Source organism: Zootoca vivipara, chromosome Z1, assembly GCF_965207765.1.
Source record: "Zootoca vivipara chromosome Z1, rZooViv2.hap1.1, whole genome shotgun sequence".
NCBI classification, from domain to species: domain Eukaryota; kingdom Metazoa; phylum Chordata; class Lepidosauria; order Squamata; family Lacertidae; genus Zootoca; species Zootoca vivipara.
Window position 1 is genome coordinate 52,775,087 of NC_142583.1, and position 235,304 is coordinate 53,010,390.

At 43.0% G+C, this 235,304-nt stretch overlaps 4 protein-coding genes across 13 annotated transcripts; 1 reads left to right on the top strand and 3 right to left on the bottom strand.

Moving 5' to 3' along the window:
• Positions 1-28,378: 28,378 nt before the first annotated feature.
• On the bottom strand, positions 28,379-96,955 carry NPNT (nephronectin). Of its 6 annotated transcripts, XM_088660483.1 has the most exons (15): positions 96,399-96,620; positions 90,592-90,692; positions 67,946-67,996; positions 63,873-63,965; positions 59,498-59,590; positions 53,691-53,810; positions 51,749-51,868; positions 48,809-48,943; positions 45,280-45,402; positions 43,837-43,953; positions 41,152-41,616; positions 35,135-35,230; positions 34,191-34,289; positions 31,696-31,952; positions 28,379-29,603 (listed from the first exon to the last, which is right to left on the bottom strand). In XM_088660483.1, the coding sequence occupies exons 1-15, from the start codon at positions 96,467-96,469 to the stop codon at positions 29,508-29,510; spliced, it is 2,037 nt and encodes a 678-aa protein (XP_088516609.1). In that variant the 5' UTR covers positions 96,470-96,620; the 3' UTR covers positions 28,379-29,507. The 6 variants fall into 6 exon arrangements, with proteins under 6 accessions (XP_088516609.1, XP_088516610.1, XP_034967710.3 ...); XM_088660484.1 differs by lacking the exon at positions 59,498-59,590; XM_035111819.3 differs by lacking the exon at positions 43,837-43,953.
• A 7,828-nt stretch (positions 96,956-104,783) lies between these two features.
• On the bottom strand, positions 104,784-159,956 carry GSTCD (glutathione S-transferase C-terminal domain containing). 3 transcript variants are annotated; one of them, XM_088660485.1, is made up of 14 exons: positions 159,819-159,951; positions 158,239-158,387; positions 153,328-153,474; positions 150,304-150,719; positions 149,572-150,024; positions 148,795-149,049; positions 148,008-148,101; positions 121,987-122,102; positions 121,730-121,774; positions 118,497-118,625; positions 115,659-115,792; positions 114,141-114,171; positions 109,484-109,553; positions 104,784-106,388 (listed from the first exon to the last, which is right to left on the bottom strand). In XM_088660485.1, exons 4-14 carry the CDS (start codon positions 150,712-150,714, stop codon positions 106,252-106,254), a joined length of 1,875 nt encoding a protein of 624 aa, XP_088516611.1. In that variant the 5' UTR covers positions 150,715-150,719; positions 153,328-153,474; positions 158,239-158,387; positions 159,819-159,951; the 3' UTR covers positions 104,784-106,251. The 3 variants fall into 3 exon arrangements, with proteins under 3 accessions (XP_088516611.1, XP_034967755.1, XP_034967757.2); XM_035111864.3 differs by lacking the exon at positions 158,239-158,387 and having other exon boundaries at positions 159,819-159,956; XM_035111866.3 differs by lacking the exons at positions 153,328-153,474; positions 158,239-158,387 and having other exon boundaries at positions 159,819-159,907.
• Positions 159,928-173,953, top strand: INTS12 (integrator complex subunit 12). 2 transcript variants are annotated; one of them, XM_035111859.3, is made up of 7 exons: positions 159,928-160,147; positions 162,530-162,693; positions 163,769-163,921; positions 165,068-165,258; positions 169,622-169,781; positions 171,240-171,392; positions 173,141-173,953. In XM_035111859.3, exons 2-7 carry the CDS (start codon positions 162,538-162,540, stop codon positions 173,717-173,719), a joined length of 1,392 nt encoding a protein of 463 aa, XP_034967750.2. In that variant the 5' UTR covers positions 159,928-160,147; positions 162,530-162,537; the 3' UTR covers positions 173,720-173,953. The 2 variants fall into 2 exon arrangements, with proteins under 2 accessions (XP_034967750.2, XP_034967751.2); XM_035111860.3 differs by having other exon boundaries at positions 165,071-165,258.
• Positions 173,954-174,768: 815 nt separating this feature from the next.
• Positions 174,769-228,308, bottom strand: ARHGEF38 (Rho guanine nucleotide exchange factor 38). Of its 2 annotated transcripts, none has more exons than XM_035112853.3 (14): positions 227,924-228,308; positions 218,351-218,541; positions 211,730-211,853; positions 205,093-205,240; positions 203,496-203,513; positions 196,059-196,258; positions 194,751-194,884; positions 190,607-190,711; positions 189,591-189,713; positions 188,234-188,554; positions 185,618-185,758; positions 182,745-182,943; positions 181,368-181,642; positions 174,769-179,929 (listed from the first exon to the last, which is right to left on the bottom strand). In XM_035112853.3, the coding sequence occupies exons 1-14, from the start codon at positions 228,123-228,125 to the stop codon at positions 179,744-179,746; spliced, it is 2,367 nt and encodes a 788-aa protein (XP_034968744.1). In that variant the 5' UTR covers positions 228,126-228,308; the 3' UTR covers positions 174,769-179,743. The 2 variants fall into 2 exon arrangements, with proteins under 2 accessions (XP_034968744.1, XP_034968745.1); XM_035112854.3 differs by having other exon boundaries at positions 181,377-181,642; positions 227,924-228,307.
• Between the last annotated feature and the right edge of the window lie 6,996 nt (positions 228,309-235,304).

Genomic DNA, 235,304 nt, shown 5'->3' on the forward strand with positions numbered 1-235,304 from the left:
CTATCCTGCCTTGGTCAGACCACACCTGGACTGCTGTGTCCAGTTCTGGGCACCACAGTTTAAGAAAGATATTGAAAATCTGGAACATGTGCAAAGGAGGGCAGCCAAGATGATCAAGGGTCTGGAAACCAAGCCTTATGAGGAACAGTTGAGGGAGTTGGATTTGTTTAGCCTGGAGAAGAGAATATCGAGTGGTGATACGGTAGCCATCTTCAAATATCTGAAGGACTTGGAAGATGGAACAGTGCCCTATCTTGTTGGCAAGCAGCACTGGGAGCCTTCTTTGGCTGAAGAGCAAGATAAAAAATAGCTGGCAAGGTAAGCAAGGCTTTCCAGCCTGGAATTTGCATTGCAGGAGTACTTGACATGTTGTCCTCCAAGTGTTGTGGGCTACCACTTCCATCATCCTTGGCCCATTGGCCATGCTGGATTGGTCTGGTGAGAGTTATAGTATGAAACATCCGAAGAGCACAGCATTGGCTCGCCCTGCTGCAGTGCATCTGGCCTGGGGCCATTGCAATACACCTGCAATGCTTGTGGATATTGCCAGCATCTTTACAACTTTTTTAGTTCCCGAGTACAAGAAGTGTGCAGATGAACAAGCATTTTGGAGTGGGGGGGGGGAGGTGAGAGTCGTTTCTGCCTCCAGGTATTCCAAAGCGTGTTTCATCAACTGTCAAAGGACAGGTTTTTTTCTACCGAATATGTATTTACCTGGCATTATCACGGTAAGCTGATTCCAGTGTGAGTCACGGCTCCACCTTTTCTCAGGCACCTCTGGAGGGAGAAATTTTATCTTGTTTCTTGGTTTAGGACATAACTCTGGCGCCACAGAGCACAAAAGTAGCACAATAAATCTTTCTTCCGCAGGATAATTGTTAATATTAGCTACAATAACAAGCCTGTCAGTATGCAGGGATTCAGGGGCACTGGGTATGATAGACCCCAAGGAATTAGGGGAGGTTTAGCTTTCTCTCCTCCAGAGTACTAGACTCGATTTGCCTGGTTCCCACCCTTCCAAATGCCTTCAGTTAATCCTTTGGAGTCCTTAATTAGCCTTCTCGTTTTCTGGCACATTTGTAACGTCTGCAGTTTCTCTCAAATCTGGCTGCTGAATCTGCGATTAGGCTTGAGGTTCCGCAAGGACTGTGTGATTTCAAGGTATGGCAGAATCATCAAGACCCTGTTTAGAATGGACATCAGTTACTGTATGTTTGATTTCTCTTAAGGATTCCGTTCCCATCCTGTTGAAGTCAGTGGAAGTTTTCATGTTAATTGTTATTTATGGCATTTATAGCCCACCTTTCCTCCAAGGAGCTCAAGGTAACCACCTCCTCCCCAGCGTTATCCTCAGAACAACCCTGTGAAGTAGGTTAGGCTGAGACACTGTGACTGGCCCAAGGTCACCTACTGAGTGACCTTGGGATTTGAACTGCGGTCTCTTAGTTCCTAGTGCAGCACTCTAACCACAGCACCACACGGGCTATCGATGTGCTTGTCAGTGCTTGTGGTGTTACATGGAGTTACATGGAGTTACATGGAGGTGTGAAAGCCGGTGGGCACTGGCGGAGGAAGGGGCGTGCGGGGGTGTGGTCCGCCCTGGGTGTCATCCCTGAGGGCGGTGACATCACTGCCCCGCCCCCCTGAGACGCTCATCGCAGGCAGCAGCACCCCCGTGCACGTCATGCCACCCCCATGGGATGCTCGCCGTCCCGCCCCCGCGGCTCTCCCCGGCTAGCTCCGCCTCTGCCAATGGTGATGGCTGAAAAACAATGGAGTGTTCCTCCGAGTGTGAAGTCAAACCGCTGGGGAATCACAGCGCCCACTGTGGCTGCAGACACTGATAACTCATGATTGCCACCTCCTGCATTGTTTTTGCTGCATTGGCAACACCAAAGTGACCCCGACCCACCCTGGGGTGCAAGCCTGGGCAGTGTGTATGGAGGCCCTGGGCTGCCCAGGTGACATGACCCACCCCCACCCCACGCTGGTCTCAATGGTGTGGTTCAAAGGAAAGCAGAGCAATACATTCGGCACCAGCTTGGCTGGAGGAATTGCTGGAAGGAGGCATACAAGGTGCCATTCAACCATCTCAGGAACTGCATTCCGGATTTGTGTAAGGTTTTGCTCCTTAGCCCTTTCTCTCCCAAATATGTCCCTCAAGGCAGCAGCTATGGGTTTTCCCTTGGGGTTTACTCCCAAACAAAGCCTTTCTTATAGCCGATGGTACAGTTAGATAATTCTGTTGACTTACAAAGGACCCCCCTACAGCGGTATATAAAATGGTAAAGGTAAAGGGGCCCCTCACCATCAGGTCCAGTCGTGTCCGACTCCGGGGTTGCGGCGCTCATCTCACTCTATAGGCCGAGGGAGCCGGTGTTTGTCCGCAGACAGCTTCTGGGTCATGTGGCCAGCATGACAAAGCTGCTTCTGGCGAACCAGAGCAGCACATGGAAACGCCGTTTACCTTCCCGCTGTAGCGGTCCCTATTTATCTACTTGCACTTCAACGTGCTTTCGAACTGCTAGGTGGGCAGGAGCTGGGACCAAGCAACGGGAGCTCACCCCGTCGCGGGGATTCGAACCGCCGACCTTCTGATCAGCAAACCCTAGACTCTGGTTTAACCCACAACGCCACCTGGGTCCCTTATATAATTCAATAAATAAATATTATTTCACTAACCTCAAAATACAGTGAACCAGCCACAATCCATGCGGAGGCCCTCTTCTTTTTTCTGCTGAGTGGAGCCCTGGATGTGTTTTTCCAAACTCCGGCCCTCTAATGGCACCACATGAGGGCATCTCTCCCACTGGGGCAGGACGCAGGGCAAGCTTGTTCATTTCCTCGGAGGAAAAGGAAGCCATTTACAGCAGCATATCAGGACTTCCAGTGGCCAGGCCTGGGACTGGGGGAGTCGGAACTCTTGGACAAAGTGGTGCTTTGCCATTCATTTCATTCAATTTATTTATTTTAAGCATTTGTATTGAGACGAGCCCCTCACATTTATATTTTGTCACCGTGCCATATTCTCCTTGAGGGTTTTTGCTTGGCTAGGCTTTGTATTTGACAAATTCATGGCTGAGAGGGCTATCGGTGGCTTCTAGTCACGATGGCTATGCTCTGCCTCCACGATCAGAGGCAGCAATGCTTCTGGATATCATCTGCTGGAAACCACAGAAGGGGAGAGGGCTCTTGTGCTTGAATCCTGCTTTCCCATAGGCCTCTGTTCAGCCACTGTAAGGAGAACAGGATGCTGGGATTGGACTAGATCATGCATAGACAAACTAAGACCTGGGGGCCGAATCTCGCCCAATCGCCTTCTAAATCCGGCCCATGGACGATCCAGGAATCAGCGTGTTTTTACATGAGAATAATTTGTGCTTTTATTTAAAATGCATCTTTGGGTTATTTGTGGGGCATAGAAATTCGTTCACCCCCCCCCAATATATATATATATATATATATATATATATATATATATATATATATATATATATATATATAGTCTGCCCCCCCACAAGGTCTGAGGGACCCTGATGAAAAAGTTTGCTGATCCTTGGACTAGATGATCTTATGCCCGGGGGGGGGGGCGATCACTTGGTTGTTGTTTTTATTTTAATTATATATTTTGCAATTTTGTGTTCTGGTTTTGTTCTGTGAGCCGCCCTGATATCTCTGGGTATAGTGTGGTATGTAAATTCAATAAATAAAATAAATAATAAATAATGACCCCCGGAAACCCATTCCAACTCTACAATTCTATGATTCCAGACGGGACATTGGCCTGATCCAGCAGGTTCATCTTATGTTCTTGAACTGGGATCAATGCCGGATTTACGTATAAGTTAAACAAGCTATAGCTTACGGCCCCACTCTCTTGGGGGGGGGGGCAAAAAAATTAAAGGGAAAAAATGGATGTACATTTCCAAAATATAAGATTAAAAAACCAAATAAAATAAAACCTACATGCAGCAACAGTGTTTTGTGTTGTGTAGGCTCCTATGATGTAAGTAATGGGCCCTGCCTGCTAGCCTGCTCCCTAAAATATCACTGGTTTGCTCATTTCTGTATATAGGGTGCCTACATTCTGCATGTGCAAATGGCTTTAGATACCTGTTAGGTCCGTAACTAACTATATAGCATATATTCAACACAAAAAACAGCGACAATTTGTTGTTGACAAAGGACAACTGGACATATAAAGGGCCCCATTACCTTCAGTAGCTTGGGGCCTCGTCAAACCTATATACAGCCCTGACTGGGATAATGCCTCTTGATTACCTAGAAGCGGGTGGAAAGATGTTATATGCCAGGCATGTCAAACCTGCGGCCCTCCAGATGTTTTGGCCTACAACTCCCATGATCCCTAGCTAGCAGGACCACTGGTTGGGGAAGATGGGAATTGTAGTCCAAAACATCTGGAGGGCCGCAGGTTTGACATGCCTGTTATATGCCTAGAAACTCCTGAATTTTTGCGTAGCTTCATGGAGACTGACAGCTAGCTCCCCCAAAGTCCCAGAGCACAACTGTCCAGAGCCTGACCTTTGTCCCAAACCTGACAAAAACCTGGCTGACCCTCGGCCTCAACAAAATGGACTATCCAGAGAGGCTAATGACTGTCATCCTCCCTCTGGAGAACAAGAATGTATGGCGAGGAAATTCCCTTTCATTTTTGTTTACACAGCAGTAATCCGATGAATTATTACGGGCTGATGTGTGTTGGCTGCCGCATTGCTGGCATAAGACAAAATCATAAACCTTCCCTTGGTGTCCTTTCGTTCAAAAATTTTTTCCACGACATGGTGAGGCACGATCGTTAATGCGTGCCTAAAACGTTCGCAAGTCCTGTCAACACGGTAGCATTCCTCTCCCACAGTGTTAGATGGTGTAGAGGCGGACTGAAATGCAGTTAGTCTGGCGTATGCTTTGCACGAATCATGGAATTGAAGAGAGTTGGAAGGGATCCCAAAGATCATCCATTCCAACCCCCTGCAATGCAAGAATCTCAACTAGATCATACATGACAGGTGGCCATCCAACCTCTGGGAGAGCCCACAACCTCCCGAGGGAGACCGGTTCCACTGTCGAACAGCTCTTACCATCAGAAAGTTCTTCCTGATGTATATATAGTCAGACTTCAAGCTATGTCTTCTTAGTTTACCTGAGCATAACCATGTTTTGCATGTCCTGTGCATTTAGAAATAGTGTTCTTTCAGAGAGTTTTAATTGCGTCCTTTTTGTGGGTCATTTTTGGAACCAGGGACCTCAGACTTTTTAGCTTCGCAAAGAAAAAAACCTGGCTTCTTGAAAACTAAAAGAGACGGTAGAGGAACAGGGAGGTGGAACATGAAAGAAATTCTCTCACTTCCTCCCCTGTGAAGGAGTGACTGTTATAATGAATCCATGAAAGGAGTCTCCTAACAATGAGAGGGGGAGCTGAGACTGTGGTGAGCAAAGCCATCCTGGAATTAGTTGCTAATTACAAGTTCCTGCAGTGGCTGATTAATTGGCACTTGTGTCTTCAGCTCAGTACATCAACACTTCGGCCCTTAAACCAAATTTAGCCATTCAAGTTCTTCTCCAAAGAAAACTATTCCTGTGTGGAGCGCTAAGGATATCATAGAACATTCTTAATGCCCTCACCAGATGGCAGCTCCCAGAATTCTTTGGGGAAAGCCCAAGACTAACTAAGCCCAATATAAAATGGTATATAACTGATAAAAAAAATATAATGTCTCTATGCCCCCTATGGGTTTGGGTGATATAAAGCTAATTGCCAAGTCTTTAGAATCCTCACTTCCCATCAAACTTGAAGATTGTAGGATTTTTAAAAACTTTCTGTCCTTTCTCAAAGGAGTACAAAGATCCCATTTTATTCATGCACTAGCCCAGAGAAGTAGTTTTTTAAAAAAAATAAATAAAATCCCTGTATTTTTTAAAAAATTATTTATAAACATTAAACTTTTTATAGCCTTGTCCCTCCTCTCATTCAAGGCAGATTTGGGGTTATGTGAAGACGGAGAACCCATTTCCTTCCAGATGTTGTTGGACTACAGTTCCCATCATCCCTGATCATTGGCCATGCTGATGGAGGCTGATGGGACTTGAAGTCTTGCAAAATGTAGCAAAATCTGGAGGGCTACAGCTTCCCTAGCTGAGTGAATAGGCAATGACGTGCCCAATTAATTTCATGCCTCAGTGGGGACTTGAGCCCTGAACTCATCCAGTCTTCTTCCCCCTATACTACAGCAGCTTATCTGGCCACCCAAACTGTCCAGTTATCTGAACAATATAAAAATATGTAAGCTAAGAGTTTGTTGTTTTCTCATGCAGCTTCTTCTGTGATTCCCTGTATACATTCTGAAGCAAGAGAAATGGGTGAAACAGTTGCACCTGAGATCTACAAGCTGCTGGCTTGCAGCACAATCCTATGTGCGTTGACTCAGAAATAGGTCTCATTGGTTTACTTCAGAAGAGGCTCCTCAGGTGCCTTCAATACATATCTTTAGGCACCAGGCAAGAACATCCCTCTTCTCCCAGGCCTTTGGCTAAGGAAACAATCTATAGTGAGGTGGAGGTCCTTGTTTTTGTTCGTATGCATTTTTGTGTTTTTCTATTGTAAAGCATTCTGCAATCTTTGAATGAAGGGCAGTATAGAAATATATTTAATAATAACAAAGCAGGGCTTTTTTTCAGCCGGAACTCACTGAAACTGAGTTTGACACCTCTCCTGTGTGGTGTAGTGGTTAAGAGCGGTAGACTCGTAATCTGGGGAACCGGGTTCGCGTCTCCGCTCCTCCACATGCAGCTGCTGGGTGACCTTGGGCTAATCACACTTCTCTGAAGTCTCTCAGCCCCACTCACCTCACAGAGTGAGAGTGTTTGTTGTGGGGGAGGAAGGGAAAGGAGAATGTTAGCCGCTTTGAGACTCCTTCGGGTAGTGATAAAGCGGGGTATCAAGTCCAAACTCTTCTTCTCTCAGGAGGGCGACATTGCCATTATAAGAGAACAAGGAAAGCGTTCAGGCTGAGTTCCAACAATTATGTGAGGAGGCGATGTTGCTCTTCGTTGAAGGTGTGTCTGTTTTCAGATCAAACCCCAATGGGGGAAAAGGTAAAACTCATTAGTGTTTGGCAGAAGAACAAGCGCCTAGCCAAAGCCTCCCTTGTACGCTCTTCACGGCATGACAAAACTTGAAGTTGTTTGTTGTTGCGCAGCCCGCTCAGGAGTCCCATGTCCCTTGCCAGTCCCTCTTAGGAAATCTTGAACAATAAACAATAACCTTTTTATTCAGTTGCAATCAGTTGAAGAGCTGATAAATCTGCTAGAACTGTCATGAACAAAGGGATGGTCATGGGGCTTGGCTCTTGCCGAACTTTACTGCTAGAAGCACACCTTGCATGTCTAGTTTAATGTTGCCTCCCACCCTGCCCACAAAGGCTCACTTTTTATCAGGTAGAGCGTCTGCAGGGGGCTTTGGGTTGAGTAGGAAAAGTCTCTTGGGATGAGACAGGCAGGGACTGCAAAACTCTTTCCTTCCTGGCAATTTCCCTGTTCAAAATTGGCATCACAAGCCCAGAGAGCTGTATCTTTTGTCTCTCAAGGAGAAAAGCCAAGTTGGAGACGGCAAAGGGAAGAATTATATAGGGTCCCTTTTTTCCTACTCTTATCCTCTGCTCGGCCTGAAAGCCTGATGTACCTGATAAACGGATAAAAGGCTCTTGGCAGAGGCTGGGAGACTGGAATCATAGGCTTAAACTCTGAGATCTGCTTCTAAGAGGAGTGTAGAAGGAAAGAGCCATGACTGTGCTCACTTTGTTGAGAACTTTGTCCTGCCAGTCCTAAATTATTGTTGTTTTATGGCAATCCAAGCTATGTTCAAATTTCAGTTAACCTCCAGAGCATTGATTATTGATTGATTATTTAATTAATTTCTATACCGCTTAATATATTACCAATACCTCTAAGCAGTGTGCAGGAAACTGAAGCAAAAACAGGCAACTTAGACAAAATATTACAAAAATACAGAGTTACATATAAAAATGTGCACTGGCCTAGGGGGAAGTTTCTCAGGAGTTGCACCCCAAAGAAATTTCTGGGAAATTCCATTTCATGAATGCAGATCCACTCTCACTATCCTGGAAGCAACCCTATTCTTTTTTTTTTTGAATAGATATTTATTGATTTTCACAATAGAAAAGGGATTTACAAAGGTTTAGAAAGGATGGGGGAGATACAAAAAAGCAAAAATACAAAAGTCAGGAAAAACAGAAAAAACCAGAAAATAAAAAAGAAAAAATAGAAAACTATATAACTTATCTTTATCACAGTGCAACCCTATTCTTTTCATGCATCTGCCACACCAACTATCTTATCAAATAACTAGATTATCTTGTTATGGAAGAAAATAGCAATTTGTAGCCAACCTCATGTACCGGTAGTTCCTTCCCTCTCCTTTCCCCCCCCATCTTTAAAAAATTTCCCCACACACAATCTGGTGCCTAGATTGCGGCTAGTTTGAGGTTGGCGAGTTCTGAGAGAAAATGGAGATGTGTAATTATTACCTTTATGCTGTCAATATACATACTCGTTATATCATGTCATTTATTTGCCGGAGACATAGAAGATTGGTTCTTTTTGTGGTGGCGGCGATGTTTGTCAAGTGTACAGAGCAGAACAATGTAGCCCTGTGTTCCATCTTGAACACTTGCAATTATCTTTATTAAACTGAGGAGGAAGTGGTTGTTGTTGTTGTTTTAAAAAAGAGCTGTTTTCTTAGTATCATTTTCCCATGAAACACTGAGGATAAAAGAACGTCAGTTCCTTGGTTACTTTTTCAAAGTTTAAGTGCTCCTGGAACTTCTTGAAAAAGTGTCAGCAAAAACCCACCTGGTTCACCTCATGATGAGCTCAGTGTTCCTCAGCTCCCTCAGAGGGCCGGAGTCACCAATATGGTGCCCTCAGGGTGTTGCTGGACTTCATCTCCCATAATCCCTAATCATTGGCCATACTTTCTGGGGCTGATGGGAGCTGGAATCCAACCGTACCTGAAAAACACAATAGTACATTGGTTGCCCCTTCTGCTCCCCTATTGCCCAAATTTACTATTAGGGCGTTGGCATCAGGGAGAGCTGGTACAGAGCACATCAACACAGAGGAGTTTGGTTCATTAGGAAACTAAACCACCAACCTCAGTCAGCCAACCCCCACCTGCCCGTCTTCTTATTTGTACCCAATTGGGAGATGGGAGTCTGCCTGTCATAGGCTCTGATTACACTTACGGTTGATCTCCTGGCCTACCAGTCCGAATGGACAGCTGGGCCTATACAAGTCCACCTTAGTTGGGTTTCCCCTCTACTTTAATATCACTACTATTTGTGCCTGAGTCCAGCTTATAGACGAGATCTCCTTATCTAGGCAGTCATTAAACAATTCTGCAACTGTAAGAGCCAGTTCGTTTTTAAAGGACTGATAAAATTCTTCTCCTAGCTGGACCTAGGGCTTTGTTTTCCTTTGCTTTTTGTAAATATTCAATAACTATGTCTATGGATACTGGTTTACTTAAGGCCTGGTTATCATCAAAAGGAAAGCTAGATAAACGAAGGTCACTGGAAAACCTTTAAGATAGCACCAGCAACCGCTGCTTCAGCAGCAACAGACTTCTCTTCCATAAGAACTGAATGCCTGAGCAGAGCATCTGTTGCCACTGAGGAGCATGGGAAATGAAGTTCCAGGTGGCTCCTGACTCTATCTACTTGAGTGTTACTAGGTCGCAGGTGGACCATATCGTGCTAAAGTTGGAAACCAGAGACTCAAACTAAACCCATTGAAATTAATAGACACGACTAACTTACAACAATTAATTCTAGTGAGTCTGCTCTCATTAGAACCTGGTTGGATGCAACCCAGAATTTCCTGCAGAGTGGATGAATGAAGTTAGGTTATTTGACTATATAAGCTCTGTGTGAGCCCAGATAAGTGTCTCACAGAGAAACACGCAATTGGGTGGTAATTTGAATCCAACCAGTGCAGATTGATTAGGATCCAAGAACTGCAGATTACCCCCTCCCATAGTTCAGTCCAAACTAGCAGGTCCTGAACGGAGATTAGAACAGGGGTAACTTAATGCTTGGTTAAGTTAAATGAATGTAAATTCTGAAAGCTTCCTAACTTAGTTTCTTCTTGCAGCAGAAGCATAGTTGCCCTTTTCTCCTTAACAAATAGAGCCATTTATAACCAGACAGGCTTAGTTCTTGTTTTTTCTCAGTGAACCAGTGGTGTTAGGTGCTGGCATGACAGCAGCTGTAGTGGGCATCACTGTTTAAATACAACAGAATGAAATCATGTAAAAAAAAAAGGGGGGGTCATGATTTTTTATCCAGGTCTGTGCTTAATTCTTACTTACACTCAGTGGTCTACTTACAATAAGGTATAGAATTTGCTGTAAGTAACTAAATCTAATGTGCGCACTTCTGAACTTCTTCAAAAACCTCCATGCAGTTGTGGGCAATATCTTACGCTGGAGATCTTTTGAGAGAGAAGAAATCAAAACCGTTGTCTTATTGTTTCAAAGAACGCTGGCCAATTGTCAAGTCCTATTTGAAGACTGTGCACCAGCCAGATAATCATCTCCAGGTTTCAGCTTGTGTCCCAGGAGCTAAGAGCTTACAATTTGAACTCATTAAGGAGATGCGATAACCGGATTCATTTTCCAAACTCTTCCCTCCGTTCGTCTGGAATAGGCAATTAGCAGCCGCACGGTTTTTGTTTTGCTCTACATGACAGGGGTGTAGATAGTCAGGACTTGACTGGGCTGCTGCTGCTGTTGACTCTGCTGTTGTTTCCTTTTTGTGTCTGTGTTGTTTGTGAGACTGTTTGTGTCTCTCCTGTCTCTTCACTGACACATTGTGAAGTTTAGGGCGGAGGGGGATGCACTGCAGACACACAATGGGGACAAAACGGAGGGGGAGATTTTTTTAACATTTGAGATAATGTGCTTTTAGAGGGATGGTGTTTGTCATGAATGCAGACTTGTTTTAGGCTGAGTGGGAAACTGAGATACACAAGAAGTTCATTTCCTTACAGCTCATGTGTTTAAACTGTTTATTATTCCATTACATTTGTACCTTGGTTGCCAAATGCCTTGGTACTCGGAAGTTTTCGCTCCCGAATGCTGTAAACCCAGAAGTGAGTGTTCTGGTTTGCCATCGCTTTTTAGAAGCCGAACGTCCAATGTGGCTTCCACAGCTTCCAACTGAGTGCAGAAAGCTCCTGCAACCAATTGGAAGCCGCGCCTTGGTTTTCGAACGTTTTCGAAAGTCAGACAGACTTTTGGAACGGATTCCATTCGAGAACCAAGGTACAGCTGCACTGTGAATAACGACAAATAATATAATAATATATTATCATACTAATATAGTTTAACTATATTAAAATATAAAACACTAAAATATAACTATTTAAATATAAACCGAATGAGGGGAGGGAGGGAAGTCAAAGCTTGGCAGAGCACAGGGAATTTGAGATAGTTGAATAGATGTTAAAAGGAGAGAATTTTGTGTTTATTGTGTGTTGTTGTGTTTGTTGTTGAATGTTTTGTTATTGTTTAATGTGTTTATTTGAAAATTATATATATATATATATATATATATATATATATATATATATATATATAATGATGTAGCCAGTATGTACAGTAAATGCATAGAACTATAGAATTGTATCTAGTCTAACCCAGCTCTAATCCAATACTGTTAACCGGTACACCATGCTGGTTCTTCTGATGATAAGATCCAAACAGCTAATTTTCTCTTAGAATCAAAAGAAAAGTGATGTTCAGACTGGCTGCCACCCCACATCCTCTTTTACATAAGATGAGCCTGCTGGATCAGGCCAATGGCCCATCTAGTCCAGCATCCTGTTCTCAGAGTGGCCAAACAGATACCTGTGGGAGATCTTCAAGCAGGACCTGAGCATAAGAGCCCCCTCTCCCCCCCCCCGGTGGTTTCCAGCAACTGGTGCTCAGAAGCACCACTTGGAGCATTGCTCCTTCTCAGTTTGTTCATTAGATTACGGGTGACCAAAAGAGAAGCTTGAATAGAGATCACTTGTGCACGGACTAGCCAGGAACAATGCCTCCTTTCTTTTTGCCGGAGGAAATATGGAAAGAAGAGCTCTTTTATGAATGGGCGGTCAAAATTGATAGCCAGCGGAGGAAATCTGAAAAGCTCTTTGGGTTGATGAAAATTGCCCTTGCTCGTCGGGTTTCCAAATTCTGGAGGTCGTATGGGAGATTCGTTAGGGAGGGAACGTGCCAGAAGCAGGTTTACCACTGCATCTCATTCCAGACTCCTTGCAGGGGAAACTCACCTCCCTTGGAGTGAATGAGAAGCCATAGAAGCCACATGATTGCAAAGGCATACTACAAAAACAAACGTATAAATGAAGGTAAATGGACCCCTGACCATTAGGTCCAGTCGTGGACGACTCTGGGGTTGCGGCGCTCATCTCGCATGATTGGCCGAAGGAGCCGGCGTACAGCTTCCAGGTCATGTGGCCAGCATGACAAAGCCGCTTCTGGCAAACCAGAGCAGCACACGGAAACGCCATTTACCTTCCCGCTGTATTTACCTGCACTTTGACGTGCTTTCGAACTGCTAGGTTGGCAGGAGCAGGGACCGAGCAACGGGAGCTCACCCCATTGCGGGGATTCGAACCGCCGACCTTCCGATCGGCAAGCCCTAGGCTCTGTAGTTTAACCCAACGTATAAATAGTTACATCTAATTAGGGTTGAGCTTCCTTTTTGTGAGGGTTTTTCCCCAGGCATGCATGTTCAGCATGCAGGACCTTCCTATCGTGACTCTGCCTTCCCTTCTTCAGGGCATGAGGAGTCGCCCTCTGGGTCAGCCCCAGGAGCACCTAACCACTTGGAAACACTTCTGCAAAAAGAACCCATGGTGCCAGTAGCCCTCTGTCCAGGGGATGCCACATTGCCCTCTTCTGACTCAGAGGAGTACAGGTGTCGTGGACTGGCTGGATGCAGAAGAGTTGTGGGAGGCACCAGCTGGGGAAACCCCAAGGGAAGAAGGCTCAGAGCCAGCGAATTGGTGGTGGGACAAAGATGTGCAGCCAGAGGGGCAAGAGGGAGAAAAGTGGGAGGAGGAGGAGGAGGTGTTGGAAGCTGAAGAGGCAACAGAACAGGAAGAGACTGGCAGAGAGCAGTTCAGAAGCAGAGGGGCGCCAGGAGACAGAGGTGAGGCAGGCTGCTGAAGAAGCCAGGAAGTCTCCCCCTCCCGCTGCAACCAGCTCCGCTGCCCTTTGGTCTCACAAAACATGCAGAGAAATGAAGAGGGCAAAGCGACGAGAGGCAAAATGACAGAGCCTTAGGCTGCTGGGGTAGGAAGCGGCAGAGGTATGCTGTATTTTATATTATTTTATTTATGATTTTCAGTTTTATACATTTTACAATCATTTTAACATTTCAAAACTTGACTTCCTTCCCCCTCTTTCTGCGGTTCCTTAAATTTATTTTTAATATTTTCTTCATATTCAAATTAACTTAATTTGCTCCTCTACTTTAAATATATACTCTTATAAAACTGCAGGTTATTACAATAATCCGGCCAATGTTCTTATCTGTTTACAGTTTGCTTGTAAATATTCAGTAAACCCATTTCCATTCTTTTATAAAATGTTTGTTATATTGTTTGGTTTTTCCCAGTAAGTTTCACCGTTTCTGCATATTCCATTTTTGTATCCATTCTTCTTTTGCTGGGACGACTTCTTTCCATTTTTGGGCAAGTAACATTCTTGCCACTGTAGTCGCATACACGAATAAATTTCTATACAGTTTGGGTAGTTCTGTCCCTATAATTCCCAAAAGGAAAGTTTCTGGGGTTTTTTTTACAAATGTTATTTTAAACAACTTTTTCAATTCATTATATATCATTTCCATACAGCGGAGTTATGCTGTATGGGCACATCAGCAGAGCCAGGCCGGTTCTAGGGGTAGTCTGGGTGGTGTGGGGTGCCGGCCCGGTAGGGGGGGGCGCCGCGTGGAAACCATGCTGCACGCTGCGCCCGCCCACCAGCTGCAGCAAGAAACGGAGCAGAGCGGGGGCGCCGGAGCGATCTCCGCACCACGGTGCCAGGGCGCCCGACGTGCTTGAGACGGCCCTGAACAGAGCCAACCAAGTGCTCAGCCAATCGCTGATGCGATCTCTCTGTCACTTGGGCCCAACTGCTGCTCACTCATTTGTCTCCACCCCCTTCCTGTCTGCCAACCAGCTAGGGCCTTACTCTGTACACTTTGTTTGGTCTTCCATGCAGAGTACCTCTAGGAGCATCTCCACCCCGTCACTTACCCCAGACACTGAGATCCAGCTCCGAGGGCCTTCCGGCAGTTCCCTCACTGCGAGAAGTGAAACTACAGGGAACTAAGCAGAGGGCCTTCTCCGTAATGGCGCCCACCCTGTGAAACGCCATCACACCAGATGTCAAGGAAATAAACAACTATCTGACTTTTAGAAGGCATCTGAAGGCAGTCCTGTTTAGGGAAGTTTTAAATGTTTGATGTTTTATTGTATTTTTAATCTTTTGTTGGAAGCTGCCCAGAGTGCCTTGGGAAACCCAGACAGATGGGCAGGGTTTAAATAAATTACTACTAAAAAGGGACCCCTGACCATTAGGTCCAGTCGTGACCGACTCTGGGGTTGCGCGCTCATCTCGCTTTATTGGCCGAGGGAGCCGGCGTATAGCTTCCAGGTCATGTGGCCAGCATGACAAAGCCGCTTCTGGCAAACCAGAGCAGCACATGGAAACACCGTTTACCTTCCCGCTGTAGCAGTTCCTATTTATCTACTTGCATTTTGACGTGCTTTCGAACTGCTAGGTTGGCAGGAGCTGGGACCAAGCAACGGGAGCTCACCCCGTCACAGGGATTCAAACCGCAGACCTTCTGATCAGCAAGCCCTAGGCTCAGTGGTTTAACCACAGCGCCACCTGGGTCCCTACTAATAATAATAATAATAACAACGTTGCTTAAACTCTCATGCTGGGCAGCAAAACCACCATTTCAATTGCCAAGCACACTGAGTTTCCTCCCTCTTGTTTCTCAGTCGGCCTGTTTTGGTTCCATTGGCATCATAACTCGGCAGCTGCCTGATCTTCTTCTTGTAGGTGGCTGGTGAAGTGAGGGCACGAAAGCCTCCAAAACGTGCTGGTTTGAGCGAAAGAACAAGAGGGATGGCCTTGAGCCAGTTCCAGCTCCTACATGCTTTCACAAGCCAAGCCTCAGCCTTGCGAGACTTCTATAAAAGATGCTGAAAGACCTTTTTTGACAGCTGACTAATCTCCTTGGAGTGGAAGGCAAGTATTGAGGTGAGATAAATGCAGCCATAATACATTGACAGAGAGAGACCAGCTACTTTACTTGTACTCTTTATTTTTTTTATTTTTTTAAAAAAAACACCTTAGGAATCACGTTTTTCTTTTTTAAAGGTAACTTGGCATTCCACGAGAGTTGTCAAAGGGAGAAGAAAAGACTATCTCTGCATCAAATGACTCCTGTTTGCATAGCAGCTCTTGTCAAAAAAGAAAAGGCAGGGGGGAGGGGGAGGAATAATTTGGTCATTTGTGCCAGGAATAACATCCAGGGAGTTCTCCATCTCCTGAGGGCAGAGAAGTTAGGTTATTGTTCAGAGGTGGATCAAGCAAAATCTGCCAGGTGTCATGCATAGAAATATAATGAGCTTGCTACTTACCTGTACAAGGCCTGTGAAGAGGAACACTTAATTTTCAAATACACACCCTTGGAAATAAAAGCATTTAATTAATCTTTTTACGACCTTTCGAAACAACCTTCTCTTTATCACCTCCATATATTATACCCCCCCCAAAAGCGTAACAAATGCAAGAGCTCAAACACTTGCCACAGTTTATAGGGCGTGCCTTCACAACCTTTTGATACGAAGAGCAAAAGCTTAACTGCTTCTAAAATAACTGTTTAAGGATTTGCCGTCTGTTCTTCCAATCACACTTCTGAAGGGCAACAGGGCTCCATGCTACTAGTGATAGACACCATATTGACTTCAAAAGAGGATTAGACAAATTCATGGAGGGTGAGGCCACCAGAGGCCACTATGCATCTGAAATGCCAGTTAAGAACATAAGTTCATTCCCAGGGGGAAGAAATAAATAACTGCACTTGGCACTGTTGCAGCATGGGAAAATGGGGCAGGTGTCTCTGGACAAACACACAAAACCCCCAGCAGTCCTCACCATGCACAAACCCAGGCATCCCCAAACTTCGGCCCCCAGATGTTTTGGACTACAATTCCCATCATCCCTGACCACTGGTCCTGTTAGCTAGGGATCATGGGAGTTGTAGGCCAAAACGTCTGGAGGGCCGCAGTTTGGGGATGCCTGCACAAACCTCTCCCTTTGTGTACCACCAACCTTCTTCATAACAGACAGCATTTGTCTCTCAGCAAATAATGACCGCTTGAAATGCTGTAGTTACAACAGCTCACAGATCACACCCATGTTTGTCACAATGAAGATGAAATTATCTCGCGCATCCTTTTCCCCAGCTCTGTGGAAATTGAGGAGAAACTGCAAATAAGGCTGGGGACTAGCTGCCAGGACACACACCCTCTTGTGACTTAGCGCTTAATAATAGAACTTGGAGACAGCAGAGGCATCCCCTGTCAGGTCATCCATCAGGGACCGTCTCTGTCAAGTTTCTAATTGCTTCAGCATTCCAAGGATTGTTGGACAGTCCAAGTAGGGATGAAGGTTGGCCTGTTCGTGGTGGTGGTTCTGAATCCACTGCCAGTGGGGCCACGTTACCAGGAGAATGATGATTAATTGGGTGTTTTGTTTGTCATGGATTGCAAAGAAAGGCTTAGTTTAATTATGTAATCAAATCCACTCCAGCCATACAAAGTGCAAATGTCTTTTATGAAACCAGTGGGAGGCAAGAGTTTATCTCTCTTTCTTTTGGCGGGGAAGAAAAAGCAAATACAGTGGTTTAAGTACACATTTGGTTCCGGAACTCTGTACTTAAACTGAAGCGTACTTAACCTGAAGTGAACTTTCCCATTAAAAGTAATGGAAAGTGGATTAATCCGTTCCAGACAGGTCCGCAGAGTACTCAACCTGAAGCGTACTTAACCCAAAGTATGAGTGTAATTGGTTCTGGAAATCTGTACTTAACCTGAAACATACTTAAGGTAAAGGGTAAAGGGGCCCCTGACCATCAGGTCCAGTTGTGTCCGACTCGGGTTGCGGCGCTCATCTCGCTCTATAGGCCGAGGGAGCCGGCGTTTGTCCGGAGACAGCTTCCGGGTCATGTGGCCAGCATGACAAAGCTGCTTCTGGCGAACCAGAGCAGCACACGGAAACGGCGTTTGCCTTCCCGCCAGAGCGGTCCCTATTTATCTACTTGCACTTTGATGTGCTTTCGAACTGCTAGGTGGGCAGGAGCTGGGACTGAGCAACGGGAGCTCACCCCGTTGCGGGGATTCGAACCGCCAACCTTCTGATCAGCAAGCCCTAGACTCTGTGGTTTAACCCGCAGTGCCACCTGGGTCCCTCTAAACATACTTAACCTGAAGCAAACTTCCCCATTGAAAGTAATGGAAAGTGGATTAATCCGTTCCAGAAAGGTCAGTGGAGTACTTAAACTGAAAGTACTCAAACCGAAGCGTACTTAAACCGAGGTATGACTGTACTGAGGAGAAGTTGTGCCTGCCTGTGATCTGGTGGCCACTAGAGCCTCCAGTGCCAGCAACATCCTCAGCAGGGCATTGAAGGAGCCTCTCGTATATAACAAAGACTCTTGCGGTACCTTGCAGATGGGTGAGATTGTTGTAGCATAAGTGTTTGTGGACTTCAGCTCAATGGAGGAGATTCTGCTCTGCATCTGGTTCAATCCCCAGCATCTCCAGGTAGGGTTGATGATATTCCCTGTCTGAAATCCTGGAGAACCACTGCCAGTTAGTAGATACAATACAGGGATGCAGGTGGCACTGTGGTCTAAACCACTGAGCCTCTTGGGCTTGCCGATCAGAAGGTCAGCGGTTTGAATCTGCTCGATGGTGGGGAGCTCCCGTTGCTCTGTCCCAGCTCCTGCCAACCGAGCAGTTTGAAAGCACGCCAGTGCAAGTAGATAAATAGGTACCGCTGTGGCGGGAAGGTAAACGGTGTTTCCATGTCCTCTGGCACTCATCACTGTCCTCCGTGTGCCAGTAGTGGTTTAGTCATGCTGGCCACATGACCTGGAAAGCTGTCTGTTGACAAAGGGCGGCACTCTCAGCCTGAAAGCGAGATGAGCGCCGCAACCCCATAGTTGCCTTTGACTGGGCTTAACCACCCAGGGGTCCTTTACCTTTTTTTACCTTTACAACACAGAACAAGCTAGGTAAAAAGGTTTGACTTGGTATAAGGCAGCATTCTGTGTCCCCATGTCCATCTGATGCCGACACAGCCCCCTTTTTGGAAATTATATCCATGTGACTTTCTTAATACAGTTTATTTTTCCTGTTATAAAAACACAACACAAGGTCATTGCATACTTGTTTATCCTCACAACATCAGTTGGCCTAACTGCTCATGACTGAAGTCTTACCTGACTTGAGATTTAGCTCCTTCCGTCAGAAAAGAAGTTGCTCTCTCTGATCAATTGCCTTTCAGCTCACATTTAATTTCACCTATTGACTCTAATCTGTGGCCAAAACAAACAAGCCCGCCGATGCTGCAGGGAAGCCGGCACCTTCCAAACAAAAAAAGAGTGGTGCATAATGTTTTAATATGCAATTAATTTAACAGCTTCCCCTGAAGAAATTAGCAATCAACGCCGGTGTTTGCAGCAGTCAAAAAATCTAATTATGAAGAACCCTTAGAAAGTTATATGGAGGCGGCTGGCTCATTCATTCCCTGCTTAATGGTGCCCATAACCGCTAAATAGTCCAATGTGTCTGGCTTTTATGTAAATCACTGACCAATTCAACGCAGGGCTAGGAAGCTATTTTCCTGCCTTCAGCTTGAGTTTCATAATACGTTGCGCAAGGCATGCTATATTTTACCTAAGGGCACCCACAAAATATAATATGGCTAATATTCCCCATGTCCTCAGTTAAAAATTAAGGGCAAATCTATTAAGAATCCCATCTGCCCGAGGAAATCTCCTGCAGAGATTTGCAGTGCATTTCTTCTTTCGCACCTGCATGGCACTTGGTCCAAGGAAAGAGCAGGGAGGAAAGTGTGAAGGTTTCAGCCTCCAGTCATGCGTTTAAGGATATAGGCAAAAACCAGAGGCGTAGCAAGGGGGGTGATGGGGGCGGTGCGCCCCAGGTTCCACTCCGGGGGGGTGCCACTCGGTGCCCCCCCCGCGACTCCCAAGCCGAGCCTCCAGCCTCCCGGTAAAAAGCCCACTCGGCGCAGTGCACCGCATGACTAAACTGTTTCTGGTGCAACGGGACACAATGATGGGAAGCCAGAGCTCACGGAAACACCATTTCCCTTCCTGCCGCAGCAGTACCTATTTATCTACTTGCACTGGTGTGCTTTCGAACTGCTAGGAGCTGGGACAGAGCAACAGGAGCTCTCTCTGTTGTGGGGATTCAAACCGCCGATCCACAAGCTCAAGAGGCTCAGTGGTTTAGACCACAGTGCCACCTGCGTCCTATTGTTAACAGAGGAACACTTAAGTGATTTAAGTGTTATGTAAGTTGCAATGCAATAGAGTTAAACATAAATAAGCCCAGTCACATCAAGAATCTTAAATGTGCTTAACTCTGCAATAGATTGTGCCTAGTATTAAATATTGGGGAACGTGTGTATTATTTAGGTTTTTTAAAAGAGTGATCACAGCCAGTGTGTTTATGTAGCAACATGTTGATGATAGTAATACTAATGATGTTATTCTTTTTAAAAGGCCCATATTGGTGGCGGCTGTTTACCAGCAGCTAATTTGAGGAATATTCATAGGTCTGTGGTACAGTAACTGCATTGCATGCAGAAGTTCTCAATTTCAATCCCGGCATCTCCAGGTAGGGTCTCCAGTCTGAAACCCTGGAGAGCTGCTGCCAGCCAGTGTAGACATTACTGAGCTAGATGGATCAGTGATGCTGACTCAGTGTGAGGCAGCTTCCTATGCTACTGATAGCTCCCAAACGAATCATGATCTATTACAATAAGTAATATATAAATAAGTGACGACATTGTTTCACGATCATGTTATTATACGCAAATCCTTGCATTAAAATATCCAGCTGATCCGACATACTACGCATGGTTTGGGCTCAGAAAGCCGGGAGTGCTTCCCTTTGTGGCAGAGCTGGGTGCCACATGCCTTTGTGTACTCGATCACAGCTGATGACACGAGCCATCCGAAAGAGCAATTTGTACAGAGAGGAGCAAAGGATGACAGCTTTCACTGATTACTTGCCAAGGCCAAAGAAACAGATGGAAACACTGGCCTCAAAAGGTCTACAATCACAGGAAAAACAATGAAATGACTGGGTCAAAAGTGTAATTTCTTTTTTTAATATTTTTTTTCAAAAGGTTGTACTTTTGGCACATACACTCGTCCTTTATTGTCAGGCATTGCCCTGTCATTAGGCAGAGTGAGGCGTCTGCCTTAGGCGTCTGAAGCAGGGAGGCAGAGGGAAATGGCAGGCTTTTGGAGTGGGAAAGGATATATGCCACACAGTCGGCTGTCACCTCCGAAGACATCCTGCTCTCCTCTGATGTGGTAGAGAATGGTGTACCACGGCTGGTGTTGAAGTAATATTCAACGGCCAACCGTATCAGTTTCTCTGAGTCAGGTGTGAGGAACCTTTGGTCCTCCAGAAGTTGCTCAACTACTACCGACATCTTTCCTGGCCATTGGCCACGCTTGCTAGGGATTATGAGAGTTGTAGTTCAGAAACATCCCAAGGGGCAAAGCTTCCCTATACTTGCTCTAAGTGGAATAGGAGAAAGGCCCACCATATTGTCCCTCACCTCAGGCAGCAAAATAACTTGGGCCAGCTCTGTTACTCTATGTTGTCTTCAGGGTGCATATCTTATTGTGTTTTCTTTATTTCTGATAGGATTGACTTCATTGGCCTTGTGGGACATCGGGCACTGCAGCATCTAGAGATGGGGGCTCCAACTCAGTGGCAGGGAATTCTCCTCCTCCTACACCAATGTCAAGCTCATATTCACAAGAATCCACGTTCCTGTAAGACCAATTGCAGTTGTTAACAGTCGTCAGCAGGTTTACCACACCTATCACCCAATCACCCATTCCCACCACCGGGGACCGGGACATTCGCAGGGAAACTAAAGTGCTTGTTTACAAAGCTATTGTACTACCAACCTTACTATATGGTTGTGAAACATGGACCACTTATAAACACCATCTCCAACTCCTCAAAAGATTCCATCAACGGTGTCTCCAGATTTTTTTACACATCACTTGGGAAGACAGGCAAACGAATATCAGTGTACTGGAAGAAGCAAAGATCACCAGTGTTGAAGCAATGATTCTTCAACATCAACTTTGTTGGACTGGTCATGTTGTGCGGATGCCTGATTATCGTCTTCCAAAGCAACTACTCTATTCCAAACTTTAAAATGGAAAGCGTAATGCTGGTGGCCAACAAAAGAGGTTTAAAGACTGTCTCAAGGCAAATCTTTAAAAATGTTGTATAAACACTGACAACTGGGAAACACTGGCCTGCGAGCGCTCCAGTTGAAGAACAGCCTTTACCAATGGGCTTTGAAGAAACTCGATCTCAGGACGCAAGGGAGAAACGTGCTAAGAGGAAGGCACGCTTGGCAAATCCACACCATGATCAACTCCTGCCCAGAAACCAATGTCCCCACTGTGGAAGGACGCGTGGATCCAGAATTGCCTCCATAGTCACTTACGGACCCATTGTTAAAATCGTGTTTATGGAAGACAATTTTACTCGGCTATGAGTGATCGCCAAAGAAGAAAGGAAGACGACTTTTTGAAATAAGGCAACCCTACAAGAATACAATGTTAATATAAATTCAGAGTGGATCAAGAGGTATGCTTAATTTTTTTTAAAAAAAGATAGTACCACAGTGTAAGCATCGACCTCTCCGCCCCCACCACTGTAAGAAAGAAGAAATGATCTCCCATACAAAGATGTAAACCTGAAACCCAGTAAATTGTGACGCTTAGGCTGTAACAAGCCAGTGGAACAATTAAAAAGACATGGCATTTCTTCAAGGCAAGGGGGTGTAACTCTAAGAAGCGGGGGACATGATTGAATGAGCACAGGCAATTTTCACAGTAACTTGCTGTTGGGTTTTTCCGCCAGAGGAATAATAAATTGGATTTAGTGGGTCACATACAGAGTTATGGTGAGAACCAGATGTGTGATACTTCCTCTATCTTTCGGGAAACAAGGAACATAATAACGAAAACATTTGCTATAGTTCAGTCTGCTTCTAAATGGAAAAGCCTGTTAGGAGGGTATCTGACCAATTCTGAGTGGAGATGAGCAGCCTGTTGTGCATGAGGATTCCATCCCCCCGCTGAAACAAGAATGCATAATGGTGGCGGCCAAAAATTCGGCACTTTCATTACACATTCAGGTGGTGCTGGTGACCAAGATTGGTGTTTTGTTTGTTTTCCAGAGCATTTTCAAATGATTTGCCATCTGTGACTGAAGAAAGGGACTGAACTTTAGTTACGTATATATTGTTATAACCAGAGTTGCCATGTGTCCTCTTTTTCCAGGACACATCCTCTTTATCAGGGATAAAATTTGGGACAAAATTGCATTTATTTGCTTTCGATGGCCATCATAGTGTCCTCTCTCTTCTTTGCTCTTCAAAATGTGGCAGCCCTAAAGTATTGCAATGCTTTCTGTGTGGAACTAGCCTTAAAGATATATGGAAGCTTCAGCTGGTGTTCCAATGCACATATAAAACATTACCCATGTGCTTCAGTGAAAGGATAATCTTCTACATATGCCTCCCTTTGCTCAAAATGATTGCTGTGTTGCTGGAACTCTAGCTGGTATTCTGTAGTCTGACTAGCCTTCATTGGGCTGAGGAAATCCAAGTCAGTTGTATATCGTGTTGGCTTGCATCTTATCCAATGCATCTTGGACACAATAAATGCTTGCATTTCCTTTCCTACTTATTATATCTTGATTAGTGTAGCATACGCATCCCCTTCAAGCTTTCCACACACATCTTTGCTCCCCTAACCTAACTGTCCTCTAAATGGACACATTTATGTCAAACAGTGTCCTTAACCTGCAGCAAGCTTCTTAAATTATAAAAAATAAAATTGTATTGGTGGTGCAATATTTGTGGCGTTCCGTTCGCATGTGCTGTTCAACACATGGTGTGGCTGTGATCATGTGGAACTGGGATGTGCAAACCAGCCCTGCATTCCAGTTATAGTTTTTCCCTTTAAGGATGTGTAAGATGACAAGGATTCTTTCTCTCTAGAGCTGTTGAGTGCAGTCTTAAAATGAGTCAGATGTCAGCAGTGTGATCCGCTTTGTTTCTACATTTGCTTTGTAGAATTTGTAGATGTTGTCTAGAAGATGCAGTGTGCATGGCCTTTTGGCCTCTCTGTTTAGTTTTAGTTTCTAAAGGAATTTGGCCATGGAGTTAATGAGACACATCAAAGAAAATGAAGGGGAGGGGAAGGTTGGGAATAATGTACAATGGTCGCTCCATTTCCTTGCCACTCCTGCTTGGCTCTTGTCAATGATCAGAACAAAATCATACCGAGATTAGGACTTTACAGAAATTATGCTTGTTTATTTCACCAAATGGACATAGCCTTACATGGATGACAAAATCAGATATTGTATTGTACCCATGTTTATTTGCATTCAGTTTGCTTTTAGAAATAACAAGAATGACAAATGCATGTGAATTTACAAAGATGTCTTTATTTTGAGTCTGTTTTGGAAAATTATCCATTTCTTTAAAACCATATTAAATTATTAAGATGTCCTACAGTACAGTTGATAAAAGTGTTCCACTTGAACTTTGTGCAATACAGGTTTGTTGGCACCAAAAATATTTTTTTAAAAAATAAAATAAAATAACTGTTGTCAGAGAGGGAAGAAGTCACTGAATGGAAGAAAGTTATATATATGAATGATATTGGACTTTAGGTATATTTTAATGCCCAAGTTGAGCAAGAGAGATCTGTGTGTACAGAAAGCTTGCTACATAGGCATATCAAATGCAGATGTCTTGATCCAGATCAACATCTTTGGGTACATTTTATTGTTTGGACACACATTGACATCGTTACTGTATTGCAATGATAATTCACCCCTTATCTGCTCTTGTGCAAACCTTCTTTCCCCATATATACAGCTGGACCCAAATCATTGTGTGTAAAATACTGTGTGTATTGCTTGTCACGATAGTGAGATCTGTAGTATAGATTTTTTTGTGCTTGTTTATAAGAACCATATCTCCATAAAACGCCCTGTGGAACGTAACTAGAGCTGTTCTATATAGCATGAAAACAGGAAGATCAGCCAAAAAGAAAGAAGGGAATAGCACACACACAAAAATCAGCATTTATGTTTGTTAGATCAGACTACGCTGAATAGTTGGGGAAAGGTAAGATCAATAAAGCTGCCATTGAAAATTACAGAAAAAAATGTATTTTGAGATAGAAGAACTTTCGACAAGTTAACAGAGGCTTTCTTGAGATGCTGCACTGCAGAGCGGCTGTGGCTCAGTGGTAGCCCCAATGCTCTGCATGCAGAAGTCACCAGGTTCAATCCCCGGCATCTCCAGATAGGGATAGAAAAAACATGTATTCAAAACCCTGGAGAACCACTGTCAGTGAATGCAGACTACATGAACCAATGGTGTGCCTCAGTATTAGACAGCTTCCTATATTCCACTGAAGATGTGCATGCAACTTGGCTTTAACAGTGTAAGCGGAAGTCACTCACTCATCCAGCCAAGAGTACATGAGCTTTCATTACATCTGGTGCCCATGCATGTCACCACAAAAAGAGATATAAGACTTCCCCCTGTAGTTATTACCCCAGCAACACGGTAAGCAGATGCGAAAGCAATTCATGCATCTACTTTCCCGATTGGCGATTTGAAAAACCACCCTTATTGAAAGCCGGATAAAGTAATGCCAATTTGTAGCTATTGGAAGCAGCAAGCCTTGTCTTTGTCAGAGACTTTTCTCTTTACGGGAGACACTCAGCAGCTTTTGCCCATTGCAAAAAGCAAAGCACAATATGTTGGGTGAGCTGTATCAAGGTTAAAATACCAAGTCGTCAATGTTGAATATCCTGCCTACTCTGACACGCAGAAAGTCTCCTATGTGAGCAGGCATCCCATTCACTTCAATGGATAGGGCGTCTCTGTAAGTGCAGAGTTCCTCCATTAAACTGAATTGGGATGCGCTTTTTGGTGGTTGCATTGGAGCTCCAGGCCCTGTAAGGTACTATCATGAAAAACTGTACACACACACAAATACACAAATCTAATTTGAACCAAGTAAAGTTGTTAAGATAATACACTTGCTCTCCTATCATACAACATGATTCAGGCCCATGATAAATACACACTTTAATACTGCCAGTATATCACGAAAATCCATGAATAATATGGAAACGTTTGGCCACAGTCTAGAAAAAACACTTGATAAGCTTTTGGATTTCATCCTCTCTTCCTGCTCCTGTGGGGGGGGGGGGAGCCTCTTGGATACAGAAGCTAACCAAATCGGCAACTGAATTTTGCTCCAACACTGATGGTTGGGATAGTGTATTTCTAGCAGTGGTCTAGTTTAGGAGTGCAGGGCAGGCCATGTGGTCACCATAGAATTATAGAGTAGGAAGGGACCCCAAGGGTCTTCTAGCCCAACAGCCTGCAGTGAAGGAATCTAAGCTAAAGCATCCATGACAGACAGCCATCCAACCTCTGCTTAAAAACCTCCGAAGGCGCCGAGTCCACCAGTTCCTGAGGGAGACTGTTCAACTTTCGAACAGCTTCCACTGTCATAAAGATCTTCCTGCCCCCCCCCCCCGCATCTGCTGCCTAAGGCAACTGCCTTGCTCTATCTACTGGTTGAGCAGCCCCCCCCCCCCCCCGGCTCTGTCAAACCAAACATTTTTGGGAACTTGGGATAGCTTCAAAATCCGCTTGCAGTGCAGTGTGAGAGGATGCTGTACAATGGGAGAAAAGTCAAAAGTCTCAGGGTTCTAGATTGTGGCAGATGCAGAGGGAGGGGTGGGTGGTGGGTGTGGGCCACCCCAGGTGTCACCACTGAGGGGGGGGGTGACAAAATGCTGGGCGGCACTCACTGCAGGGTCTGCAGCGCGCCCGAGCCACGCGTCTCTCCTGCCCCGCCCCTGGGTGCGCCACCCCAGGCATCCAAGTGGCTTCCTCCGCCGCTGGGCCGATGGCAAGCTATGTGCCACTAAAAGGCTGTACAGTGGAACCTCGGTTTATGAACACCTCGGTTTATGAATTTTCGGTTTATGAACACCGCGGACCCATCTGGAACGGATTAATTCACTTTCCATTACTTTTAATGGGAAAGTTTGCTTCAGTTTATGAACGCTTCAGTTTATGAACAGACTTCCGGAACCAATTACACCCATGCTTCGGGTTAAGTACGCTTCAGGTTGAGTACTCTGCGGACCCGTCTGGAACAGATTAATCCACTTTCCATTACTTTCAATGGAAAAGTTCGCTTCAGTTTATGAACGCTTCAGTTTATGAACAGACTTCCGGAACCAATTACACCCATGCTTCGGGTTAAGTACGCTTCAGGTTGAGTACTCTGCGGACCCGTCTGGAACAGATTAATCCACTTTCCATTACTTTCAATGGAAAAGTTCACTTCAGTTTATGAACGGTTACTCCGCGGACCGTCTGGAATGGATTAATCCACTTTCCATTACTTTCAATGGGAAAGTTCGCTTCAGTTTATGAACGCTTCAGTTTATGAACAGACTTCCGGAACCAATTGTGTTCATAAACTGAGGTACCACTGTACTGGAATATACTCTGTCTTTCAGCAAAAGAGACACTTAGTATCACCTTGCATGTTACTGGCTTAAATAGAAACAAAAAGCAGTTGGGTCTAATCTGGGCTAAATTCAGCAAACATTAATCATGACCAAGTAAATCCCACTGAAACCAATGGAGCTTAAATAGATTGCATTAATGCACCAATAAAACAGTCACATTCCATGCCTTTTCTCTGATATTTGACATGATGAATTTGCAAGATTCTGCCCATTACCCTTCATCTGCATTTTACATTTCAAGATAGTTTCTCTATAATAGTACAAGATTCAAACACAGCTGTTCCTTCTTCTTTTTTTTAAAAAAAATATAAAACAAAAGGATGGCATTTGGTCTGAGGAAAGAAAACTCTGAAAATATTGGTTGTTTAAACCCCATTTGACACACCAATCCAACCAGAGAAAACCGAACAGTGTGCATTCAATGATTCCAAAACTTACTTAGACGGAAACCTTACCAAGTTATGTGTGCAGGTGAGGGACAGGGGTGTTGCTCACAGCAGGAATGCTGCAACAGGTTGTCTGGCTGAACAATCAAGCTGCATTCAAAACTTTAAAAACAGCTTGCCTGTTTAAACAGCAGCAGTTTAAAACTCCCTTGTGCACACCTTTAAAATTGCAACTTTAACTGATTTTTTAAAAAATCAACTGCCTATTCTGGCCCAAATCTAATGACATTATTACTTCTATAAATGGCTCATGTCCAAAAAGCTGCATGGTGACTCCAGGGGGCTGGGATTAACCTTGGAGTAAATTGAAAAGATCCTGGTATCTGTGTATACTGCTGATGGCAGTACAGTATGCTTCTTTCATGTCAGTGGCATTGTTCGCTGCCAGGATGGTACTTAGCTGTACCAATGACTGAGCTACCTAAGCATTCTTTAAATGCACAAATCCTTGCATACTAAGGGCATACAGGCCCTTAAGAGTAAAGACTTTAAAGGCAGGGACATCAAACTTGTTCTCTGCATCTTGCACCTGTTGGACTGTCTGCACCCGTAATCCATCTGCCCATACACCGAGACTTAGATCTGCAGCTCTTCTCCAAGTGCCCCTGTGATCTGGAGTGAAGTGAGTGGCAGGCAGGGAGGGAGGGAGACTTTTTGGTGGTGGTGACCTGCCTGTGGAATGGCCTCTGGGGGAAATCTCGCTTGCTCATGCTGCTATCGTTATTGTGATGCCATATGAAAAACCCCTCCCCAGGTTTCTTCATCTTTGCAATCTTTAACTCTCTTAAGCCACTTGAATCTCTCTTTGATTGGAGGTTTGTTTTATTATCATTCTGTTGTGTTTACTATTGTATTTTTATTTTCCTTTTAAGCTGCCCTGGGCAACGTATGGTAGACCAGTCAATAGCTGGAAACCAGTCTGCCTGCTGCTATAGTCTTTTCCTCAAGATGGCCAATTCCTGACCCAAAGAGAGCTCTTTTGGCTTTTAATAGCTGCTGAGAAATGACATTAGCACCTGACCAAATATCCCCTGGCCACGTGACTATTAAATTCACAAGAGCACCTTTCGACGCTGTTGCTACCAGTTATGAGTGTCTTTCCTTCCAACATGAGACAATTGATTTGAGTAACTCAATACTGTTGCAATGAGTCTAGCACCCAACTCATCATTACATTTACTTATAAGTGAAGTTCATTGCGACCCTATAAAATTGTCTGCAATTTTGCTAGGCGAAAGGACAGCGTGGAGCTATCCGCACGTGGCAAACTGTGTCGTAAATACTTACTGCATGACTATCATTGTGGGTTTCTGTGTTCTAATCTAACTTGAATGTGCACAGCTGCCACTTAATCTTACAAACAGATCCCGCAAATACACAACACATATAAATACATTAATATCCATACACATTTATACATAACACAGCACTACGAATATTAAGGGATGCAGTGCCTACTCTATAATAACTGTCTCTTGTTATTAAGATACAACTAAAGAATAAATGCTATTTCATATATAAATATATACACATACACACACTCTCTCTCTCCTTTAAAAGTTGATGGCAGTAGAACAGCAGCTCAGGTCTATCCTGAGTTATTTTCGATTTATGAAGCTGAACCAGTCCCACAGCAAAATGGAGAAACACCCACAAGTCTATTAATGCAATTGCTGTGTGTACTGAAGTCTCCTTTTGATGAATCCTAGCAACAGTTGGTTCTTCTTCATGGAGGATATTCATAGCCTTAATTCAGAATTTAGGAGGCCTTTATCACATATGCAAACGTGAGCTGGATAACTGTTAATGAAAATCCCCACATTGGCTTGAGCTTACTTTGTCCTTTATGGAAAGTTCTTTTTTTCTTCTTTTTTTTAGATGTAGGTTCACTGGGATTTCATAAAGGCAAGGGAGAACCAATTGTCAGTCCGCCACCTCTCTTGGCTGAAAGCCATGGGCAATGGAAGTATGTTCTCTTTACAAGTTTGTCTATTGCCACTAATGGTCTTGAGAACACAGGCCTTTCCTCAAGCTCACATCATCCAATCCAATTTCCCCAGTTCTTCCTTTTCCTTTCTCGCCTTTGAAAATAACCTGGGGGAGAAAAATATTTATTTATTTATTAAATTTATATACCGCCCTATACCCGGGAGTCTCACAGAATAAAATCAAGATACAAAATCACAAAATGCATAATGAAAAAATAAAAACAACAACCCAATAGCCCCCACTATTGTGAACTGTAACATAGAAAGTTTATTGTATGAACCAAACTGTAGCACAGCTATCATCCCAGTGTAGGAAAATGTGTGTATCGGTGAAAGACAAGAGGTTGTTTTACCATGAACACATAGGTTAGATTGCATCACCTGTATTTTCACAGCAAAATGAACTCAAGTCATACCTTATATGTGATATTGATGAGCCTAAGAAAAAATATGCAAAGAGAAATATGATTTATATAGCATATTCTTAGAAGCTGCCTCCGGTAGAGATAGGTCAGCACCACTTTGATAATCAGAAAAGGCCCCCCCGATCATGCCACATCCTGCAGAAATACATCACATGATCACATGGAGAAGGGCCTTCTTGGTGGTGTCATACATTTTTAGAGTGGGCTTTCCTCAAATGTCAAAGCCAGTATGCCTATGAATACCAGCTGCTCAGAATCCTAAGTGCAGAAAATGTTGTTGTACTTGTAGCAGGGCTGCCATATGTCTGGGACATATATGGGTATCGCATGTTGGAAATAGCATCCGGGCAGAATTCCCCAAAATTGGTTAAAAACCCATGGAAAATCCAGTCATGTTGGAAGTGTTGGGTTATTTGGCAAAATTCCATAAAAATAGCTCCAAAACTTATTTTTATTTTTTGGGAGATTTTGCATAGAAAGCTCAACAAAAAAGTCAACAATTTTGCCTCCCCTCAGAAGAAGAAGAAGAAGAAGAAGCTCAACAACCAGCTTGTATGCCAACCCTGGGCATCAGGTTAGCTACTCAAAGAAGAAAATGTTGGATTAGATTACCTATGGCCTGATCAACAGTGTCAACAGTGTTTGCATTTCACCAATTCACCAAGGATTATTTTAAGGCCAGTTTTGCTGCTTTGTGGATGTTGCAGTTTGTGTGTGCATGCATCTATACCAGGCGCCCCCAAACTGCGGCCCTCCAGATGTTTTAGCCTACAACTCCCATGATCCCTAGCTAAGAGGACCAGTGGTCAGGGATGATGGGAATTGTAGTCCAAAACATTGGAGGGTCGAAGTTTGGGGATGCTTGATCTATACACACACAAACTTGATTTGTTTTATCATGTCACGAACCACCCTGCTGGTGTAACTGAAGGTGGTATATAAATCAATCAAAAAAATAATAAGGGTAAAATCTAACCATGACTTCTGATCATCTGTCTTCTCAATGCATCTGGCTTAAACACTCTAAAGACACTGATACAATCCCTGCTCTTACAGAAACCATGAGAACTGCCACCATCTTCATAGCTCATGCAACCTGAGTTTGATCTTAAATATGACAATGCCTCTTGTTTAATGGCAACAGCGAAGGGAGACATTCTATTTCAGGGAGATCTCTACTTCCTGCCAACATGGATTTCTCCCAACTGCAAGGAAGCTGATGACTGCTTTTGAAGTACAACAGGAATGCTGTCATCTATGGTAATTAGGAGAGACTGGAGAACACATGGGCCACAGGCAGCCATGTGCTGTTGTTATAATCTAATATTATTTTAGCTCGGCATGATCACAAGGATGAAAGTAACGAAAGGATCTGAAACACCCCAAAACTAAAAGAGAACCCCAAATTATTTATAAGCACAGGCACACCAACAAACCACTTTTTATTGCAGCATGAATGTGTGATATGGTTGAGTTCTCCGTCCTCTGCCTTTCTTCCCCTCTTGCATTCCTGGCTATGGAGGAGACATTGTGGTTTGTTAAGCCACAGTTTCCTGTGACCAAACTGGGAATGCCAATTATTCTATGTCTATGAAGGAAAGCTTAATTTTTAACTTTTTATATTATTATTATTAACCATACCCAGGAATCTCAGGGATTCAAACCCAGTAGCCACATTTTACAGCATAATAGTTTAACCCACGTGGAGTTTAGTAAAGAAGAATGTCACCCCCCAGGAACTCCCTTTGTCGTGCACCTGAGAAGGATACTCACACTCTTGATGCCAGATCCTTGCAGACTTATTTGTGTTTGCCTCCAGCCATGACCGCCATTCCTTCCCCAAACCGCTGGTCCGTGAGCCCCTGCCTTTCTCACAAAGACTTGAAGTAAACCAGAATGGATCCCAGACACTTTATGCCTGAAGGACAGACACAGATCCCCAAAGTGACCTAAATGGCCAAGAGGAAGGACCAAGCGTGCAACTAGCCCCGATTTTCCTTTGGGTTCAGAGACAGATAAATACTGTCGTCCTATAATAAGAGAGAGAGAAAGAAAGAAAGAAAATGTTTGACTCAAAATGCTCATAGTCATCAAGCTTAAACTAAAGGACAAGTTGGACACCTCAGGCTTTGGGGCCAAATGTGGACACCTAGGCATCTCTAGCTGGTGCTCTGAAAAGGTCACAACCCCTCGCTGGAAATGCTTTGCACTCTGAGTGTTTTAGCCTGGCAGGAAGGTTGTACTCTGATAATGCCAGCATAATGTAACCAGCAAAAAAGGTAGTGTAAGTCCAATTCCTTCTGAATGGAGTTTGGAATTGGAGTAACTTACCCTAGTGTGAGGGACGCAGGTGGCGCTGTGGGTTAAACCACAGAGCCTAGGGCTTGCCAATCAGAAGGTTGGCGGTTCGAATCCCCGCGACGGGGTGAGCTCCCGTTGCTAGGTCCCTGCTCCTGCCAACCTAGCAGTTCGAAAGCACATCAAAGTGCAAGTAGATAAATAGGAAGTGGGAAGGTAAATGGCGTTTCCGTGCACTGCTCTGGTTCACCAGAAGTGGCTTAGTCATGCTGGCCACATGACCTGGAAGCTGTACGCCGGCTCCCTAGGCCAGTAAAGCGAGATGAGCGCCGCAACCCCAGAGTCGTCTGAAACTGGACCTAATGGTCAGGGGTCCCTTTACCTTTACCCTAGTGTGACACATGTCAACAGAACTTATGCCGGCTTTCTAGAAGTCTTTTGTTCTCTTGCGGTGCAAATAAAGAGCAGCAGCAACAGAACAGTGTTAATAACCTAAGACTTTGTTCATACATCAGTTGCTTGGATGTATGGCCTGAACTTACTGTCTGAAACTCATCCTGGGAGATTCACTTAGTAAATGTGCATATGATTACAGCCTTAGAGTCCCATCCATTATTATTATTATTTTTTTAAAAAACATGTCCATATTTGTAAAAATTGCCACAAACCCAGTAAACATGGAATAAGACTCCAGTACTCCCTAGTGTCCATCCCCTTGCTGCCAAGCATGTGGGATTCATTTGAAGTCATTCATGCACCTCTTCCTCTCTGGGATATTATCTGTTCAAAAGTCATCAGCTGCTAAATGAAAACCAGAAGACTGGCACCATTCAGAAGAGCCAAAATATAAAAGCATGTAGTATCAATCATTTATTTCAGGGGCCTTTCATGTAAGAAGTCAAAACTCTGCTGAATGAGTCTTCGTGCCACATAAACATTAACGTGGATTTCTTTATTTTGATCTCATTTTATTAAGTGTTTCAAAAGTTGGGGGGGTGGAGTTCATAACAGGATACGAAGTGTTTATATGAAAGTGGTAATAGAAAAAACAATCAAACCTACAAAACAATTGCCCTGATCCAGCAAGATAGATTCATGCATGTAAGCAAGTCTCATACATACACATGCAGAGTTTCGGTTCAGATGCATATCTCAAAGAACACCCTATTTTGAAACATGATACTCTTTTAAGCATTATTGAACTGGCTAGAGACACCAGTTATTGTGAATGTCTAGCTGCTTGTAGCAACAAATAGATAAGAGACCCACATTTCTGGGCTTAAATATCCTGAGTATCTTAGGAGAAATGCACACTAAAATTGTGGTGAATTGTCATAAGGAAATTCCATGAAATGTGGTAAAGTAAACTTGGGTAAACCACTGAGCCTAGAGCTTGCTGATCAGAAGGTTGGCGGTTCGAATCCCTGTGACGGGGTGAGCTCCCGTTGCTTGGTCCCAGCTCCTGCCAACCTAGCAGTTTGAAAGCACATCAAAATGCAAGTAGATAAATAGGAACCGCTACAGCGGGAAGGTAAACGGCGTTTCCGTGTGCTGCTCTGGTTTGCCAGAAGCGGCTTTGTCATGCTGGCCACATGACCTGGAAGCTATACGCCGGCTCCCTCGGCCAATAATGCGAGATGAGCGCGCAACCCCAGAGTCGGTCACGACTGGACCTAATGGTCTGGGGTCCCTTTACCTTTAGCTTTAAACTTAAGACTAGGAAAAAATGAGAAACTGAGAGAAAAAGAAATTGACACCTGTCAATTCCTACTAAAGAATCCACACACACACACCCCAAAAAACCCTGGAATCAGCCCTACACATTACCTCCCCTCCACAAAATCTTTAAGTCTGGAATAGAGAATTACCTAACGACACAACTGGGTGACTGTTCAGATCGCTTGTTTCTTGCCCCTCAACCTTTGGTGATACAATTGGCTTGAAATAAATCCAAGGAAATCAAGCAATACCTGAGGCATCTTTCACAGGCTCCCAGTGCAAATCATCGTCTTTCTCCTTCATCCACCCACACAGACCACCATCAAAGTTACAGCTGTGAACCAGAACACCTGCAGATCAAAGGTCAAAGGTCAAAAAAAGAGCACAAGGTCTTGATTGTTGGAGCTGGTGACGTTTTTAGCCTAAAGCCGGTTGGTTAGAATTTATAGCCAATGTTCATGGGGGGAAAGTGATCAAATCAGATCTGCAAAGAGAAAGTTGGGCCTGTGGATTTTATTAAGGCTGCACTGTGTGTGTGGTTTTTGTTTTTTGTAAAAAAAAAAACCTGTTCCTAGTGCACCTTTAATGCTAGTAAATGTGACCCATATTTTTATGGCAAGCACAAATACTAACTATGTGTTTCCCAACAGTTGTGTTTGCTGCGGGGAAAATACAGCACACACTTAGTAGCATCAACTGCAGCCAACTACAGTAGATTCATTCTATACTACAAGCAGTTGGAGAATGCTGGTAAAATCTTTTATCTATTTTATTTCATCCCCCCCCCCTCCATGGAATCCAAGGTGATATGCACATGGTTCCCAGGTGGCCCAGGCACCGACCAGCCCTGCTTAGATTCAGCAAAGAGGTATCTTCAAACCCTTAGACCTTAAGGGGCTCCTTAGTCCATTTTCATAGGTGGCACCCCAAAAGTGTCATGATGACCCCTGTATCTGGCAGTGATCTGGACGCAAGAGCTGGGGACTGCAGGGGCACCAGATGAGGAGGCAGGTCACGATCAGGGCTCAGAGCTTCAAGTCAACGGATCTGTAGGGTGATGTGTCTCAGCGCAAGATTGTAGGCCAGTTGACTCAAGGATCACATTGCAAATGAAAGGAGTAAAAATGTTGCACGCCCACACCATAAGCCAACAAGAAACACAATTAAAAGAAGATGTGAGAATTGTGGTGGCCACCTGGATCATCGTTGGCTTCTTCGTCATCGGCACTAATCCCTCTTTCAATTTCAAATGTTTCAAAGAGATTATTGCTCACTCCAGGCTGGCGTGGAACTGGGGGAAGGGGGAAAAAAGGAAGCTATTTAGAAGGAATGAATGCAGTAGATAAGGAAGTAGGCCACTGAGTAATTCCAACTTTAACATTAAATAAATAAGGAGGGAATGCTTTGTCCTCCCGGAAAATTCAATCTATTTAATCGCGTTTCATACGTGGATTTATAGCCCCCACTCAACAACTTATACAGTAACATTTATCTGGTTTCTGTCAAAGGTAAGTTGAAAAAGCTCAACAATGTTTTGAACTTAGCAGACTGTGCCCCATAGAAAACTTTTACTGTCTCCTTCTCCTCCTCTCCTATCCCTGACATAGCAATTGTTATTATGGCGCCATTTCGAAACACAGAGATGCTGCCACTGCAATGCAAACTTTTTAGAGCAGTAGGATCTTAGAAAAAGTAATCAATTTTGTCATGAGCCTTTTGCAGACAAGACCCACTTTCAAATCCAGTAGGTACACATGATTACCAGGTGTGCAGAAATCATTTGAAATGCCTGCATTCTGCTGGCTTGTGTCCAACTGGTTGTGTGCAGGATCTAATCGCAAGGATCATAGGAAGCTGCCCTGTACCGAGTCACACCACTTGACAGATCAGTATTGTCTCAATCAGAGCAAACATAATGTGCTTTAAAATATCCATCATTTCAAAGTAGAATCTCACGAGTTGTAGATTTTGAAGGGATCCCAAGGATCATCTAGTCCAACCCCCTGCAATGCAGGAATCTCAACATGCGGTCCCTCAGCCACTTTGAAACCATCCCAGACCTTGCTTATCTTTGCAAATGTGCTAGCAGTTTTATTGCCCCACTGGATGCAACCTTAACTGGTTAAAACCTTTTACTATGGAGAAGAAATGCGGTCAAATGCCTTTTTGTGTACAGTATGTGAATTCTAACTGAAGGAATGTTGCAAAGGATACTACTTGAGATATGGCTTTCATACAATATACTCCGCACATGAGCCTTGTTGTCCTGTATCTTGAGTGGATATAACAGGGGAAAGAACCAATAAAGTTATTTCTTGCACATCTTCAAAGAAATGAGTTATGTACCAGAAGATTTACTGTGACCGCTGTACAGTGGTATCTCGGGTTACAAATACCTCAGGTTACAAACACTTCAGGTTACAGACTCCGCTAATCCAGAAGTAGTACCTCAGGTTAAGAACTTTACCTCAGGATGAGAATGGAAATTGTGTGGTGGCAGCGGCATGGCAGCTGCGGGAGGCCCCATTAGCTAAAGTGGTACCTCAGGTTAAGAACAGTTTCAAGTTAAGAACAGACCCCCGGAACGAATTAAGTTCATAACCAGAGATACCACTGTATAATCATAGATATCTAGCCATATTGTTTTAATTTTTTTAAACTATTCTATATGACATCTGAATGCCTAGTGGCCATTTTATCCCCTTATTATCTCTGCACAGCATGTTTGGCTTTCAAAATACGGTTGACAAATAAACAATACAACCATTGTATTTATACAAGTTAGCCTTCATTTAATAAAAGCTTTCATTGCTCTTCATTTTTTTTTAGCTCTTTCCCCCCTTAAACACATTTTTGTTAAAACTGAAGGCAGAACTAATTTGTTTGAACACACAACTCTAACTTTGCAACAAATAAGGATGGATGGGGAATCCTGTGACAGATCTCCCAATATATGCACAATTCATATAAATTAAAAGTAGATGACAAAAATCCTAATCAGAAACTGTTTAAATTTCCCATTTATTTCAACGTATTATGTTCATTAAATGTAATTTTGATGTTTTCTGCATTCTTTGGCAGAAGGGTGGAGTTGTGGTGGAAATGCTTGGCTTGCTAGGGCAGCATATTAATTCCAAAAAAATTAACAAAAAGTAAATAAAGATCTCTAGAAAACAGGAGTGCCAAGGGGAGGGAGTGGGAACAGAATATTTTAAATGGCTAATTAAAACCAATTTTTCACTCTGCCTTTTAATCTTGAACGCTTTTATCTATTTGCCAGTGGCTGAATTTGGTTGGGAAAGAGTTGTATTGTGGTAAGCCATGATGAAGGGTCTTGGTTTCAAGTTGATTCAACGGGGCAAAAAGAAGCTTACTCAATGCTGTGAGAAAACCTGAGCACTAAATATCAGCCATGGTATTAAAGATATTGTTAAATTAGTACTTTCTTGAGAGAGAGGATGCAGAAAAGGAAACACAACCACCCTATGGGCTAATAGAAAACTCATTCTCGACTGCTGATCCTTGTGTACTCAAAACTGCCATCTGCACACAAGGAGGAGATATCAGCAGGCCTCGGGAGAATGGCAATACTGAAAATCTTTAAGACAACACAAGAGCTTAGTGAGTGGGCTTACTGGGCATGGAATGCTCATTGAATTTAGCATTCAAAGTGCTGATTTTGACCCCTAAAGCCTTAAATGGCTCGGGACCGCAGTACCTCAAGGACTGCCTCTCCCCATACGAATTGATCTGGTTCCTGAAATCATCATCTGAGGCCCTTCTTCATGTGCCCCCTCCACAAGAGGTCCAATGAGAACAGGCCTTTTCTGCAGTGGCTCCCTGTCTGTGGAATGCTCTCCCCAGGGAGGCTTGCCTGCCACCTTCACTACATATCTTTAGGCACCAGGCAAAAACATTCCTCTGTAGCCAGGCATTTGGCTGATTAAACAAACCATAGCCTTTTAAATGTGTTTGTGGGAGGTGGGTGTTATTGGTTGCTGTTGTTGTTAAGATATTATTTTGTATTTTCATTTTGTATTTTTATACTGTAAACCACCCTGGGATCTTCAGAAATAATAATAATAATAATATATTTATTTATTATTATTATTATTATTATTATTATTATTATTATTATTATACAGGTAGGTAGCCGTGTTGGTCTGACGCAGTCAAAACAAAATAAAAAAATCCTTCCACTAGCGCCTTAGAGACCAACTAAGTTTGTCATAGGTATGAGCTTTCGTGTGCATGCACACTTCTTCAGATACACCAGACCCTTATGTATAGTCAGAGGGTGGGGAGGGGTACTTCTCAGAAGGGTGGTGGGAAAGGGTGATTGGCTGACAGGAGTGGTAAACCTGTTGACGACTGTGACTATACATAAGGGTCTGGTGACTTCTGTTTCAGTGTATCTGAAGAAGTGTGCATGCACACGAAAGCTCATACCAATGACAAACTTAGTTGGTCTCTAAAGTGCTACTGGAAGGATTTTTTAAATAATAATCATAATAATAGTTGGCCAAGGACACATCTCAAATAAAACTCCCCAAACTGGTCCAGACTGAAGGTATGAAACTGAAGATGTAAAGAGGACAGAATCTAAAATCCTTCTTACAGAGATTATCACCAAAGGAGCTATTTTAACTAACACAGAGTATTGAGTAACAAATTGTCTAGGCAAATGGGTTTTGAATACAGAAGGAAAGATTCCCATAACATACCCTGCACAAATTTTCTTTCTAAACTGAGAGGGCAGCTGTTTATTGTAGCTTTGGATAAAGTTAATTATGGTGCTAGTTTTGAGCGTATGTTGCATCTTCCTATTATTTAACGGTTATGATTTTCTTTAAAAAGATTTTTGCGCTGCTAACAGGGTCCTCAAGGCAGTTCGTAGCAAAACACAATTATAGTATGAACATTAAACAAAAAAGAAAATCATAAAACCCGCCGTTAGTCATCACCAATTAAAATAGCAAAAAAGACAAAAACTTTTTTAAAATAAAAATAAAAAGAGTTGCCCAATTAAGCAGCTCAAAAATACCTGCAGAAAAAAGTAGATGCCTTTCATTGCCCTTCTGCTCAGGACAGTTTCTGTGGGTTGGCTTTTTTGCTATTAGCCAACATGCTTTTATCCTGGACTGTCATCGACAGTCAGGGACAGGAAGATCCTTGGCAATTGATGCGTCTTTATACAGTGTGTCTTTTAATTTCAAGCCACTTTGGGTGATAACCTTGTCAGAAAAGAAATCAGGGAGTGAGCTGAATAAAAAATATTTGCTAGGGGGGAAATCACTGCTCTGAAATATTTTGGACCAAATTACACAAAGAGTTAGCAGTTTTATTTAAGTAGTTTGTTCAGGATCTGGGCGCAATCCTTCTTGAACAAAAAGTAGCTGGAGGGGGGCAACGGTTCTGGAAAGTTTAACTTTCTCCTTTAATGCTACTTGGAAGTCGGTTGGCTCAGTTGGTTAGAGCGTGGGGAGAGAGAGAGAAAGAGTGAGCCTTGCCAGGCAATATTCACCTAATACTTAAATTTAAAGCTTTATTTCATTGTTCACGCTATTTTTCAAAAACTGCCCTTGAGTTAAGTTAATAAAAGGCAACATAAACTGGCCCTGGGCTCTCTGGAAAGAATAAGGCCTTCTTCTTCTTCCTTAGGGCAACCACCATAGGAATGCTTAACCAATTGTTAGCATCCAGAGCATGAAAGGAATCTCGTGTGTAGAACACACAGCTGTGCCTTTGCTTCCATGTATATCAACTAAAGGATAGCATTTGGTTAATGTTGCCTTGACATGCGTATATCTGTAACTCAGAATGTCAAAACAAAATTTAAAAAAATTCCTTCCAGTAGCACCTAAGAGACCAACTAAGTTTGTCATTGGTATGAGCTTTCGTGTGCATGCACACTTCTTCAGATACACTGAAACAGAAGTCACCAAACCCTTATATATAGTGAGAGGGTGGGGAGGGGTAGTGGGAATGGGTGATTGCCTGATAGCTATGGCAAACCTGTCGACGACTGCAATTGGTCTTACAGGAAAAAGCAAGTGGTGGAATGGTTAAATATAGCTTTATCACATATAATGAGATAAGAATCCAATGTCTCTATCCAGATCAGGTCTCTCCATGGTTTTAAGTTTGGGAATCGCAGTATGGTTCCTTTTTATTTCAACAAGAATTGTACGTTCCCAGATTGTGACTTCATTTCCCTTAAACCTTTTGTTGTGTTTTCTTTCTTCTGTCCTAATTTATCAAGCCCTCGTATCTGCAACATGTATTTAAAAGGAATAGATATCAAACCAGATAGTCGTTTCCACAAGGGGAAGAGCTTAACATGCCTCAAACTGTGCTGCTGGGAGTTGCTGAAACCAAGCCAAAATCACTCCCAAAGCCATTAAGGAATGCACTTGCCCATCTGCCGTGAGATAACAAAACTCACATACTATTTTGCTCAGCGATGCTCCTGTTTATGAGGCTGAAGAGCAAGACTTGTCCAAATACCAACCCCAAGCTCTATAATTAACCTCAGTCCTGGTGCTAAAGATGAAACAGAGTGCTGGGTATTTCTTGGCAGGCATGCTGAAATGAGCGAGCCAGCAAGTGTCATCTGCGGCATGAAGTCAACTTGGCATAAAAGTAATGCAATATCAATACAGCTCTCCGAAAGATACTTCCTCAAACGAGGAGCATCCTTACAGCACCACGAGCTTTAAATGTGTCTCGTTTTTGGTGGGCACATTCCATAAAGCAGGAATCAAAAGTTATTTTTAATTTGATTTTTGCAGTTGCTTAGCAATAAATACCTAGGGGATGACTCTGTGGATTCATGGATAAGAGCATTGTGCCACTTAAAAGCTTGCACTCAAAAATAGAAATGGGGCCAGTAAAGTCACCGCTTTATCTCCTTCGTATCCCTCATTTCATTCAGTCGTAAAGTGGAAGAAACTTTCCATAACAGAGCAACCTGCTTGATTCGTTGCCTTCCAGATTTTTGGTTGAATGCTTTCATTTTTTTTAAAAAAAAGCATTTAACCAAAGTCACAGTGGATTTACCAGTTTTAGCTATGGCACGAGACCCCCAGGCCTTGAGTGACCAAAACTACAGTTAAAGCTATTTACTGTTTTACGTGTTGCATGAGACTTCTAATGTTTTTCATGTACAGAATGGCAAGGTTCGTTGATAGAAAAAGATTCGGTGATACTTACTAAAGACATCTCCTCGTGGTTTCTGAGGATCGATTGGTATCCTGTTGTCAACGGTGAATCCCTGCGGAGCTGTAGTTTCACTAGGAAAGTGCAACGGCTCTTTAGTTGTAAGTCGTGGTGTTTTTGTCGTTACAGGCTTGGGCGGAGTTGGGGGCGGTGTTGGGGGCCTTGTGACTGGTGGGAGTCTTGTCACTGGCTTCAGAGCTGGCCTTGTGGTTGCAGGCTTGGGTACAAACCTGGTAATTGGTTTGTGTGTCGGCCGCGTGGTTGGCTTTGGGCTGGGTCTCATTGTTGTCCTAAAAGGAGGCCTTGCTGTAGCTGGTGCATTAGGTGGTTTGATGGGATGCCTCTCACCACCAGTTTCAGGTATCCTATTTGTCATGCCACCGCTGCCTTTAGGAAAGGTTGTATTTCCCTTAAATACGGTATGTGGGCCAGATGGATCAATCATAACTTTTGGAATAGCTAGAGGGGGGGAAACATGGATGATGTTATCTCTCGATGCAAAGCATACCAAGGACACAATTGAAATATTCAGAACTTATGTTTGCTTCATGATTATATGCATAGCTGCCAAGTCTCCAATTTTTCGTGGGAAACCCCCATATTTTAAACCATTTCCCGCTGGCAGCCCAGATTGGGAAAAATCCCATAAATCCTCCGGATTTCTTACCTGCCAAGGAGGTTCCATTTTGGGTCCTGCCGCTGCCCGGTTTCCGGTGCCCAGACATGGGTAGCGCGGCACCGGAAGTCGCTTCTGTGCATATCCAGACATGCGTAGAAGCGACTTCCGGTGCCACTCTGCCCATGCCTGGCCACCGAAAATCGGGTAGAGCAGCACCGGAAGTTGCTTCTACGCATGTCTGGACATGCATAGAAGCTACATCCGGCATCGCCGGCGCCCGATTTCCGGTGCCCAGACATGGGTAGTGCGGCACCGAAAGTCGCTTCCACGCATGTACGGACATGCATGGAAGCGACATCCGGTGCCGCGCCTCTGCTGATCCCGCATTTTTCAGCGGGAGACTTGGCAGCTATGATTATATGAAAAGCATCACATTACTCACAGCTTTTGTTAATACCAGTTCCTCTCCTCCTCTCTTTTGCTTTTGAAATGTGATTGATAATATTGCTCATACACACCCTTTCATAATAATGAGAATGGTGTGCAAGGTTCAAGCTGATCAATGGTCCCTAGACTTTATTCCCACGGACCACTTGAAAATTGCTGAGGATCTTGGTGGATCCTGTTGCAGCAATTGTAACGTGCTGTGCTAGATGCTGTTTTTTCATGGTATTACCTGAATGAAGTTTGTGGACCGCTAGTCATCCACAGACCACAGTATGGGACCTGGCCTTTTCAGGGATGTGCTTGAAAACACCGAATCAAGTCTGACAGAACCATCACACCCAAGAACCCACAAACTGAGCACATGAAAAGCATATATGAATACCTCTGAAGTGAAGGAAAACTGTAAGTTTTGAAGAAGAACTATAAGTACAAGCCTATCTGGCTTAAATGTTAAGGTATTTATTCGGGGTGGGGTTAATTCTACATATATGAATTGGCTTAAGCTGCAGTGCCATAAGGCGTGAATTGAGTCCCTGATGCTGAAATGTGATTCTATACTTTGAAAGAGTTCCCCAGGGGAAGAGACTGGCACCTCTGCGGTTTCTGTAGGCCTAAATTACCCATGTTGTGATATAGCCCCATCCCACCAGGATAGTCCTGCATTGACAGAGCTAGGCTGCATGGTGGTGCTTGCTAAGCAACATCAGTAGGCTGTAGCAGCATTGGTGCAAGGACTCAAGCTGTCTCTGACCCTACTCTTAGGATGTACGCCAAAACATAGTGGAACACTTCTATTACCGTACTGGCCTGAATATAAGCCTCACTTTCCCCCCCAAATTCACGACCTTACTACTGTAAGCCAGGAGTGTAGGGCAAACAGCGGCAGGAGCACAGCAAAGCAGCACCCACCCTGCGCATAGTCCCCCGTCCTCTCCCCCAAGGCCAGGAAGGGAGAGAGCGAGGAAGGGGAAAGGCCGCTGACAATGCAGCCTATATTTGGAGTTTGGTTTTTTTCCCTTTCCCACCCTCCTATTGTAAAGTGCAACTTATATTCGGGCCATCACGGTACAACCTGTGTCTCCTGCGTCCTTGGCATTAGCCACTAGAAATGTGAAGCAAGGCTCTGGAGATTCACAATGCAATGTGAGAATTTACACAGCAGGTAAGTCCAGACTTTGTGTTATGTCAAACAAAGTTCCACTCAGAGTCAACCCATGTTCATTAATTTCAAAGGGTCATCTCTGGGTGATGTAATCGGGGTTGAAGGGAGGACATTTTTAGCAGCTTCTTCCTAGCAAGTATAACGTGCGCTTTTGTTGTCGTTTACAGGCTTCATCTATAAGGTAAATACAAATAGGCATCTAGCCTTGACATAGAATAAATAACAAATAACAATCTTTTCAGATGACTGAAAACACTTGGTGTTTTAAGAGCTATAACCACATCCTTACTTCCCCACAAAACTGAATAAACCAGCAAAGGAATTATTGTTAAGGAAGAGGATTTATCATTTGCTGCAACCGTTACATTGGTTATCTGTCATCCAAACGTCTAAGCGTTGAAGCCTCACTGCATTAGGAACGGTACAAAGACAGACAGAGACCATCCCTTACCCCACATTTCCCTCTGATATGCCATCTCAGAGAGAAGCACATTAAAAGGATCCTGTTCACCTCTGCCACGCGCCTCAGCTGAGCCAAAACCCGTCTCATTTTCAATAATATTGAAAGCTGGTGAAAGATTTAGCACTATCAGCAAGGCTATCAGTCGTGTTCTCGAAAGAAAAGACATCTTTGAAAATCACCTATTTGGATCCATCAAAGTCTTTCATGCAGGTTGCCCGACCAAATCAGGTTTCTGTGCAGTCCAACAATAACCACACTACCAATCTTGTTTCTTCACAATGACAAGCAAGCACATTTCTCATTCGCATGCGGGAAATCCATCCCAACAAGCAAAGCAAAAGAAGCCAGAAGCAGCTTCTCTTGCACAGATTCTCAGATCTCTCTTAAAAGCTAGTCACATGCTGTCAAAAGCAGGCAGGAAACACTATTGCTTCTATAACTTTATAAACTCTCTAACTTGACAAACTCAGAGGTGACTGTACCATGCAAAGTCCCTACAAGATTTCAACATGCTTAAGACAACAGGAAGGAGTCATTTGGGAACAGAATGTACAAATGCAGGGGTCTATAAAGTCATCTTTAAAGGTTTTCTTCCTTTCTCCTGTGTTTCTTGACATGTAACTATTTCCAGTGAAAACAGTGAACATACTATGCTTCCTTATATTGAATCAAACCATTGGTTCACCTAGCCAAACTTCTTTTCAGGTGGCTTTACCTCTCCAAGGTTTCAGAGGGCTACCTGAAATCCTAAGTACAAAGCATTGAATTTGGAGCTTCCTGCACTCTCTGCCACTTTAACTTGCCACATTGGCCAGGTTAAGCCAACGATTTCCAAATGTTCATTTAAAATCAAGCTATAATTAGAGGAGATGCTTCAAGGGAGGCTTCCTGAGATGGGCACTGAGGCCCTGAGCTGCTAAAAGCAACAGATAGTGCAAAGTAAGAAAATAGCTTTCAGCTGAAAGAGGGACTAGTGTGTACATGGCTGGGGAGACTTCTTAAGGAAGACCACATTGCTCAATACTTGAACTCTATAATGAAATCATAGAGACCCATGTGATCTGCTAAAGTTAACTACTGAGAATTACATATATATATATTTGCAATGCACACCATGACAGGAAAAGCATTAATAACAGTCAACAGGAAAAGGCTTAGGGAAGCAGACCATATTCCTAAGAAAAACTGCAGACTGCAAAACATTAAAACAATTAGAGCAATGTACAGAGATGTAACTACAAACTAGGACCACTGGCTTTTCATTCTAAAAACGAAAAGTGCGAGGAAATTTATTTTTACACTGGCATATCAAGGCTCATAAAACTTTAAATACACTATCCATTCCTTCAGAATTAGATGAGTGTGATGGCACGAGGATGCCTGGCGACGTTTCGGGATTTGGAATTCAAGAAGAAAATGATCATTACGTACTTATGCAGTTCATTCCGTCACCTCTGTATCCTTCTTTGCATTTGCATTTGTAAGATCCCTGTGTATTGTAACACTGTGAAAAACTCCCGCACTGATATTGGCCAAGTGTGCATTCATCTATGTCTGAAACGAAAAGCATTGCATGAAAACTCGTGTGATAGCAATCATAAGGCACATTTTAAAACTGAACATGGAGTCATCAATTATCATTCCCTTGCTTGCTGAAATAGTGAAGCAAATCAGGAATAGGTAATCTGTGGCCCTCCAGTTATTGATGATCTTCTATTATCCCTGACCATTGGGCGTGCTGACTGGGACAGATGTGAGTTGAAGTCTACCAACATCAGGAGGGCCACAGCCAGGATTTAGGTTTGATGAGGCCCTAAGCTACTGGAGGTAATGGGGCCCTTTATATCCAGCTGTCCTTTGTCAACAGCAAATTGTCGCTGTTTCCCCCCCTGCTGAATATATGCTATATGGTGATTTGTGGGCACCCTTTATATAGAAATGAGAAAACCAGTGATATTTTAGGGAGCAGGCTAGCAGGCAGGGCCTATTACTTACATCATAGGAGCCTACACGACACAAAACACTGTTGCTGTATTTAGTTTTTATTTTATTTGTTTTTTTATCTTATATTTTGAAAATGTACATCCAGTTTTATTTCTTTAAATTTTGGGGGGCCCCCAAGAGAGTGGGGCCCTAAGCTATAGTTTGTTTAGCTTATCCGTAAAACTGGCATTGGCCACACATTTCCCATCCCTGAAAGAATTGTATTTATATTTTAACATACTGAAACACCAATCGTGAAAATAAAAAGCACAAGTTGACAAGCGATTGACTTTATCGGTATTCTGAGGCCCAGCCCCAACACTTGATGTTGAAAATAGTCTTTGGAAGTAACCCTTCTGGCCACAGCAAATGCTTGCATATTTTTAGTAAATGGTTTTTAAAGAGGCATTGGAAATTCTGTAGGCAGGCAACTGAGAAGAAATGGCTGAGACATTTTAGGCCATTCTAATTATAACTTACAAGCGGGAAAGAAAATAAATATATGGTTTTTTTTATTTAAAAAAAACCTTACGTCTAGTAATTCGCTTCATGAAAACATCAACACACTTCCAAATGCATATTAGGATGGGCAAAGTCCACTCTATTCAAATTGTATTTGGTTGACTACGTGGTTCCTCCATAAACAGCTGGAAAAAATATTGGTTATTTACAGGAGTTTGGCCAATGTTTTGAGGATTCCAATCTTTGGGGTGAAAGTTTTAGGAAAGTTTTATGTCTTCCACTGAGTCTGAGCATTGATCCATCTAGCTCATTACTTTCATCATCATTATATTTAATTTATCTACCGCCCTTCATCCGAAGTTCTCAGGACAGGACACATTAACTGGCAGCAGCTCTCTAGGCTTTCAGGAAAGGGTATCTTCCAGCCTCATCTAGAGATGCTAGGAATTGAATCTGGGACTCTTCACATGCAAAGCAGATGCTCTAACCCTGAGATACAGCACTTTTGCTTTAAGCACGTTCTCACAGTTCCCCTCAGGAACTGTGGTGTGGGGTAGCTGAAGAAGCTGTTCAACACTCCTGTTTGTTGTCTAGTCCATGGGTAGGCAAACTAAGGCCGGGTGTGTGTGCGAATTTGGCCCAATCGCCTTCTAAATCCGACCCACGGACGGTCCAGGAATCAGTGTTTTTTTACGAGTAGAATGTGCCCTTTTATTTAAAATGCATCTCTAGGTTATTTGTGGGGCAAAGGAACTCGTTCATTTCCCCCCAAAAAATATAGTCTTCAGGTATACTGGACGGCCTCGGTGCAGTATACCTGAAGGAGCGTCTCCACCTCCATCATTCTGCCCGGACACTGAGGTCCAGTGCTGAGGGCCTTCTGGCGCTTCTCTCGCTGCGAGAAGCCAAGTTACAGGGAACCAGGCAGAGGGCCTTCTCGGTATTGGCACCTGCCCTGTGGAATGCCCTCCCACCAGATGTCAAAGAAAAAACAACTACCAGGCTTTTAGAGGACATCTGAAGGCAGCCCTGTTTAGGGAAGCTTTTAATGTTTAATAAATTATTGTATTTTAATATTTCTGCTGGAAGCCGCCCAGAGTGGCTGGGGAAACCCAGCCAGATGGGCGGGGTATAAATAAAAATTATTATTATTATTATTATCCGCCCCCCCAAGGTCTGAGGGACAGTGGACCAGCCCCCTGCTGAAGAAGTTTGCTGACCCCTGGTCTAGTCCAAGTTATGAAGCACTGGGCCCCTGTTTGGGTGCTGAAGCATGGAGGAGTGGGAGCTATCAGCAATTTCAACACCAGAAGCAGTGACGCCAGCTAGATGACTAACAACTGCTACCATAGGGCCGATGTTTGCTCAATGGCACATATCGTCTTCTCTCCTCAGGTGGGAGTGGAGCCTAATGCATTTCAAAAACCTCAGTAACAGATTGTTCAGTAGTGATCAGCAATAGCAATGTTCAGGATTTCTGTCGCCAAAGAGTTCTCTGCGCCTGAGCCTGCAATAAATCCGAATGTGGACCTTTATTTGCACAGGAATTGTTGGGGAGCTCACTGTGTTACCAAAAAGTTTGTTATATGCACGGGCCTTCGCAAGAACGAAATCCTGCTGACAGGTCATAGATTATTTTAATGGATAAGGCCTACGTTAGCTATTTCAGGACTTTGCAAATTAGTTCACTGTGAAGAGCTTGTGCAGCAGCTATAAAAAATCTTTCCCTTCCACAGCCTCTTATCCCCTAAATCTCAGTAAATCTTAAATTAGTATTCTACCACACGCAAATCACATTGGAATCTGTCTCCGTTTTAAGCAGGCTGATTGGGAACGAGAAAAACTCATGACCATCGAGATGAGGTATCGGCTGTAATGCCAGTTACAGTGGGATCACAATGCTTTTAAAAAATTTAGCACTGAAGTAACTCTTAAGGAACTGAAGACAACTTCTGTGCAATTACAGAAAAACAGGGACTATGCCAGGCATCCCCAAACTTCGGCCCTCCAGATGTTTTGGACTGCAATTCCCATCTTCCCCGACCACTGGTCCTGTTAGCTAGGGATCATGGGAGTTGTAGGGCAAAACATCTGGAGGGCCGCAGTTTGGGGATGCCTGGACTATGCAGATTTGTCGATGTGCTGTCTGAACCGCTTTAGCCACCTCAGAGGAGTTTGTGGGCTTTGTAGTATTATCCCCAACCTCAAAAATGGGGCAAGTAATGGAGGCAACAATCCCAGCCCAATGTGAGGCAAAGTTTCTGTATTCTAAGGATGGAACTACACATTATGGGAGATATAGACCTGCATAGCTGCAACCAATTAAGTGGAGCTGTGCTGAAGATGCAGGGCTACTGTGTTTTAGGGTGATGGGTCTCATGATGGGCTGTTGTGCACATCACAGAAGGGAAGACTGCCATTGCCTCCTGTAATAAGTAGGCAGATTTGGAGTAACGTTATATTTTGCACACAGTTTTCTTCTAGGAATGCTTTTGTGATAAGCTCATTTCATTACCGTAGCACTGGTATTTGCCTCCAATGTACATCAAATCAAATCCTTTATGGCACTTGCAAATGTAGCTTCCAAAAGTATTGACGCACTTCCTGAATCGAGGACAGGTAACTCTCCCAGTGGCACATTCATCCACATCTACAAGTAGAAATCCATTAATTTCACCAAAAGGTTTAATCATAGTACACCCACAAGTATGTTCATGCGAGAAAACCAGAAGGTCAAAAATACTTTTTGGAAACCTCAGAGCCTAAGGCAGGCATCCCCAAACTGCGGCCCTCCAGATGTTTTGGCCTACAACTCCCCTGATCCCTAGCTAACAGGACCAGTGGTCAGAGATGATGGGAATTGTAGTCCAAAACATCTGGAGGGCCGAAGTTTGGGGATGCCTGGCCTAGGGCTTGCCGATCAGAAGGTCGGTGGTTCGAATCCCCCGACAGGGTGAGCTCCTGTTGCTCGGTCCCAGCTCCTGCTAACCTTAGCAGTTCGAAAGCATGTCAAAGTGCAAGTAGATAAATAGGTACCGCTACAGTGGGGTCCATGGTGCATGGGGTCACGAAGAGTCGGACACAACTAAACGACTAAACACCAACAACAGTGGGGTGGTAAACGGCATTTCCATGTGCTGCTCTGGTTCGCCAGAAGCAGCTTTGTCATGCTGGCCACATGACCTGGAAGCTGTACGCCGGCTCCCTCGGCCTATAATGCGAGATGAGCGCCGCAACCCCAGAGTCGGTCACGACTGGACCTAATAGTCAGGGGTCCCTTTACCTTTACCTTTTTATGCTCAACTTCTCTGTCTCTTCCCACCCATTTCTCCAAGGCTCCCCCCTCCCAAACTAAGGTCACATGCAAGACTTCCTTTTGTGCCACATTTCTAGGCACAGGACTGGACTTTAAAGCTCTGTGTCTGAGAGTTTTATTGTCCCAGAGTTTTCCCTGGGGAAATCCATGTTATACTGCTGAATCAGAGCAAAAGAAAACCAGATTTTTTGCAGATTGTTGTTTGCTCTGATTCAGCAGTAAGACGCAGGTCTGCACAGGAAAATGCCAGAACCATAAAACAAACAAACCCACAAAGCTTAGACATAGAGCTTTAAAGCATCTGTAAAACTGGATATAGGAGTAACACAGTTCAGTTTTGTTTCCCAAACCTGAATAAATTTTAGCATAGTATACAGTTACCCATGTGATTTTTGGGGAAGTACTGATTGTAGGAGAAACTTGAGGTGCGTTAACAACAGTTTTTGTTGGGGGGGCAGTAAGGGGAAGATGCAAAGCCTCAAACCCATGCTTAAAATAGGTGGTTTGTTATAGTCTGAAAGTTGTCCGACACATTTCAAGAACGATCAATCCTGGGGCAAAAGGTCTTCATATATATTACTCTGCTGAACCAGTTGAATAAACTCACTTGGGGAACATTCCTTCAGTCATTAAAATGTTCTTTCACAAAAATATTTCCTGAATGAATTGTTTCTGCCGAAGTACCAGGGTAAGAGATACAGTGACCCTTTGCTCCTGAGAAGATCATTCTCAAAATGTGTCAGGCAGTATTTTCAAAACTCCACTCTGAGACTTTGACCTTCCCCTCCCCACCCCCCCAGTGCTGATGTGCATCAGTTCATGCACTATTAGATATTGCCTTTAATTTTAGTTAAAAGTCACTGGGTGAGCTCACACAAAACACCCATGTATCGTTTGGTGCCGGGACATGGCCCTCCAGATGTTGCTGTACTCCAACTTCCATCAGCCCCAGAGCCAGCATGGCCAAGATTGAGGGTTTATAGGATCTGTAATCCAGCAACATCTAGAGCAGGCATAGGCAACCTTGGCTCTCTAGATGTTTTGGAACTACAACTCCCATGATCCCTGACCACTGGCCCTGTTAGCTAGGGATCATGGGAGTTGTAGTTCCAAAACATCTGGAGAGCCAAGGTTGTCTATGCCTGATCTAGAGAGACACATGGCACCCACCCTTAGTTTCGCTGTATCCAGGCTGATCAAAGTGTCAGCTCATGTGCTTCTCCCCTGCAACATATAACCTAAGTTGCCTTTGCAGATTACAAAGTGGCAGCAGGATTGCCAACTTTTTAATTAGCTATGCTCTTGTTAGTTTATGAGGAAAAAAATAAGTTGGTGAAGGCTGCACTTGGGAGTAAGCTTCCTTGATCACAGTGCAAGTTACTTTCAAGTACACACACAGAAAGGATAGGCAACAAAATACAGAGACTGTCTCAGGTAAAAATGGGCAGTTTTAAGCACGTGCTATTAGGGTGTGTACACCTTCGGGGTGAAGTCAAACCATTGGAGAGTTCCAGTGCCTGCTGTCGCTGTAGAGACCAATACAGGAGAGACATGTTTTGTTGCAGCTGGGGCAGATGACAGCATGTAGCATGGCGTTTTTTTCTCTGCACTCCTCCCAGTGATCACTCCTTCTCTGGTGACTGCTGTGGATACATGATCTGACTGACTGTCTCCAGGCACTGTGGTCATTTGCAAGGGTGTCAGCTCTGCACGTGTTGTCAGCTATCATGTCGCATTTGCGGACATCTTTGTAATGCAGGGTTGGTCTGCCAAGGGACCTGGTGCCTGAAGCCAGCTCCACATGGAGCACGTCCTTGGGGATCTGTTCTGTGGACATGACCAAGCCAGTGTAGATGTCACTGAGTCAGGAGTGTGAAGATGCTGGGAATGTGAGCTTGGGAGAGCACATTTTTGTTTGAGGCTCTGTCCTGCTATGGTATCCCCCAAATCATCACGATGCAGCACATGTGGAAGGCATCAAGGCGTCGCTCCTGGTGAGTGTAAGCTGCTTACGACTCACTTCCATAGATGTCTTGCCTCCCACCCACCAGTGCCAATGGGCAACAACAACCACTCCTGCCCAGAATTTCCCAGTGCGCATGAAAGGGAGAAATAACACGCTTACAACTTTTGACTTACCTACGCAAGTTCTACCATCAGGAGCTAGTTGCAAGCCTGGGGAAGGACAACGGCACCGAACCTCCCCTTTCACGACATCACAGCCGTACTGACAGTTTGCCATTGAACACGAGAGAGCGTCTGTGGGAACATCATACAAATGAAATTATTTCTTATCAACAACAACATTTCAGAGGCTTTGTGAGATTGGGCAAGGGAGGTACAGCTCAGTGGTAGAGCATTTGTCTTGCCTGCAGAAGGTCTCAAGTTTAATCCCTGGCATCTCCAGGTAAGGCGGCGAGAGATCCCCTGCCTGAAACCCTGGAGAGCTTCTGCCAGTCAGTGTAGGCAATATGGAGTTAGGTAGACCAATGGTCTGACATACAGCTTCCTATATTCCATTTTATCAAGGTGATCCAATATAAAATTGCACAGCAGAGGTAACAGGAAAGGTTTTGTTTGATCTTGCCTACTTTGTGCAGGAACCATCCTCAATCTGGTGAACCTCCAGGTGTTGCTGGACTAAGACTGCCATCATTCTTGACTTCTGGCCAAGCTGGAAGGCGCTGATGGGAGTTGTAGTCTAAAACAACTGCAGGGCACCCAGTTGGAGAAGGTTGTTGTACAGCAAAGCTCCAGTATAGAGGGAGTCCATTATTCAAATGACCACCCTATCCTGTGGTGATTGTAATTGTCTGTAATCTTCTGCCAAACAGTCCCAGGTAGTGATATGGGGAAAACATGCGACAGAATGGCAATATCTGTAGCCACCCTATGACTTTCTGTACATTGAAGTTACTCAAGAGGTTGGCTGCTGGGTTTTTGCAGAATGGATCTTTCAGTGAACTGACTAATGAAAAGCAATTTCCATTCTTAGGAGAAACTGGTATGCTCTTATCTGAAACCCTCCTTCTAAAATCTAATCTCTTGGCTGTAGGGAAGGTTCTGTCATTCCCTCTCCCATTCTTGGTGTGGTGAAGTATTCAAAATATTCACTTTTGTAAAAGGAAGGAAGAACCTGGCCACTGAGGAGTTTCCAAACACTGTTTCCAAACACAGAAACCAGCAGGCACCTGACAGTTTTAGTGAGTTCCGTTTACATTGTACAGTAACACACAGCCAGGTATGTTGCAGCTCTCGCCGAGAACAACATTCCCAAATGAGCTGATTGTGAGTAAAAGAGAGGCTGTGCATGTGTGTCTCGTAGAAATTCAATTTCTGCGTACTCCAAAATTAACTGACCTGATCCACATCACCCAGACAAATATGTGAATTGGAAGCTACAGTAATTGTCCTTCCTACTTCTCCAAATATTGCCTTTCAGTTCTTGGCTCAAAAACCCAAACCAAAATGCACCAAGAATGTAGATTTTAAGATAAAATAAATTTTGAAATGCATGCATTGACAAAGTACAGTAGAACTTAGTTACATACAGCTCGTGGCAAAGTACATGGGCTGTATATAACTAAGTTCTACTGTGAGTAGGGTCATTGAAATTAAAGGACCTAAGTTAGAGTGGCTGGGGAAACCCAGCCAGATGGGTGGGGTTTAAATAATAAATTATTATTATTATTATTATTATTATTATTATTATTATTAGAAATGCCATTTAATTTCCGTTGGTCTACTCTGCTTATGACTGACATTGGATACAACCCCATATTTACACACACACACACACACACACACACACACACACACACACACACACACTGTATTCAAATACTAATTTATATTTTTCATGCGATTCCTTTTTGAAACAGAATAGATTTATTTATGAACATGGGCTGCAAAGAAACTGCTCTGTCCATCCCATATATCTTGCAATAATAAAATGGGATGAAATATTCCATTTTTATTGTTTGCTTTTCCAGTTTAGCACACAGTTCATCCTTTACTCATGGCAAGGTTTTCTTTAATCAGTTTAAAAAAACCAACCCTAAGCAGAAGGGTCTTGACTTACTGGAACATGATCCATCTGGCATAAGCATGTATCCATTGAGACAATAACACTTGTAGCTGCCATAGGTATTCATGCACCGGTGTTTGCATGGTCTTGGTTTCAGACCACACTCATTGAGATCTAAAAAGGGCACAGAGGGGAGGAATCAAAAACAGAGCAGGCATTGCATATTGGCATCTTTAGAATCGCAGAAGATGGTAGTGATAGAGTTCTCTTAAACCAGACCAGCCTTGATCCTAAAATGCCCCTTGCAATATATCCCCATACCTACATATAGTCAGAAGGACAGTCTGTTTGCAGTACTTCCAATCCCATAACAATAGAGGCAATGCACACTCCCCACTTCCATCCCACATCAATTATCCCTGCCTGTGTAGCCGTAGTCAAGGCTTTTGCTGGCACCAGACTTAACCTGCATCAGTATAAACAATTCATAAGGTCTGGGCTGGTGTCAATCATCATCATTATTAAAGCTGACTGGTTGGGGAGAGGATGAGTTTTAAGTATGGAGTGTATGGTTCAGCGTCCCTCAGAACAGGGACAGGAAACCTTTGTCTGTCAAGGGCCACATTCCCACAGGGCTAATCTGTCGGGGGCCACCTGCCAGTGAATCAAAGTCAGCATGGGATGGGGCCAGAATCAAAAGTGTGTGGAGTCATCCCTTTTCTCTTTCTGCCATTTGCTCTTCTTTTCTGCCATCCCCTCCCTCCCTCCCTCCCTCCCTCCCTCCTCTCTCTCTCTCTCTCTCTCTCTCTCTCTCTCTCTCATCCCTTTTCTTTCTCTCCTTTTCTGCCACACCTTCCATTTTTTTTATCTCCCTCTTCCACCACCCCACTCCCAACAGACTGAAGGGAGAAGGGCAACTTAATTTTTTCCAGAATATTTTTAGGACTGACATTCTATCAGTCCTAGGATAGATTTTGGCTATAGATAGGCACGTATGACTCGACTGCTCCACTTCCTTTAAAATCAAGTCCAGCTAAACTCTATAGGTTAGAAAGCAGATATTAAGTGAAGAACATAATCTAAACCCAGTAGATAGAGTAGGTTCATATCTGTTTCTCTCCCAAATAATGCAGTGGCTTAGTAAAACTAAATCCCAGTCCACCTGTTGTATTGTTTGCATCATTCTACTGAGCTTTGAATCTGACACCATCTGGCATAATATATTTTGGTACTCAAGTGTAATGATATTGGCTAGCTATTAGTGGCATAGTCTAAGAATAAAGTGCACATACTTTAAGTGTTTCTGCTGGGAAGTGTATTCATACTTTGTTCCAGGAAGCCTCTATAAGTTGCTGGATTTTAATTAAATATGTACAAAATATTTTCGCTGGCTTTACTCGATCGCTTCACCAGCAAGACAGTGCGAGCATCTAGTATAGTGCTAGAGTTTTGTTTAATGTTTTGAGATTCTCTTCTTGCAAAACATTCTAGAAACTTTAGGAAGATCCTTAAGGTCACATTTGTTTCCCCACCACTGGTGTTCCATTCACTGGCCAAAAGCAATACAAGGGGCTTAATTAAGGGTCTCCATTATAATTCCATTAAATCTAAACAAACATTGTGTGATTCCTTCCCTTCCGCAGCCTTAGCTTCTTCTGGGAAATGGTTTACACTTTCAAGCTATATTTGTAACAGCTTTCCCTCTGCCTTGTTTTGAACACATAGTACACGGGCAAGTCATCAAAACCCTTTTACAGTTGTTGTGGGTAGTTTGTTGTTCTTTTTGCACATTTCTTATCATATCAGAAGCATATTCGATATGTCTGTGTAGCAGGTTTTGCTCTGTGACATTTCTCTCAGTGGTTTTCTCTTCCATTTGAACTAGCTAGGAAATGCCAATGTTTGCATGTGCCTTGTGAGTACCAGGTATGCTGAAACGATGCAATGGACACCTGAAAAATACATCACCCGGAACTACCTTAGCGTAGTTGCATGGGGTGGCTGAAAATGTTGATGGACCTCGGCTACCACAGACCCTAACCAGAGGCCATACTGGCTCAGACCGATGGGAGCTGGAGTCCACAAACATCAGGTTTCCCTTCCCTGTTTTAAAATATATTCTCCACTTCTTCAACCATGGCACAGCTTCCTTTCTTGAGAGGGAAATGGCTTCCATCAGTGGGGCAGTGAGAGCAACCACTATTTTCTCCAACCATGCCCCTGGAATGATAATATATCATGACTGAATCAGAGAACTAGACACTTTAAAGAGGGACATGCGCCCTGTGACACTCTCAACTTTCATCAACCCTGACCACTGGTCACGTTGGCTGGAACTGATGTCCAACCACATCTATAGGGCACCATGTTGTCTACTGGTACCCTGGTGTGTGAAATCATTTCACAAATGTTGCACTGGAGAAATGTATATATTTCTCCAGGTCAACAAATAATCCTTTCAACTGTCCTGTAAGTTAGATCACTATGATTATCCCTAAATGCCAAAGAGGGGGTGTGTGTGTGTACGAGGCTAAAAGAAAGAGAGCAGCAAAGAGAGAAAGGGCCATATATCTTCACGGAGGAGAACAGTGTTTAGCCAGGAATTTCCTGGGTGTTTAAACAACTCAATCTCTTAGCCACTACACTTCACAACTCATTTTACATATGGTTTTATATTTTGATGTTTAGGTTGAGGACTGTTTATTACTGAGCAGGTTCAGGCTAACATTAACATTTAGCTTGGAGTCAGAGAAATGCAAGACTCTTAATAAATTGGCACGCACATGCTATGTTTGCTGAAAAGGTCAGGAAACGTCATCTTTTGTCTATTTTTTATTTCACGGGCTCTCTAAACATTTCACTTAGCACAATTTCTCTCTGGACAAAAGAGGGGAAGAAGTGTAACCCAGCAGTCTGAATCTTCTCAGATGAAAAGTTTCAAAGACTTTGCAGAATCTTTTCACAACATCTATCGCAACCCTCCTTGCTTCTTTGCTCTTTGCAAAACTTTTAATGGGAGTTAAGAGGTTTTTTGTTTTTTTAATGAACCCACTTATACTCCTCTCTGAGATTTCCGTTCATTAGTTCAAGTTAAACAATTCAACAATGATGCTGTTCACACTCATTGGGGGGGGGGGGTAGACAACCAACAACAACAATAACAATGATGCTAGAATAGTGTCACCGTCAAAGCTGCATACTGAAAAGCTTTTAGAGCAGGTTGGATGCTGCAGCACTTTGGAAAAGCAGTCTCAGATATAAGCGCAGGCTGCTAAGCTTGGACATCACATTGCAAGAAGAAAGACAGTTAATGTGAACACATGAAATACTCCAGAAAGACAATTGCTTGTGCGCTGCTATATTTGCATGAGAGCTACGAAGAGATAAGCGAGACTCCTCCTACAATAATGTGGTGTGCTGTATGTAATAATGAAATATTGTTTGCTCTTGAGGATATAATTGCATCCCTACTTTTCATTATTGGTCTGAAGCTGCTTCCAGACATGCATTCCGGGTCAGCATCGGGAGCTGGCATCAAGGGATACCTGCAAAGTACCACAACCTGTTGGGTGCCCATCTCTAGGCCCTGGAGGTGCCAAATCCTGCGGCTCTTTTTCTTTGCTGTGTCTACCTGTTCACCTGCTGTCTCTAAGCATGGAAGCAGTGACAAGGGTGATGCAAAGGTGGAATGGACCCAGGGGAAGAAGACAAATTGGCAGCAATGACAATGAGGAGGAGGAGAGCCCCCTCAGAGAGGTGAGTCCCCTAAAGGAAGCTTCTTGCCCAAGGCCCACCCCCAAAAACTAGCACTGTGTCCTCTTTTCACACAATTAACTCTGCAGGTTCCCAGTGTGTGGAGGTGACAAGTGTAAGGAGGACACAGCCTGGGGCTGTTAAAAAAAAAGCATAGGGAGAGATTCATGTCACACCTTGTGTCACATAATTCCATCCAACAAATGGCTTTGACACTACTGAGAAGACCAGAGGAGGAGATGATATAGTGTGAATTGCAGGGGGAAGGGCAATGGTCACAATTTGTCAGCAATAGGTGATCCTGGACTGAAGTGTGGGTACGATTTTCCCAACAACAAAAACACCCGCTTGAGCAACATCACCCTTCTCTTGACCTCCTTTTGCAACCACCACCAAGGAGCCCTAGCCAAAATGCAGCACTGCTCAGGAGCTTTCAGATTTTGACCGTCAACTTCAAACTGTACTGTGCCAGCGAGCATCGCAAACAATCAGAAGCAAGGATCTGTGTGGCTTGCTGCAACTTTTAAGAATTAGTTGTTGCAGGCTCTGTCTTGAAAGACAGTGGAGTGGGCCTCTGGGGGGTGAAGTCAAATCGCTGTTTTAGCAGTACTGAAGTGGCCTCCCTGGGGTGCAAGCCTGGGCAACGTGTTTAGAGGTCCTCAGCTGCCCAGGCAACAAGCCCCCCCCCTCAGCCTCTCTGATTTGGTCCAAAGGAAAGCAAGGCAATATGTTTGGTACCAGCTTGGCTGCAGGAGTTGCCAGAAGGAGGCGTACAAGATGCCATCCGTTTGGGGGACTCCAATCCAGATTTGTGCAGAGTTTACTCCTTTCCCTTTTCTTCTCCTGAGGCTACCCCACAAGGCAGTGGAGATTTAGGATCAGAGTTTTCCTGCTCCTAGATGGGCTATCTTCCCAGGTTGATGCACCCCATCTGCTCCTTGCTTCCCTCTACAGTGCGTGCAGAAAATGCCTTCTCGACCGTTGTTCTAATACCAGGTCAAGTTATTTAACCATCCATCCCAGTGCTGTCTTCTCTGCCTGGGAGTGGCTCAGCAGAGTCTCAGGAAGAGACCCTTTTCATCCTCTGCTGCTCGACCCTGGCATCTCTAGGGAAGAATAGAAATACTCCTGCTTGAAACCCTCAGGGGCCATTCCCAGTCAGTGTAGGCCAGGCACCCCCAAACTGCGGACCTCCAGATGTTTTGGCCTACAACTCCCATGATCCCTCGCTAACAGGACCAGTGGTCGGGGAAGATGGGAATTGTAGTCCAAAACATCTGGAGGGCCAAAGTTTGGGGATGCCTGGTATAGGCAATAGTGAGATGGATCAATGATTTGACTTCAGAAACGGCAGCTTCTTAATGTCTACTTATGCTCCTAACTGGAGATTCAGTAACTGAACATGGGTCATTCTGCATGCAGAACATGTGCTCTGCCACTGAGCTATTATTAATATTAATGCCTATGTCAGGATGGCATGTAATGCTGTAAGTTGCAAGGCTGCCTATATTGGCCATGTCTCACTGCCATTCCCACAGTACCTGTTATATGTTTTACATACATTAAACATCTAACCCAGACATTAATATCTGTGTCAGAACTACCCCCATATTAATTATTATTAAATAAAATTATTCATCCTATTTCAATCAGACTGTTTCCTTAACCAATGCAGGATTTGGGTTTTCTTGTGTTTTGTTTTTAGTGCTTTGGTATTTTATGGATTTGTAAGTTGCTTTGAGACTTAGTGAAAAGTGATGAATAAATGTAAACAACAACAACTCTGGCAACAGGCTGTTTTCTTGGTTTAAAAAAGAGCTTAGAAAAAGCAGCATGTATCGTAAAAGATCTGAGTAGGAAGGGAACCATGAGAGCAAGTGAAGAGAATTGTCTAAGGTCAAGCCTTTCCAGGAGAGAGAATTGCAGCCTCAAGGAAGTGTCAAAGCTTGGTCACTTTGCATGCCAATTATATTGCAGGCTGGGCTTTCACGTGGCAGCCAAAACAAGTTCCTTGTCCTTTCAGCACACTTGCAAGAGGTTTCATGGTGGGGGTTTAAAGCCGTGCAGGTGGAAGGAACGCACCACCTGAAGTAAAGGATTGTCCTCACCCCTCCACGGGAAATGTGTTGCATGATGATCTGGAGGGCTGAAAAAATGTGGTTCACTGGGCCAGTCGTGTGAGGTTGCATATGGGTGGTCAGCTTCACATGTTGAGGAGAAGGCATAGCAGAAGTCAAAAGACTGAGACCCAGTAAAACAACATGGCAGTGTATTATCTCAAACACCTGTATGTGCAGGCATGGAGCTCTGGATCAGGAGAATTTTAGGCATATCCCGTTATAGACCTTCACACTGAACACCAAACTACAGATTGCACATGAAAAGTCTTTTGCATGTAACTTGTGCTTCCCTCCTAACCCAGAGGTGGAAGTGGGGAGAATCAGCAGCTATGCATGGCTGTTTAACCCTTTCTTTGCATACAGATTCTGTCCACCCAGTATTCTCTCCCTCCCCAACAGTTTAAAATCATTTCCTCTGTGGTAATTCCAAAAGCAGAGAGGACACTAGCTAGTGGGTGAGTGGCCTGCCCTCGGGGAAAGCTGTTGCAGGGAAGAATTAGTGACCGCAGGCCAGTAAACTTCTCAGTCTCCCCACCAGCTGACCCTCTTCTGCAAACATCCACCCATGGCTCCACATGGCTGCTATCTTAGCCAGTAGTGCACCAATGGATCCACGGGTTTGCCTCCTGGTTCTACAGCAAGATTTGTCGAAGTCCTGCTGATTCTTTGAACTGTGACTATTTCAGATTATTAGTTTTTCAAGTGAAATGTAAGCGACCACTTATATGTCATAAAAAGAGGAAATGCATCACCACCACCACCATCATAAAAAAGGAATGACACTATAAATAGAATGCAATAGAACTGCAGAGTTGGAAGGATCATCTAGTCGCAACCCCCTGCAATGCAGTAATATGCAGCTGTCCCATGTGGAGATTGAACCTGCAACCTTGGCATTATCAGCACCCATGCTCTAACCAACTGAGCTCTCTCCCACAGGATTACTAGAAATCAAGTAGAAATCCAATACGTCTTGTGGTGGGGAAGTCTGTTACCAGGTAACCTGTGTGCCTGCTTAGTCTATTCTCCAGGGGTGAATGGCTGGTAGGCAACTTCAAGACCCCCACTCTCCATTCTTCTGACTGTCTTTAAGCCAGACATGGGCCAGTCAAATAGAGGACTGTCCTCTGCAAAGTAAGATACATGGCTACCATACATATGTGTTATGGCAAAAACAAATGTGAAAGTCACTGAGAAAGTACAGGTTAGATTTTCTGTTTTATAAATGGACTTTGGCTACTCACTCAGTTTACTATACAATCCTATGAGAACATCTACGCATCTGGCCTCACTTCAGGTAAAGGTGTCTAGGATTATAGCCTTAGGCAGCAGATCTAATGCACACCCTCTACCCTTAAAGGTAAAGTTACCCGTGACCGACTGGGGTTGCGGCGCTCATCTTGCGTCATTGGCCGAGGGAGCTGGCATACAGCTTCCAGGTCATGTGGCCAGCACGACAAAGCCACTTCTGGCGAACCAGAGCAGCACACAGAAACACCGTTTACCTTCCCACTGTAGCGGTACCTATTTATCTATTTGCACTTTGACGTGCTTTCGAACTGCTAGGTTGGCAGGAGCTGGGACTGAGCAATGGGAGCTCACCCTGTCACAGGGATTCAAACCGCCGACCTTCTGATTGGCAAGCCCTAGGCTCAGTGGTTTAACCCACAGTGCCACGTGAGTCCCACCCTCTACCCTTAGGACTCTACATATCCACCACAGCATCCACAGCCCAGTTGCTCACAGTATCAGCTGCGAGAAGTGGGAAATTTTAATGTCTTCAGCTCAGCGAAGTAGGGGAAAGGAGAAGAATTTGGAAGTCATGTATGGCCTTCCAAGTGCAATCAATTAATTAATGCAAGCAATTGATCACATAAACATCATAATTTCATTTCAGAGTTCTGTGTTTAGTGTGCAAGAAATGGAAATAAATGTTAAATGTCCTGCCTTACAAAAAGGAATTGTCTTCTACTTGTTAATGAGAAGACGCTTAAGTGTGTTTAACACACAAACACTTGCACATATGTAAAACTCTGTTATAAAGGGAATGCACAGGAATTGTAGCCTTTTGGGATTATGACAATTATAAATGCACTGAAAATAAATTGCCACCGACAACACCATCTGGTTAGAGCTGGACAACTCCATCCGATCTCATTTCCAGCAAGAGAACTTTTATTTGATGAAGGTGTGATAATAATTTGGGTAGACGTTTCCAATTCAGGAAAGGCCATTCATATTATAAAATGACATTGACCTATAATAGAGCCAGGCAGTGGATGCCAAAGAAAGCAACAGTAATTACACCCATCCGGCTGCTTGATGTGTGATTTGCAGCTCTGCCTTGTAAGTACAGTTTGTTTAAAATATAGGCAACTCTTTGCAGCCAGGGCTAGAGGAGTGAACAACTTCCTCTGGTCAGGTAGGATGCTGGGCCCTATTGCATCATTCTGCCTGGACACTGAGGTCCAGCACCGAGGGCCTTCTGGCAGTTCCCTCGTTGCGAGAAGCCAAGTTGCAGAGGGCCTTCTCGGTGGTGGCGCCTGCCCTGTGGAACGCCCTCCCAACAGATGTCAAAAAGGAAAACAACTACCAGACTTTTAGGAGACATCTGAAGGCAGCCCTGTTCAGGGAGGCTTTTAATGTTTAATAGATTATTGTGTTTTATTTTTCTGTTGGAAGCCGCCCAGAGTGGCTGGGGAGACCCGGCCAGATGGGTGGGGTATAAATAATAAATTATTATTATTATTATTATTATTATTATTATTATTATTATTATTATTGCAAAGCTCTAATTAATTCCTGTTGAAATCAACGAGAGGAATAGCATATCAAAGCCATTGGGCATGAAGGTAAATGTGTCTTTATGTTCAACATGCAGGTTTTTGACAAATGTAAATAGTAGCAGTCCAAACACAGTCCCCACACATCAGCTGATTCTATTTGCATAGAATTTTAAAACACCCGCAAGTGACATGTAAAGAAACATTTAATGCCATGTCTAGCCCATATTTGGCCCTTAACCCTCTCCCCTGAAAAGTCTCACTGGAAAGCTCCCCATTGAAATGAATTGGAGTCCTATGATTAAGTAGCAGATTTGTCAACAGGATGCCAAGTATAATCTAAAATCATCAGCAGGAGCTTTCTTCTCTCTGTTGAGCTTGCTTTACAACAGCTCCTCGGTTTTTGATATTTCAAATTGCTGCGGACCTACAGTATTTTTTTTTGTGGTGGGCACTTCTGAGAGCTGAAGTTCTAGAATAAAAGCAATACATAACGACATATCTCCCAAAAGTAAAACAATATATATAGCAAAGTGCCTGTAAGACGGAGAAAAAGAAGGAAGCAGCGGAAATGAGGTCACAGGGAGGTGTGGGCTTAGATTCCCCATGAATCTGTCAAGGAAAGATTCATATATCCAAACAAATGAGTTTTAAAAAGCATTTAGGAATCATCATGCCATCGGAGGATTAGTAACTCTCAGGGAACACAGTTCTGTACAGCACCACCTCACTCAAATTGTCAGGTTTTTCTGAAACACTCGCTTGCTTTTCTGTAATAAGCTTAGGAAAGCTTTATCAAGGCTTGCTGGAGAGAGTGGCTGTGACTTCCTTAAGTACCTGGCAGTGCTCAGCACTAGATAAAATAATACATTGGGGAGAAGTGAATAAAAATAGTGCAATACGTTGACAATACTGGCCATTTTAAACAACACTGTTATTTTTCATTATAATATGACTGGGGTCATTGTGGGTAGTTTGCTATTACAAAGTGAAACTGGAATTATTATTATTATTATTATTATTATTATTATTATTATTATTATTATTATACTTTAAATTAGTATAAAAGCAAGGTCCTTGTTACCTAAATCAAAACCAGCATTTTAAGTTTTAGGCCTTACAGCTGACCTCGGAAAGGAACCAATCTTGTACCTCTAAAGCAACTATTTGCTTAACTTTTTTAAAATACTCTCATAAAATGGATTGTGCTGGGATGCAGTAACAGCAACTCCCAAGTGGGTGTCTTTGAGAAGGGTGGAAGCTCTAATTCAATTCAAGTAGGTGATTGGTGCTGTGATTTTCATGTAGAGAGACCTAGAAACTCCAGTTCATACAATGCAGCTGGCAGGAAATGACCGCCATAGATATATTTCCGCCAGTTCTTCTTGGGCATCACCAAACCAGAGATGAGGGCTGTAAATATACAAACCAGCCTTGGCCCTGCTAAATTCAGCAGTATGTCAGCTGACCCAAGGGCAGTTGAAACTTGAACTAACTGCAGAACATTTAATTCAAGTTTCAATTGCTCTTTTCAATACCATGAAGCAATACCACATTTCTTAAAAGAAAATAAATCTTACCTTGATTGCACGTTTTCCCAGTGTATCCTTGATGACACTTGCACTTGTTTGGCCCAACGCATTCACCATGTTTACATCCAGGCTGACATACAGCTGTGAATACACGTAAGCAGACTTATCACTCCTTGTTGAACTGAGGTGCACAAACATTATTTGATTATAATGCATTTGACGCAGTGGTCTTATTCACATGAAATGCTATGCCAAACCATGGTTTAGTGAGACTTACTGAGCAAATACCGTGGCTGGTTTGCTCCTCCTCTGGGCCTGTTGCTGCCATGCTACCCTGAGCTAAGGCATGGTATGAACCTGGGCTTGTGGTTTGTGTCACTCCCAACAATCCATGAGCTTGTCGTTTGTTTACAGGTTGTGGTTTGTTTGGGGGGATGTGCCATGAGCCCAAGTTTGCATATAATGCTATGCCAAACCAGGGCATAGCGCCAGAGACATGAGGAGCAGCAGCACAGGGAGATGATGGAAGTAGTTGTGATCTGCACTCCAGGACTCGTGGATTTCCTCACCCTTGCTAAACCATAGTTTAGGTATCAATTATACAACAAGCGTAACCGGCTGCTATAATCAATCATTAATTTATAAACGTATAACGCAGAACAACTTAAATAACACAACCATAAACGTAATATCACTCGCGATTCAATCCAACATCAGTTCAATGTATTCATAGGACATATAAATTGGTTCAAATGTACTTCCAAATGGATGTGTAATACTTGAGGGAGCGTTACTTACCTGGAGTTTTTCAGCTAGTACTTTATCGTGGAAAGCAATTTGCTCACTGAAGAAGCCAACTTTGGCGAAACAAGGCACATAACCTGGGTAACCTTGCCTTTTGCTTTTGGATACTTTTTGCTTTCGGATACTCCCTTGCCACCTTCATAGACACGTCTCGTCTTCACCTGAACGCTCCGCCGCCACCTATACCTGTCACCGCGCTTGGACAATCCATTCTGTGGAATAACCGCTGACATCGTCAGACTCAGTATATTCCAAACTACATATTCCTGGTAGCGGTGAACCAAAAATCTCGAGTATTACACATCCATTTGGAAGTGCATTTGAACCAATTTATATGTCATATGGATACCCAATATGAACTACTGAATACCTTGAACTGATGTTGAATTGAATCACTAGTGATATTACGTTTATGGTTGTGTTATTTAAGTTGTTCTGCATTATATGTTTATAAATTTGTGATTGATTATAGCAGCCGGTTACGCTTGTTGTATAACTGATACTTGCTACTCGTAACCTAGGTTTGTGTTGTTTAGGGCCAGTGCGGAGTAAAGGAGAGAGTTGGAGCACAGAAGTGATGGGATGGGAAGAAGCAGGGCTTAATACTTCCCTGTTCACCACTTTTCTGCTACAACTCTCCCCTGCCGCCCAATATGCTTCCATTAAAATACACACAAACGGGGGGGGGGATGGTTAGCCTCACTTTTAAGCAACTTAATTTAAAATGCAAAAGATAACATGTGGGTTGCTGAGGGAATGTATTGTATGTCCGCTACAACTTCCAATGACACTATGAAGAACCAGTAAAAAAAGGACATAGCAAAATAATAGGCCTATGCGTGTCTACAACTAAGCTGCATCGAGTGCATTGGGATTTATGCCCAGATGTGACTGGGGCAACAGCCAGATGGGCGGGGTATGAATAATAAAATTATTATCATTCTCATTATCAGATATGTATAGGCTTGCAGGCTAAGTGAAGTGTGTATAGAGTTACAGCCTAAGTCCATACATTCATACCATAATAAGGTGATAGTTATTTATTAAAAGGAATGTTTAATATCTATCCTACAGATGCTTGCATTGAGTATGTTTTATGCATATTTCGGAATGTCATGCTTGAACTTTTCCTGCTATTAAAACTTAACCAGACATATCTGGACACACATCAGGTCTCTCTTCCACCATACATACATGATCCAGTGTTGGTTCATAATTTGTAGGCAAGGAAGAAGCTTCAGTTAAACAAAGAGTAGCCCTTAAAAGCTTCTCTAGACAGGCACTGCAAATGCATTTTCTTGTCAAAAGTATCTCCATGTATCTAGTATGGATGACACTGAAAACATGGAACTCGATAGGTTGGCAGTGCCATTTCCTGAATTTTCTATGAAAAGTTAGCATAAAGTATCACATTTCTAGAGTACAGGATTGGTGGGGGAACAACCCAAGGCAATGATTAAACTGCCCTTTCTGATTAAGGGACATATAACTATCCTAGTTGTACTATAGGTTTAAGTTTTCTTAATCCAAATATAAAACAATATGTAAGTTTATAAAACACATGCTTCGTTCATGAAACGTATTTTACTATAAAGCCATTGTAATGGTTTGATGTGCACATTTACAACCTTTTAATGTGCTTTCACAAAGCTTTGTTGCGGGCAGCTGGCCTTTAATCTTTAAGCAGCGCTCTCTCTCTCTCTCTCTCATATTGGAATGGCAGTGCCAAATGTTGGACCTATGCTTCCATATGCAATGGGGAGAAGCACTGGAGAACTAAACTTGTGGCCATCTTAAATAAAGCAGGTATTGGAGTTCCAATCACCCACCATATTATGGCATCATTATTAGGATTGTGTATGAGAAAACTAGAGCAAACAAACATGCTGCTGCTTTTGAAAATGGCTTTCATCCTGCACATACAGTTGCTTTACCAAAAAATAAAAATCAAGTCCCTGGTACCTAACAGCTAAGCTACTTACATTTTATGTAGCAGTAAATCAAGATTGCACATCAAGATAATATATGACAAACATTCCTTTGTATGGTACATAATGTTGGAACATCTCCAGGAAAGTTCAGTGCAAATTACTCATACACCGAAGTCTGAAGCAGTATTTCCCAAATCTTACGCTGCAACAGAGGCTGAAATTGGCTTCAAAAAATTAAGCCACCCTGTTGGATGAGTTCATCATTTTTTGCCCACAAGAGCTGGGAGGCTCCGGGGCAGATTTGATCCTCGTTCTCTGCCAATATTTTGTCAGATGCCATCAATCCAGGAGCCCTTGTTGTGCCTTGCATTAAAACCGACAAGTTTCTCCAACAAGGGAATCTCACATTCGCCGACATTGCTCAGAGAGCAGAATCGCATCCCTAAGCCTAGCTGACTAGGCAATGGAGACACCATAATGGAGGCACCATACATAAAATATGTATGCTCACCAGAGTGTGTCTGAAAACTCGACATGGCAAGTGGAGTTGGGGTTCCCAGTTTTCAGAACAAGTAGAAGGAATCAAACAATTGTTTTAAAATGTACACCATGTCAATCATGCCCCCTTCCTCTGCTTGTTTACTGGGAAGCTCTGCTAAATTAAACTGAACTTTCTTTCAAGAAGTATGCATAATATTTTAGCTTTAGGCTGCAATCCTAAACAACAACAACAACAAAAACTTATTCAGAAGAAAGTCCAATTGAATCCAGTGGGACTTGCTCCTGAGTACTCTATGCATATTTACTCAGAAGAAGTAAGTCTTGCTATACTTAATGGGTCTCACTCCCAGGTAAGTGTGTATGGGTGTTTGGTACTCACACCAATTTCAAGTCACAATGAGGTTAGACCTCTTTAATAAATTATCTTGTAAATATATTACAAAACATATTAATAGCATCCATAAAGGAATAAATTAAAGGCTAATCATTTAAATATAAAGTCTGTGGGATTATATATATATATATATATATATATATATATATATATATATATATATAGCTTCCTCAAACCCGGCCCTCCAGACGTTTTGAGACTACAATTCCTACCATCCCTGGCCACTGGTCCTGCTAGCTAGGGATCATGGGAGTTGTAGGCCAAAAACATCTGGAGGGCCGAGTTTGAGGGAGCCTGGTATATATTGTCTACATTAGCCATGAAATACAGTCATGAAGTGCTTCTATCACCCTAAAATAATAAGCAAAGTAATTACATGCATATTTCCTGTTGGGTTGTTATATCATTCTTGCGCTCCATGCATGACTTAGAGATCACGCCTCCAAAACACCATCTTGCCAAAATTATTTCGAGAAATATGTTCAGCTAACCTTTGGGCTGGCACCTTATCCTGGCTATTCTCTGCCTTAAGATGTAGAAAGCTGCAAAACAAATGTCCATAAAAAGCAATTCCAGCTTTTTTGTTTGTTTGTTTCCCTGCAAGAAGGATGGACTTGGCTTGGATTTTATCAACTTGCTACATTCCCGGTGACTTACACATATTCAACATTCAGAGCTTTTTTTCTGAAATAAAAAAAATAAACTGGGACACGTTTAAAAATAGAAATGTCTTATGTCACTATCTTGTTATGAGACGTTTGCAAACAGATGTTGCAATGCACTCTCTATGGAAGTTACAAAAAGGAATGATGTTGTGCTATTCTTATTTCACCCATCAAATACTTCCAAGTAAACAGTGAATAGGACAGTGTTTCCCCCCCACTTCCAGCAGCAAAGGTATGTACCATTCCACAGTCCAGATGTAAAGCATTTTACAGAACAGTGTTGAGTTGTGGGTTTTTTGCCTTTAAAGAGACAGTATCCCTTCATATCCAACTATAATAACAGATTTTCCCCTAATTGTCTTCAGGGTGCTAACTCTGGTTAAACTGACATCACTTGCAATTTGAGTAGATTTTTAACAGTTGGGGACCAATAAAGGAACCAGCCGTCTTTTCATTTTGGTTTTCATTAAACCTAAATAAAGCTTTTGGTCCACAAACCTTTTCTCTACTTCTATAACGACAGATCACGTGAAAGGCCATACTGTAGAATCAAATGGAAATTAGATGAAATATTTTTGGCTTCAAATACTCTGCCATGCCTCAACAGCTGATTGTAGTATTGGATTATTTAGAAACATGCAAAATATCAAGTCCAGATTTTGTTTTATTGCATTAACAAGATGGGATTGCAACACATCTGGAGTCTAAGAGTTTGACTTCAGTATCACTTGTGTGAGTTTAAATTCAGATCAAGAGGAAGTTCTGACTCAAAGCCAGACCCTGATGAAGCTCGGGGTCAACTGTTCCCTTCCACCCTTTCAGGGAGTGTGGCCAGCAAGGATTTTCCTGCTCTGCATTGCAACATGCACCCCCTATATGTACACCATATTGTGTGAACCTTCTGTCCAACACTGATGGAACAGTTTGCCAACAAAATACAGCAGCAAATTGTTTGGGGGGGAAGTTTAAAAGAGGCATGCCTGCATGGCATTTTGCCACCTAAAATATCTGCTACTGAAGGCCACTTTTGCTGCTTGGCACATGCCTCTCTGTGTTGGTGCTGAAGCAGCAGGATTGGATGGATATGAAAGGAAAAGCTAAGTCTCTTTAAGACCTAAATGTAGCACAGCACAAAACAATACAGCCAAATTTCACATATATACCTTTTGTCACAAATTTTCTTCGAAAGCAAATGATGCCAGTTACTTGTGCATGGGGGAAATGGGTCTCAGTTTGCATGGGAAAGGATACTGTTTCCTTAATACACAATTCATTCCTCTGCAGTGTTTTGCTTAAAATTACATTTTGCTATTTTAAAGCAACACGCTGGGGGTGGGGGTGGGGGTGGGAGCAGAACAGAATAGCAGAACCTCATTTTTTTGGCATAAACACAACAATGCAGTTCTGTACTATAGGTACAGCATAGTTAAAGATTCACAAATTGAGGTATAAAGAGTTAAAATAAGAGCCCCAAATTAAACAGCTCTTTCTTTTTGTGAGAAAGGTCTAGTCCAGGTCATCTTCAAGACCATCATTTAATTTCTACTTAAGAGTTCAGATTAGGGCATATTTAGTTATTATACAGAATTGCATTCATGTTGAAGCACACAGCGCCCCCCCCCCCCAAAACAAATCATGGCTTCGCCACCCACACCCACCCCGATATCTGTAATTTATGAAGGAATTTCCTATGGGCAACACCCAAAAACAATCCCCACAATGAAGCATAAACATGCATGAAAAGGAATATAAATAATTTGAGATGGCAGAATCTAGCATGTATTTTTTTTTATCCCCAAAGCATAAAGGAGGAGCAGCAGTTTCTAGAGTGTTGTTTCTTTGCAGCTGTAGCAAGAAGGCAAAAGCATGCAGAGCCCTTGGTTATATAGCAGCATCTCCAGCACCCTCCACAATCGCTTTCGCAAGCTCTGAACTTTCTTACATGCATCCTACTGCAAGTAGAATATCCTGCACAGATTAAGAGTCACGCTCTTAATCTCAGGGAGGTGGGTTTGAGCCCCACACCGGGCTAAAGATTATTGTTAGTGGGTTCGACTAGATGACTCTCGTGGTCCTTTCAACTCTACAATTCTACGATTCATTGAGTGTTTTGTTGAAGAAGGCTAAGCAATGCAGCCAGTTATTACACTATATTTTCATTATCAAGGATATTTTTACTGTTGATGATTTTTTAAAAAAAAAAAAACTTTGGGTTGTATCCATTGTCATGTTTAGTCACTTAGCAGTATGCCTGCTCTGCTGGTGAAATGTTTGGCAGCAGCAAAAGGTTGCTACACAAGAGAATGCGTAAGAAGATTGCTGAGAACTTTGTTGCGCAACAGACTGTGCAACCTGTTGCACGACAAGTTTCCACTAGTGCAACTGTTGCACTGGATTTATCTGCCACCCATCCACTAGTGTACCGTGTTTCTCATATTTTAAGACATGTCTTATATTCTTTTTTACTCAAGAAAATAAGCCTATGGCTTATTTTCGGGGGTGTCTTATTTTTTGCCGAGCCCCAACTGAGCGGGAACCAGCAAAGACAGCAGCCCGCCGCCGACTTGGAGCTCGAGCCAGCAAAGGCAGCAGTGCGTGCTTTGCCGAGTTCCAACGGAGCGGGAACCAGCAAAGGCAGCAGCCTGCCGCCAGCTTGGAGCTCGATGCAAAGCCGTTTGCTCTCCATGCACTGAGCAGTGGCCCTCTCCCTATCTTCCTTCCACCTCAGTCTCTTTAACTTCTCTTTGTTTCCTTCTCGATTTTCCCCCTCTTCCCGCTCCCGTCCTTCCCTCCCGGCAGCGAACTCAGGCCGCCGCCAGAGCTAGAAAAGGGGGTGTATGCGCCTTCCCCGCCGCGCGGAACTACATCCCCATCAGCCCCCGGGCTTCCCTCTTCCTGAGTGTCAGTTTCACGCTGCAGGCAGGGAATTTAAAACAAAAGAGACTTCTCTCGCTCTTCCTCCGCCCCTCTCCTGCTGTTGCCGCGATCGACTCGTCCTGCTCCTTGCCAGGACTCAGGCTCTCCCTTCACTGTGCTTTTTGCTGGCTTCTTCGCGCGCGCGGGGGTGTGTGACTTGGGGGCTTTTCCATCCCGCCAGATTTCCCCCGCTCCTGCTTTTTTTTTTTTTTGCTGTCGGCTCCCCCCCCCAACTAGCTCTCTCTTTCTCTCCATCTCCACACCCACTTCGGCGGCCAGGCGGGGTCTGCGCGACAGCACAGCAAGAGCATTTTAAAAAGAAAAAGGGGAAAGAGAAGGGGATCTTTGTGTGCCCAAGAGACACACTGGGCAGAAGGGATCAGGTTACAGCCAAGGAACAGAGCCAAGGAACCTTTGCCGGCTCCCGCGCGCTTTGCCGAGCTCCAACAGAGCGGGAACCAGCAAAGGCAGCAGCCCGCCGCCGGCTTGGAGCTCGGCAAAGCATTCACGTTAGCATAAAGTATCACATTTCTAGAGTACAGGATTGGTGGGGGAACAACCCAAGGCAATGATTAAACTGCTCGAGCTCCAAGCCGGCGGCGGGCTGCTGCCTTTGCTGGTTCCCGCTCTGTTGGAGCTCGGCAAAGCGCGCGGGAGCCGGCAAAGGTTCCTTGGCTCTGTTCCTTGGCTGTAATCTGATCCCTTCTGCCCAGTGTGTCTCTTGGGCACACAAAGATCCCCTTCTCTTTCCCCTTTTTCTTTTTAAAATGCTCTTGCTGTGCTGTCGCGCAGACCCCGCCTGGCCGCCGAAGTGGGTGTGGAGATGGAGAGAAAGAGAGAGCTAGTTGGGGGGGGGGAGCCGACAGCAAAAAAAAAAAAAGCAGGAGCGGGGGGAATCCGGTGGGATGGAAAAGCCCCCAAGTCACACACCCCCCCGCGCGCGAAGAAGCCAGCAAAAAGCACAGTGAAGGGAGCGCCTGAGTCCCGGCAAGGAGCAGGACGAGTCGATCGCGGCAACAGCAGGAGAGGGGCGGAGGAAGAGCGAGAGAAGTCTCTTTTGTTTTAAATTCCCTGCCTGCAGCGTGAAACTGACACTCAGGAAGAGGGAAGCCCGGGGGCTGATGGGGATGTAGTTCCGCGCGGCGGGGAAGGCGCATACACCCCCTTTTCTAGCTCTGGCGGCGGCCTGAGTTCGCTGCCGGGAGGGAAGGACGGGAGCGGGAAGAGGGGGAAAATCGAGAAGGAAACAAAGAGAAGTTAAAGAGACTGAGGTGGAAGGAAGATAGGGAGAGGGCCACTGCTCAGTGCATGGAGAGCAAACGGCTTTGCTGGTTCCCGCTCAGTCGGGGCTCGGCAAAGCGCGCGCTGCTGCCCTTGCCGGGTCCCGCTGGGTCGGGACTTGGCGCGGAGTGCCCTGCCATACCAGCATGTCTTATTTTGGGGGGATGCCTTATATTTTTTTGCCTTCTGAAAATCGTGCCATGGCTTATTTTATAGGGACGTCTTAAAATATGAGAAACACGGTAAGAGCCTGTTTGCTAGCAGACAGAGGCTATTGGATGCAGCCCTTTGTCTTATTCTTTAACCGTTAGCTCAATTGGTGTTAAAAGCTACATTCTGGTCCCTCAGGAGCTTTATCAGATGTTGCTCATTAGTAGTAGAAAAATGTCCCTGAAAGACAGCTTGCTCAATGCTGCTGAGTCTTCCCTGCAACGCATAGCCTCAGGGTCGTGTTAGGTCCTCTCTAAGTTCAGTGATGTAGTGGGCAGGCAGAGGAGAAGTACCAGAGCTTTTCTTCAGAGCTGGAGCAATGGCGCCCTCATATACATGGGCGTGGGGCACTCCACTTTTTCTGATAATGATAACCCTGTGGGGTAGGCTAGGCTCAGATAGTGACTGGCCCAAGGTCTGATCAGAGATGTGAACCCAGGCTTCACCAGACCAAGTTCAACAGGAAACCAGTTCTCTTCTTCAGCTTCCTATCCTATGACTGTCAGCTCATCCCAATAAATGAGATATTTATGCTACGCATTGCTGCTGTGTGTGTGCCTGTGTACACTGGTATGTGTGTTGGGCTCAACACTGTTGGGCTCTCATTGGGAATGTAACGATAGACTCTCCTTAGGGGATAAATTGGGTCCTCCCTAAACAGAGGGCACATGTTGCCATGGGACCCGGCAATCAGGCCTTGTGTTGTGGGTGGGATCATTGGAGCAGCCACAACACCCTATTGGTGGTCCCTCGAACCTGGGACCAATTGGGCTAGCGGGATGCCAGTCAAAGCAGTTCAAGGGACCATTACTTAAGCACTGCAAGTGGCCCTGAGCTTCCTCTTTTGGTGCGTGCATCGGAACACCCACCCACCTCTCCCTATATTCAGGGCTTGCGCTTGACCTTGCTATGCCGTCGTGTGTCGCCTGTCTTTGGGACAGGGGCACGGCAGGAATTTCCCCCACTTGTGGCTGGTGCCATTTGGGTTTCGCCTGCCATGTAGCAAATCGTCACAACTTGCAAGGTTGCGGATAGGCTCTGGTTCTTGTGGATAGGGGTGGCAGGATGCCTAGCCATCCCTATGCGTTGGGTATTCCTTTAAGAAGGAATCCAAGGACTCCTGGTTGGTCTTCCCCATGCGGGGTTGTGCCCTGAGCCTGAGTTCAGGGCTCATCTAGGTGGAAGTGTGTCAGACACCTCTGCCTGCCTCTGTCCCAGGTGTTCACCCAAGGCTGACTTATGGTTGGTGCCCGGAGTCAGCGCTGCCTGCAGGGCTGCAGGTAGCTAGTCGAACCAGAGCCTATGCAACCACTCACCTGATTTGTAATCAATAAAGTTGTGACCTAAATTCTGCCAAAAACCAAAAATATGAGTCCTGTCTGAATTTATTTCTAGGCCTGGTTAAACGGTCCCCACACACAATACTCAAGGTTTGAGAAACACTGAACGAGGCATAAGCAAGATTCTTCCAGATGTACTTGCAGTCGATCATTAAGGGGTGACAATTATTTCCCCTGATAATGCTCTAAAAGCATGACATATATCTGTGTTCTCAGTGTAACAGCGTCCTGTGAATCCTCCTGAAATGACCCAAACTAAACCAGTCAAGTTCAAAACTTGAGATAACATTCTTTAAAAATCTGTGAACCGTCCTGCTTGCCATGCTTACATTTTTAGAAAGAAGTCCACTATTGCTCTGAAGGTGTAGCGACTTCAAAGGCCACGTGTGCAACATAGCTTTGATTTGTTAAAGCTGCTGTGCAAACAAGAAGCATCAATCAGGCATGCAGGTCAGCCCAGAATAAGTTCATCTTACCAAAATAACAACAAAGGCGTATGCTGACATTTTAAAACTATGTTACAAAGGCTCCCTCCATGTAAGCTTTTCAGAGGTTTTTAAATGAGAAGATAAATAATGATAGGCAAGTTTCTCTGAAAGACATCTTGAATGTCCATATACTGGTCCATATATTTAGGATTGTGCTAGCATGAGCTCTCTCATTTCTCATAGTGGTAGAATTCCGTGCGAGCTGACAAGACCCTAAGTTAGTGATTTTACCATTAACTTCAATAGGCCTACTCTGAGAAATATTTGTTGAATACAATCCAAAAGATAAGAAATAAAGTAAGTTTTAAAAGTACAATTTAGAATCATACAGCAGCTAGAATATCACTTTACAATTTGCTGCAACTGGCAAAAATAAATAAATCCTTAACTGGTCCACCAAGACCTTCAGCAATTTTCAAGTGGTCCAGGTGCAAAAATGTGTAAATCACTTTATTTGCTGTTGAGTGGTACACAAATTCTGCTAAACAAATAAATAAAATAAAATAAAAATATGTGTATTTTAAAAGCAAAACACTAAAAGCAGATTGAGCAGAACCGTCACTCCCATTCAGGGGGGAGGGGGAAAGCCACTCAGAAATGATGTAACCCATATGCCTTATATTCGGCTATCTTTGCAAGTAGCCTTTCGTTCACCCAGCTCCTTAACTGCCTGGCATGCTAAGACCTTAATGTAATCATACCCAGTTTGCAATCGTATCACATAAGTACACCATATGTGTCATCTAGTCACTTAACGTATTCCAGGCATTGCTGATTTCTAATTCAGGGGCAGCTTCTCAGCTGATGCAAAGCAACATTACTTTATAGCCTTCATCGTGTGGCCAAAAGGAGACAGACACAGTTTTGCCTTTCTGCATAGGGCTGGGGAACTGGGACCAAATTAAAGGACCAGTGGATTCTGAATATACACTAGAGGTGTGGTCCTCCAGATGTTAGACTCCCAGCACGGCTAATGGTCAGGGGTGATGGTGGCTGAAGTCCGGCAACATCTGGAGAACCACAGGTTCCCCATTTCTGTCCGATATCCACAATGTTCTGGAAACCTATGTCTTCGATGTTCAACCAAGCCATGTTTGCCTCCGTCTGACAACACTCTCAACTCTTCTCAAATTTATGTTGAGCCCAGCCTGCCTTTGCCCCATTTCAGTGCAGCATCAATGTCTGGTGGAACACTAGGCCTGATTGGAGAGCCAGAAGCAGATCACAGTCATGCACTATCTCCCTTGCCAAGAGGCCAGGTCTGCACAGGAGATGGGCTTGAAGAGTATGCATCCATGGCGTGCATTTTTGTAGGGGAATAGTTCAGGTCAGAGGTGCCAGATTGTGAAGGCAATGTCATGTATGTGGTGTCTTGACATCCTGACGTGAGTGTTGTGCCTCTGTCCCTAAACCAATCAGAACCTTCCTGGACTTTAGGAAGGAGGCACCAGGGGAACATTTAGGCAACTAGCCTAGTCACCCTAGTCAACATGCATCCATGTTGGGTCAGAGAGACAGAGTGGAGATTTTGCTACTAATCACCTTGCTCCCCAGCAATCTATCTAAGCTGGCAGAGGTGGTCTTGAGTGTGGTACCAGAAACCCACCAGATGCTTGTCTTGGGAGATTTTCAGCATCCATATGGAGGCTACCTTGTCTGCCCCAGCTCAAGACTTAATGGTTGCCATGGGGCTGTCTCAGTACATCACTGACCCAACTCATGACACAGACATACCGTATCCTCAACCTGGTTCTCATGACTGGGCAGTGGGTTAATGTTTCGGTTGGAGGGGTAGATATTGAAATGATCTCATTATCAAGGAGCAACCATTCCCTGGATTCCATTAGGGCCCCTAGAACAGTGTTTCTCAACCAGTGTGCCTCCAGATGTTTTGGGACTACAACTCCCACCATCCCTAGCTAGCAAGACCAGTGGTCAGGAATGATGGGAGTTGTAGTCCCAAAACATCTGGAGGCACACTGGTTGAGAAACACTGCCCTAGAAGCCCTAATGACTTTGGTGGCATGGGGTGTCTATTTCCAGCTACACTTGCTAGCTACAGCCTAGACAGGGATATCCCGGCCGCTGTGACCCACATCCTGGTGGATTCCCATTTAAACTACTGCAGGGTGTTCTATATGGGCTGGCTTTGAACACAAGCCTGGTCTTATTTATGTGCATATTGGGATGGAAGGGGAAATCCTATTTTCTGTTCAACAACCAAAACTCTTCTTTGTAGTATATAGAAGTGGCGAAGAGTTGGCAGGGCTACAGGAAAAACCTTGAGGCACATACCACTCTTCATCTGTGTAGGAGCAAGGCCAAATTCTATTCCCTCAAAAATATGAGTGGGAGCTTTGCATTTCAGGAGAGTGGGAAAGGGCTGGCCATTTGCAGACCTGCATTTCTAGACACTTTTCTTCTCTATAGTAAACATGCCGAAAGTTCTCACTGAGGTCAAATATATCATTACCGCACCAGCTTAGTTCCTCAGTGCAGGCCCATGCCACCAGAACATTCTCCTGTAAAACTCCCATCTATTTCAATCTTCCTTGCACAGGAGGTAGTCTGGTGGGTCATGCCCTGGTTTTAGATCTCCTGTCCTCAAAGTAAACAGCAGAGGGGAAAGTCTTATCTGAGCATCTATAGGTAAGAATTTCCTTTCATTTGGCTTAATGTCCTATGAGCCACACTTCTCTTTCTTGCCTGGATGGAGGACCAAGTGTTAAAACTCAGTGTGTTTTGCAAGTTTAGCATGTACAATCAGAAGCACCACTGAGTTCAAGGGAGCTTACTTATCAAATCATAGAATTATAGAGTTGGAAAGGACTACCACCCACTGGCTCACTCCAATAGTTAAAGGAGAAGTGTTCCCAATTGCCTTATAATTTACAGAAGAAGAAGAAGAAGAAGAAGAAGAAGAAGAAGAAGAAGAAGAAGAAGAAGAAGAAGAAGAAGAAGAAGAAGAAGAAGAGGAGGAGAAGAAGAAGAAGAATAGTAGTTTGGATTTGATATCCCGCTTTATCACTACCCGAAGGAGTCTCAAAGCGGCTAACAATCTCCTTTCCCTTCCTCCCCCAAAACAAACACTCTGTGAGGTGAGTGGGGCTGAGAGCTTTCAGAGAAGTGTGACTAGCCCAAGGTCACCCAGCAGCTGCATTAGGGACAGAAGTGATTATTGCATAGCAAAAATCTAGTAAACCTGCAACATTTGTCCAAGATGGGGAGGGGGGAAATACATGACCAAAAAAAGGATAAGTTAATCCACATAGTTATATATGACTGGGTTTAGTGAAGTTCTCTATTACAGAAAAAAAAAAACCTGTGTTTGGGATAATTAACCAGATGCTTGTAAATGGAGACATATAATTATTTATGTCTGCCTTTTTTGGTACAGTGTGGCTGACTTAATCTGTTCAGTAAAATTTAATAATGTAACGATTCTGGAACTTCGCACACAGTTTGCTGTTGAGGCAAGCATCAGCTTTGTTGGAATCAGTAAGAGGAGGAATAGATTCCTATATATCTCACTGAAGCAGCCAAAACAGAATCTAAAGCCAGAAGTGAGCTGTAAATCACTGTTGCATGTATACACCCAAACCCTTACAAACAAGTAAGTAAAGGTAAGAGCATCCATTATTTCTAGGTCCTTTTGTAAGAGGATTTAAAAAGAACTGTTGCCTTCGTCTTCAGCTGTGTACGGAAATAAAATACAGCTATAAAGGACAAGGCACCTCAACAGAAGATTTGGCTGATGTAGCACTCAATTGACTTTTTGATACTCCCTTCTCTTACTATTAACTAAAGTCTGGAATTGCCACACCCAGGACCTTATCTTCACTTGTTTCTGGGGGAAGCTAATTGCTGGAAAACTAGATGCTATTAGAACCTGGACCTAACATAGGGGGTTGATAAGACTAAAATCTAAATGGATTTGTTGCAATGAAGTTTCAGTTACCTTATTACAACTATTGGCATCCAGAGACTCTAGAGCAGGCATCCCCAAACTGCGGCCCTCCAGATGTTTTGGCCTACAACTCCCATGATCCCTAGCTAGCAGGACCAATGGTCAGGGAAGATGGGAATTGTAGTCCAAAACATCTGGAGGGCCGAAGTTTGGGGGTGCCTGCTCTAGAGCTACATAAAATGAGTTTATTTGAGTTTCTTTTTAATTGCGCTGTTGATTGTTATTTTCAAATCAAGATATAATTTCCCCAAGTTCAGTAATTTGGTTTGTGTCTTTGGAATTCTCTTCTGTCTGACACCTACACTGAAACCAGGCTTCCATGTTTACTGCAAGGCTAATCAACTAGAAGAAGATGCTAGACAGCTGTAGCCAACCAAAGATATTTGCTACTCCTGGGATAAGGATATGTCTGCATCTATTGCAGTTTTGTTCTAATTTCTCCTTTTATTGCTCCTCACTTGTTCAGAGAAGAGTAAGGGACAAGTAAACGCACACCTATCTTCTTCCAAGTGGCCATGTTGGTCCAAGTAGGCATGGCAAACTGGTAAAGATACTCCGAGATAAATGCAGCAGGACACCTTGAAACTCGGATGGCAATGTTCTTAAGTACATCCATACATTGCAATGGATGCTGAGGGGAAATTAGTACTGACCTTTCTGTGACAAATGTGGAAGTGGAGCTCTAGCCAGGGACATTAGCCAGGATGAGATGCTGACTGCACCAATTGTTCACAGTATGTTTTGGGACACATGACATGAGGAACAGCTGGTGCAAACTTAGTTTTCAACAGAGCAGGATCTTCTAAGCTATCACAAAGCAGTATCTTGCTAAGTACCTGATACTGGAGACAAACAGCAAGGATTGCCTATCACCATTAGGCCCAGTTTGTGATATCTGCAGAGTCTTCCAGCTGTTTAACCATTGGAAGAAAGTATGCTACTATAGAGGCATATTTGATCTGACCAAGCAAGCTATTATTTTCTTGTTAAGAAGTCAATGGCCATGTTTGCATGTGACACCAAGCCCTGGTGGTTTGTGTTAGCCATGCTTTGGTTAATAAACAATGGCTTACAAAACCATAGCTTAGTGTTGTGTGCAAACCGGATCATTGTGCATGGCACCCATGTTTCTACAGTGCCTTGTACAAAACTGGTTTATGTGGGGGCAGCATTACCTAATCCAGGCATAGGCAAACTCCGGCCCTCCTGATGTTTGGGAATACAATTCCCATCATCCCTGACCACTGGTCCTGTTAGCTAGGGATGCTGGGAATTGTAGTCCCAAACATCTGGAGGGCCGGAGTTTGCCTATGCCTGACCTAATCTAACCCCCCAGTCTGAGAACTTGCGAGGATTCTCAACACCTTTGTCAGACTACAGTGTTGTGCTGACACTGATTTAGAAAATCCTAGACCGCAAATCCAGCAAGCTATGCCAGCTCAATAGGGCCCTGCTCCAATTCCATTAAGAGCACACGGCTCATGAGCAATGTCTTAGCTAAAAAAAAGTTTTAATATATGACTGCATGCACACGCGTGTACACATGTGTTTGTGCAGCGGCAGAGCAAGCCGATCGGGCAGCTGGGGTTGCGCATGTGTCCTGCGCCTAGGGGTGGGGCAGGCAGGGCCTCTGAGGAGTCTGCCTGGCTCCTCCCACTCAGCCGCCCTACAGCTGAGGGGGAGGTGGCGAGGGGGAGGTGACAGGCAGACCGTTTGGGGCAGCACGGAGCCTGAGGGTGCCCAAGCCACCGCGTCACTCCCAGGAGAGACATGTGGCTCGGGCGTGCTGCAGGCTCCACGGTGAGTGCCGCCTGGCATTTGGACACCCCTCCTCAGTGGTGACACCCGGGGTGGACTGCCCCCACCGCACCCCATTCCTCCACCCCTCTCTCTGTGTGTGTCCATCTATCTTTTGAAATCTGTGTCTTTAATCCAAACATAAGATGCCATCGTTATAAAAATGGAGCACACATGTTGAAACCAGGTACCGTGTTTCCCCTTTTTTAAGACGTAGTCATAAAGTAAGCCATGGCAGCATTTTTAAGCTTTTGCGAAAGATAAGACATACCCCGAAAATAAGACATACTTCCATGCCGTGTATGAAAACTAACACCCTCCTTATGGCCACTACTGGCAGTAAGATGTTGCTGAATTAGACTGAGATCCTATGTAAGTGACTAGATTTTGGATTTTAAAAGCGAGACCGCCGAGCGCCCCAGCCAGCCAGCGGGACCCAGTCAGCCAGGGGGGCCTGGGAAGCGGCTGCTGTTGTAGTGGTGAGCGCGCGGAGCGCCCGGCTGAGGAGAACTGCCGCCCGGAACCGGCTGCTGCGGAGCGGAGCGCTCCGCAGCGCCGAGCGCTCAGAGCGCCCAGCAGCACCGGGCGGAGCGCCGAAGCCAGCGGCCTCGCCTCCGCCCAGCTGAGGAGACCTCCCGCCCTGCCGCCCGGAACGGCTGCTGTAGAGCGGAGCGCTCCGCAGCGCCGAGCGCTCAGAGCGCCCAGCAGCACCGGGCGGAGCGCCGAAGCCAGCGGCCCCGCCTCCGCCCAGCTGAGGAGACCTCCCACCCTGCCGCCCGGAACGGCTGCTGCAGAGCGGAGCGCTCCGCAGCGCCGAGCGCTCAGCAGCACCGGGTGGAGCACCGGAGGCAGTGGCCGGCCGGCCGGCAGGAACCAGCTGCTGGAGCGCGCAGCAGCTCAGAGCACCCGGCAGCGCCAGACAGAGCGCCGGAGCCAGCGGTCTTGCCTCTGCCTGGCCAAGGAGGCTTGCTGTCCCGCTGCCCAGAACCAGCTGCTGGAGCGCGCGGAGCACTCAGCAGCTCAGAGCACCCAGCAGAGCCCTCGTCCCTTTCTTCTGAAATCTTTGTGCATACATTGTATTGTTCTAATACATACAACAGCCTTGTCAGGTAGGACAGAGCTCAGCAACGCTGCGCGTAGTGCCCAGCAGCACCCCGAGCCAGCGGCCTGGCCCAGCCGAGGAGACCATAAGACACCCCACCAAAAATAAGCCACCCTGTGTTTTTTTAAGGAAAAAAAGTTATAAGACGGTGTCTTAAAAAAGGGGAAACACGGTACTACCTGCAAGGGCTCATCCCTGGGCTGATCACATACTGTATTAGTTTATGGGATGAGTCCAGTGCTGCCACTTAAGAAACTGCAGAACTTTCCATTCCATAGCACAGAAGGAATTTCTCCTTTGGAGCCAAAGTTGCACATTAACTTTTGGAGGATGTGCCACGTTTTATGCCGACTGCACTCAACGGTGAAGCAATACTGCTAATCTACTTTTGCTATACAACCCTGTCATACTTCCTGAGAACTGTCACCTGGAGCAGTCTGTACCACTTTGGATCCAAAATGAATCATTGGTATAAAGCTTTTAAGAAACCTGCCAATTTATCCTATAATTTTTTCAGGAGGTTTTGTATCAGGCACATTTCAAGTCAATGAAAGTGGTAACCGGTTGGTCTCAACTAAGTAGGTCAGGGGGGGAAATCAGTAATCTGAAACAGATCTGCCTTGTCTAAAACCAGCTTGCTCATGAAATGAACACTTTCTACTTCTATCCAGTCATCTATAAAAGTTTCATGCTATCATTTACTAATAATACTAGGAATTATCCAACCAAATACAGGCCAGCAAGTCTTCTAACTTTTTGGCCTATTTGGTTGGATTATTCACAGGCCCTCTCTTAAAACTGGCATCAGACCTGCCCTGCTCCAGTCTCTTGTCATTCGTCATGTTTTGTTGTTGTTTAGTCGTTTCCGACTCTTCATGACCCCATGGACAGAGCATGCCAGGCACTCCTGTCTTGCACTGCCTCCCGCAGTTTGGTCAAACTCATGTTGGCAGCTTCGAGAACACTGTCCAACCATCTCGTCCTCTGTCGTCCCCTTCTCCTTGTGCCCTCCATCTTTCCCAACATCAGGGTGTTTTCCAGGGAGTCTTCTCTTCTCATGAGGTGGCCAAAGTATTGGAGCCTCAGCTTCAGGATCTGTCCTTCCAGTGAGCACTCAGGGCTGATTTCCTTCAGAATGGATAGGTTTGATCTTCTAGCAGTCCATGGGACTCTCAAGAGTCTCCTCCAGCACCTTAATTCAAAAGCAACAATTCTGCAGCGATCAGCCTTCTTTATGGTTCAGCTCTCACTTCCATACATCACTACTGGGAAAACCATAGCTTTAACTATACGGACCTTTGTTGGCAAGGTGATGTCTCTGCTTTTCAAGATGCTGAATTATGGTGCTGGAGATGTTTTGCCTATATGTAATTGTAGAAAAAGCTGCTAAAATGGGAGCCCATTGCTTGATGCTGAAATCCCATCTTTAGCACAAGCATGAAAAATGCAGGAGTCCTGATCTCTTTCCTATCTGACTAAAGCTGAAAATAATGACATTAATACTATTGGCAAGCCGGGGGGGGGGGGGGGGAACGACTATATCTTAACAGCCCACTCCTGTGTTTATTCAGGAATGTCACACAGTTTTCAACTAGCCGTATTCCCTAGTAAGGGGTGATATTAAACTACGTTTTATTCAGAGTTGACCCATTGAAATCAAGGGACCTAACCTAGTCAAGTAAAATGCAATTGAATGCTACTCAAGAGGTTTAGGAGTGTGGCCTTGTTGCACTCTCTGCATGTCTACTGAGACACAAGTGCCACTGCCCTGTTCAGGGGAAGGGTTGCAGCTCAGTGATAGAGCATGCGCAGACTTGCATGCTAAAAGTCCCAGGTTCAATCCCCGGCAATTCCAGCATGGGCTGAGAGAGAACCCTGCCTGAAATTTCAGAGATCCACTAGCAGTCAGCACAGAGGATACTGTACTAGTAGTCTAACACAGTATAAAGCAGCTTCCTATGTGCCTACAATTGTGTTCATTGTAGCTTACTAAATTAAGAGTGAATAGATAAATCTTCCAGAAGTCCTCTTGGTTGTCTTGTTTACCTTAACCCATTTAATTTTGATTTCCATGTGGTTGTCTATGCAGCCTTTGGGAAAGCTGATGCCCTGCAGATACTTTGAACTACAACACCCATCAGTCAGCACATGCTAATGGGAGCTGTAGTCCAAAACATTGGGAGGGCAGCAGTCTGGCAAAGGTTGCATCTATTTTTGATTCTGTTTATGAAGCCTGAGCTTGGGATGTGTAGCCTTGGTGTCATGTTAAGCAGCTCAGCCCCTGTGTCCATTCAGGTTCTTGGTTTTCTCTTTGTACTTCCTGCTTTGGTATTGTCAGAAAGCTTGACAGCTAAAGCTGTGCTTAATGACCTGCAAATATTTTCAATGATTCTATGGGATCTGAAATATCCCACACCTTTTTCCACAACCCACATCTAACTACTCCCCTACCGGATACTTTAGTGCTTCTCAAACTTCTTCCAGGGAACACTGATGCCATTGTATAGCAAATCCACTTGGACAAAGCTAATTCAGAATGCACACAATGCTTAACATAACCAGTCAAATTTAGTTGCTTGATGGTGTCGCTGGGGGCAAAGGGAGCTATTTCAAAGTGAGAAGGCAATGTTTCCTGTGGTGTATTGTCAGGACTCTGAATGTGCAAATACTTCCACACCTTTACAAAAAAACTCCTCTTTATAAAGAGAAGAAGAAGAAGAAATCTGAAAGGAAGAAGGGATTTGCTGGTGGAGAAATGTTCACAAAGTACCCGCCCCCATTGTTTCAGATCAGCCCTACTGGTGACCTTTTCAACACACCAAATGGTATATGCCACTTTAGTGATGAACTTTTAGTTTCTGATAGGAAGGAATTCTATCTTGATGTATTTATTTCAGGCATTAGGTAGAGATTTTTTTCCCTACTGGTTCTTGCTCCTTTGCCTTCAACAGATACTTGTTCAGCAGACATCAATGCTTATCTACATGTTGTGTAGATCAGGCACAGGCAAACTCGGCCCTCCAGGTGTTTTGAGACTACAATGCCCATCGTCCCTGATGATGGGAGTTGTAGTCCCAAAACATCTGGAGGGCCGAGTTTGCCTATGCCTGGTGTAGAACTTTATCCACCGATCTCTGTAAATCAAGCTCCTGCTAAATCCCAGAGAATTTTTTTTTCTGAAAATGTCTTTGAGCATGAAGTCATTGTGCGACTTCAAGCAAAGCATCTTCTCTTGCTGCCACTTTCAAATCTGTATCCCAGTAGTGACCTTGGCTCCACCCATGTACCAATAGCTGGGGTTAGGTAGAAGAGCACTAGGTGCCTCTTTCTCTCCCCCCCCCACTAAATGAATGCATGTGGAAGAACAACCCATTTGTGTTCTGTACAAAAACTATATTGCAATAAGCGTGTTCTACTTTCTGCACTGCCTGAGCACCTACATGTTAGGTAAAAACACACACACACACACTTCATAAAGAAGCCCCCAAACGGATGATCAGCACTGCTATCTTAGGCTCAGAGAGAGCAGTGGTCTGCTGCCCTCTCTCCCCAAAGTCTCCCCTGTTCTTGGAGACAAAGGGCAGAAGGAACAGGTGCTGCTGCCGTAACCTGCCGAGTTTGCAAACTCCTAGGATGCAGGTTGGGACCCAGGTGGCGCTGTGGTTAAACCACTGAGCCTAGGGCTTGCTGATCAGAAGGTCGGCGGTTCGAATCCCTGTGATGGGGTGAGCTCCCGTTGCTTGGTCCCAGCTCCTGCCAACCTAGCAGTTCGAAAGCACATCAAAATGCAAGTAGATAAATAGGAACCGCTACAGCGGGAAGGTAAACGGCGTTTCCGTGTGCTGCTCTGGTTTGCCAGAAGTGGCTTTGTCATGCTGGCCACATGACCTGGAAGCTATACGCCAGCTCCCTCGGCCAATAATGCGAGATGAGCGCGCAACCCCAGAGTCAGTCACGACTGGACCTAATGGTCAGGGGTCCCTTTACCTTTAGGATGCAGGTTAGGGTGAACTGTTGGCAGAACACATTGGCTCTCCCTCTGTGAATCGCTCTCATCAGATAGGGGCCTATTGCACCTGCAATAAGCAGCACCCAGTCAGTGTGGGATGCACAATCTCCATCCTGGTTCTATCCTCCTGCCGTCTCCACCCACCATGATGCCGTGTGACTCCTCTTTCACCTACAGGCCTGCACAACTTTTGACCCATTAAGCCGAGCACAGCCCAGCAGTCATGCATGGGAGCACACTAGGGACTCGCTAAACCTGTTTTTGCTGCCCACCTGAGACTAGAAAAATTGGGGGGTGGGGAGAGATGTTGCCAAGCACATTGCAAGCCACCTTATAGTTTTAGTGGGCTGAATTCAACTTGGCAGGTCACTCATTTTTCAAACTTGCCCAATAGTTAATGGTGATTTCCTTCGCAGGGTTACTGCAAGAGGAAATGAAATGGGATCTGCAAAGTGTTCTGTATATTAAGAGGGATAACAGCAGCTACAAAGATGGTGCGGATCATTCTCAGAACAATTACTACTCTTCTTATAGGCATCTTCCTTAAAACACAGCTGAAATCTCAAGTAACTCTCTGTTAATCATTGCAATTTTGTTTGCTCTTCCTTAAGGGAATGGCTCCGGTGACCATTTTTAAATAATGTTTAAAAATAAATTACACAAAACCACTGGTTATTATCTGCCCTTAGATCCACAAATGGTATTCTTGAATAATTTGAATAAAACATGCCTTCTCCCCTCAGAAGAGATGAGATTGGTTTATTTCTGTCTTTAAAGAGGCTAAATGGGTAACAAAGAAAATGTCATTTAATGTGGCTCGGAAAATAATAGTCTGGTAACCTATTTATTGTGGATAAGAAGAAATAATGCCAAATGAAAGTGATATTACTGGATCCTACTATTCCTGACAACTTGCTAATCATATGACCAGCATTTATTACATTGATGTCAAGTAATGGTGTTCATGGCTTACATCACTAACTAAATATGAATTGTTTATTTTTATGTGAAACTTCAGTGGAGTTTCTAGGAAATGTATCCAAAGCTGTTATTACATGAGCAGAATAAACTTCCATTTGCACAATGGAACTTCCTCCCCGCCGCAGATCCTCAGCACCATGGGTGGAGCCAGGTTTTTTGTTGGGGGGGGCGGGACTTTAGTTAGAACCCATGTGATTGGTCAGTTAGTTAAGTATTTCTATTGTTTTACTTGATGCTTGGCTACACCCGTGTTCAGCACCCTCAAAATCTGCTCCAGAGAATGGAAGGAGGGACCTTCCCAAACACATTATGGAATCTATGGGGACTTAAGCAGAGGAAGAAGAAGTCGCATTGTATAAATGCATTGCTCTTTTCTTCCATTTCCTCCCTTTATACTTTGTTTTGTTTAAAGATATTTGTGAATTGAAATGTTTTAGGTTTGCATTTAAATGGTTTGGAATGTTTTGAGAAATAGGGTCCTTTTTAAAAAAAGAAAAATAAATATTGTTCATTGGCCAACTAAGTTAAGCATTTTTCCTTTAGGTTTATTTCAATGGGAAAATTAAGCTTAGGTGTAACTCTTTTCCATTAGAAACAGTGGGAGACGGAAATGTTCAACTCTGGTTGGATTGCACCTATTTCTGCTTAAGAGTACAGAAGTGAAAATTCTAATTAGATTTGTCAACTGTGAAGCATCAATCAGCAGAACCAATAAAGACCTCAATTTGTGGCAGGAGAGAAGCACAAATGTCACACTGCAACCAACTGCATTCCATCACAATAATGAAGACAGATTGATGCTTGAAGAAATGTACTACAGCGTGCCAGATTTTGCATTTTTATTGTTGCCACAGGCTTTGTTTTGTGCAGGACTAGAACCAACTGATAGAAATTGCAGAGAAACAGATTTAGGAAAAACACTAGGAGAAGCTTCCAAGTAGTAAGAGCTCTTGGATAGTGGAAACATGTTGTTGTTTAGTCGTTTAGTCGTGTCCAACTCTTCATGACCCCATGGACCAGAGCACGCCAGGCACTCCTGTCTTCCACTACCTCCTGCAATTTGGTCAAACTCATGTTGGCAGCTTCGAGAACCCTGTCCAACCATCTTGTCCTTTATTGTCCCCTTCTCCTAGTGCCCTCAATCTTTCCCAGCATGAGGGTCTATTCCAGGGAGTCTTCTCTTCTCATGAGGTGGCCAAAGTATTGGAGCCTCAGCTTCACGATCTGTCCTTCCAGTGAGCACTCAGGGCTGATTTCCTTCAGAATGGATAGGTTTGATCTTCTTGCAGTCCATGGGACTCTCAAGAGTCTCCTCCAGCACCTTCATTCAAAAGCATCAATTCTTTGGCGATCAGCCTTCTTTATGATTTCGATGCTGCCCATTTGGTGATATCCATGTGTAGAGTCGTCTCTTGTGTTGTTGGAAAAGAGTGTTTGTGATGACCAGCTTGTTCTCTTGACAGAACTCTATTAGCCTTTGCCGTGCTTCGTTTTGAACTCCACGGCCAAACTTGTCAGTTGTTCCTTTTATCTCTTGACTCCCTTCCAATTCCATATAATGAGAAGAACATCCTTCTTTGGTGTCCTTTCTAGAAGGTGTTGTAAGTCTTCATAGAACTAGTCAATTTCAGTTTCTTCAGCACCGATGGTTGGTACATAAACTTGGATTACTGTGATGTTAAAAGGTCTGCCTTGGATTCGTATCGAGATCATTCTGTCATTTTTGAGATTGCATCCCAGTACAGCTTTCGCCCCTTTTTTGTTGACTATGAGAGCAACTCCATTTCTTCTACGGGATTCTTGCCCACAGTAGTAGATATGATGGTCATCCGAACTGAATTCGCCCATTCCCATCCATTTTAGTTCACTGATGCTCAGGATGTCAATATTTATTCTCGCCATCACATTTTTGACCACATCCAGCTTACCAAGGTTCATGGTTCTTACATTCCAGGTTCCTATGCAATATTTTTCTTTACAGCATTGGACTTTCCTTTCGCTTCCAGGCATATCCGCAAGTGAGCGACCTTTCGGCTTTGGTCCAGCCGCTCCATCAGCTCTGAATCTACTTGTACTTGTCCTCTGCTCTTCCTCAGTAGCATGTTGGATGCCTTCCGACCTGAGGGGCTCATCTTCCAGCGTCATAACTTTTATATGCCTGTTGTCTTTGTCCATGGAGTTTTCTTGGCAGGGATACTGGAGTGGCTTGCCAGTTCCTGCTCCAGGTGGATCACATTTAGTGAAAACTCTCCACTATGACCTGTCCATCTTGGGTGGCCCTGCACGGCATAGCTCATAGCTTCTCTGAGTTACTCAAGCCCCTTTGCCACAACAGGGCAGTGATCCATGGTGCCAAAAGGCTGCACTGCCAGGTTCTCCTCCTCCCATCACCCACTCATCTGCTTAGTCCCCATCACTGTCGCTTCCCCACCACCCCTTCTCCTCCTATGCTCCATTCTCCCCCTACTACCACTCATGTGGCCACCACATTATTGTGGCGGCGGCACCAGTTTTCCTGCCTTCCCCTTTGCCTCCTCCCTACCTCACTCTGAGGAAGGGCCATGGAGCTCCTTCCCCAGAGCAAGGCATTCTGGGTGAGGTGTCTAGGAGACAGCCTGCACTGCCACCGCTGCTGCAACAAGCTGAGTAAATGCTGCTCAAACTTTTAAAAGTTTAAAGTTACTCATTGTAAACATCTTTTTCTAGGGAAGCTTTTAATGTTTAATAGATTATTGTATTTTACTGTTTTGTTGGAAGCCGCCCAGAGTGGCTGGAGAAACCCAGCCAGATGGGCAGGGTATAAAAAATAAATTATTATTATTATTATAGCTGCTGCTGCACCAAACTACAGTCATACCTCGGTTTAAGTACGCCTCGGTTTGAGTATTTTCAGTTTAAGTACTCCGTGGACCTGTCTGGAACAGATTAATCCACTTTCCATTACTTTCAATGGGAAAGTTCGCTTCAGGTTAAGTACGCTTCAGGTTAAGTATGGACTTTCGGAACCAATTACACTCATACCTCTGGTTAAGTACGCTTCAGCGTGAGTACTCCGCGGACCCGTCTGGAACAGATTAATCCACTTTCCATTACTTTCAGTGGGAAAGTTCGCTTCAGGTTAAGTACGCTTAACCTGTTTGTAAACCGAGGTACCACTGTACAACACTGGCACTTGCCAGGCCCGGAATGCCTCAGAGAAACAACCCCCTTTGTCATTCCTCAGAATGAGGCAAGGAGGAAGAGAATGTGGAGAGCAACACTGAATGGGGTAGCTGGGAGCACAAGCAGAGCCAGCAGGTGGGTGACAAGGCAAGTAAGTGGAGAGAGAGAGAGAGAGAGAGAGATGTGCCAGGTCACCAATCCTCTCCACCTGCTATACAAGACAAATGTCTTCTTAGCTTGCCTTGTTGTGCCACTGACCCTGAGTGAAACGGACTGCCTCAGGAGGTGGTGGGCTCCTGTTCTCTGGAAGTATTCAAGCAAAGGGTAGCTAGGTGTCAAGTAGGCATCCTGGACTGTAATCTCTGCCTTGAGCAGGGAGTTGACCTCCATGGTCACTTCCAACTCTAATTATTTTATGATTCTGTGATTGTGAGATAAGTCATGGGTCTAATCTGGTGCAAACATAGAAAAATATGCAACTAAGGCAACAGAAAACATGGCAATCTATATCTGGCTACTTTGGTCAGCTCTCCAATTCAACTGAAAGCCAGCATTTCTGTATTCCCATCACTTCTATAGCTTCTAGCTAAATGCTTCTTTTTCAGAAATTGTAGTTGATAAAGTTGACAGGGCAATGAGAAAGTAAGAAATGTTATTAATATATGTACCACCGCGAGACACTGTCAGGTTAAATACAGGAGCATAATCTGGGAAGGATTTATTTTAATCTTTTCCCTTTAACTTCAGTAAGGATATTTCTGAAAGGTTTTTGCTTAACCTTCTCTAAATGTTATTAAAGAACAAAATATACAGCTAAAAACTGCTTATGATTGCAATACGTTTTGCCTCTTTTTTTCTTTCTTGGAAATTGGGAACAGAAAATGTTAATCTACAAACAAAAATTATGTAGATAAACTTTTTCAGAAACGAAAAAACACTCTGAATCAAATGTAATGCTGGGGGGAAAATGAAATGAACATACATTTGGTTTAATGCTGCATTTAATTTCCGTAACTTACAGTACTATTAATATGGAAATCTGGAGTTTAAAATGGGTAAGATTCTTAACCTGTCAGTGTCCCTCTAGGTGAAAGCAAAAGCCCCATGTACATTATAAGCCCTGCATCATGTGAGTGTCTGTGATTATATGAAAGCCATTATTAGAGAGGAACAAGCCTTGTTTTAAAAGGCTCAAAGCCCCAGCAGAGGTGATACTCACGTTGGCATTGGCCCCATGAGTGACGAGCCCAGCCCCAGCAGCAGTCGACTCTGCTTCCAAAACGGCACAATCCAGTCGTGGAAAGTATTTGCCTGGGCCACCTGCACCAACGCCAAAAATAAATTTGGAAAAGAATGAACATAAGGACACATGGTTGCAAGGAGTCCAGCAGCTCATCTAGCCCAGTCCCTGCTGCCCTGTGACACAATATTGACATCCTATACTTAGAGGATTCTTGACAAAAAGGCCTCTAAAACCTTTGGATTGAAAAATTTCCACTGGAGACAATTAGTGTCTTCCTTAACAACTCGCTCCAGTACACTGAACTGCACCTATTACTTTAAAGCAGGATTCGGGTGTATTCAGACACACGAGCTCGCGGTGGTGCATCTGCAAGACGTTGCTTGATACCACAGCTATCACTTGATGATTATGCAGATATAGCATCATAACAGAACTTTCCATTTTTCTCATCTCAACTCAGAGGCAGTATTTTTCATTGGAGTATGTTTGTTCAGTTGCCAGCTGTCAAGTGGGCAGGGGGAAAATCAGTGACGCACATGCATGTGTGAGACAGTTTTGCAAAGGTTAAGATTAATGGACCTTCCTGCCAACTGAAATCTTTTTCAGAAGCCATTGTTCCTTGTCCTGTCCTCAAAAGGTAGAGTGCACCCTTGTTTTCTCTCTTCATGCTTCTATGTAGATATTTTGGTTAACTAAAATATCCTCCTTTATCATCTCTTCTTCGCTTAACATAACCCAGGCATCCCCAAACTTCGGCCCTCCAGATGTTTTGGACTACAATTCCCATCTTCCCCGATCACTGGTCCTGTTAGCTAGGGATCATGGGAGTTGTAGGCCAAAACATCTGGAGGGCTGCAGTTTGGGGATGCCTGACATAACCCATTTCCTAAGTGTTGCATCATAAGAAACATACCTTTATCATGCCTTTACGGTAGCTTTCCTTTTAGGTCAGATTCACACAATAACTACCCTGACAAGGAGGCTTCTCAGAACCAAAGCATGGAGAAACTACCATATGTTATTAGGCATTACCATGTAGCCACATGCCCTAAAATCAAAGATATCGCAAAGCATTTCCTGGTTGTTGTAATGGTGCCATGAAATCTTCAGAGCCAGTGGAGCTCCTATGGACAAAACTGCGCACTTGTATGGGACAGCCTTCGCAAGGTCTGAATTTTAAACAACCACCTTCTTCCTCCATAATGCTTAGAAGCTTTTACCATCCCGTTCCCTTGCATCCCTGCGTGAATAGCCAACCATCCCTCGGTTCTGTTTGTTCTATGCTTGTCTCTTCTGCTCCATGTTTCTTCAACAAAACCATGGCTAGTCACAGTGGGATGGGCCAAGGTTCCAGCACCCTCTTAGCTTTGGGTGGGGGGATACCGAAGGCTCTGTATAACCCACTACCAATGAGACTCATGTCTTTTGTTAGCTTGGACAACCGCTCTTACACTGCTCTCATACATTCTTTTAGGAACACAGGAAGCTTTCTTATACCGAGTCAGAACACGGATACAGCAGTTCTCCAGAGTTTCTTCCAGTCCTACCTGGAGATGTCATAGATTGAAACTGAGACCTACTACATGCAAAGGAGATGATCTTCCACTGAGCGTTGATCCTTCCCCCTCTTTCATGATACTGTGCTCAGTGGAACTTGTTATGCCCCACAGGGATATTCCTAAAGTTATAAACCAGGTGTTGTAGTTCAGATGTAGCAACATCTGGAGAGCTGATGACATCCCCACAGGACAAGTCCTGGCTATGATCTTAGGACCGACACCGATAAAACTTATACATATATACATGTAACTTTCCTATTCTCCTCCAAACCCATTTGAAGCACGTTCTGACTTCAGAAGATTATTTCCCCTGCTTCTTCTCCATCTCCAAGATGTGGGAGGTGATTGAGCCTCTTGTGGGTTGCCCTGTACCTCTGAGACTCTTGTGGCACCTTGGAATTGCAGCACAACTGTGACCATCTCCAGCTCTCCTCCCGAGTTTGAAGCAACTGAGGTGTGGAATTGTCCCCAACACCGTGGCGAATTTCAGAACAGCAGTGCAAGAACCCAATAAAAATACCACTCTTGGGGAAGAGATGGAATCCTGGTGACCACAAATGTTGGGTTGACTACCATGAACAAGTGGAATTTGTGGACCCCGACACTACACTACACTGCAATCCACAATGAAGTAGGAATAAAACATACTTTATTGGAGCAAAGTGTCCATATGAGATAAATGTCAACTGCTAAACAAATTGAGAAAAGCACAGTTAAAGGAAGGACCTTTTCATGCAAGATCCTGTTTAGTCTTTTCTGCATTCTGCATGACCTACTCCCTAATTTGCATCAAAGTTTTTCATCACATTTTGACATATTATAGCTGTAGCAATTACACACACATTCCAGCTCTTCAGCACTCGTTTTCACATTTCACTTATCTAGATTCATGTTTAAACTTGAGCTGCAGTCTTCTCAGTATACTGATTCACTGACTCTGTGCTCAAGACATCAACTTCTGACTTATTTAACTTATAAAATAGGATTTGTATATTAAATGGGATTTTTAAAAAATAAGCCATCCAGCAGATCCAGATGATCGTGAAGTAAAATGGATTATTGGGCACATAGCAAGAAGAAATTGCAGGAATTGCTGTTACTGTGTTAGTTCTCATGCTACATTTACTAAATAGAAACTCAATGGTTGTGTTCAAACACAATGCTAAACCACAGTTTAGCACTATGTAAATGAGCCTAGCCTCAATCTGGGCTCTCACACTCCTCCCTCCCCTTTCTGCACTGCTGGGATAAGAAGTTCAGAAGCTTTTGCTTTCTGTTTTCATTCATCACAGTTTGTCATTTCATCTGAACTGAGGATAGTCATTCAACATTAACTATGGCTGGCTTCCGAACAAGCCAATTTAAAACCATGGGTAGTTGAGCTAGCTTGTTAAACCACAGCGAGTGTTAAAAACCAGTTAGGATGTAACAACAAATCGCAGTTAATTAAAAGCAGAAATGAATGCTTCTGAACTTTTCCTCCCAGCAGGAGGAGGAGGAGAGAGAAGGGAATGTGCAAGCCTGAGAAAAGTTGAAGTCCTCTAGGCTCTTTCACATAACACTAAATCATGATCTAACATTATACTCAAACACAGACAGCGCTGCATAAATATCCAGTCCAGGTAAAGAAATGCATGCATGAAAATAAGTTTCTGAATGTGTATTATTAGGAACTGTGGGCATTAATCAGATGCACATCAGATGCACATACAGACTTCACTCATGCACACTTCATCACTTTCAACTGGATGAGTATTCAATTGGGTATCCATCTCCACACACTGTACAGTATCTAGGTCACAAGTAACTACCATTTTTACATATAAAAAGAACTCAATCAAGGCAACTGCATAAGGTGGATTCGCACATGTGGCTTAACTAGTTGAACCTAACTATTGTTAGGGTCTCTGGTATTTCTTTTACACAGAAGAAAAGGAAGAAGCATTTCCAGTCAATCATTCTTCCACACAGATCTACAACCTTTGGTAAAAACCCTCCATACTGCTTAAAAGGATGAAAGACAACCGAGCTACCTCTGGCAGAGGCAAATTTAGGGCAGCGTGAGCATCTTATTGGTGCGCCCCATTTAGTTCAGTGCCATTTTATTACATGCTCTTTATATCATTGCTGTATTGCTATAAGCATGTTTATTGCTAGCCAACTTACGATGGCTTGCTAAAATGCAGAGTAGAAATAATACAAAGTGCCTCTGTATGTGCAAGCTTCTCCAAATTAGGTGTAGTTTCACATGCAAATTTCAGATACAGTATTGTGAAAGCCACAGGAGCTCATTACATTGACTGCCAAACTATATACAAAAAGGGTTGGCTACACCTCACTATCCCCAGGTGTCTTCTTAAATTCCTTAAGAAAGAGACACCGTATCAGTTTGCAGACTTTCGTCATTTCCAGTCAATGAATGAGGCAAATTTCCAGGTGTGCATCTTTTCCTTGGAGAACATTAAACAGATTCCACTGGAAACGAACGCCTCCCAGTCAATTTGCTTGCCACTGCCGGCGTGCACCATAGCATCTAAAAAGGAAACTGTTTTGCAACAGTCATCAATTCACCACAAATTTCAAATTGAGATGGCTTTATATACAAAATACACAATAGCCATGATCTACCTGATAAATCAGACAGAGATTAAATATACTAGGCTTTAATCTTTTATAGGCTATTTTGCATGGGAGTAGCAACTGAGTAATAAAGTTATAAAGAACTCTGGGTTGCCCAAACCTGTCAAAGCTTGTCTATCTCACATCTCCACACGAGTGAAGTATGTACAGTACATTCCATGAGGGAATGCAATCTAACCCTAGATTTCACAGGTTTTCTATTTCCTATTTTAGATACCTGTTTTGCAGCTACACAAGTATGTCTGGGAAACACACACACACACACACACACGAGTACTTGGGGTATTATGAATATTCGCAGACTTGATGTTGGTTACACAATTCACCTCAGGGCTGTCCCTTCTCTGCACCATTGTAAATATATATATATATACATAAATGAGTTTTGGAGGTTTCAGCTATTCAATTATGACAATCTGTACAATTCTGCATAGATAAAGGGGAAATGGTTGCCAATGCACACACAGCACAATAATCAATATACTTTATTCTGAAGTTCTTGTTGATATGTTTCCCTTTTGTGAGATGTGTCAAAAGTAGCGTGGAAAAAGAAATCTATGGAATGTAGCCAACATCCATTGATATGACTGCCACACACCCTTGTGCTTCTTCCGATCAATTAATCCAGAGCAATTTTCCTTTGGTTTCATATGCAGTACAATTCCTAATCCAGATTAGAACCCCCTACTAAATCATTGCCACCTGGAAAGTAACAGGAATCCACCCTCTTAGTTGATTTTACAGTTAAAAGCCTGTAAGGAAGAATCGGTCTAGATTAGGAGTTCAATTGTGCACACACACACTCAAAGGCAAGTTCCGGCAAACAAAAATGGAAGTTATTTTCAAATAAAACACACCCAGATTGTGTTTAACAATCAATACTACAGTATTATAAATAATAGGATTGAAAACAACCCATTGCTACAAATGCAGCCACCCCACCCCCCCAGGCCAAGAAAACTATTGTAGTGACACTGACAGTGAAATCCTAGCCATGTCTACTCAGAAGTAAATCAACGGATCTTACTCCCAGGCAAATGGGCATCAGATTGCAGCCTAAATTGTGCATCAGAAGTCCCTGATTTGACTCGTTCCTCCGTGAAACAAGCCATCTCTCTGTGTGTCGATGCCCCATATTTGCAACAAGGAGACACTGACCTGCCTCGCAGGATTGTTGTAATCCTTATAATTAGTTACTGCATGGAATGCTCAGTTATCATTAGGAGGAAAAGGGAAACAAACTAACCCTCCACCTTCCCTTATTCTTCCTGATTAAATTATGCTCCTGTGCCCTCTGCAGTTGGGGTTTGCAGGTGCGTCTGCCGCGGGTGCTTTTTCTCGAGCGCCGAGAGCGCGCCAAGCGCAAGATCTGTATAGTACCTTGCACACTCCGGAAAAAGCGCTGACCTCTCGGGGAAGCGTCGGGAGAATGTGTCACGACGACGAGTCTCCCCGGCTGGCAAGTTGGGACTCCCAGGTTCCCCAGAGAAGCCTGAGCCCGCCCGCCGCCCTGGGTTTCTCTCGCCTCCCCATCCATCTGCCCGCCCGTCCGTCCCTGAGCCAGTGTCCAAAGTCTGCGCTTACCTTCCGTCGAAGTCCCCTAAAGTCTCCAGGTAGAGCCAGGACAGAATGATTAACCTCAGGGTTAAATCCATGATCGGGAAGGGAAGACAGATAGAGAGAGAGAGACGGAGAGAGAAAGAGAAAGAAGGAGGGAGGAGAGTAGCCCCGGCGCGTCTCTAGCAATAGAAACGACGGCAGCAGGTTGGGGAGGGATGCGAGGCGGCGAGGGCGAAGGCGCACGGATTCCTTCTCCTCGCGGAGGCGCTCCCAGCCCAGCCCGCGTTGTAAACTGAACTCCGGGTGCCCTCGGGGCTGTTGCTAATCCTGGCTGGCGGAGGGATGGGCGGAAGAAGAGAGAGAAGTCCACTAGCAGCAGCAACAGGAGGAGGGAGCCCCCTTCTCGCTCTCTTGCGTCCCTGCCTTTCTCTCACTCTCTCGCTCACTCTCTTCCTCCCTCCCTCTTCCTAAAGCGAAGGAGACGCTGCGCTCTGAAGGCGGCGCTGCCGCTCACCAACGAAAGAGGCGCGCTCGAGCGCAACCTCGCCACCTTCCCCCGCGGCTCTTTCTCCTTTGGCAGCGGAGATGAGGAGCGCAGGCTGGGAGGCGGAACTTCTTATTTGTTTCTTTTACTTATTCCTCTCCCCCCCCCTCCTCCCCACCATTCATTAAATCTCTGTCCTTCCCTGCCTCCCACCAGGGAGTGATAAAGCACCTACCGTACAAACAGCCAGCAATTAAAACCATTCAAAACCATCTCCATCTATAAAAACAATCGCAGATGCAGACTTCTCAGCACCGCAACGGAGAACTTATTTTTCTACCAAACAGGGACCATTTTGGAACTCTGTTATCGTTTCATCAGCAGCAGCAGCACTGTATGCTATGGGAGAACTCCATAAATATATTATAAAATCAGAACTACACCTCAAAACACATTTTGAGTCATAGAATCATAGAATTGTGGAGCTGGAAGGGATCCTGAGGATCATCTAGCCCAACCCCCTGCAATGCAAGGCTATGCAGCTGTCCTGCAGGTCCTCCTTTGGTCCTCCAGAAGTGACTGAACTACAACTCCCATCAGCCTCAGCCAGCATGTCCAATGGTCAGGGTTGATGAGAGTTGTAGTACAGCAACACCTGGGGAGCTACAGGTTCCCTAACCCTGTTAGTATGGGAAGGAGACACAGACATCATTTTATTCATTTAATGCATTGTTATTATTATTTTTAAAAGCAATTTATTAAATTTTTCAAATAAACACATTAAACACATTAAACAAAACAAAACATTCAACAACAAACACAACACACACAATTTTTCTCTTTTTAACATCTATTCACCTATCTCAAATTCCCAATGCTCTGCTGAGCTTTGATTTCCCTCCCTCCCCTTATTTGGTTTTCTTATCAACTCTTATCTCACAGTTCCTTTACTCCTTCTACTTAAAGTCATTTCGTAGGATTTATTTCAGTCCTGCAAGTGTCTTTAAACTTCTGCAATTCCTCTCCATATAGTCCACAAATTTACTCCAGTCTTTTTGGAACCTTGTCTCTCCCTGGTTTCGGATCCTGCTAGTCAGTCTTGCTAATTCCACATAGTCTATCATTTTTGTCTGCCACTCTTTGATCGTTGGTAACTCCTGAGTTTTCCATTTTTGGGCTAACAAAGTCTTTGCCGCGGTTGTCGCATACATAAATAATACTTGATCTCCTTTTACAATCTCTTGTCCTATATGACCCAATAAAAAAGCCTCCTTTTTGGGAAAAGTATATTTAAAAATATTTTTCAGTTCATTGTATATCATTTCCCAAAATCTTTTAACTTTTTCGCATGTCCACCACATATAATAAAATTCACAATCCTTCTCATTTAATGCATTATTAATGCTTAATGACATCTTATTGCAGCTGAAGAGTTGCAGCACCAGCTTCTATGTGTCTACTCATAGTAAGTCTCACTGAGCTTTACTCCTGCGTAAGTGCAAGCAGGACTACAATCTTTTATGTGTTTGACCTTATCAGGCACCCAATGAATCCCACCTGACATTGGCTGGAAGGTGCCTGCAGCTGAGATGAGGGTCAAGATGGCAAGGAGATCAGCTGCTAAAAAAACACCAAAACCAATAAGCCAACTCTGCTAGGACAAAGCCCCCTGCATGAATCTAAGCAGCTATTTGAATAATAATAATAATAATAATAATAATAATAATAATAATTTATTTATTATTTATACCCCGCCCATCTGGCCGGGTTCCCCCAGCCACTCTGGGCGGCTTCCAACAAAACACTAAAATACAGAAATCCATCAAACATTAAAAGCTTCCCTAAACAGGGCTGCCTTGAGATGCCTTCTAAAGGTCTGGTAATTGTTGTTCTCTTTGACCTCTAGTGGGAGGGCATTCCACAGGGCGGGTGCCACTACCGAGAAGGCCCTCTGCCTGGTTCCCTGTAACTTGGCTTCTCGTAGCGAGGGAACCGCCAGAAGGCCCTCGGAGCTGGACCTCAGTGTCCGGGCAGAGCGATGGGGGTGGAGACGCTCCTTCATGTATACCAAACATTGTCTTTTGAACCCCAGACACTTGGTACTGATATCCCTTGTCCTTTTGATGTTGTATTGCTGCTTTATCTCTTGTAAAATAGGTTACAGAAATGGATGTTGTGGTATTGCAAGATACGTTTTAAGTAAGCATGGAACATGCAAACATGCAACATCCATGGGTTGTGCTGCTGTAGTTAGTAAAGGGGTTTAGAGCAGGGATCACGTACTCTTTTGCATTTTGAATTTGAGAGAGTGCTGGGTGTGCCAGTCACAAAATAACTGAAGGTGGTGGTTGTTAGCATAGCAGAACATTAGAGAGCCACCCCCTAAGAACCTTATGCTTACCATGGGAAGTCACCTGTGTCCTGATTCTGGAGATCACACACTGATGTTACACACACACCACAAACACACTGGTGCTTTTGCTGTCCAATAGCAATGGGTACCTGCAGAAATATACTAGGTGGCTCACAACATCCAGTCTTATTTCACAGAAATCTCTTACAAGCTACCCACACATTTTGCCCTGTAACTTCCTATCTAGGAGGACTAGAGATTTGGTTGTTGTTGTTTTTAATTAAAACTCAAAGTCTGGGGCACCTGCCCTGGGTCAGCAGTGAAAGCATTCACTGGAACAAGTTTGGTGAGCCCTGGTTTAGAGAAAGAAGCATCTAAAGGGAAAAGGATGCAGAAATGAAGTGTTCAGTCAAATAGCATAGGGCAGATAACTCCTTGAAAAAAATGTAACTGGCTAAATTCTAGCACAGCCTTTCCATGTGGGGAAGCACATGTGTATATGCACAAAGGACCATGCAAATGCTTTGTGAGTAATAGTGTCCTATCATAGCCACCTACAATCTGTGCTTAGTTACGCTGCCATAAACAGGGCACAAATTTTCATGGGTGTGGTGGCGGCAGCAGTGGAGATTGTATGGCTCCATCAAGGTTGGCATGTGCCAACTTATGAATTCATAATTCAGACTTGTGCACTTTATGTGTGTGTGTGTGTGTGTGTGTGAGAGAGAGAGAGAGAGAGAGAGAGAGAGAGAGAGAGAGAGATGCACTGGCTAACCATGCGTTTTACAACAGCTTCCACTGACCAAACTTTTTGGAGGTGGGACTGTGAAATCATGACTGCTCACACCTATGTAGTTGTAGACTGCACAACTTGGGAGAACCACTTTGTAAACAACCTGCGTTGTTATGTATGTGGGTCTTCCCAATGACACATCTGTAGTCTACTCATTTGGAGCTATAGTTGGCAGCTTGCACCCCATCTACTTCTGGAAAGACAAGAAATCCTCCCTGCTTTTGGAGATCATGATCCTATTAGTGTTTGGCCCAGCCTACATGCCTTGGATTTGAGTGGACACTGCATGGGTCCTGTGGGATGGGTGGTTGACTAGAATATACATTCTAGTTAGAACTAATGGAAATGGGGTGAAGAGGCAATAGGCATACAATGCTCTGAAGCAGTACACTTCAAATTGCCAGATGTTGTGGGTCTATGTTTTGATATCATGGCTGCTTTAGTTGAGATTCCTGCACTGCAGGGCGTTGGTCTTGATGACCCTCAGGGCCTCTTCCAACTCTACAATTGTATGATCACCTTCATGCCTTACTTGTGAACTTATACAGCAGGGATGCAGAATCTGCCACCTTCCAGATGTTGTTGGATATCAGCTCTCATCATCGCTGACCACTAGCTATGCTGGTTGGGGCTGATGGGAGTTGGGAGTCCAACATTAGTAGGGCGACAGGTTCCCCATCCATTATACAAGCAGCCCATCAGAAGACATTGCTGAATTAGTTGTATGATACTTTGATTCAGCAAGAGGCAATTCATAATAAACACTTGAGTATCCCCTCTGTGTCTTATGCCAGTGTGTGCTTTGCTTCATCAATGCAAGAGAACAGGACCAAAGACTTTTCACCCATTGATGCATTTTAGGAAAATAAGTTGAGAGCTCCGATCCTGGATCCCCCAGATATTGTATAGCTTGAGCTTAAATAAATTTGGTGGGGGGTCATCTCATCCGTCTTCATAATGCATAGTTGTGGCACTAAGGATACCAGAATGCAAGTTACAAGCCAATAATAAAAAGGGGGGAAATGCTTTGAAAGCCACTTACCAATCTGAAAATATATCCATGGAATGCTTTGCTAACACACCCTAAACCATGACCTCGGTTTGAACACTAGTATCATATGGAAAAAAATAAACAACCCACAAAGCACATAGTTGAGCAGATAAAATTACAAACTGTGTGGATTGGGAAACCATGCAAGAATTCAAACGCAAGCTCCAGTTGTTGACGCATTATGGCAAACAAACATAGAAAATGCCAAATAAAGAGATTCTGAAATTATGTTGCACTATGATTCCAGCAAGTTGGGTCAGAGTGAGTTGATTCAGAGCATCACAAACCTTGCATGTCTTGCATGCTGTAAGATTTTCATCAGTTCGTTTTAGTAAATACACAACACAGAATGACTACTAAAACATGGCTTTTAGGAAAGGCTTGGGTTTTTCTAATTCCAGCTAGAGAGAAATGAATCCAGGCAGAAATATGTAGGATCATGCACTCTTGGGAGGAAATACACACTGAAGGCATTGCAGCAAGCAAACAAATCAAATTCAGTGGTGACACTGGCAAATATTCCTCTTGGCTCCTTGTTCACATGCCAAGTTGGAATGAGTTAAAGCAGGCAAAGGAAACAAGCATACCAGAGGCAAAAAGTGTGGCAAGATAAAGCAAGCTGATTTCTTGCCCAGAGACACTGAGTTGTGTCCAGGGTCTCATTGGCTGTGTATATATACACATCAGGTGGTGTCCACAGCAAATCCTCTACTTAACATTCCAATGTTAAATTGCTCTTGCATAGCACAGGTCGACTGTGACCTATCTGTAAAATATTCTACCATGTCTAATTTACCAAAGGACTTCCACTGTGCACCCGGACCTGATTTTCTACAGCCATGTTGTTCACAGCTGCTGGCTGTTCTCCAGACTTGTCACTTTTGAAAAGTCATTACCAGTGCATGTGAGATATATGTCAGTCTGTTTGCTTAGCCATCTGCTTCTCTCTCCCCCCCCACTTTCCACTGAGTACCTGAGCTGTGACTGTGTTGATAGGGTTCAGGGTTCCCTCCTATAAAGGTAAAGGGACCCCTGACCGCTAGGTCCAGTCGTGGACGAATCTGGGGTTGCGCATTCCTCTCGCTCTATAGGCCAAGGGAGCCGGCGTTTGTCCAGAAACAGCTTCCGGGTCATGTGGCCAGCATGACTTTGCAGCTTCTGGCAAGCCAGAGCAGCGCACGGAAACGCCGTTTACCTTCCTGCCAGAGCAGTACCTATTTATCTACTTGCACTCTGATGTGCTTTCGAACTGCTAGGTTGGCAGGAGCAGGGACCGAACAACGGGACCTCACCCCGTCGTGGGGATTCGAACTGCCGACCTTCTGATCGGCAAGCCCTAGGCTCAGTGGTTCAACCCACAGTGCCACCCACGTCCCCAGTTTTAGTATTTGGGAATAAGTTTTAGTATTCCCAAAACTGATTCCCAAATACTAGTTTTAGTATTTGGGGATCAGTTTTTAAGCCAACGATACTAAATTGTTCAGGGTGGTTAAAGCAAAAAGGTGTTACAAAGAGCTCCCAAAGGAGTTTCCCAAACTGAGCAGGCAGTAAAATGACAAATGAAATCCCATGTAAACAAGTGTAAAGTGATGATATTGGAGCAAAAACTTATTAATTTCAGCTATGCATTCATGGGGTCTGAATTATCTTTAATATCTTTTATTTCATTTCATATTACAAAGGCACATCCAAACATCTCCAGAAACAAGAAATTGTGTCTTCAACCCTCAGTTTCACTATTTTAGCTTTTGCTGATAAAAAATTGGAGCCTTATTATGCTCCTGATTGGTTGAGAAATTAAACTGATAATGCTTGTAAATTCAATACACTCTTACCTAAGAGTAAACTTCTTTGAACACAGTGGGCCTACTTCTGAGTAAATATGCATAGGATTGAGTTGTGAGGCTTCAGTTCTATGCAATTTGGAGTAAGCCCCAATACAGTGGAACTGCAGGAACGCCCTTTAAAACTTCTAGACTTGCAAACACCCAAACAAACAGATCTGGCTTAGGGCCTGGTGAGATGTTGCGTGACAGATGCAGCTATCACAACTGTCTTCCAATATCTGTCTTCCTTTTTGTAGTGAAGCCTCAGGAGGCTGCAGTCTTGAGCGAAATGGTTTGTGGGTGTGGTGAGATCAATGGGTCCTTTTCCACTTGTGTTGGGCTGTGTGTTGAACTGAAAACCAACTGAAGGGGAATGTTTAAGCAGGCTCTTTCACCATTCCTCCACTTAAGACTGTCGCTTCCTGTCCCCGCCTTTCATTTAATGATAATGAAAATAATAAATAGTTGGGAGATTGTTACTCACATCTGCCATGTGGTGCCTAGTTTGGCTTTTAACCAATGGCCATTTGCTCCATATTTTCAGTGCCAGGTTAGTTTCCCCACTCTGTCACATTATATGCAACGTAAGTCATAGTATGGCTTAAAATCATACTAAATGAGTGCTGTGTTCCACTCTGCTGTAGTCATCTATTAAATACAGAAACTCTTATCTCCACTTTTGCAGATAAGGGTTTGGTTATGAACAGAGTGCTATGAACATGGCATGTTTACTATAGTTTTGATCCATTTCTTCTGATGAAACATCTCAAGAGTGTGAAGGACATTTGATTTTGCTTATGTTTATTTTGTCAATTTTACTCTGGTAAACTTAGTCCAAGCAAAGGCTACTCTAGTGGCTTACTATGTTTTTCTTTCTTCTTTGAATCATACACATGGGAGGGAGGCATTAAAGCATGCAACATCTAAACAACTGTAGTGGAGCAATATTAAGAATGCTATTATTTTATAACTGTAGACAGAACACTTTATCATCCAAGGATAATAGAAGCAAATTGCTTTCTTAAAAAACAAATGTTTTGCTAATCTGCTGAAGATGCTGTGTGATGGGTAAGAGCACCTTCCTGGGAAAATAATTGCAAAGTGTGAGTAGCAGGACACAGGAGGCCCAAGATTTTACTGCTCGCATTTGTGACTCCACATATTAAGGAACTAGCAACAGGGCATTCTTTGATGCTCCTTGGCCATTTCCCATATCCCTTAAAAATCTGATATTCAAAGACCCCCTTCATATTTGCCTAGTTTGCAAGATCTGGTATTCAAAGAACCCTTTGTACTTTACATCTTGCAATGCTTACAAACAATTGTGTGAAGAATTACTTGGAAAAGTAAGGTCAGACAATTAACTAGAAGTGGAGTAATTCTAATACTAAGAGGACTCCTCTGTCCAGAAATTGTGCTGCCCAAGGGGAAAAACCAATTGTGCATTCTTTGCTCTGAAAACATCTACCAGATAACTTGATCATTAATATTTTCTCCGTGGGTTGATCAGTCCTATATCCAGCAGGATTAAAAATTTAAACACAACAATAATGTGCATTGGACATGCATTTATATCTCAGAAACACAGCAGTGAATTGAAAATTGCTGAGATTAAAGACAGCAAGCACAACAGAAACCTGGTATGAAATAACATGTTGAAATGTTATAGCAACAGTAGCCACCATATTCTGTGCATTACTAAAAACTATGCAAAAAGAAGCAGCAAAATATCAAATCTCATTAGATGGTGCGAAGTCCTTAAAATGAAGTGTGATTTCTATAGGCTTGTTTAATAAATTTAAGAAAATGTATACAGGTGTTGCCTTTATGTTCCTTGCCTATATGCAAAAAAGCAACAGATGAATCATGCACAAATAAATACTTCTACTGAACAACCACAGCACTGCTTATTTATTAATTTATTTCATAAAATTTATGCACAACTTGATTGTAAAACACACACACCCGAAAGTGGTTTACAAAAAAGCAAAGCAATAAAAATCAAGAAAATTTTACAACCATACTTAAAAGATACAAAAGTTAAAATAATAAAACAGATTAAAATTGCCTCAACTTTCTAAGCATCTGGGTAGGCTTGTCTAAACAAGAATGTTTTTAGTAGGCACCAAAGAGAGTACAGTGAAGCTGCCTGCTTGATATCAATAGGCAGGGAGTTCCAAAGTGTAGGTACTTACAAATGCAGAATGGGCTTGGAAGGAGCTGTGGCAATGGAAATGGAAAACGAAAAGACAAAAGGAAACTATAACGCTAAACCTATGATTATGCTCCTTAATGAGTTCTACAGTTAATTAAGTCAGAGTTAATTAAGTCAGAGAAAGTTCTCTAAGTTGCTGCTGTGGCAAGTTGGCATAAGATCATGAGAAGAGCCCATCGAGTTCAGTATTCTGTTCTCAGAAGCATACTTTCTCTATGAGCAAAGCCATAATGGCCAGTAACCAATGATAAGACTTATCCTCCATGAATTTGTCTAACCTTCTTTTAAAACCATCCAAGTTGGTGGCTGTTACTGCCTCTTGTGGGAGTGAATTGTCCACACTTCTGCTTGTCCTGTGCCTAGAAAGCAGAGGTTTGAGTGGTCCAAGCATTCCCCCCTTGCCACCACTCATTTCCCAAGGAAAACCCACTCTTTAGCTCTAAATCGGAGCAAACATCAATCCAGAGAAAATCTGAACTGCTGTTTGCTCCAACTGAAAGCTAAAGAGTGGTTTTCTCCAGGTGAAAGCAGCGAGACTAGAGGAATTGTGGATAAGTCCTAAGTGCTGTGTGAAAAAGTACTTTCTTTTATCTGTCCTGAATCTTCCAGCATTCTAACTCATTGTCTCCCAGTGTTATGGGAGAAGAAGAAAAACCATTATTGTCCACTTTCTTAGCATGGTTGCAGAATAAGCATGTTAATAGATTTTAATGATGAGAGTTGAGTTCTGTAGTTGGGTACCCTTGTTAGTATAGTCAAAGTCTGAGTACAAAAATACTTGCAAAATCTGTTTTCAAACATGCAAGATCTATCTTCATAGAAAAGGAAATGAAATCACCTTTCCAGTGATGAAGCTTTTTTTTTTTTTTTTAAAAAAACTTTATTGGTATTACTGTGGGGGCAGATGGGCATTTTGGGATATTCCTGCTCTGAGAACCAGCTGTCATTTAATTACACATTTCAAGGAGGATTTAGGAAGCTTTGCAAGCAGCCCCACTGCCAACCCCTTTCCTCCCTGCTTCCTTATTTTGGGGACAATGGATTCAAGATGTGCACTGTCTGCTTCACAGCTGCAGTTTGTATCTACAAAACGTTACTTGACTTTGATCACAAGGAGTGATTATTAATTCAAATCGATCAGAAAAGCCCTTTGAACTAAACTGGGACACCCACTATCAAGTTGTTCTTTGGGGAACATGTCTCTGGTTCCATTGATATCACTTGTGCAGAATAGTTGCATTTTTCCACGCCCCAAGCCCGATCCAGATCCACCAGTCCCATGCAGTGTTTACCTAAAAATAAGAACAAATAATATTTACAGTTTACCATAATTATTGTAATACTACAAATGCAAATGTATATTTCAGCATCAACACCCATTGAAGAAAATGGGTATCCTAGCACCAATTGTAACAATAGTGATTATGGTCATTTCAGTATCAGTCGTTAACAGTAGTGGTGCCAGTATATATTTTGCAGTGTCTCAGACCTTTGTTCTGCTTATTAATGAAACTTGGGATAATTTCCTAATCTGGTTATTTCTAATACAGTCTCTTTGTATCAGATGCAGGGAGCGTTTGGCCCTCCTTATGTTGAGGAATGACAACTCTCATCATCCCTGGACACTGGCCATGCTTGCTGGGGCTTATGGGAGTTGTAGTTCAGCCACTTCTAGAGGGCCAAAGGTTCCCCACACCTGCTTTATAATATTGAGAGTAGAAAGACATGTGACCAGGTGAGACGGATTAAGGGCTGATATATGCATACTAAGTTAAAATAAATGAAAGATGTGTGTTTTTATGGGGGCTCAGAGTTAGAAAACATGCAAAAATCTATGGATTCATCCCTGGCATTACCAAGGACTTCCGGCTGAAACACAACTGATGCTAGCCAGAGTGGACAATATTAGAGCACTCATATTTAATTGCAAGAACGTTTTGTAATATTGTTGCTAGTTAATATTCTTGCTGATAATCTGCACTGTTGCTGTTGTTGAATATTTGACTATTTTAAAATATTTTAAAAAATATTTTCAAATTTTATTTTTACATTTTAAAATAAATTGTTAACATTTAATTCCAGAATGTTGAGTACAATATGGGCAAATTTCCCCATTATATTATGGATAAAATAAGCATGTTGAGTTACTGAAGAACTCTGAAATATGAAAGAAAAAATTAAGTATGCCACCTCCCTTAAGATAACTAATAGAATTGAATTTTAAAATGTCCTGAGTCTGCATTTGTTTAAAATGGGCTTGTTACACATAACAGCATGTATCTGCAACATATTACAGTATGTAGGTAGATTGTACTATCTTACTATCTAATACTGCAATCCTACACCCACTGGCCTGGGAGTAAGCCCCATTGAATCCAGCAAGCAGAAACACATAGGATTGTGCTGTAAGTTATTTTTACATGATTACTGGCAAGGAATGAGTGGTGGTACTGTGGTAGAAAAGATATTTTTGTTGTATTGTTTTGCATTGTTTCATTTTGGGTTGGAACTTTAATGCAAAAACAACCACGAAGCAATGGTTGTGGTGACCATTTTAACTATGCAACCCTGTGTGTCTTTTTTCACAAAGAAGCACCATTGGATTCAATGAGGTCTCTAAGGTGCTATTGGAAAGAATTTTTAAATTTTGTTAACTCCCAAGTAAGCATGCCCAGAATTGCAAGCTAAATAGTACACCTTATGTAGAATCTCACTATCTGATTCTGCCTCTGACAGAGCATGAGGTTAGTGCTGATCTGATCTGACCTTTACCCTAGTCATTTGAAAACAAAACAGTAATCCTCACCAACCACACACCCATTAGCAAGTTTAAAAGGTGAAGAAAGATGACTGAAATGGAAGAGATTCTTTTAATGGAGCGAATAAGCCTGATGTCAAGTATAGCTTCAGAAGAAACAAGAACAAAAAAACGCCAGTGAGAGATCACACATACCTACTTTATCTTTGAAAGGTGGGGGGAGAAGTACTATAGTGTCACAACATCAAATTTGCCTGAAATGCTGAGTTGACACTCTGTGATTCATTTACAGCCATCCACTCCACCCTTCATTAAGTGATACATTTCCTTCCCATATCACCAAAGGGCTGGAAGAAATGCCCACTCCCATTTGGTGGAGTGGCACCTCTTGAACTCACAGCTGTGACCTTGTCAGCACGTTTTCCTTTCCAGATACAGGAGTGGCTTTAAAGTTTTGCCAGTTTTTGTGAAAAAAAATAGGTAAGATTATCTCAAGTCCTCAGTGCTTCCTATTGTACTCTTAGCCACCACAGAAGTGTTTAGATGCATAAGCATCGTTTCTTCTTACTGCCTGTTATACATTCTGAGTGAATTTTGTATCCAAAACACACAACAGTATCAAACCTTGTTTTGTCTATTTATCCCAAACACCTTGTCTTTATTTTTTGAAAACCAATGCCCCATTTATGAGCCAACAAGTTCCCAGAGTAGCTAATATAAAAAAAACCTAACAAATTAGTAGAACTGATTAAAAAGGCAGAGAAGCCATTGAGTCTAAGAAAACAGCATAAAAACAAAAGGATCTAAATTGACCGACCATGTTTTAAAAAGACCTTTATCTGGTGCTGAAAATAAAAAAGCTTTGGCATCAAGTAAAACTCCCAGGGGAATCCCTAGAATATCAGCCCACCCTATGCAAACCAATCTTACATATTCTGAAGGCATTTGAAGAACTGTAAATGATAAACACAAGCTCAAAGCTTCCTTGGGCACATGGAACTACCGTAGCTATGCAGTTGTATGGATCCCAGCCAGCTACTCTTTCTCTGTTTTGAAAGGTTCCACTAGATCTATTGCCATCCTTTGCAAATGTGTCCTTGTTACTGTCCTTTTGTTTGGCAAGAGGGACACTTTCATAAAAAGGGAGAAAACTTTCATAAAAGCCACCACCCTTTTCAGATTCTATTTGTTTTGTTTCAAATATTTCTATCATGCTTCCCCAGACTAAGGCTGCTAGAGTACTGGGCTTGCCTAAGGCCACTTATTTAGTTCATGGCTGATGTGAGATTTGAACGGGTGATTTTCTAGCTCCCTTGCATTGTTACTAGCTCCCAATGGCATCAGAATTTGTTTCTCAAATTCTATCATCTCCTTTATTGGACTGTAAGTAACAGGTGAATGTTCACTGTATCACTGTGTGATACTTTCAACCTAAGATTTAAACTGAGCTGCAGCAAATAAAACTATTTCACTGTATCTCTAGTGACATCTCTCTGTGTGTTCTGAGAAACCAGCACTTTCATTCCTTGTTGATAAGCATGCCACTGCAACCCATATATAGTAAGCTAAGCACACCACCAAGTAGAGTGTATGCAATCTACACAACAGCTGTTCTATGGAAAAGTGTACCTATTTGCCTCCGTTCAGGGGGAAGCTGGACAGCTGTCTGATCAGCAAATCGGCAAAGAATCATGTGCTCCTAGAATAGAAAAAAAACACACAGAGGTAAATATTGCCAGCTTCTTCCATTACGTTATTCCAAAATAGCTACCATAGTAGCACATACTGGGAGACTGTGTACATCTGAAGCCCCCAATACTGACTGGAGTTGCCTGTTTTGCTATGCAATACTATTCAGAACAGGTCCTTCTGGCATGACATCAATTTTGGAAACCAATGAAAGGGATGCTAGTAGAGGGTATAAATTGAAGCATTCAAATTAGCCTAAGATGGCCTGGTATGACCTGTGTGAACTCTTTCAACGCTGTAGTTAGATCCTTAAGCATCTGTATCGCATCTGACCTGTGGAAGCTTTGCACCATGCAGCTTCACCAACACAGTCGAGATGGGAAACAGGCAAAGAAAGTACTTCTTCATGCAGCACATAGTTAAAACTATGAAATACTACTTCCATTAAGTGTAGTGGTGGTCAACAACTTGGACAATCTTGTGGAGGATAAGGCTTTCAGTGGCTATGAGCCATGATGGCTATGTTCTGTCTGTGCTTCTGAACACCAATAAGCAAGGAGAGACTTCTGTTCTGCTTGCAAGCTTCCCATAGGCATCTGGTCAGCCTCTCTGAGATAAGGATGCTGGACTAGATGGGTCTTTAGCTTAATCCAGCAAGGATCATATTATGTTCCCAGTGTTTTGCTATTGTGGCACAACACCAGACTCACAACACTGCAGTGCCCAAAGAACTCTTGTACCCAGGCCTTTTTGTTTTCCTTTGTATAGCAAATCATAGAATTAGGCTACAAAATCTATCAATCCCACCTGGTGAACCACAATTAGGTTACATTAATTACCCAGGTGGCGCTGTGGTTAAACCACTGAGCCTAGGGCTTGCTGATCAGAAGGTCGGCGGTTTGAATCCCTGTGACGGGGTGAGCTCCCGTTGCTTGGTCCCAGCTCCTGCCAACCTAGCAGTTCGAAAGCACGTCAAAATGCAAGTAGATAAATAGGAACCGCTACAGCAGGAAGGTAAACGGCGTTTCCATGTGCTGCTCTGGTTCGCCAGAAGTGGCTTTGTCATGCTGGCCACATGACCTGGAAGCTATACGCCGGCTCCCTCGGCCAATAATGCGAGATGAGCGCGCAACCCCAGAGTCGGTCACGACTGGACCTCATGGTCAGGGGTCCCTTTACCTTTAATCACATATTATGACCCACAGCGACATGGTTTATAATATACTTTTACACAGACTAGATTAGAGGTGATTATGCTTTTGACGGGGGGGGGGGGAGATGCAAAAGGAAAGAAAAATGCCATAACAGTGCTTTGGCTGACAGCTGCACTAGCTTGGACAGCTGCAATTTCAAGTGCCAAGTCACAGCAATCAGAACCATTTCAGAGCTGTATATCTTGACAGAGCTGTTTGTAATGTTAGATGGAGATAAGTATGTGAGAACACAAAACACTTCTGGAAGGAATTTAGGTAATATCATTTACAAACGACAAATCCCCCCATTCTGCCTTTTTAAAACAACAGGGATTTTAATTTTGCAGGATTTCTTGAATTTTTAGGTTTCCAAATTATAGTTGGATATTATACTCTTTGTTTTTGCTATGTAATAATTGTCCTGATGAAATATTTATTTATTGCATTTTTAAGCCCAACTTTCTATCAGAAATGCCTAAGATTGCTAAAAACTCCCATTAAATAAATTAAGAAGGAAACAGGAATGTTGAAAATACGCACAGTTATCATGATTTAAAAATAAAATAGTCTTTTTGTTTAACAGAGAATGTTTTTAGTAACTATGGGAAGGGTGCTATTCCTGCACCTTGACAAACAACACCAACAAGGTATTTGGGATAGCTAACTTTTGGGGAGCTGTAGAGTGCAAGATATGCAATAGGGAAACGTGGAGAAATGGCAGGCAAGGTATGGGTTAAGCATCCTCTCATATGCGCCATTGCTTGTCCAATCAAAATCACCCTGGCCAAATTCTTTTTCCTTTAAAGGCTGTTTCCCATTACAGTATGTGTGTTCAGCCCTAATAGGTTTCAAACTGAATAGTCAGTTTCAAACTGAAATGTATGTATACAATTTCCCATGAAAGAAGAGAACTTGCTACAAATTGTTCTAAAAAGTCAGCAGTGAGTTGAGTCTTCACTGTGGGATGCCACAGTTGCCATTTTGAATGGGGTGGGTGGGAATCATCAAGTCTCTATAATAACGCTTCGGTTTTACTTGACACTAATCCTTGAATTTCCCAGTGAAAGGAAACAGAAAATTAAGATGAACTATGGAGACAGTGACACAGTGTCTAGCCACCACATTCCAACTTTTGGCAACACATCAGTAACTGGAAATATATCAATCCAATATGCAAAGTTGTATATTATATAAAGCCCACAGAAGCAAAAAAATATAAATTTATACTAAGATACCATCTGGTCTAGATCCTTGTAAATAATACAATACTGATTTTAGAGGGGCTTCTTAGCACAAGTTTTCTTCTTTAAAAAAAATCAACAGATACAAATTTATTAAAACAATATGCTTCTTAGAACCTGTGGAGATTTGATATCTGTTCTGTTTAAAAAGGTTGCATCAATTTTTCTCATAAAATACAGTCTTTTCAAAATTTATGTGAAGGTTGGAAATGTAATGCAATGGAAAATGTATCAACTATTATTTTCCAGTGAACTATGTGATGGTCTTAGACAAAGTTAAAGATGCATATACTCAGTGCCAGATTTAGGTATAAGCTAAACAAGATATAGCTTAGGGCCCCACTCTCTTGCCCCCCCCCCAAAAAAAATGTAAAGAAAAAAAACTGGATGTACATTTACAAAATATAAGATAAAAAACAAATAAAATAAAACCTACGTACAGTACAGCAGCAGTGTTTTGTGTTGCGTACGTAGGCTCCTATTTCTTATGTGCAAATGGCTTTAGATACCTATTAGGTTCATAAACTACCATATAGCATAGATTCAACACAGTGACAATTGGTTATTGACAAAGCACAGCTGGACATATAAAGGGCCCCATTACCTTCAGTAGCTTAGGGCCTCATCAAACTTAAATCCGACCCTACATATACTGTAAATTATATTTAAGTTATTTTTCAAATGAATATGCCATATTTTCTAGCCAAATTGGACATTAAAGTAAAATACGGTTTTCAACAAGCCAGAGAGAAGGCAGAACATAGCTATTTACGTATTTTTAGAAAGACCTCAAAGCATATCTGTGTGAGCTGAAACATACATGGTTATCTTCTATATTTTGGAGCAAGTTTCAATGGAAAGAAACATTCCACACATGAAGCGCTTGCTTCTGCTGAAATGAATGGAACATTCCTTGTGGGTGATGAGCTTCATCTATATGTCCATAACAAATTGGCAGGAATTAATATGAAAATTTATTTCTATTTATTTTATTTAAACTCTTTGGTTCTGTAACTATGTCACTAGGCTTAAAGGTAAAGGTAAAGGGACCCCTGACCATTAGGTCCAGTCGTGACCAACTCTGAGGCTGTGACGCTCATCTTGCGTTATTGGCCAAGGGAGCTGGCGTACAGCTTCCAGGTCATGTGGCCAGCATGACAACGCCGCTTCTGGCGAACCAGAGCAATGCACAGAAACGCCGTTTACCTTCCTGCTGTAGTGGTCCCTATTTATCTACTTGCACTTTGACGTGCTTTCAAACTGCTAGGTTGGCAGGAGGTGGGACAGAGCAACAGGACCTCACCCCGTCGCAGGGATTCAAACCTTCTGATCAGCAAGCCCTGGGCTCTGTGGTTTAACCTACAGTGCCACCTGCATCCCTATCACTAGGCTTACTTGTGACAAAAGCAATTCAGCTTTCCAGAAGCATGTTTTAATTGTATCTTATGAAAATGTGGTTGTTAATTCAGAGGGTGTTCACTACGAAAACTACATCTCAAATACAATTGGGAGAAAAATAAAGCAATTTCAAGCTATCACTGTCCAAATTTTATCTGGATAGAAGAAAATCTAATAAAAAGAGGAAATAGCACCTATAGAGAAGGGAAATGATTAAAAAATGGGAAACTGGCATAAAAATGCACACAAAAGCCTTCAGGCCTATCCAAAATATTCAGTGGACCAGGCTAGGAAGAAAGTACTCCTGGATGCTCAACAGATTCTTGACATCTACCCATATGTACACTTGATGAATGAATATGGTTCTTTTATAGTGAAACAATTTAATTGTTTTATCATTGTTCTTTTCATAATAATCATGAATACAGGTATACATGAAAGAACATGTATAATGGTAAGATGTTAAATTTATTTTTTATGATCTTGTCATCTACTTTTAGAAATTATTGAAACTAAAAAAACGAGATGTAAATTAAACTACACACAGAAATGTATTCCATACTGTATTTACTAAATGTCTTTTTCCTGCACTGAAAGAAAAAAAGAAGAAGGAACACATGGAATGCAATGGTGAAGTTTCACTATTCTGATGTGTTTTTAACCCTATCATTAAAAGAGAATTACTCATTCCACTCAAACCATACAGAAAGACACAGAAAAGGGCACAGAAAGAAATTCTAAACCACAGCTTCACCTTTTGCATACCTTATAGGATAACACTTCCTTGAACTGACGGCTGAAATAGAAAAGAAGATGGATTTGATCACCATGAGAAACGGCGATTTTAAAATAGATGCAGTCTTTAAGGCATATGGCTGAATCCTAAACAAATACTTGGGTGGGTTGTTATCTGGAAGTTGAACAAGATCCAGAAGCAGACACTACTGAGAGTTTCTGTTCTTTTTAGTAAATGTCTATAATGTGCCAAGTTCTATCACTTATAGACATTTATCATTTAAGATATTTTAAATGCTAAACAAATGCATAGGGCTGTACTGTGTCACTGCTACTGACTCACTGAAAGAAAGCCACCAGACTTTTAATGTATTTATCCTATATAGGGCTGATGATGGATTCAATGTTCAGTCTGCTTTGGTCGGAATTATACGCCCTTTTTAGAATCAGGTCTGCAACTCGGGAGTACTTTTGGACGTAATAGCATTGCTCCTAAACTAGTCAGATGGTGGCAGATGTTTGCTGCACATGCTGGTGGACCAGGCGCACTTGTTCCTGGAGAAAGATGGTTGTGCCACAGCTACACCCACAAGAACTGGTTCTACATAGGGCTATCTTTGAAACTGCACAGAGAAAAATGTAGCAGATAAAAGGTTTCTTTGCAGATTGTATACCACTGGTGTTGTACCAACTACTGAGAAGTGTTATACTAAAGAATGAAACAGAGGCATGCAGTTTAATTTCCTTCTCTGCACAATATTGTGTACTCTAGCGAATCGCAAAAGTCAAGAGATCACAACTGGAAAGTGAAAGGACTGTTTTCAATCCAATAAAAATAATATGACTGTATGAAAAGGTATATAATCAGGCCATCAGAATTCTTGCACCTGAAGCACTACTTGACTTCTACTATGTTCAGTGGTCCTTTCATAGGTGCATCACGGCTGCAATCCTCACTGAGCCCCACTGAGCACAGTGAGACTTATTTCCGAGAAAGCATCATGGGATTTGCATTGTGGAAGTTTCTTATTTTATTGATCAATGACTTTATTTAAAAGAACCAAGGTTTACAACTGTGGGTGTAATAAATGTTAAAAATAATGTGTGCATGGATGATTAGGCATGGCTAATTAAGCCTCTGAGCAAAACAATAAACATAATGTGATGCAAGCATACTGAGAGAGCTCTTTATTGCAGGCATGTATTATGTACTTTTTATAGCTGCTACTAACTTCCATTTCAGAAATGTCACTGGTAATTTGTAGAACAGTTAGAAATGCATCTTTACAGCTGGAATTATGAAGTCATAGCTCTAGGTGACACATCCAGCCATTGTGACAATGAGCAGGATGTAACTCATCTTTGGGACTACCTGTTCCCCTTAAACACAACCAACCTATTATTCTCATGGCGTCTTCTGCATATTTGAGCCTGAGCTTCACCTCATTAGTAAGTTCATATAGAATTGTAGGCCTTTGTAGTCAATGCCATACATGTCAACCCAGGTTCCTCTCCACACATACACTCTGGTGTCAACAAACTACTGACCTTTGTGGAAATGCAAACTTGGCTGTGTTCTGAATGAAGCCATAACAACATGGAGAGATAACAAACGCTGCGTGAGCTTTGACACAGCGTTCGATCACCATGTCTGTTGCCACACCACAAGCATGCAGTGCTACCTGTGAAAGTAAAACAAAGGAATTTGATGATAACTGTGCATTCAGTTACTATTCAGCCATTTCTGGATGGCTGAATTATTGCAACATCAAAGAAAGAGAGCAATCTGTTGCAAAATCAATCTCTTTTTGGCCAGATATTACAGTATCCATTATTTTCTTTGCTTACGTTGAGACAAAATGTAGCTAGCTCAATAAAATATATTCACATTTGGCAGTAGATATAAAATACAATACTAATCCAAAACGAACTAGTGCAACAGCATTATAAAGTTACGTAAAATCTGGCACGATACATAAAGGTCTCAACCCAACTTTTTTTGACAGTTCTAATCACCATATAGGGCCAGATGTCACTTCTTTTCCAGATAAGAACAAAAACTGCAGGCCTCAGATATTAATCAAACAATGCGTTAAAATTGCCCAGAACGGTTCATAGGTAAAGGAATTTTCCAGTATTACTTATGCATTTCATTCACAGAGCTCCAAAATGAATCATGGCTGATTATGCTGAACATGGAGATAGCTGAAATTTGACAGTGTTCTGGCATAGGTTTCAAAACAAACAGAAATGCTTCCTGCCAGGTTTACTCTCAGTCACCTGAGATGACAGCTTCAGTCACAGATAGTTCTATAAGCATGAAAACTACATAGTGTTTAAAAAATGTTTGGGTTTGGTTGATGAACTCAAGATACTGGTTGTTTTTTTAAAAGACTAGTTGAGAGTCTAGACTCTGCAGCACTGCTATGCCAGATTACAGATTACATTGCAAGAAATTTATCAATAAAATATTTACGTAAATATTTCATCCTTGGCAATATTTAAGTTATGCATACAGCAGCAATAATTATGTCAACTCCCCACACCCAAAGTCATTTCTGGCTCAAATATGACTGTATAATGAAGATGTTCAGCTGATATGGGTCATGCACCTTTTTAACACCATCTGCTAATAAGAACAACTAGGTTTATAAGCATTCCCTCTCTGATTCTACAATTGTTTTACGTGGCACCTCATCCAATCCAGATTTGTGTTTTTAATTCCTATTTTTATGTCACAGTTATCTCTGTCCTAACTGCACTATCATTTCATTTTCTCGTAGGCTGCTCAGGAGAGCTTACTTGTGAACTTACTTCTGAGTAGACATGTTGCTGGAGTACAACTCCCATCGTCCCTGAACATTGGTCATGGTGTCTAGGGATGTGTTCTCAATGCCTAACAGGACTAACTCAGAAGTAAGTCCCACTGAGTTCATTAGGGAGGGGAAACTCAGGCCTGAGGGCCAAATGTGGCACTCTAGGCCTCTGTTTGGTCCTTGGGACTCTCCCAGTCGCTCTCTCTCACTAGGCCACCCCTTCACTGGCTTTGCTTCATATGCTCCAGGGGTCCCCAGACTTACCCGCCTTTGGGCCGATGCCCGCCGCGCCGATCACGCGGCGGGCCGGAGGGTGGGGGAGTGCACGCACAGTGGGCCGGAGGGTGGGGGAGTGTGTGCCAGTGCGCATGCGCACACCCATTTACTGGCACGGTGGCGCGCTTCCAGGCCGAAAAAAATCACAAAAAATTGTTTGTGCGCATGCGTATGGGCCTCCCCGACCTGGAAGTGCACCTCCCCGACCCGGAAGTGCACCGGAAATTACCTCTTCTGGGTCGGGAGAGGCCCATATGCATGCGCAGAAACGATTTTCGGTGTTTTTTTCAGATCTGTAATGGCGCCGCCACGCAGCGTGCTGCAAGAGCGGGCGGTGGCAGCGGGCGGCAGGGGTTGTCGCGGGCCGGATTGGGAGGCCAGTTGGGCCGCATCTGGCCCGCAGGCCGTAGTCTGGGGACCCCTGCTCCTTGAGTGTTTTTGCCTGGCTGGAATTTGCCCTTGAACTCTGACCCTGATTCTTGCTTGCCTGGAAAGAGGCTAGAGTGTGGTGTGTGTGTCTTGAAAGGCAACATTTGCATTCATTGTTCTACCCACTTTTGCTTCAGGCCCCACCCATCTTTGGCATGTGGCCCTAGGAGGCTGCCAAGAAGGAAACACCACCCTTGTGCTGGAAAAAAGTTTCTCTCCACTGTATTACAGCCTTAAACATGTTCAAGGACCAGGTTACCTTAAGTCTGCACAATCTCTTAGTATCTTCCTGTCTCCTCCTGTATCAGCTGAATTTGTATCAACAATCCCTGTCACTATACTATTAAGAAATCATTTCTACTGACATTTCATACTTTGTGTTGAATAATGTTATAATTATTGGAAGCTGACATTTCACAGAGCTAATTATATTCTGGTTTTAAACGCACTCTTCCAAGAGCTAACTTCAATGCTCCATTATTACTATTTGATTGCAATAAGATAAAACAAAATACTCCTGCCTCCTCTTTGCCATGCCACCATTTCAGTACTGTAAATTAACTTCAGTTGTTTTCTGAACTTATATGTTCATTTGGCCTTATAAGGCAGCATGGAGGACACTTGAATTCCTTATTTTGTGCACAGCACAACTGTTGGGAATCAACAAATTAGCAATAGCTCAAAACTCTAACTTCTGATTTCCCGTTAACACAAGTTTATACAATAGCAGGGTTTAACAATAAATTGAGGTTACATAATATTAAGTGATATGTTATAAGTGATAAGACAATATCTGAAGACAGTATTTTCTTTTTAACATTACGTAACATAACAGCAAAGTCTGAATATTTTCAAAATCACTTACCCCTATATTAAAAGTTCCTTTAAAATAGTCCATATTTGCTTGGATGAACCAAATGTTGTTTAATCCTAGCACATTGCTTCTTTCTTCAGCACGTGTCAGTGACAACTCTTTATTTTCTACTAATATGATCTATATTTTACACAAAATAACAGTTAGTTATGGTAAACTTTTTGGTGAAATAAAAATTGTTGCAAGAGCATGTTGAAGCACTTGCGGGAGGGGGGGGGGGAAGAGTTGTATTCTGAAACAGAAATGTATCTGTCCAGTCATTAATAACATCAAACTTCACTTGACTCTATCCTTTAATCAAACCAGACTATTCAGGATTTTGTGCATGCCAAGCAAACTTCACTGCTTTCTTAGTGAAAGATTGTATGGCCTGCTTTCAAAGTATAATGCGAAGTACCTCCCATGTTGCTAACCTATCAGAGGGGCTTCCAAGCCTGACATTGATGCAGCAACACATCTATGACTGCTGCTGCCCCAGTGAAAGGGACAGTCTGGTTCTGCCAATAGAGATTCAGCAGGCAACTTGTGTGCCAACTTTTAAATGCATGCTAAAAACTTTTATTTTCTGCTAGACCAGGAGTCAGCAAACTTTTTCAGCAGGGGGCTGGTCCACTGTCCCTCAGACCTCGTGGGGGGGGGGGGGCGGACTATATATTTTTTTTGGGGGGGAATGAACAAATTCCTATGCCCCACAAATAACCCAGAGATGCATTTTAAATAAAAGGACACATTCTACTCATGTAAAAACACGCTGATTCCCAGACCGTCCACGGGCCAGATTTAGAAGGCGATTGGGCGGATCCCACCCCTGGGCCTTAGTTTGCCTACCCATGTGCTAGACCTATATAGGCAACTAAGAATACATCCTTCCACAATGGTTAGTTGATGTCTGTTTTTAATGTATGGTTTTATGTTTTATTGCTGTAAACTCCTTTGGGAGTTTTTTTTAAAGACACAGTAGTATAAATAAATAAATAAATAAATAAATAAATAAATAAATAAATAAAGGCAGAAAGAAAAGTTATCTTTTTCTGGTACTGCTCAGAATATAGTATCCCATCTTTTGAGTAACTGCTACTCTGCAGAAGAGCATAGGCTGGGAGCTTTTAGTTATATTGTATATGGCAGCTATCCTATATGTAGCCAGACTTTGCTCTTACAAAGGAAAAAATTACAAAAATTATTATTTTTTTCTAATTAAAAAACACGGTGTATGTCACTTCTAGTTTCTTCATACACATTTGTGGCAATTGGGCCTAGTTAACATGGGCGTACCCAGGATCAAAACCAGGGGGGGCAAGGGGAGGGGCCAAGGCACGGAAGGGGAGGGGCCACAAAGTGGGCGGGAACAGCGAACTCGCGCTCCGCCGGGCTGTGCCCCTCCCTAGAAGCAGGGCTGGTGGGCGGAGGCGGAGCCCAGCCCAGCGGAGCGTGAGTTCAGCGTTCCCGCGCGCCGCGCTCTCTGGTTCCCCGCCGCGCTTGGCCTTGCCAGAGGGCGCGACGGGGAGCTGGAGGGAGGGCGCAGCGCGGCGGGCGGGAACGGCGAACTCGTGCTCCGCCGGGCTGTGCCCCTCCCTAGAAGCAGGGCTGGTGGGCGGAGGCGGAGCCCAGCCCAGCGGAGCGCGAGTTCGGCGTTCCCGCCCACCGCGCCGCGCTCCCTGGTTCCCCGCCGCGCTTGGCCTTGCCTGAGGGCGCGCCGGGGAGCTGGAGGGAGGGTGCGGCGCGGTGCGGCGGGAATGGCGAACTCGCGCTCCGCCGGGCTGTGCTCCGCCTCTGCCCACCAGCCCTGCTTCTAGAGTAGGGCAGCTGCCCTAACTTGCCCCGTGGTGGGTACGCCCTTGCTAGTTAAGACAATTTTGGAGAACTGTGGAAGTAGCAGTTCCCAAAGGTATCTGTGAACAGACCTCTCTGGTTCATTTTTCAAGCATTTGGAAGAGGGCCAAATTTTTCAGGCTCACTTGTAGGCCTGAACATGATAGACTCAAATTTCCCAGAGAAAATCTCCTTGAGACTTAATATGGAGATGTGTTGCTCCTTAGGGAAGCATACAAATCTCGCTTCTATAGTTTATCAGCCAGTAACTGCATCTGGGCATTTCTCATATAAAAGCCTCCTAGAAGAATGGGAAAAAAACATAGTTTGCCAATCTGGGCTTTTGATTGTGATTTCCAATTGAGGTGTTTTTTTTTTTTAAACTGCAATAGGATTGCTCACTCTTTTTTGGGGGGGGGGGGTTGTTGTTGATGGTTATCTCTGTTACTAAGCCCAGAAAGGAGTAATGTTGTCTGTAAAGTAACTGAGCCAAAATGAAAAACTACCCCAAATTAGCCACAGTTTGAGGTTAGTTCATGCAAGGTTTCGTATTGGACCTAAAATAAGGAAGGGGCTTTCAGACAATGAAAGCCACAAACCCCACCTCCTGCTTGTCCACCAGGAGCGTCTCCTCATAAGCCACGCCCCCAGCTCGTAGGATCTTGCTTAATTGCACTGAAATGGAAGAATTAAGTTCATGTTCTCAAACAATGGCTTTAGCTTAGTTGCAGAATAAATGTTTTGCATGCAAAAAGGTTTTAGAGTGTCTATTTGAGAGTTTGGAGAGCTGGTGTGAGGATGTCCCTGTGCTACTTTTATTCTTACTTTTTTTAAAGTTGCCTTCAGTCATACTAATTTTATTGCTGGGAGTGAGAAACAGTGCTTTATCTTACTCGGAATATGAGAATGGGTAAATTAAGTACTTTATTTTACCACGAAAAAATGTGAGTGGGTGTTTGATTTAGATAATTCTATCACTTTCACAGGGATGCGGGTGGCGCTGTGGGTTAAACCACAGAGCCTAGTGCTTGACGATCAGAAGGTTGGCGGTTCGAATCCCCATGACAGGGTGAGCTCCCGTTGCTCTGTCCCACCTCCTGCCAACCTAGCAGTTTGAAAGCACGTCAAAGTGCAAGTAGATAAATAGGTACTGCTGTGGCGGGAAGGTAAACAGTGTTTCTGTGTGCTGCTCTGGTTTCGCCAGAAATGGCTTTGTCGTTCTGGCCACATGACCTGGAAGCTTTACGCCGGCTCCCTTGGCCAGTAACACGAGATGAGCGCCACAACCCCAGTCGGTCACGACTGCACCTAATGATCACAGGTACCTTTACCACTTTCACATATTTTACAAACAGCCTGCGTTTAATTGTGTATCTGAAATTCCAGGTTATTAAAGTCTGAATTTACCTTACCTGACATGATGGAAGTATATGAGCAAGGACAATTCCAACATGGCCCTGTTCAAACCAGAAGAAGGGGCAGAAATAAACCTTAATTAATCCCAAATAGCAGATCCATTTTACAACAAAATATTCCAACAAAATATTGACAGAGTCTTTGAAAGCAGATCAAATTCCAGAGTTTTGGACTCTTGTGCTGTTGCACTTATAAAGATATAAAAACAACTGAGGCTGAACTTTATTACAAATAAATAAAGAAAATACTTTACCCCACCACTGCAAAAATCCACAATTTTATCTCCAGGTTTAGCCAGCTTTTTCACTAAGGCCACCATATTGTTGAGCTGCTGCTGTTTCCTAAAAGCGCGATCACTGGACATCTTTCCTAAGGATGACAGCAAGGAATATACGTTTGTTATTGCTTATGGCAAGAATGTGGTTTTTACAGTATTTCCTTTTAAATGTAAGTGATTAGATACAGACTTGCAGCTCCACATATTGAATGGCTTTTTCCATTCACAGAAAGGGCCAAGATCCCATGGAGGTTGCCGGATACAGGAATCAATTGACACTGATTCTCTCCTGCCTGTAGTTTCTGCACCACCTCTCATGCTGCTCCAGAGTGCTCCCCAAACCCTCCAGAGCAGATTTTTCAGGGGGTACAGAGGGCTGCAAGAGGAAGGTGGAATAAAAAAAACGGTGTCTTCCTTTCTTCCGATTTATAGTTCGTCCTAATGCCAAGGATTTTATGTTGTAGGTGCCAAGGAAAAGAAGGAGGAGCCTGATCCCAAAGAGCTTGTGATACATTTTTATCATTTATTAATATTTGTGTTATCAGTTACTTGTTACCCTGAGGTCTCCAAGTGACTTACAAGATATTTAAGAACAGAAGAAGAAGAAGAAGAAGAGGAGGAGGAGGAGGAGGAAGAAGAACTGTATAGCAGACAACCAGAGGAACTACAACACATTTAATACTACAACACGTAAGTGCATTCATATATAATAATAACAATTTATTATTTATACCCTGCCCATCTGGCTGGGTTTCCCCAGCCACTCTGGGTGGCTCCCAATCAAATAGTAAAAACACAATACAATATGGAAGGATTTGATCTATAAGGGGTTTTTCATGTATATGAGCCATCAACTGACATTGCATTTGTGTCCATGGGTAACAAGAGAAACAGAAGTTACTTCCCCTCCTATGGGGGAATCTTTCATATGTCTATGCTCTCATCCAATATTCATTTTCCAGATAATTCTATGGTGTCAAAAGGGTTTCCACATGCCCTTGATTATGAGGGAATAAGTCTTATATCAAAAATTGTCCCTGTTCCATAGCACTCTGCTGCATGTGCTCTGGCACAGCAAATGATGGCTTGAATCCAGAGATGCTTGGGCTGAGTTCCTCTCATACAAAAGAGTTTTTCTAGCTCCTTTCTGATAATGCCCTTTGCATTCCTTGAAAAGCTGCTCCAGGGAGTTAGAAGGCCCTCTGGAAGCAGGTATTGTTGGAAATCAGTGACACCACCTGTTCATAGCTGCCAAGTTATCCCTTTTTTAAAGGGATTTTCCCTTATGCTGAATAGGCTTCCTCGCGAGAAAAGGGAAAACTTGGCAGCTATGCACCTGTTAAATGCAAGCTTAAAAGCTCTCCACCTTGCTTGGGGAGCAAGGCCCACTAAGTATGTGGAATTTGGGATACTCAAGAGAGCTTGCAGGGCTGTCCCAGTTCCCGCAAGATCTCGCATGAGCATTCCTAGCCATGCTGAGCAGGCCTAGCCCAGCAAGCAAGGCAGAGCACTTAAAAGCTATTTCCATGCCGGGTCTGCGTGTAACAGTAGCTCTCCAAGGTCTCGGGCAAAGAGGTCTTCCTACTTATCTTATCCTTTTAACTAGAGGGCCATGGATTCAACTTGAGGTGCTCTACTTGTCAAGCATATGGTGTACACTGAGTTATGGTCTATCTCCTAAATGAACTATTGAACAGGAATGATTTGTGTAATAGCTCCCCACCATACATAGAATGGATATCTCTTTTGGATTTAAAAAAGATAAGGTAAAACAATATTTTAGTAATAAAGTATACTATTTATTTGTCATAAGGAACGCAGGTGGCGCTGTGGGTTAAACCACAGAGCCTAGGGCTTGCTGATCAGAAGGTCGGCGGTTCGAATCCCTGCGACGGGGTGAGCTCCCATTGCTTTGGTCCCAGCTCCTGCCAACCTAGCAGTTCGAAAGCACCTCAAAGTGCAAGTAGATAAATAGGGACCGCTACAGCAGGAAGGTAAACGGCGTTTCCGTGTGCTGCTCTGGTTCACCAGAAGCAGCTTTGTCATGCTGGCCACATGACCTGGAAGCTGTACGCCGGCTCCCTCGGCCAATAATGCAAGATGAGCGTGCAACCCCCAGAGTCACGACTGGACCTAATGGTCAGGGGTCCCTTTACCTTTACCTTTATTTATTTCTCATAGGCAATGACATTTGTTTTTAAACTGCATTCCCTTTCTCACAGCAGCTAAGCTGACATATCTTCAAACTATCAAATTGAAATTGCATTATATTGGATTGGTACAAGCTAAAAACAATGGCAGTACCCATGGTAAACAATAATACTTCTAGAAAGTAGGTTTTTTCTCCTCTCCACAACTAGGCTTGTGGAAATCTGATATTGATACCATGTTTGGTGGTGTTCAGCAAGTGGCTTTGATTTCTTGCAAAACACAGGTCTCATTAAAAGTTTAAGCATTTGTTGAAATGTCACATTTCCTTCACAGTCTCAGAGCAATTTATACAATAGCCATAAACAGGAGCTGAAACTTATAACATGGGAATTAGAGCCAGCCGTGCATTTTTTAGGAATAATTTATGCACCAAGATCAAAATATTTCTTCTTCTGTAATTACTTTTGGTCCAAACACATTTAACTTGACGTAGAGGAACAGCAACAAATGCCTCCGAGTTATTAATGTCACTGTGGCTTTAAAGTATACCCCAGCTGGCTTTGTTTTTCAAAATTATGCACACATCCAGGTAAAACACAGGAAGTGATTCTATTGCCTTATTATCGGATGATCAGAAATGAAATATTATGACCAAGCAAATGAAACATCTCATTGCCTCTGTGTAAATACCACTGCCATTTTTAGAACATTGGACAACAAATTGCAGTGAGGGAGCTGCTTAAAAACTCACTACAGAGAAATGGACACCTGCAGTTTTCAGTCACAAAACATGGGAAGTGCTACTATTATTGTTTGGCATAGCTGGGGTCGGCCAGATGTTACAGGAAACCAATTCTCTGCATTGATGTAGTCATATCATCACTTCCATAGCTCAGCAGCACAGCATCTATTCTACAGGTAAAAGGTTTTAGGTCCAACCCCTAAATGTTCTCCAACTTCTGGCTTTTTCAGGGCTTTTGTATTTGGCAGCAGACTTGCTCCTGCCCGGCAACATGCTAATTCCATGGGAAATGCTAATGAACTTGCTGCATTCACTTTATTTGGGAACCCTATGACCTAAGTTGATATAGCTCACTGAGGGCACTTCAGCAGCTCTGGCTGAGGCAAAAATAAAAGAAGGATGAAGCCAAGTGAAGCCAAACTGAATGAATGCCTGAACAGGGTTTGTGGAAGACTCCAAGCATAAAATACAAGGCTTTCAGATACTTCACCTTTTTGTGTTCTACGTATGAAGTACAAAGGCCCTTCTCCATCTCTCTCATTTATAGCCAACAAGAGTCTACTTTTAGACACACACACACACTACAGTTGAAAAGTTGGTCTAAAAGGTTTTTGAAGACAGAACACAATAATGGGTTTGGGTTTTTTTAACTAAATAGTACCCCCCCCTGCCTAATATAGCTAACTAATTTGTTCTGCATTAAGGTAAGCTCTGCAAAAATGGTTTTTATCATATAAGGTATCAGAAAATAAAAGCCAATTTCTTCTTGGACTTTTAAGATAAAATTAAGCATTTCAAATTAACATTAGCAACTTGCTTTACTTGTATTTATTTTATCAGATGTCAACAAAAGTTTAATAAAATTCTGTACTGAAGGAAAAAGCACACCTAGTTTTAATTATTTCCAAGCCTCTTGTTAATCTGTCCTTTTATTGAAGTTCCCACTGGTTGTGATTTTTGTATAGCGTGCTTTGTTTTGCTGTCCAAATAGACTTCTTAACTGCAAGCAAAGTAGGGCTTAAAAAGAGAAATCTGATTCACATTGTATAAATCATCAAGGGAAGTTTTCATAGCCACCTGACCTTTCCAGGAAATAATAGAAAAGGCATGTGTAGGACAATACATATGTGTATGACTACTTTTGTTATGTTTGTAGTTTTGTATATGTTGTAAGCCGCCTTGAGCATGGTTTTAACTTTGGAAAGGCGACATACAAATAAAATGATTGATCCACAAAGTTATTCTCATATGCAAAAATGGGCAGGCATCCGAAACTATGAAGATAAAAATAATTTAGCCTTCCTTTCCCACCATTTTCCTCTCTTCTATTATTAAAATAAATTTATGAATCACCTTTTACATATGCCTCAAGATGATTTACAGCCATATCATGAAATAGCAAAAAATCATGGTTAAGAATACAAAAACAAATTGCCATAGATTAAAAATGTAAGCAGGGACCTTTTCATTTTTCTGGAAAAGCTGGTTGAAACAAAAAAATTCATTGTTTGCAGAAAATACAGATAGTGCTAGACAGCATGTGACATCTCAGCAGTAAAACTATTCCATGGAACAGGGGCAGCCACACTGAAAGCCCTGCTGCATTTTGGGGACTTCAAGGAGAAACTCTCCTATGGAATCCAGTAACCTACAAGGGATAAAGCAGTCTCTCAAGCAACTTGGTCCTGAGCTCTATAGGGCCTTATATTTTAGTACCCAATCCCTGAACTTGGCCCAAGAGCAGATTGGCAGCCAATGCAAATCCCACAAACATGGTATTCTAGGCTGTTAGTAGTTTGCCTCCACAAGCAACCTACTGTTGTCACTGTGTCCTTCTCTAGTTGAAGCCTCCAGACCTCCTTCCTTTTACAAAGTGTTGGCATGCTTGCTTGTTCTTTGTAAATATATTTTATTTATTTTCGATGTACAAAATGAAAACAACTATCACCATGCAAGGTAACTAATGCTTCGATCCAGAGATAAAGGGTGCTTTGAGGCAGGTGAGATTATTGTGGGATTGATACTCCTCAGGCATGCAAGTTTCTCACACTGTCCACATGACATTGTCTTCATCTAATGCTAGATCTTAACTCCCTTAATCCCAATTTACCCTTTCCATGAAAAATCCAAAACAACCCAACTGCTGCCAAGAGGCTGTTTGCAATCTCTGAAACCCATTTGCAATATCAAGACCATAGCTGCCAAGTTTTCCCTTTTCTCGCGAGGAAGCCTATTCAGCATAAGGGAAAATCCCTTTAAAAAAGGGATAACTTGGCAGCTATGATCAAGACCCATCTATAAGCACCCAAATGCACCCTGTATAATCAATGGGAAGGAGAGCTTTAGATACTTCAATTCCCTAATTTGGCAGAAGAGTAGTTCTGAAGTTCCACATCATTATAATTGTATGCTAATTTATTCTGACAACATGAAATGGATATTTATTCAAAGTGTGCTCAGTCTAGTCATCATACCATAATGCCACTGCTTTTCTTCTGGATTTGATTAGTAAAATGAGGAAAGCGTCACTGAGAAATCCACCACATGTTTTTAATTTAACATGCAAAAATGGTTTGGTTACTCCATGCAATGTTTAATGTCTCCTGTCTTCGGGGGGGACGGGGACATCTGAATTAAACTACAGGGTGTTTTTTAATTTTTTAAAAAGTGAATATTAAAATGTAGTAAAATCCTATTAACTAAAGATTTCTTGTTCTAATGTTTATCACTAGTTTAAATAATTCAAGAAGTAAGTCACCTATTATGGATGGAATGATGGGAAAGTTCCTTTGGTTTGATTCAGAAAGGGCTCAGCTAATAAGCGTTATTTCCCCTACTAAAAATAAAATCAGAATACAACCTGTTCATCACCATCACCACACACAAAAAGACAATTTCTACATTTCAAATTCACTGCATCCTCAATGGCATCAACTGGGTAGCAATAAATCTAAAGTCCCACTGTTGATCCCATGAGCCCTCTTGCTTTGTCTCTTCCTTGAAAATGTACTTAACTGGGGCTGGTGGTGATGGCAACAACTGGGAATATCTCACACAGGCCTCTGTGTGGTTTCTCAATTCATCCCAGATATCTGGCATACTGAAATGGCAGCATTCCAGACAGCAAGGACTCTGGTAAACAGTTTTCCAGGATGAATAAATATTTAGTAGGGACTTTAGCTGCCTAGGAATCTGAAAGTCCCAGGGTTCTTTGCACCTTTGTGCTTCATGACAGTACCCCAGGGTTTAAGAAGCCCTGGGACATATGGTTTCCAGGCCACCTAATCGCAATATGAAGTACAGTGCTCAGACACCCAAGGAAACTATATTCCCAAAGGATTCTGAAGATAATCCAGACACAAGGGAGCAATGAAGAAATTGGAGAGATCTCCTTGTGTTATCTACCACTGCTAGATACATTTTTGGGGAAAGGTCTGGAGCGAAGACACCATGACAATCTTATCATGTCATAGACACTGTGAAGTTTGGGTGGAACTCATAATGAATTGGGGGGGGGCTCCATTAAAGAGTGCCCCCTTCCACTGGCGGAGGAAGAGGAGTGCGGAGGGAGCACACATCCTGGCGGGGTGCCATCGCGGCTGCCCCCCGCCCGCGCTTGGTGCCACGCCCCCGCAGGCGGTGTGCCACACCCCAAGATGCGCGATGCGCCATGCCCATTTACGTGTGCCAGCCCCAACCTCGCCTGCTCTCCGCCCCGCCCCCCCAGTGCCAGAGCTTCGCCACTGTCCCCTTCAGTAATTTACTAACTACAGGCAATCTTCATTTTGTGCAGAGGTTACGTTCCGGACACCCCACACGCTGGCAGACTGCACATAAGTCCACTCTGCCCCTTCTCCGTCCACTCTGCCCATTCGTGACATCTTTATGAGATTTTGGGGCTATTTCTGGGTTCAGTGCTGTGTATGCAGGCATGTGCAACTGCATGTCATTAGGACACGTCTAAATTGGTCATTGCCTGTATAGTTCAGACTCTTTACAGCAGCTATCAAACTAGCCCATGAATAACAAGAATAAAGTTTCTTTACAACCAGAATGGTTAAATCTTTATAGCTACGATTTAAAATAACAACCATTTTTTTGTTATCTTTATCAACATAAATTCTCATACTGCCTCCTAACATGAAGTCATGTACAATGTGCAAAGAAATGTAAATCAGGAATAATTACCTCATTTGCTTTTGTAATAAATCATATTAAAAATTTCAGCTTCAGGATAAAGCTATTTGCCCTTCAGTTGCCTAAAAAGGGCAGGGAAATGGCAGCAACATTTCTGAATTGTTGTTACATGGAATTAATAGGAATTAAAACATTTTTGGAGACGTTAATTGCCTCCTCGGTTCCTGAATGTCTGATTTCTTGGCATAAAAGAAAAGCAGCCTTCTTTTCTGAAACAAATGTACCCCCCAACCCCAAACATTTCCCAAAGACGGTAACTCACTGTCACACAAATATCAAGCTCAGCTAATCCTGTTAAAATAAAGACAAAAATCAGAACATGTCCTAGAGATTCCAAGTTTAGAATATTGTGATTTATAGGTATTCCCAGCCTAGCTATCTGTTAATCCAACTTCAAAAAACCAACTAGCACTCTTGCACTCAGCAGTCTTTTCAGGGTGGGCTTTAGCACTACTCATTCTGTTTATGAAGATAAAATGCCAAAGCAGCCCTAAATCCCTTTATTGGCTTTCGAAAGAAAGACCAAGATGTGGGTGGAAAATTAAAGGGGGTAAAGTTTTTCATCCCTACTGAGAGATTGGACACCAGCCCAAATCCTTTGAGCCTTAAAGCTCTGTGATGAAAAGAAATTAGTAAGTGTTCACTAAAATATTAAATGGTTAAATATATTTATGTCTTTCTATATATATGTTTTGCTGGTTAAAATACCAGCCATATTGCAAATGAATATATGTCATTAGGCGCCCATCATGTGGCTGAGTGCAACTCTAAATAATAAAAGAGGCATGAGATCTTTGAAATACGCTCCATTACATTTAACATATAGGGCTGCTTTGGGCAAAAGCAATTTTTCACCAGTGGTACGTCCTGCCCTAGCTGTCAAAAAGTCCATCTGTCCATTGTTGCTCCTGCTGTACAGCAGGGTATCAGCCCAGAGGAGAGGAAGGAAGGATCAATGTACTATATGAGCACAGGGGCATGGTCTCTGCAGGAAATTGTCTTACCACCATATATTTTATTGCTATAACACATCTTCATCACCTTAAATTCCTTACATCTTCCAAAGTCAAGGTGGCATCATGCTTCTCCATCTCTCCCTCATGCCTCATATTTTCACAACACCATGAGGTACCTCTATCCAAGATAGTGACTAGCCCTAGGCCATTCAGTAAGCTTCATGGCCAAGCGGTATTTGAACATCCCCATATCTGACAATATAACCATCATGCCACACAGTATGGAGCTGGTAACTTTAGTAAACCAGTAAGATACCCTATTATGCATGAAACTCTTTAATTATATCAGTAGAGCAAAAAAATATTTCGGCTCAGTTGTGACCCTATCTGCTCCACACCTTACATCATATATGGGGCAGGTGGGCATGGTTTGATCAAAATAGACAGGCAGGCTAAATGGGGAGGCCTGATGCACCTAACCTGGCCCCCAGGCCAGAGGTTCCTCACTTCTGCTTTACATAACACACAGCTCCTTCAGCCATAGCAAACGCAATCTTAAATTTTTGAGCCAAAAGAAGAGATTGTGGAACACACAGCTTCTGAAATTCCATATTAATCACTGAAAAATGAGAGTACTTCTTACTTGAGTGCTAACACCCCAGAATAAAAGTAGCATTATTGTAATTGCTATTAAACTTCATAAAGAACCCATAAGGCCAGCAAGTTCAGGCACACAAAATCCATCTGTCATGGGGAATGATTGTGCTTCGGGATGATCTTTATATAAACAGCTGATTCTTGCATAAAGCTTAGCGTAAACCAAAATATTAACTTGATTTCTTGTCAAGCTATTTAATACTTTCTGAGAAGACTGACTTGTCTTCTCAAAAGCTCATTCAGTTATATCTAAAATTGTTTTTTATCATGAGCTATGGGGGAGACCCATGTTGTTGGCAGAAGGAAGAGGGGAGCTGCCTGTCAGTCTCCATTCTACCTCCTGAGAATGAGGTTACCATGTTAGCTATGGAGATGGGCTGGACTTGGTTTCTGTCACTGGTGTGGGCAGATCCAGCACCCCCCACTCCTTAGGAATACAAGATCTTGCAAACACAATCTTCTCGCTTGGGCTAGGAATAACTGGTCCTGCCCTGCTCTTTAAAAGTAAAGCAGGAGGCGTGTGCCAGGTGTTGGGACAATGTCTTCAATACTTCTTAGTCATGTATTTTAGAGCTCTGTCACAGACATATGAATTGTGTGCTCTGCACAATGGGCTAATGTTTAGGCTGTGTGCTGACTTCTTGAACAAAGTTTTCAGCTTTCCTTGACCAGAAAATCTGACTACTGTGTCCAAGGGTAGGAGTCTGGAAAGAATTCAGTGTAAGTTCCTGAGGCAGAATATCAGAATATTCTCTTGGACCATTTTTTCAACACCTGAGCAGCATGTTTCACTGGAATTCCTTTTTAGCAGTTGAACACCTCCATTTCCCAGTAGTAATTCCACAGTTAGGGCTTAACTTGCAGTAAACTATATGGCATTGCTCCTGACACCCTCTTGAGTTTTAAAGAAGTTCATCTATATGTGTACTGTAATAATGGAGCTCCTTCCTATTAAATCCAGGTATCTTTTAGAACCATTGGAAAAGAGCTATATATTCGGATTGGCTCCGATACACAGGACTAAGCATTTCTTTTCACTATGTTTTTTCCTCACCTTAGTTGCAAGTGAATAGTATGGGGTTTGTTTTTTTGGGAGGGGGGTGTTCTTTAAATTTCCTATCTTAAATCTTTCGGATGCAGTGGATTACTTAAATAACTGCTCTTAATTTTGCTTGTTCCTAATCTCTACTTGTTAACTATACATGGAAAACTGAATTGCTATATCAATGGCAAACTATCTCCTGACTTGATATCTAAAAATCAAAGTGAGCAATTAGCTTGTAAGCACCAAACCAAAAAGCCTTTGGGGTGGGGGGAGGAACACACGAAATATGCTTTTAATTATATGCATGCAGTATCAACTTTGTGTGTTATGGCTGGACCATGAAATCTTCTGAGATAGGTTTAATCTGTTTCTAGTTAATTTTCAAAACTCTGTAATCTCCTAGTCAGTAACAAACACTACTGCTAAATTTAACCGACAGAATTTAAAATGAATGGTACATTCTGTTCTTTTAGATACTTGGATAAGACGAACTACAGAAGGAAATGAATATTTTTGGAGCTTTTTGGTATGTGGCCTATTTTATTAAGTATTCACAATATACTAGGAGAAAATCAAGACTTTTATTATTATTCCTACAACCTTTTTTATATGCTGCACTGAAAGCCAGACTAAGAGATTGGTGATCCACCGAGTAGGTCTCCAGTCTTTTTAAATTTCTGTAAAAGCCCTGTGGAGTGTTTCAATTCAGATCAAGGCCATTTCACTAGGGGGGAAAGGGTGTATCCTTTCCTTGAACACCATTTTCCAAATGAAAATCCCCTCCACCAAGCACTTTATCCCATTAGGGAAATGTATGGGCATTTGTAGGGAAAAGCACTGGCAGACTTGTTTGAGCATTAAGCATTATGGCACAAACCTCTGCTAAAGCAAAGGACACGATCAGGCTGACCCTCAAATTGTAACACAGTGTTGTTCAAATACTTGCTGCTGTGCTTCACTTATAACACCAGTGATCCATAAGTCTGGGCACGTACAATTCATACAAATGCCAGTTCATCAGAAAACAGTGTCCCTCTTCTCACTAGCTCATAAAGCTACATGCCACTTTTAAAACCTTCACCGCGGTTTGCAGCAAGATGTGGAAATGAAAGAGACATTGCTGTGCTAAAAACAAAACATTGCAGAACACACTAAATCCCTTTACACAAATTGCTTTTCTGGACAATGACCAATAGATTCACATCTGAAAACACTTGGTCGCAAGCAATACTACCACCTTCAGTAGGACTAGTATCAGTAAGGTGTTTTCAGGGTTTCTGCCAAATTAAGTGTGAATGAGCACATCCATAAATCTAAGCACATATATAAACTATATTTGCCAACTTGAAGATTTGGCTTGAAACTAATTGTGTATAATGTAACTTTACATTTTTGTTTTTAAACAAAATAAAGGCTCTGATATAATTTTTCCAATGAAAATATTGTTTCTGCAATTGCCTGTTGCAATTCAATGTGTCTGCAAATGAGTGCCAGTCCCTCTGCCGGAACTTTAATTGTGCTTAACAGAAACAAAAAAAGTAAACAAGAACGCAAAGTATGGGAAGACCATTTTTCAGTAGGGTTTCTGTATTATTAGCATCTATATATGGATGTGTTAGAAAACCACAGCTTTAAAGAAAAGTTAATGTTATCCTTGTAAACACTCTCAAAACATTTTAATATTTAAAATATTTTAATATTTTGTTGGGGGCCGCCCAGGGTGGCTGGGGGGGGGGGGCAGCCAGATGGGTAGGGTATAAATAATAAATTATTATTATTTACAAAGGACAAATATTAAGTTTATGATACACATAGATATTTTTATATTTTGTTGGAAGCCGCCCAGAGTGGCTGGGGGAACCTGGCCAGATGGGTGGGGTATAAATAATAAATTATTATTATTATTATACTTTTATTTATATCAAGTCACAGAATGGCTGGTTTCTGGCAAGGGATGACTTTGGTGAGCATGCAAACACAAATAAATATACTGAGCTAGGCCAAATTTTGGCTTAACACATCATCTAAACTGGGATTCATAGTCAAGCTCTCTCCTTACTAACCATAAGCTGTAGCCAAGGTTAGCAAAATAAATAGCTTAACCAAATGCCAGGGCTTGGACAGCACAGTCAGCCAAATTTTAGCTTAAGTCAGCATAAAAAGGTAAAGGTAAAGGACCCCTGACAGTCCAGTTGCAAACAACTCTGGGGTTGCGGCGCTCATCTCGCTTTACTGGCCAAGGGAGCTGGTGTTTGTCTGCAGTTTTTCCGGGTCATGTGGCCAGCATGACAAAGCCGCTTCTGGCGAAACAGAGCAGCACACAGAAACGCTGTTTACCTTCCTATTTATCTACTTGCATTTTGATGTGCTTTCAAACTGCTAGGTTGGCAGGAGCTGGGACTGAGCAATGGGAGCTCACCCTGTCGCGGGGATTCAAACCGCCGACCTTCCGATTGGCAAGTCCTAGGCTCAGTGGTTTAGACCACAGCGTCACCCGTGTCAAGCATCATGTTGTTGTTGTTGTTTAGTCGTTTAGTCGTGTCCGACTCTTCGTGACCCCATGGACCATAGCATCCATGGGGTGTCAAGCATAGCACAGCAATAAAAAATGATCAAAGAGCAAAGCAGCTGTGAGCTCCTTTTAAGTCTCATTAAGTCTGTGTTTGACTTAGTATGTTGTGTGAACCAGCTTGTTAAGTGGTAGCTTACAATGGCATACATATGACCATGCGATAAGCAGATGGCCAGTAATGCCCTACCAAAGAAAATCTTAGCAATCCGCTGCTTCCCTGGATTTTGAATCAGGTGCATGAGTGTAGTAAGATTTTCTTCAGCTGTCACTTGGCAGGAAAATAACAGACCACCCAGCTTGCTGAACAGTTACGTGCACATTATGGTTAGCCATTGCTTGGTCATCTGTATTCATTCTTCATATCTTCTCTAGGTTTATTTCACATGACAAAAGGCAGTATCAAATTTGAAGTGCAAAAGTCTCCTAAACATATCCAAACATTAATAGTGAAAGCAAAGTCTTTTTCCAGGATCTCATAATGTATTATTGTGCTTTCTGATTAAGTTTTAACATGCTTCAGTATTTTTATTGTTGCATTTTACCTCTGAGTGTAAATTTCATCAGGACTGATATCAGAACTGATATATAAAGATATAAAATTTTAATCATAAACGGTGGGGGAAGAAACGTTGTTCAATGACATATAAGACCCATATTTCATACCTGAACTTTACCACTATGACATAGGGATGGAGAAGAAATTCAGTTCGGTTCTTGTTTTAATACAAATCTACCCAACTTGCAGTTACTGAAACAATGCACGAACCAAAACACAGGCATAACTTGAAATTCATGCTTCTTCAAATTCTGCAATGCAAAATGTGTACAAACAAAAAATGTGTACAAAACTGTGTAAATTAGGGGAGAAGTTGGTATAATATTGCATGTATTAGTGAATATAGCACACACAATGCATTATGTTAGAGGAAATTGCTTGCAAAAATGTGTATATTAGGATAAATTGCATACAAAAATGTACATATTAGGAGAAATGTGCACTAAAATGTATACCAATTCTTGAGAGGTTTTCTTTAAAAAATAAATAAATCACAATTGTGTCGAAGTGTATTTAAGATGGGAAAAATGAGGAACTGAGGGAAATAGAAACTGACAGGTTAGGTTTGTCTTTCCCTACTATGTCATTGCTGTTGAACAACACAGTTGTAATATGCCGAATTCACTACCACAAGACTTGAATGGTTATCTCCACCATGGCAGCCTGATGGTACAAGTTTCTTAAATGTATATATCACTTCTGATATCAGTCCTAAAGAGATGGGTCTGGGGCTTTATTTCTTTCCATCAAGCTAATACTGTACATGAAATTTTACCTCATCTCTCCTTTAAAAATAGGACAACAAACTGGACTAAGAACAGCGAAGTACATCTTGACAATTTCACATTCACAAAGAAAACATCATTGCCCTAAATACAGATTTTTACCTTGATCTTTATCTCATTTTTGTATGTATCAAACACATCACAGCTGAGGCAGAGCCCAAATAAGCATGAAAAAAATCAGTGTAAAAATGTACAGCAGATAAGATGTACCAGTAACTTAAAACCTCTAACGCAGATGGTATTAGATGTCATAAATGATGGCATGAAATTGGTCCATGTCGAATCAAGTATGCAATGAATGAACTTTTTCAAGGAAATAGGATTCCTAATGAATCATTTCCAATGTTCCAAAACAGAGTTCCAGAATGAATATTTTGGGTACTGGTGTATGTCTGTTGTCACCCAAAATCACTATTATGCCTACCCTACTGTAATTCATGGCTTTTCAACAGGACTCAGTCATATATAGTGGTGTCTTAAGGTATAATTCCCCGTTCCTAGTGTGAAATTACTGCTTTTTCTTGTGAGAAAAACAGACAATTTCTTAGAAACCTGTAGTCAATCAAGTGTTGCTTGATTTGGTTTGGCTATGCAGGATTGTAACTTTAAACACCCACCCAGGAATCTCCAGCTGAAATCCCACGATCTTGGCTGTGTAGTGTCAGTAAGCCTAGATGCTGTGTTATCATGTCTTGCTTTTCTGTCCCATAGATTGAGGACAGGTTTATACTACAGCACACTTCACTGTACAATGGCCACAGTTGTCCTGGTCTCAGTAACACAAAAGGAATAATGAAATAGTATTAAGTTAAATTATACAGTAATCAAATCACATCTGTCACACTCCCCAAGTCCTCAGCAATGACTGAAACAAAACCAAAGTTTAAGTAACTTTATTTACCTATATTCATGCTTTGTTGCCCTCCTGTCTCTCTCTCAGTCTCTTCTCCACTGTTACAACTACAGGTTGTAAGGTCCTCAGGGCAGAGAATAGTTGTTTTGCTTACATTTTGGTACTTAGAACAGGAGTTACCAACCTAGCCTCCATGGGCACCATGGCACTCACAAAGACTTCAAACAGTGCCCCCGGCCAGTTGCCCCAGACTCTGAGCTTTCACTTTAAAAAATAAACTAAAATTCTAACCTACCAAGAAAGAAAATTATGGGGCGAAATGTACCTTCTTAGGGGTTCTTTTAAATCAGAGTGGCACAGCTATCTTGTTTATTTTCCTGGTTATGCCATGTCTCCTCGACAGCCATTTAGTGACTGGCACCCCCAGAACTCTCTCAAAATGCAAAACCAAAAATTGGCAACCCCTGAAGTCAAAATATGAAGGAGGAGGAAGAGGAAATTGATGAAGGAATTGCAAAAAATCAAAATCTAAAGGCATAGTTAGGACAATCTAGAGTTTGTGGAATCCAACACGGTTGGTCAGAGATTATTTGCAAAATAGCCTATGTTATTGTCTTCTAAACCTCCTAGGCAGAAATAAATTGAAAGCTTGCTGCCACAAACGGACCTGATTTTTGCTGGATAGACCTGGATGTGACCTTGTGTTTGATGTCCTGCCAGTTAAAACAAGGAGAAAGAACCAGCCTCTACAACAACATTCTATTTAAAATAATCAAACCTGTTGAAATTGTGTCAAAAGAAACAACAACAACAAAAAAAGAAAACCCGCCCTGGATGTACTTTTTAAGGGATTTAGGCCACAATGCTGATTAAAATTTAAAAATAGTAATACAGGGAGTTTGCCAAACTCTTTGGCTGCTGTGGGAACAGTAATGTGGAATGAAGGCAGATAATTCAAATAGTGGTTTCTAGAAAATGAGTAGAATGTATGATGGCCTCTTCTTCAAGAGTGACAACCTGGCCCAGAAGTAGTCTAAAAGCATAGTCTAGAGCCGAAGTAAAAAAAAGTTTAGATTTGTAAGCCAGGTTAATGAGATATTGCTGGAAAACTAAGTGCAAGCTTCCCTGAAAAACAGCATGGTATAACATAATGTAGAAACAGAATCTCATTTTATCATTAACTAGCTGGCCCTGCCACGCGTTGCCATGGCTAATCCCTGTGACTGCCACCACCCTGTGTCGATCCATGACGTATCCCATCCCATCCTCCCCCCACCCCCAGGTTTTCCCTGTGATTCCCCCCAACCTGTCTTGTCCCATGATGTATCACGCCCCCTCTTCCCCCCACCCCTGGGTCATTCCTGCGACTGGCCCCACTGTGTCCTGACCTATCCCGTCCCCTCCTCCCCCCAATCCCAACCCAGGCAAGTCAGTACCTCCATTTGGCCTAGTCTGTAAAGGCTTCGGCCTAGTACGTAAACAGCAGCTGAGGTGCTGCTGAGAGGGAAGGTTCTATAGGAGTAGTACCAGTGTAGCCGCCTCTAGAGGGTGCTGGTTTGCAACCTGGTTCTTTTCCCAGCATGCACTTTTGGCTGAGTGGTGCATTCTGGAACAGGGTTTTTGGGGGTCTTACGTGGCCCAGGTGTGGCATTTGTCTTTGCAAACTTTCTATGATCCTTCGGACATTCACATGGGATGTTGTGTCCGAATTTGAATGCAATTGGTCAAGCGATTTCGGAGAAAAGTGGAGACCCACCCACATGCCCTTTTTACACACACACACACACACACACACACACACACACACACACACACATATGGCAAACTCCTTTGCACAGAAAATACCACTTACATTACCGCGACAGCCTAAAACTATCACTTAAGCACTGTTAGATCAGGAGGGTATCACAAATTTACACACTTTCCCACTTCTCTCTTCTGCAAGCTAAACATTAAGAGGAGTTAGTGCAGTATCCATACAGTATCAGAATCATAGCTAAAAATGTGACTTTAAAAAAGGAATTTTTCTTAAAACATGTTCGACTCTAAATGAGCACTGCTTTTTAGGATCTGTAGTTCCTTCCCTCCTTCCCCCCCCCCCCTGCCTGGTAGTGGTGCTACTATTGCTGCTTTGTGGTTGACATTAATTTCATCAACACCAAGTGTGTTTGGGTTGTTCCTCAACCCCTTCAGAAGCATCTGTCACCTACTGCTTCTGAAGATTCCAGTTGAGAGGGAGGCAATCAAAGACAACACCAAGTGTCTCCAAATGAAATTAAACGAGCCTCCCCCCCCCAACACTCAATCTCTTATTGAACAACACACCACCTCGCAAGTCAATTTCGCTATGTTATTTTCTGTTCAACAGCCTCACAGTCCATGGATAGAAGCTATTTTTAGCCTGTTGGTACGGCTGCTTATACTTCTGTATCTCCTGCCCGAGGGTAGATGATTAAAGAGGTGATGGACGGGTTGTAAGTCATCCCTGAGAATTTTTCAGTATTTGGGTGCAAGTTATTCTCTAAGCACCATGTAGATACTTTTTGAACCTCCTCCCTGAACAGCTTTTACTTGTCAGAAAGTTCTTCCTGATGTTTAGTCACATCTCCTTTCTTGTAACTTGAATCCATTGGTTTGGGTTCTAGCCTCCAGAGCAGGAAAAAACAAGCATGCTCCCTCTTCCATGTGACAGCCCTTAAGATATTTGAATATGGCTATCATATCTCCTCTCAGTCTCCTCTTTTCCAGGCTAAACATCCCCAACTCCCTCAACAGTTCCTCATAAGGCTTGGTCTCCAGACCCTTGATCATCTTGGTCGCCTTTCCCTGCACACATTCCATTTTGTCAATATCCTTCTTAAATTGTGGTGCCTAGAACTGGCCGCAGTATTCAAGATGTGGTCTGACCAAGGCAGAACAGAGCAGTACTATTACTTTCCTTGATGGGAACACTATACTTCTGTTGATGCAGCCTAGAATAGCATTAGCTTTTTTTGTTGTCCATAATAAATAATGCAGCATTTTCTAACACAACAGGATTTTGGGCCCATGCCAGGTTCTAACCCTGGTTGCACACTCTGAAAACCTTGCATAAATAATGCAGAGGTAATACAGTTAGCTTCAAAAATTGAAGGTATAGATAATACTCCTGAGAGCGAATGGGCCCAGAACATGGCCTTGGTTTCCTAACCATGGTCAGAAGTCTGAGAAAATCACAACCAAAAGTCTTGACTGAAGAACTCTCTAACCCAGGCATCCCCAAACTGCGGCCCTCCAGATGTTTTAGCCTACAACTCCCATGATCCCTAGCTAACAGGACCAATGGTCGGGGAAGATGGGAATTGTAGTCCAAAACATCTGGAGGGCCGAAGTTTGGGGATGCCTGCTCTAACCTCTCTTTTCAAGTGATGTACATTGTTAATTGTTTTGAGTATAAAACTCAGCAAGTCTTAAATGTATCTTGATCTAGAATTGCCACACCAATAGGATTAATTATTTTAGTAGGTAAATAGGTAGGAAAAACCTCCTTTAAGATTATTAATTTATATGACACTTAAAAAAACCAAAACCCACACTGGATAGCCATGATGGGCTATTTATTTTTTAGATTTAGGCTGGATTTTTTCCCCAATGGAAAAAAATAAGTTATGTTAGGTCTGCAGTTTTATAAATAGAGTGTCATTTAATGACAGAAGGCCAAAAGGTTTCATTTTCCCTTCCTGTCATTTCCTATCTAAAAATTTCTCCTGCCAATGAGAGATGACAGATTTACAGTAAGTTCTTTGTTTTGGTTATCTCTCAGGTATTGAGCCATGAAACTCTGCCTCATATCAAAGTCATGTCATCATCTGTTGCTACAGGCTTTAAAAACCTTGCACTGGATGGTCTTTGTCTATATATGCACATACTCTAGTAACAACTTTAGTCATAAATATATCTGAGAAACTAATCACTTGGCATCAGAACAAACTCTGCCTCACCTTAACTCTTTATGCGGCACTTAACTTGCTTATAAATTAATGCAAGGCAGATTTTGGTCTAGGCAGACTTAGGATAGAGGCATCTGCTATCTAGAAAAAGGTCTTTCTTGCATGTCCAAGTTTGTGCATGTAAAGGGTCATGGCTGTAATTGTTCCTGCTAATGCAGGTATAATAAAATAATAATAGGAATGTAATGAAAGATAGATAGGGAAGACAAAACAGGAAAGGTAATAGATGGTTGTTTTGTTCTTTTTTAAATTGCCCAATTACATACTTTTATCTTCACACAGAAATATACTGACATCTATAAGGTTAGCAAAACAATCATCAATAACTTCTCTTGACTTTGAACATGAGTTCTATTTTGATTCTGCCTGCAACATTATTCCACTTATGACACCTGTCTCTTGAGTCCTTGACCTCTGAACTTCTGAACACGCTTCATTTTGATTGTACCTTCCATTTGTTGCTTGATGTCACAGACTAAATTAATCATAGCAATTCTTCCCTGAGGAAGCACTATCTGACGAGGAGGTCTCATGGTTCCTGAATTTGTTGAGATTAGAGTCTGAGGGGGAAACCCCTGAAGACCTCTTGGAGGAAGACTCAAGACATATCAATGGTAGTTGAGGTAAAGAATGGGAGTCTACTAGGCAAGGACTCCCAGTTGAAGTCAGAAGACACAATCAGAGGTACCACAGCCCTTGAGCACAAGCCATAGTAAAGGTAAAGGTAAAAGGACCCCTGACCATTAGGTCCAGTCGTGACCGACTCTGGGGTTGCGGCGCTCATCTCACATTATTGGCCAAGGGAGCCGGCGTAGAGCTTCCAGGTCATGTGGCCAGCATGACAAAGCTGCTTCTGGTGAACCAGAGCAGCACACGGAAACGCCGTTTACCTTCCCGCTGTAGCGGTACCTATATACTTGCACTTTGACATGCTTTCGAACTGCTAGGTTGGCAGGAGCTGGGGCCGAGCAACGGAAGCTCACCCCATCGCGGGGCGACCTTCTGATCGACAAGCCCTAGGCTCTGTGGTTTAACCCACAGCGCCACCTGTGTCACAAGCCATGGCACCACCCCTTTAAATGCTTTTTATGGTGAACTGAGTATCAAGGGGTTTAGAAGTCATCAGGTCTTTCTAGGGGAAGCTGATCTCTGAACCTTGCTGGAACAATGGCTGCCTTCTGAAATAATTATACATATTAAATCACTGGTTGCATTCAATGCTGTCCATGCACGAGAGGTCTGAGCAATGGGATTTTCCCCTCCCCTTTCCCATTCTGCTCTGGAGATTTTTGGGGAAGTCCCATTTTGCAAGCAGAAGTCCTCTTGCAGAGTGTTGGATTCTATCCAATACACACAGAGCAGTCTGGCATTTAATTGGGAAATGAAAATCTTTTTATGTATCTGAACTAATGATGAACTGAGCATAATGAAATACTTAAGATTCATTTGGTATTTTGTCAGAACGATGCTCCTGGTCCACAATCTGCCAATATAAATTTTAAATCTGTAAACATGTACAGTATAACTTTACTTTTAAACTTGAAGGAAGAAACAATATAAAAGTCTGACCCTGCTAAATATAAGACTGGATCCAGTTTATGAAATTCATCTGCAGTTCTTAATTTGGATATCTGAAACTGCTACAAAGGCAGATGGAAACAATAAGCAGATTCGGCAGATGAGATTTCCTTTATCTCTGAATTTTGTAGCAATTTGTGTTACCAAAAAAGTCAGCATCAAATTAAAAGCTTAAACTGCTTAGGATGTTTTTCCTCCTTCAGATATTTAACCTAATCCTAGCTTTAATTAATTTAAATCAGCTGCTTCTTTTCATACCCTTGCTGGCTAAGTTGAACACATTGCTTTCACTTCTTCTTGATGACATCTGTCCGAATCTGCTCCTCCATTCTTGATCCAATTTTAGACATACTGAGGAAAGCAACCAAACTGTGGCCAGGGAAGATTGGAGTGACAGAGTCACCACATCCAAAGCCTTGCCAGCTCATGAAAAGTCAGAGTAATTATTCTTCTGTTTTAACCATCCTTTTAAGGTCACTAATTCCTTGCTAAACATAATACCAAGAATCACAGTGAGCCAGTTGCACACAGCATATCCTTCGACAATGTTGAGTGCGATTTCCTACCAAATAGGCCACTAGTCATACAAACAGATTTTGCTGCCCTCTAGTGGGAGACAAAGGTGTCCGGCCTACCAGAAATTTCCTGTGGAAATTTATTTTTTAAAAGGTACAATGCAGATAATCTGTCTGCATCCTATAACCTTTGCACTGATTGCCAAGCTGATATAGCAATGTGGATACTTACAGCCAAGATTAATACAGTTTAGTTTATACAATACTGTACCAAATTGTTTTTGTATCTAATAAAATATCTTTTTTTAAAGTGTTATACAGTGGTACCTCGGCATCCGAATGACTCGATTTCCGAAGGTTTCGACTTACAAAGTTGACAACCCCGGAAGTCTTTTTGCCGCGTGCGCATTCTGCGCCTGCGCAGAAGCGGCATGCGCGCTCCGCGCATGTGCAGAAGCGCAAAACCGCACTTTGCGCATGTGCAGAATGGGCGCTTTGACAACCGAAACCTCGACTTACGAAGAGCACCGCGGAACGGATCATCTTCGTAAGTCGAGGTACCACTGTACAGTGGATGCTCGGGTAGCGAACGTGATCCATGCAGGAGGCACGTTCACAACCCGCAGCGCTGAGTCTGCTCACACACGGGTTTCAATTTGGCGCATGCGCAAAGAGCGATTTAGTGCTTCTGTGCATGTGCGAGCACCAAAACCTGGAAGTAACCCGTTCCGGTACTTCTGGGTTCGGCGCAGTGCACAACCAGAAAATGCACAACCTGAAGTGTCTGTAACCCGAGGTATGACTGTATTCTTGTTTAAAACACACACTAAAATTTGTTATTTGCTCAAGAAATATTTTAAAAATTTGAATTTTCTTCTAACAATGAATACACTGATATAATATTATAAACAACTATTGATATGATTAACATTTGTTGCAGTATCAAACACAGAACTGGACTGTATATTAATAATAATAATAATAATAATAATTTATTATTTATACCCCACCCATCTGGCTGGGTTTCCCCAGCCACTCTGGGCGGCTTACAACAGAAAAATGAAATAAAATAATCAATTAAACATTAAAAGCCTCCCTAAACAGGGCTCACTTCAGATGTCTTCTAAAAATCTGGTAGCTGTTTTTCTCTTTGACATCTAATGGGAGGGCGTTCCACAGGGTGGGCGCCACCACCGAGAAGGCCCTCTGCCTGGTTCCCTGCAACTTGGCTTCTCGCAACGAGGGAACCGCCAGAAGGCCCTCGGTACTGGACCTCAGTGTCCGGGCAGAACGATGGGGGTGGAGACGCTCCTTCAGGTATACTGGACCGAGGCCATTTAGGGCTTTAAAAGTCAGCACCAACACTTTGAACTGTGCTCGGAAACGTACTGGGAGCCAATGTAGATCTTTCAAGATGTGATTAAAATGGATTGTCTCAAGAACATGATTTTGTGCACAAAGCAATCTGTACTACTACTACTACTAATTAAATTTGTATACCACCTTTCCACCAAAGATCCCAGAGTGGTTCACAACAGAAAAATACAAAGTGAGAATACAAAATACATAATAAAACTTATTGCATCTATTAGAGCAGTCATGTCTGTGCCATATGTGAGCAATAACACAAAAGGCCTATACAGTATAATTATATTTGGGTGGGGGCATGGATTATTTGCGTGGGGGGGGGATGATATTCTATGAAACACAAAAGTACCTTTAACATTCTGAACCACTACAGACATTAATTACAAATAAACATTACGTGCAGCAATTAAATCACAAATGATCTAAAACTGCTGCAAACTGGGGACAAAGACAACAAACTATATCACTCAAAATTCAATAAAACTGTTTGCTTTTCCCAGAAAATGCCAGAGAAGAATGTCAAAGGCATTTTTTCAGCTTCTTTATTTTTAAGAATAGGCTCCCAAATGACATAGCCATGTTCACAAGAAACATTAAGTCACACTTTAGGTGCAGGGGTGAAGAATTGGATTCAGCCTGAGGGCAGGTTTTTCTCCTGTGGGCCAGCATGGACACGTGGGCAAGGCCACCCATCTGTCAATCACCTGGTATCACAATGACATCAGCTGACCAATTTTCCTTTGCACAAGCAATTTGGAACAGAGCTTTGCAGGCATCAACAATCAGCTGATTATTGTCAGGCAATGTTTGCAGAAGCACAGTTTTGCAAGCACCGACCATCAGCTGATTATCAGTGCTTGTAAAGCACTGTGCCTTGCAAGTGGTGCCAATCAGCAGCATAGATTGGCCAAAACGACCTGGTTTATAGTGATGTGCATAAGTCACAGCTTGCATGCTCTCCTCTTCCCTCTCCGCCTCCTGCACAGTTTGGAGGAAGAGTTTAGGAATTTCTAATTCCACATTTGCTTAGCCAGTTTGACACTTTGTCTGAATAATTAATTAATTAATTAATTACTTAATTAAAATATATTTATACCCCACCCATCTGGCTGGGGTTTCCTTAACTGAGGTTTCCTTAAAACAAGTCAACTAAAACAGAGCCATTGCACTCTCAATGTGTTGCAACAAAATTTAAAATCTTATATACTAGATTAGTGTTACTGTACTTAACTTTTAAAAAAGAAATAGGAACTTCCCATTTCCTCTAAGGTAATGTGTTGGAATTGTGCAGAGCCATTCCATCTGCTGTTGGGATCACAGGATCACCATTACTCTGGTACCATTATGCATAGAAAGTTTTAAAAATGTAAGACACAGCAGAAGAGATTAATTAGAAATATTTGTTGATTCACTTGAGCTTCACTTGCATTACATTGCTATCCTTGCAAATTACCAGGCAAAGAACTGTCTGATGTGAGAAACAAGCAGCAGCAAAGGAAGCTTAAGAGGAAGGAAAGCTACCCCAAAAAAGATGAGGTACTTCTCAAAGCCATTCAAAAAGTTCTGACAGACTCAGAAAGAAAATAAAGGACTTTCAAGTACAGTTTTTAAAACCTTATTTTAAAGGGTAAATAGCTATTTGAATCCTACTTAAAGGGGGGGCGCTGTTGTGTTTATTATTGAAAGAAAAGCTACGTTTACAGCAGTGATCCTATCATTTTAAACTGGCAATAAATTTTAATAACATATCTGTTTTCACAAGAGCTTTTGCTTTCAAGCTTTCTGTGCTAAATACAGCACTGAAAGAAAATTCAGTTATATTACTAGTTTCAGGTAGGTAGCCGTGTTGGTCTGACGTAGTTGAAACAAAAAATAAAAAAAATCCTTCCAGTAGCACCTTAGAGACCAACTAAGTTTGTCATTGGTATGAGCTTTCGTGTGCATGCATCTGAAGAAGTGTGCATGTATCTGAAGAAGTGTGCATGCACATGAAAGCTCATACCAACGACAAACTTAGTTGGTCTCTAAGGTGCTACTGGAAGGAATTTTTTTTTATTTTTTGTTTCAGCTATATTACTTACTGTTATTTATTGTGACATGTTTTGAGAACTCGTGTGAATTTGAGGATGCAACTAGTAGATTTGCCTAGCTTCTCTTCCCCACCTCTACTCCCATGCTTATTTTAAACAGATCTTTGGAATGAGTGACGACATGTGTGGGAGTCCAGGAACAGGAAAAGGTGAAATCTTCCCACTTCAGGCATTAAAAGACTTACATTTCAATCCAGCCCCAATGTATGGTTGTTGCTTTTCAGAACAATGGAGTCTTCTCTAACATTAAGCAAACACATCTGTGTTGTGAATTATGCAGGTAATTGTTTTATGGTTGACAGCAAGGTCAAATCTGAAAGATCAGGGAACTGCATCACAGTTGTGCAATGTCTTCAGTTATTTTCTTTTATTCAATCATTTCCACAAGTGAACTAGCCCAATACATAAGGCTTGCTGTTCCTTTCCCATACACATCTCAGCACCACATATTTGGTGGCCTCATACATCAAACTCTACTTAAGCCCACACAAGAATACTTTTAACTGACAGCCCCTTCCTGTTTTGGAAAGCTTAAGGAACTTCTGCTGAGACTAGATAGTAGGGTTATCAAAAGGCAAATGCCTTAAGATCTATTCCTGCATTCAGACACTATTCTGCGCTGACATGCAATTTATGTAGTGATTAAGCCCTTTAAAAATAAAACCAAATTGCAGCTGTTTTGCATGAGTGTCAACCAAAAGCCACCAGAGGTAGCAGTTCTGGGGAAGTTTAAATAGATGGCATCTGCCTGTGCAAAGGACATATCATGCCTGTGAAGAAAGTTGCATTTACAGCTGGGACACATGGTGCAAAATGAAAACAGGCAGCAGTGATGTTAAAGGAATATCACCAACAAAAGCATTCCAGTTCAAAATTGATCTGAGGAGCTGAAGAAACTGCTTGCATTATGTGTTTGTGAGATCTTACAAGAATGGCAATACATGTGGGCTGTCTATTCACTTTATGTTTGAAACTAGATATTCAATAATCTAAGTTAACAGAGACAAAAAGATATGGATGAACACAGGACTGAGTTTCAGAAGTGTACAGATTTTTAATATTATTAGTTTATACAATAAGCTGAAAGGTAGAACAATAATAGAATTTAAGGGAGAAATTGATCTAATGCACCTTTTACTGAAGTAGTGAAGAACCTGTAGCCCTCCTAATGTTATGGACTCCAACTTCCATCTTCTCTGACTCTTTGCCCTGCTCTCTAGAGGTGATGGGAGTTGAAGTCCAACAATATCTGGAGGGTTGTGGATGCTGCTTCACCCGTTTTACAGCCCAATATTTTATTTTGTCTATTCAGAATTACACCCCTCAGTGTTTAATGATTCCAGGCAACTGTGCCTAGGACTTAAATCTTAATCTCTTCTTAACCTTGAGTATTTTAGTATTGATTCACAAGTATATGCCGGAGCTAGGGTTGCCACCTTTGTTCTGGCAAAAGACAGGACGGGAAAGGGTGGTGCGGTTGGGAGGCCCCCTTTTTTTCATCTAGTGCTGAAGTGATTTCAAAGTAATCCATTACAATCTACTGCAGCCTAACAGGATGGCCTCTCTGGAATTTCTCTCTCTCTCTCTCTCTCTCTCTCTCTCTCACACACACACACACGTATTTGTAAATCTGTCTGTGCTTGGTTTAAATATATGAACTTACACACACCCTTTCAAACACATACATTTGGAGATGCTCCCTAACTTGGCAGAGGCGGGGGGGACGGGACACCTGAAATACGGTACTGACCTGTTTCAATACAGAACGTAGCATTTGAAATAATAATTAAAAGTTGGTCCATTGGAAGAAGAATAAAAAAACCCTCCCAAATCCACAGTTGGACATATACTTTATTAGGACCTGCCAAAGTGTTGTCAAAACATCCTTTGGCAAACAAATGAAATTCAACAGGAATAGCATAAGGCAAATAAAACAAACCTACCTTCTCTTGGATTAACCGCTGCTGGCAGACTGTCCCAATCTAGTGCCCAACTAGGGCAAGGATGAGGGGAAAATGTTGCTTCAATACCACTTTTCTGCATTTAAGAGGAGGGGGGAAATCTTAAATCAGCTAAATAGGAATGTGAACTTTGCAAGTACTGTAATGATGCCCAAATGTCATGGGAAATTATGTCTGTTAAACAGCACATGTAAAATACAAAGCCACTCTGTTTGTCTATCAAAACATGCTCACTGGGACTAATGGGATTTGCAGTCCCAAACATTTGGAGTGTACCAGGTTGGGGAAAACCGGCAAACATGAACTAGGAAATCTCTAGTTCAAATCTCAGCTGAGCCATGAATTCAATATTTGGGTAGGAACCTGTTCTTTCAACCTCAGTCTCCATCGGCAGTATGGTTATAATGTTGATCATCTTTGCAGAGCTATTGTAAGGGTTACTTGGAGTTTTGTCTACTTCAAATGAGCTGTATCAGTATTATAGGGTCCTCCCCCTCCCTGGTAGGATTATACCATCAAACAAAATACAACCTCGTTTTTAGTGGCAGAGACCTTTGATAGAGAAATATGCTTGATATTGCAAGCAGCCAGATAAAAAGTATATATTATGGGTGAATGCATTGAAAAGTGCCTATTTTGTGTTAAATGTGTGTACAATTTAAATGCCGACTTTTTGTACACTCTTTCAAAATATCTGCACAATCCATTCTATGACTCAGTGCCAGTGAGTGAGTGAGTGAGTGTGTTGTGTGTGAAACTATTAAGTTACCATTAATTTTGTCATGGTTGGCCTTGGTCCACCTATAAATGAAGTGTCTTCATGCTCTTCCTCTGGCTCATCAGAAGCCATGCAAATAAACTGCATGTGTTCATCTGATAAAGAGTCTGAGCCTTGATGGGGTAAAAACTGCATATTGCATTTGGCAGCAGCTCTCTTTATTCCAGGTACTTCCTGAACTCTCTGGAACCAACTAGATATCAATGGCAATCTTAACAAGTTCTCTTGGTGTTTCTTGCTGAAACCCTGCAAGGAAGAAAACAAAGCTCTGGTTATCAGAGAAAATTTATGAACCTACTTGATGACAAGCATGAATCAAGCATGTCTCTGTTATCTTAAGACATTCACTACCTTGTGGGCTTAAACCCAGGAATAAATTGGCTTTCTGCCTCACACTCAGATTCAAACTGTGGAGTGGTAGTGGTGGGGTTGTACACAAAGAGAGATTCTCATGCCTAACTTAACCACTATGACTACAAAGAGTGACATAATAGATTAATGGATTTAAAGCTTAAAAATAAATAAATCAGAGCCACTATAGGAATAGAGCCTTTAGTAGAGCCAACATTGTGGTTCTACCAGTCTGCAGGGGCTGCAGTCTTAAGCACACTTACTAGGCAGTAAGTTGCATAGACCTCAGTGAGACAAATTTCTGAGAAAATATGCTGAGAATACATAAGCTCCAAGCGATTTGTCTCTTCCCAACATCTACTACGTAATGTTGAAAGTTTACTGGGAAGCAACATACATAAATATGTAAATCCTTACCAAAAAATGATAGATGCATGGAAAGAGGACTACATCCGCCAAAGTGAAGTATAGCCCTTCAGCAAAAACGTTTTCCAAGAGTGGCAATTCGGATGTTTTCATCTTCCTAATATGAGAGGGCTCCCTTTTGGCAGCAACTGGTGTTTTTTGCACAGTTAATTTAGATAAAGCTAAACTCAGTTCCGGTTGTGCAGGCGAGGAGTCCAGATTTTCTGCTAATCTTCCCTCTTGTGAAGAAACATCTTTACATGCTTCCTTGACAAATGTCTGTTGCTGTTGAACTTTCTGTCTTCGAATTTTGTCATCATTATGTACTCTTACAGGTTCTCCCAGCTTCTTTTCAAAATGTAATACTTCCTCCGGAATACTCTGAACCTCATCCGAAGACACTCTCAGAAAGTTTTCAACTGCCCGAGGGATGCTGATTTCACAAAGTCTGGTCCATTCACTGACCTGCAAATAAACAGGATTAACCAGTTGACTGATTCCCAGGCCTTTCATAATAAGGTGGCGAACCTGTGGCTGTCAAGGTCCTGTGGGACTCAAAACACTCATTAGCTCCATCCAGCACGACCAATGGTCAGGGATGATGGGAGTTGTACTGCAGACATATATTAAACTTTGTTCAGTGCATGGCCTAACTGGTCACTTCTGCATTAGGGTCATGCACTGAACAAGGTTTAATATATGTGAAATCTATCACAAAGCAGGGTTAAAACTAGAAATACTCACTTCAGCACAAGCCTTCAAGCAGGTCTTTTTAAAGCCCAAGAGTTCCAAAATGTCCTCCCTTGACGGATCTGCTTCATATGTTTTCTGTACTATGTGCCTCAATACCACAGCAAGTCCTGCTCGACAAAATCTTCCGTTTTTCTCAACAACAGCAGGTAAACAGCAGCTCTGGACCACCAAAGGAAGTTGACATCTTTTGATGAAGCAAATATCCAGGTCCTTGGGTAATACTTTGTCTTTAGGCTGGGCATCTGAAGCTGTTTCGCCTGGCAGTACTAAAAATACTCTGAATGTCTTGCAGTCACAGTATGACAACAAAAACAAGGATATGGATGTGTGGAGAGGCAAGACACAATCTGCATTCTGATTAAAGTAGTCCAGGTACAGGTGATCTTCAGTCAATCCTTTCATTTTTTCTTAAAGGAAGAAATGTGATGAATGAAATAATACGTAAAAGGTTTAATATAAAGCTATGCAAAGCAATAATGAAGATGATCCAGAACACAACCCCTGCGCAAATTGGGGGTTGCCTGTACATATATAAATAAACAGAAACAGTGATCTCTAAAATCCATCAATTTTTCCCTTTCTCAATGCAGTATGCAAATATTAATTAATCTTTGTTGTTACTGTTTCTAAACGGATGTTAATATTCTGCATTTTGAGTATATTTCTTATTGTGTTTTGAAAGGCAGGACAGTTAAAATAAAAATAAAAACAATAAATATCGCTAAGATTGTTTTAAGGTCGCATAAGAGAAGGGTCTTCTGAAGCAAACATTTGAATATTATTAATGAAATGCACTTTTTGGAGGGCCATTATAAGGAGGTCACAAAAATTAGTAATGTATATGCAATTCTTTCAAGTATAAAATATATTTGGTTCTATCTAAATCTTACTCAGAGCAGACATAGACTTAACTATTTTTAAAACTCAATACATTTTGAGGTTATTCTTTTTGTTTTATATATATAACAACCAAAACAAAATCCAACTAAACTAAAACCAGAATGGAGGGAAGCAATAAGATGAGAAGAGGAGTGGGTCAGCTTACACAGGTTTTGCTCACTTTCAATGTAGAGACATCATTAAAAAAAACCTGTACATTCAACTAGGGCCAGAGTTCAGTACAGAATTGCCACAGAGCATGATAAGTACCAAATTTACGTAACCTGTAGCTAGTTCATGTATGGAAAGCAAGAACAGATCTTTTGTCCATTGTTGGATTGTTTGTCCGTTTACTTTTCCAATGTTGTAAAATGATATGTTTGGCAACCAACAGAGCACAACTAATCCATTTCCGTTCCCTGGGGTAAGCTTCCACATAATAAAGAGGTGTTCTATCAATGCCCCTTTGTCCATAAATTTTAGTTGTTTCCAGAACCAAGTTTATATGATCAGTGACCTCTGTCCAGAATTGGAAAATAACAGGATAGTACCACATCGTGTGAAATAAGGAGAGTATTGACTAAATTAAATCTAGATATCTCAATGGATCTATTCTAACTTTGTCCACATGCAATCCACTGTAATTTTCTACCCACAACCAAGACCATTAATATCTCTATCATCGGCTTGGATCAAAATATGCAGTTCTGCTAGCAGAAAGCCTCTTCTGCTCAGGGAAAACGCATTTCTGTCCTAGAGAAAGAGCATTGTATGAGGTAATTTATGATAAATCCAGAGGTGTTCTTCCATTTTACTGAAGACCTTTTTTCATAGATGTGTGCTACAGGCATCCTTATTCTGAGTTTCTCATATTGTATTACAAGCCCTATATACTTTTGGTGCTACACTGCAAAACATTTTTCACTACATAGCCCAAGAATTCACAAAAAACTAAGACTTCAATCCTGTTTGCTAGAAGTAAATCTAACAAACATTCTCAGGATCGCAGCACTAGGGAATAAGCACTAATGTACCTGGTGAGGCTTATTTCTGAGTAAACTGGAAACTTGTACTGGGTTGGATTGCAAGACATTTTCTCCATCTGATCAAAGTTATTCAGATCAAAATCATTACTTTTCTTAGACTACAGTACCGTATTCCTGAATTGCAGGGGGTTGAACGATATGACCCTTGGGGTGCCTTCCAACTCTACAATTCTATGATTTCAATTAAAATTACGGTTCTTGACTGAAAACTCAACTTCCGCTCCCTTTACATTACAGTATTTTGAAAATAGTTGAACACACAGAATTTAAGGGAATAAATTATATGCACAATTAGTTATGATTCTGCACCAAATATATCTGATTTATGGAGACTATATGCTTAGGATCCTAGACTGGAACATTAGTAGATATTTAATAAATCCCATTGGCTGTCTTTTCTATTGCAAATCAGGCTGCAACTCTTGGACACTAGATGGCACACTTTTAAAACAATTGCAGCTGAAGAACATAATACCATATTTTGAAAAAACCTTCACTATAGCAAGAACTGTGATTATTTATTCATAATTTTTTTTCATCCTTAAGTAGGGCTGAAGTGTGTTATCAGCTGATACAGCTACAACAGATCTGTGCACTGATTTTCCTTTGGAATTAATTTGTTAGCCCAGATGCTCCGCATTGAGGGATGTTTGTCTTATCAAATGCTAATGTTTTGTGTAAACTGTGTCTGGAAATATGTAAAACTTGCTAAATCCTCAGGAATATCACACCTTAGCCTGCCTGAGCCACAGTAACCCCACCTTATGTGTGATGTAATCTCTGATTGACTGTAGAGGGAATGTCCTTCTCCACACCAAAATGCAAACCCTTAAAAGAGATGTTTCTTCTTGCTTCTGGGTCTCTCTTGCCTCCTTGCTAGGAGGGGAGGGAAATCTGTTGCAACAGAAAAATAAAGATCTGCCTTGCTTTCACTGCATCCTGCCTCCATCCATTCATCTCTGACCGATCATAGACTTAGGGGACTCAGTCCCTTGGGAAGTTGGGCAGTAAAAGCCAACCATCCCTATTTTTCTACATCAACCCCAAGCTTCAAATATTGGAAACAAATATCTTTCTGAAAATCACTCACCAATTAAAGAGCTAAATGTTCCAGGTGATGGTATTTTTACGTTCCGCAGTTTTCCTTTTCAACATTTGTAGCTCAATTACAACGTTTTAATGGCAGTTGCCTATGAAGGATTTAATCTCCATCTCCACCCTGTTTGCACACTGATCCCTGTAGAGAAAGTCAATCCATTGTAAAGTTGAAATAGAATTAAATTGTTGCCTTTCCCAGTTTTTTAAGTCAGTAAAAATACAGCCTCTTCCATAAGGATACTACGGTACTGTATATCTTTTCATAAATATATTTTATATAAAAAAGTAGTCATACTCATCCAGAGCAGGCTAACTGAATGCTGTCCAGGGCTAGATTTATATGATTTCTAATGGCACCTATTTCCATAGCTGCCAAGTTATCCCTTTTTTTAAGGGATTTTCCCTTATGCTGAATAGGCTTCCTCGCGAGAAAAGGGAAAACTTGGCAGCTATGCCTATTTCTGAGCAAAAAGGCATAGTTAATGCTAAGTCTCTTAACTTGAAAATAACTCACATTGAAGCAAACCTACTGCTAAATGGAATTTTTAAATAAAAAATCAAATATATAGAGGGATTTAATAAGAATTGTTGGTGTAGTCAAATTTGGAAAATTAACTTGAAAATTAAGGTGGAGAACAAGCAAACAAGAGATTTGTTTTTAACTCTATGGCAGAAAAAAACTATATACAAAATAATGATAACAATGTTCGAATGCCTCCTGCGAAATATCCTACTACTTGAAAATCTTTGTAACTTTTCAGCTTCAAGTTAGAATATCATGACTTCAAGGGCAATATACTGATATTTATAAATAAAGGAAATTGTTTTTTTTAAAAGGAAAAGGTTACCACCCTCAAAGATCAATAACACTCATTATTATTCCCAGGAATTGTGATTGAAATCACCAAAATTTGTATGTTAAAAAATATTATTATCTGTGTGGCATACGCTTATTTTTAATTCAATTGTATTGCTTCTTAACTTTTTGTATGCCATTGAAATATATGTTCTTGGTTAAAGAAATAAATAAAAAGAAATACAGAAAAGATTTTTTTACTTTAATTAAACATATTTAGGAACTGACAGCACTGATAAACGTTATGGAGAAGCTGGTGCATAAAGGGTGTGAGTAGCCCAATGATTTTATCCGGAGTTATTCAACACATTACTGAAATGGAGTATACAGCCATGTTTTGCAGAACAGGAAGATCTTTTAACTGCTCGTTCTTCCTCTCTCCTGTTTAATACTGCATGAACTGAGCAATTACGGACCCCTCTCAGCAAACCCCAGGGACACGATTGTCTCACGTGCATGTCTGCAGCCTCCGCTTTCTAGTTGGTACTTGTGAGCAAATGCACCATTTATCCTTTTCTTTCACATTAGCAGTGCACTAGAGTTTGCAGAAGAGGGACACAGCTTTCTACTCCACTTTTAAACTCATTCTGTGGAGAGCAACAAGGTGACATTCTCAATTAAGAGTGTGCCTAAGGCAACAACATTGTTCCTTATTCACAGAGGGCTTCCGAGCAACGAGTAGAGTTCCATTCCTTGGAGATAAAAATAATAAATTCTGTGAAAATACAGAAGAACCACCAGGCAAATAGTTCATTCTGGCTTTCTCTGTTGTTTGTTATTACCATATTTACTCGGATCTAATGCTCACCATTTCTGGCCAAACTACGTTGCAAAAATTGAGGTGTGCATTAGAATCGATGGCACATTAGACTTGAGTAAATAAATACAGTACTTAAGCTTTTATCTACAAGTCCAATCGTTAAGTTTCACAATGGGTTAAACGTCATCATTCCCATTTGTTTATTTCATTTCTGTGTCACCTTTCCTCCAAAAAGTTCAGGGAAGGACACATAGTTTCACAGGAAATATACAGATCTTCCACTTTCTGGCCCTCCACTTTGGTACCTGAGCTGCAGACTTAAACTTCCTTATGGCAATCACATAATTATCGATAATGGTGTTATTGGCAATTAACATAATTTATCCAAGAGCTGGTCTTGCTAGATCAAAGCAAAAACATTCTGGAGCATCTCACCCTTGTTTCGGAAGCTTAATGAACAAGGAGCTGAAATTTGCTGCAAATCACTGTAGTAATTTAAAAGTACAGTTTGAGCTAAATCTCTAACGCAATAATACTACATTCAAAAAGTCACTGGTTATACACAAACTGGTACACCTCAAGACAGGTGCTGCCATTATTTTCACCTGTGTCTTCCACAGAATATACCAGCTGCAATATAACATGCTCAACTCAGTCTCACCGATATATATATTCTGTTGATATTTAAAGAAATCAATCATAGATTAATCCTGCAGGCTTTCTTTCATTGTCATTCCCCCAACCCATCAAAAGCCTTTTTGTCATAAAACAGATAGTTCAATGGCATTATCTCAAATATTTATCTAGGGAAAAAGGTCTTTTTCAATCTAAGGCAGATGGCAGTGATCAATACAAGCCAGCCTGCTATGTTCAAAGGCCTTCTGCCTTTTATTCCAGCTTAGCTGGTCTCTCAAACAATTGCTTCTCCTTTTAAAACCTAGCACTGCCAGTTTCCTGAGTGAACAAGTGTCTCTTATTACTATTAAAAAGAAATGCCACAATTTAAAATAATAATAATGTTATTTACCTAAAGCTGACCCACATGAGAAAGACAGTATTTTTTTAACAACCATTCTACAAAAATAAGAGGTATGGATGGCTACACAATTTCAGTATTTTTCACGCCCTGAAGTAGAATGAAACAACAAACTATTCTTTTACAAATTGATTTGCGTAAATTATCCCGTTTACATTTGCATATAGAATACAAAGCCTGCTCTAGAGGAGATCCAATGCATGTGCCACATTCTCATGTAGTTTCCTGGGAAATTAACCAAATATGTCCATGTGTATACAAACATGGACAGACACACACACACTTGAGCTTCTAAGCAAGAGATGGAAATTTTCCGGGAAGGTACTTTCTATAATTACAGGGTTGTATCCAACACTAGTCATACTCAAAGTAGACCCACTGAACTCAATAGGCATAATTAAGTCAATTAATTTTAATGGGTCTAATCCACAGAGCCTAGGGCTTGCCGATCAGAAGGTTGGAGGTTTGAATCCCTGCGACAGAGTGAGCTCCCGTTGCTTGGTCCCTGCTCCTGCCAACCTAGCAGTTCGAAAGCACGAACTGCAAGTAGATAAATAGGTACCACTCCAGTGGAAAGGTAAACGCCGTTTCCGTGCGCTGCGTCCGCGACTGGACCTAATGGTCAAGGGTCCCTTTACCCTTTAATCTGAGTGTAATTTAGTCCGACAGAACCCAGTTTTTAGGCTTTGTAGTACAATAACCCTTCCTTAATGAGTTAATGACAGTAATGAATGCATGGTTTACCAATCTGTCACCAAAGGTACCATAGTCAGGATTTCGGTTTTCTGTTATCCTAGACAGGAGCAAGAGGGCCTGGAGATCAAACTACAACCTATGTCTGCACTCTTGCCTTGTGCTGTGTTGCAGCTGTTTACTCCCAGCTCAGTGGACTAGAGGAAAACCAAACTAAGGTTTGTAGTGAAAATGACAACTGCATCTCCAAACAGCAAGAGCGGTTATTACCACAACATAAAACCACTTGCTGATCAGGACAGTAACTCTCATCTACTTTACCACAGGCAACCTTCTAATTAAGTTGTGACTATGCAAGTAAGAGGTATAGAATATAAATAGTACAGTGGTACCTCGGGTTAAGAACTTAATTCGTTCTGGAGGTCTGTTCTTAACCTGAAACTGTTCTTAATCCAAGGTACCTCTTTAGCTAATGGGGCCTCCCGCTGCCGCTACGCGATTTGTGTTCTCATCTCATCCTGAAGCAAAGTTCTTAACCCAAGGTACTATTTCTGGGTTAGTGGAGTCTGTAACCTGAAGCGTCTGTAACCTGAGGTACCACTGTGCAGTATCTCTGCTGGGAGTGAGATGGGATGAGAAATGGAAGGCACAGAAAATTGGATCATGGAGTGCCTTCATACATTGAACAGTTAACTGATAAAATTCACAGCCACAAGATCTGATAGTTTAGATGATTGTCAGAGGGGATTAGATGAATTTATGAAGCATGTCTATTAACGGATACATGTCATGATGACTATATGCTTCTTCCAGGTTCAGGGGCACCGTGCCGCTCCATATTAGTTGCTGGAGAACAATGGGGGAGAGCACCATTGTCTTCTTGTCCTGCTTATGGGCTTCTTGTAGGTATCTGGTTAATCACTGTGAGAAACAAAATGTTAAGCTAGGCAAGTCTTTGACTGATAAAGCAAAGGTCCTTATGGAAACAGCTCCAAATTAACTATATTGCATTATTTTATATAGGACCCTTTGGGGAGCCTTTTAATTAGAAAGTGGGTAAGGGAAAAAATAATATACAGCTGCGCTACATCTAGTTAACAGCAGTAATTAACTTAAAAGCTGCATATGGACAATCTCACTTTAAAAGACTGGGAGAACTATTTAAGCACTCACAATCCTTGCATTAAGTTGTGAGTGATTGTACATGCCCGTGAGTACAAATAAGTATGTTTGTTTGTCTCCTATGCCCATCCTAGCTTGCCTATTGTCAGTCTGTATGGAGAACAGAGACTAGCACATTAACAGCATGTGCACTGCAATCTACACAACCGACTCCCCACCCACTCCCCATGCTAGCTGCAAATTTCAAACAGGATTCACACTCCACTTTGGTCATGGATTTACTGAGTGCTTCATAGTCTCCACCCTACTTCCAATAAATGGGAACAAATAGTAGACTACTTAACTGAAAACTAACAGTCCTGCACCACAAGGCTGAATTATTCAAGAACTTGGAATCAACTTAAGCCTTACTTTTATATCCTTGTAATGTGCTTACCATTGGATCTTAAAATTTCAAGCACTCCAAACTCTGTTAATGTGCAGTAATTCTAATCCACAAAGAACCAGAATTGAGTAGTTTTTCGCAGATAATCCTTGTGTGTTTAAGATTTATCACTGCTTTGTTGCTCCACACCAGCATGCAGCCTAAACAAACAATAACCTCTGTTTTAGCATGGTGTTTGAACCTGGGATAGTGGAATTGTTTCACTCCAACAAACTACAGTACTGTACAATCTGTAACCAAGGTTTATTGTTGGCTGGCTAGCTGTACTTAAAGCAAAATAAACCATGTTCTCCTGCCCACTAATGCAGAGGGGCAAAGTAGCCCATGGGTAAACCATTAATGTGTGAACAGTGTAAGTGTCTTCCTCTCACTGCTACACATGCTATATTTCAGGAGCTATGCGCTATCCCGCACCACAAACCTTTTATTAAGCCTTTGAGAAACCTTCATTGTTGTGGTACAGTATATGCTTTTGTGCTTGTGTAAATGAGGCAAGCTCGGTCTCTTCCCTACTCATAGCAGAACATAAACATTTAGGAATTTAGGAGTACAGTACAGTATAGGAAGCTCATACACATACACCATCTACAGTGCCTGCCGGCAGCTTTCTAATATTTCAAACAGGGTTTTCCAACCTTAGCTGGAAATGCCAGGGATGAAACCAGGTAACTTATTTTTGCATACAAAGCATTTGCTTTATCACAGTTATAGCCCTTCCTTACATTTTCCATGTGCAGAGTGTTGCCACATGTTTAAAAACCGAAGCATGCACATCTTTCAAAAGTTGCCTGATGTGCAGACATTCAACAGATGCAGCCTTCCACCCAGCTCCACATGCTGGAAGAAAACCCCACCTGTTGAATTTCGGCTGTGCCCGTGAAATCGTCTACTTAATAAATTCACCACCAGCCAGTATTCAACAGGTGGAGTTTTGTTCCTCCCCCCAAAAAAGGGGTGTGTGCCTTGTAAGAAAGAAGCTGGCAATCTTATGCTTGGTCCTGCACTGAAGCTCAATTCTGTCTGGAAACCACCCACCTCCCTAAATGAATAGTTAGCAACTAAGTGGAGTCCACTGGGCCCAAATCCTTTGGATCACCACCTCACACCTCCAGCAGCAAGAGAAGACTGTGGAGGCAGCAATGGGTCGCTGGCACTAAGCAGCTACAGATTTCTGGGAACCGGGTGGGGATGGAGGACTAGATCACAACCCTCCACCTACCCCGCCCCGCTTAAAACAAAACCTAGTGCTAGCCCTCCAGATGTTTTGGGACTACAACTCCCATAATCCCTGACCACTGGTCCTGTTAGCTAGGGATGATGGGAGTTGTAGTCCCAAAACATCTGGAGGACCGAGTTTGCCTATGCCTAACCTCGTCAGAACCGGCCCTGACCGCGCCTGATCCGAGGGTGAAACGGTGATGCACTCTGCACGCGCTCAGGAGGCTGGATTGCCCAGAGCATCATCACTCCCCATGAGTTTCAGTCAAGGGGTGGCCACGCCCAGCTCCCCATTCGGCCCTCCTCCTCCGCCCCTCTCCCGCTTCCCCGGGGCCCCTCCGCCAGGCGCTTACCCACAGGAGCTGCTCCCTTATTAGCAGGCAGCCGCCTCCCGGCTTGAAGTCGCAAGCTCCGCCTTTTCCTGCCTTCCGTCATGGCTGCCGCCCGCCGCTTCCGGCGCCTGCCTCCGCGAGGGAGGAAGCGCGGCAGGGCCGGCGGCACCTCCGGGGAGAAAAGCCGGGAGCTTCCCGAAGTGGAGGTCGGGGAAAAGGAAGAGGTTGCGCCGGCCCGGCGGTGGCGTCGTCGTCGTCTGCGTGGTTCGCCCGGGCCGCTACGAGCGCTCGGCGGGGGAAGAAGGGGCGAGTTTTGTCTACGGGGTTTCCCGGGCGGAGACGCAGCTGAGGTAAAAAGAGCAGGGGCACTGGCGGGAAGCGCCTTGATCTGCCCGAGGAGCGGCAGAGGGACCTAGTCCCGCCTCTCCTGTTAAAGCGCTTCTTCCCCGCCTCGTTCAAACACCTCGCTTCCCTAATTTGACAGTTTATAAAATCCCCGTCTCACCCGTTAATGTTATTGCCGCTAAACCGCTTTCAGGTGTTGTGGTTTCCTCCCCCCCCCTCACATTCAAGCGGTGTATAAAATTTTAGGAAACAAAACAAGTGGTGGTTTGTAACCCGGATGTTGATGCTTGTATAGAGAATGAATCGATGCGTTCCTTGCCCTCAATTTGTGTCCGCCTTGTTTCGTTTTCTGGAGGCGTTACAGCTCTTTATATTGTGTGTTGGGGAAAAAAATTAAGGTTACATTTATATACCGCCCTTTATCCGAAGAGCACAGGGCGTTTTGCAGCAGAAAAACAATACATAACAGCAACGAAGCAAATACATTTCCCACTCCTGCCTGTTTCAGCTCCTTTTCACCCTAGTTCTGGTTTGGTTTTTTAATGTTTTTTTTGTCGGTTTGTGCTATTAAGATAGGTATGTATTATAACATTGCAAAACCCAGTGCTTTTTTTCTTTAAAAAATGTTTAGGGGGACTCTCCTTTTGACTCAAGAAAACCACAATTTTAGAGTTGAAATCAGGAAAAATAAATACAGTAAATGGACCAAAGTACAAAGTACAAAGATTCAGAAAATGTTTAGGGATATGCGTACCCCTGCATCCCTCCAGAAAAAAAGCACTGGCGAAACCTAATAAAAATTACTTTCAAAAAAACACAACACGAATCAACGCATAGTGTGAAGAGCTTTGTACAAGTTAAACGTGTAATCATCACCATCATAATTTTATTATTTATACCCCTGCCCATCCAGCCATTTTGCCCCAGCCACCTTGATAAGTAGGCACACACATGCGCCTGATGTCGATGGGTTGCAAAAACATGAGCACAACACAAAAAAGAGTCTCCCTCTCCCTTTGTGCTCTCTGGGAACTGGCATTCAGAGGCATAATGCAGGCATAGGCAAACTCGGCCTTCCAGATGTTTTGGGACTACAACTCCCATCATCCCTAGCTAACAGGACCAGTGGCCAGGGGTGATGGGAGTTGTAGTCCCAAAACATCTGGAGGGCTGAGTTTGCCTATGCCTAATACCTCTCATTCTGGAGGTAGCCTTATGCTTGGTAGCTGCTGGTAGCCTTATCCTCCATGAATTTGTCTAAAAACCTTCGAAGCCGTCCAAGAGGAGGTCATTATTGCATCTTTTGGCATTACTTGGAGTTCCTGGACCAAGGTCAGGGTGTTAAACGTTGGTATATACCGTAGTTTTCTTTGTATAAGACAATTTTTTATTATAAACTAATGTTAAAAATTGGGGGTTGTCTTATACACAGATAGTGCAGATGGGGTGATGGGCAATTGGTTGCAGCCATAAGCAGGAGATTGTCAGTGGTGATTGGGCGGGTGATTGATGGCTGCTGGCGTCGAGCGGGCAGATGGCGACGCGTGCGATTGGCAGTGTCAGTCCGACGGGTGTGCGATTTTCAGTAGTCCCCACCCCCCCAAAAAGCTCAACAACTCTTGACAATCCCCCTCCCCCCAAAATAGCTCAACAACTCTGGGCAATCTCCCCCCATTTTCTTTATTTGGAGTCCCCAAAAATAGGTGTTGTCTTATACACGGGGGCGTGTTATACACTGAAGAATACGGTAGTATAGCTTGAGACCAGAACAGTGTGGGGCTTGAGAAATAACCTTGCCCCATATACTGTATGACTTTAGTCCTTGGAACTTAAACTGTTAGAGATGCCAAATAATGTTAGCTACGCACTTAGTGTGGTGGCATCTACACTTTGAAACTGCTCACCTATAAACACCAGACAGGCATCTTCACTGTAATCTTTTTGGTGCCTGCCAAAAATATCTTTTTGATCAGGCAAACCATGTTGCCATGTAGTTTTAGCTATTGTTGATTTTAATGAATTATATTTTGATTTTTTAAAAAATCCTGTTTTAACTCTTCATTTATTGACAACATTAATGTTTGTTTTATTCTCTGTAAATTGCTTAGAGTAAATGGCTTACAATCAAGCAGTAAATAGGCTACATTGTTTTAAATAAAATAAATATAGGCTGTAACTTTCTTGAGTAACTTGAGTTAGTTACCAGGACTGTGCCAGATTCAAAAGTCTTGCAACCTATATTCTAAATGCACAGTATTATTTCCAGAAACTATTTTATTTTTGCTAAGAATAAGGTGACAGATTTCCTCTTAAGAAACTTGTACTTTTGGAGTGGGGCATATATTTGTTTAAAGTTCTGCTCTTTCATTATTTATTTTCATTTAAAGATACTGCAATGGCTGCTACTCTGAACTTGGAGTTAGACCCCATTTTCCTGAAAGCTCTGGGCTTCCTGCATTCAAAGAGCAAGGATTCAGCTGAAAAGCTAAAAGCGCTACTTGATGAATCTTTGTCTAGGGGGATTGACTCTAGCTATCGCCCATCACAGAAGGTACTGGAGTGAATGAATGAAATGTGTTAGATATATTTGTGCTATATATAACTTATGAAATGGGAGGCTCTTTCCCATTACTTGAGGAAGCCAGTAAGAACTGAAAAGAACTTCTAAAAGAATCAGTATCTACTTTCATTTGTCTGTACTGTACATTTGCATTCTGATTCAGTACATGTACAGTATATTCAGAGGTGAGTCCCAATGGGTTCAATGGGCTTACTTCTTGTTAAGAATGCTTGGGACTTAGAATCCTATTCTGAATATTAGAAATCAATGAAAAATAGAATTTGTAGCCTGTGAGCAGAATGTGGCTCAAGAAGGCTGCTAAGCATAGCTGCCAAGTTTTCCCTTTTCTCGCGAGGAAGCCTATTCAGCATAAGGGAAAATCCCTGTAAAAAAGGGATAACTTGGCAGCTATGCTGCTAAGTTTGGAGCAGTGGTGGTGCTGTGAGTCATGTTTCAGGTTCTTTAAAGCACAGGAACAACAACTGCTGTTATAACAGACCTAACATATTTCTTTCATATGGGCTCCAGAAGGACATTTTAATAGTTCTGATGTGTTGCTGCTGACATCAGAGGTTCTGATGTGTTGCTACTGATCTCATTGTTGACTTGGGATGTAAAAATAAAACCTGATAGCAGGGGAGAGAGAAGTTCTGGCTTGCATAGTAGAAGTGCTGGCATTACTGTCAAAATGGCCCAGATACTTAGCATACACAGGTTGCTGCCATCTTCTACTTAAATAATTTTGTGTAGGATTGGCATGTAAGTGACTGAACCAAAAAAAACCTGCTGCTTTTAAAATGCCTATACTTATCTGTATTAAAGAATCTCTATTTCCTCCCCCTTTGTTTGGCACTTTAGGGCAGGGGTAGCCAGCATGAGGCCCCCTGGATGTTATGTATGGCAGTTCCCATCCTCCTTGACAACTGGCTATGCTGGCAGGGGAAAATGGCATTTGGGGTTGGGGTAACATTTTAAGCTTTGTCACCTCTCAAAGTGTTTTGATCTCAGCATAGCAACTATATCTAATATTACCATTAATACAACATTATTGTTATGCTTTATACAGGAGGTAGATCAGCCCAAAGTATCTATTACAAAACCAGTTTCTGTTAAGCAAGAGCCTAAGGCTTCCTCAAACCTTCCTTCAGGTAGCAATAATGGCAAGCCCATTGCAGCCGAAAAGGTGAAAAAAGAAGCGGAGAAGAGGTCTGCTGATAAAGTAAGTTCTACTGCTACATGTAAAGCATTATTTGGATAGGAATTTTAAGCGTTACCTATTTGTATTTGCAAAAATTGACTATTATTTCTTGCTTTGGGGGCGGTATTAATCCTTGTGTATGAATGTGTTCTGCTTTGCTAGCTGTGTCCTCCCCATAGTTAATTCCTCACTTCTTTCAAGAGTAGGAGCTGTGTGCTTTCTCTTCTATGCAGATTGTTTAGTTTTCAAAGGGTGCCCTTTTCCTTGTCTACAAGTTCCTTAGCAGCTTTCCAGTGCTGCAGACTGACAAGCAAGCATGTTAATTTTGCTTGGGCTTTGTTTATTTTGCCTCACTTGCAATCTCACTTTACCCACCACTGTTTTTGACTGCATGACAGCAGGGCTTCTGTTTAATGCAAGGTTGTAATTAAATCTAGCTGGTGCTAGCATGGAAATTAAGAGCAAGAATGATGGTCCTGGAAGCATCTTAGTTCAGCCATGAAGTTGCTTGGGTAGCCTTAGATAAACCAGTACCTCTCAGCCTCAACAAACTTGCCCCATTTATAATATGAGGTAAGAATACTGGTGTGCCGTGCATACCAGGGTAACAAACAGGTATAGAGGGTCCTTGTAGGAATAAAGTGCTCTTAATAAATCAGGAAAATCACTTTAGTATTCACAAGAATGCTTTTCATTTTAAGGGATCTACAAACTTGGTAAGGCATTTAATCCAGAAGATTAAGTTATGAATAATGTGCCTGATCTTCAGATGATCCATTCTGCTTCATATTATTGGTAATGGAGTAAGATCAGAGTAATACTAAACTATGAATCTGCTGGAAGAAAAAGCCTGAGGCACATTTTCCAAATGCTTTAAGCAACAACTGCAAACTATTTTGATTTCAATGTGCCAGGTACACTTTGGTTCCTTTCATAGTGGCGATAAATATGTTTATCAGTATTACTGGACTTCTGTAATTTTCAGAGCACCTAACCTTCTACATAATTTGGAGATATTGGGGAAAAGGTTATGCTAATGAATGTAATGCATTCTGTAAATTTTGTGTTATGCAATGAATATGCTTTCTTTCAATTATAAACTGATTTCTTATTTACTTGCTCGAAGCTTTCATGTTTTCACCATCACTGTGTGTGTATATCATTCAGCAGATAAAGCTGGAAAGCAGTGAAGGAATTGACATGCCAAAAAAACCAAGACTAGAAAAGCCAGAGGCTCGTTCATCTCCAATCACAGTACAGACTAGCAAGGATTTGGCCATGGCAGACCTTTCAAGTTTTGAAGAAACTAGTGCTGATGATTTTGCCATGGAGATGGGTTTGGCTTGTGTTGTTTGCCGGTGAGTTTGGGAAAATTTGGCAATTGCAGCAGATTTATAGGGTGTAATTTACCATTTTGTCGTCAATTCTAAATAGTCACTTTTCTTTATAAGACAAGTGGGAATTTTTAATAGGATTTTCCCATGGTTCATAAGATCAAAGACCTAAAATTTAAACAATAAATTATGCCTATAAATGTTTTCAAACTAGCAGCTCAAGCTTGTGCATGCTCACTGAGTAAAAAGGATTTACTCCCAGGTAAGCGGGTATAAAAATGTAGCCTTAATTCACTTTGTTGTTGCGTTCTTGGTTGGTGAGGGTATTTTGTGGGCGTGCATAGGTTTTTGTTTTTAACCATGTGGGTATTCAGTTCTAACTGAATGTTCATGCTGCTGTTTTAATGCGGTTCACATTACACATTATCACAAGTTCACATTTCACAGCAGTATATTGCAGTTTTGTTAAGTTAATGGAAAAAAAGAAATATTTGGGTCAAAATCTGTCCCCTACTGCAGCTACTAATATCATAGTCACTTTGGGTTTGCAGTAGATGCCTTTGTGTAATGCACTGCATATCTATGCAACTTGAAAATCTTAAAATCTCAGTTCTCAGGTATCTTTCAGTCTCAGATATTAAAGACTTTTGACTTCACCAAGCAAAGGAATAGGGCTGTGTTCAGTCTTCAGATGGCTCGCTTCAGAAGTTCGCCCTAAGTAATCTCATTGAATTCTAGGTGACTTCTCTTGAGTAAATATGACTGAAGGGGGATGGTGGCAGCCTGGGTTTAGACAATTGTTGAATTTAACTTCATGTATGCATATATGCTAACCAGAGGCATGAAACTGTCAGTAATAGAATAAGTATAAATATAAAAACTATGGTAGTCTGAAGGGATACCTTAAATAGCTGTTCTGCTTAACAAATTGTTAAGCCACTGGTTTCCAAGTGTAACTAAATAGTCAAAAGCAAAATGTTCTGTGTGATTTGGAAATGACACTTCAATCCTGTCAAAATAGAGGATTTATTAGGGGGAAACCTATATACCTTTTCAAAAGCTCTTCTAAATCATACCATATATATTGATATTGTGTTTTATTTAAGGCATCAAACTCTTTCAATTGTTTCCATTTCAAACCAGCTTAAAACGAGATTTGGTTTCGACAATTTTTGTCACAAAGTTTTTATGTTTCATTTGGGGTTGAATTTTTAAAATCTCACCACAGTTATCATTTTATAGATTTAAAACATGAAGGTATGTATCATATAGTTGGAAGATCTTAAAAATTTGTGTTCCATTTTATTTTATTTTTTTAAAAAACTGTAGCTGCTCTGTTTAGCAATCAAGGCTGTAAATCCTTAGCACATTTCCTAGGAAGTACACTCAGCCTGCTTAGAATCACACTGCACATACTCCAAAATTGGCACAAGATTTTTCTGATTTGTTTTCAAATTAGCCCACCTTTTTTTAAAAAAAACTGTTTCTGAAGCCATCTGAATATTATCTTCTGTCTTCATTTTCCTGTTAAATAAAGGAATAGCGTATTTCTCTTACCACATCCACCTGCAAATAGAGTTTCCATGGTTACCTATGTACCTGTACCATGGGGATATGTGCCCCTGCCACAGCAGCTTAGAAGTAACCTGATTTGTCATCTAAAAGTAGTAACGGTTTGGGAAATTGTGTTTGGCTGACTCCAAGCCATATTTCCCTTAACATATAGTCTCCAAATTGTCATTTATATATTTTTCCAAGAGAAGAACCCCCTCTCCTGACATAATAGTAATGTTTTAACTGTTGAAAACATAGCACCTTGACTACAGTGGAACCTCTACGTACGAATTTAATCCGCTCCAAATGCACATTTGTAAGTAGAAACATTCGTAAGTAGAAACGATGTTTCCCTTAGGAATGCATTGGAAACGGATTAATTCATTCCAGGGCCTTTTAAAAAGGCACTTTAAAGGCAGGCAGGAGGCCTGCGAGGGGCAGCGAGTGCGGGGCAGCAGGAGGGAGGCTGAGCGGCGGCGGTGGGCAGTGGCAGCGGTGGCAAGGGCCCGATCCAGCCCTATGGAAGGTAGCACGGGGGGCGGGAGGGCAGCAACAGCGGGGAGAGCCCAATCCGGCCTCACAGCAGCAGCGGGGGGCAATCCGGCGGAGGAGGTGGTGAGAGCTGGATTGCGCGCGCAGCAGCGACGGCCGATCGCGGGCCTGATCTGCGGCGGGGAGAGTGCGATCATGCATGCAGCGGCAGCCGATCGCGGGCCCGATCCGCAGCGGGGAGAGCCCGATCCGCGGCGGCGAGAAGCTGATCATGCGTGCGGCGGCGGCATCCGATCGCGGGCCCAATCCGCGGCGGGGAGAGCCCGATCGTGCGTGCAGAAGTGGCGGCGGCCGATCACGGGCCCGATCCCCCGAGGCCGACAGAAGGCCAGCCTTGCAGCGGCAGAGGTAGCGGGGAGAGCCCAATCATGCACGTGGCGGCGGCCGATCGCGCAAAGCCGGCAGAAGGCCGGCAGAGCAGCGGCAGTGGCGAGCGCAGAGCAGCGTAAGTCGAAGAAATTCGTAAACATGCGGTCATTTCCCCCCTTCGTAAGTAGAAAATTTCGTATGTAGAGTCGTTTGGAAGTCGAGGTGCCACTGTACTTTGATCAAAGCTGCTGCTAGAATTATCCCATTTTGCATAACAATACATTAGGATAATTTCAATTTTGTATGCCTTCTTTACCCCTTTACATCCTGTGCAAATTTCCAGGGTGACATCTAGCAGCAAACAGACTTCCACTCACAGAGAGGGGCTTCTTTTCCTCTTTGTCACATTGTAGGTCCCTGTATGTCCCCAAAATCTGCTCCAGTGGGTTGGGGGCACCCAGGAGCATATTTGGGGGCATGCAGGAGGCAACAAGGGGAAGAAGAGGAAGGGGAAGTACTTTCGTGCAAGATGAAGTCTGTTGCACAGTCTTGCTCACATCTTTATCTCTCACTGTTTCTTCTTGGAGGTCTCGAGAGTGGCGGGGGGAAACCCAGCCAGATGGGTGGGATATAAATAAATAAATAATAATAATAATCTGTCATTTTTCTAAGATTTGGCTGTTCTTCCACAACAAATCAGTTTTTTGTTGTAACTGGGCTCTCCTTGCTCTAATGTCTTCCATTATCTAAATGGACTGGATCCAGTCTTCAAACTGTATAGCCTGTGGTGACAGTTTGGACACTTTTCTTCACCGTTAGATTTACATAACTCAGATACCGGTAGTAGGAGTCTGCACTGAATACAAGAGTAATAAAATAAGAATTAGTCATGATGGTAGTAGTAGTTCAGTTTTGACCCTAATTTGCCTCTTTGGAAAACAGCTTACCTTGGTCCAGATACTTCTATTACTGCTTGATATGGCTCTGGGCTCAAGGCCAAACCTGCTTTGGGGGGGGAATAGTCTCTCTCCCCCTTTTTTATTATGAGGAAATAAAAATAGCTATACTTTTTAAACTTTTGACATAAATGAGTAATTTGGTAGCATAATAGCACATCTAGAGTGGATAACATCTGCCACATAGATCTGGATATTTTTGTGAAGGGTATCTTAAAAAAAAACAACTTTTGTAACTTCCTTATTTTTTGGCAGAATTGGTTGAAATTTGCAGACATCCTGAAGACTTATAAAAAGTCAATCTATCCTAGTATTTTATGGGCAATTTGTATAAAACCATCTGAAATGAGAGAGGTACCCATTGGTAATAAACCAAGTATATCTAGTGCTTTTCATACTATACAGCTTTTTAAACTTAATTTTTTGGGGGGGAGGGGAAAAGTAAAGAGAATCATTTTCCTCCCAGTGGCTTTGTGGGCAGCAATTCATTGTTAGTGTATCTAGGCACACGAGCAAGCAAAATGTTTAGAGTTGGGAAGCAGGCTGGCATGGGCAAGTTTCCTCTTTTTGTACTGAAACAAGCTTGCCAGGGCATATCCTGTTCTCTGAGGAAAGAGCCTATAATCTTAGCTTCCTTTTCACTTCTTTTTCTATCCCTAATACCCACTTTTAGATGATTTAGGTTCCCCAGAGCTGGAACCAGCTTCTGAACGTAGGCTTCATTGTGATGCACATGGATGTTGTTCTGCTGAGAAGTATTAAGAATAGCCCTTTGGAGGCAGCTTTGCAAACAGCCAGACTGTGTTTTGAGAGGAAATGTTAGCTGTTTGACAGTGGAACGGACTTCCCCCTTGTGAGGTGGTGGACTCTGCTTCCTTGGAGGTTTGGACGGCCATCTGTCATGTATGATTTAGTTGAGATGCCTGCATCGCAGGGGGTTGGACTAGATGAACCTCAGGGTCCCTTCCAACTCTACAATTCTATGACTCTTGGGCCAAACATTTTGTGCTTTGCAGACAAATGACGGTTACTTCAGGAAATCCATTAGTAGAGTGCCAGGAATGTCATAATCTCTACCATCAAGATTGCCATAAACCTCAAGTGACAGACAAAGAAGTGAATGATCCTCGCCTAGTGTGGTATTGTGCTCGATGTACCAGACAAATGAAAAAAATGGTAAGAAGTTTTCCCCCTTAGAATAATTGATAGCATGCAGTGAACCACTAATTGGGTTCTTTAAGTAAGGAATTTCTTGACTAAATATAAACGGGGAATTAGGAAGGAGGAGGGTTGATGGAATACATTTTCCCCCTATATTGATTTATTGTCAAGTAAGAAATGCCTTAATAAATAGTTATATATGCTTTTTGAAGTCTGCTGGTGTATTTTTAGCTGGTGCTGCATTGATTTTTATATATTACTATTTCCCTTGCCAAAGGTAGGTGTTTGGATTACAAAAAATGTAAAAGTCAGGCAAGGTCATTGGAGCACGGGAAGAAGGAATCAGCTAAATGAATCAATAACCCCCTACTTTGTGCACTTATGTCCTGAATGGATTGCTCTCTGCAAATTATCTTTTAAGTAAGAGAAAGTAACAAATATTGGGCTACATTAACCATCTTTAGCTCCCATAGAATCTTTATGTTTCATAGAAGATGAAAGGCTTCGGTTTCATTGCTTCTCTCTGGGGACATGCCTTTTTGCATATTGAAGATATGGGAAGAGTATACAATTCCTGCAATTTTAAAAGTTGCTTAATAGAAGGAACGTTTCAGTGTTAGAAAAAAAATGCAGCTTCCCGTAACTTTAATTTTTAAAAAACGACAACAACCATGAAAGAATCGCTCAAATTACAAATAAACTCCTGTATCTTACTTTTGAAATCATATAGTACTTAGCTTAGATGCTAATGTCCACTTTGGCAATTGTTTGAGGCTTCATTAACTGCTGTTTATGAAGCCATTTATGAGCTTTGGGGCTAAGAACTCATCCTCTTGTCCATATTCTCCCTTGCATCACATACTAACTTTAGTGCACAAATCCTGGCTTGCATTAGGACAGAGTTGCCTGTTACATCTGAACCAGCTTAGCATTAGGTTGACAAACCAGGAAACAATAATCTGAACTGGGCCATTGACTATTGATAAACCAGCAGTATGACCTAGTCTGTTTAAAAAACAAGCAACCTTTGTAATGTTAAAAAAAATTAAATGTTGATTTATTTCTTCCTACACCAGCCAACAAATGTACTATTTGAAGGACCTCATCCTTTAATATGTTGGGATAGGGCGTTGACATTTGAGCAATACCACACCTATTATTAGAATGCGCCCTATACTAGTTTTCCAGTTCTGTTTCCTTTGACTAAATGCTTCCACCTTACCCACTTGTACTTTTTCCATTTTCCTTGCCATTCTTGCTGCTCTTTTGCCAAAATTGAGTTCTTGATTTATGTGCCCATTCTCAAAGCTTTTATTTCCATGTAGCTTAAAATTCCACACTCATCTTTGTTTCAACTGTCCCTCATGCTTTCTCTTGGCCAGTGATGAATATTTGCATTGACATTGCTAAGGCATTTCATTTTGTTTTTAATTCTTTCCATATAAAGAATGATAACATGTGTAATTTATACAGGCTCAGAAAACGCAGAAGCCTTCTCAGAAGCCAGCCCCTGCTGTAGTTTCAGTAGCTCCAGCTGTGAAAGATCCGCTGATAAAGAAACCAGAAATTAAGCTAAAGATGGAGACAACGTCAACTTTCCTAGCATTTAAGAGGACAGAAGTCAAGGTACAGTACATAATAAGTTTTGTGGAAAAAAATAAGTTATTTTATTGTGTTTAGCACAGGTCCGTCCCCCCAATATCACACGCATCTCATTAGAATCCAAAACTGAAGCACTTTTATTTTACTCTACTAGTTCGTCCTTAATTCTGAATGGGTGATAAAATATGTCTTCCATTTGGATACCAGCCCTCAATAAAATACTGAATTCATCCTTTCTAATTTATAAGAATCATTTTGTGTTTGATTTGGTAGACTGAAGGGGTAATCTGCATTTCTTCCTAGGCTTAGATAAGATGTAAGAATAATTTTGGCTGTTCTTTTCCATCCCACTTGTGGGGAATGCAGATAGGTTGGAAGGGCCTAATTGATTTATACTGGAATTTATAAATCACTTTTCCACTTCAGACTGATATATAATAAAATAATTAAAATTCAGTTTTGAACAGTTGAAATAATGATTAAAACTAAAACTAGTCTTATCTCACTATCAGCTGAAGAAGTGATGAAAACAAGCCAGGGGGATAGCTCACAGAGACTGTAATAAAAGCCTTGCCTTCTGCTATTGGCTTTCTGGATTAGGAAGCTTTCCAGAGCTTAAGCTGACAAACTCCAAGGCTGCACAGCTTCATTTTTTCCAAAGCTTAAGGGCATCACTGGGCTTGCTCACCAGTAACTGAAACCTTACAGAATCCCTGTTTTGTTTCAGCTGAAGTTAGTATGTAGGATTTTTGAACAAATGGAAAAGAGGACTTTTTAAGCCAATCTAATATTGTAGTGTAGCATAGTCAACATTGCAAATCAATTCAGACCCGGAGGCAGGGGGGAAGGATTTACTTTTCAAAGAGTTCTCTAATAACACGTGTAATTATTGACCCATTTCTGAATCAATGTGTTGGGAGTTTTAAGAAATGATCTTTAGAAACAAAGATCAAGAAGTTCAACATTGCCATGTTCTTATACAGCATCCATTTCCATGGGAAATTGTGCAGCAGAATTCCTAGCTGATTGTGCCCAAAGTTTGTGCAAATGTGATCTATGTTGAGCTGAAGTGTAGATGAGTTCTTTAGTAGGTTTTTACTGGTGATTGCCTTCTAAACAACTTGTCAGAAGCCTGGGCAAATATTTGCAAGGTATTGCAGACAGCCAACTTTACTGTCTATTAAGGCGAAATGGTAGTAGTTTCCTTTTTTCAAAACATGCAAAACAGATGAAGTCTGTATCTGGGAATTCACATTTGTTGTCTTGATAACAGCAATTTCAGATAACAGAAGAATAACCATAGATTCTGCTGTTTTTCTTTTTAATTCCCAAGTGCTGAAGTTTCTTAGGTGCTGCAGAATGTTTTGTCATTTTCACATCAGGGTGAAGGATCATTGTGCTTATTTAATTCTCAGGTAAAAATGTTGGTGTTGTCTTAACCTGGAGAATTAAGATACACCTGCCACTTTGTGCCCTCTGGTTTTTTGATCAAGGTGATTTGAGATACCAGTAATACACTACTTCCTAGATTCTTCTGTTTCAGTGTATCTGAAGAAGTGTGCATGAATATGAAAGCTTATACCAAGAACAAACTTAGTTGGTATCTAAGGTGCTACTGGACAATTTTTTAAATATATTACACTACTTCCTGTTGATTTGGTATTTTCTAATACCAAGAATGTAAAAAATATTATTACCGGTATTCATGCTGGTCTGTGTTCTGCAAGGATCAGCTTTAACTAATGTGGAGTTTGTACTGGTCTTTATTTTAGACTTCAGCAGCTATTTCTGGTAACTCCACCAGTGCCAACGTTTCCTCCTCATCAACCAGTGGCCTTACAGGATGGGCAGCTTTTGCAGCAAAAACATCCTCCGCAGGTCCGTCAACAGCCAAGTCGGGACCCACAACCCAGAGTACTAACAACAAGCCAGCTACTGCCCCCAATAATCAAAAACCTGTGGGTTTGTCAGGGTTGGCAACAGCCAAAGTAGGGCTAGGCTCAAAAATATCAACACCTAACAGTAGCACAACCCCTGTTCCATTTAAGCCCCTGCCCCCTCTCACATTGGGAAAAACAGGTCTTTGTCGTTCAGTTAGCAGTGACAATGTAAGCAAAATAGGGCTTCCAAGTCCAAGCAGTTCAGCTCCAAGTATCAGCCAGGCTGCTGGTGGAAACGGAAGTGGTGGAACAGCAGGCAGCAGTGGGAGCAGCACCAGCAAAGCAAGTGCAGAATCTGGCAATCAATCCCCTTCTCTGAAGGGTCCTACTTCTCAAGAATCACAACTCAACGCTATGAAAAGGTTACAAATGGTAAAGAAGAAAGCTGCTCAAAAGAAGCTAAAGAAATAAGAGAAGTATCTGATGAAGTGCAAACATGTCTCTGGGATCAGTTGAACAAGAGAGTAATAAAGTCCTATGATAAAAGCTACAATCATGTCTTTATTTGGTGGCGGCAGTTGTGCTTTAAGTCGATGCAGTATTGGATTTTCAGGTAATGCCATATTCTGAACCTGCTTTAGACCCGATGCCTATGAGAATGAACTATTTCTTTAAAATATTTCAATAAAAATATTGTTTGAAATACATGTGACTTAACACTTTTCTCTATAATTCCTTTGAGAGGAGTACATATAGGAGGGGAGGAGCTATCTTAATGCCAGCTTTCCACACATTTTTGGTGATTTTCACCATGCAACAACAAGCCTTCCATTTTTGTGAACATCTCAAATTGCATAGGCAGTTATGTACTGATTGAGATTTATTTAAATGGTGGGCTACACTCGCACCCAATGATGCGGCTTTCACATTAGGACTTGCCTTCCCTCCTCACTTATGCAGCCCCCTCCCATGAGCATCCTTTACCTCCTCTGAAGTGTTGAGGCATCCTATAGAGCAGGCATCCCCAAACTGCGGCCCTCCAACTCCCATGATCCCTGGCTAACAGGACCAGTGGTCGGGGAAGATGGGAATTGTAGTCCAAAACATCTGGAGGGCCGAAGTTTGGGGATGCCTGCTATAGAGTACAAGGGGGTTGAGATTGAGAGAGCGTCAAGTAACCATTGGGCGGGCAGGCAGGCATCATCACCTGCTAAATAACTTTATTTTAAGATGAGGAAAATAAAAGTTTTTCAGATTTGTAGAGAAAATGGAATAAGATGCTTGCCCAAGTACAAGTCAGCAGCTGTGTAAGAGGAGCAAGCACAAGAATGAAAAGAGGTGTACTTTGTTTTTTAAAGGTCCTGTCCTTTAATAGCAGTAAAAATGCATGCGAATGACTGCTGTCATAAAGTATTGAAACCTGTTTTTTGTTTTATGATGACACATGTCAAGATCCATGATTTGCAACAAAATGATCACCTAAGATAATCACAACACAGCATGCATTTAGACAACAAATATTTGTAAAAATACATTTTATTAAAAGCAAATACCGTATTACTCTGAGTCACGGACATTGCTGTAGTTTAAATTCACAGTAATAAATCTCTAGTCATACAGGCTTTGTCCCAATAATATTTGCTGTAGAAGGAGCTAAGCTTTCCATTTGTGTTTTGATGAACACTTTTGAATGCAAAGGCATTCTTTAGGATTATAATTGAGATCACAAAAATTTGGTAATATAAATAATATAAACATTCGTGAAAGGAATAAGTACAGATAGTGTTTGGCCTAGATTCTTTGTGTGCCATCGGAGTAAGAAGGTGTTTATGCAGACATTGGTTTACCAAAGACAGACGTGAATATCCATAACAATATTTTGATGGCAATCAGCTCTGATTGAAATGAATAATGCTTCACACAATACATTCCATTAGCAATTGCTGCACAAGCACCTTTCAACTGCAGGATTTTTTTCTTTAGCTTTGCTCCTATTCAGCTGAATGAGGCTCCCAATTGTTCAGTTAATTTGAGTCTTGATCCTCCAGAATAAACTAAAATACAGTTACACTTCAGACATGACCACAGTTCAGATTGCCCATGATCCCAGTTATTTAGGCTGTTGATGCTATTACTTAGGGTTGCCAGATCCAGACTCAGACAGCTCCTCTGCATTTAAATTGCATAGAAAGACAAACTTTGTTTTTCCATATGTAATTTGCGGTGGTGATGAAACAATGTAACAGAATTTGTCCTTCTATACTACTGCCTAGCAGGGGTCGGCAACCAAAGGCCCATGGGCCACAAGCAGCCCACGGCAGTCGTTTTGCAGGCCCACGAGCTGCCCCTGAACCGAGCCTCCCGCTCAGTGAGTCCCCGCGCGCTGCACTAAACCAGGGCGGTGCGGGGACTCGTCTCCACGGTGCTGGAAATCGCGTCTGCGCAGATGACGGAAATTGCACTCCCGCGATCCAGCCCACAGGGGGCTCCGCGGCAGTGAACCGGCCCAGGCAAGGTAAGCCTTGCTGACCCCTGGCTTATAGCACAGGAATCCCCAAAGAGTCTACATGCTGAATCAGCTGAGTTATGTGCTGAATTCATCTGCTTTTATAACAAATATGTTCAACTAGGTACACTATATGATATGTACCATGCAAGCCCATCATAAGAGTGAATACTTGAAACATGAACACATTCTAGACTCCATTGTCAATGGTTGGCAACCAACTCCTTACGATTCTACGTGAATGAAATTGAGTTGGAATAGAATTCCTTGCGCATCTTTAACAAATCTAGCTGAAACAACTGTCCTTCATTCCTCCTTAATTTGACACCCAGTAGGTAAGGCACATTAAATGGCTTGTGGATCTTTATTTCCGGCTTGAGCTAAACATTTTTAATATGGCAAGTGCCTGGAAACTAGAGACTTTAAATATCATATTTCAACACTTCAAAAATGAAATCCTGAAAATAACTCTTTGTCACAGATAACATTTATTATACCCTTTCAGAGTCTTTAAAAAAAACCACACCCGATAAATACAATTAAAATAATATCAAATCATCGTCCCAGTTGTTCCTTCTTGGCCTCCAAAGCTTCATCAGTATGTGAGTTCAGCCCTTTGCACACCGTTCAGCTACTGCTGGAGGAAGGGGAAACTGCTTTATCCCATTTTGAAATGTAGAGCATACCATAAATGGTGCAGGGAGCCTTTCAGCAAAGGAATGCTTTCTTCATTACGAACCATTTAGTATATAAACAAAAGACAGTGCAACAGATAAGGGTAGTCAACTTAAACACATAGGGCTTTTAAGCTTCATAATTCCCATTAAGATTCAGAAAAGCTGGACAGCATTAAGCAGATACTTCATTCCACCCCCATTTCTCAATTTGAAAGACAGGTAGCATTATTTACAAAGCCATGTTTGTTTTCTAGCCTGCTGACTTTTACTGTCACTGCGAAAACATTGGTGTGAGCATTCTGTTTATTATAGAAACTGCAAATGCTTAAGTGCATGATAGACTTTGCCCAGGGCAGCCTTCCATGTGTGTTGAGAGGCTACAGACAGACTTAGTAAAAAATAATATTTTTTTAAAAGCCCAAATCTGGAACTCTTTTAGGGGCCCAATGTATTCCTACTTATCACAAGGCAATCAAATTGGTGCCATGCACTAAATGTCTGGAATACTTCTCCTCTGCCCTGTTGCAGGCACATTAAAAAGGGCACTACAGATGTTTATGGCCCAATCCTGAGCACATTTACTTAGCAAGTATACATTCAATGGCACTTACTCCCTCCATTAGGTGTGTTTAGATTTCCAGCTGTACAGAAAGTCCTAGGTATGTCTACTCAGAGGTAAGTCCCATGGTGTTCAATGGTACTTTCTCCCAGCTAAGTTCACATAGGAACGTGGCACTGGTTACTTCTCCGGCAAGAATCACAGGTATAGGTGAGGGAACTTCATAATTTTAGTTTGTACATTTTACTTTTATTTCAGAGATAAAAAGAGCATGTGCTACTTCTACGCCACCCCTAGCTAAATTTTTGAAATGTCTACTTGGAATGCAGTAAGCAACTTGCGGCAAACCATCAGAATCAAGCTAGTGAAGAAGACATAATTTTTGGTGGGGATCCCCCCCCCCCCGCACCAAGCTTCATCTCCTTGGATTTTAACCATTTCTGGGAGATTGCAAGACAACTCTGGGGGATGCGCTAGGCCAGGGATTGGGGACCTGCGGCCCTTCAGATATTTTTGGAGTTAAACTCCTATTAGCCCCAACCATTACAGTCAATTGTCATGGATCTTGGGAGTTGTAGATCAGCTACACCTGGAGTGCAACAAGTTCCCCTTATCCAGGTTAGGCTGAGAAATACTATTGGCCAAGGACCCCTGGTGAACCTCATATGTGAGTTAGTGCAATCTTCACCAGCCTAGTGCTCTCCCACCAGCCCCAGCTAGGATGAGAGCAGGCTGGGGAAGACAGAGTTGTTGACTCCAATAACCTCAAATCACGGTGCTTGCTCGTATGTGGATGTGACATAAATGATTATTTATTTAGCAGGGCCTTCTGGCGGTTCCCTCGCTACGAGAAGCCAAGTTACAGGGAACCAGGCATAGGGCCTTCTCGGTAGTGGCACCCACCCTGTGGAATACCCTCCCACCAGAGGTCAAAGAGAACAACAATTATCAGACCTTTAGAAGGCATCTTAAGGCAGCCCTGTTTAGGGAAGCTTTTAATGTTTGATGGATTTCTGTATTTTAATATTTTGTTGGAAACCGCCCAGAGTGGCTGGGGGAACCTGGCCAGATGGGCGGGGTATAAATAATAAATTATTACTATTATTATTAGTAATTTATTGCATTTATATCCCACCTTTTTCTCCAAGGAGCACAAGGTGGCATATGTTATGTTCTTTACCACCTAATTTAATCCCCACAACCTCAAGGACTAGCTGGGTGACGAGAAATGGAGAGAAGTACCAGCTTGTGTACCCCCTAGAGAGGAAGGGTCAGAGCACAGGACGGCAACACTAAGAACAGGTCAGAAGATGAAGGTGGGGGGGGGAGAATGGTGGGCCACTGAAGAAGCAACAGGCTTAAGCGAGAGGGAAGAGCCAAGGGCAGAAAGCAGTTCAGACTCAGCACTTGAAACTCTCTGGGAGATTGCCTGCTCTACTGTGTTAGGTTGCCGTCCCCGCTTATCTCCAAGGACACAAAGAACTATGGCTGAACAATGAGCAAGAATTCCCTCTCGCCATGGTTTACATCTACATGGGCAACCTCCAGAGGAGGGGGGGGGAAGCAGGAACTGTCTGTCCTGGCCAGAGGCGTAGGAAGGGGGGTGGGGGGCAGCCCACTCCAGGTGTCATCACTGAGGGGGGGGTAACATTTGGCGTGCCACCTGCCTGTGACTTCCAAGTCTACCCTGAGCCATTGAGGGAAGGGGGGGAGCTGAGCCGCTTTGCCTTCATTTTGACAGCTCGGGGGAGGCTTGGGAGTCGTAGGCGGGCCCGTGGGTGACATTCGGCACACTGCCTGCCTGCGACTCCCAAGACTACCCCAAGCCATCGATGGGGGTGTGACAAAAAAAATCCCGCCCTGGGTGCCACCTGACCTTGCTACGCCTCTGGTCCTGGCAACTGTGCTATGGAAGCTGGCCCTGCCTTGAAGCTTCTCTGCCTTGTTTGCGGTTTTCTTGAATGAAGAATTAAACTCGTCTCTGCGCTTGAGTGCTGACCTGTGTCTGAGCCAGCCCTGATGCACAACAACCCTTTGAGGTAGATTTGGCTGAAAGGCAGTGACTGGCCCAAGGACGCTCAATGAGCTTCATGGCCAACTGGGTATTTGAACCCTGGGGGACCCAGGTGGCACTGTGGGTTAAACCACAGAGTCTAGGGCTTGCTGATCAGAAGGTCGGCGGTTTGAATCCCTGCAACAGGGTGAGCTCCCGTTTATCGGTCCCAGCTCCTGCCCACCTAGCAGTTCGAAAGCACATCAAAAGTGCAAGTAGATAAATAGGGACCGCTCCGGCGGGAAGGTAAACGGCGTTTCCGTGTGCTGCTCTGGTTCGCCAGAAGCAGCTTTGTCATGCTGGCCACATGACCTGGAAGCTGTCTGCGGACAAACGCCGGCTCCCTCGGCCTATAGAGTGAGATGAGTGCCGAAACCCCAGAGTCAGACACGACTGGATCTAATGGTCAGGGGCCCTTTACCTTTATCTCTCCAAGTCTTAGTCAGACATTCTAACCATGATGCCACACTGGCTCTCCATACACCAGGGGAGATTCCAACAAAAGCAGTGTGGCAAAGTGAAAGGATGCAAGCAATTCAGGACAATGACTGGAAACAGTTTCTTCTTTGTTTTTAAATATCTCCTTCATAAGTTCTTCAGCTCTTGATTTACCAATGAACTTTTGAGTAGACCGGAGCAAAACGGAAGACTTTTGCCTCTGACGTTTCAGAGAATTAGGTGCCGTAAGTGTTTCTGATGCTTACGCGTAAGTCATCTTCCCAAGATAATTTGCTGGCACGTATCCCTTTTGTCCTTTCGCTTCCGCTAACCACCATTCCTTATTGCCGCTCAGGTCGGAAAAACGAAGGATCCGAACTCGCTGGTACTCTTGAAGGCTGAGCTCCTGGTGGCTCCTTGCTTGAAATGCATGAACTGCATAAAATGTCTGAGAGGGAGAAACAAGAGAGAAAATGTCTTTTCGGTCCTAGCTGCTCTTTCAGCATACGATGGCTACATACACACATTAAAAGCACATAGCTCCCCCCAAAGAATCTCAGGGACTGTCATTTATTAGGGTGCTGTGAGGATTGGACTGCAGTTCTCAGGATCCTCTGAGGAAAGCCATGTGCTTTAAATGTATGGTATGTATACACCACCAATGGGAAAGGTGGCAGGTCTGTGGGAGAGCATCTGCTTGGCATGCAGAAGGCCACAGGTATGGCTGGTAATGTCTCCTGTCAGAAAGCAGGGATATAAGCAACTTTTACGTGCTATGATGATATGCAGCACTCCTATGAACACAAGCGAGTTTGCAAACCAGGGGCAGCCAATGTGATGTCATCCAGATGTTGCCGCACTACAAATATTGAATGTCCCATCAGCCCCCGGCAGAATGGATAACATCTGGAGGGCACCCCACTGACTACCCTTGATGCAGAAAGGCCAACAGCAGGCAAGAGGGAACTTCTTATTTTCCTTATTTGCTGATTACATTTCTAGCCTGTCCGTCCTCCCAAATGAGACCAGGGTGGCACCTATCCTGTGCTATCAGCTGGATAGCTCAGTTGGCTAGAGCGTGGTGCCAAAGTTGCAGGTTTGATCCCCCATATGGGACAGCTGCATATTCCTGCAGTGCAGTGCGTTGAACTAGATGATATTCAAGGTCACTTCCAGCTCTGATTCTTGAATCCAGGTGGGCAGCCTCAGGCCTCAGAGTTCCTAGTTCAGACACTGGGCAGCATGACAGGGCCTCACAATTTCCGGAAGCACCACTTCACAACTTTAGAATATTTCCTACGGGCCACTGCTAAGTTTGACACAATCCTCTTCAAATCTAAAGCTTCATTTGACATGCTCTTCATCTCACCACAGCAAGGGACATCTGAGAAAAACTTCCTGACAGTAAGAGCTGTTCGACAGTGGTCTCCCTCAGGAGGTTGTGTACTCTCCTTCTTTGGAGGCTTTTAAGCAGAGGTTGGGTGGCCATCTGTCATGGATGCTTTAGTTAACATCCCTGCATTGCAGGTGGTTGGACTCTCTGCATTCTAGGATTGTATGACTTTTGGACAGGTTTGGGCAAAGTAGGACAAACTGGCTTACACTGTCTAGCTTAGCATTATTCACACTGACTGGCAGCTGCTGCTCTCTCTGTTTTAGACGGGGCTCTCTCTAGTCTGAGCTGGCGATGCCAGGGATTGAACCTGGGACCTTCTGCATATGAGGTGGATACTCTTCCACCAAGCCACACCCCTTCCAAAGATTCTCTGAGGGGACCCACCTCCTTGCCACTACTCATTTGTGTGTCCTCTCCTTGCTGCTCACACACCTGGGGAGAACAGGTGAGCAAGCAGCTACAAGGAGGAGGGGAATGAAGGTGAACTCACGATGCTTACGTCTTGGTCGTCCACTCCGTAGAAGCAATCCACCTCTGTCCCGTTAATAGCTGCCTTTTCACACAGGCTATTGTAGGAAGAGCCGCTTCCGCTTCTCTTGTGCTGCCCTGCGGGTTTTGTGCTGCCGTCATCCACTTGCCTCACGGAGACAAAAAGGCTGATGTTATCAAAGTCGCCGTCGCAGAAACTGGCATCTGAAGCCTCCTTTTGTGCCTTCGCTGGATTGTAGGGCTTCAGGAAGGAGGAGTAAACGTACCCTTTCGAAACTATGGAGGGAGGAGGAAAATTGAAAGAAAATAGGATGCGCTTCCCTGCTCCCCAGTCCTCCTGCCCTTCATAAAAAGCAAAGAAAGGCTTGCCACCAATAAGGAGTATGGAAGCAGTGGGGAGACCACTTGGTTCCTGTTACCCACCATGTTCTCATTGTACCTAGTCTGGTCCATAATCCCCCCAGTGAGGCTGGGCAGAAGCCATTGGAGGCCCCTAGTCTCACAACTAGTGCTGCTGTGTTGTGGCAGGCAACTCTGGGTTGGGTGACACGGAAGGGGTAACCAAAAAAAAGGAGTTTGGCCCTTTGGGGTCATGAAGAGGGCAAGAGTAACACCTCCTTTTTTGTTGCTTTACCCTTTGGAGATGAAGGAGGAAATATTGTGGGTGATGCCTTAGGCTTATTCCATGTAAGTAGGACAGATAGCTGCTGAGGTGGGAATGTAGCTGCTACCTGTTTGCCTACTTTGTGGGTGACGCTGGTTGCGTCTGTTGTATTTTTGTATTTTGGATCTGCTAATAGTTGTTATGGCACCCAATACGTCAGTCGTTTTAGCTTGCATTGATGTTGAAGAGGATATCTTAGATAACTTATTTAGTTATGTTATCCGTGCTACTATAAAATGTGCATTTTAATTTTCTATTTTCTTTTGCATTTGACTTCAGTCTGGGATATTTTTAGGATGTTGTAAAGATTTTATTTAAAACACGAAGCAGTATATATATAAAACTTCCTTAAAATATATACTGCAAGTTAAAGACCAGAATTCTGCAATTCAGTAACCCAGTGCAAGCAGGATAGAATATAAATTAAGAACAGCTTATGTGTTTCTGTAAACTCCATCATGTTGGAAGTTGCTTTGCTTTGCACCAGCAGCGCCAAATTTTTACTCAGGATAATGTCACTCAAGCTAGGTTAGGTACTTGTGATGTGAGCCATGACCTGCTCACAGGGCAGGTTAGAATACTACTCGCAACCCCTGCGAGAACTCACGGTGGCACAACGTGGAAGCTGAAATCACAGGGCTGTTGCGTCCATATTTAATAACCATCACAGCCAAAGGACATCCAATATTGTGATGAATGTGCCTGAGGACTTACTTCCAGTGTCGACAAGCCATCTGCCAGTACTTCCGAAAGGATCCTTTCGTTCCACGACAGCCACCAATTCTCCTTCGTAGAGATCCATATCAAACTCCTGAGTGGCGTTGCATTTGCGCTTGGCTTGGTACAGCAAGTCTGAGTTGTATGTGGAGAGTATCACAGACCTGTGGCTTTCAGTCTGCCGTGGAAATTCAGGCTGGAAACAAAACAAAATCCAGCTTTGAGACATACTTTCAATTGCAATGCCATAGGAAAGCATATTCAGGGTATATAAACATTCCCGCTGCTCTTTTCTCCACCATATATGACAATCTCTGTCTCATTCACTTTCCCAATCAATCCCCACCACACTCTAAAGGCAAGTCGGTATTATTCAGTATCTCTTCTTCTTCTTTGGCGATCACTCGTAGCCCAGTAAGATTGTCTTCCATAAACACGGTTTTAACACTGAGTCAATAAGTATCTAAATTTAGTATCTGAATAGGTATTTGAATCCTGGTAACAGAGTCATGCCCAACCACAGATAGCATTCAATACCCCTTTGTATTTAACACACATGCTTCTTTAAAAAATGCAGATAGTGGCGACTGGGTGTGTTGATAATTAAAAGGACGCAGCACATGTGGAAGATGGTTTGGTTCTTTCCCAAAGTCCTGACCAAAAAAACCACTCATTTGAAGCTATTTTCACAGGGCTGAAACCCTCCATTGGTAGCACGGGAAGAAAGGGTTAAACTTCCCTTCCTCACCTGCTCCAACCCCCGCTGGTTATCAGCTCCCCCCAAGGGAATGCTATTCAATATATATATATTTAAGTACACTTTAACATCACGCCTAGTTTCACGCTCATTTCCACTGACCTGGGAAAATAACTGCTCGCACACAGTGATTTGTCATTTCATAGAAAATGGGCCTGATCTCACGCTGCCTATGTGAGTAAACTGCTCGTGTAAGTAGGGTTTTTGTGGAAATTGGCTGCTGGGCTTATTGTTAACCATGAACTATTGGGCAGATTGCAGTGCCATGGCATTAAATACACAGGGTAAAGCTGCGTACAAATTGCTGCAGTGAACAGAGGCTTATTGTACATGGCAGGTAGTCTGAGGTACCTGCGCATTTTACCTTGACGGCTGTAAGATTAGTCCTCTATGAATAGTCATGTAGAGGAAATTTGCCTTCGCCTCCCGTCTTAATGCACTTATCAGTGTCGGTGTCAATTAACGGGAAGCATTTTGAAGTCACCCCGCACAAAAGTGACAGGGACGTGTAACATCCCAAGGCTTGAGAAACCAGTAATCCAGGGATTATGCTGTTTTAGATATGGAATGGGAAGTTACTGATATAGGACAAGCAGGACTTCTACACAGCTCTTGGGGACATTGTGCACTAGACACGTCTAAATTCGAGCACCTCTTAAAATCATAAAATCACCTGCCACCACTATGAAAGGCATTTAAAAGGTTTCCTGTGTAATAAAAAAAATACATCGGAAGATTAGAATTGCTATACAGATGTTTAGTGGGAAACGTGTCTGCAGACTGAATATGCACAAATCGAAGAGGAGCTTATGACAATGGCATTGCCAAGGGCTGTGGAATGAAATGTCAAGCGTGTTCCGGAAAGGAATGGCACAGGGTGCCGTTTGATTTCAGAGGGATGTATTGCTAGGCGCACTTTTTTGGAGTTCTGGACCAGACTAGGTGCAATAAGAGAGATCACATGCATTTCTGCCCCCTGTCCAATGTTAAAAATGGAGAGATACCCAATTCAGATTGGGAGCGTGATCCTTCGGAAAAGAGGGATTAACACCTGATCCTTGTGCCTTTCCCCTGATTAATGCCAGCTACTCCCCCAAGCCGTATTTATCTGCTTTCCTTTGGACCACATCAGCGAGGCTGAGAGAGGGGTCTTGTTGTCTGGGCAGCCCAGGCCCTGCATGCACCCCAGGGAGGTCACTTTGGTGATGCTAACAGAGCAATTTGACTTCCCTCCTGAAGGCGCACTCCATTGTCTCTTGAGTGCCAACAACGACAACACAACAACAATTTCCCCAAGTGGTTATTTGTTGTGCAAGCAGAAAACCTTGTGCAGGGCTTTGTTAGCTGAATCCTGCCCTTTACTGCTATGCATACCTCCTGGAAGTTAAGTCCTGTTAAAACTCAACGAAACTTTGGATCCAGACTAAGATGAACTTACACCACATGTAAATCAATGGGACATGTTAGTCATGACCCATAGATTTCAAGTCCCATGGATTTCAGTGAGCACTAAGTGCAAATCCTGAACCACAAGCCAGGTCCTTTTGAGCTCTTGACTCTATACATCAGGAATGGGGGATCCATGTCCTTGCCCATATCTTTGGACTACAACTCCGATCTTCTGTTGCCATTGGACATGTTGGCTGGCATTGATGGAAACAGGAGTCCAACATTGTCTGAAGGACTACAACTTTCCCATTCTTGCCATGCACTATCCAAGACTCATATATCAAGTTTATAAGCAAGATTAGTATTTTCTTTCCAAAGCAAATGACTGCTGATTTAACAGATAAAGTGTACATATTCATGTATTGAAAGTAGACAGCAGAACAACCCAAAGTTAAGACAGTTGAAACTGACATGCAGCCCAGTTTGTAACAACTCAAACGGGACTTACTCCCAGGTAAAAATGCATAGTAGGATTGGGGCCTTAACAGTGCATGGGTGAAGGAATAGGGTTGGAAGGGAAGCTAAAGACATTTAGCTTTCAGTAGATTCAATTGGAAATAAAAATATGATTTCTATACATTTACTTCTCTGCCCTGCATTTTGCTTTTCCTAGTTCCCAAACTTCCAACGGGGACTCCTGTCAAATGTATGCTACGGTACAAACCTGAACAGGGATTGGCTTCTTTTTTTCAAAGCTCAGCTTTCTCTCAATGAAATTTATGCTGTTGTTTTCTTTGACAAAATTCAGACTGTGTATGTCTTCGAGCACCTGGTGCTGAACTTCGCTGATGCTTGGAGACGACAGCTGTAAGTTCAAAAGAGGTTCAAGTTTACATGATTAGTCACAAGCTGTGATGGATCGGTGTGTGTGTGTGTGTACACACATAGACACACACACACACACATATATATACACACACACATAATGCTGTTTCTCATTTGGCAGGCTTAAAACAGCGTCACTGCTTTCCCCCCTGGTGGGGCTTCTGGCAGATGCTCAACAGGGAAAGCCTTTCCTGTTGTACCCCTTGACTTTCTGCAGACACAATGCTGAATTTTTGATGCGAACAACACATAGAATCATAGAATTGTAGAGTTGTAAGGGACCAGGAGGCCCCATCTAGTCCAACACCCTGCAATGAATGAATCTTTTGCCCAACATGGGGCATGAACCAATCACCCTGAGATTACCAACTGAGCTATCTTCTCCCAAGGGTAGAAAAAGACCACCCTAATCTAGATGATATGCTTTATTATATATCTAGCTATCCCTTGAGCATAGGGGTGAGGAACCTACGAACTTCTGGATGCTGTTGGCCTCCAATTCCCACCAGCCCTGGCCCAGCATGGTCAATGTTTAAGGACAACAGGAGTTGGAATTCAATTACATCTGAAGGGCCATAGGTTCCCCATGCCTAGTTTAGCAAGATATGAATAAGCCTACCTCAAAAGCTTCCATGCTTCCCTCTCCCCCCTTGGCTAATTGGGATCTTTCATTTCTGCTTTTAACCATAGCCTGGTATGTTCTATAAACCCAGAACTGTGTTAAGCAGGCATCCCCAAACTGCAGCCCTCCAGATGTTTTGGCCTACAATTCACATGATCCCTAGCTAACAGGACCAGTGGTCGGAGAAGATGGGATTTGTAGTCCAAAACATCTGGAGGGCCAAAGTTTGGGGGTGCCTAGTGTTAAGTCTTAACTGTGGTTACTTTAAACAAACCAGCTTTGTAAACCACAGTTTGCAGAAACAAGTTTTTAGAAACTTGTCAAGGCTAAGATTAACCGGAGCTTCCCAAGATTGACTGACACAACAAACTGTGGTTAATCACAAGTGGAAGCAGAACCTTCTAAACTCCTCCTTGCAGCCATGCTAGAAAATGAGAGAGGGGAGGGAGGGCGCGAATCAGGAGAGAGATTGTGCTCATTAAGCTAAACTACAGTTTAGTGTGACGTCCCCACACCCTCATTATCTTGCATGCGTGTGTTTGAGGAGCAGCGGTATCCATTAGGACACTCTCTCGCCCAAATAAATATTTCTTTTGCTGTTTTCATTTTCCTTCCATCATGCCACTGCACATGAAAGGAGCACTACACTTCCCACCGCTGCTCAGTTGCACATATTAAACTCATTTTAATACATACACATTGAAAAGCACTTATTACCTAGCAACAATGCTGAGTCAATTAAAGGGAAACAACATCCAACCAGGTGACACAAAACCTGGTTGAACCAGAGGGCGCTAGAGGGCGCTCTTCACACACTGGCAGAACCGCACTACAGGAAACCAAATAATATGCTAAGAAGCATGTGATTTTCTGGGACAGTGGAGAAGGCAAAACTGCCCAAGCACAGAATCATTTAATAACCCAGGCAGCCCAGCCCCATATCTGTTTAATTGAGTTCAACAGGGCTTAATTCCAAATCAATGAGCATCGGACTGCAGCCGTACTATATCCAGGATTAAGTCTGGATAGTGATACCCTAACCACAGTGATTTTTTTGCTCTGGTATCATCCAGATCAGACAACTTCAAACCCCGAGTGGCAAGTCATGGGAGAAACCAAGCTGGTTGTTTATCTGGAGAGAGAGAAACCACAAGCCTAGGTTTGGACATCGGACTAAACCAAACTGTGCCTTGGTTCACAGTAGCAGCAGGACCAGAGGAACAAAGCAGCCACAATATTCTCTCCAGGAACCCAGACATCTGAAGGTTCACACTAAACCATGGTGTGTCTTAGTGTTGCGGGTGAACTGGCTCATAAAATAGGGCTGCCGTACGCCCGGGCATAGCTTTGTCCATCAAAAATGTTTGAAAAGCGGCAAAAATGTATGGGGAAACCCAGGCGTATGGCAGCCCATATCTGAAGCATTGATTTTTTGACAATTTTCCTTTTAAAAAATCAACAACTTTGCCTCCCCGCCCCCAAAAGCTCAAAACATTTGTGTCCAGCTTTTCACTTTTTGAAATATGCCAACCCCATCATAAAATCACAGAATTGGAGGTGGCCCTTGCCCTAATCTCATGCAGTCTGCTGGGAAATGTAGCTCCGTCGGAGATAAACTACAGTTCCCAGGATTCTTTGAGGGAAGCCAAGTGCTTTAAATGTGCATGAAGTGTATGGTGTGAGCATGATGACCCAAGTTCATATTATTTGTCGAATGCAATTCTCATAGGCTTTTGGTTTTTTAAATAAGATTTCAAAGGTGCATAGGATACAGGCCACCTTAATTGTAATCATCTCAATGTGAGCATACCGGTGTATCTACAGCCGGCTTACCGATGTGAGGGATTCCCCCGTGGAATAGGATTGAAGAGCTGATGACATCATCCCCCGCAGGAGAGTGACGAGGCAACACAGGCAGTTGGTCACGATTTGCTTTGCTGCCCGGTTAAACGCCTGGAGTTCTTCCACCAGCTGGGCATTGAGAGCCTCGTATTCTTTCCTGGCCAAATCCATCTCCTCTCCTGCCGCCTTTTGGTGGTAGCTATTATAATCCAGCAGTTTGTCATAGCGCTTCTGGATGAGCTTCTGAGGGCCTGGGAAGAGGGCCTGCAACGCTGACAGGGGGACCAAAACCATCTTCTCTACTTGCTCCGCCTAGATGTGCACAGGTAGGGCAAGAGAGACAACAAATAAATCTTCACCACCCACCTCTCCTCCTTTAAAGCTAACATTTCTCCTTCTCCACCAGTTACATATCCCCAGAATGGTCTTCCCTCTGAAGTACGTCTCACCCCAACCTTCTATCATTCCTTTGGTTTGATTAGAGTGTCAGACTTGTACCTGGAAGGGCATGGATCGAATCCCCACTCGGCCATGAAGCTCGCTGGGCGACCTTGGGCTTCTCAGGCTAACCTACCTCAAAGGGTTTTTGTTGTGGGGATTAAATGAGGATGGGGAGAACAATGTACCTGGACCTCCTTTCAGGAAAAGGTGGGATATAAGGGCAATAAGGCAAATAAATGCATTTTAGGAACTGATGGGTTAAGTCGCTTTTTAATGAAGATGCTAATTATGTAACGTGCAATAATTATTGTAATGTTTCCGTTGGCTATGTATTATGTTTTTCAAATTACTGTATTTTTGTAAACCTCCCAATTTTGGAGTGAAAGAGTGGGGAGGGGCATAGAAATCTATAAATAAATATGTGCCCGAGGAATGAGGACGGAATTAATCACAGGATATAGCCCTGATCCAACACAAGAACTACTCACGCCACATCTGTTTGTGACGCAATGTGATTCCAGAAAACTGTTGTAAGGCTATCAACGCATTTACCCTGAATTTAGAACCCTTGGCTCTTGATTGTGTTGGTTGCCTAAACAAGTACAGAGGCCTTTGTGCTGCAGTCACTTTCCCTGAACATGTGGAAAGCTGGAAGGAACCATGTGGCAACCCCTTTTTTTACTCATTTTGTCCCTTCATGCCAGTAATGACTAGCTAGGGCTGACATCTTCCTTCCTCCTCATTGTGGAAGGCTAGGTTTTTTATTTGCAATAAATCAGGGCTTCAGGGAGCTGGGTTAAAAAAAAAAACCAACACCCTCTGCTGGCTTTGTTGCAGCAGCAGCAAACTTCCTTAAACTCCCTATCCCTTATCTTTTGTTTGAAACCAATATCTTTCAAGAACGTACATATCGTTCGCTGGGCTTTTCAGCATTAATCAAGATGTTTGAAGAGCCACTTTCCTCATCTTCTTTCTCGTGCAGAAAATCTTGAAGTTCGGTTACATTCTGTGCAGCTAGAAGCGTAGACTCCTGGAAACGATGGAAATGATGAAATGGGCGAAAGATATGCGTGCTCAGGTGTGCACACAAATGGAAGAGGATGCACGTGAAGGAAATGAAACGGCTAGGTCAAGGTTGGGCAATTTGTGGCCCATCCAGATGTTAATGGACTGCAACTCCCATCTGGCCAGTGTGGCCAATGGTCAGAGATGATAGGAATTGTAGCCCAGCAAGATCTGGAGGTTCCCCACCCATGTCCAAAGCATTCTGCATTCCCCTCCAATGCTAGCATGTGTTTCAGTGGATTACATCCCCACTTAAGGAAGCTAGAAGTCCGTTTGACTTGATATATACTTAAAACAGAATGAGGTGCACCAATGGATAGTACGTTTCAGAGGATCTCATGTGAAAAGTTCTACCCAAGCAGGAAACTATCCCTGCAGATAGTTTAGATTTGCCATATTTCCTAGTTGATCCAGGAAGTGTTTTAGTTTTCCCCTGTGCTCACACCACCCTGCAAGCCACCATCTTATTCTGCACCAGGCCTTTGACCAAGGATTAGGAACTTGCGGCCCCCGCAGATGTCCACTTCTCATCCGCCCCAAACAGCATGGCCAACAGTCATTGACAATGGGAGCTGTTGTCAAGCAGCATACAGAGCGACCTGGAGCCACCCACGCCTTGGACTAATATAACCCTAAAAGCTTTTGCCAGGAGTCGCACTAATTGAGGCATAACCTTCATATCATTATGCAACTTGAGATTTCATCCTGGTCTTTTGATTTAAAACATCTCATCCAGTGGATTCAAGTTTCACACTCATTCAGAAGCAGCTAATATTCGCTTGCAACATGCAAGTAGCAAATGGATTCTTTTTTTTAGTTGTGCTGCAACTTTTTTTTAGTTGTGCTGTTAACACTCACCTTCAGGTGCTGTAGAGACACCGAAATATTCTTCACGCAGAGTTTGACGGTCTTTTCCAAATTTCTAAATAACTTCTCCTCTTTATTAAAAGTTTCATCTTTCACCTAAAACACATGGCAACACTGAGATCACGAGCAGAGGCCACTCATTAGTAATTGGTGGAGTAGCCCTAAAACTAGCAGAGATATTGCATAAAGTATCTCTGCATTCCTTCCGCTGAAGCTACAAGAATAGCTTTAAGTGCTTTTAGACTGTGGCCTCATTCAGACATAGTGATAAATTCTGGCTTATCGTTATTGGAATGAATGAGCTGAGCCAACCTCAAAGCCAAGAGGAGGAGAGGAGGTTGGAAGATTCTGTTGTCATTTTTATCTATGGTTTGTTGTTGTTTCTTCTTGTGGTTAGTCTTGGCTAGCAAGACACCTTCAAACTTTGGCTTATGTAACTGACTTGTTTCAATTCAAATGAAATGCTAAAACATGGCTAACTGGAAGCTCTTGTGGCCATTTTCAATCTCCTCCTCACAGCTGCATCCGAGAGGGGAGGAATGCATAAGTCCAAGGCTCATACAAGCTCATTGACAGAACGCTAAACCATAGTTTAGCACTGTGCCCAAATTAGGGCTATATCTTGTCACATTTCATTTCATCTCAATCCCTTTGCCTATGTTGTTAGGATTCTTCTCCCGTGTTGCAGTCATGGGATTGTTTATATCACATGACGCTATATGTTTTCATTCCACATTGTGGGAAGTGACGGAGACAGGATGTTTATATTACTGTTTTTCCGTGATGTAGGACTTTTGTCCTTTGTTCTCTCTCTTTGCTGTCTGATGCTGAAGAGGATGGAGCTGAGTTACGATGCTCCAAGTGTATATATGTAAATAAACGTAGTTTAGTCAAATTGCTGCGCTACTAAGTCTGTACGCTGATCCTGAATTGTGCTGATGCCTCTTGGTATCAGCCGCTGTGATGTTCAGGCTGCAGAAAGATTTTGAATCTCCCGAACAACCGACCAGGAGGGAGATTGATAACATGCCAGTCAGGCATGTGCCTTTGCTGGACTCCTACTCGTGTGTAGGACCTCCTGACGTATGTTCCCAGATATATCCTTCATCCTCTCAGAATTACAAGTTCCATTTCATTCTTTGAAAAGTAATGCTGAATTTATGCAATTGTCATCATAAGGCAATATGACACAAATTTGATCAAATTTGCTGGCGGTGGGGGAGAGATGTAGTGTGGGAACCTAAGAAGGGAACAGTAAGCAACCAGTAAGTTGTATCTTCTGCAGATAGTGAAGAATTGAAGAAGTACTGTGTTTGTTTGTTTTTATGAATGGACAGATACCCAAACAGACATCCTCCACATGGATGAGTCTGCCTTCTGTATTGTATAATCAATAAAGTTCCACAAAAAGTGCAGATGAATTAAGGAAGTGTATGTTTGTGTGGATGGATGGATGGATAGATAGATAGATGTTCTCCACCCTTATGAGTCTGCCTGCTGCCTGGAGTGATGCTCCATATCCCCAAGTGACATTTTCATGGGAGTTTTTTCTGGTGCTACTTTTTAAACTGCTCCATGGATGCTATTGTTTTTATTCTGTTCTTGATTGCTATTCCTGTGTCTGCTTTAATTTTTATGATTTTGCTCTACTCAATTAATTTTATTGCTAGTGAGTCCCACCTTTTCTAGTTAGCAATCTCTAACTTTCACTGACAGTGAATGATACCAATTCTACCTTTACAAATTCTCATGCATGCATGCATACATACATATGCAAATATCTACGACTTTGACAGTGATTCAGATATGAAGTAGGGGAACAGCTGTAGCCTTGAATGAGGGCAGTAAAAAACATCTGTCTGGAACACTCATGCTGAAATGTGAACCTCTTTCATGAGATAGAAGCCATAGTGTGTGGCATGAAGTTGTCACACCTGACCTCCTGATAGCTGTGTTTCTGCTACTTATTTAGGAGGTACAGGGAGAGGGATTGAGGCAGCAGGGAGGTCGACACAGTGCAAATGTATTGGCAGGAGCACTGGATCAGCTCTGCCAGTACATTTGCACTGCGCCAACCTACCCACCATCTCTCCCTCCTGGTAAGCAGCAGTGACTCAGCTTTCAGGAGAGCAGGTGAGCACGACAACCCCAACATGCCGCCCGCTACAGGATAAAAGATTTTGAACATGGTGTGGATTGCAAGGCCATCCTGCTGCAGTTCATAAACGCCTGCTAACCCCCTGCATGCTTGGAACACACACGTTAGCAAATGCAACTGTTCAAAGCTTTAACAGCAAAAAGAAAAGGAGTGGGAAGCTTAAGAGAAGTGACAGAAATTTCCCTTTGCTTGTTAAGTAGGGTCAGCAAGGTATCAGAGAAGCACGGGGTCGATTTTATGACACTTGCCTAGGGTTTCATCTTTATGATGCTCTCTTAGCTTGCATAAAAATGTATACGAGCAATGCATCATTTTATATCATACATTTGCCTGTCCCTCTGCTCATTACTGTACATCTGCAGAGTTAATACTTGCGCCAAGTTTGAGAGAAACTCCTATTATTTCAGAGGCTGACCCATACTTGTCCCGATTTGTAAAAGAGGGTTGGCATTTTTATTTGCTTGAGTTTTCTTTCTTTGTATAGGGGGGGAGAGAGAGAGAGAAAGAGAGAGAGAGAGAGAGAGAGAGAGAGAGAGAGAGAGAGAGAGAGAGAGAGAGAGAGAGAGAGAGAGATGATGACGGCAACAACCTTGGAAGTGTCAAATCTGGTCTTCTCTTCTAATGCTGTAGGAGTTGCTGCAGATGTCAGAGGTGTGAGATGTGAGTGCTCTGAACCTCTAATTAAAGGAGGGGAAGGATGCTCTGTCATTCATAAAAGCATCATCTCCTCCCCCTACTCAGAGTGTTTCTCCAGTATTTGAGTTTGAAAAGTGTTTGCAAAAAGAACACCAAGCCAGAGAGAATTTACTGTCTGGTCTGAATAAAAATAGCTTCTCTTCCCAATTAAGGACATTTCACAGTGGCTGCGAGTGCTGCTAGCAGATAGTTGTAACGTGTGTGTGTGTGTGTGTGTGTGTGTGTGTGTGTTGTGTAGTTTAGAAGACGTGGGAGAGTCACATGGCTCATCCAAATGGCTCTGGGAACTGGGAGAACTACATTAGCAGTCTTAGTCAGTGCTATTTTTCTAGAAAAAGAGGTGCTGGAACTCACCATGAACATCTCCCCTTATAATGCAATGGTGGTCACCTGAGAGGTGCTGAAACGAGTTCTGCTGAGTTCTGCCTGAAAAAAACCCCTGGTCCTAGTCTCCATAGTCCAGATGTAACATAGGATTTAATTCACAATGGCCACCATTAGTTTGCACAGCTGATAAGGCCACATTCATTGCCCACACTCTTCTCAAGAGCCATCATAATGCCTCTTACTTGCCAGGATGGAGAGATTTTTGTCCCCATGTGTGTAGAAAACTTTGGCCTTTGATATAGCATACTATATATAATGTAATCATTCCATCCATTGCTGTGCCCATTTTTCACTCTAATGTCATGTACTATGGCTTCCAGCCCTGCCCACTCCTGACACGTGGCCCCACAGAAGGTTGCCAGTGGGGGAATGCGCCCCTTGTTTGAGAAACATGAATACAGTATCCATTTGGATTCCTGAATTCCATGGCAAAAGTCAGAATGAACGTTGCCTGCTGTGCTCTCAAGTCCTCTTCCTGCCACGATAAATCTATTAACGATGGACAGTCCCATCATATGAGCAGCTGCAAAGACTGTGTGATTGCAGCTACATGGCTCCAAGGGCATGACAGTGATGGTTGAACACTCCTTAACCTCTGTGGTGCAGCAACAAGCCCATTCTAGAGCAGAAGATGCAATACAAGCATTTCCCCTTCTTATCCCCATCAGAAACACAGGACTTCTTCTTGCCAGGCTGCTTCTGAAAATGCCAAGCACAGGGCTATCAATGAGCCTTGTGCTGCAGTTCCCAGTGGGCAGTTCTGTCTGCCTGTCAAATTTGATCTGCAAGATCGACCCTGATTAGGGTCTGGCCAATGGAGCAAAAAAGCTTCTCCGCTCTTAGTTTACACCCTTTAAAACACTCTGTAAAGAAAAATGCCAGACACCTAAATACCTGAGGTTCTCCTCCAGTCAGAATTTTCAGGTGGCCAGTGACTCTCTTGGATTTCTTACTAATTGAGTGAATGTTTAGTCTTGCAAATTTCTCTTTCAGGGATTCATCTTCATCATTTTTCTTATACTTTAGTACTGCAATTAGAAAAATAATAGGTCAATACATCAAACCTGCATTTATATGGGGCTGATCCTACTGCCCTTGAAAGTCATGAAGAGATCAACGAAAGACAGGGAGAGATGAAGGTTACTACGTATGGAAATAACAAGGATAATGAAAATCATTGTGGCCATATAAGCTTTTAAAAATCCATCTCTCTAATTGTTCCTGTTGTTTGTAGTACCATAGCTCCTTTGATGCTATTTACTGCAGAACATATAATTCTGTGTGCTATAATTTTTTCATGCCTTCACGATTTAAATCCCTAGTGAATCTGCTTGACAGAAGCTGAAACATAACAAGAAAAAAATGCCCTAACTTTCTTATACACCTTATGCAAATTCAAGAATCCAATGGTGGACCTGAAACAAATATAATATTTCATTTTCTCCCTCACTAGTTAAGACTAGTAGGCTGGAAGTCAAATATGCTGTTTTTCTCATGAGCAGCACCTGAGGTCACCTAGCTGGTAACTTGAAAAACAGAATGTTGAACAAGATGGACTTTGGTTTAATTCTACAAGGCACACACTAACATCTTTAAAGGACCCATTTAATTTTCACGGTCAGTAGCCATGTTCAGATAAATTGTGGTTTATCACAACACGAATAAGACTTACATCCTGCCCCTCTCTTAGCTAATCTTGACCTACCCTCTCCTCTTCCACCATGCAATGAAGTTCAGAGGCTTTCACGTTAGGAAGTTTCTTTTCATTAAATATAGTTTGCATTGTTGTCCAAACCCAGAAAAACCAACCAACTTCAAACCAAGGTTTATGAAGCTGCCTTGTTTCTACTAACCATAGTTGAGCTTAGCCACAGTTTAGTGTTTAGATACACCCTAAACTGTGGTTAAACTAAAATGGAAGCTTCCAAACTCCTTCTCACAGAGCATGCACCCAAACTGACATGGGAACATAAACAATACCTGGAAAGGCAGTTGAAACATAGGTTGAAGGCAAGACTTATTGCAGTTTTGTGAGCACAAGCCAAAAATTACAAGAACCCCACTGGATAAGGCCAAAGGTCCATGTGTCCAGCATCCTGTATTCTCCAGTAGCCAATGAGATGCTTCTGAAAAGCCCTCAAGCCAGGTTCAGGGGAAATAGCCTTTCCCTGCAATTACCCCACATTGTTGACACTGTCTTACCTAAATCCTTTCTTCTTTTAAGTTCATTTATATTTGTATTCATGCCTTTCACAGCAACCAAGGCATCCTGCAATGCTTTGTGGTCCGGGTGGGACCTGGGAGTTGCATTCAAGAGTTCACATAGCAACAAGGGATACTTCATCACACGTTGGATGGGTTTGATCATCAGAGATCCCATGTCCAGGAGGTTTGGTTTCCCCCTGAAATTTAAACAAAGCCCTGCTAAGTTCAATAAATGAAAGTGGGGGAGAGGGAGGTCTTGGTTCCTTGTAGTGGCTCCTTTCACAACAAATCCATAACTGGTGAAGCTATTCCTTTTACTGCAAAATATCTAGTGGATGAAAGAATATATGAACTTTGGAAAAACAAACAACTGTTATCGTGAGTCATTCTAATTGCAGGTATACCTGCTGCTAGCTAATGCTTTATATTCCATATTGATGCGGCTAATGCTTCCAGCTGTTTGATGCTAGGAGCATTTTCACCCCTGTAAAAATTGTGATTAGTTGTCACAAACAACCATTTAGTTTTGTTCCACTTGGCATTTAAGCCTTCTTGCTATCTTAAAACAAAAAAGTATACACATATGTCTCAAGAAACAGAACCCTAGGGTGCTAAAACAGTGTTTAGGGTGCTGCATGTGAGATCATATGATTGCTACCCCCTAAAGTGAACAGCAAGCAACGGTGGCTGTAGTCTGTCACCACTACATAGGTACTCAGTATGACATTGCCAAGCAGATGGCATCTTTAAGCGTACCTCTTTATTACATTTTCACCTCAAAGCCAGTAGCAGACAGTGTGATGGGGCACTGCCAATCACCTGACCTCTGGTCAGTCACTTTGCTGCCACACGGCAGAGGACAGAGGGCATGGAGGGCGGCAATAGTGTCAAGATTAAATGCACCTCCTGTTATTAGAAAGTTGGCAACCCTAATATAGAAGCATCATCATGTTCAACTTGTGTGTTTGGCAACCCATAAATCAATGCTTGCTTGTAGCATATATGCTTCTGATATATTCATTCTTTATTAAGCTCCCGTTTTTCGGTCCCAGCTCCTGCCAACCTAGCAGTTTGAAAGCACATCAAAGTGCAAGTAGATAAATAGGTACCACTCCGGTGGGAAGGTAAACGGCGTTTCCATGTACTGCTCTGGTTCGCCAGAAGCGGCTTAATCATGCTGGCCACATGACCTGGAAGCTGTCTGCAAACGCCGGCTCCCTCAGCCAGTAAAGTGGGATGAGTGCTGCAACCCCAGAGTCATCCACGACTGTACCTAATGGTCAGGGGTACCTTTACCTTTACATCAATGCTTGCTTGTAGCATATATGCTTCTGATATATTCATTCTTTATTAATATACAGTTGTACCTTGGAAGTCGAATGGAATCCATTCCAGAAGTCCGTTCAACTTCCAAAACATTCGGAAACCAAAGTTTGACTTCTGATTGGCTGCAGGAAGCTCCTGCAGCCAATCAGAAGCCGTGGAAGCCGCATTGGATGTTCGGCTTCCAAAAATAGTTCGCAAACTGGAACAGTCACTTCCGGGTTTGCGGCGTTCGGGAGCCAAAATGTTCGGGAACTAAGCTGTTCCAAAACCAAGGTACGATTGTATAATGTTTTTGAGGCAAACATTTCAAAGCCTTTCATTCTGTCGTATCTTTTCATTTTAAACAGTCCCATTTTTTTCCCCTTTCCTTCATCTAAAACATCTAAAAACATCTTAAAAGCAATTTCAGGAAAGATGCAAGCTGGGGAAGATCTAGGCTTGTTGGGAAAAAGTATTCAGTAGGTGCTGGAAACACATGAGAGACAGCACACATCTAATATTTAACAGGAGGGAATTCCAAAGGGTTGATGCCACAACACCAATGGCCTGATTCCTACATTGTTTGGAATGGACCTCTTGATAAGATGGCGTAGGATGAGATTATCTTAAAAAAATAAAAATAAAATCCAGCATTAGCAACCATACTCTTCCTTGCTTGATGCTGCACCAAATATTGGAGGGTGGGAGGGGGAGGGAGGGGAGGGGAAAGGGGGTGTAATTGGATATATTGATTGTTAAATTGTTTTTGGTCTCAATAAATAAAAAAGAAAAAAGAAAAAAAGATGCTGCACCAAATATAGACTTCTGCTTCTGCAGCACAATTGATTTTAAAACAGCGGTGGCGGCAGCAACTAGAAATTATTGTTGTTTTCCTCAGAAACCCCGTACTAATGCAAATATTTAGAAGCAGCTTCAGGAATGGCGTGAGGTAGATTTCAAGTGTGCCTTTGCTTCCACAGTTACTCTTTGGATAGCTTCCCAAGTGATAAACAGCTCTCTGCTTGCATTTGTGCATGACAAAATCTAGCAATATGGGTTGGAAAGATAGGAAGTTTGCGAAGAGATAATGGTTCCCCTGGGGCAGGAATTGCTACCCAGTTCAGCCCATCTAATTCAACCCAGTCAGATTACCCAGCGATAACTCTCCTTAGATTAGTTGTGTTTTTAACATGCATGTTTTAGCATCACACCGCAACCCTGGAGAGGGAAGGGAGGAGAGAGAGAGAGGAAACACAGTCTCCCTGCATAAGTTAAAACAGACCTGTAGCATCTTGTGACATACATTGTGCAGGAAAATTAAGCCGATAATTCATTTGTGATGCTTCTTCAGCCATACACCGTCTTCGTGTGGATTTAGTAAAAAATTCTAGCACCATAGGTAGCTAGACTGATCTCATCGCAAATCGCTGCTACTCCTTTACACTCATATTAACGCAGCTGGCTTAATTCTGACAGAATCCACTTCCTCTGCAGATGGCAGGCAATGAAATGAAGTCATTTGCTGAATAACAACATGTAGCTCCCCCCCCTACCCCCCCCCACAAAAAACCCTTGAAGTTGATGCAGTTGTAAAATGGAATAACCTCATGTTCTGTCGCCCTGAGCAACTTGAAAGGAGGACAGGGGGCGCAAAATGGAACGATGATCACAGATATTCTCGATTCGTGAAAAACCCAGGTAATCAGGCCATTGTTTGAAATCCTCTTTTCCTAAAGCCCTATCTGCACCATACTTTGAAAGCACTTTTGTGCCACTTTAAACAGCGATGCCTTCCCCCAAAAGAATCCAGTTTTAGAAACTAGTGAGCTCAAAGACAGTCAATGGAACTGATCTTGAACATTGACTTGGGGCAGGGAAGCAACAAGGTTTTGAATTTGTTGGACTAAGCCTCTGTAGCTTTACAATACTAGAATGGGGATTCTTAGCAGAAGTTAGCAAATGATGGGTTAAACTCAACAGGATGAATAGTTTTTTCAGAGGCTCAAGCAGGAGGCTGGGGGGAGGGCTGCTTGAAAGCCATTTTCCAAGCAGCAAAAAGGCTTTCAAATAGTGCTGTGCTGTGCTTTGAAGTCTCAACAACTGGTCCTTCAAGGCACAGCATCACCTGGCATCGTAAGTGGGTGGCCTGTCTAATAAAATGCCGTTTTACAGTTTAGTATTGTTTTTATCTTGAATTACATCTTGGAAGCGCACCATGATCATTTCCTTGCTTAGGGCCTCTAAACATATACCTGCTGTAAGTATTTTGCGGGAACGAGTCAAGCACATACTGAGAACTTTACATCTGTCCAATTAAAGTGGACTAAAGGAGTCTTGGGACATGGGAAGCGCTGTGGTCTAAACCACTGAGCTGATCAGAAGGTCGGTGGTTCAAATCCCCGTGACGGGGTGAGCTCCCGTTGCTCAGTCCCAGCTCCTGCCAACCTAGCAGTTCGAAAGCACATCAAAGTGCAAGTAGATAAATAAGTACCGCTCCGGTGGGAAGGTAAACGGTGTTTCCATGCACTGCTTTGGTTTCACCATGCTGGCCACATGACCCGGAAAAACTGTCTGCGGACAAACGTCAGCTCCCTCAGCCAGTAAAGCGAGATGAGCGCCGCAACCCCAGAGTCGTTCGCAATTGGACTTAACTGACAGAGGTCCTTTAAAGGAGTCTTGTTGCTCTAATGCAGAGTTTCCCAAACTTGGGTCTCCAGGTCTTTTTGGACTACAACTCCCATCATCCCTAGTTAGCCAGACCAGTGGTCAAAAATGATGGGAAACCCTGTTCTAATGCAACAAATCTAGTTGTTGTTGTTTTTAAATTTGACTTTCTGCAGTTTGGAAAATGACTGAAATATGTGAGATAAACAAATCATTAATGGGAAAATGTACAAACACTCTGCAAGCAAATCAGGAGGAATTTAGGAGGAACGCTCATTGTCATACAATTACCCCGTAAACAATTTGGAATGAATGCTCAATAAAGACTGGGCATAATCTAACCACTGCATAAGCTTTATACAAGCAAATCACGATGAATGGTGAATAACTGGTTTATCAATACAGCAGTGTTCATTCTCAGATGTTGTTGGACTACAACTCCCAGCAGCCTCAGCCATGCTAGCACTTGGTTAGGGATGACAGATGTTGTAGTCCAACACTACTGGGGACCTGATGTTGAAGAACACTAATCTGGTTGGACTCTTAGGGATGTTTCCTCTATTTTATATATGAAGGGCATTTTGTTAAAAAAACAACTAAGGCAGGAGCAACATTCAGTCGTGCATCTCCTTACCTATAGTGTCCTGCTTCTCATTCCAAATAGGCTACCAATATTTTAAACTTCCCCACAACTGGGGAAGTTGCTCCCTTGTTATGTGATAAGTGAAGAACCAATATGTTCCAAGCTGAATAGTTTTAGAGGAGTCCAGCAAATGGGACAGTACAGTGACTCTCTTCATAGAGAAGTTATCTAGTACATTATCCCAGTTTAGGGAACTACACTGGCTGGGATTTCGCACTACAGCACACTTAGCCTAAAGGCTAATTCAGCTCTGCACTGAACTCAGCGACGGTTATCTGGGCAGAGAAAGAAGCAGGCAATTTGGCTTGACAGCTTGGGGGAGCTGCTACCACGCAAGAAAGTACAGCATTTCTCCCTGCTTAAACTGAGCGGCAAACATCTATCCTCAGAAGAATTCTGATTTCACCGTGGCCACATATTATTTCTGTGTGCGACTGTCAAAAAATTATTCACAGATCTCACAGAGGTATTTATTCTGCCATAATCACCAATCTGCTGCCTTTGCTGTGAGTTATGGGGCTCAGCGCAGCAGCAAGAGAAAGGGTTACTGTGAAGCTGAAATGTCTTGGAGGCAGGTGTTTCCAGGGCATGAATCCACAAGCTAAAATGCTCATTAGGGTTTCCAAGAACAGGGACCGTTATTGTGCCTGAATTGTGAAAGCCAAAAGGTTTCGTGGGTCCCCCTTATTCAGCCACCACGGGGTCATCCATAAACTGGCCTCTGAAAGGTAATTGCTGATGAATTATTGACCAATTTACATCCCATGTGCAACTCACAGTTTATAGCATCTGTTTTTGAAGGTGATAAGCGCACATTAATTTGTGGAAGTGCGGCACAAGCAATTTGTGGCAAGTCTGTGCTCTTCTTACACACACACACACACACACACACACACACACTCAGGCTTTTCTCTCTCTTTTATATGGCTTGTCACAATCTTTACTCAGAATCTCTTGATCTTTATCTAGAGAGGAAACTTTTTAAATTTTTGCCTCATCCCATCCAAGAGGAATCTATTAGATGGACCCATTCACGCAACACAGACATTCAGCTTCCTGTACAGGTGAAACTCGGAAACTTAGAATATCGTCAAAAAGTGCATTTATTTCAGTAATGCAACTTAAAAGGTGAAACCAATATGTGAGATAGATGCATGACATGCAAAGCAAGATATGTCGAGCCTTTATTTGTTGCAATTGTAATTATTTGTCGTTAGGCGGGTCAATTATAAATGGAATGTAATTAATGAAATGTAATAGTGATGTTTATTTTTGTATTATTGTAACTATTTGTTTTATTACTGTGGAATTTCCAAAAGGAAGCATTTGTAAAAATTAAAAGAAAAAGAAAAAATAATAAGTTGCATTACTGAAATAAATGCACTTTTCGATGATATTCTAATTTTCTGAGTTTCACCTGTAGATCCCCAGAAAACTCATCCACTTGGTGCATGGGAGGGGATTATTTTCAGCCCAAGGCAAAAAAAAAGTGGGCAGGACAACAGGTGTGACACATACCTCTGTACAGTAGGCTACACTGCCACCATTGGCCAGTGGCCCATGTAGAGTAGCAAGGAAGAGACATTATCACAGTTCAAGGAACTTGAGGCAGGCATGTTCGTAGGGCCAGTGAAGGGTATGACCTAGGGTGATGGGGTGTGGCCTAGAGTGGAGGTATGACCTGGGGAGAGATGTATGGACCATTTTGGACAGGGCCGTAGCTAGGGGGTGATGAGGTGGGCCCCCGCCAGGGGCGCAGATGAGAGGGGTGGGTGCAAAATCAGCTAAAAATTCGTCCATAAATAAAAAAATTCATTATTGCCTCATAAGAAAAGGTTTTTAATAGAGGGTGAATTGAATTGGAGGGGGGAGGGGTTGGAAGAGAGGCGGAGAGAAGAGCTAATTTGTCAGTGGCTAGGGGGCGCGATCTGGACAGTTCTGCAAGAACACCTCTGATTTTGGAACCCCTGGCATCAAGTTCCCAACCTCTGGGCCCAGTGTACTCTTTTCATGGATCAGTCAAATATCAATCTGGCAGCATAACATATTCCGCCCCCCCCCCCCGCCCCCAAGATGACAGCCTGATGAAGACTGCACAAAAGCCATTTCCATTGCTTTAAATTCAGCTAAAAATAACCCTGTCAACTGCCCCCTTGCTCCTTTGCATCTTGCCGAATGGCACAAATAGCAGGGCTAAGAGGAAGAGAACAGCAGTCTCTGCTTTCGTAGAATTCTGGCTGGAAATCTGGAATTTCTGGGGGAAATGACTGAGACACATGAAGCAGCAAAGCCCAGCTCAAGTCCTCTTGTCCCAAGGGTATTCAGCAGGAGAATATGGTGCCCCTTCCAACCAGTGGTTTTTCGAACTGCAGATTTATTTATGTATTTGAATTTTTATTTTCTGCAGTTTCATAAAATATATCGAAGTGGTTTACAACATAAAATACAATAAAATCCACCTATAAATATCTCTTTTTTAAAAACCCAATTAAATTATTTTGATTTTATGCTTTGTTCTGGTCACTACTTAGGCTCACCTTCATTTTGAAGGGGGAAAGTGGAAAGTAATTTATGAATGAATGAATAAATTATACCGATTTCCCAAACATGTTGCAAGTGCTGTTGGATTCCCACTCACATCAGTCCCACCCAGCATCTCCATGTGCGTACCTAGGTCAGCAAAATCTGAAGGACCATAGGTTCCTCACCCCTGCTGTCCTTCACCCACATCACTCCAGATGTTTTGGACTACAACTCCCATCAGCCCTGCCTAGCAAGGTAAAAATGTAATAATAATAACAAAAAAGAAATATGGTACATACCCTTCTTCATATATCGTTCTGCCGAGAGAGAGAGAGAGAGAGAAAGGGATCTATTAACAGTCTGATCCTCATTATATGGAATTAAATGGCCAAGTCCATACGTACAGTGGTACCTCACTAGACGAACACCTCGTGCAACGAAAAAACCGCAAGACGAAAACGTTTAGCGATTTTTTTTCAGACTCGCAAGATGAAGTTTTCTATGGCTGTGCCATAGAAACCTTCGCAAGACTAAGCAGGGCAGGGGCGCCGCGAGGAGGAGAAAGTCCAGGGATGGCCCATCAGGGAGACCGAGCCTCCTCTGGGCAGCCCGCCTGCCTTGCGCTTCCGCCGCCGCCATCGCCCGGCTTCCACAGGGACATGGCGATTGGCGCCGCCGCACCAAAACGGCCGCTGGCAGCTGAGCAGCAGCTCGAACCGGCAGCCAAGCAGCAGCAGAACCCCGAGGGAGTGGAGCCCCTTCTTGGTTGGGTGCACGGGAGAGCTGCGTGCGAATGGGAGAGCGCGAACGGGAGAGGCCAACCAGACAGCCTGCCTGCCTGCGCGTGAACGGGCTGGTTGGGCGTGAGGGTCCACAAGCCAGATTCTTAAACCATACTTTAAAAAGCTAAACAGATTCAACCAATCATAGTTAACATTAACCACAGTTAAGGTTCAGGTGACATGGCCAACAGTGTAAGCTAAAATTAAAAGCTTTCAAACTCCACCTTGTAGCCGTGCAGCAGCAGGAGGGAGATGCTTGCCTAGGTCTATTTTTGCAACACTAAACTATGGTTTGCTGTTAGGTCCAAACCATACCAGTGGGGGTTACTTCTGAGTAGACATGTTTAGGATTTGGGACCAAACAGTGTTAACTTCCAAGTGTTGCTCCCTTGCAATACCCAAGGAATACTTAAATCAACTGCATTATTGGACTTCAATCACTACCAAAATAATAATAAGGCAACCTGCTAGTAAGGCTTTTTTGTTTTCAACATATGTCCTAAATCAGTCTTCCCCAATCTGGTGCAGCTCAGAAGCTTTTGGGCTACCTGACCAATGGTCAGGTATTACGGGAGTTGTAGTCTAAAGCACCTGGGGAAGGCTTTTTTTAGATTCTCTGGGGTTATACACAGAAGCCAAATAGTTCAGATAAATCTGATCCTACAGCTTCCTGAAAAAGCAGCTTGTAACGGGAAGGGCCATAATGAAACGGCTTGCCGGGGGGGGAGGGGCAAAGACAAGCCCCAATATACTTATGCACAATTTTACAAAATGAGGGTTAAGGATTTTATTATGGTGATAATTTAATTTAGACACCGATGTCCTCAATGTATTAAAAGGATGGAATGCTTCAGTTTAAGATGGTGCTTCCCTGAAGCAACCTTTAAAAAAAAAAAGCCTGTTTCGATGGCATCTTGGATATTCTTTCCATTTGGGATCCCTCTAATAACAGTGAAATATATTCATATTTCCAGGAAAGGCGCGTAAGTGTATGTTCCTAGTAAACGCCATAAAACTCTGGATTTATAGGAGATATTTTGTTTTATATCCATTTAAGCTCTCCCATGACAGGCAGTGAGCAAGGGGTGGAGACAACCATTTGAAAAGTTCTTACTTTAAGGACAATAGGCAGTCACGTATATGCTGCTTCAGTTCTTCATCTTTTTCGTAGGATTCCAGCAGGACGTGTGCATCATCGTGCTGGTAACAGTAGATTTTATACGTGTCTTCTAGTATGTCTTTCATCTGCAAAAACACTTGCCCTGTTAAAGTGAAAACAAAAAAGCCAAGAAGATGGGGGGGAAAGCACAACGTCAGACAATTTAAGGTCTGCTTCAAATATGTGAACCTGACAGGCCTTTATGGAAGACCTGCTCTCTGTCCCAGCTACTCACGAGATATTATATTGCAGTACAAGAGACAGTGACTTCACCAAGAATGTTGCATATGAATACCTTTCTGGGTAAAATCTGTTGGTCTTCTCTTTTTTCTCCCTTATCTAAACATTTTAAAACCCAAAGCAGCTTTCGATGTGCATTTTAACTCTTCTAATGTTACCCACTATATGCTGGGACCATTAAGATGGGCCAATGGTTTGATCCAACATTCTTACATTGCTAAGATTGGTGGGAGTTGTAGTATCCTCTCTCTGTGTGTATAACCCCCCCCCCACACACACACATATATATACATACACGTGCACTGATGATAGTCATTGTTTGGATGGGGGGCTTTTATCCATTTCTGCAGTCATACAATCAATCAATCAATCAATCAATCAATCAGTAGCTGAACTGGGTTCCACACAGTCACAAAAGCAAGTCACAAAAACGAAGGCATAAGCCACAGTCACAAGTCAGTCCCATAAAATGAAGAACAAGTCACAGTCAAAAAAATGAAAAAGCCACACAAACAAAACCACAAAAAATAGCAAAAACAAAAGCTCCTCTGTGTTGTGTGGGCGCTCAGGACTCAATAGCCAACAGACTCAATAAAGGTAAAGGTAAAGGGACCCCTGACCATTAGGTCCAGTCGTGACCGACTCTGGGGTTGCACGCTCATCTCGCATTATTGGCCGAGGGAGCTGGCGTACAGCTTCCAGGTCATGTGGCCAGCATGACAAATCCGTTTCTGGTGAACCAGAGCAGCATATGGAAACGCCGTTTACCTTCCCGCTGTAGCGGTTCCTATTTATCTACTTGCATTTTGATGTGCTTTAGGTTGGCAGGAGCTGGGACCAAGCAACGGGAGCTCACCCCGTCACAGGGATTCGAACTGCCGACCTTCTGATCAGCAAGCCCTAGATTCAGTGGTTTAACCACAGCGCCACCTGGGTCCCCTAAAAGACTCAATAGGAAGCCTCTAATTAGCAGCAGGGGACTCCATTTACAAACAGAACACACTCAACAGGAAGCGGAACATGTTCTGCTTCCAAGGCAAAGTTCACAAACCGGAACACCTAGTTCCAGGTTTGAAGCGTTCTATTTCCAAGTTGTTCATAAACTAAGCTGTTCTAAAACCAAGGTACCAAGGTACTTTGTTTCCCACAGTATATCAGATGCCCATAGTGGCCAATCAGATGCCCGCGGGAAGCCCCAAAGCAGGGCAAGAGGGTAATAGCCCCAAAATGGCATCCAGAGACATCCTGTCTCCGATTCTGGAGGTAGCAGCTGCAGCCATCACGACTAGCAGCCCTTGGCTATATTTGCGCTCAAAAGTATTTGTTTTATTTTTATTGTCTTTGTTTAAGACATTACTATCCTGCTTAATCATTATCAATTCTAAAAGCAAAAAGGAAACCACACAGAAAATGAAGCAATTAAATACTCATCATAAAACTGAAGTCTACCTTAAAATGCCTGCTGGAACAAAGGAAGTATTGGTCGTGTATCTGAGGTTCAGCAAGGAGGGTGCCTGGCGGGAACCACCAACAGACACTTAAAGATTTATATCTCTTCCCTTCCCCACAACAACAAAAACATTTGGAAACTTTTCATACTGCATTGCCCTCTTTGCATATTACAGGGAAGTACAAAAGAGGAAGCGTGAGGGAATTCTGCTTCCTTTTTGCACTGCTGAGGTAATGTGTGCTTTTTATCCTGCCCTTCAACACCTGACACACAGAACACACCTGCTAAACTTCTGCATGCAAGACTGCTCTTAAAGTCATAGGAGCAAGATGGAAGAAAAAGGAAGGAAAGAAGAAAGGGGGAGGTGAAGGCAGCCCTGTTCTTCGGCTGTAAGAGAAAACAGCAAACAAAATGAAACTATTTCCCATTTAAGTATATGGCATAATTAAGAGTAAAGGTAAGGGGAGGTAAAGGTTAAGCCCAGTATAAGGTGACTATGGGGTGCGGCACTCATCTCACTTTTCAGGCTGAGGGAGCAGACGTTTGTCCACACACAGACAGCTTTCCGGGTCATGTGGCCAGCATGACTAAACCGCTTGTGGCACAAGGGAACACCATGACAGAAACTAGAGCGCACGGAAATGACGTTTACCTTCCCACCGCAGCAGTACCTATTTATCTACTTGCACTGGTGTGCTTTCAAACTGCTAGGTTGGCAGGAGCTGGGGCCGAGCAACAGGAGCTCACTCCGTCGCGGGCATTCCAACTGCTGACCTTCTGATCAGCAAGCCAAAGAGGCTCAATGGTATGGACCACAGCACCACCCCTCATCCTATTAAAAGTAAGGCCCTTTAGATATATGGTGCAGATGCCAGTTGGTATCTACAGTGGATATGAAATTGTTTTAACTGTTCCTTTATATCCAAATGTTTATATCTATTATGAATTAAATTGTTGCATGCATGTTTCATTGTGGATGCTCTTGTTGTCCTTATTCTTTATTGTGGAAACATCTCAAGATCTGTCATAGAAAGTTTTTCATAAATATGAGAGAGAGAGAGAGAGAGAGAGAGAGAGAGAGAGAGAGAGATGCTGAACTATAACAGAACAAAACATGGCCTCATCTGGTATGTCAGCTGCATAGAGGCTTGCAAATAACATTACTTTCGTCTAAGAAGGAGTGCATCTCTATTGTACATTTCTTTAGGCTTCTGGCTAATTCCAGCCATCCTCTGAGTTTCCTTTGTGCCTAATGACTGCGATGGATGGTAGATACTGGGGCGGGGGGAGGTGGGTGAATTCAACCGACAAGAGGTTAAATGTGCAGCTTTCATTAAAGACAGTGTGCGTCCACAATCTGGCTAAATGGGGCCGTGTCCTTTATATTTCAGATATACAAAGAGAGAGCTCTCTGCCACTCCCATCATTTGCTCTCCTCTTTTAAGCCACAACAACATACAGTACCAGGCTCACCTACTCAGATCATGCTTGGATGTTGCAGAAACCTGAAGATTGCTTCAAACAGCAATTCTTTAAAGCGCCTCCAGACTGTTTGTATTTTGGAGGAGGGATTCAAGAACTTTAGGTTTGTGCATTTATTTATTTTATTGACTGCCTTTGTGCCTCACCTTTTCCAGCCTAGTCTACCTCACAGGGCTGTTGTGAAGATAACATGGGGGAGGGGGAGCTCATTTGAAGTGGATTAAGGGGCTTTTTCACTCGAGTGAAACAAATCTACTTAACAAAACACACACAGAGAGAAACTGTTCATGGTTTGGAAAGTGATGGGGAAATAAATTGAAAAGTATGGGATGAAGGAATGGTTAATGGGAAAAGGTATAAACACCCTGCAAACAAATCAGGGTGATTGCAGGATGAGTGTTCATAAACAAACTAAACTGGACAGTTAGGTCCTGTCGAATTCAACGATGGGGTGCAGCTCTCATCTCTGCTCTCAGGCCAAGGGAGTCGGCATTTGTCTGCAGGCCATGTGGCGGTCATGTGGCCAGCAAGACTAAACCGCTTCTGGTGCAACAAGACACTATGACAGAAGCCAGAGCGCACGAAAGCGCCATTTACCTTCCCGCTGCAGCGGTACCTATTTATCTACTTGCACTGGCGTGCTTTCAAACTTCTAGGTTGGCAGGAGCTGGGACAGAGCAACAGAAGCTCAACCCGTCGCGGGGATTCAAACCACCAAACTTACAATTGGCAAGCTCAAGAGGCTCAGTGGTTTAGACCAGTGGTCCTCATCCTTGGGCCTCCAGATGTTTTGAGACTACAATTCCCATCATCCTTGACCACTGGTCCTGCTAGCTAGGGATCATGGGAGTTGTAGGCCAAAAACATCTGGAGGCCCAAGGTTGAGGACCACTGGTTTAGACCACAGCACCACCCGCATCCCTAAAAGTAAAGACTGGACTAAGTAAAGACTAATCACCATTTAAGCTTTGCGCAAGGAATATAAAAATGAATGCTCAATACACAGGTCATCTGTAGGAGCATTTACTGTCTAATGCAGACATCCCCAAACTGCAGCCCTCCAGATGTTTTGGCCTACAACTCCCATGATCCCTAGCTAAGAGGACCAGTGGTCAGGGATTATGGGAATTGTAGTCCAAAACATCTGGAGGGCCGAAGTTTGGGGATGCCTGGTCTAATGGCATCTTGCTAGGCATGGATTTCCCCTCCCTTGCTGTCCAAACTACAGTCAACCCCAGCCAATGGTCTGGGATAATGGGAGTTGTAGTACAGCAACATCTGGAAGACCTCAAGGTTCTCCATTCCTGCAGTAGGGGAAAGAATGCAAGATTTAACAATCCTGCATTAAAACCAACAGCACCTCCTTGCCCATAGAAAGATAACCTGCTTCTAGCTAACTCACTGCCATGCTGGTTTCCTATGTACAAGGAACTTTTAAACATGGGGAATTCCCCACTTGCATTCTGGAGTTAAACCAGGATGGATGGCTGTAGCAATTGTGGAAGAGAAATGAGCTACTAAATAGGGGCACTTCTCCCTGCCCCCTACATCTCTGCTTAGCACAACCCATGCTGGGGGGTGAAGGGGGGTGGACAGCTGGAAAGGGAAAGGCCCCCATTTCTTCCCTTGTCATAGCCACTTTCCCTGAAAAACTTCCAAGGTAGGATATTCAACTTGATGAAACTACACAAATAAAAAAGAGGGGTGTAGGAAGCATTTGAAAATAAGCAAAAAATAAAAATAAAAATTAGGTAGCCAACATGTTCTGTTAAGACAAAAACAATCTAAAAGTAATATCTTTCTTAGGAACCACTTAAAAGATCACTTAAAAGAAGTTAACAGACTTTCAAGTCCATTGAAACTCTTAATCAGGCTGGAGGTTAAGCTGAAAAAACAAAAGGGGAGGCAAGGAGGAGAGAAAGCAGTTGTTGGGCAAGGTGAAAATGACCTAGTCTTTAAATAGAAGGTGGGGAGATGTTACTCATTAACCTTAGGGTGCCCTTGGTATAAATCAGGAGTGGAAGACCTTTCTCAGCCCAAGGGCCGCTTTCCCTTCTAGGACACCTTCCAAGGGTGTCCAGATGGAAGGCTTGGCTGGAAGCAAATGGAACGACAAAGACTAATTTATTTACACATCCCCTCTAACCTCCATTTCTAGGCAAGAAGGAAGCATGTCTGAGTTCAAAGACACAGTCAAGGCAAAAAACAGTCAAGGAGGGTGCAAAGCAGGGCAAGAGAGGGGTCTGGATGGGGAAGGGGAGCAGCCTGGGGAGAGGAAGGGAGGCCTGGAAGGAGGGATGCAGTCGGCGCCCAAGCAGAAGGTTCCCCATCCATGCTGGAAACAGAAGACTAGGTGAGGCACAGCTGCTTTGGATGCAATATTCGGACACATGTGGGTTAAAAATGTGCATTATATCAGGTGGGGAGAATCTGTAGCCCTCCAGATGTTGTTGGACCACAGGTCTCATCATCCCTGATGAGGGGATGATGGCTAAACGGCCGTAGTCCAGTATACCTGAAGGAGCGTGTCCACCCCCATCATTCAGCCCGGACACTGAGGTCCAGCTCCGAGGGCCTTCTGGCGGTTCCCTCACTGCGAGAAGTGAAGCTACAAGGAACCAGGCAGAGGGCCTTCTTGGTAGTGGTGTCTTCCCTGTGGAACGTCCTGCCTTCAGATATCAAGGAGACAAAGAACTGCACAACTTTTAGAAGACATCTGAAGGCGGCCCTGTTTGGGCAAGATTTTAATGTTTGATGTTTTATTGTGTTTTTAATATTCTGTTGTGGTTTTCCCAGTCAGATGGGCGGAGTATAAATTTAGTATTTCTTCCTCTTCTTTTTCATGATGAGAGATGGCACCTAACAACATCTAGAGCCCAGCTTTCCAAACCGCGTGCCACGGCACGCAAATGTGTTAGCTGCAGTGTGTAGGTGTGTCGTGCGGATGCTCCCTTTCTCTGCTGCTCTCCTCCCAGGGTTGGAAAGGAGTTAGTTTAACCTCCGGTTTGCTAGCAAAACTGAATTACTGAGTTGCAATACGATGCATGTCTAAAAAGTATGTCACCAACATGAAAAGTTTGGAAAGCTCTGACCTAGAGATTTGCAGGTTCCCCATCTCTGCTTTTTATGTTGTCAGTAAAGAGACATCTCAGTTAAGAGAGGACCAACGAATGCCATCTTTTATTCCCCATGTCTTTAGCATGTGAGATCGTTACTTTCCATGGCGCATGAATCCACAGCTGGCCTCATGATTATGGGCCTGCTTTTGCTGAACGCTAATTGTTTTTTTTTTCATCCTTCAGTTATTTATTGAAAGAAATGGCAGCTTGGGAAAAAGCACAGGCTGGGGAAATACGCATTTTATTGCATCATCATTATTCTGTGCAGCTTCGAAGAGCTCACAGAAGACAGCAAACATACCGATTACTTGCTTGGCCGGCTCCACGTCCACCGTTGCTTCTTCCAGTGATGACAGCAGCCTGGTTGAGATCTGATGGACGGATTCAATGTTGCTAAATAAGCCGTCCACATCGAGCCTAGCAATCTGGTGAAACACAAATGTTGGACAGCAACAGTCAGGAAAAAGAATAGTAAGGGGGTCCTGTTTATTGCCGACCTTCCCCTGCTATGCTGTTTTTGCCATTAGATGCAGTTTCAGCAAAGCCTTCTTATTAATCCTCTCATGTGGAACAATGGCTTGCATGTGCAACATTGGTTGTTTTTCTTCAATAAATACATTTCGGGCTGACACAGTTCATTGATTAAATACATAGTTATTGGAGATATTCCTTCGAGGATGCCTTGCGAAAGGAAATATTGGAATATATGTTGGATCCAGAGCAGATCTACTGAAATCAATGATACTTAAGTCCACCATAGAATTGTAGAAATGGAAGAGACCCTGAGGGTCATCTAGTCCAACCCCCTGCAATGCAGGAATCCTGCCCACAGCTGTTCCTGGGTGGACTCGAACCACCAACCTTCCAGCTAATAGCCAGGCATGCTAACCCATCGCACCACAGGATATGGGATGATTATTGTTCAAACTTTTGCCAAAGACATAAAAATGGTAAAACCCAATTTGGTGATAATTGGGGAGGATGAGGAGGAATTATACACTTGATTTATTCTATTACTTAAAGACAATCTCCCTTAAAAAGGTAAAGGTAACTGACAGTTAAGTCCAGTCGCGAACAACTCTGGGGTTGTGGCGCTCATCTCACTTTACAGGCTGAGGGAGCTGGCGTTTGTCCACAGACAGTTTTTCTGGGTCACGTGGGCAGCATGACTAAGCCGCTTCTGGCGCAACGAAACACCAAAACCAGAGCAGCACACAGAAATGCTGTTTACCTTCCCGCCAGAGCAGTACCTATTTATCTACCTGCACTTTTTGGCGTGCTTTCAAACTGCTAGGTTGGCAGGAGCTGGGACCGAGCAACGGGAGCTCACCCCGTCGCGGGGATTCAAACCGCCAACCTTCTGATCGGCAAGCCCAAGCAGCTCAGTGGTTTAGACCACAGCGCCACCCGCGTCCCTAGAATCTCCCTTAGAAACACGCAAAACAAAGAAATGGTGTAAGGGCAAAATTAAAAGACATGTAATGAGAAAAATAACTAAAATCTATCAAGAGATTGCCAACATGGTGCCCTCCAGTTGTTGTCAGACTCAAAGTCCCATCAGCCTCAGCAGCCTGGTCAATGGTCAGGGATGATGGGAGCTGTAACATCTGGAGAGCATCCCACTTTGCTGGCCCTGCTGTAAGTTAAATCAGAAATCTAATGAAGCTGAACCTAAATAGGTACAAATCTAGCAGGTGTTGGAATATTCAGGACAGGTAACAGAAAGCCCTTCTGCACATGACACATGTTATGTGGGAATGTTAGGGATGTGGATTAGGATATATCCAAGCTTGTGTTAGCAAGCTTCCAATATCAGCAGAGTGACATTCCCCTTTTGTGTGCAGCAAAGCGTGAGCATTAGGTTTGTTAGAACCTCTGCAACAATATTATACTTTAATATTATACTTTAATATTATGTTGTTGTTGTTTAGTCGTTTAGTCGTGTCCGACTCTTCATGACCCCATGGACCATAGCACACCAGGCACTCCTGTCTTCCACTGCCTCCCGCAGTTTGGTCAAACTCATGTTCGTAGCTTCGAGAACACTGTCCAACCATCTCGTCCTCTGTCGTCCCCTTCTCCTTGTGCCCTCCATCTTTCCCAACATCAAGGTCTTTTCCAAGGATTCTTCTCTTCTCATGAGGTGGCCAAAGTATTGGAGCCTCAGCTTCACGATCTGTCCTTCCAGTGAGCACTCAGGGCTGATTTCCTTCAGAATGGATAGGTTTGATCTTCTTGCAGTCCATGGGACTCTCAAGAGTCTCCTCCAGCACCATAATAATATTATACTTCCTGGCAAATCCCCTTTGCCCCTCTTAAAAGATATACACGACACAATAGTTTTAAAATAAGATAGAGTTTACTCACATGACATCCTGAGTTAACAGCATAATCTCAGAAAGGCAGGCTTACGTAGAAAAGTTACAAATATATACATCTGGAGACTACTTAGTAAAGTGAGGCTCCATCTGGTCTCTCTCTTGGCAGCAGGCCAAGAGGGAGAACCATCCTAACTCGAGATTAGTTCTCTGGAGATGTGTTCCCGTTGAAGGAGAAAAGGCTAAGAGAGAGAGTGGCTGCTGGCTAGGGGCTTTTGTCTGCCAGCTAATCCATCTCATCTGCATATCTGGAGGAACAGGAACTGAACTTAGTCAGGTGTCCCTCCAGGTGAGTGAGTTCTTCTTAGTGGACACTCTAGGAACTGTTGTGACTTGTCTGCCTCAGTGTTCCATCCCACATGTTAAACTGTGGAATTTGCTCCCACATGAGGCAGTGATGGCTGCCAACCTAGATGGCTTTAAAAGAGGTCTGGACAAATTCATGGAGGAAGAGATGGCTGCTATCCATGATGGCCATGCTCTGCCTCGGAGGCAGCAACACTTCTTAATACCAGTTGCTAGAAACCACAGGAGCATGGAGTGTGCATTGTGCTGAAATCCTGCTTGTGGGTTTCTCACAGGCATCTGGTCGGCCCCTGTAAGACCAGGCCTGATCCAGCATGCTTCTCTTACACTCTCAGATGCTGCCCAATAAAAACAGTTCCTTTGGAATCGTTCGAAAACAGCAACCCAGCTCTTCTTTGCCCACATCTGTTTTTGCCTTATAAGATGAAGGGAGAATGACTCAGCCTGCCAAAATCGTAGAACACACAGCAAGGAGCAATGCATGACACTAACAATAGTGTTGATTTTGGCAGATAGGTGAGCACCTTCAAACATGCCTGCCCATTAGTATTCATTAGTAACAGAACTGTGTATTTACCCAGCCGCTTCCAGAATACAGCCCTAAAGAATCAAATTGCACGTTGTAGTAATGGGAACAATCATACACCACAGTAATTGCCAGTGGGAGTAATGTTTGATTACAGAGCCCAGTAACATTTTCAGTGCATAAGAAACTTCAAAGCAGTCTCAACTAAATTCTGTTCATCATTCAAGAGTAACAGATTTCCTGAGATTTGTCCTGAGAAGAATAAGTTGGTAGCTACTTTATTAAAGAAGAAATGAAGAGAGGGTACAACTGTCAAATTGTAGGTTTGGCCTTAGTCCCTCTAACAGCACAATCCCGTGCAGTGCGTAGGATGTTAATTCAGAAGTAAATACCACTGAATTCAATGGGTCTTACTCCCATTGGGATGTAAATTACAATGTTATGATTATTTTATAGCCATCCGACTTGGTGACCGTCACTGTCTCCTATGGCAGGGAGAACGACTTTCTTTTATGTGTTCTGTTGGGTACACAAGATCTCTTTATTTTAGTTAAGGGCCAACATGTTACTTCTGCACTGACCCAGAAACAGAATGAAAATTCAGCAGGTTAGGTGTCGGCATTTTAAATAGAGCTTTCTCTGATCAGCAAAAATATGTTTCAAAGTTATACTGGACCGACACTACCCAAAAAAAGTTGTGTCAGGGAAGAGGTATTCTTGTAATGTGACACAGTTGTAGATGCTCTGTGCCAAGGCTTCAAGGTGGGCTATGATTAATAATAATAATAATAATAATAATAATAATAATAATAATAATAATTTATTCCCTGCCCATCTGGCTGGGTTTCCCCAGCCACTCTGGGCAGCTTCCAACAGACATTAAAAGACAACAATCTATTATACATTAAAAGTTTTTTGCTTATGGGATTTTTATTTTAGAAAAATTAAGTAAATGCGTTAAGAGAGGTGGCACAGGTAGGCAGCATGAAAGCTTTGGAAGGCCGGCTTCCAAAGAGTGCAATTGTGGTGCAGATCATTGACAAGTTGCAATTTGTCCATCACTCCTGCAGGTGAAAAAGCTCCTGCCCGCAGAGCATGCTGGGATTCCCAACAGGGTTTTGCCTTGATAGCTCTGGGAAAACAACAGCATGTTGCCGTCTAAATGGCAGCTAGACAGCTTTGAAGCTCCTGCTGAACAACAGAACGGCGGAGTAAAATCTGCATGGAGAGATATAATTGCAGTAAGCACTTCCATTAGCTTCGCTGTCTAAACCACAGTCCCTCGGGACTTGTTCTGCTTCTCGGCAAAGTATTTTCCCACAGTTACTGTCCACAGAGCCGTGGTGACTTTATCTGAACGGTGCAGTGCTTTAGAAAGAATGTTGCTGAAGGATCGCATTGTCCGCAAAACTGGTAGGACCAGCCAGGGATTGAAGAAGGAACTTGGTGGTTGGTGGGCTTTCGGTGATCTGCTCAAGACTGCAGAGACGTGGGGAAAGCATAACAGCTCCACCTGTGATAGTGCATTGGCTCCTCCCACCTCTGACCTACAAATGTTTGTAGACTGGGCCTGGGATAGGGTCTAGTTTAGGTCTTCCTTGGCCTTGGCCTCCACTTCAAGCCCCGAGGTGGGAAATCAGGACTCTTTCCACACCACATCCTCTCCTCAGCCCTTCATGAGTCCTGCTTCTCACTCTCCTTGAGTGCTCCTGCCTGGCACTCTTGCCTGGACGTGTTCCTTGGACTCTGGGTCATGCCCCTTGCTTGCTTGGACTGAGGGCAGAAAGGGGTCTGTCAGTGTGTATGTAGAAACTAACTAGCCTACTGTACAACCATATAATGTACATGTTCTTCTCCTTCTCCTTTTGCTTATGGCCCATGGGGGCCTGGAAGGGAATGCTTTCCTTTGGCTGAAAATGGCCTCCCACCTCTGCTTTCCTACTTCTCTGTCATGAGCCAGGAGTCAGCTTCGCCTATTGTACAGCAGCCCGAAGGGGATGAAGTCGGAGCGAGTCCACCTGCAGCTGATGAGCCTTCACAGAGGAAAAGGCACTGATAAGAACCCACTTATTAAACAGAGCTTATTAGTTCTCAGCAGCAGTCAGATGCCGGAAACAACGCCTGTGGTTCCCAGCCCTACCTCGTTCTCCATCTCGACCCTTGGCTCTGTGATCATCTGGATGCCTGATCTCTAGACTGTCAGGCTTTGTATGTGGATTCTGCTCTCAGGCAAGTGTTCCTCAGAGGCTCCTAACCCCATGCTTGCTCAGCAATGGACTCAGACAAGTCTGCGACACTACCTTTGAGCACATACTGTGGTTTTCACTCCGGACAGTGAATGACAACCCCTTTCTAGATACCACCACCCCTAACTCACCTGTCCACCATCTATTCAAACTTGACTGTGCCTTGGCTGCTCATAGCCAAGAGAAGAAAGCATCCCAAAACTCAGAAGGTGTCTAATCCAGAAAAGGATAGAGCAATCCTAAGGTAGGATGTCAGGTAGTTCCGGTAGGATGTGCCTATCATATGGCAGATCTACCAACGCATCTGAAGCCTGGCAGATCAGAAGACAGCAGATTCACCAAACATTTCAGCCCAGCAGATCTTTTACAAATGTCTCCCTTTGAAAGAAGGGTGATGGGAGGATTAGCTGCACCAACTCGGATTCAGGTCCCTCTCAGGGGAATGCATTTAGGAGGCTCACAGGTGACATGCTCCATTTCAGAGGCCAGCACTGGCTAGAGCACACAGAAGCATCACTGGCAAGAGCTCTCCACCCACAATGGTGGACCCCCCCCCCCATAGCAAAAACAAACAAACAATGGGGGGACATGTCCACCATGTCCTGACCCAGAGGTGGAGAACCTGTGGTCCCCTAAATGTTGCTGGACTACAACTCCCATCATCCCTGACGATTAACTGTGCTGGCTGGGGCTGATGGGAGCTGGAGTCCCACACCATAAGCGCCTTATGACAGTAGGGTGAGATTTCTCTCTTGGTTCATCTCTCTTGGAGTGCGCTAGATCAGGCACATCCAACAGGTAGATCGTGATCTACCGGTAGATCACTGGACATCTGTGGTAGATCACTGTTAGATCACTGGCTCCCCCAAAGCAGCTCAACAACTTTAGCTCCCCTAAAAAAAGCCTGAATCCCCCCAAAACAGGGCTTTCCTCCTCCCTAAAAAGCTCAACAACTTCGACCTGAACCCCAAAAAACAGGGCTTTCCTTCATAGAAAAAGTTCAACAACCTTGACCTGAACCTCAAAAAAGGGGGTAGATCACTGCTAGTTTTTAACTCTGTGAGTAGATCGCCGTCTCTTGGGAGTTGGCCACCCCTGCGCTAGATGATGAATAAATTTGTTAACATATTTGTTACCCACCCTTCACAAAAAGCCCTGGGGAATAAAATTGCAAAATTCAATACCTAGATAGCAAACAGTTAAAACAACAATCAACCAATAAACACATTTATATAATTAAATTACCATTGCACTGTCCCAAAAGCCTTGTATTAAGCATATTTCTGGTAACATAAAATAAAAAATACAAATAGGTCAGAGGAACATGGACAAAAGCAAAGGAAATTCTTAATGTGGATTCAGTCGCCATTCCTTATTGTTGTTGAGCAGAGTAATACTGAATCAATATCTTTATCAGAAACCTGTCCCTGCCAAAACACAGCTGTGATAACCCAGGACTTCCTTACCTGCCTTCCTCTCAAGGGTTCGACCACTATTCTGATGCACAGTTCCAGATCATTGAGATAGTCTTTTTCGGTCTGGACCATTTCTGTAATTATCTTGTGCCTTCTAGCCATCAGACGCCTGTTCAGCTGTTCTTCGCTTTCCAGGGGTGAGCCAACTGGCCCCAAGGATCCTGCTTGCGGTGCCATTTTTTCTGTAAGAAACAAACATTGCCTCTGTGGTTTTTTTTTAAAAAAACAATTTTTAAAAAACATCAGTAAGGGCTAGCAACTTTTGCTACTTTCAAACAAACCAAGGTGAAGTTCAGTTGTAGTTTGTCATAAGCAAAAGCTTATGAACTTCTCACAGCTGTGCCAAAGTGAAGCACGACGAAGCATAAGAGCCTGAGGATCACATCGGCCTGTTTCCAACACAGTAAACCATGGCTTGCCCTGCCTTTCAAATGCAGCCACTCACATCATTTTGATATATATGAGAGTGGTAGGAAGGATACCCACCTTTTCTATAGAGTTTTGTTTTCTGAAGAAAAACCACACACAACCACACAGAACAGCAGAAAAACCCATTAGGACAACTCTGAGTTTGCTATCAGCTCATATATGCTGCATTATAGAACAATCCTAACCTTTGATTTGAGCTGATGGGAGGGCATTAGGATGCAGTGATTTCCTTCCACCTGGCTGTGCCAGCATCTCTGTGCACACCCCAGTTGGGTCTGCCAATTGCGTAGGCCAGGGGTAGGCAACCTAAGGCCCGTGGGCCGGATGCACCCCAATCGCCTTCTAAATCCGGGCCGCAGACAGTCCAGGAATCAGCATGTTTTTACATGAGTAGAATGTGTCCTTTTATTTAAAATGCATCTCTGGGTTATTTGTGGGGCATAGGAATTTGTTCATTCCCCTCCAAAATATAGTCCGGCCCACCACGTGGTCTGAGGGACGGTGGACCGGCCCACGGCTGAAAAAGGTTGCTGACCTCTGACGTAGGCTATGAATCGGCTACCACTACTGCATTCCCATTGGTGGCGACCAATGTAACCCCCCCAAATAGGGCAGGACTAGAGAAGGGGACGGCCACAGTTTGTTTGGATTTTTAAGGAGGTCCAGCAGCACATGAGGAGACTGGTTCAGGCTCTCTGCCCTGCCAGCACAACAAAAAGTATTTAAAACAACATCACAGAAGGTTGAACTAGAAACTGGATGGTCCTCGCGATCCATCCCAACTCTACAATTCTATGATTCGCCCTCCAAATGAAATGAATCCTAAGCAGGTCTAACTTCATTTGCACATTTTCATCTCCCTGCTTCTTCCCTTCCTTCACAATCTGAGTTTAGATTGCAAGCTTCCTGGAGCAGGGACCTGTCTTGTTTGTTTTTTGCACCACAGAAATAAATGACACAAGGACTGCTTTCACAAATAATGTTCCCAAAGTTATACTGCACGAATTAAAAAGATGAAACTAAACTGGTTCCCCCTTCTTTGGATGCAGGGTGCTGCCATTGACACTGAAAGGGGAGTTAGTCTGGCTTTGGAAATCAGATCTCTGTCTGATTGCATTGTTTTATAATATTACTAACTTTTGAGGGCGGTGTTGAAAAACCCTTAGAATTTGATCCACCTTCTATGGATAAAAGAACTTCAGAGGTAACATAGAATCCGTTTGACAGATTCAGGCACTAAGTATTTCTTACTTATTAATTTGTTTATGTACGCATTTGTCACATTTCTAGATCATCCTTCTTCCCTAGGCAGCCCAGGGCAATCCACAACAAAATATAAACATGTATACAACAATAACTCTTTAAAACACCTTTGTAAAACTCAGAACCATGAGAACACACCAATCAGCAGTCATTTTTTGTCCCGTATAAGAGACCATCCTTCCTTTCGATCCCCTGTGTTTTACAGATAATGTGATTCGTTTTCTTAACTACCTCAGTCGAGGGCTTCTACGTTCCAAGTCAAGAGCCTGCGCATCCTACTCTTGATTTGATAGTAATGGCATGGAAGTTGGAGTAATGTACCCCAAAGCACATCTTCCAAGCGCCAGGCACCCACCTCTCTCAATTAGACATTTGCATCCACAGCAGGGTGGATGTGGGGGAAGGGAAGCCTTGCTTTTTGGCTCCTTGCCATTACGCAATACAATAGCAGCTCGGTGGTTTGCTTGTCCTTGGTGGTGTCGGGTTACATGCCTGCAAGGCTCTCCCCAGGGGATGACATTGCCAAATAAGCTACCTGTGTCCTTTGCAAAGAAAAAAAAGTATCTTGGAAAAATTAGAATACTAATAGCAATAGTAAAAAGCAAAACCATTTCCCAAGTCATGCAAGGTAAATCTCTGCACTTACCTCCACAGGTGTAATAGGGTGTGTGTGTGTGTTAGACAGAGATTCTCTGAGTGAGAGAGTGGCAGGAGAATGTGTGTGTGTGTGTTTGCAAAGCCCTTGGCAAGCTGTGCTGCTCTAAACTCTGCAGCAACTCTCTGTGCATCAGCTTGCAAAAGGTGTGTTGGGGGCAGTGTAGGGACAGGCTGAGGGAGGGTCTGCCGCCAGGAGTGTGGATATTCCAGTCTTTCCACTGCATGGATCCTTCCATTCAAGGATTTAAATAAGCCCTTTTAAGTGTGCAAACTTTCAGAAAGCGCACCCAGCTGTGCTACATACCACTTAAAAAGACACAGGCGCACATGGCCATTATTTGAATATTTCTTTTGGGGGGGGGGGGAGGAAAGGCATGGAACCATCCGGTTTGCTGAGGCTTACTGGCTTATGTGCATACCAGCTGAAAGATTGCCATTTGGTGCCTTGGAGCCATGCCGCATTTAGTCTTTTGTAGCCACACAGCCAACCCCCGTGTTCGCCCCACCCCACGGCTACTTGGAATTCTGGGAAGGCAAAGGAGCAATGGTGCTGGACGTAAGCATGAGAACATAAGAAGATGTGCCAGTCCAATGGCCCATTTAATTCAGCATCCAGGCCAGCAGGCCAAATATGACCCACCAGGGATAAAATTTGGCCCACAAAGCTGTTCTCCCCCCCCCAAAAAAATATATATATTATGCCATCAGGTGTGTGGCAGATAGGGATGTGGCTGCCAGTGCCACAGTGGGTCAGATCTGCCACATTGACCTTGGTAACATGTTAGGTAAGGGTGCTGAGAGTTGCTAGCAGACCGCTATTCCCCTTACAGAGCTACAATTCTCAGAGTAGTTTAACTGTCGATTTGTTATTCCCACTGAACTCTGGGAATTCTGGCTCAGTGAGTGGAATACAGTAGTAGTATTCTTAACAACGCACGCTCAGTACTCTTATCAAACTACATTTCCCAGGAAGCTTTGGGAGAAGCATTTAAAGTGGTGTGATACTGATTCATAGCGTAGATGGCGCCTGCGCATGTTTTGCTCGGCATAAAGAAGTTCTAAAAATACGTGTGCATCTAGATTTCCAGAGTATTTGAACAGAGGAAACATTATAGTCTCTGTGACCTTGCACGAACTGCCACCAAATTTGAGAGTGCTCTGATATACTATCAGGTCCAGTGACAGATTATTGATTAGGTAATCCAAGCTCCAGACACCGGGTTTTGTTTTCCAATGAATTATTTTGGGGGCAATAGATATGAAAGAGGCATCCCTTCCAGGAAATATCTGGTTTCAATTCCCCGACCATAGAGTCTTTTAATTGCTAACCGAGTGCTCTCTGGAGTGTTGAAAGAGCTCAATGAAAGAAAGAAAAATTGCACATATGAAATAATATCCTCACTGTGATTCTCCCCCCCCCCCATGGATTCAGATGACCATTTTCTCTTCTCACTGTGTGATAATTTCTGAAGTCAATGCATGAAAGGATCCCTGTATGGATTCTGCAATACAGTAGTTATTTCTGAAAGTTACAGGGGTGGAATTGGGGGCAGGATGGGTTTGCAGCATCTCCAGAGAATAGTGGTCACAGGATTTATTTATTACATTTATATCCTGCCCTTCATCCAAGGAGCTCTTCTCACCTGTGTCGGAAGAATTCTATTGACTATGGGACAGCTCAGTCGGTAGAGCATGAGTCTCTTCATCTCAAGGTCGTGGGTTCGAGCCCCACGTTGGGCAAAAAGATTCCTGCATTGCAGGGGGTTGGACTATATGGCCCTTGTGTTCCCTTCCAACAATGCTATGATTCCACCAGTTTGTTTCTGAGCCTGTTTGGAAATTCTGCTTCCTCTTTTGGGGGGCAAAAGATCAGTACACTGGTACCTCTGGTTAAGAACTTAATTCGTTCCGGAGGTCTGTTCTTAACCTGAAACTGTTCTTAACCTGAAGCACCACTTTAGCTAATGGGGCCTCCTGCTGCAGCCGCGCCGCTGGAGCACGATTTCTGTTCTCATCCTGAAGCAAAGTTCTTAACCCGAGGTACTATTTCTGGGTTAGCAGAGTTTTTAACCTGAAGCCTTTGTAACCTGAAGCGTTTGTAATCCGAGGTACCACTGTAGTCACCAGGGATCACCCAGGATCAAAACTGGGGGGGGGGGCAAGAGAGGGGAAGAGAGAGGGAAGGAAGGAAGGAGGGAGGGAAGGAAGGAGGGAGGGAGGGAGGAAGGAAGGAAGGGGTGGGTGGGAGAGAGAGAGAGAGAGAAGGAAGGAAGGAAGAGGAAGGAAGGAAGGGAGGAAGGGAGGAAGGAAGGAAGGAAGGAGCTCCCACCCCCACCCCCAGCTCAGGCTGCTCCTCCCCCCTCCCATGTTCCTGTCGCTGGCTGCAGCCACGGAGGGGGCGGAAATAGCCCGATTTCCATAACCCACAGCGACTTTTCCCCTTCAGTTTTCGGAGGGAAAAAGTGCGGGTTATGGTCCATAAAATACGGGGAAATTTTTTTGCTTCTAGGGAGGGCAGCTGCCCCCCCTGCCCCTTGCTGGGTACGCCCATGGTAGTCACTGTAACCTCAGTTAAATTTACCTTTTAAAAAAACACCAAAAGAACAGTGCTGTGTCATGTTAATAAAGAGTTCAATATGAAAAGGGAAGAAATAAAGGCCCATAGAAAATATCTTTTACCTACCTGCTGCCCCCCCTCCCAAATGTAACTATAGCCTCAACATTATAGGCTGTTGTATTCCTATTTCTAACTTGCTTCTATTGAGGGAAAAGGGCTATATGTACACATGCAGCAGGACATCAATAATGGAAACAAATCCATTGTAGAGAAAGTGCGACTGACCTGCATGGACAACCTCCAGAGTTAAAGGAAATTCGGCAACCAGTAAGAAAGTATCAGCATCCATAAGGGCTGAGAGATGAAAAAGGCCCCGCCCTATACAAACTTTAGCTTAGGGAGGAAAGTCGCTGCCTTGATGGGTTGCATATATATACCCCCCCCAACACAATTTTTTCCCCTAACCTCTGTAGTGCACTACCAGCTTGAAGGTGATGATTATCCACTTAAATTACACTAACTTGTCAAAGTAATTAGAAAAAAGGGAAAGTTTGAGATGTGTCCAACAGCAGCATTGGTAAACCACTGAAAAGATATTTCAGAAACATTCTCGGAGGGCAAACTTTCTAAATTTTTAATAAGGAATATTTCACAGGAAACAATACCAGTTTTCAGAGATGCATGGATGGAGGAGGAGATGCAGTACAAAGAATCATGGGCATCCAGAGCAAGTTTCTATCATTGGTAGAACCTGAGATATGAGGCAAAATATACTGTACAAGCACAGTATAAACCCAGATGCCAACTTTGCTGCCACATACACCCGGACAACATCATTACTGGCCCCAACAACATCCAACATACCATCTCAGGACTATTTAATTGCTCATCTTCTAACATTGTGTATGCCATCAAATGCCAACGGTGCCTTTCAGCTCTCTATATTGGACAAACAGGCCAAACCCTACGCCAAAGGATAAATGGACATAAATCTGACATCAGGAACCATAAGACTGAAAAACCAGTAGGAGAACACTTCAATCTCCCAGGACATTCTATACAAGATCTCAAAGCAGCTGTTTTATTACAGAGAAATTTCAGGAACAGACTGGAAAGGGAAGTTGCTGAATTGGAAATCATTACCAAGCTTAAAACCATGGAAGCACCTGGGATGAATAGAGATATCGGATTCTTATCTCATTATGCATGATCAAGCTTTCTTTAGCACCTCAGCCCAGGACTAATTGCAGCCATCAGCAGCCATTAACACCCATCTACAGGTTTACCACTCCCATCAGCCCATCTCCCATTCCCACCCACCCCCACCACCCTCTGTATATATATAGGGTCTGACACTTCTGTTTCTAGTGTATCTGAAGAAGTGTGCATGCACACGAAAGCTCATACCAAAATATAAACTTAGTTGGTCTTTAAGGTGCTACTGAAGGAATTTTTTTATTTTGCTTCGACTCAGACCAACACGGCTACCTACCTGTACAAGCACTATTTGTCTTATTTTTCTGGTGAGAAACTAGCCTGTTTTCCCCATCCCCATTATCTGCCCGTCCACCCCTTCCTTCTGGAGGAAAAATCCTACAGCCACCTATGCAGAGAAGTTGGTATTACAATGACCAGCATTGTGGGGTGTTCTTGTTTGTTTGTTTGTTTGTTTGTTTGTTTGTTTTGAGACCTCATGTAAAATCATGCAAATTTCCATTTACGGTAATTCTACTGGATCTGACTTTTATCCAGGTATGAGTGTGTGTTTCTGTCTATGTGTCTTGGAGAGATGTCTCAGGCAACAAAGTATATTATAACATATATAATAGAACTGCAACCTATATACTAACAGCCAGCTCATTCTGCAGGTACCAATCTTTATATCACCAAAATGGTTCTTCCCCCATCCCATCCCAAACAAGAGGGAGATATCAGCTGACTTGGAGAGGGGAATCTCAGAGTTTTTCTGCCACACACACACACAACAAGTACCATCTAAAGAGGCAAGGACCCAGCAACAAATCTGAGCATGTTCAGTGGGCACGAAGGGCTAAGTGTCTGTTGGAGAGAGGGGGTGGAATGGCGTTTCCTTGGAATGGCTCAGACACGGAACAAGACATTGCAGCATTTTGCTGAAAGTCCCACTTGTTAACTGGATTTGCAGTGCAATCTTACGCAGGTATATACTCCAGAAACTCAAAAGCAAGCCCTTATTGAGTTACTTAACTGAGAGGGAAGCATGTGTAGGATTGTAGTCTGATTGACTAAAAAATGGCACTCCGGTTAATCAAGCCACAGGTTTAAAAATGTTAGTTTGCATTACTTTTAAAATGCAAGTATTTAAAGCACTATTGGACACAATGGGATGCTCTTTCCAACTATGTAAAGGACTGCACTGTTAGCTGAATACACAACCAGCAATGCTTGTGTTGAGTGTTCAAGGTGTGATCAAAGAATGTGCATGGCAGAGCAGTATACGGCAGCAGACTCCATCCCTTGACCTATATGCATATTCATGGAGCCCTTATATGTTTGAGACTCCAAGTCCAGCATTGGGGGTCGGCATCATTGGGCTGATGCTCACACCCCAATAGGGGGACTAAGACCAATCCATGGGGTCTCTCGGCCCTGCTGTTCCCCCTCCTGGGTTGCCTGTGCATGTCCTCTGTAGGCAAGCAGTGAGAGGAGCACAGAGAAGGAGCGATAAAACCCACACATTCCTTGTCCTCTCTTGGTATCCAGCAACTGAAGCCAGAAGTGAGGAAAGTAAGGGAGGCTTCCTTTCCCGAGGAACTATCCACTGGGAGCATCTTGATCAAGGGAACCCACAGTATGGGGCTATTTGATTTTCCATGTGATCAAATGAATGACTGGACTCTCTTTTATGGAACGACAGCCCTGATAGGCAATGCTCTTTGAACAATAAAACAAGCTTACTGTGAATCATAGAACCATAGCATTGCAGTGTAAAGTCTAATGTTTCAATGGCAAGGTCAACCGTATTCAGTGCCCGACATCAAACGAGAGAAATTTACAAAATGCCACTAACAGGCAAGGCAAAGTTGTGAAATCTAGTTCCCATGCAAATTGGGCCAGGTCCAACGGGCACGTAAGCTCTGGGGCATATTTAGTGCTCACCAGGAACTAGATCATATGACATGAAAGTACGTCCTGGAATTACTGAATAGGTATTGTGGAAGGTGGGGTGGGCAGAACACTCCTGGCACTCGGTCTTGGTCTGTATATATACGGTAGCAGAGCAACATAGCCTTGACGCACCAAGCAAATGCACACATGCTGTTTCCTTGTGTGTTAAGAAGAATGTTTTGTGCAGCCGAAGTGTTCTACCAGGTAGCCTTTGCATATAAGGAAATGCCGTGTCTTCAGTACCCTTTGAAAGGCTGGAGGAAGGGAGTGGGGACTAAGAACAACACAGACTATTGTTCATCACAGAGATCTAGTTCTCCCTGGAAAGGGGGGGGGGGTGAAAGCCTATGGGTACATGGCCTTAGGGCAGCATAACCAAACCTGTTCCATATTACCAGTGTAGTTTTACAGACCGCATTCCTCCAGTGAGGCGAAAAGAAATTTCACTGTAGTTATTTAAACCATTTTGCTGATAATCCTATGCACACTTACAGGTAAACCTACATAGAACTGGCATGTTTATCATATAGCCTAGCCCTCTTTTAGAGGATAGTTGTCTAGGAAGTCGGTTTAACGGTGCACAGATGATTCTGCATTTTAATTTTCCCTGCTCAGAATGGCGCTTTATTTTCATTATTTCGAATCTGCTACAAGTCCTAGGAACTGTGTTTCCCCCCCTACACTCTGGGAGATCGGACTTCTGCTGAACTCACGGAGACAGCTGTGCAATAAATAGCATTGGGGATTGCAGTTTGCAGGAGAGAAAACACACCCTTCTGCCCAAAGGGAATATATATGTGTAAAATAAAATGTCATTGTACTTATGTGTGGCCTCAGGGGTGTGCAGGGGTGGAAAATGTATGTTGTCTCAGATCACCTGTTCAGAATTCAAACAAGAAAATAACCAAATCAAAACATCTCTCCCCCCTGCCCGCAAGACAAACGTTCACCAGGTGACTTTCTACTATTTAAGGCTGCATACAAAATATCTCACCCTGTCTGCATATTTCAATGCATGCCTTCAATGCATTAAAATTGCCCCTTGTGTTACTTACAAAGTGTTATAGCAGGAGCAGTATGACAGTTATAATGCTGCAAAATTGCATTTAATCACGCACTTCCCCTCAACATGAGATGAATGAGGTTCCCTTCAAAGTATTTCCTAGTTTAATGGTGCTTCAGTGAAGAACATATTTCTTACAACAGCAACAACAATAATACTGGCAAATGCTTAATAAGATCAGATCTATTCCATAAAAATGTTTTCCACCAGCTCTCACCACATCTAACCTGCTCACCACCTTCCGTCACAGCTAACACTATCACGCAAGCTTCTCTGGTATGGAATTGTTTTCCAATAGTTAGACCAGTACTTCAGAAATGTGGGTCACAATGCAGTCCTAGCCACGTCTACTCAGAAATAAAGATTCACTGAATTCCATGAGGCTGGCTCCCAGGTTAGTAGGGTCAGGACTGCAGCCTCAAGTCCTTCCTCTCCTCATTTTTATTACCTTGTAATTTCTGGTTGTATTCACTCCTGTCGGATTGACTCCTCCTCAAAGTCCCAGAGCTGTTGTGGTCTCCAGAAATATGACTCTCCACCACCGTGTCTGTCTTCCTCCTCTCCAGCATGTACAGCCTGTGCCTTATGAAGGTCAAGTTTTTTTTCCTGGCCCCCACACTTTCCTTCCCAAGTGGCTCTTTGGTGTCCATTTCCAGACCAGACCAGGAAAAAGAAAGGAGATGGGGGGGTGGGTGGGGAGTCCCACCCTACCTGATTGAAGAGAAGAGCTAAGCTGGTTCTCCCTTGCAGGAGGTGTGTTTGCCTGCTTGTTGCTTGGGTGAATGGAGCAGCTTCTCCAGTGGATCAGCTGTCTTGCTCAAAGTTCCACTTCTTACCTGGCTCACCTGACTGCCACCTCTGCAGCCTAGCAGGGCTCCACCCCTATGAAGTCATCCTTTAGTTACACTGACTGGGGAACCAGACACCTGTTACCTGAGAGACTTGCAGCACAGGGCAAGGCATGGCAGCAGGGACTGATCGATCTGGCAAGGCCCTTTCATGCAGGCTCACTTGCATATCTTCCCCTCATTTTTACATCTCTTTCTTTTAAACATATAAGGCACCTTTTCATCTATGTGAAAACAAACAAATGCATTGTTTTAATTCTGCTGCTCCACCCTCTGCATAGTCCTTTAGGTGAAGTAGGTGGAGACTTTGCATATCTTTACACCTGATGGGCAGTGGACACCTGAGTCACTGTCATGCAAGGCAAGGTGAGAACATCTCTATTCTCATGCTTCAGGGCATGATTAACTAACCCAGAAAGAGGTCGATGTTGTTTATAGCTCAATCCAATGCTCAGTTGCAAAGCCTTTTTACGATTACAAGGTTGCATTTATTTATTTTACGGTTGGAACAAAATTATACATATACTCCCTTCACTCAATTAAAACATTTTGTATTCTGTTAAGCAGCAACTGTAACATTTAAGTTCTGTGCACTGCAAGGAGCAAAATATGTGTGTTTTTTTAAACCAAAACTTGACCTTCCTCCAAATCGCTGAGAGTAGCATACAAGGCTACCCTGCCCTATTATTCTCACAATTACTATTTTTTTAAAAAAATAAAACCTGCCTTTCTGTTTATACAGATAGTAGATCAGAGTGCAATCTACATATATTTTAAAACCCACACAATACAATTCTAAATAAACAACAAAGAGGACAGCAGTGGCAGAGCAGGACAAACAGTAAAACCCTTAAACTGCCCGGGTGGATAACCTTAAGTCTTGACATGGTTCCAAAATGGTAACAAGGCTGGCACCAGTTGCACTGCTAAAAGGAGGGCATTCTGCAGATGGGGGGCCACCACAGAGAGTGTCCTCTCCAAGCATCACCACAAAAGGCAAGTGTTCTCAGGATGGGGTGCAGGGAAGAGCGATCTATGAGGATCTTAAGTAGGCATCCCCAAACTGCGGCCCTCCAGATGTTTTGGCCTACAACTCCCATGATCCCTAGCTAACAGGACCAGTGGTCGGGGAAGATGGGAATTGTAGTCCAAAACATCTGGAGGGCCGAAGTTTGAGGATGCCTGATCTTAAGGCACAAGAACCCTGTGAGGTAGATTCAGGTAGGTAGCCGTGTTGGTCTGATGCAGTCGAAATGAATTAAAAAATTATCCAGTAGCACCTTAGAGACCAACTGAGTTTGTTCTGGGTATAAGCTTTCATAGAATCATAGAGTTGGAAGAGACTACAAGGGCCATCCAGTCCAACCCCCTGCCAAGCAGGAAACACCATCAAAGCATTCTTGACATATGCCTGTCAAACCTCGGCTTAGAGACCTCCAAAGAAGGAGACTCCACCACACTCCTTGGTAGCAAATTCCACTGCCGAACAGCTTTTACTGTCAGGAAGTTCTTCCTAATGTTTGGGTGGAATTTCATGTGCAGGCAAACCTCTTCAGATACCTGTGAGGTAGGTAAGGTTGTGAGGTGGCAACTGGTGGCCCAAATGGAATCTGATCTCTTGATATGCTAACACACCTGGACAGTTCTGGAGTCTTGGGTGCAGAATAAGGTGAATAAAGTGGCAGGGAAGGGAAGTGAAATGTGGGTGGGGGAGTCATCTTCCCACCTATGTTTTGTCACCCTGACACAACAAAAGCTGTTGCTTCAGCTGCTGCTGCTACTGCTACTGCTAGAAGTACTTCTTCTTCAGTAACCTTTTCCTCCTTGAAAGAATGACCTTAGGGAAGAAGACCTCAGGGAGGAGCACATATGGCCCATCGAAACACAGTCTATTCAGTCAATGCGTAACAGGAACATGCTATATTATCTAATCCCAGGCAGAGCTTTCTTGTGGATCTCTCTGGCTCACATAACAAGCCTCTACGGAAGCACCACAGGGACAAACTAAGTCTGACAATAACAAACACAGAGCGAGTGGAAGTCGCTCTTTTAATAACATTGCCCATATGCAAAGTGCCTAAAGCATGAATTTTCCTGCCCAGAATATTAAATCTTTCATTTGCAGAGAATGAGTGTTTGGGTGGTTGCAAATGGAGAATTTACTGGTAGGATGTTAAAAGTAATCTGATCAATGATAGTAAAATGGTCGTTACTGTTTAGCTAATCAGGTTTCAGATGGAAGATGCATACTAAGATACAATGAAATATGTAGCAACTAGCTTCAACAAAAAGCACTTATATGTACGAGGAAGAACATAAACCATGCATTTCCCCGTGCCCAGTGGAAGCACACACTGTCCTCATGTTAGCTGCAGCCTTGCCAATGTTAATGTTCATATAAATTTCCTTTTTATAAGACAGCTTTTTCTTAAGTGGGGAAACAGGTGCTGGTCTCCGAGCGGAAAACATAGGTGCTGTGTTCCCAGGCAACATCATTACAAGTGTATCAGTAGTTATTGTTCTATGCACACTGCTAATCCTTGACTGCATCTCCAGTGGTGAATGTGGCTTTATCATGCCTCTGATAGCTGCTAGGTAAACCAAATGTTCCTTTTCCTTTGCAGCCAACTCCTTCTCATAGGTTATAGGGCATTTCTTTGCAATCTAGTGAAAATAACATCTGAAGCATTTTAACAATGATTGCAATTTGTTTGCAATTTTGCAAACCGAGGCTCAGTTATGATGCAAATGTGACTTTAAAAAAAATACAACAGCAGAGCCATAAGCTTGGAAGAGCTTCAAGGTCATCTTGCCCAATTCCCTGTAAGTGCAGGAAATCCACTGATACCTTATCTTTCATGGGTGTCCATCCAGCTGCTGCTCAAAGACCTCTAACCAGGCAGTACATTGCAAGACTTCAGTGGGCTCTCAGCATAGTGCTTCTGATAGGCCCCAATATGAAGTGGCAGGGCAACAGTTGACCTTGGCTCCCAATCAAAAGTGGAACCATCAGCTACACTGAATCTAGCCCAACTGCACTGGTGGTCAAATAGTTTCTGGGCCCAATTCAAATTGCTGGTTTTGACCTACAAAGCCTTAAATGGCTCAGGACTGCAATACCTGAAGGACCACCTCTCTCAGGGCCATCTTGAGCAGATCGCGCGCCCTGGTGTTGAGGGGCGGAGATCGCTCCGCCGCCCACCCCGCCCTCGCAGGGCGCAATTGGTTTCCGCGCGGCTTTGCCACGCGGCGCCCTCCTTGCCAGGCCGGCGCCCAGCTTGCCAGCCCCCCGCCGTGGTGCACTGCGCCACCGGGGGGCTATGTAGAGCCGGCCCTGACCTCTCTCCATATGCAATCGTCACCTGAGGCTCTTCTTCATATGCCACAAGAGGTCCGTAGGTAGCAGCATGAGAATGGGCCTTTTCTGCAGTGGCTCCCCATTTGTGGAATTTTCTCCCCGAGGAGGCTCTCTTGGTGCCTTTATTAAAACATATTTTTAGATGACAGGTGAAAATTTTCTCTTTAACATTTCTCAGCACGTTTCCGAGCACAATTAAAAGTGTTGGTGCTGACCTTTAAAGCCCTAAACGGCCTCAGTTCAGTATACCTGAAGGAGCGTCTCCACCCCCATCGTTCTGCCTGGACACTTGAGGTCCAGCGCCGAGGGCCTTCTGGCGGTTCCCTCACTGCGAGAAGTGAAGCTACAGGGAACCAGGCAGAGGGCCTTCTCAGTAGTGGCACCCACCCTGTGGAATGCCCTCCCATCAGAGGTCAAAGAGATAAACAACTACCTGACATTTAGAAAACATCTGAAGGCAGCCCTGTTTAGGGAAGTTTTTAATCTGTAACATTTTAATGTATTTTAATCTTTGTTGGAAGCCGCCCAGAGTGACTGGGGAAACCCAGTCGGATGGGCGGGGTACAAATAAATGATTATTATTATTATTTGATGAGTCCATGGCTGATTAACATTCTATGTGGGGGTGTGTGTGGAGGGCGTTGTTTTTGTTTTTATTATGTTTTTATTATGTATTTTGCGTTTTCATTTTGCATGTTGTGAACTGCCCAGTGAACCTCAGATGAAGGGTGGTATAATAAAACTGAAATAAAACTACAGGTATTCATGGGTACAAAGGCTATCCTGGGGGAGAAAGTGGGGAGTGGTGGCGCTCCCACATTAGGAGAGGGCTATTGAACTCATGTTCCTATTTGTGAGCTTCTCAGAGGTATTTAGAGGACACAGGGTATTTATTTGATTGACTGACTGACTGACTGATATATCACCCTTCATCATAAGAACTCAGGGAGTGTCACAGAATAAAATACAGGATAAAAACAAGTAAATAAGTGAAACAAAACAGTAACACTCCCCTTCCCACAGATAAATTTAAAGGGATGTAGACTCTATCAACCCAAGGCCTGGTTGAAGAGGAACATTTTTGCCTGGTGCCTAAAATATATATAATAAAGGCCCCAGGTAAACTCACTGGGGAGAGCATTCCACAAACAGGAACCACCACAGAGAAGGCCTGTTATTGTGTTGCCACCTCTGGACCTCACATCTGCTCAATTTGTAGTCGGAGAGGATGCCAAACCATAGGCTCGGAAAATGCACTGGGAATGTAACTTGCGTCAATGAGCAACAAGTGAGACCTTCCAAAGCTTGCAGTGTGGCATTCAAGATTCCAGCTGCTCTTATCCATTCATCTTCACCACCACATTACCTACCCCTACCCAGAGTCAATCAGCATTCCATGGTCACTGAGCATGCTCAGTCCTCCCTGGCTGTCTTTGGGTAGCCCACTTCCTCTTTCGGTCCCCCACCCCCCAACCCATCTTCTACAATCCCTGGGATTCCTTCAAAAATCTGATGCTATGGCATACTGAGTAAAGAAAGAGCAATGTATTTAAAATGCAAATCTACTGGGGGCCTGATCACTGGAAGCCACTGTGATTGCATTCTATGGCCGAAAGGTTTATGCAAAATGTTGGTTTAACAAAGTTATATGCCCTTTAATGATCTTTATAAGACTTTGCAGAGGAGATAATCCAAATGAGGATCCACAATAGCAGAGAAAAGGAAGGCACATTCTTCTTGCTTCAGAAAAAAAAACCCAAGGAGTCTTAGTTTATACATATACAAAAGGCAAGTGTATTGCGTATATACACAGGTGAGCATATTTCCATAATAAGCAGTCAGGAAAGGGACAGATTTCTATGTTTTGAGGAGCCAAATGACCTCAATAAATAAATGGGGCATTTCATCAGCAGAGCTTGCGGACACACATTTTTGAAATTTGATTTAATGCTGGGGGAGGAGGGGGTCACAGAGAAGCAAAGTCAGTAACCAGGAAATATCATACATGCAACTTTATGTTTCAGAAATACTGTATAAACTGCACCTGGAAGAATATGCACATGCAATCTTCTGGGCTAGGATAGGGTTTTTGTGTGAATTAAATGGTACTTTTTTGTTTTTAAACCAGATCCAAAATACATGGTAACAGCCAGCCACAAAATAAAAACACCCAGGCATAAATCCTAGCATGCAACCTTAAAGCTCACTTTCAGTCCGCACAGAGAATTACAATATGTACTCTACTACTCTTTCAGAGAAATGCGGGTGGCGCTGTGGGTTAAACCACAGAGCCTAGGGCTTGCTGATCAGAAGGTCAGCGGTTCGAATCCCCGTGACCGGGTGAGCTCCCATTGCTCGGTTCCTGCTCCTGCCCACCTAGCAGTTCGAAAGCACGTCAAAGTGCAAGTAGATAAATAGGTACCACTACAGCGGGAAGGTAAACGGTGTTCTGTGCACTGCTCTGGTTCACCAGAAGCGGCTTAGTCATGCTGGCCACATGACCCGGAAGCTGTCTGCTGACAAACACCGGTGCCCTCGGCCTATAGAGGCCTGTGAGATGAGTGCCACAACCCTAGAGTCGTCTGCGACTGGACCTAATGGTCAGGGGTACCTTTACCTTTTACTACTCTTTCAAGTGCATTTACCAGTAATATTTAAGAACATAAGAACTTGATGGATTAAACCAGTGGCCCAGCTAGTCTAGCATCCTGTTCTCATAGTGGCCAACCAGCTGCCTATGGGAAGTCCAAAAACTGGACCTGACAGCAACAGCTCTCTCCACACGTTTGATTCCCAGCAACTTTTGCTTCATCGATTTATTTGTTATAGGGTCTATGTTTGCATTTAAAATGCTGTGTGGATTATTTTCTCTGCAAACAGGCTTATCTCTCACACACATATTAGAGCCAAAGGCCAAAGGGAGGAGTCACTGTACTTTTACAAGGTTTTTTTGGATGATGTGAATCCTGATTTGAGGTCAATGGGCTAGTTTTGAACTGGTACAACCAGTTCTCTTTTAGCCTTCTGGCTACTCTCCCTTGGCTTTTAAGTAACAGGATTAAATATTTGTGAAGATGAGCTAATTAACATGTACAAATGAACAAAAGGAATTTCCTCCTCTTTCCTTGGAGAGACATTAAACCCATTTCTAATCTGCACAATTGCATGCTTTCTGTTAGATATTACGCTGTCCATTTTTCAGCTACCCCTCTGCACACTGATCTATGTGTTTAGCCTGCAGTAATTAGGAGGTGGCAACATTTTTCTCTGAAAAGCTTCACTTGCAATTGCTGCAGATCAAGCTGCTATTAAAGTGACAACCACAGAAGCCAGTTGGAAAGCTGCCATTCCTATTGAGTTCAGAACCAGACTTAATTTTCTGCAACGATTATTACTTATACCATTGTTATAAGTTGACGGTACATTTGTGGCATCCCACATCTCATTTCAGGATCTGACCATAGATGTTGACGTGTTTTAATCTTCTTTTTTAACTTGCTAACTTTTTAATTATCTTTAAATGTTGTTTCTAACTGTTTTGTTGACAACTTTAATATTTCTTGTAAACTGCCTTGAGGTTTTACCAGTGCTTTCCCCCCCTAAAATAAAAAATGGTTTAGGGG

Bases quoted from the DNA above. Each gene is read 5' to 3' on its own strand.
- GSTCD (XM_035111866.3), bottom strand. From the start codon at position 159,900: ATGACGGAAGGCAGGAAAAGGCGGAGCTTGCGACTTCAAGCCGGGAGG. The intron at 114,172-115,658 runs GTCAGTAGTTTG...TTTCTATTTCAG, and splicing joins AAGTTTGCATTTCCACAAAG to CCGTCAGTTCAAGGAAGTGT. The intron at 109,554-114,140 runs GTATGCAAAAGG...TTTCTATTCTAG, and splicing joins AGGAAGTGTTATCCTATAAG to GAGCACATGATTCTTTGCCG.
- ARHGEF38 (XM_035112853.3), bottom strand. From the start codon at position 228,125: ATGGACACCAAAGAGCCACTTGGGAAGGAAAGTGTGGGGGCCAGGAAA. The intron at 205,241-211,729 runs GTATGTTTGCTG...TCACTTTAACAG, and splicing joins GCCGGCCAAGCAAGTAATCG to GGCAAGTGTTTTTGCAGATG. The intron at 179,930-181,367 runs GTGAGTTCACCT...TCTCCCTCTCAG, and splicing joins ACGACCAAGACGTAAGCATC to ACATTTTATGCAGTTCATGC.
- INTS12 (XM_035111859.3), top strand. From the start codon at position 162,538: ATGGCTGCTACTCTGAACTTGGAGTTAGACCCCATTTTCCTGAAAGCT. The intron at 162,694-163,768 runs GTACTGGAGTGA...TGCTTTATACAG, and splicing joins GCTATCGCCCATCACAGAAG to GAGGTAGATCAGCCCAAAGT. The intron at 165,259-169,621 runs GTGAGTTTGGGA...TGTGCTTTGCAG, and splicing joins TTGGCTTGTGTTGTTTGCCG to ACAAATGACGGTTACTTCAG.
- NPNT (XM_088660483.1), bottom strand. From the start codon at position 96,469: ATGGATTTAACCCTGAGGTTAATCATTCTGTCCTGGCTCTACCTGGAG. The intron at 90,693-96,398 runs GTAAGCGCAGAC...GCGTTGGTGCAG, and splicing joins TTAGGGGACTTCGACGGAAG to GTGGCCCAGGCAAATACTTT. The intron at 45,403-48,808 runs GTAATGAAATGA...TTTTCGTTTCAG, and splicing joins AGGCAAATACCAGTGCTACG to ACATAGATGAATGCACACTT.